The sequence below is a fragment of the Simochromis diagramma genome, unplaced genomic scaffold (assembly GCF_900408965.1).
Source record: "Simochromis diagramma unplaced genomic scaffold, fSimDia1.1 OVJJ01000603.1, whole genome shotgun sequence".
Lineage (NCBI taxonomy): Eukaryota > Metazoa > Chordata > Actinopteri > Cichliformes > Cichlidae > Simochromis > Simochromis diagramma.
This window is the reverse complement of record NW_024387414.1, coordinates 15,361,128-15,607,115: the sequence shown is the minus strand read 5'-3', so window position 1 is coordinate 15,607,115 and position 245,988 is coordinate 15,361,128. Positions and strand designations below refer to the sequence as shown.

Genomic DNA, 245,988 nt, shown 5'->3' with positions numbered 1-245,988 from the left:
TATTTGATGCGTTCCATCTGTAAACTAGTCTGCTCTAAGAATTACTGGCTTTTTGAAATGAATGAAAACAACCACAAAATATTCACTTTTGAAAGTTGTTACCAGCAATAAGTGTAGAAAAGTGTTCAGACTGGACTAATGTTTACATACATATCCTTTAAGACATTAAATGGACAAACATCATCTTAAGTGAAAACCTTGTGATGTTATTTTTAATGCTAGCCACAGCAGAAGAAAATGTAATCCCTTCTCCTCTGTGTTCCATCTTCCTTCCATGTATACCTGTAGACATTAACTAGGTCTCACAATCAAACAATTTATCCTTTCACAGACAATCCACACTAGTCATTGTCCAATACAAATTGTCAGACATTAAAGCTACGGGGCTGCAGGCACTCTCTATCCTGAGATGAGCACACACCCATCCACTTGCCAGCACTACACCGCAGTCACCCAAACACACACAAACACACATGCACATACGCTAAAAGACACACTTTCATACCACCCTCCAGACAATAAACTGATGCATTTCTCTCTAACATGTACATTCTAATATAGATTTGGGTAGCTGTCAGTCTCAGGGATCATCACAACAGCGAGGCATTACTTGCTTGTTTTCTCTCATCACACAATCAACTCCCCCAAACCCCAGTACCTTCACATGAAACCACTCTTCCCATTCCCTACTTCCCAATATAATCTCCGCCTCAGGTGTTACTCATCACTGCCTGGCACGTTGGGAGGTGTGTTTCAAAAGAATATGGACAAAAGAAGCGATGGTGCATGTGTCTGTCTCTGATACGTAACTGCAGTAGGAGTGTAAGGCCCCAGAAGATGCCACGGGCAGTGTGTTGACAGCCTTCTAACACATGTTGACTGATGATAGTCAAGACAGTTGGGTAAAACGATAGTAGGAATTGTTTTTTTTTAAAAAAGGCTATAACTGCGATATTCCTTCTATCAGTCCCTGTAAAATTAGATTATCATTTCAATGAAGTAGCCTTTTTTTGAACAACCTTCAATGCCTGAAATTTGTGAGAGCAGAAACGTCCGTTTGTTTCATGCAAAGATAAGTCTGTGTGAAAGAAAAAAGATTTTTCTGTGCTGAAAGGTTATTATGAGTGGATTGATTGTATAATATTACAAGACAAAAAATAAATAGAGAGAAAAACAAGACACAGAAAGACAAAAAGACAATCTTAGGACTAATTTCATATTGCAGGCACCTTTTGTTTAAAATGACTCCTTTGGGTACAGATGTTGTTATAACTGCAAAGAGAGCAGGTGTGACAGAAATCTGAGATAGCAGCAGATGTTTCAGTCACTTCACTAAAGATATAAGCTTACATAGCATCACAGTCTGATGCAGGCTTGCAGGCACTAAATAGAAACATAGAGCAAGAGAGGCAACGAGGGGAAAATGGAAGGGGAAGTGGGGAGGAGTGGGGTTGGCCATTTCAAACCACACTGATGTAGTGGTATAAATCCTGCAACAGAGGTGGATAAGCTTACATAAGGGTCGCTCCCAGTGTGGAAAGGATCATTTTTAGACCAAATATTAAAATCAACAATGGTAAACACTGAGACTATCCACATGCAGAGAACATAACTTTATTTGTGATTTGGAGGTAACCACACTGTTATTTCCCACACTTCTCATGTAGGCATAAATGTATATAGCACGGTCCTTTCTGTTATACCATTGCTTAGTTCAAAACTGGTAGATTTAAAAGGTTTGCAACGATTCACAACTTTTGCAGACTGGCACAGATGCGAATGATGAATTTGGATGCTTGTTGCTTAACAGTTCTCAATAGCTCTTTGTTTGAGTCAGGCTCTGGCCACAGTTGAGGCCCACTCAGCTCCAGTGTGCTTTCCTACACCTGAATACTAATGAAGAGCTTGTGATCTTAACCTGACTTTGACTTTAGCAAGGAGGAGACAATGTCAAGCACTCTATTGGTCTGAGGTAGAGACTTGAAGGAGGCTGTCTGACACAGGGCTGCAGAAGATCAGAAACAGAAACAGTACAGGGCGAGTTGACGTGAACGAGTGGAGAATGTCAGGCTGCAATGAATCGATGCAATGCACCGATTCTGTTGTGGCTTTAATGATTATGTAATGATTCATTTTTATTATTATTATTATCTCCATGAACAGTTCGGGGAACACCACTTGATCCTCTATGTACTCCAGCAGCAATTAAACTTGTGTTTTCTATTTGAATTACAATAAAAACAAGTGGGAGAGAGGGGAGTTTGGAAAGTACTAGATTCTGAACCGCAAGTGTGTAGAGCTGCCTGATCCCCTAGAGACTGGAGGCGTAGAGCTCTATGGGGAACATTTGTGATGTTTTGCAACTGGAAACAGGAAAAATGTAGGCCTATCAGGGATCAGAGGAGGCTGAAGCACACTATGAGGAATATAAAAAAAAGAGTAAATCTCCCACTCCTGGCTTTATCTCTGTGTGTTTGTCCATTTGTGTGTTGCTTAGAAACATACCAGAATCTCTTTTAACATGGTCTTTTGACGTGGATGTCGGCTGTTGGCCATGCTGACTCCCACTCACTTTTACTGCACTCTAGAGTATGCTTTATACTCAGCGTTTGATTGAACAAATCTTGATTAACGGTTAGTGCCAGTACTTTCCAGTTTAAACACAGCACAGTAAAACATTCGGTGTGAAGCGTAATACTTATCCTAAAACTTTGAAGCCTAAAATGTAACACAACAAAAGAAAAACACAGTTGATATTGATTCAAATAAAATTAGAAGTTCATATCATATGACTACAAAACCAACGCAAACCTCTTAAATGCATAATGGGAGCAGAATTTTAGGTAACAAAATAGTCACACTGCGTTGTGAGCTGTGGATTATAGCAGCATGAACTACAAGTTCTTGTTTGTTTACCAACTTAGCACTGATCTATAAATCATTCAAGCATAAAAAAGGCAGCTAACTATGTTAGGTTAAAAGTGTGTTATGGCTGCATATAACAGAAAACTTAGCAAAGAACTTAAATTGTATCTTAAAGTAAAGCATCTGATTGGCCACAGCCTCATTTTCCAGCATGAATGGAATGTCCTAAGAAAAAGAAGGTTGTAGAACTATTCCTGAAGACTACTTAAGACTAATTATTTATTTACAAGAAAGCTCGCTTAACAAGGACAAGCTATGTTGAGGAATAAAGGTGGTCATACAAAATATTGACTGTATAAACCCTCTTTTTGCATTATATACGATGTCCATGTATGTTTGCAGATATTTTAATTAACCTCTGCTCCCTTTCCTCAGTTTCCTAGCAATATCCATGTATATAGAAATGAGGGCTGGCTCTAAAGGATCTGTGAGCTTTAATGTAGTGCAAGAGAAACACTGCAGCAGGATAAGCAATCACACTCTTGTCTCACATGACATTTGATCTTGTTTTTCTTTGTCTCCCACCAGCATCTAACAATGTTTTTATGATGCATCTGGAAAACTGGAATATGTGATTTTATAAAAGAAATTATACTTTTCAAGCAAAGCCAGCATAAATTGGAAGAGGAAAAACTGTAGGAGTTCTTTGAAGAAAAGAAAATCTATCCAAACTAATTAAGGAACCGACTGGAATAATACTATCCTCTCAAACAAAGATTGATTAATCAGCGCAATAGGCGGGTGAGACTAGAAAAAACACATAACTCAATCGCTGTTCATAATTTGATACTATCAAATAAAAACCTCATTACATCTAATAAACTCAGTAAGTTCCCAAATCTCCTCTGAAATTAGAGAATAACTGTGCCCTGGAATAATGCATAAAAAAGATCAGCAGTGAACTGATTTAAGAAAAGAAAAAAAAAACATCATAGGTCTCAACATTTAACCAAAACCATAAACTTAGAGAGGAAATTGGATTCAAACATGGTCTCTGATACAGAAGTCCTAATTTTATTCAAAAACCTATTAACGTGATCCACAGGGCAGTTTCAAATTAATATTTTGCTAAAACAAAGGTAAATGAAAGAAATACAAGCATTTCACAGAGCAGAGGGAAAAGCTCAAAGGAAATTTCTTGATGTGTGACAGACCATGCAGTCTTTAGGCAAAGGGCTTCCTCAGCACAGACCACCAAGCGAGGGCACAGAAACGTACCAACTCCATATGACAAATGAGCTCATATAGGCTTTTAACCTTATGAAAATCATTCCTCAACTAAATTCAAAGCCCATCCACCAAGCATCTATGAATCTATTTATTCTCAATCCAAGTCCTCCCTTCTAACAGTTCATCTTTTTTCATCTTTATTTAAATCTACAAGTAAAATGACACTATTGAGTTTTAAAAGATTATCTTTTGAAAGTTTGTTCTGGGGCCAGATAGGCAGCATTTACAACAAAGTCTGCACAAGGTCAGGAAGAACACACAAACTTCACAGAGAAAGGCAGCATCAGAAAAATGATGTGTGGCTCTCTTCAATTTCACTACATTGATGTCATTGAAAATCTACCAAAATAAAAGAGAAATAATTTTTGTATTGAACAGCAAAATATGATTAAACTGACAAAAGTCAGAGTCACGTAAAGCGCTGCATCCCAGTCTACCTAATAAATCATCGACAGAAGAAGCAAGATAAATGTAATCCCAGTGGAAGGAGATTTTAATTACACCTATCTGCTGCATCACTTTCTCCCCATCCCATTCATTCATTGTCTTTCAAATAATGTGTCTCATCAGTGCTGACAAAATCATTCTCCATCAAACAAGGAAGAACAGCATGTCCTTTTATAGCAGCGATGTAATTTTCTGTGCTGCTGAAGAATGGTTTTTCTTTCAATCTTTGGAAACTGAAATTGTGTCATATGCATTTGCATGCAACAGAAACTTGTAGTGAGTATAGAATGGTAACCTTGGAGATAATTAATAAAATCAGCTGGTTTTTAGTAAGTCTTTGAGCTGACTGTCCAACAAAATGCTTTTATCTAACTATCACATAATATGTAAATTGAAGTAGGATGCCTTCTGATTTTAAGCAAGTTTTACCAATTAGCAGGTAACTGGAAACTGGGTAAAAAAATATGATTTTTAAAACTATTTTTCCGCATTATCTTTGTTTAGTTGTATTCAGGATTATTTGAGTGCAGTGTCTCTCACTTATATTGTCTCTGCTTATCAGAACTCATCTTGGAGATGGCATCATTGTAAAACATCCACAAAATCTATTATTCACACCTTTGAGGAGTGCAAGCAAAACTTTCATGAAAGGTGCAATATTATTTGACTGGTATACTGCTATGGCTACAGTTGGACATAACACCAATAGTGTCTGGGATAGAGCTAGACCTTAGAAATCTAAAGAGGACTGGTTTTTCATATGCAGCAAAGAAGTCCATCACTCTCAGCAGGTTGATGATAAACCACAAGAACAACAATGCACATACGCAAGCAGCTCATTTCAGGTGCTGCTCATTCACACCCTGACACGATAAATGTAGAGATGAGCCTTCAGCAAGAGAGCAACACCTTGAGCCAGTGGGGCAGTGTTCGTGACTGCTTTTTCCCAAAAAAGTCACGAAGCACTTAAGCTATTAAAGTGCCAGAGGTTTTAAAATGCTATAATTATATTGTAAATTTTTATATGACATACAAAAAGCAATGCTTGAACTGATTTATTGTTACTATGTTGTAAACTGATAAACGTGTTGTTAAAACAAGACTGTGATATTTTTAAGAGCCGTTTTATGACATCACTTTGTAATTCATGTTTAAGCTTGTTTTAGTGCCTTGTGTTAAAAGGCATTCTTTATTTTACATGACGCTTAGTGTTTTAAAACTACAAGACTATTTCTTTTAAAAAATATTATTTTATGAACTACTCTTCGAAGCGAACTGAAGTTATGTGTATCACTGGTAGCAATGTCATGATTTTCCAGCACTGTGAAATCGAAAATGGAACATAAGCAGTGAACATTTGTGTTCTCAGATCATATTTCACTAAAGATTCTCATATCTGATGGGTTCTGGTGAATAATTCAAGATGAAGATAAATCAAGTCAGAAGAGTAGTTTTACCGAATGACTTTCAAAGCATACATTAAAAACATGGATCGAGGCTGTTAAACTTTGTCACAGTCTTTAGATTTGGATCCTTCAGTTTTGGATTCTTGCTTTGAGATCAAGTTTGGTTAACTTTATTGTTATTTTCAAAAACGTTATATTTTTCATTTTGATATTCAATGTTATTCCTTAACTTTGTTGGTATGACAATGCTGACTGTCAGTTTCGTGTTTTTGGTTTCTGCTGTTCTTCCTCTTGTTGTTGTTATTATTGTTATTTTTTTCCAGTGTTTTTCTTTTCCTCTGTTTTGTCTGCATCTGTCCTTCTGTGTTCCCCCTACATTAACTCATTCATGTTTTTCTTATCTTTTCTTTTTTTCCATATTCCAGTGTCTCCTTGTTTCAGTACTGTCAATTAGTTGCAGTGGATTTGGCTTCCTTCCTGTCTATTTCTCCTCACCTGATACTGCACCTGTGTAACCCCCATCTGTAACAAATTCCCAATTACGCCTCTGGATCTGTAAATGTGTAGCTCTGTGTTCCCCAAGTCATGTGTTTACTTGTGCACAATCCTTTTTGTTCCTTTCAGATTTAGTCTGCCTTGTTCTTCTTTTTCGATTAAGGTTGTTTTTTGTTTTGAATTTTTTTTTACTTGTCAGCATTTGTTTCCTCATTTCAGCGTTTAATTATGAAAGTTGTGAAAAAGAAAGGTTTTAAAGGACACCTGTGAAAAACTAAATACAACCACAAATCAGTAGCTTACATAATACCACCATTGCTGACAATTATCTCTTCGAGTAACAATTTTCTCCATGACTATCAATCTCTCACATCACTGTGCAGGAATGCAGGCTGACTCTTCTTTATTATATCTGTTGTATTATTGTAGGGTCTTTACATTATAATATAAAGCGCCTTGATGCAAATGTTGTGATTTAGCACTATTGTTTCAGTTCACTGAGGTTTATGGACATTTATTTATTAATGCACAGCTCTCTTAAGGTCATGCCTCGGTATTTCAATCAGGTTGGGGTCTTGATTTTCACTAGAACCCTGCTACACTTTCTTTTCTTTTGCAGCCATTCTGCTGAAAATTTGCTACTGTGTCTGGAATTGTTCTATTGTACCACCCAGTTTTGGATGTCACACGGAGATGTCCTCACATTTGACTCTAGAATATCAAGGTAAACAACGTAAGCTGCAAAACAAGCCCAAATCATCACCCCTCTGTGGTGGTGGTGGTGGAGGAGGAGTGAGGATTTCTCTAACATATTTTTCCATTTTGGTCTTGTCTGTACAAAGGTCATTGGGTCTCGTTTATTAACAGTGTGTATGCATTTTAGTAAAGATTGTTGTTGTCATTGTTGTGATGTTTCCCAAAAGTAAAGTATAAAAGTATAACACTATACCACCAATGCTAAAACATCACAAAACTGAAAGTGCAGGTTTTCACCTTCTTAATTTACACCCATTCCACTATACCCCACCTTTTATTTTCTTAAATAATCTTATTTGTCATTAAAAATGACAAATGGCAAATGAGATTATTTGCAGCATCATCACCATGATAAAATGGGTCACAAGTGGTTATCAAAATCTCATTGTTTTCCCCTGCATTGCACTAAGGGAAGCATATCAATCCCTAGCAGTTCTTTGCACCCATTGCCAGAAAATTCCTCAAATGGCATTTGGATAAAGAGACTATGCTGTGAGGAGTTGCATTATCATTCAAGATTGCTACAACTTATTCACTCACAAGGTGAGAGCAGTGAACACTGCTGTCCCAAACCATGAAAAACAGAGGCCTCAACATCCCTCTCTCTTCGGGTGGTCTTTGATTCAGAACATCCGTAGAGTTTATTTACAGGATGTGCTTGCTACCAGTGGAAAATGCAGCCAATAGCATGGAGAGTATAAAATATTTTCTCATTACTTCTCATTAAAAACAGAATCTTTAATGAGAAAAGTGTGAACATGAAACTAGAAATTATTCCACTTGATCTTATCTTTATCTTCTGGAACTTGAAACTAATATGGTTGAAACTAAACTTACCTATGTCTGACAAAACAATATTGTATGAGAATACAGTGTTTCAAAGTGGATGGCAAGGGCCAAAATGTTCAGTTCAAGAGGGCCTCGAGGTGGCTATGTCCACCTTTAATATCCTCTCTGTGAGTGCACTAAGAAATGTGAGAAGTTGTTTTGTATTGTGTGAGCCAATAGTCATACGGTGATACTGGTACCTACTACTGTAAGAGCCCTCTGCCCAGTCATGTTCTTCTTGCATATTTTAAAGATGTTGAAGCTGGCCTTGTGAATAAGTGAATATTCTACATGCCCCCTTTGCTTCAAGCATCATTATTTTCTAAGAAAGAAAATAGGAATTTTTTTATTGAAATGTTTTTGGTTATTTATAACACCATCCTATTATAAAATATTACAAAACAAACTTACACATAATGGAGTAGTTCCTCGTTTCTGTGAAGATGTTTCATTGTAATTGATTTTGTATAAGGACTATGTCTACACTGTGACTGTGTAGACAGTCTGACATTGTTATTTCTAAATGATTCTTAATCTGCAGTTGCTGGTGCCTGGATTTCACACTGTCTAATCACGTTGTTTGCCAACAAAATCTTCAGTGGCAACCTTCTGTTAAGCACTAAAATCCTGCCTCAGTCCTGCCATCACTATGTGGTAGTTGTTGGCTTCTGTTACACAATTTCAAAAAGAAAGTTGATAGATTGAAAGTCCCATATGGTGCCTGATGAAACAACATCATTACTCACAGTTTGTTCTGCCAACAAGGAAATATAGTTGCTGAAAGATAAAACATATGCATACAGTAACATTTTGACTTAGATGTTCATGCTCATTTTTAAAAAAGAAGAAGAAGAAGAAGAGGAAATGCAATTTATCTATATAGTGACAATTCACAACAACATCATGAGGTGCTTTATACTGGGGTAAATATAGGGTATATAAGATAGAGTATCATACAATGCACAGTATACTGAAGGAAAACCGATGACCAGGTGATTCTTCATGAGCAAGCAATTGAAAACTGCAGGATAAAAGAACTGCCCATCAATAGGAAGACACCTACAAACAAAGGTCAGGAAGGGGCAACCTTAGGGGAAAGACGAGAACAAAAAGTGGGCTTAGGGAAACCAAAGATATCACACATCTGTCACACATGTATATCTATATACATAATATCTATTTATATAGATATTATTAGAAAAAACAGATATTTCATTACAGCAGGTCATTTCTGTCAAATTGGGGTTTTTCTGTTATGTGACACAGTTCTTGCACAACTATTTATAAACGAAAATATTTACATATCTAAATGGCCTGTATTTGTATAGGCCATTTAGAGATGTACATATTTTCGTTTATAAATAGTTGTGCAAGAAGTTCTAAGAAGTTATTGCGCAATGACAGCTAACATAGGCTCCAGACATCCAACCCGCATAAGCCGAATAAACACTCAAGACAACAGGTGGCTGAGATAAAGTGTTAAAACGATAAAAGAAAAAATAGAGACCTAAAATCAAATCAGTGACCTCTGACACTTCTGTAATTTAGTGTTGCACCAATGCACAAAACTGCTGGCATGGTATAAACCTTGGTTTGGGAGTCATGGTTGGGGTAATCAAATTTTTTATTTTATTCACTATACTTAAGACCCCAAACACAAAATGAATAATAAATATGGCTGATTAGAATAAAAATATTTATTAATAGTTTTACTAACTGTTAAAATGGCTTTTAAAATGAAAAAAAAAACACACAACAGAAGATAAAAAGGGGAAAGATAAGATAAAGTGTGAAATTACTAATGATGATTTATAATATTTTTAATCTAGTATTTGCTGCTAAGTCCATTCAACATATTGCTCATTATTACACAAAGCAGAGCAAAGAAAAAAGGGAAATCCAGTATGTACAAATTTCTTTTTAATTTCCCTATAGAAACTCTGTGTCCTTTGCATCACCTTCGCTAGTTAATTTGAACACTTTTTTTCTTCAAAGGCACTTACACTACACTTGAGATGGGTGGTAATGAGATAAATTGCAGGACTTCATTTAAGGCACTTTTTTGCCCTTTAATCTAGTATGTGGAAAGAAGCGTGGCACTCTGAGGGGATCAATAACCCTTTTTGTTGTAGACGTGTTTCCAATAATGAGACGCAAGGAAGCATGGAACACAGGCTTAGACTTAGATATATATGCAGACATTTTCTAATTAATCTACAGATTGCTAGCCTCATTATGCTATACTACTATATGAATACCCTTCATTTAATTCATAATTAGATTTTGTTTTTTTCCATAATGTAACATAAAAAGTACAGCTTGAAGCCCAAGTAGGAATCTGACATCTAAAAGCAATGTTCTCCATTGGCTTCCTTGTGTTTGTGTATGTTTGTATGTGTGGGGGCTGAGACTGAGGTAAGGAGTCAGAAAACAGTGAAATAAAGCCAAATGTCAGTTCCAATTAAAACCAGCTAAACTAAACTGCATATTTTTTTCAGGATGTGTTTTCAACCTTGCTTTCATTATCATACGCTACCTTCAAGCAGGTTACCCTTATCTGCATTCATCTGGAATGATTCCTTAAAATAATGATGGCTGATGAATTATTGAGTGATTTTAGCTTGCTATCTATAATCTATAAGGGCACATTGCATTGTACGCAGTGCAACTTAAACAGATGTGAATGCCGTTCTCTCTTTGTTAACACTGCAGTCAAACATTTAAACATATTCAGTGAATTTTTCCATACTATTTTTTTTAGGCAAAGAAAAAATAGAAATAGAAAAATGATTGCAAGTTTAAGTTGCATCAGAGTTTCAAATCGTACTGACCTGGACTTTGTGTTCACATTAATTTGTTTAAAAGTGAAGACTTACATCAGGTAAGGAATGCATATGTCCAGCTCCATAACCTGCATTTTGAATTTTCAGGAACAAGCTGTTAAACTCACAGCTGAACTATGAGCATCACAGCTGTAATAAAAACTGCTTCTTGTCAGATTAAAGGTGCTGCTTGCATGAAGAATGTATATTTCCATATTTCATATTCTCAAGACTATGAACTATATTAAGTGGTGAAAGTGTGTTAAAACTAAACATTATGCATTAGTAATGTTCACTATCATGAAATAAACTAGGACCCGAAATAAATTTACTCAAATCGGAGGAAAAGAAGATGAAGATTTTTTTTTTTTCACCAGTGGTTCTTGTTAATATGATCTACGCAAAATAACACGTTTGAGTGGAGTAAGCTGTTTATATGTAGTCCATCTTCATTTCTATATAACACATATCTGCCATCCTATTCGTTAAGTTGTCCAGTGTGAGTCCAAGGAAAGGAGTCTCTAGTAGGCTACACTTTGAATCATTCTCTGTCACTCATTTCCTTGATCTTGTGATATTTTCCACCAAGGTCAAGTAAAAGTAGGTAGCAGGTAATTTTTTGCAGCTGATCAACCTGTTTTCCTAAGGGCATTATGGAACAATACATCAAACAAACAAAGTAAAAATAAGAAACATATAGTTTTCCTGTTTTTATTTTTAACTGGATTGTGTATGGTAATCTCGATTTCTCTATCAGTAAATACAAAACATCTGGACAGTTCAGTCATTTAAAGCTTAACTTTAAAAGAAAGCAAGTAATGCGCCCTTTAAAATAGGTCATTACAAATCTAAAATTGTCCTCCCATTAATTATTTTCATTAATTTCGAAGTTTGGATTAAGTTATTTGGGGATGCAATAGCAGCAACAGAGTCGCTCAGTTTCTCTGGAGTACTAAGTGGTTATTACTGAAACTCATTTAGATGCAGAGCTTGGTACTCCTGCTGGTCTGCATTTGGCAAAGCTCATTCAAGCATCAGGAGGACTGCGGCTGGATGGAGTGAAATGTACCGGCCTGTTTGGCACACATACAACCATATAAACAAGCTGGCAAAAGATTTTTTTTTTTTTTTGTATAATCTAGAAACAAATTAAATATAACAAAAATAACACAACGCCTTTAGAAATGTGGTGCTAAATCGAAGATACATTATATTAATTATACAAGACATTACATATTTTATATTTGGCCACAGACTATGTCTTCGGGTGCCCTACAAAGTGAAGTTCTTATGCATTGCCGGAGAAATATTTTAACTAACCAGCCCTCTATTTATTGCTGAGAAGACGCACACAATGCTTAAGCCAGTTAGGACCTGGAACCTTAGTATCACGATGGAAGAGGAGTTTAACTATAAGTCAGGAAAATTGTTAGAAGTGTAATAGTTTGTTTGTTTTGGGGGGGGTTTATTTGTTTGCTGTTTTTTGTTTGTTTTTTTCTGACTGCTTAAGTGTGGCCCTAAAACTTCAACATCACCTTGTGTTTTCCTGAGGTAGGTGCAGTGTGAATGTCGAATGGAAAGTATGTGTAGTTCTGCATATCAAGCTATAAAAGCTTAGAGTTTAGCAAAAAGTATCTTATATATTGTGTGTATACCCAGGAGAACAAGTGCAGAACCAATAATTTGTCTGTTGAAGTGAAACTAAAACTATGAGCTTAGAATTTGTCTTGCAGCTCTGACAAATTCAGAGGGATCAAGGTTGTTGTGTTATTTGACTCTTTTTTTCACTTGGACATTCAGACTCAAAAATTGGACATTTAATGACACGTCAGCATTCATTAAACAGTTTATTAACTTCAAAAGAGGTTTAGGAATCACTCCCGAAAACTACTTTTTCCTCTTGATCTTGAAGAGAATAAACTCAATGGTGACAAACTGCAAATAAAAGCTCACCCCAACCGTTCGCGGCAGATGGCCCCGCCCCTCCCTGAGCCTGGTTCTGCTGGAGGCCTCTTCCTGTTAAAATAGAGTTTTTCCTTCCCAATGTTGCCAAGAGCTTGCTCATAGGGGGTCATATGATTGTTGGGTTTCTCTCTCTATATATTATTGTAGGATCTACCTTACAAAATAAAGGTGACTGGTGTTGTGACTTGGCCCTGTATTAATAAAATTGAATTGAACTGAAATTGAAAAGAACAGTCACTGACCATTGCATACTAATCTAATGTTTATCTCCAGTACGTTGTACATATGATAGATTTGCCACTATGGCAACATGTTGGGCATGCCAATCATGCACTGACTTTGAATACAGCCGAGAAAGATTTTTATTTACAGTTACAGTTAAATAGAGTTTCCTTTGTATATATGAATAGCTTGTGAAAGCTGAACTATTCAACACAAAGGACAAATGCATTCCAACTGAACCCAGTATTTCAATACAAATGGTATGTATTATTATTTTAATAGATTAAATAAGAGAGACATGATAAAAGTGTCTTTTAAAGAGAACGCCGGTAGAATTTAATCCATCAACAGAAGTTAATTGCTTGGTGATGACAAATCACCACCAAGCAATTAATCTTTAGCAATTTATAAAGAAAGAAATTGAGTCAAAAAATCAAACATTATAAGATTCCCCCTTTACTTTTCTTACTAAAGTACTTTAAGCCGAGCTCTATCTGTGCCACTGTCTTTTACCCATCTTATTCTTTTCCTTGACCAGCTTCTGATGCGACTCTCCACTTTTTTTGTACTTTATCCATTCATTTATTTTCTTCTGCTTATCCAGTTGAGGGTCACAAGGAGGCTGGAGCCTATCCCAGTGGTCATAAAGTGACAGACTACCAGTTTGTTGCAGGATGAATTGCCAATTAACCTAACCCACAAATGTTTTAGAACTCACACCGACATGGGGAGAACGTTAAACTCTACACAGAACTTTCTTGCTGAGAGCTGATGATGAGAAACGCTGTGTTGCCCACTTTAGAGTGTTTTATTTTATTTCCAGCTATGCCTAGAAGGCAGAGTTGAGGCTGGTGGTTTGAAAGTGCACTTTAATGAAGTTGCTATGTGAAGACCTGTGAGACATCTGTTCGTGATGTTGAATGCTCTGATAAGTCTCAGAAGAAGGTTCTGTTTAGGTCATTTTGTGACTGAACCTACAAAGGCACACTGCTAGTTTTCACTACTGTAAAGATGATATGCAGCTGTGCATCCCTTTTAACCCCAATTCAGTTCAGTTCAATTCAATTCAATTCAATTCATATACCAAACATATAGCAAATCACGACAACAGTTGCCTCAAGGCACTTTATTTTGTAAAGTGAAGACCCTATAATAATAATGGGCATGAGAATGACTCAGTGCATTCAGTGACAGTACCCATAACATTAAACGATGGATGGCACTGCAGCTAAATATGAATAAGACAGAAGTGTACACTGATGCATCTACAACAATCACTACAATACACCTGAGCTCCTTACCTGTTGTGCCAGTATTACAAAAACCTTGGTGTCACTTTTGACACCTGACACAGCAAACAAACATGTTATTTAAGTTGCCCGCTTGCGTTTTATGCAGATTAGGAGACTCGGTAAGGTCAGCTCAATTACATTTAAAAGAAATCCAGAGATAGCCATAGGTGCTTTTATCTACTGCAATTCATTATATGCATATTTGAGCCAGCATAGTTTAAACAAACTACTGGTCACCCAAAATCCAGCAGCAAATCTTACTAAAACCAAAAAAAGAGAACACTTCATTGTTAGCTTCCTGTCACTGTGATCATTTTTAATTTATTACATTAATTAATTCAAAATTACTACATTTTTTTTAAAGATTTGCTTTAAATTGACTTGTTTGTTTAAATCGAGTTTTGCATAATGATAATAAATAAACTTTGAAATCTGAATATTTTGGTTTTTGATACAACTATGACCTTGACTTTAGATTATCAAATTCTAATCAGTTCATCCCTTTGTCCAAGTAACTGTTTGTTCCACTTGTGAATGAGATTCCCCAAAGGCATTCCTAAGATATCTTATTCTGAGGATGGAACATACGGACGATTCACAGCCTGAAAATATAACAGCTCAGCACAAAGCAGCATAGTCCTGTTCTGAAGTCTGGCTATTTGTGGCCACATGCTTCCACAGTGGCTGAAGTACATACTCTCTGGATGGAAAGTGACAGCCCATAAAGAGCCTGCATCATGATGCAGTGGATGATTAAGAGGCAATGACATTTAACATGCAGTCCTCAGGAGTTTCACAAGGACACAGCAGTGTCCTCTCACTCCTTCCACTAAAGGGGTACAACAAAGCTCTCATATCTACTTCCTTCCCTGTCCACTTCAACAATGTCAGTTTGTTTGAGTGTAAGATATGGGATTGTCAGTATTCACCGGGAAGGGTAGTAGTGTGATAGAACTGCAATTTCCAAGCTGTGGGTTCTTTCAGAATTAGAAATCATTTCTCCCCCTGTGGAAAGAGGCCACCTATTGTACAAATCCCTGCCTTGCTGAACCTGAGCTAGCCAAAATAGTACTGTACAGAGAGAGGACAGAGATTTTGGAGCTCTTTAGAAAAGAATACCATATGGCTGCTATTAATATCAAATATGTTTTCACAGACGTGAGTCAAAATAAAGAAAGAAGTGGGACTAATGTGTTCATAAGTGCTCACAGCTATTTTTCATTTTAGTTCAGTATAGATGGAACAATAGATGCAAGTTGCATTTGAAAAGAAGTCAGAGTCAGCCGAGCACTTCTCTTTGAATAGGACTGCATCTCTCACACAGCAAAAGAAAAAAAATAAATGGACAAGTTTAAGCAAATAGCAATGATTACAGTTCATTTCTGTTGTTTGCAACAAGCGAGATAGAGCACAGTCGACTGGACACATTGTCACAAATAATAATGCTGTTTCACACACAAGCATACAGCATTACTTAAAATGTTTGCCCATCAAGTCAGCCGAATCAACAACATTAAAAAATAATGCAGGACTCTTTTTTTTCTGAAGAGCTAACAGTTGTAATTTGAAAGTTTTCACTGATATCACATGTTAGTCTTCATCAGAAAGCACGTTCTTAATTTTCTGAATAGTCACGACTTATTATATGAGTCACTTAGTTATTAAGTGACTCATAAATTTGGCTTCCCTGAAATGAAGACAACGTGGTGCACCTCTGTAAGGCTTTGCCATAAAAAAAATCTAATTGAAAACCTCCACTGGACTAAGACTCACTCGAGCATTAAGCTCCAAACACATCTGGTTGTCCAGGCAGCACACTGGTTAAGAAACTTTGTAATGGCTCTAGGTCACTTATTTATAAATGTGTTATTCTGCGATATTTACGGGGATAACAAAATTGCAAAATCTGTTCATAATTGTAAGACAGTTTCTTCAATACCTTAGCCATGTTTGAAAATGCAGAAAAAAGTTCTTTCTTTAGTAAATGTACAAGCTACCTGCTGTTTTCATGCATTTTAATTTAAGACGAATTTAATAAACTCACTCTAGTAACAGCATGCAATCTGTCAGAGTGACAATGATAAATAATTTGTTCATTTTGTACAACTTTTAAGAGACTGAAGAAGCAAACAAAATTGCACAGTAATAATTAAAATAATTAATAATATTTCTCCAGAGATACTTCTATTCTCCTTAACAGTCTTTCAGACCTGTGCTCTTGATGAACATTAAATAGAACATACCAATTCAAAAGAAAGCCCAAACCCTGAAAAGAACTGACAGCTGTATCCTTGAAAAGGCTAAACTAATCATTGCATTCTGACAGCCCTGAAATGCCAGACGTTCTCAGGTATTATTTCTTTTATGCTTTTGTGTCTATATAAATTAAAGAGCAAAGTGAATGTCAGGCTTACAAAAATACAAAATGTGTTTTTACAGTCAATAGAGTGGGTAAAATATATTAATTAGGAACCATTTGGCAGACTGGCTATTGTACCTGCTATTTCATCCACGGCACATTATCCGAATGGGAATCCATCATTCCAGAGAGAGGGGAGAAAAAAAGGTGATGGTCAGTATATTTACATGGTCTTGTTGCTCAGTATCCTCGTATTTATTAGGGAGCATGAAAGCCTCACTGTGTTGCTCTCTACAACTCGCACTATTCATTACTCCTCAAGTTAGAGAATGTGGATAATTTCATAAAAGACATTTCTAACATGAGGTTTAGTGCCGCAAATTTTCATTCACTGTTCTGGAAATGCTACACAGTAAAGAAACAGAACAAAAGCTTATTTTTTCTTCCCATCTCACATTAGCTTACACTCCTGTGGAAAAATGTATAAAGTATTAGGATAAATGTCAAAAGTATTCTGGTGAATTCATGCAGTTTTTCACAGCAGTTTTGTGCAACACACCATTTACAAATTCATAAGTTCCAGTGTGTAATTTTTAAACATACAGCAAAGCTTTTAAGAAACAGGCTGTTTAAGTTCACAAGTGATCCCAATTTTATTTTACATTAAACGATAATGACCCCACAGCCAGGATCATACAAAGCTACAGCTTTAGCAGCAATCACTTGAAGCACTAATTTACTTTTTTTAATTTAATTTAATTTTTACAGGGTCTGACCTTTCCCTGAGCTACTGCAACAGTTTTTCTTTTTCGGTTGTAGATTTGTTGGTGTCATTGGAATCAGTGCCCTGTTGCTTGACCCAGTTTCGGTCAAGCTTTAGCTGTTGAACAGATGGCCTCACATTTGACACTAGAATAATCTGGTCAACATACGCTACTTCATTGTCGACTCAATGACTGCACGGTGCCGAGGCCCTGTGGCCACAAAACAAGCCCAAATGATGACCACTGTGCTTGACAGTTTGTATGATGTGTTTCAGATGATATACTGTATTTGGTTTTTATCACATGAGGCCCTATGCACTATGGCCAAAAATCTCCACTTTCGCCTCATCTCTCACAAACACATGTGTTCAGGTTTTTCCCTAATTGTACTGTCGTGAACTTTAACCTTTAAAATTTAACTGAGGCCTGTAGAGTCAGAGAAGTAGCTCTTAGTCTTGTCGCAGTTTCTCTGAGCATTGCACAGTAATGGTGTTTTACATTTGAAGCATTTAAAAAAGGCTATTTGGATGAAAGAATTGTTCATTCAAGGGTGCAAATGACTTTTGAACTAAATGATCTAACATTTTACCCTGATTCCTGCCTCGGGTAATACAAAAGACATACCACACACTTAATTTCCTTATTTCAAAAAAAATACCCAAATAATTTTCCCACAGCCGAAGCAGCTCAGTAAAGAATATTAAAAACTGTTATGACCCTCTGCAGGAAGCACTAGTCATACAGCCATACAGTTTACATGTCCTGTTCTCAAACAAACTAGATAATCCACAAAAAGTTGTAACTGTCGAAGAGCATTAACCTTTTCTTGTGAAAAACAGAAGTTTTGTGTCAATAATTAGATTATTGCCACCAAAATGGAAAGCCCCTTTGATATCGCAAGACAGGTTTAGATACTCTGAATGACAATGGACTCAACAACTGTTCTCACAATTATCTCATTTCTTCTTATCCTATACATTTTTACCATTATTTCTTTATAACTGAATTCTGTCCTGCATTAAAGTGAAGAATGAAAGTTTTTGATTGTACTTTGTGAATTAAGGGTCGCATGTATTATGAAAGAGAAATATTTTTCTTTTTAATAGACACACCATATAGTACACAGAAAAAGTGAAAGAAAAGAACTATTTACACAGCACTGCACATAAGAAAACATATGGACTAGTGTGAAAAACATGAAAGTTATTGGCATATTACAGGCACTATGAACTAGGTTGTGATTCACTGGAAAGCCTGTAGCTCCTGATCCTAATGTTCTCCTTTGCAGTGTAAAGAGGGAAAAAACAGTGTTTATCCAACAACCATCTTAGATGTCCATAGATGTCCTAAATCATTTTCAAACATTATGAAATAATGAATGAATGAATAAATGAATAAGCAAAGGTATTTTTGGTATACACGAGTTTTAAAAAGTATGTTTTGAAGTATCACTTTGAGCCAAAGCAACTGAGAAAAAAAGTGTAAGATGCCTTGAAGCCAAAAGCCAAGATTACGCGTCACCCTTTCCTTGAAAGTGAAAGTGTGGAGTGAATGCACCGTGCCAGATGTGGACATGGGATCAAAGTTCACCTATCTCTCCCTTCTAATAAGTTTTTTTTTTTTTGACTGAGGAATTTGTGCAATCGCTTCAGCGAGGCTAGTAAAGCACCAGGAATCAGAACCCAGGGGCACTAAGTCAAAGTCACCCCTCAGAGAAAAGAGACAGATTGAGTCAGTATCACTGTCAACCTTTATAAGGCAACAGACAGGAACCGTGAACATCTTACTGAATCTGTCTCATCATTTCAAAATCATTCCTACAGAGATTGTCGTGAACTGATTAATTTAAAAAGAAATAAATTATTATGAAAATTGAGCAAGAATCATGTCGTTAAAAACACCTCCACATATAACAATATCGGAGGTATTTAACAAGGTATTTATGTATGATATGTAATAGGATGGTCTAACAAATGACCAAATCAAATGACATTGGACGTTTTAAGTTATAGTTGTGTAAGCAGGAAGCTAAACACATTGTTTATAATCATATTCACCAATTTAACTCTCATTATTACAGTGACAAATATAGTTGCTCTACCATGAAGTCATAATCAAAGGTTTATGTTGTTAAATGGTGATTATGTGACCGTTCATTTCAGGACATTTTACAGAGTAACACAAGTAATGTAACAAGTTGTATAATGAATTCATTTCTCCTGTGAATAATTAACTAACATACTGCATTACTTTGAAAAAAAAAGTGTTCTGTGTAATATGTGCAATACTTATTTTGAGTAATGAATCTCAGTCTCATACTTTGATGAATCTCAAAGTGGAGCCAATGAAAACCTAATGAAAATCGATAAGTGAATCTATAAGGAATCGGATAGATAAGTGATATCGATAATGGAATCAGACTCACTAAGTTATTATTAATTTCCATCTCTAAATAACAATTCTTTCCATGTAAAACAGTGGAACTGGCAGTGATATTTTTAAATGACCTACACAATGGATGCTTAGTAGTAAGTAAAAAGGGTGGGTTCACTAAAATATATAATATTGTAACCTGATGTCCAAACTATTTTGACATGAATAAAGATGCTCAGAGTAAGTCTCTTGTGGTGTTCAGGTCCTCAACCCCTGTGGTACAAATATGGGTCTGAAGAGGATACAGTAACACATCACAGTGCACCACACCATCACCTTGCAACTACATGCATTGGTTTAAATTTGGCATCTTGACATTCGTGGGTATTATTCACATGACGTCCTTGATTGCATTAGCATACAAGAGAAACACTCTAATCACTAAGCCATGTGGACTTCAATCAGAAGAAAATGGACATAATAATAGTGTTTTTTAATAATCCTTTTTTTTAGCATCAGATGCAAAACACATGAATTTAAATCATGTTTCAGACTACTTTGAGAAACAATGCACGAGGACATTACAGCTGCCTGGTCAGGTAGAAACTTGTGGGGGTTTTTGTGCAGCATCAGGGATTAATACCACCCCCACTGAGCTGAGTAAGTACCTATTTACCCAGAGAGCAGAAAGGCAGTAACCTAAATACTGCTTATTTTGCAGTTCTGTGTGGACCAAAATCCCTGCAAGAGGGCAATGGAGGGAAAAGGGGAAACAAAATAGAAAGCAACAGAATAATGTCTTCTTTCTCATTTTGCCTGTGGAGTCCTGCCTCTGAGTAGTATTGCTTGTGGTTACTGTGATTTACAGAGCACTTCCAGTGAAGATCCATTAGCAATGAAACAACATACCCTCGATCCAGGAAGTGATTTATGTATTCAATAAGCCTCTCTGGTACTCTGGCTTTCATTCCTTGCTTTGCCTCATTTCACATTCTTTTTTGTGACAGCAGCCGTATGACAAGTAACGGTACACAATGTAGGAAGTGCAATTTACCAAGTGATGCGATTGTATTCTCACCTACGTAGGACACCACTTATGTAGGTGAGAATACAATTGCACCAGTAGCCTTTCTCTAATAAAATGTTGTGTTAGTTGGTTTGCACTGATAGCACATTGTGTCTCTGTGAATTTTAAAGAGACTAGTCGGCATCAATACCTTAAATTTGCGAGGTTCACCTATGAGATTGATGTTGTTGAACTGACTTTTTTAAAAACTATACGGTGCTTTAAATCATCATCCATATCGATTGAGATTATCATCTTCATTTTGAACACTGGTTAATGCTGTTTTGGATATTGCACTCCAGTGACTGAGAAAGTTACAGAGCCCCGCAGGGGACATGGGAGAAAAAAAAATATTAAGACGGACTTTTGCGAGATCTCGCAAAACAAACTTGGGACTCGCAAAAGTTTTGCGAGATCTCGCAAAAGTTTTAGCCGCATTCTTCGGAGGCCGCCAGCTCGAAGCCGACCGGGAGGTCGAGGCACGATGTGCCGGGAAAGCGGTGTTCCTCCCGGCTGTAGTAGGTCTCGACCTCCTGTTAGCTTCGAGATAGTGGGTGTCAGATCTCCGAAAACGTCGGAGCACTTTTGCAAATATTTGATGTCTTGTAAACCGAGCAGATATCTGACGTTTACACAACTACATTCACGCCTCAAAATATCTCAAAAGTGTATTTTGTGACCCAGAAAGAGTAATATTACAACTAAGTAGCTGCCGCCATTGTTGGAATTCAACTTTTGCGAGATCTCGCAAAAGTTTTGCGAGATCCCGAGTTTGTTTTGCGAGATCTCGCAAAGGTTTTGCGAGATCCCGAGTTAGTTCTCGCAAAAGTCCGTCTTAATTTTTTTTTTCTCCCATGTCCCCTGCGGGGCTCCATAGAAAGTCATACAGCACTTGATCAAATCTGTTCTCTTTATTTGTCTACTCTAGTGTCACAAAGGCTTCATTAAGTAATAGCTTTAGTGCTGTCAGCGTTAATCTCGTTAAAATGACGTTAATGTCATAACTGCATTAATGCGCATGGGGCTGCACGGTGTCAACGCGTTAGCACGGTTAGCTCGTTAGCGCCGTCCAGTTTTTGATCCATGAGCCACGATAACTTGCTAATGGAGATTTGCTGCGTTAATGCAGTTATGGCATTAACGTAATTTTAATAAGATTAACGCTGACAGCACTAAATAGCTTATTACCCGTCACTGCAAATTAGTGAAAAAGAAAATTGAAAAAGAAGTTGCTCATTACCATAAAATTAGGTAAACGTAAGTCATATGAAGTACAGCACATCAGTGTTGGTCAAGTTACTTGAAAATAGTAATTAGTTACTAATTACTGATTACTTCTCCAAGAAAGTAATCCCGTTACTTAACATGATACACAACCTGAATACATAATAAAGCAACAGACCTTTCAGCCCAATTCTATTTTTTCTGCATAATCCATCATACAAAATTGAATCAAATGAAAAAGTCTCTTTTTAAAAATTGTTTTATTAGTTAGTTTTAATCTTTTAACTTTATGCACATTGCATCAAGCAAAAATTTAATTATATGCAACAGTCTTTGACCTGAAGACAATTATTTAACATTTAAACCTATTTTCTCCATATTCCAGCATATAAAATAAAAATAACTTTTTGTGGTTACGCTCACTCTTTCAGGTAGATGCAAGTAAAACACAAGAAAAAATAAATACAATCAAAGATTCAGCAGCACTAAGTCCTGTTGCTCTTAAATCTATTTTCACCTGTTAAGCAGGAGTGGAGTCGGTGGAGGTTTGCCCGATGCCGGTCATGTCAGTGGGGGGATCCGGGGGTTTCTCTGTGAATTTCACATTCCCGTGCTGGCTTGCTTTAAATGCTGCATGGTCGTACTCTCTCCCGCACTCCATATTATCCATTGTTGATCTACACTTGTCTGTTGCTCCATGGATGTCGCACACTTGTACATTATTATAATGAGACATTCTCACAAACAAAATCACGGTTTAGTAACGCAGTAACGGAGCGTGCTTACGGGAAAGTAACAGTAATCTAATTACTTTTTTGCAATAGTAATCCCTTACTTGGTCGTTGTACTGGTTGTTACTTGAAAAAAGTAATCGGATGACGCATTACTGCCCATCTCTGCAGCACGTGATGTATGCATCATTATTTTTTAGTAAAAGTTAAGTTTGAAAAAATTACACAACCTTGCTGCTTTCATAGGAATTAGGAGGGTGAGCAGAAGCCAGGTACTGCTTATCAAATACAGTTGATTAATTCACCAAAAGTATGAGCACCTCAATAAAAGCTGAATTTTTGGCAGTTTGCTAGTCTGGAGCATTCAGGTGTGTGTTAACACAGTGTCAAGGACAAAAGACATCAACAAAGATCTTAGAGAAGCACTTATTGCTGCCCATCAGCCTGGGAAGGGTTATATTGCCATTTCCAAACAATCTGAAATTCATTACTCCATGGTGAGAATGATTATTCACTACTAGAAAAAGACAGCTGCCAATTCTCCCAGGAGTGGAAATCCGAGCAAATTCACCCCAAGGTCAGACCCAGCAATGATCAGAAAAACTACAAATACATAATAATGGATTGGATTTATATAGCGCCCCACAATGCCACTATTCATTCACTCTTGCATTCACACACTGGTGGAGGCAAGCTACGGTTGTAGCCACAGCTGCCCTGGGGCAGGCTGACAGAAGCGAGGCTGCCATATCGCGCCATCAGCCCCTCTGGCCAACACCAGTAGGCGGTAGGGTAAAGTGTCTTGCCCAAGGACACAACAACCAGGACAGAGAGCCCGGGGATCGAACCGGCGACCTTCTGGTTACAGATGTGCTTCCCAACTCCCTTAGCCATGGTCGCCCCAAGATAAGAGCTACATCTCAGACTGTACCACCATCTATTAGGTGGTTAATATTAACATATATGATAGTGCAATTAGAAAAAAAAATGGAACTAATGTGGCTTGTTTGAAAATGGTTTCCAAGGAGAAATCCTCTTCTCTCCAAAAAGAACATGGCAGCATGACTTCATCTGAACAAACTTTAAAACCTCTGGAACAATGTGCTTTGGACAGGTGGGATCAAAGTGATGATGAAAATGTACAGTGCCAGTATTCTGGAGTCAAATGTAAGGTCATTTGTCTGACAGCTAAAGCTATGCCAAAAACGGTGTCTAGTAGCAGCAGAGATGGGCAGTAACGCGTTACTTGTAACGCGTTACTTGTAACGCGTTACTGTAATCTGATTACTTTTTTCAAGTAACGAGTAAAGTAAGGGATTACTATTGCAAAAACGGTAATTAGATTACCGTTACTTTCCCGTAGGAACGCTGCGTTACTGCGTTACTAAAACCGTGATTTTTTTGCGAGAATGTCTCACGACAGTGACGTAAGCGAGTGCGCCGTTAGTGACAACAGCTGTGTGCAGATCAACAATGGATCATATATCAATTGTGGGAGAGAGTATGAGCGTGCAGCGTTTAAAGCGTGGAAGTACTGACCTTACTTTGAGTTTGATTCCATAAAAAGTGACAAAAACATTAGCGTCCGTTGTGCGTGGGAAGAAAACTTCTTTTTACAGCACAAAAACCCCCTAAACAAGCACCGAGTGCGCAACGACGTAATGGGAAATTCAGAGAGAAACTCGCAGATTCTTCAACTGACCGCAGCACACCTGCAGGATAAACCTCTGCCTACCGCAGTCCTGCTTTACAGGTGAAAATAGAGCAAAAGGATCGCTGAGTCTTTGACTTTATTTATTTTCTGCTGTGTTTTACTTGCATCTATTTGAAAGAGTGAGTGTAAACACAAAAAATATTTTATTTTATGTGCTGGAATGTGCAGAAAATAGGTTTAAATGTTAAACTAATTTATTCAAGTCAGAGAATGTTGCATATAATTAAATTTTTGCTTGATGCATAAAGTTAAAAGATTAAAACTGATAAAACAAGTTAAAAAAAAAGATACTTTTCCATTTGATTACATTTTGTATGATGGATTATGCAGAAAAAGTAGAATTGGGCTGAAAGATCTATCGCTTTATCACCTCTTCAGGTTGTAAATCGTGTTTTTAAAAAGTAACTAAGTAACTAAGTAATTAATTACTTTTGAAAATAAGTAATCAGTAAAGTAATGGGATTACTTTTTTGGGGAAGTAATCAGTAATTAGTTACTGATTACTTTTTTCAAGTAACTTGACCAACACTGAGTAGCAGTGATCAAGCAATGATTCTAATCACACCAAAAAATCTACAACAGAATTGCTGAAAAAGAAAAGAAAGTGTTGCAACGGCCCAGTCAAAATTTCAGATCTCAACAAGACTTAAAGGTTTTGGCATAATTTGAAAGAACTGTTCATAAATGGTTGTCTGCAAACAGCAACAATGGGAAGAAAAGTGGTGATAATTCCTGCACAATGATAAAAAAATAATCAGGTCTCATCTTATCTTAAAAAACCCTCTAGTACCATAGAGCAATAGTACCCAATAGAGCGTTTTCCTCTGATTTACTTGTGGTTCTTAGGGTATCTAAAAGTATAATTGTCACGGTCTGCAGGGGCAAACCGAGCGGAGCAGACACAGGCGAGGAGACGGAACTGAACTTTAAACAAAAGGCAAGCCTTTATTATGGCTGAAACAAGGTGGCATGACAGCAGGGACAGCAGCTAAACTAAACTAGAACCTAAACTGGAGAAACTAAGACTCAACTACAAAGATTGTGAAGATTCTGACTGTGATGACATGGTGGCAGGTAACACAGATGACATGACAATGAACAAAGGGAAACGGAGCACTTAAATACACATGTGAGGTGACCAGGAGAACTGGAGACACATGAGGACACAGCTGACTCGAATGAAACATGATGACAGCACAGGGGAGAGTAACACTGGATACGCTAACATATGAGACTTTCAAAGTAAAACAGGAAACATGACAGACACAGACTAGACACTGATCTAAAACTTGAGAACAAAACTCTTAACCAGAACAACATGGAAACTTAGGATTATAATGTTCAAAACAGGACAATTAAAGAATCAGAAAATAAACCATAATACATAGAAAACACCAAAATACAAGAAACTGAAAATGCTGTGTCAAAATGACCCAGAACCATGACAATAGTGGGAAGCAGAGCCTTCGGCTTTCAGGCCCCTCTTCTGTGAAACCTCTACCAGAGGTTTCTTCCTGTTAAAAGGGAGTTGTCGCCAAAATGCTTGCACATAGGCAGTATTCTGACTGTTGGGTTTTTTCTGTTTTCTCTGTATTATTGTAGGGTCCTTATCTGACAATATAAAGTGCCTTGAGGCAACTAGATCTAGGTGCTAAATAAATAAACCCAAATTGAATAAAATTAGAAATTCCACCCGCTGCTTTGGCATTTTGGTTCCATTTTTGTTATAATTTCAAGACTTGGTAAGGGCTGGACTTTTTCTGTTATCATTCACACATAAAACCTTTTGTTTTATCATGACTTTAACCCACACACTAGCAAAGGCTCACAGTTGTAACCTTGTGTTTGGACCATATATGCAAAAAGACACTAGACCTTCTTTTTCATTTTTTGAAAGGTTTGTCCTATCTAGGCAATAGAGTATATGGAACCGATTTAAATAACTTAATCACCCTGTCAGCATGCACTTCACAGCGGCTGTGGCAATCGGCTGATAATGTTACTGCTCACACACTCCCAGCAGAGAGTCACTCATTTCCCATTCACTTCCCTGTGTGCGGTCACAAATCACACACAAGGCCATCTTCTAACATGGAAGATAATCTTATTTTATGAATTATGCTGAAATTTGTTTATCCTTGCTATGTATATGAGTTAAAGTAATGCACAAATATTTGTAGTAACTCTCAAACATGATTTGGTGACTTCTGACTGTAGGTGCAGCATGTAAAGGACTTGAAATTGCCAGAGTAAAAAGAATGTAAATATTCTAATTACCATCACGTTAGGGAACCCAATAAGCCTCTAAAAATCAAACCACGGCAAGGATGCACGAACAATAACAGTTCAAAAGAGAGGTCACTTTTATCATCACTCTACACAAAGCAATTAACTGTTGGGTCATACACAATAAACATAGTAAAGAACAAACGTGACAGCCTCTGTTGAAGTACAGCAATTAATTATTTTCATTATCTGTTGACTTGGTGGTTATTTTGCAATCATTCAGTTAATGCCAATCACAACTTTGCAGAGCCAATAAGGCCTTTAAATGTGTCATTTTTGATTGGCAAAGGAAAGCAATTAATCAGCTCTTTTGAGGCACTGTATTGGTTTTTCCTCAAGAAATAAAATGATAAAACTTTTTTGTTAAATGGCAAATATTATGCTAACTAGGCACTGATTTGGAACTGATTTTAAAAGGAAAACAGCAGAATTGATCTGAACTCATTCAAACAAGTTAATTGTGAAAGTTTTAGAATAATAATTATTTACTTTTAATACAAGAATGCAATATCTAGATTACTCTTTTTCTTTTGGCTCATCACTTTACAGGTTGCCAAAACAAGAAGATGGTACAGTATGGTAGCAACCTGTTCTGTCACATCAACCCTCTGCATGTCCTCATTTACTACATCGTGAATCTTCTCTGTGGTCTTCATTCTTTTCTCCTCCCAGGCTGCTCACTGACACCTTATCACATGCATGTCTTTTCTACATCCACAATGACGCAGTGCCACTCCTGACACTCACTATACTTCTACATCAGCACTCTCAAAGTAAATATCACATCTGTAGTACTCTTTCGCAACATGAAACTATACTGCTGTTCACCAATTGTCACTTCTCTTCTTAACCCAGCTTCAACAGTCTGTCATTTTCATGGTGTGGCTCATCAGCTTTATCCTTTTTTGCTACAGCTCTGCACATCACCCATTTTATGAAAATCAGTACCAGTCATCTTTCCTTTGCTTTCCTCAGGCATCCCCTCACTCTCCAGAACTGTGTTAAACAACCTGTTCAAAAAATCTACACCTCATACATGAACAACTATGTCATTTGGACCAACCGCCTTTTTGCTTTTCTTCTTTAGCTGGCCTCACTTCCCCTGTAGAGAAATGGTAAAGATATTTTGTTCCTATATAATCTGTAGAAATCTGCAAAAATAAACTTTTTGTCTTGAAAACATTTTTTTTTTTTAAATGTGGAGGTTGCAATAGTAAAAGTAATCATAAAACTAAAACTGGCCACATCATGACATTTCTAGCTGGGAATATTGCAAAGAAAGCAGCACACAAGTGAGAAGGATAAAAGACAGAAGGCGGTCCATTGAAGAGGACTGGAAACGGAAGGAGCAAATGCATAAGAAGTGGCAAGTGAGGGCCAGGCAGCTAAATTCTGCTGACTACTCAGGTTTCAAACAGCTGGGTAGGGGAGCTCAGCACTCTTTAACATATGGTATCACTGAGCAATTAATCTACAGAGGGAAAGTATGGAAGGACAACAGAGAGAGGTAAAAAGAACTGGCAGAAGGGGTCAAGAAAGTGAAAAATCAGCAGAAAAGATTTGAGGAAGAAAGAAGGCTGCTTACAGTAACACCCATTAATTTTCCCAGAAGACAGGTGCAGGGGATATTAATCCAAATAAGAGAGGTAAGCTTTGCCAGTTTTCAGCTCATGCTACAGCCAAAGCTCTGCATATTCCACCCAGCCAAAGACTTTTAGATGCTTCCCATTACAACCGAGACAGGGCTGGATTTTAATGGCCAAGTTGCGAAGGAGGAACCAGCCTGTTACTCACTACTAAGTGGCTTCCAACCCAGTTCAACATTAAGTATAAAGACTTTTGATGGCTTTTCCTCATAAATACTTGGAAAGACAAACAGGGGCAACACTTTTTTTCTGGTGTGAAACAGTAACAAACTTAAAAGCAGTGAATACCTGTGAATATTTAGCTGCTAAGCACCTACGTCTGAGTTCTTTCCTTAAGTGTGAGTGGAAAACTTGACATTTTTCTTTAATAGGACACATTCTTGTTATTATAGTCACTTGAGCCACTTGCCAGAAAAATTAAATGAAACCCTGGATATGAGCACAGAGCTTATTCCTTTAAGAGCACAACACATCAAAGTGAATAAATATAGCCTGACTGTCTTCACTCGTTTAACACTTAACTAATTGTATTTCATTCACCGAAATATCCATGAATTGGATAAATACAAGCATGAACTACGGAGAGGAACACAAAGACAAGCATTGCACTAACTACTGAGCACTTACAAGACTTTTCCTGTTTCTATTTCAAGAGATTGCCGTGTTGTCATGAAGCACAATGAAGCTATATTAGCTGCTATATCCTCACACATCATTGTTTACACATCAGTTTAAGTTTGAGGTGATTTTTTAAAGTTATCGAGTTTGTTTTCTATGTTATTCTTTATTTATTGCTAGTTTGAGTTTCTAATTGCTGTTTTAGTTTATGTATTGAAAGTCTACTATTTCATATATATTATTAATACTAGTTTTTCTAACATTAAGTATTTTGTTCCTGTCTTATCTATATTCTAGTAATGAGTCTTAGTCCAATGCTGGTTTCTTAGTTCTACATTTTGGCAAATCCAACACTGAACCAGTTTGACAAAACTTAGCAAGCAGTTTGCTAACTGTAGCATGGGAGATGGGTGGTCTCGTAGGGTGTCTTGCATTGAAATCTGCTGCAATGACCCGGTTACTGCGTTCACCAGATATCAATACAATTTCGATCCGCTCCTCACGTGTTAACCTCTTCGACATGTCAATGGCTGTGAACAAATAGAAACTTGTAAATAACTCATGAAAGAGTAAAGTTACGTTGAAACCAAGCACACCATTGTTTTTCTTGTGACATTACCAATAAGTTTGATGTGTCACATGGCCCTCTTTCTATTGAAAAGTTGTATCCAAGATGGCCGACTTCTAAATGGCCACCATGGTCACCACCCATCTTGATGAGTTTGCCCCCTCACATATACTAATGTGCCACAAACAGGACTTTAATATCACCAACCATTCCCATGTTATTACGGTGTATCCATATAAATGGCCCACCCTGTATATTATTAGTAACTGTATTAGTCTATGTTGCTGTGTTCGCTTGTCCCTGATTTCTTATTCAGTAATTTTCTTCAGGTCTATGTTAGTGTCCTTTAGCTATTGCCTGTTTTATCTTGAAGGTTTGTTTTCTTTTGTGTTTAATTTTAGTTTTACTTCCTGTCTTCTCCCTCCTTTGTGATTCTGTCCTCTCCCTGATTGCTTTCCCCGGTTGTTTTTCTGCCCTCACTTGTGTCTTTTTCTCTAATTAGTGTATACATCCTCCAGTGTCTCCCACATCTAGTTTATCTGTTAGGTTCCTCTAGCTGACCTATGTCACTGTGCATCTTGTGTTTTTACCTTTTGGACTTTGTTAATGCGCAAATCTCATCATCAGCCTTGATTAAACAGATTGCTCTTGTTTGTTACTCCGTCCTGCATCTGGGTCCTCTCCTAATCACTATCTCTGGCAGGTAATAGAGAAGTTGGTGGAAAAATAAATTTCAACTTAAAGGTGTTTCAAGCAAATTAGTTCATTAGTTGATCAGTTTAACCAGACAAATATTTAGATTTGTCTGTGTTATGTTTTTTGATCCACCTGAGATTTCTTAATTTATTTAATAAGGTTAATAACATTTTGATTCTCAAATGGTCACACAAATAATAAAATACACAAATCTCAATCATATAAATGTAACAGCAACTGCAATAAATTATTATCATATGATTTGTCTGTTAAGTATCTTTGACAGCCCCTAGAGTAGTGTACTGCAAAAACACTAAATATGAGAGTGCAAGAAAGGAAACGCAAAGGCAGAAAGGGACATCCAGTTATTTTAGCTTCATGGAGTCAGTTAAGAGTGACAAACTTTACCTAGTTTTAAACTTAGAGTAAGCAGGTCATGGCTGTGGTCCCCTCATATTTTTAAGGAGGTGGACTGAACTTCTGCAGAGTGGAATTTGCTATGATGCACCGACTGGAGTAGGCAGATATAATCAATAGAATTACATGAAATGGCAGCCTGAATCACACCACACACAACCACTGTACTGAAAACCCTAAAGGTTTGTCTATTTAAAGCTCAACTGCCCTGACACAGAAAAAGTTGCACTGCTTTATTTACTGTACGTGCATGATTCATGCAAACTGAAGCATATGCTGCAGAGGCACGACAGGCACTAAGATAATTTTAACGTTCTATTCCACCGTGTAGTTCAGAGGCGCCTCAGTTAATGAGACTCAGTCTGTCTGGTTCTGAGTCTGACTTTCAATCCACCACCCACTGAGTTCACATATTAAAATTATACCACTGGGGAAGAGTTCAGTCAGTGGAAAACAATGTGTCATTTTCATCCATATCAAATGATATGGATACAAGAAGAAAATGTTATCTTTGGGGATATCCATTGTCATTAGGTAATTTAAGGGCGAAGTGATGTATCATTTGCCTCATCGGGACCTCCTGACGCATACTAATGCAAAAACAGTTACGCTTCATTTCACAAATTCTCTCTGCTCCCAGCAATACCTCAGTCAGAATTCAGTTTACGAGTTAAAAGTGCAAACATAGTTGTAAATATCAATGTGAGAAAATGTCACTTGTGGTATCACAGGAAATTTGTTAAGTTACTTTCAAGTTTGTTTTCCACCCTTGACCGGTCCTTGTACTGATCATTGTGGTAATTATCAAATCTCTGTGCTGATGTCTTCTCAGAAGTCTGCATTATAATTACTTTAAGCAGCCTTTATTAGAGATAATGGACCTTCAGAGTTCGATCACATTTAATTACAACTGACAAATTAGGCTCTAACTATATCTACACTCTACCTGGGAAAGTGAATATCAAATACAAGAACGACTGCTTCCATGTGTTGTGCATTTCATTGAATTAAACGAGGATTCGGGGAAATAGATAAGAGTTAGTCAGGAGAGGGGGGCACAAAAGCAGAGGTGTGGATATGAGGCCTAAAAAATTGTGCAGCAACATCAAAGCACTGGTGATGGACAAAAGCATCTGAACCGTACAGATTTGGTATTCTCATTAAAATCTGCCAAAAGTTTTAAGTCTCCCCACTTTTCTTCAAACCTTAATGTGGATTTGGATGTGTATGTGTATTTGCATTAATAACTAATATATGCAGTATATATGGACACAAACTGGACATGTTATGACACAGAGCTGACTTTAGAATGTGTCATATGAATGATGATGGTGGTCTAACTTCTAACGAATACATATACATCTTTCATGGGGCTAACAGGATTGAACTGTGCATTTGGAAACCACAGCAGCTGCAAGGTTTCACATCACACTGGTTTAAGTTGAATTATGGTTTAGTCCCTGGTTTTTCTTATGTCACAAATCAAGATTGCAGTTACAGGTCACAAACAAAATTCCCACTCTCAGCAGATTCATCTGAAACAACCTTCTGCTATTTGATCCTGAACATACTTCAATCTGCACAACAAAGGTGAACAAAAAGACGTCACTTTGATTTTTGAGTGAAGGAAACTCTAATGTTTATGGCAACAACAGGCAAGAAACATCTCAGTCTTGTATATTCCCGTCTGTGCATCTATTCTTGAGCAGATTGCATTACTAAAAAAAAGATTTAAATGCAACTTGATACATGATAAAATTTCATTTACTTTTGGTTCATTCTACTTAATTGTATTGTATAATCCAGTTTTGTATAGTTTTCCTGATACTGTGTCCATCTCATGTAACATTTTGTGCATATTACCAGTGCAGCTCTCTCTTTATGGAAGTAAAGGCGATTTAGATGTGTTCTGACTTGGAAGCCTATTTACCATTTCCAGAGAGAGGGCGTTTGTTTGCATGGCACTAGGGAGAGCCCTAGTGGTAAAATACTGAACTACAGATTTAATGCATTATTTTTGTACACACACAGACACACACATACAAAAGGCAAAAGTGCCTGGCGCTCATGCTGGTACACAAAACATGACGATAATAAAATATGACATACATAAGTATTTTTGTCAATAAGGTCATATGAACAGAAGCACTGTATTATAGTGAATTAACATAAGTCATTTGACCTTGAAACAAGAATATGCTAGCTCTTTAGTTATGTTAAAGTTATGTTAAAGTTCAGAGAAATTTCTGTAAAAGTCTGTATTTGTTTTTTAAATATTTCATCTCAGATTCTTCTGTTCTGTTTTGGGACCCGCACCTGAAAGCATCTCTGTGGTAGAATGTATATTAGGCTACATTGCCAGAAGTGCTTGTTAATATTTCTGATTTTAGAAAAGCAAAATGACTTTAACTCCATTCCCTACAGCTGCTGTAAATATAGCCAACAAAGACATACACCTGAGTCTCTAGGTAATTTTACCTCATTTTTTCAACAAGAAAGGGATGGTTATAGGCAGGGCTGCACATAAGTGGTCCGCAGGAGCGCATTCGGGGTCAAAATAAAAGACGCGCACCAGATAAGAAGTTGGAACGCGCGTTTGCGTACAGTATGATTATGACTGTTATTAGTACTGAAGGAAAATAAAGCTACATTCAATCCGCCCTGCCAGTGATATGATTCACTGCAGCTCAACTGTCAAAAATGGTATGTGTGCAAAGTCAAACACTGTATGTGAGTAGAGTAAATTTGAGTATGCTCACCTGTCAACATGACAGAATAGTTTTTGCTGCACTGGTACCTGTCACAGCTGTAGCACTTTCAGTGGCATCAGAATGGCACTTTGGGTCTTAGCTCATATAATCTCTAGCTACTCTGATGGGTGTTGAGCTTGCTGCAAACTTCTGCAGTAGTGTCAGAAATGACACTTTTATTCATGGACCTGAACTGGCAGGTAACACAAACAAGAATATGCTTGCTCCACAGTTTGCTGATGTGTTACAGAACCGAGTCAGGTCAAAGAAGTCTTTGACAAGAGACAGCTTTCTATATTATAAGACACATTACTTTTTAAATATTTGCTCGAGTTTATGCAAGTTAAGGCCTGTTGAAGCTTTCAATGGTTGCAGGTGAATTCACCTATAGTAATATGCCAAGTGTGCCCCAGAACCCTGCTCATATACTATGTGTCTCTGCTAAAGTCATGCTGCCATACAACAGGGGTGTCCAACTCCAGGCCTCAAGGGCCGGTGTCCTGCAGGTCTCACCCTGGGTCAACACACTTGAATCAAATGATTAGTTCATTACCAGGCCTCTGGAGAACTTCAAGACATGCTGATGAGGTAATTTAGCCATTTAAATCAGCTGTGTTAGATCAAGGATACATCTAAAACCTGCAGGTGCGCATTCGCTGTCAAAATAAAAGACGCGCACCAGGTCATGGCTGTGGAATTTCTCGGAATTTCCGGGAATACGCGCTTCTTTTGCAGTGGAAGAACACCAAAGTAATTGCTTACGGAGCTTATTTCTTCTACGGTATTCAAAAATAAGCAACTTACTTACAGGAGAGATATATTTCGTGGCAATATGGCAATCATGGATGTGGCTGTCATGCTATTTGAGCCGAAAAACTTTTAAAATGAAAGAAAGCTTCAATTTTGTAATCAGTTGCTTAGTGCTGCCTCTGGTGGCTGCACACAGCAAAAGCTGTTGGCTCACAACCATGCAGTCTATGAAAACAAGTTACTTTACACATTTATAACCATCTGTTGTTTTTCTGAATTACCATCAACCACGTCTGTGTCTCCATGTTAGCATGTCTTACGGAACATGTAGTAAATTAGGATACCAAGATAACAACTACACACATGGTTACACAATAAGTTGCTCTGACCTCTTCGATAATGCTCGACAGGTAAACTGATTTTCGGGGTAAAAAACGATGGAGGGACTGATTTGCTCTCCAAATAAAACCTTTTATTCCATTTTAATCATCTGGGCTAAAACTTCTGTCGCTCTCAATCATTCTCTTCATCTCTCTGTCAGAGTAATATGAGAGGATCATTGAATCTAACAAGGTCAAACAGATGAAGAGAAATAAGAAACCAGCCTGGAAGAAAAAAAAACACTGATTTTTTTTTAATAGATTTAGTTCACTTTGCATTTAATTTTAGAGAATAAATACTCATCTTTTTTCAAATCAAATAATATCCTAAAACCCCTTTGTTTCATATCACTAAGTGTTCTCAGATATCCAGCATGAGAATGTGGAAAGGTCTTCACTTCTGGTACTCACAAAAATGGTTTCACTGTATTACCTACAGCTTTTAAGACACAAGTGCTTGTCTGTATAATCAGTAAAATTAATAAAAACAAGCAGACAGTTTGTGTTGAGTTTAGGACAGACAAGATTTCTTCATTACTACATACACATCAACAGGGATGAGTATAAAATAACAGTTACTGGAAAAGAAGGAGACTTTGTTAAGTAATCATGAGGCAAAAAGGCTAAATTCATCCAGGATTGCTGAAAAAGCAATACTGCTCTATAAAAGGAAACAATGATTTGAAGGCATCTTCACTCTTTATGTCACCACTGACTGCTTACCCACAACAGCATTGATCAGAATATAATCAGCAAAGCATTCCACGTGAATATCAATAAAAGTAGGCAATCTATACCATCTCAGTGTGTATACAAATATATTGCAGCATCCCTGGTGTAGGCCTACATGCACTCATCTTCAGTCAGTCCCACTTTCAGTTCCCGTGCAAGCAATTATGCATGAAGAGTTCAAACTAACCTGCTAGAGCCTTTCATGCCACAGTGAAATATGAGGAAAGAATTCCTTCAATGGGAGTTTTAAACATTTGTTTTGGGGCCTAATATGGTGTCCTAACATGAGGCTGACAAAGTTCATAAAGATGGCTAAATTAAACCCATCCCATTAGAAAAGTCAGCAGGATTTATTTTCATTTTTCCAGAGAATAATCGTGACCACCTTTCTTCTTGTCCTTGCTAAAATAATTCTAATAAGTGTCCTTTATACTATTCAAGGCTTGGTCTTTTATTTAACCTGTAAATTTATATACTATATATCCTGTATTTACTGGGCCTGGATCACTATCATTAATACTCACATTTTAACTTTCAAGGTTGGCAGACATGTTTTATATTGTTATGTATGACCTGGCTTAGTTTCATTACATATGAAAACTTCCCAAAAAAATGAAGGTAATTGTCTTCTATAGCATGACTCCAGGGCACAATGATGAGCCACAGTGATATGTTCATCTTGAACACCGTTTCTGAACCATGACACGATGGCTTGTGCGCTTAAACCTCTGAATGGGAGCGGTGATGCAGAACCTCATTATGTGTCAGTACTTTAAACAAACGTGGCATTTTATTCATTAAATGTGCTCATTGAGACCATCGAGATGCTTTAGGGGCAGTAAACAAGCATATACTCACTATCTTTATAGTTGAACTTCACAAGAAACGATGCCAATACTACTAGCAGTTAAGAGACTGGATTTTGTTTAAGGATTTGAAATTGTAGAGTAGGTGTGCTGAATCATCGGCAAATGATAAAGTATAAAAATCCAGCTGAGCATATAAATTTGACTTCAAAGTTGTTCATTTGGGTTTGCAAAAGCCAAAGTGTTTGTGTTTTCGACATTAAAAAAAAAGCCAAACATATGGTTAAGTATTTGACAACAGTAATATACTATAATAACCACCTATTACTGTTCAAAGGAAAGGTCTCTTAATGCTAACCAAGTGAATTTACTTTTTGAACACCCAACAAATACTGCAGTCATGAATGATTCTCTCACTTTGCATACACGGAGATATACAGTTCATCAGTCACATCATCATGGATGCATCGTCATGTTAACTTGGGTTAAACTGAAAACACAAATACCCATTCACTGTATTTAAACCATTTCTTAATTTAAAGAAACTAGTTTAAACTAAAAAAAAGAAAAACAATATTAGTCCACCAAAGATAACAAGCATTTGTTGTTATTGGTGTTATTATGTGATCTGCAAACAAACATTAAAAAGCGATGCACTGGTTTGATATTGTATGGATTCGGATATTAGCAGATATTGATCGAGCCCATCTTGTTCAAGCTAACGTTCTATAAAAGGAGATTAGATACACAATGTCCTTATACTGTACATGCTCATATACACTGTGGTTTATACTTACCCATCTGACAGGAAGAATTTGGTCCTCTCAGTACAGACAATAACGCTACGGGGTTGTCTCTTCTCAATTAACTCTGATTACCAAAAAAATTGTGATCATGGGGAAAAAAAGACATTTTCCATATTTAGCGTCTCCTATTGACATATCTACAGAGAGATGTGTGTACTTACTTTGGACATCATCAACAGAGGATGGCAATAATCTTTTGTTCATTTCCCTAAAGTCAGGAGCTAAAAAAACATCAATGGTGTATGCAAAGAAATCAATAAGTGGATCATCAGTGGATAAAGAACATCAGTCTGTTATAGAGTACAAACATCAAAAATCTGTCCATAGGAATGCCACCACTGTGTGCATGTCCTGCACACATGGGAGCAGAATCAAACCTAGAACTCAAACATGTCATTCTGCTTCTTCGCTAGCTTTGCCACCTCCTGTCGGATCGCTTGCACAAGTGCAGAGGTGGAGAGGCTGCTCAGGGGCATACTGTCCATGTCCTTCAGCACCTGGGGTAGACTTTGCTGGGATGATGTGCTTGGGGCAGGTGGTGGCTGCTCCAGTGTCTGGTTATACTGCAGAGGCAGCCTGGTGGGGCTCCCCTGTGGGTAGCGAGGATGAGGAAAAGCCTCTACGTACCCAGGCAGGGGCACCTGAAAAACAAGATGAACAGGACATCAGAAATACAGAAACATCATTACTACTGCCCACTAAAGATGACTTTGTTAGAAGACAGAATATTCGTTAGTTTTCCATCTTGCTGAGTGAACAGTTTCTCTTGAACCACTAATTTAAAAGAATGGGTGATAACGCAAAATATACAAAAAATGGACCAACTTAACAAGGAAAGTAATGAGTGTGGAGCTCTACAAAAATATTAAACTAAGATGCAACTTGATTCAAACATTGCTTCGAACAAAAATCTACTCTTGCATGAAGACACAAATTTTAAGTGTCAGCATTACACACCACAAAACTAAAAAAAAAAAAAGGGAAAAAAAGCAAACAGTAAATTTTTTAAAAAGGTGTTCATTTAAGAAATGTGCTCAACTACCCCAGTGTTTTGTTGTGTCCACTCAACGCCAGCCATAAATTCAGTTCAGCAAATGGTTTCTAAATGACACTGGTTCTGCAAAAAGACACTGCATGAATGCATTTGGTTGAAACAGGCAAAGAGACAAGAAAAAAAAAAAGACAAAAAACATTTCATACAAACAGGGAGAGTGCAGGGAGGGAGGGACACATGGGCCACACGGGTTGCAATAACACATCTAACAAGACAAATGGAGCCTTTCCAATTGTAATGAAAAACAAAGAACATTTAGGACTGTGCTTAACAGCTACTAAGTTAAGTGAGTCCCAGTCATCTTCAAAGTTAGAGACTGGGCAGAAAATGTGTTTTGGATCAATGTCAGTTCCATAATGAGACAAAGGACCAAAAAAAAGTTTAATGGGGAGGGGTATCCCAACTACGCGACTTTTTATTATTAATTCATGTCAGTTCAGTACCACGCTTTATGGCTCTTTAGGCTTGAATTGAACTTATGGAGAAGCATTTTAATATTATCTAATATATTTTATCATATTAATAGTGTGTTTCAGGAAACTGTATGAAAATAAGAGAAAACAAAAAAAACAACCTTACATGTATGTTATGTTTGTAGCCATTCTCTAACCTCTTCAGAGTCTTGATTTATTCTTAATCCTTCAAGAAATTCATTTGGAGGAGTTTATTTTAAAGATCTAATTATTAGTCCAAGGATCTCTTGGAGCTATGGGACAACAGCTTAAGCCAGACTGTCCTGTTTAATTCCGACATCTGGTAACGACATTCTACCGCTGTACATTAATTATTCTGCAGTAGGCTCGGGTGCTTCGGGCAAAATGAGCTTCCTTACAGAATCTGCCCACTGTGGCGGCACATCCTCAGGTTCAGGTGGATAAGACATCCAAGAGGGACTGTGGTAGGAGGTGGGCGGTGTGGACACAAAGTATTCTGAGTAACCGGGCCTCGTGGCTGGGATGGCATAGACAGCCGTGATTGGGTTTCCTGTGAAAAATAGAGAAGAAAGAGTGGCGCTGACTCATTTCATTTGTGGGTTCATACATTTCAGCTTTTCACCTCAAGCATTTTAATTTGTCCAAATATTTTTCCATTCTTGACAAAGTAATGTTGGCATTAAAGCACACTGGAACACACTGTGGGTTGCTTTTAAAATGCAAAGTCATCTCCTTCTTATGCTTACCTGAGTAGTTGGACACAGGCTGCTCTGCAGTGATAGATGGAAGTGCTGCTCTAGTGGTTGGCCCATATGGGTTGTTGTCATGTTGACTCTGCATTTCAGCGACAGATGTCTCTAAGCTCCTTCCCTTAGGCCCCAAGTCAGAAGTGGAACTAAGTTGGACAGAGATTGGAGAGGCAATAAACAAAGACATGCTGCAATACTACACCACTAGATGGCAGACACATGCTGAGTGAAAAAGTGGGCACCTTATTAACATTCTTCCCATCTCTCAATGCACTGCTCCAATATTAAAATTTACACAAGCCCTAAAATCGCACTGGCCACAGTACATCACCCAGTGACTATCTAGTCCCTGAATATGCATTTAAATATGAATAAATGTTGAATATCTTATGGGTTTTGGGAAATACAGGCAGCAGCATTACGGTCTGTCTGCAGCTGTGCTCGTGTATATCTTCAGCATTACCGTCTTAGAGAAGTCCCAGGAGGGGGCCCAGTGCGAGGTGGTAAAGGGGGAGGAGAACCCATGGCCTCAGGAAGCTGGGTGAAGCGAAAGGCCTTAAACAGATTGTGAAAGCCATTTAGGGTTAACGTTTCTTTATTACAGGTATTAGAGAGCACAAGTGATTCTCAGCCAACTTACTGGTTTAGGCAGGCTACACTGATACATATCTGTACCATAAGATGGCACCCACTGGAGGCCTCCCTGTCCAGAGCTCATTGTACCCGGTGCACTGGTCACCACATCTGCATAAGGGAGGGGAGGCGGCGCAGGGTTGTAGTGGTTTGGTTGGTGGTGGTGGGAGTGCCTTCCAGATGTGGACTGCCCCCCTGAAGCCAGACTGAAAGCCTCCTCTAGCAGCAGGTGCATCTGCTGTCGCACTTCATCAATCGACGGTTGCGAGCTGAGAGTGGATGTCTCTGAGTGGCCTTTCAAGCCCCGTCCATACATGTATCCCCGCGGTCCCATGATACGATCAACATTTGTCTCCTCAATCAACTCTGGCTCAGTCTGAAAATGTTACCGTAGAGAAACTATTGTGAACTGAGACTAAACATACTTTTGCAAAGTCTGACAACTTGTACATTTGGTAGAAAAGCCTATATTTATCTGTTTCATTTTCTTAAATAACAACAACAACAACAACAAAACACAGTTACAAGCAACATACAAACAAGACTGATGAGATATGCAATTTTGGCACAAGTTTAACTCTCTGAGGCCTAAGAAATTATCTGTGGTGACCCAAACCCTAATCTCAGGTTGACAGTTAAGATTTTAGCAATCAAGTCACAAAGAAATGATCATTCCAACTGAGACACATCAAAGCCTATTTTTTTCTCAAAATACAGGGTTATGATTAGAGCTTAGGCTAGGGTTAGGGTTGTCACCAGTGATGACTTTAGCCCTCAGAGAATAAAAGCATCAGTTTCACGGTAGCTTTATGCTGATGGTTTGTGGAAAGCATGCTTTGACTTTCAAATTTTTGTGATACTTTTAAACGTAGCCTTTCCACACTGAATTGTCAGGATGCTAACAGATACAAGTCCTGTAATGTATTTTGTAACTCTGTCACTTGGTTGCAAACAAAGTGCTGACTGAGCTAGAAGAGGCTGTTTAACATACACTTGAGTGTACTAGATTAATTTGCTGTAATAGTTTAATCCAATGTTGTTATGAGTTTGGTTACAGTAAGCTTAGGAGAAGGGCCACTGATACTTTATACATAACCACTGTCCTCTCAACTCTATGTATTCCACTCTCAGCCTTAATCTCCTCCATCTTTTCTTACTTTCTCTTTAGCCACATGAAATCAGTCCTCATACTTAGTGATAAATTAATATGAGTTGAGGCTGTCCTACTTCCTGTGCGACTACAGACTAGTCATGGGAGACCTAGTGTGGTGCACCTCATAAATCAGCCCCTCTTGCAACACAGAACATCAGAGAAATATATCTGCAATGATGGAGCCTGCAGCTACACGAGGCCCTCTGTAATGTACAGGGCCAGGAGTTCTGAGAAAGGATCTTGTAATTTGTACTGGCCATTGTGCCATGTTTCTAACAGAGCTGAAAGGTTGGTAACAAAGACTTCACACTGTTTTGCTTGCGATACCAGCTAGTCATCTCAAACACCTGATCTATTTAAACTGGAAGCAAAAAGCTGCCAGACCAGATTTGAACCTGCAACAGAAGAAAAAGCAACAGAATTGCATAAAACAGTAACATTCAACATAGGCGCCCAAACTACAGCTATAAGAGCCAGTAGACCCTTTTATTTTTCTCCCATGAAAAGTCAGATGGCTGTCAGGTCAGTGGAAGTTCAGAGAAATATTTCCAGCACTGGCTCAGAATGAAAGCCCTCTTTAGGAATGGTCTGCCTGATTGCTCTTAGAAGCTCCCATACCTGTGTTCGGTCTTCATGACAAAAAAAAGCCATACACAGAACCATAATGGACCAATAAAACAGTAGGGACATAAACCAGTCTTCCTGAGATGCATTATATATCAAAACGACAGGACCCAATAAATCTTAGCTCTTAATTATAAATGAACCACTTTTCTACCTTCAGCAGGCTGGGGCACACTTGAAACCACACCTGAGTTGAATATAACTCATTTCTAGCTCTGTTGCTGCATGGAGAATAAGGCTGAACTCCAGCAGGGATTGATTTTGATCTTTTAATTCAGTGCAAATAGGCAACCTTTTCTTTAATTACTATTAAAATGAATGAGAAACACGGGCACCGTTGAACAGTAATACATCAGAAAAGTAAAAGTCACTTGTGCAGTCTTCTACACACAGGTTGCAAATTACCTCGTATTAATACATTTAATAAATACCAGCATTTGTTTCAGTGTTGCTAAAATGCTTTGTTAAATAAGTTTACACATAAATATCTTCTTCTGTCTTTAAGCAGGCTTTTACAAATGCTATACTCCCACATGATATGATCTCTTAATGCAATTCAGTGTAAAATGGCTGCGCAGAAACGCCTTTTAATGTGTTCTAACACATCCCTATGTCTAACTGAAGCCTTTCTCTTACAGGAAAGCTGCGTTCTCAGCTCTGGAAATACTCTGTTTGGTTCAGGTGAGGGTGCTGCCTGGGTAGAGCTTGCAGGAGGCAAGACACACGGCGTCCACTCACCCGATGTAAATTCTCCAGGTAATTACCTATTGTATTCTCCGACTGAGTCAGACATGCGCTTCTCGCATACAGCTCTGCGGGATAATGTCGAGAAAGGTTCAGGGCTGCAGTGCCAAATGTGAAAAACTGCTTTAGTCTTGTCAAGCTGCTCTTCCCCCATTTTGCTGGTAGTCTGTACAAAATTTCCTCTTGTCTTAAGTGTCCCCCTACAGCTGCACAGCAGCTTAACAATGTCCACAGAAATACGAAGGGGAAAATTTGCACTAAAATTAACTGGAAATTTTAAAGACATGCATTCTGTTTGCCCAACACAGACAGATGAACCCTCATTATAGTTTTAGCTGAACTGTGGAAATATCTTTTACTCACAATGAAGCCTGTGGATTTTAATTCCCCATCAGAGGATCGCTTCACAGGCAGCAAGGACAAGAGTAACAAGAAGAGTTAAAATTACCAAATCTTTAATAAACTGGTGCATATTTTTTTAAAATAGACTTGAACCTGTGTAGAATTATCTTTTAACTGCTAGCTGGATGATCTAGTTGGGCAGACAGGGTCGGTGTTGAAATATAACTCACATCATAGCCACTGTTGCGGATGCCTCTCCTGGGTCTCTCTCTCATTACAAGCAGGTCCATCTCTGTTCCTCCGGGGCTCGGACTGCTTAAGCTTTGTCTGCTTCGATAGGCCGCCTGCCCTACCTGCGAGTGCCTGCCAATTAGAGTAAAGAGTGGATTCAGTGCAAATCAAATCTGGTTTTGTTATTAACTTAAAACATTTACTCTTTCAGTTTTAATTTCCCCGCAGTGGCAAGTAGTGATGGGTGAAGGAAGACAATAAACCTTACAGGTTTTATTGAGCCAGACATTATGAACAGGGCGAGGAAAAGTATACATGCTACCTGAAATGTTAACAGAGGGATGAGATGTGATATGTTAGAAAATCCCAAGAATATCAAAGAAAAGTTCTGGGACAGATTTCAAATAATTGTTTGAAAGATTTATTTTTTTCAGAGTAAAATGGTCATCAAGTGAACACACAAACCCACTTTCTGGTTTGAACAATTCTGGTTAGCAGATGAGTGTGAGTTATTCTGGTAAATGGTCTGTATTTGTATAGCGCTTTACTTGGTCCTAAGGACCCCAAAGCGCTTTACACTATACACAATCATCCACCCATTCACACACACATTCACACACTGGTGATGGCAAGCTACAGTGTAGCCACAGCCGCCCTGGGGCGCACTGACAGAGGCGATATTCTGATGTCTAAATGTAAAGTAAAAGTACTACACGTTTTTGTGCATCTGTATGGTTGAAACAGGACAGAACCAGCATAGTGGTCCATCCAAAACCCTGAATTATCTCCATTAAGGAAGCTCTGAATTTGGATCAGTCTAATCAGAAAGGCCTAATGGGACTCCCACTACCTACTATGGCATAAATGGATAATAACAGTATTAGAGGAAGCACTTTCACTTATAGAGGTAAGCTAATTAGGCACAGCAGGGGTGAGCAGAGATTGCTAGCGGTCCATGATTAAAAGTCCAATCAACCAATATGAAGAACATGATACATGAGGTGGGTCAAACTTGTAAGCAAGAATGGATCTTTCTTTGCGTTGACAGTCAGTAAAATCTTGTTTCCAGCTGCTTCCCTACTCTCCCCTCACCTTCTGTGAGACTTGACATAAGTAGAACCTCGCTCATCATCAGGCTCCAGCGGTCTTCCATGCTCATCGGCAGCCCTCTCATGACCGTGTCGCTGTCTCTGTGCCACAGCCCGGCCACTGCTGCTGCCATTGGTGGACGGGAAATCATAATAGCCCTTCCTTTTAGCTTTCAGCCTCAGCTTGTTCCTGTAGTGTTCAATGTCTGACTTCTGCTTCAGTGCCAAGTTCACCTGCAGAGAGGGTAGGCCACAGGATGTAGCAGAACAGAGGACAATCAGAACAAATGCAGACATGAGGTTATTCTGTATGCGGTTACAGGTTTGTCTTAGAAGGCAGGTGTGAATAGAAAATGAACCCTTATTAAAAATTCATTATGTTGCTTCAGTATTACAACTGACATGAAAAATAAATTAAAACCCAAGAATAAATTATTGAACCATCCACTTCCAGGTTCTTCTTTAGACTCACTGTAAGTTTTCTAAAAATGTTCTACTGGAAATCCTTCTTGGAAATGACAGCTGGATAAGGTTCCTATAAATATCAGATGTTGATTAAAAATGTGCTTATTTGTGGGTAGCACACAGAAAGATGTGACCTTGTGCCAACTTTTTCCTGGCGATTTTAAACTTAAGAGAGAAGTATGCAAGGACAGAATTCTGTCTTCCAGCTTCTATGACACGTTTTTTTTTGTTCAAAAAGTATCCAACTGAGAGGATGTGAGCATTTGCATCACCTCTCCATTGACAACAGCCGAGTCCTGGCTGCGGTCAGAGGATGCCGGATGTGAGTAGTTGGTCTGTGCTGCCACTGGCTTTATGGAGATAAGCTGCAGGGAGCCAGAGGAGGTGTCATATGGATCTGAAGAACAGAGAAGGAGGTTCACTCACAAAGAGACTACAAATACCTCTAATCATTACATTGTCATTCAAAGAGGAATAAACGGTCACACTCTCTCTTTGTCTGTCTGTCTGATAACCACCCCCGCCTGCCCACCCAAGGGCTCCTGTCACCTCTTCACACTTGGGATTATGTCAAACATCAGTTGTCTGTATCAGCAAACGAGTTTTTGGATGGAGACAATAGATCACAAAGATAGATTTGGCTTCCAAACTTGTGGCATTGCATCTCTGTGATAAATGAAGAAAAACTGACTTTGCACTTTAGTTCCTCGTTCAGCATCAGACAAACTAGATTCCGTCCTAGCTTTCCCTTAACTCAGCTGATGAATTATTCAAATCTAAGCATTAAGAATATCATAATCGAGCACCCCTGATCTAATTTAAAGAGTATTAGATTAATTTCACTCACATCCACCACATATAGAACATTTAGCTTCAGTGGACGAGAATAGAAGAGCAAATAATTCAACATCTAAATGGATTTCGCATAAACTGCACAGAATGCTCAAAGAGCATGAGAAGGCTGACTTCACATGGTCATTTGGCTTTTTTTATGTTTTGCATTAATACATGTGTTCAAGCATGTGTTTGTGTCAGTGTGTCACAGCATCTGCTAGTCTGACACGGTATATTATGCCAGCAGACTCTCTGTTTCATGTAATATTGATCAGATCTATCTATGCTTATTGCTGAAGAGGTACCTACTTTAGAATATAAAAATAGCTGCAGTGGAAATGTAGTAGACATCCCTCCTATGCAAGTGTTTTGCATAGGAGAGAATGGAAAAACATCTGTCATACACCTGACCTCGTCCGCAAAGGAGCTATAGAGCAAATTATTTGTATTTGCATCAGCGTGTAACTCTCACCGTCCCTCTTGCGAGTCTCCTCCTTTGTCAGTTTCTGCTGTGCTGTGATTTTCGACACCGTCAGGCCCCTGCCGGAATTGGGCTTCTCTGATTCGTTGCTGATGACGGAACCATCCTCACTTGGCAACTTGCTGCAAGTAACCATAGCAACAAGAAAGGCGGTGAGCTCTCAGGAAGCTGGGCTCAGAGCCAGGTTATGTCATCCCTCGCTTTAACAACCTCACCTTCCTCTCTCGCTCACTCAAGCCTTTGTCCTGTTACCACAATGTGCTATTACTGTATTTTTTTATTTTTTTTGCATAGCAAAAAAAGGATAAAAAAGATGTGTGCTCATGTTAAAATCATCACCAAATGCTGCCTGCTCTTAGTATATCAGTGAAATCAACAGTATTCAATCAAGTATGTTCATTTTGTTCACTGAGACTCATTCGTTTTGCAGTAAAATGAAAGCAAACGATAGAAAAATCATCTTACTGACAAAAAACTTTACTACCATTATTATATTTGAAACATGTAATAACAAAATAATCATCTAATTCTCTTGCTAAAAAAAATTGGCAATATGAAGGATTTTTGGACATTTATCTTCCCGTTTTGTGTCTGTACTACATATGCAGTGTCGATGTATGTGCAAAGTACACGTCAGATTATTTCCAGAGTGAAGCAAGGCTGGACAAACAATTGCTTCATCCAAACTGTTGTTTTTACTCGCTTCAAACGCCGTACTCTACTTGGAATTAGAGCCGATCAAGCCTCGGCTCAAAAGACCACGAGGCTGACAGTGACATCAAAGCACTATGGTCTATCCCCTAATTGTCTGCCTAAAATTGATAACAGCAAAGAAAGACAGTGGAACAGTGGCTACCCTCCCCGTGCTCTTACTGAGGCAGTGCTGCAGAGCTAGCCCCACTCTATAGTCTGAGGCTGCATAGAAACATATAAAAATTTATAGAGGTGGACAGATTGTGGTTACCCTGTCGGTGTGAGAGAGTTTTAGGTTTAAGGCTATTAGAGATACAGTATACACGGATGCACATAATCATGTAATAAAATTAAAATAAAATTAAATGACATGATTTTAGATGTTGACAAAAAAAACGTTTTGGTTTTTACAAGCTATGTGTATTAGTTGATGCATGATAACTATTTTTTTGAAATGCAACAGTGTGGCATTTTACCCCCTTCAATCTAAGTTTAAAGTATATCTAATATTCCACTCTCTTGTTATACTGAATGGAAAGTCAATCAGAAAATAGCTCATCCGGCTCATGATCAATCACAATTGACAGGTTAATGTAATAGATGAAGTACAGAAAGAATGTTATGTTGTTTCTTGTCATTCGTTGGCTGAAATTACACAAACTAATGACATCTAAAATCCACGGAGGTTCACAAACAGTTATATCTGCAAAAACTTAGGTAGCAATTCTTGTAAAAATGGAAAAAGCACCAGTGAAATTACAAATATGACCATAACCTTGGGAAGTTTCGGTGAAGCCCCATTAGCAGATCATTGTGTACAAATTTCACTAAAATCTAACCAATACTTGAATTGTGGCATTGCAGAAGAGATAATCGAGCTAACAGACCATCGATGGATGCTTCGATATCCCATAAGCCATTCTTTTGGATGAGCTAAATTAACAGGATGGCAAAGTAAGTCAAACCACAGTATTCCTTGTCTATCGGTTTACATTATTGATGTGTCTAAATTTATGAAAAAGCTAAAACTAAAGGTTATTTTTTGACGTTACCAAACAGTAAACAAAAATGAACAACCTTGAGCTCTCTGGATAAGCGACACTTGGGAAAATCTTGAAGCACATGCTTCCTGTATTTTGGCACCATAGTAATAATATTAGCAGGATTTTAATTAATACTGGCAGTTTTACGTCTGCCTAATTAAATTTAGAAATTGGAGAGTATAATAGTCTTATAAAAATGAGTCACTGACACTGATGTTATTGGAACTGTTTTTAAAACCAATTAGTGTGATGGCCTTGCGTCAATAGTTGCTGTTTGGCCTGCTTTCTGCTTCCTCCTTTTTATTTCTGATACAAATCCCTGACTCTGTTTTCGCACTCACAGACTGAATTCACGTGATCAGGAGTCTGTATAAGCTTCTTTTCTCTGAGCGTGGTTCTCTCTCCTCCCACCTTGAAGGCTGGTGCCTTTTAGCCACCCAGCAAGATTTACATTTGCTATGATTTGATTGATTTTCAGCTATTCTCCTGGGTGGCCACCTTCATTTGTTCATTTGGTTTATATTTGTTGAGCTGCTATTAATAAATGCTGACATGGCTGAAATTGCTTCAGCATGGCTCGCCCTTCTTTGTTGTATTCTGAACCGACCAGGCAAAACACTACCAAATTTGCAACAGAAATGAACGAATGAAAAAAAAAAATGCTACAAGAATTCCAAACTAACCTCTACAGCAAATGTTCTGTGCTCTGAAAACTTGGAGCCAGGCTTTGTTTTATAACAGATGAAGCGAGGACAGACCGCAGGGTGGAAAAAGGTAAATCATAGGCTTGGTACGTCTTAGGATAAGTGCATATAGCTGGTTAAAAACCAGGAAAATCTACTTAATGATGACATATGAAGACTTTAATAGCTTTTTGTTATTCATTAGTATCTTGATGAATAACAAATTAAAAACTTTTGCTGCCTCAGGAGTGTTTAAAATCATTACGGCAGGACCACTAGTCCATAGATTCCCTTTTCTATTACATAAATTTTGTTCGATATCATTATCTTGCATGGCCTTGAAATATTATGCCCTTTTGCATTCCCTGATTAAATAATTTAGCATGATTTAACATGGCAATTAATTACCGAGTCAGCGCGACTGACTGTCAGATGGGGAAAAAGGTCAATTTCACCTGCCCATGCAGAGAACTCTGCTTATAGCTGCCTATCACTCAGCACTGGAGTAAAATGAGGACAGAGTATAGGACAGGAAAATGTATGTTTTATCATCCTGCCTTTCTTTATATAATTCAGGCACTTTGCACATGAGTAGTGATCTCGTGTGATAACACATATATTGTAAAAAATTTTAAAAAAATCAATTAAATTATTTATCTAGGAAACACGTAAAACTCAAAATCCAACCCTTCACAAATTTTCATCTGGCCCACCTTTTAGTTTACGTACAAGCTAACAACCTTAACCTATATCACAAAGATGCAAATCCAATGCTGAAGATAGACAGTTGTGTAGTACAACAGATGTCTTCGCTGAGCATAAAGAGAGGACCATGTGCATCCATTTCCCAAGAAACAATCTCATATACTTCTATTGTCATTTTGAAACCACATGCCAGCAAAGTTACAGAGCCATGTAGAGAGTATAGAGGCTTCAAAAAGTCACTGCCTAAAAAGAGGCAGGCAGCTACAAAAATGTGATTTTACAAGCCAAATCCCAAAGTGATGGAGCTGTAAAGGCAAGCTTCATAATAGAAGATACAAGCCCATTAGTGAAGGATATTCACACGCAGCTACTGAGCTGTCATGTCGAGGTCTGTGAAAAAGACAATACTACACTTGTAAAAATATGTGCACAAAAAAAAGGTTAAATTATTTTGCTTTTATCAGGATGTCTCTTCCTTATTAAGTGACTCACACCAGAATGTAGTTTGTTTGACTAAACAAATGATGGTTAGGCAACATGTGGAAGTTTTAGGGGCTTTCTGTGGAACAATTTATGTATAAGAAAGCTCTACGGGACATAAACAACAATATAATTCAGGATATTTTTTATTATTTTTGATTAAATAAAACCATGTTAGTGCTCTCATTTCCCAGGCTGGCCCTAGTGAAATTGAGTTTGATACCCCTGCTTTACAAACATCAGCATGCTGACTGAAGTATACAACTCAGACAGCTGGGAGGTTGAGCTTTGTTGTAGCTTTGTTTTAACCTTATGTGATGTGACCTTTCCTCAGCACCATCATCATATCGGATCATGATTTATGTCCTCAGAGTTCTTGGTTTAGATCACTAACAGATGATAGCTAAAGCTACATGGCCTGTAAAAACTTTATTTATTTTATTTTTTATTCTTTTGTGAAAAGCACAGAACCCTGTGGATCTCCATGATCATCTGTGTGTGAGGAAGACTCATTAGTTATATGAACAAATAAGGATTTATTGGATAAGCGTGACTGAAACCAGCACAATGCATTTCCTTTAATGTCTAGTGTCATAGTAGTTATTCTCAAAGCTAATGCCAAGAAAAACAAACTGAATAAAGATCAGCAGTTTCTAAAGCTGCTCTACTTGATCATACATTTGCCAGCTCTGTATGGAGGCTAGGTTTTTTTTTTCTTTTCTTACTGGTCAGAACTTTATTTGTAAAGGAGCTCAATAAGTCATTACTACTGATAGTTAAAGGGATACAAGGTTCAAGAGGGCTGTGATAAACAGAGCTGTGCTATTCCCTCAGGTCTATTTTTATGTTCTGTTTCTGTTTGCTTTCTCTAAGCCAATCAGCTCCCACTCCTTGTTCTTTAAATCCCGCCTTGAAAATCACCATGCATCCCTTCTCTTCCTCTCCATCTCCACCTCATTTGTAATGTCCAAGACGTCTCATTCAAAATCTCCATCAGCCATCTGCTTACTCTGCTCCACCACCAGCTTCAAGGCTCCAGGGGGTCCTGTCACTGTCTCCTACTGTCACTGGACTCTGCTTTATGATGTCACTTCTAATCAGTCTAACTGCCAAAACACTTCAGTTTGCATGGTCCATTTCTGCTTATTGTGCTTGCACTACACTCTGAAACAATTATGACACAATTTTTAATTAACATGTCACAGGCAAGTTTTCAAATATTTTGGGGGGTTTGTTTAGACTATTTGCACACTCACACACACAAAATCTGTAGACAAACAGTTAACTGTTAACTAATGAACATATAATCATTGCTATCATCTGAGTAACATCATGCATTTTTTTAACCTCAGATTAATACAAGTCACGTAGGTAAAAACCATTTAGAGTGAGTGATACCTTTTGTGTTTGTCAGTGGTGAGACTTTTCTTGTTGGCAGTTCCATCTTGTTGCAGAGCCTTTTCTAGTGAAAGTGGTGTGTCCCGTATTTGTAGAGACATCACTAAGGTATCCTGACTGACAGGCAGTGTTTCCTCATCTCCTCCTTGTTGGCCAAGGTGCTGTTTGGCATAGTCAAAACCTTGGACTGGCTGATAGACAAGTTGGGTGAAAATGCAGAGTGACAAAAAGTATACCTGAAGTGAGAGTGATTTCTTTATCACATACCTCTTGTCAAAAAAAGTAACCATTTCAAGCAACATAGAACTATGCTGCCCAGAACGAGTGTTACAAATATCTCAGTATAGCTAAAATACACAGTGAATATTTTGATGTCCAAAGGATTTAGGAAAAAGAAGTGGGGATTACTGCACCGCTGCGCCTTTAAAAAAGATAAGCACAGATTTAACTGAGGCCCTTTTTCATGTTCTTCCAAATTCTTGTCAAATAAATGACTTGCAGTGGGCGGTGACAAAAATGGGATTTGCAGACTTTCACAGAAATACAGCAATAAAGTTATATATTAAAAAATATTTGAGGACAAGCGAGGAAAGGTACAGGCTTCTACCTAACACTTGAAGCCAATATACTAAAAAAAAAAAAACCAGTAGTAGCCAAAATACTTCAGACCCACTCACTAATACATACACATACGTTAAAATATTTAGGACCGCTCCCATCACGGTGTCATAAATTGTCAGACACACATCACTGCCTCAAAGTAACCCAGACATGGTGCAAAATCCCAAAGTGTGACACTGCTGTGAACATTCATCCTCTCTCTGCTGATAGAGCACAAACACACACACACACACACACACAGAGAGAAACGATTTTCACTGAATCCTGTCTTCTCACTAACTGAAACCCCTCCTGTTGCTGGTTTCAAAAGAGAAAACTCTAACAAGGGTGTGTGATGAAACGAGTTGGCTGGCTGACGCTGAGTAATGTAGAAGAGCTAGCACAAGAGACTCATTTAAATTTTACCTATTTGAAGCTATCTTTGAGCAACTGAGGGTTTTTACATTACTTATTAGAAGGAATCGGATATTCTTTCACTAAAGATTTTTCATAACATTGAGTATTTCATATTTTATAGAATTTAGCTGGTATGGTGGGGTTTTTTACATCATGCAAGACCTGTGTGTACAATTGGCGCTCTGAAAGCAGTGCTGAAGTTGCTTTTGCAGTCTAATACGAAGACTTTATTGCTTTCTCACTAATGAAAGTTCATAAATAAGACAGTGGGATACGCTGAGTTATACTTTGCATCTTCATGTATCTACAGTGATGTATGTCAGTAAACTACTGAGTCCAAAAATGACACGCATGCAGCTGGAGATATTAGGTAATTACAGAAACTCTGAATGGAGCAATAACTAAACCACTTTTCCATTTTCTCTACACAAACTAAGCAATTGTGAGCATACACACAAACAAAAGTGCTCATTCTGCTGGTAAACCATTCTTTGCAAGCCTTAGTCTTTCAGATTTGTCATGTGGTGACTGCTATACTGTAACAAGTACAGGCAATGCCATTCTTTTATCTAGGGAAATCTCATTGTTGCAGGTTTGATAGTCAGAATTCCTGTTGTATCCTTAGTTTCCATCAGCACAGCAGGATTTATTACAATATATAATAGCTGCTGTCTGCCCAAAATCCCATTCAAATCCCACTGCTGGCACAGCTGAGCCTTGAAAATGAAAACACAGATCAGTAATGAGGAGGAATACAGAGAAATAGATACCTGGTGATAATAGCCCACATCTCTCCGGTACGCCATCTAAAAGCCAGAGAAAATGTTTTAAACATTATATGTGTGATTTGGGTTTGTGTTCAGAATTGACTAGGATTCTGCTAATGCGTTAAAAGAGGGCACTGAAATGGGATAATGCAGATACTGTGGAATAAAATACAGAAAACACAAAATCCGAAAGAATAACAAACAAAACGTCGCTAACATATCCCAGCATCACTGACCCTGATCACGCAATGACAGATGGCAGACATCACACAATCTGTAGTCTGTAGCTACTAAATAAAGTGACAGACAGTACGTCTCTTAATGTTCTATCAGGAAAAAAAATCCCTGAACTCAAGGTCTTCACGTCTTTGTCTAGCCAAGAATCCAAGCCTTCAAATTAAGACAAGCAGCAAATGGTCACGAAGCCTGAAAATATATTTAAACAATGAATTGATTACCAAAATATAGCTCAGTACATGAATAAGATAAATACCTTAGCTCGAGGGTTAAGGTTACCGATGGCATCCGCTTTGAAGTCATTCTTATTCTTCCTGCACAGCACAGCTGTGATGATGATAATAATGAGTGTTACTACGGAGATCGGGGCCAAAACAGCAGCGATTATCCAAAGGTTATTAGGAGGGTTCTTGACGACAGCTGAAAAAAATTTAAATAAGTTAATTGTTTTATTTTTTGTTGTTTCTTTGTTTTGTTTTTTTGTTTGTTTGTTTTTTACCTGTCATTACTTTATGACATCCAGTAGGCTCTAAATGATAACCATTTGTCCTTTGATTTGCTCATTAAAATATAATGAAGTCCTCAGCATGTTGTATTGACAAAACATGAAGAATCATTCATTACACTGCAGCACTGCATACAGCTCAAGCTGACATACACTGCGCCTCATTCAGCTATTGCAGGCGACAATCCAATGCATAGGAGAATGCTGCATGCCCCCTCCCACCCCTGCCACCCACAAACTCTGTCTCACCCTTTTTCCCCCCTTGTCTCTTCTCTTAGCAGCAAGCTGCACTGTAGCCCAAACAAACAATGTCCCGCTGGGAGCATTTCAGAGAGATTAGACAGCAAAGAGCTTTCTCAACCTTTTCTTCTATGTCTCTCACCACAACACCAGCTTTTCTTTTCCAAACTCGGCATGAATCATGTGTTTTGGTTCGCCTGTCTCTGTGTTTGTGTCACTTTTCCTAGCTGTCAAATGCTAGAAGGATGCTTTGCTTACGTTCTGCTTGCACCTGGACAAAGTAGCCCAGGGTGAGCGCCATAGTCTGAGAATCCACTGTGTTCAGGACCTTGGCAGCTGATGTACCCAATAAAGGAATGCCATTGTGTTGGACATAGTAGGTCATCTCGGCCGGATTCTTCAACCCTGAGATCCGGCGGATGTTCACCATCTGATTGGGTATGAAAAGGGATGTGTGTGTGTGTGAACTGCTGTACAATCAGCATAAACCTATTCAACGGCTATTACAATGTCTTATGCGCCAACTTTAATTTCACAAAATACAACAAAAATAAAATCATGCATTTAGGAGAGTTTCTTAAGATGAAAAACTGTATGAAAAAAGAAAGGACTTGTTGGGTAAAATATTCAACCTCTGACTTGTTTTGATGAGCAATTACCACATGATGAGTGGAGAAGCTACCTAATTATCAGGGGTTGACCACAAATAATCGTGCAAGTATGTGCAGAAGTGCATATCAAAGTGTACATCTTGTGAAATATTCATACTGTTGGGAGAAAAAAGCCCACGAAACAAATTTGACTAATCTGACTTCTGACATGCCAAGGCAGTCAGGCAAAACATCAGAATAAGAATCTTAGATGACTGGCATTCCCTACAGGCTGCAGTGCCAGTTTCTTACCTGGACAGTGTAGCTGCCTACAGTCGTTGCTCGTCTAAAACGAGTGCCCTGCTGGCCCGCCAACACAAACAACTCTGCCAGGCGCTGTTCCATTAGACTGGCGAAGCTTTGGTACTGTCCCTCCAGGCTGGCATTATCCACATCCTGGATCACTGCAAATGTAGTTGAAATAAAGAGGATGGCCAGATTGTTGTGAAGAGAAAAAAATACATGGTTGGCAAGGGCAGAAAGGAGTACAAAAGAAAAGACAGAGGCACAGTTGGAAATGTGTGTGTCTGTGTGTGTGCGGGTTGTAATATAGTGTAGCTTGCTTCGGAATTCAATTCAGCTTTCATTATTGGCATGACCATACTTAGTTAAAGTGCTGCCAAAGCACTGTTAATTCTGATATGAACTTATGAGACATTCAGAACCTTATTATAAATAGGAAAAAGCAGAAAAGCTATAATTCTGGTTGGATCTCATCTTCAGTGTGGGGCTGACTTTCAACTATTCAAAGTGTCACTGGAGTAGGTGTAGAGCAACAGATTGTGATCTGGAAGACTCGTTCAGTTTGACAACTTAGAGATATACAACATCCAATGAGCCACAGCATTAAAACCCCTGACAGCTGTTGCAAATACTATTGACCGTCTCATTATAATGAAATGTTCTGCTCGGACAACCAGGGTTCTGCTCCCTCCCTCCAAGCAGAACATTACACCCTTGCACGCTGATATGCCTGATCAGGAAAGGTTTTAGAAAATCAACAATATGTGCATTGTCAAAGCCTCCAAACTCTCCTAAATCCCAATCAGATAGAGCGTCTGCAGAACGTACTGGAATTACCCCAATTAATGGATGCCCCACCCACAGCAACCCACAGAGCACAAAGGATCTGTTGCTAAACACCATACATGGCATGCCCACATCCCAACAGATACAGTAACAGCTGTTTTAGCACTATAGTGAAAATCTGCACAACATTATTAAGCAGGTTGTTTTAATTCTGAGGCTGATCAGTGTATTGCTCCTCAGCCAATTTAGTCATTTAAAAACACCCACAGAGAAAACATTTACTAGGACTCATTTTGTACTTTATTTCTCCTCTGGAATGAGACAGTTCATCAGTTCATTTCTTAAAGTTCCCATGAATATTTTCAAAACTGTAGAAGTAGAATGTTCCAGGATGTCGTTGGAGGACTGGGAATTGGTTGCATTTGAATACTGGTCATAAGTAAATGGCGATTCATAAGTAAATAATCCACTCACAAAGCAAGAGCAAAGCTCTGATTTTAACAGTCAGTAAGCAATGATATCCCTACCTGTAACAACCCAGAAGTCTCTGGTTGCTATTGAAGTGTTCAGATTGTGATATTCCATTGCTGTAATGACAACAAAAAAGTTGAAAGCAAAGTTAATACCAATATACGATTTCCACACAGTAGTGTAGCTTACATTTGCCTTTGCACGCTGAGATTTTACGATGAATGCTCAGTTGCACAATTGTATATGACCTGAATATAATCAACAATGCAAAAACAGCCCATCATATATTGATGCAAGTGTGAATGTATCATTTTGGTGGTGTTAATTTGAGCCGAACATACCAACACTTTTGAAACCTTTCAAGAAAAATGTACAGCAAGCCGTTGAAGGTTTGGCACATTTTGTGTGTTGATATCTCACTTTAAAGCCTCATTATCACTGAATGTCAGACAAATACAGAAGCAAGGGAAGCTTTAAGCAGTCTGAGCTCTGGTTGTCTCTGTGTTCTCTTACATCTATTTCCTGCCTGATTAAGCTGTTGTGCTAGAGACTGGTGCAGTGTTTTGGGGAATGCTGTATCAGTGGTCTGTGAAAGCACACTCACAGAACTGTACACTCAGGCATGACAGGAGAGACGGGTGGGGGAGAAGGGTGAGAGGAATAGTAAGGGCTTTAGCAACAATAATGGATAGGGCTGAAAGGCTGTCAGCAAAATCAGTTCAGTGCTGTCTATAAGCTTCAGTCATTTGAACTATTAATCAGCAAGGTTTAGCAAGGTTTAGCGTGAACCCCTGCTGTTTTCTGATGAGAACGTTGAAAATCCCAAATGCTCTCCAGCAAAAGCTATTATTAATTTTCCCTACTTTGTACCTTCACATGTTGAAAAGTTAAATGATCTAGTCTAAAATGGTAACATTTCCAAATAGCTTCAGTCATTACATTTGAGAAAGGTTGTTGCAAATCGGGGGATGTAAAAGAGCTGAACTCAGCAGTCCAGACTGCACGTTGGAACGTATGAGATCGCGGGCCTTTGCTGTCAGAGCAGAGCCTAAGGTGGCATGAGAATCCCCCACAGTTAATTATTTACTGCAATAATTGGCTTTGAAGTGAGGAGGCAGCCGCTGCTGGCATATGCTTGCACCTCCTGTGAGCAGTGTAATATCACTAACTGTGAGGCTACAAAACAAACAAAATCACTGTTACACACTTCTGTCTTTAACCCCACTGTCTCTCTGGCATTTTCCTCCATGTCAGTATCTGCTCCCTCTGTCTCTTCTTTTTACCGAGATTGCCTTCCTCTCTTTCTGTGCTCAGCAACTGAAACAATATGCCTGTAGGCAACTTGATTTTCTAACTTAATTCAGGCTCAACACAAAGTGGTTTTTAGTTTAATGCTCACTACTGGAAATCCTATCTATCTTGATTTCAACAATGTGAAACCCAAGACTGCTATCTATCCTCAGAGGCACTTAGGTCAGATCCCAGATTTGTCAGATTGGAAGACGCAAAGCAAATGTTAAATATTTAATCTTAGATTGTTTTCTTTCTTCTGCACAGGACACACCAGGCTACGAGCAGGGAAACTGCTCTTTCTAGACAGGCACATAGATGCTTTTGAAACATAAGATCTTCATTTAGTATTTTTAACTGTTAGAGGTAGTACCCCTTTTGTTTTGTCTCAGCAGTACAACCTTTGGAACATCTTACTTCTTAAAATTCAGTTTTAGAGGCTTTTCTCCTTCCCAGTACATAGGAAGTACTATCTTGATTAGGCTAACATGAGTGCAACACTGTTGACACTCTAGATATTATATATTTTAAAAAAGACATGGTAAAAAAACTAAAAGATTAACCAACAGAGAGGTCATAGCTTTATTGAGCTCATATGGGATGGAGAAAATGCAACTATCTTTGACTCATGACACCGAAATCTCATATATTTTGATAACAATTTCCTTTAACTTGTTACTAAGCATAAACCATACAGAAAATTGATGTGGACTGAAAATATAGAGGCTATAAAAGGATTCAAAGAAATTAGAAAATCCACAAGAAAAGGTGAGGATTCATTACAATCACTGGCATGCTATTAAATTACTTCCTATTGGTGATGTGAATGGAAAACATTATTACCACTATTTGACAAACATTAACAGTCAGTTCTGAATCTTTCTAAGATCCAAACAAGTTGAGTCTAAAGGTTAGAAAATCTGTTTGGTCTCTTCTCACAATGTCCTTAGCAACAACAGAACATGAAGAAGACTAAAAGTTAAAATAAAATGTAACTAAGACTGAACTCAGGCAGAGGTTATTGCAAGGAAGCCTATAGTCATATATAAAGTATCAGCTCTGGTGTGATCCTGACCATGACCATGTCCAAGTCCAATGATTAACAATTTCTCAAACTGACCACAGTCTAGAAATATTCAAGCACTGAACCTGGTTAGAAACTATTGCAATCAAGCTGGGAGTCTTGTTTCTGCTTGAATAGAAAGCTAACCAGAGGTGCAGTTTCAACACATCAGCCTCTTTAAATCCACAGCTTGTCCCGTGGCTTCCTCTGTATTCCTGAAGTCTGCTTGACCCAGTGAGTCTTTAAATAGAATCTCTCCAGACCTGTTTGAGCTAGATAACAGGTTTGCTTACACTGGATTACATAATGCAAGACACTAAGGCCCATTTTGCACATATAATCTTTAAGATAATAATGCTACAGGTAAAGCATGAGCAGGACATCACTGCTCTCAGTGTCTGCACAGGATGCCTTCAGGTTAGGAAACACACCTTTTGTATGAACTTGTAATGAGCAAAACGTAACTCCGACAAGGACGAGAGAAAAAACTGAAAAAGTGCCTCGCTGTACGACTGCTGAACACGAAAGATCATTTCCTCTTCCATGCATTTGGCTATTATCTGCAGGGGTTTCAAGCAAAATGTGCGATGTAATATGACAGGTTGACTTCAGGGTACATGATAGATTATATCTAGCTGTTGCTGACTTGCTTCTTCTGGTTAACACATTCTGAAGGTCCCATTGCTTTTGTTTACACAAACTGCAGCGCATCAAGGAAGCACAAATCCAGAAGCCAGTATGTGAAGTGTTGCTGATGATAGACATAGACTGAAGCACAAAAAATCTCCAGGCGATTTCTGGGTAAAATCCTGTTTGTGTGTGCGTGACTGTATCAGAGTAGTTCTGTTGCTGAACCTTTATTGTACATTTACTGTGAACCGGGTCAAGCAAAACAACACAATCCCTCCTTTAGGGATTAATAACGTACCATAAAAATAAGTCTCATTATATTGCATGCATCTGAGGTCTATGTCGACCATATCTCCATCCACTGAGCAGTTACACAAGGGATAGTAACAGGCTGCCATAGGACGCTACTGGGATTGCTGTTTAGACTCCTGCTGATTCCCTGTCACTCTTTATTTTATTCCAAGTACAATGCTAACACAGATGGATGCTGACTATGCCCTCAAAGGAGGCTGAGATGAAAGGCAGAGGCTTAGTTGTGTCTTTTCATCAACTTTCTTTAAATGACTCAAATGTAAAATTGTGATTGTAATAGCATAAGAACAGTCAAAAACATCCAATTACTGAAAAACTGGATGTCAGTCAGGCTTAGCAAAGAAATTTATGATTTTTGCCAATGCCTAGAGAAGCTTTTTGAGTCCATGTGAATGCAAAAAGCTCAGAATGCATTAAATTAACTAGGGCATGATTTCTAGCATAGTTAATCAATACTAAAGTTTCAGTGTCCAAACAACTAGAGCCAAACATGAAAGCCCTGTGAGACACAACCTGAAAAATCTGGAATCTCTTTTGTATTTAGAGAACAAATCATTCCCAGGAGAACCCAAGAACTGCCTCTGATGCTTGTTCTTGTAGGGCCTGTTGCATCACTCATGACTAACACTCACTTAAGAATGCAAATTGCAACTTACGCTCAGCAACGATAAGTGGCGGATAGAAGAGGAAGTAGCCCACTAGTTCAGCTGACAGCTGACCAAGTAGATTTGAGGCAGCAGTGCCATTAAGAAAGCCAGTCCCATTCTTTACAGTATAGACCAGTGACACAGCAGGGGATCCTGCTGCCTGAGAGACACTCAGCATCTAGGAAAAACACAAAAGTCGAGGTCAGAAAAAGAACAAGGCATAGAGAAGTGTGGGTAATATGAGCAAAATGCTTAGGATTATACTGTATACTGTAATCTGCAAATTCTAAGAAATATTTTTCTAAATGACAGGGGAGGCACGGAAACAGTAACTGTCTTTAATGATAAATATCATCAAGAATCTCGACAGCAGAGAAATGTGTATGTATAAATAAAAGAATTCAAAAATATAGTAGCTTTATCCATGCATAAACATAAATTAGTGTTAATATAGGGTGCACTTTAATGTGGCAGCACATTAAAATTAATATAACCAATGCCTCTCCAGCATAATTAAGTAGTTCTTAAAAAAAAGGCACAGCCCAATATGCTTAGGGACAATTTTGCTCAAACTGCACACAGTTTGCAGCTGTTTGTGGCTGCCACATCACATAAACCACATGGTGATACTGAAGTGTAACAGGGGACAAAATTAAGTTATTTATCATCAATATCTATCCTGACAGCATGCGGAACGCCTACGCAATTCCAGGACCAGAACACAAAGGTTCCCCCGCAGTACCTGAACAGAGAGTCTGCTGTTAGCGTTAAGCACTTTGGCCTGCGCTTCGGAAAAAACCTTCTCAAGCCTCTGTTCCATCATTTGAGAGAAGCGACAGGACCGAGGATCATCACCTACTCCCACAAACTGTAGCACTGCAACATAAAAACAACACAAACTGACAAACTGCATTCTGAAAATCAAAGAATTCTTCAAAACCCTGTAAGAGTGTGTTTTGCTATCTTTGACAGTATATAACTATATTAGGAACATTTAGAATTTGACTTATTTGTGCTTATTTTATAAGTACCTACATGCCATATTGCTATTTCTGTCTCTGATGTGGTATCACAGAATTTCTTTTCACACTTCATACCCTTCCAGTGCACAGTCAAAGAAGGAACATATAACGGCAAGTCTCAAGCAGACTTATTTTTTTCTTTTCAACCTGACTGAGCACTGGCTGACCTGTTTTCAGCTGGAAGCCTGTGGCTGGGCTGGGTCTCCATAATGCAACCGGGAGGGGCAGGGCTGTTACCATGGGGAGGTACTGCCGCAGGTCTGCAATCAGCTTATCACGGCCATAGGATGCCAAGCCTTCCATCACTACAGACGGAGGGTAAACTATATCCCCTCCAGTCACGTGATAAGCCACTGTCATGTTGGGAGAACCAAATACAGTCTCCACCTAAGAAAGAAAAAGAAAAAGAGAGTTGGATGTCTTTGAGAAGCCATATTGCTTACATTTTACCATTAATTACAAAATGATTACCTCTACAAATCCATGATTAAAGAAGGTATTTTCAACATGTCTTCTATGATGTGCTAAGTGTTATGAAAAAGTTTTGAGCCATACCTAGAGCCCAACTAGAGCAAAAGTTCTCCAGGCTTTCAAAATTTATTCAGACATTGTTAGTCCAGTCATTATATCTAATAATTTTCAGAGGATTTCTTTTTTACTTAACACATACCTATGAATCATCCAAGAATAAAAAAGTGACCTAAACCATGGGATGAACCAGTGTTCTGTCTAGAAAACGACAACTTGGCAAAGAACCTATTTTAAATTGTGTCTCTAACCACAGCCTGTCACACACACACACGCAAAAACACAAATTGTTCTAGTTTCCTAATACAAATCTATGAAAACTACCAAATATTACATAGTTTGACAGGAATAAAATTCTGTTTTTGCACCAACAAAGTGATTTCCAAAGAGCTACTAGCCAAAAACTCAACATATCTCAGCAGTGTCTCCTTAAAATGTTGAGGAAACTGGACAAGTAGATGACAAAAGAAGTGGCAGGCCTGTGAGCATATCTATATCAATATCAGAAAGTTATGTACTTAAGGAAAAGGCAAAAATCCAGATCTGTCACAGGACCTTGGAGATGCATCTGGCCCATCTATTTGATTCATCTACTGTTTGCCAAAGCCTGATTAGAAATGACCTCACTGGAAGGGTGACAGTCAAGAAGCCACTCTTAATGAAGAAAAATGATCCCTTCTACACTTTTAATGAAACTTAAACATACAGTATATTAAGATAAAATACACTCTGATTTCTGAAGAAGAAGAAAGCAAATATGCTAACCCACTAAATGTAGTCATAAAAAATACATAAAAATACATTACAAAATGAAAAATATCCAATACCAAAAAAACAATATAAAAAGCAAAATAAAATTGTAGAGAGAAAAAAATCATCCAAACAATAAATTACAGGCTAGGAATAAAATGAATGAATGAATGTCTGCGTTTAGAACCTCCTTAAAGGTCTGAGTGGTTCCTTTCACATTCCTAAATCAGAATAAAAGATACTTTATTATAAGATGATGCAAATCACCATAAAGCTGTTATATGCAGCACTGCATACCAGTTTGCATCATTACCCACAATGCAACCACAAAAAGTAAAGTGACATCTCAAGTGGGCCTTTCAGATAGCCACTGCTTTTTGCCTTTTTATTCATCTTAGTACGGAATGAAAATCACTTGCAGACAACGACTAGATGTCCAAGTCACTGGTGTGCTGCTTGTGGAGAAAAATAAAATCAGAGGAATTTTGTTTCTAAAGGTCTCAAAGAACAACAATTTGTCAGAAACATTTTTCTGTGTGTTGTATAGGGCCATTAACACATGTAGAATAAAGTTAATGATGTTCAAACATTCATATGTTATGTCTGCTGACTTACTAGTAAGACAACTGAATAGAATAGCTTGTTAATGTCATCAGCCACACCTTTTACTTCTCCTGCTATAACAAATTGAGATTTCTACTGTAAAAAAAAAAACTAGAACGGTTTTTAAATTTATTTTAATGAATCTTACCATATAGTAAAAATCACTCAAATAGAAATTGCATACATGCTATGAAATCGTTCACAGTAAATCGGAAGATGCACTTGTTATCCAAGTCACTAATGAGAGCATCAGGAAGAGGAGGGAGTGATCGTGGAATACAGATATGTGGCGAGAACCATGAGGGCCTGAGGGGCTGCTGAGAAGAGAGACATGAGCGAGACTGTTAAATAGGTGAGTTTGGGACAAAGACGCTTATGTTCCTGCACCTCTAACACAAGAGGACTGGAATCAATACGTTCACGGATATAAATGCAAAATCTGTGTGTTTGGGAAATTGTGTCTCATTACAGAATAAAATTTATACAGTATGTGTTTGTCAGTAAGAGTTTGACTTCTTCATGAACTCTGAGTACAGTGAAAGTGGAAAAGGGAATGATGGCAGATCTAGCGTGCGTGCATGAGAGGTGAAACCATTCAAATCCGTTATCTAAACCCATCTGAAAGCCTGTGCTGACAAGGAGATCCACTAGCCGAAACACTGAGAGCCTAGTCTCTGTAGCTGAGAGTCACCACTCTGCTTCCTCACAATTCAGCCTTGTTACGAGCTCTGTGAAAAGAGCCCTTTATTATCACTTCATCCTCTTGGGCTTCACCCATGTGAAGGTGTTATTAAGAGATTGCATTTCGAACACACACACACTAACTCAGTCTCAAAGAGTGTGACAGACTGCAGCAGACCGAACAGATCCCACTATTGGCATTCAAAAACTCTCAAGTTGTGGCAGAATCCTAACTCCATGAAAGACACGGAAATAGTTCACTATTATTTTTTTAATGGTCTTAGTCCTGAGGTTCAGTTCATTTAGTCTATTTCTCGTGATCTTTTTAGCATCAGCTCAGCACATCACTCTCCTCCCAACCATTTATAACCTATAATTAAACACAGAAGCAATTTCCCCAGCCAACAGCTTGCCTCTCATTGGATGAGAAAGAAGTGCTACTAAAAGGAAACCAGGCAATGCTGAAATGGGTGACAGGAGTGCACTGAAGCAAGACACCTTCAGAGACTACAGAGAGCGAACATGTGAGAGCACTGACCTTCACATCGCCAGGACAAATACACAAGGCTCCCTCTCAAATATTTGATACTTCCAGATTGAGAAATACAACACAATAAGGCATTTCATTGAGCTACGCATACACAAACACACACACACACACAGGTGCACTTTACATTTCCTGGAGCAATGACTGTGACTGTGACAGTGCTATGAAGACAGATTTCTCTGTATTCACTTCCAGACCTCAAAAGACTGTTTTTATAACAAAATATATTGTTTGCATGTGCTTTATTCGTATATTCATATGTTTACCATCTTACTGACATCATCACAAGAGCAAGTCTTTGGTAGATCCTCACAAGTAAACATTTCTGTTCCTCACTTGGTGCTTTTCTCACACTTAAGTCACATTGAGTGAAGGTATTGGAGGCTTACTGCAAGGACAAGGTGGCTTTTGGCAGTACAGGGACTATGACTGGTTCACAGCTAACCTATCCACACACAAAAAGATGATTGTGTGAAATATGGATGGGTTCTGCAGACACTCAGGTTGTGTCTTGTAAATATCTACAGCACCGATACAGTCCTAACGTGCATCTTATTTTTAATCCTGGTACACTTAGTCAAATATGTGACATCACTCTGTGCCTTCTGGGACACATTCAGTCAACCTAATTTCTATATTAGTCTTCATTTCTTTTCACACAGCCTACATGAGGGTCCTCGGTATGAGTGTGTAACACATGCTTATAAACCTCTGGTTTTCTGGAGAGTGCACAACCGGAAAACAATTCTTCAGTGTTAAAAATGTATTTATTTATTCAGTTATTGTCTAAGCTGAATAGTTTTTTAGGGTTCTTGAGGGTTCGAGCTATTTTTTTTTAAAACCAAACCTCTGAAAAAGGGAATTTGACTCACATGAGCTCATGGCAAGCTCATAAGACATTAAAACTGTGTCAATGAAACAATCACAAGGTATCCACACCCTAGAAGATACCCGACTTTATCTTCTGTTCTTCTCTAAATAGGACTGTAATTTCCAGAAAAATAAATATTGTTTTTCTATTATTGTTAAACTGGTTGTTAAACTAGAGAAGAGAGACCATAAACGCATAATGAAAGTGTTAACTTAAGTTGCAATTCAAGAGAAGCTGTAAAAAAAATACATTTGTTCAACCATATTTGAAGAAATCAAGGTATGTTATCCATCTATAAACATGAAAAAGATGTTGTAGCACAATAAGCAATAACTGGTGAAAGTCTGACCTGTGCTTGGGCAGAGGTATCATTGAGAGCTTTCCTGAGGCCTTGACTTAGTCCCCTTCGCAGGTTTTGCCTCTGAATGCTGTCTAGCCTGTTTCTCCTCACATAGATGGAAACAACTAAGAGACAGACAAAAAGGACAAGACAGGACAGGCAACAGACAAAACAAGTCAGAGCAATGAATAAAAAAAAAACATATCATTATATTATTTTTCTCTAAGACTTCTCCAAAAAGTACTGTTTACCTGTTTTCACCCACATTCTCTCAGTGATGTTGCACTGCTGTGGTGGAGTCTCTGTGGTAGTGGTGAAAGGTGAGATGAAGACAGCCGTGACCCCCCTGGGAGGGCTCGTTCTTAGGACAGGCGGTGTGAATGTTCTCCTGTTGGACTGAGTCCTGACGGTTGTGGTTTTCCCGGTCGCGAACGTGGTCTGTGGTGTGGTAGTGGTGGTTGACTGCGTAGTGACTCTTAGGGAAGGCATGGTAGTGGTGGAGTTTTTAGTTTTTGTGGTTGAAGCCGTAGTGGTGGAAAGCTTAACAGAGGCTGTCGTGGTGTCTTGTCGAGGGGTCAGAGGTGATACCTGAGTTGTCCTCTCGGTAGGCCCAGCAGAATGGGTAATTCTGACTGATTGAGAGGGGCTTAAACTAGCCTCTTTTTCTTTGGGGAAAGTGAGTCCAACTGTTTTGGAAGTTCCAGCGGTTAATTCATCCGTCTCTGCTTCTGTAAGAACAAATGTCTCAGTCACTACCGGTGAGCGATTAGAATCTAATAATGAGATCAAACTTGGTGATGATGATGGAAATGAGGATTGCTCAACATTTAGAGAGACGGCTAACGATGCAGTGCCTTGATCCATGGTTGCTTTTCTTGTGGTGGGTCTTATGTATGAGGATGAAGATGGCGATGAAAATGATGATGATGATGATGATGGGTAAGAAGGGAAGGATGAAATCAGGTCAGCTGGGAAGGTTGACGCCTTCAGGATGGAATCAGTTGTCTTACTCTTGCTGTCAGTATCAGAGATACTATGCACAGGGCTATTTGAAAGTGTGACAGCAGAATCAAATGCAGATTCAAGAGAGGGAACAGCTGTCAGCGAGGGGCTGTTCCTGGTCTTATATATCAATTCAACATGAGCAGCTTGGGAAAATGCTGCAGAATCAGTAGTTATATGAGACAGGGGCAAAAAAACATCTTGCTGTACATTAAAAGCCACAGATGACCTAAAATTAGCTGGGGACAAGCTCCATTCCTTATAGTCGGAAGTTGCAAAAGATGGATAGGCACCAGTTGGATGAGCTGGATATGGATCACTGGCAACAGCTGTTGAATCAGCAGAATTCAGCATGTACGCATTACGCTCTTGTCCATCTTCCAGCTTTGGATTTTGAAATGAGGGACCAACTGTTGGTAAATTAGATTTTACCCTATCAAAGGTTATAGATGTGCTTTCTAATTTAAAGCCACTGCTTTCAAGAGCCATAGGCTTGGTGGTTTTCCACTCTGTATATGGTGCCATTAGTTTTGTGCCCAAGCTGAAAATAGCACTCCATGTCTCCATGCTGTTTTGTCCATCACTGGAGGAAGTAGTTACAGCAGGGGAAACATCGGAGGGCATGTTCGTTTCTCTGTCCAGGTGAAAATTAGATTTATTGCTATTCACACTAGTGATTGGTCCCTGAGAGTGAGAAAAAGAGTTTGTTGTTTGTGTTAAGGTCATTTCTGACGGTTCATTATGACCCACCAATGTCACATTGTCTCTGTGAAAAACTCTCATAAGAGGTTCAGCTGTTACTGGTAAAAAGGGGATTTCAGTAGAGATTTTTCCAGAACCTGCAGACCCTTTAGTCAGCATGAAAAAATCTGTTTTAGTCCCGAGAGATGGGAAGCGTGTTGCGAACACTGATGGAGTTTCTTTCTTGTAAAACATAGCATCACTGATCAGAGAAGATTCATTGTTTCCATTGAATACAGGAGAACCTTGCAATACTTTACTATTTTCTGCTCTTGTGTGGATCTCAGTCACTCCCTCTGATTTTATATGAGCAGAGGTTTCATCAGAGGACACCACTGTCTCTTCAGATTTTTGAGAAGTTAAACTAAGTGTATACAATTTATGGAAAAAATCAGGCAAAGGCCTTGTTTGAAGAGGTCTTTCTGAGGGAATTATTTGCGGTGATGAAACAGATTTGGGTTGGTTTGCAAAATATATCGCACTTCTGGAAGATAGCTCATCTATATTATTATAGTTTGGGTGGTACGTAGGCTGATTGAGGTGTGAATGGCTTCTGGTTTTATAAATTATGTCATTTGCAGATCCTGAAAGAGATTCTATCTTATTGCTAGAAAATAAAGTTTTTGAGGTTGTGTAATCTATGTACGAGTGAGTTATGCCCTTGGAAGACCCAGTTACAGATTCCTGAATATTTCTGGGTCTCAAATTTAACAAATCTGACTCCAGTGCAGACGATGTTGTTCCTGTTCTGGTGCTCAAACTGGGGATAGAACGAATAGTGGAATCAGGTTTCAGCTGTGTGAGTGAAAGTGAGTTATTCAGGTGAGCATGAGTGGAAACAGATCTGAGCTCTGCTGCCGTTATCTCTCCCTGGTTGTAAATTACATCAGTGGCAGGGACTCTGGGACTGCTGTGACCCGCTGCGATCAGTAAATCACCAGGATTAGATACATGCTCTGAGGACATCATGCCAGAGTGGCTACCTGTTAGCTTGGTGATTGCAGCTTCAGAGAGCGTCACTTTACCTGGTGGAGTCTCCAAGGAAACTGTAAAAAATGATTCACCTGGTGTGATCGCCATTACTGGTGACACAGTGGGAGTCCCAACATGCGAGCTGAGTGATGACATGACGGCATGACCTTCGTGAATAAAAGTGTGACTTTCTCCTGCTGTCTTAACTTCCTCTTCCATGTATGCCGTTTGGTTTAGAAGCCACTGTGTGATATGACTAGAAATTGAGTAGCCTTTAGGATGGGCAGACAGCAGTGCTGATGTGGGATTTTGTGAAGCTCCCTGCTGCCTTTGAACAGCTTGACTCTCCAGTTTAGAGGGAAATGAGGCGTTCATTTCAAGATTATTGGCGGGTACAAAGTTCATACCTGGATTTTGCATTTGAGTAGGTCTGTACAAAATTTTTAAAAGATTTTGACTATAGTTAGGAGTAGAGTATAGTGTATATGTGCTGGTTGCTGGTGTCTGGATTTCTTTGGGTGTTGCAATTCTAGTGTATAATTCACTCACTGGGTAGATTCTGTCCACTGATGAATGTGTTGTTACTTTATTGCCTTTATCAATGCTGGTTTCACTTGAAGAGTGTGGCCGTTTGCTTATTTTGCTTTGTCTCTCCTGTCTTACAGATTGCAGGTCAGCAAGTGACTGAGTGGTGGGCTGCGGGAATGTTAAACTGTCTGACCAACCCTGAGACCTTGCTGATAACGCTGCTGTTTCTGTCTGAAGGGCTTTGTCTATCCACTCAGTGGAAGGTGACAGGAAAAATGAAGGCACGGAGGATGAAAGCACAGACAGTGTGGATGGAGATGGAGAAGACATTATTGGTGTCAACTCTGTTGATGATGGAAACAATGATACAATGTTGTTTCCGTTTGTGAAGGATACACGTGACAGCCTGGATACAGTGTAACCAGCAGTCTGAGGCGGTGTTGCGTGCTTTTGAGACATGCTAAAAGTCAAACCTGAGCTGGCTCCCACATGTGACGATGAGGAGGACATGTCTGAGCCCTGGCTGGAATTATGTGAAGGCCATTGGGTGGTATGGATCTCATCCCTGGTGATAGTTGGCAAGGTTCTACTTTGATCAAGGCTCACTGGATGTTTGACAGTTCCTGCCATCATGGTTAAGACAGAAGAAAAAGCAGGCTGCCCCGATAAGCCCTCCGCATCAGTGTCTGAGTGACTGTCTGAATGGACAACTGGGAAAGGCACCTCCTCAGCCACTGACAGGTCAGCCGATGGGTGAGCAGGAACGCCTGTGACTGCTGGGTCGCTCGGTAAAGGTGAGGAGCCTGAGGCATCGTAGGTGGATTTTTCTGTTATGAGGGCATAAGAGGGAAAGATGGTTCAGTAAGTTACAAACAAAACAGATTCTTGTTCTGCATACCCATGCACATCAGTAAATCAGCAACAAACACATACATTGAGATTTCTACTGCAGTCATGGAGTTATGAATTCATCAACACTAACTTCTTAGAAGCATTCAAGTTTGCAGTTAAAATGTTAATAAATCATTAATGAATTGATGTTGGTCCAGATGCTCTCCTGTTCTTTCTGCTGTCCAACAGTCAGTTGGAGATTAATTAATGAGCTATCGAAAAACATAAAGCAGGACAAGGTTAAAGGTAAAAGCAGTGGTACGGAATAACACATTTCTGAATTTTTAAGCCCTAGAACCTGTATGAAATGCCATGCTGATGCCCTGTCCTATTAAATGACAGTGTGAAAAATCAGACTGCCACTGCATTGTGCGTACTCATTCAGCCTGCATGTCAGCACAGTATTACTTTTCTGTAAACAAGACCGATGAGGCCATTACATAGAGACTGGTATGTCTCACTGTCACACAGGATCAAAAAAAGCACATGTGCAAATGGATGTTGCTGTCAGGGGTAATTGTGATATTTTGGATAAGCTATCATTTAAAAAAAAAAAGAAATAATACTTTTAGCGTACAATCTCTTAAGATTGTGAGAATTATCACAAATACTACTTAGTTAGAGGAATATAATGATAGGTTTCTAATAGTCTCAGACAATATACCAAGGGCAAACATGTATTCCCAAAATAGAGGAAAAGGCACAGTCTTCAAAGTGGAACAAATAGAATTACTCAAGAGATAGCAACCATGTTCTAAAGTACAGCAAAGATTATGGCACGCCTAAAAAACCACTTTGGACTTATTGTTACTGTGTTTTGTGCCTTTGCAGAAATTACATCTCAGTAAAAGAAAGAGAGAAGCAGCTGGAGAATATTAGCTATCATCAAGATGCTGGAGGTCATTAATGTGCTGAAGCTGAGCTGTTTCTCATCCATTCCTGTCCCTACCACTTCTTTTATTCACGGCACATCGTCAACACATCCATACAGGGATTATTTTATCCATTTATGAAGCTTAGCATTCCTGTCACATCTTCCACCCCCTCAACATGCTTCCCTTGCTAAAGTTCGTCTAACTAGCAAACCCCTTAGTGTCTGAGAGACATGGACAGAAGACGGAGTTCTGGGGACTGTTTTGACATACCCGAGTACTCAGAAAAGCAAAAAAGATACTCAAATAGTGTCAATGTTATTTTGCCAGATCTATTTTTCAATTTCATTTCTTTTAATAAATACATACTTGAGGATAGAATAAAATATAAGATGAGTGTCCAGCACATTCTGTGAGGCCTTTGAGTCTATTTCTTTTTTTTTTGTACAACACATAACGATTAGCCTAAGGCAGTGTGTACTAACACAGCTGGGACTGAAAACACTTTTTTCTATCAGTAGAATTACAGAATATTAAATGAGAACTGTAATAGAATTTAATACCCGTGCATTTAGCAAAAGTTCCAGGTTTATAACTGTGAATGTAGCCTTAAATGTCACCAATATCCCAGAGAATTGGCATAATGCTTTTTATAATTTGTTTTCAGAGAAGTAAATCACAGAATTTTATTATCTGGCAGTATTAGTTCCTTAAACACAGCCCCCTCATCCTGTATTTGTGATCCCACTTAATTCCTTTTCTCCAATAAATCTGTAACATGGTAAAATGTGATTAGTGAAACTGCTATACAGCAATTTTTAATCCATTCTTAAAATCCAGCGATACAAAAGAGTGGAAATAAGGTAATTGCTCTCATCTATTCACAAAGGAGTTTAACAAAATAAAGGATATCTGTCCTTCCTTAAGGCTACTAAAAGGTCAGAGATACTACCTTCCATTCTTCCATCCTATCCTCTACCCCTCATCCCCAATCCCACAGTTAGCAAGCCAACTTCTTTTGGTTCATGGGATGGATGCCAGTCCAAGTGAAGGTGTAAGTTCCACCTGTGGTTTGCCACCTGCTCCGATGGAGCTGAGCATATGGAAGGATTTTTAACAATGGACCACAGAGGACAATACTTGCAGATAAAAGCCGAGAGGAAATGTGAAAGTATAATAAAAAGGATGGGCTATGAAAGTGTATATAGCAGTGGGAGAAGAAGAAAATGATGACATTTTAGGTCATTTGGAAGAAAAACTGTAACTGCCTTTAAGTCTACAGACTGTTCACACCATCAGGCATCTGTCTCAAAAAACAGAAAATATCAATCAATCAGTGTAAAAAATGAAGATTTGCATCTCGACCAAAACTAGAACAATTCAAATGGGTTATAAATGCAAAGCGGGTGTTTGATTGTTTAGGTTACTTAAGTAAAATGACACTGTATCGACAAAACAGGTTATGATTTTAACATTGTTGCAATTGAAAGACTAAAAATGATCCAGTTAAGATAAAAAAAAAAAAAGATGGAATGTGAACGTGTAAAAGACATCAATCATTAATTACATTTTGCAACAACTTGTTATTTTGGATGTCAGTCTGAAAGACACCAAGTACACGTTTTGGAAATGTGTATAAGAATATACGCCACACACCTGCGATGATACCATGTGAATGCTGCAGCCATAAAAACACTGTGTTGGGTTTACTTATTTAGCTCAGTATCACGTAGTTTAAACAAAGAGCTGGAATTTGTTGAAATACACAGTATATGATTTGTGCAAGGGAATTATTAGGCAGTATAGAGTCAGTTTCTAAAAACATGAACTAATCATGGTTTAGTAACAACATTATAGCCTTCTGCAAGAAGTCAAAACTACAGACATGTGTGATAAATAAAATGTTTAACTATTAGTTAAAAGACAGCTAAACATACCTGACTTAGCTCTTAAACCTTTGACAAGCCGCACGTTCAAACCACAGACATCAAATCCAGACTGAATTTTTTTCCTCTCTTCAGCCAACACTATCTTTGAGCTACCAGGACATAGACATGACACTGCTGGGCTCCTGGTGCTGCACTCATATTATACATTGCTTCCCCTTTTGCTTTAAGCTGTTTTTGTTCTCTTATGTGTAGAAAATGGTAAACAAGTGAGTGTAATTCAATAGTGAACTGGATGGAGGCCTGGGAGCATAGAAACCAATTTGAGAAGCCTGGCCAACTCCTGCCGAGGAAGTGCCTCTTACATTTTTGGCTGTCTATGATAGGAAACAGCATATAGAACTGCTCTGAGCTGTTGTTCTTTTAAAATTATAAAAAATGTATCTATTTCACATACTGTCGCTGTTTTTCTCTCTGTGGAGGTATCATGCTTGTGCAGGGCTGGAAGACGAGTAGAAGGAGCATTTGGCAGTGATGCCAAGCACTGCTGTGGTGGCAGTGTGGATGCGAGGGAGAATGTCACACACCCAGCTCTGTCTTTTTTTTTTTCATGGGGTGCAAACAGCGCAGCAGGATGATACATGCCTCATCTGTCTAGAACAGAACCCAGTGGACACTTAACTCTGCAGCCACGCAGAGATGCGTACAGTGTACTAAAAGAGATGTTCGTTCACTCAGTCATGAACTCGAACAAAGACTTTATCGTTTGCTTTTGGTTCTTTTTTACTTTTTGTTGGTTTGGTCATTTAAAAATAGTTCAGGATAGACCCAAGCACCAAGAGTTGGTTTGTGTTGTGAATTTTGATTTAAATTATGTACCTTATTTAAACAATAACAAACATATTCTTCTATTTACTAGGGTAAAACAATACTTTTTTATACTAAAATTGTGAAAATGCAGTGGGTTCTTTTTTGCATTAGAAAGGTTGGTCAGAAAAATTGATACTTGGATACTCATTAATACAAAAAATTGTTATCATATTATATATTAATTAGACACGCATTTGCATAGGAGCTTATTTCCAGTGCTGAGAAAAATGTTTGACATGCGTAAGTCTAAGTTTTGGATTATTATGTTGAAATTTCAGGTTATTGTCTCAAAATTTTGAGTTCGATATCTCAAAATTTTGACTTACTAACTTAATTAGGGTTAGCGTTTGACACTTACTAATTCAAAATGCTGAAAAAATAACCCAAAGTCAACAACAAAAAAAACCCTTGAAAACTGAATTAGGTTGACATTTTTAGATAACCAGATGTTAAACTACCGATGGTTAAAAAAAAAAGTTTTTTAGTGGCAGAAACAAGCTTCTATAAATTTACAACATTCATGCCCTGATGAACCCATCAAAGAGCGACTAGTCGTTCAATATCTTGCCCAAAGACTGGAGCAGTCAGGGCTCAAACCACCAACCTTGCCATTAGCAGGTGACCTGCCCTACTTCCTGAGCTACAGCCACCCAGTTTTGTACATGCTGATTTTGTAGCCTTTTTGCCACATACCACACATAAAAAAAACAGATATAGCCACTGTCACCAACTGGGCCGCAGAATCTTGCTGTGAAGTCTCAATTTGAGCATCTCGGTTTGTAGAAACTAGGCATCATATGTGTGACTGACACTGCATGATCATTTGGTAGCTATTTGTCATTCACCAGGCAGGTAGCCATCCATTTAACACTAAATGTGACCACAGTTTACTAAATAAGTTACAGTCAAGTGTTAGGTATGATTTAAACTCCATAATGGAGACCATTAATTATTTTTAAAAATGTATTCTACTACTTTGTTTAGCAACCAAAGAAGTCACCACCTGACACCACCAGTTGAAAGGAATCTATTTTTAAGTGCAATAGTAATGTTCACTTAGTGCATCCATCCACCTATAGTGCTTTTTGCACTTTTTTAACAATGTTTTTGCATAAATCTTATTTGTTTAGAAAAATCCACTGGCCCAATCACTGTCCCTTTTTTCCACTGATGAAGTCCTCAGAGGAGAAAAACTATCTCCTGACAATGCCCTGACTCAGGAGAAGCTGAGCTCTCTCTAGCCACCTATTTTTTTTTCTATTTCCTCTCTTCTCCTTCTCTTCACTTCCTCTCTCTGTCCCTCCAGATGAAAGTCAGCCTTTCTACTGACGCTGAGGCTCTTCAGCTTTTTCAGCCTGACATGTCAACACACTGACTTCTGTCCTGATGTAGCTCAGAACACTGTAGTCATGGCTTATGTTGTTGGAGTCTGTCTGCTCATATTACTGCTTACAAAGGCTGTCCTTGTCCCCGTGTCTGAGTTTAACCCACCCCATTTAGGTTTGACATTAGATGCTGTAAGATTAGAAAAATCTGATTGTCATGAGTTGTCCTGATTTTTGAAGATACGAAAAGGTACACAGGATTGGTTTGGAAAATGTAAAAAAAAAAACAATTTGAGAAGCCGTCACAATCACTTTGGGGTATCATAAGAGACTAAAACAGTGCTGTTACATTGTAGTCTTTAATTAGCCCAACACTAATTAATTCCTCCCAGTATCTGCATCGCTATATGGCGTATTGGGATAATGTTCCTATTGAGTGTCTCTATGTTTGTCTCGGCCAGCGCTGGCTTAGTACAACACACCAGAGTGCAATAATTCATGGCTTTTAGCAAGCTTTTGGAAGGTGACAGGGGACACATTCTCTCCACTCTCACATGAGAGATCATATATCTGCTTGCTCAGACCCTCTGGCAAAAAACAGAGTAACTGAATCCAAAATTAACTGATTTCTATGGCTCATTATGTAAATTCGGAAATCAAGGTGCTGCTTCAGCAAATACGTGAAAAAGCACAGCACATTACTCTTGATAGATTTACCTATGCCTTCATTACTAGTGCAAAGGACTTTTTGAGAAATGTTTGACCTAAATATTTCTTTTAAAACACAATTTTCGTCTACTGTAAAATTTAGGAGCAACCTGTCGCAAAAAACTACTCAAGATATTTGATACTTCTAGGCTAGATTACTGTATTTCACTGTGTGATGTCCCATGGTGCATTGAACTCCTCCACTAGACTCTTCCTCCCTTAACTTCCACCCAGCTGTTGCAGGTGGCTGCCCTGCTTCTGCGTGAGGTCTCTTCCTGTTAAAAAGGGAGTTTGTCCTCCTCACAGTCTCCAAATCTTGTTCCTCTTCCTTTTAGAACTGATTATTGTACCGATTACAGTGTACAAACACTTCAATTCATCAATTACACCTATCTAAGACAAGGTTAGATGCCTGTTGCCTCCAGAAATTCTTTAATTCTTTGTGACATAGATTCCAAAAAGTGCTTGAAACATTCCTCAGAGATTTTAGTCAATATTGATACGATAGCATCACACAGTTGTTGTATTTTGTCAGCTGCACATCTGCCACTTATCCTCTTATTCCTACAGTTTTCTCTTTCTCTCACATTGCCAATACCTTACATTGGGTGGTGGTCTATTAAAATGATTGAGCATTGAATGTACACACCAGCACTTCTACACCTTCAACTGTGCTTTCATGTTATCTGAAAAAAAGACAAGCCAACAGAAAGCTCCTTTCAACCCAAACACTACCAAGCTCTACATGCAAATAAGAAAAAATCCTTTTAGAAAAAAAGGAAATTATAGGTTGAATTTTATTTTTTGGAAAATAGGTTTTGGAAATAGTCTTTTTAAATCATTTATGTTTTGCGAGAACAAAAGGCAGACAATCTGATCTTTAAAAGTGGGCATAAAGTCACATCAGTCATCTGTACCACTGCTAGTTCGTAGTGAATGACTGCATTTTAGTTAGTTTGATTTTCTTTCTTGTTTTTGTTGCTACTTTCACATTGCATTATGGTTTGTTTTTTTTATATTATGACACATTTTTGAGTATGTATAGGCTGCAAAAACTATAGTCATCATGACCTTGAGTTGACTTTCCGAAAAGTAAAAAGTAACTAAGCTAGTGTTGGTGTGCTTGTCTTATTTCCAAAAATGTGACTTCACTGATTTATCAGAAACCAAAAACATTTGTTTTGTTTTTTAAGAAGAAGGAATTGTATCAAACCAAAGTGTTCATCTCCTGGGAACATACATTTCAGAGCAGGCGAGGGTACAAGTGTAGGAGTTGAACTGCATGCTGGGGGCTATGACGGGCCTGGGATTACAGGAGCCATTTGGCATGGCAGGCTGTCATCAGATAGTGACGCAGCAGCTGACTGCATATGAGTGAAGATGAAGGTTCCTTCTAAGGTATGCAATTGTACCACTTAATTTAAAACATCCATTCATCCAGCCATCCATTCTAAACAACCTTAGATGGCCCACAGTGTAAGATTAAAAGCTTAAGAAAGGCATAGAAATAGAAAATCATGGGCCTCCTTTGCTAAACTGGAGTGAAGTCACTAGTCAGCTTTCCCTTTATACTATATACTTGCACAATCTGTTCATTATTGTGTTCATATTCATTTTGGTTCTTTATATAGACAGTTTAACATGTGGGCAACTAATCCGAGTTTTATCTTCTGTTTAAACATAAGTAAATGTATCGATTTAATCAAGATTTTCTTGTTTGATTGCTTTGTTGTTATCATCCCCCCTTTTTGAGTGGGGAAACAAAGAGATCTTAATGAAAAATTATTTTTGAAGCCTTGTAGCTTTATTATATTTTCTTTTTAATTTGATTGCACACAACAGATAAACAACAGCAACCAAATGTAATCCTATTTGACAGCAGGCCAATAGCCATCTACAAGGTTGACATCATCCAATAGATTTTATGATCCCCATTCAAAACTATATTTAAATAAATGTACAATTCACCACGTCCTTGCTAACAATAAAAAAGGCCCCACAAAGGTCTACAAAATATATCAGAATCAACATCTGCTTGCAGGATGACCTCTCTAAGTATAGCTGTGGCCTGCAGTCTGCTATTTAAAAGACCATAACATCACAGCAGGTAAAGTTCAGCTTGGTCACCCGTGTCACCCTCTACTACTCTATTCTGGTATCGCTGCAGAGGAGATCACAAGTTTCTGCACTCACTATTTAATTGGGTCCTCAGAGAGACTTCAGAGGAAGTCAAAGCTCGTCCTGCAAAGTGACAGAGCAGTGAATTTACCTGCTGTATCTCATATACCCTGCACTAAACCCCAGCACAACAATATCTCATTGTTCCAGTAGCAAAAAGGCCTGACTTTCTGAACATGTCTAGATTACAGTCAAATCAGTTCTGCCTCTATGATTTAATTACCTGGAGTAACAATTTTGAAAAATTCATTACATTTTTTCAGTGAACTCTGTTCATTTTTCTCAAATCTTGCTAAATGCTGAAACCTGCTGTCCTCCCTTGGCATGCCTTTGCAAGTAATTGTGTTTTGCAAAGCATGAAAAAGGATGAGCAGATATTTAAAAAGAAAAAAGTAATAGTATATGTATAAACGTCAACCTCCTCTAAGCATTTCCTCCATGTGTGCTAAAGGCAAAAATCTTTTCTCTCTGGTTTTTCAGTTGACTAATGCATAAATCTAATCCCCAAAGAACACAATTAACCTCTAAAAGGTCTCATTTGTTTATAGTATAAATACTCATTAACCTAAACAACTTCATTCACGGTAAATTGTCAGACAAGCCGTCTTGCCTCTGAAGTTTTAACATCAACATTAATTGCAGTAATGGTGACTCTGATTCTGTCGCAGCCATAATTCATGCTTTCCATGTCAAACCAACTTGGCTCTCAAGCGTATTAACATAAACACAAAAGCAAAAGCTGAATATTTACAAGGCTCTTAAGTGACATAACAAAGACACTGCACAGACTTGACCTTGATCATACACATGGGATGGTGAAGCCACTCAACCAAAGACCAAAATTTTCATGCTGTTTCATATAATTGGGTCAGGTTTGGATTTACTGAGTATTTGCCAAGGAAAACTACAATTTAAAGGTAGAGAACACTAGAACTGATAATATATCCCCAAAGCAACAACACCAGAACTGTCTTATGAATCCTTTTGATTTCCAAATCAGTGATCTATAAGACCTATAAGAGCAGATGTGTGGACTCTGATACCATTTCTTGACCACAGGGCTGCAGAGGTTAGCCGTAGCATGAGGATGATAGAGGGAAGAGGACAATGAGGGATAACAAGGTAGGATAAGCCTGTTAAGCCTTTGGGATTCCCTCTAAATCCACACTGGAGTCAAGCACAAGAATGTCAAATCTATGTAATGCAATCACAATGCTCTATAATCTGGGGTCACTGCAGCAACAGTCCCCAAAGTCACTGGCTCATGTTGATTCTGTTTTGGGAAGGGATTCTATGGGATTCTATGGGATTCTATGGGATTTGGAAATTCAAGTTTCCAACTGTTATTAATGGACAATGTGTATTTCCAGAGGGAAGGCACTCAACAATACTTAAAAAAATCTAAAGAAGAATTTGTTAATAGCAAACATGGCGGTCATCTTGCTTCTGCTACCACAGAGGCAACCAAAGCTGAACTGAGGAACATGTAAGCCAGTCGTCTTGTTACAGAGACAAATGCACATGAGTAGGAAATGCAAATAAGTGTATAAAAGTGTAAGGAGCTTCTTTCCAAGCTCCTTAGACTACAATGACCTGGATGACTGAGAACCTTCACAGACAAGTGTATAAAAAGCATTTCTTCATGTGATCTGAATATGCAAGAGATGTTGAATCTAGATTAAGATCTCATTTTTACACTGAACTTTTGAAGAATTTTTTATTCACACTAGAGTACATGAAATCTCTGTTTGCCCACAAATCCCCGCTGCATGATCAGGGTTTGTGTGGCCAAAATCACAGGCACATCTATGCCTCCGAAGTTTCTTATTTATATCAGAAATTGTGATGTCATCATGATGCTTAGCAATCACTTTTGAATGGGTTACAACGAGGCATTTGTAGCCTTTATGTGCTTAAAACACCTTATAAAGGTGATGATAGGATTTTAATTTAATAACGTATTATACCGTAAATACTTGAATTATGTTAAATTATATATTATTTGCCATCATTTTGCATGGCAACCACATAAAAACAGTCTAAAATCAAAGCATGTATGTAAATATAAACTCATGTTTTATAAGCAAACTGTTTAACTAACTATTTGAACTCTGGGAAATTTTCAGTAATTTTCTTTCTTTTTTTGCACAATTTATGACAGTTCATCTCATAGCCTTCTACACATTCTATTGAAAAGCCTCATATGGAGGATGCTATTTAAGATGCTTGTACAGATGCTTTTGCCTCTACAAGCCGCTTTGCAACCTGACTTTCATCCCAGCTCCTCGTTACAATATTCATACTATTTCTGATTAGTGCTCTGATCTATGCTGAGGTCCTGTGTTGCTGCTGCTCTTCTGTTGTAAGTGCTGGAAGGTCCCAGAACAACAATATGCAGATGAAATAATAGCCCTATTTTGACTAAAGTAGCCCTGTCAGAAATAATATAACTACTAACTGTGCTTTGTCAATGTCTGTGAGCAGCAAAATGGGAAAAGGCTTGGTTATGCACTGCAGGGCAATTCACCTCAATGTAGCAGTATCATATGTCCATATGCTGCCTTTTAATAAGGAAAGAAAACACAAAATGATTTGTTGAAGCATGAACTAGAGAATGCAAGTGATAATAAAAAAGACATTGGTCTATCATGCAGTTTACCATAGCTGAATACCGGGTCAACCAGTGCATGTTTGCGCTACAACACTGACACTGTTCATCTTCACATCACAGCGAGTAGATGCTCAACCTTGACATGCCACACAGTCGAAGCAAACAAAGGGATCACCACTGACTTCAACAGGCAGAATGATGGATGTGCTCTCAAGCAAAAACCTCCATTACAGCCTGAATTCACCGCAAGGCCACTGGTTGTCACACTGCAGCTGCTTCTGCAATGGTGGCTACCTAAGATCCCTCTGAAATACAAATACTGACAAGCCAGTGAGCATGCTAATGCTGCAGATATTTATAATAGGATCATAATGGTGAAAATCCTGCTGGCTGCATAAACTGTTATCACTGGAGCAACCCCCACTTCTTAAACATACACATTATTAAACAATATCCTTCTTTTGTTTTCAGTGTCCACTCTGGAAATGGTTTTATTTATATCATTACTGGTTATGAAAAGGATATGCTGTTAGGTCTACTGCATGCTATTTTACTCAGGTGTTGCATGTTGCAAGAGAGCTGTAATTGCATATTGCAGATTAAAAAAATCTTTTTTTTTTTTAAAAAGTAAGAAACTTACATGTAATCAAATGATTAAGAAGTAATTACGTAAGACTGTTTCAGCTCAGCAAAAACACAAACATCTAATTAAGCTAGTTAATTACGGGAATAATTATGTGAACAGAGAGCACTTATAAGACATGCTCATATCTAAAAGATACTGCATATAGAATTTATGGACATAAACTCTTTTTACAGGCTGTCTTATGAACTGTCAGTAAATTAAAAATTTAGGCAAGACAGAGAAGGTTTGTTTGAATGAGGAACTGACAGAGATTGAAAAGGGGAAACAGAATGGATAATGCCTGTGTAGGTACTCAGTCATGTTAATCTAAGAAGCTTGGAAACAAAGTGACTAGACCTCTTTAAGTTTCCTGTAGAATTTTCAGCTCTCATTCGAGAAACTTCTTCAGTTCTAAAAAACAAACGGTGGAGAGTCCCAGGTATATAAACCCTAATGGGAGTTTTCCCTTAAGAAGGTTGTTGACCACTAGTGATCATGTGTTTCACAATACGTGCCAAAGTGTGGAGAAAAAAAAAGCGTGGGTCATTATTAGCAGAGGTTTCAGGTAAACCATTGTGAGACCTTGCCTCACCATTTCATGTGACCCTTTGAGATTACCTGACGCAGGTTGCGAGAGGTGCCTGGGAAGAGATCTCGTTCAAAGATGGTCGTTCACAGTGGACATAGATGGCTTCTTTAACTCCTCTTTCAAACAATCTATCTTCTCTGTCCAAAATGAGAACATTAGTATCCTCAAAAGAGTGACCTTTATGCTTTAGTCCAGACGCTTTCTTTCCAAGCTCCTTAGAATGGATAATAATAATATTGTTCATATTTTATTTTTAAGATAGTTTCATAGTTTTTTATGTTTATTTATATTTTTTTCCTTTTGGGTGTGAGGGGAGAGCAGTAGCATATAAAATGTAAATCATGCATAAATCATACATATAAAGCTGGCTCATTGTCTGCCTGTGTAAATCCTAATAGGGTTTTATTTGTGTGCAATAAGAGCAGCAGTTTAGCAGTGGCTGCTTTGGCATTATGAACAAAAAAAGCTGTCAGCTCATTAGCTCAATTGTGCTTACAACATATATGTGTATATATCTATCTATCTGTATATGTATATGTGTGTGTGTGTGTGTGTGTGTGTGTGTGTGTGTGTGTGTGTGTATAACCATCAATACTTTACCTGAGTAGAACTGTTCAATGAATCTAGGCCATAGATTAACTATATTATTCAAAGGTTTTCCCTAATTAGGGAAGATTGAGATGAGATTGAGATTATTCTAGTGGACCAGACGTAGACAGATGATGTTATTGGAACTGTGAAAGGTCAAATTGAACCATCTGCTATTGTAATGTTTTCTAATTTAGACATTTTGGCAGACATTTTATAATTTAAGAAGAAATCCTAATAATCTTCATCTTTTTAACCAACATTACACAGTACATGCACTCAGCAACATGAACTGTAATGCTGAAAGTATTTTCGAGACTCTAATGTTGGGCAGACAGATACTATTAAGCGGACGGATGCTTCTACAGAACCCTTTTTTTTGAGAATGAGAAATAGGACACATCTGTATCAAAATGGGGACATAACTCTGATGTGCATTTAATGTCATAGGATTCAAAGTGTTAGCATGTAAAAATTGGACTGTGGGGTAATTTTTTTCTTATCGCTCTGTCATATTATCTTTTCCTATTTATTCCCACTATTTGCTGCACCACTTTATAATCAGTCTTGATTCGTTTTATAAAAATGAAAAGACAAATGAGGCAATTTTGCCCTGATTTTTGATACATGATTTAAATTTTAAAGGTCTTCTCAGTTACAGAACAATGCAGCCCTCTTCCATCAGTTTGAATCTCAATCCAAAGAGTTTCTGTCTCTTTATATCAACGCCAAGCTCCACTTATTTGTCTTCTTTGCTTACAGACTTTCTTCTTGAATTGGATATTCTGTGATTCTTTTAATGTGATGTCACACACTCCCCCGTCTCTACTACAGTGTTTATTATCCACAAATTGTCTATCAACATCAACTGTTAAGGAGTGGCCAGTTTGCTGACAATAAAATTACTGAGATGTACTGTGTGTATTATAATCTAATCCTGGAGAGACATTTTTTTTGCCTTTGTTAATCATACAACATGCTGCAGTTTCACAGGAAATAAAGAAACACTGAGGTAGAAGCACAGTCGCACTTTTAACTGTATTTCATACAAACTGCACCATGCGGTAAAATGGGTAATTCGGTTAGCTTCTTTGGCCAGTGGATGAAAAACTGAGACATTTACTAATGTTATTTAATTACTGAGTTCAAGTTCTCCTGTGCAATATATGGGGGCTTTTGTTTTGCTATAGTTCTACCTAAAATTAGACAAATAAAAGATGGGATACAGCTGATATTAAGAAAACACAATATCAGCAACTAATACAATGACTTCATAATGTTACAATGTATCATAAGTTTTCATTTTTGGGTGTCACAAAGTGCTAAGATGTACATAACAAAAACCACACAAACACAAATGAACTAGTATCTGAAGCCTGAGAAGGCTATCTATGAAAACTGAAGAGAAACAAAGTCTGGAACTTGAATAACTTTCCCACAGATGAACAGAAGCGTGTGTAAAGGTCTTTTTTATTTCAGACAGTGCAGTTACACACTCAGATTATTCCAGTAATGAATGAGCCTATGGGGAACAATGTGTTTCATTTTTAGACTTTGTGGGTGACATGGTTAAAAGCATGAAGGTTTGGAGATAAATCTAACAAATTTTACAGTAAAGATTTATGAATGTGCGTGCAAGTGAGTAATTTCATCACGTGTTTAAAATGCACGGCATGTTTTATACTTTACACGACGATGTAGTTCAGACCACTTATATTTCAGCACTTAATGGCTATAGTTCAGTTTGTGCAAGTGTTTCAAATCACCTGCAAATGAGACAAGTGTGAACAGTAAAACCACCTCTGTATCCTGTCAGAGCACATTTTTAAGGTCACAAGACAACTGGATTACTGATTAAAAAGATAGACTTATAAAATGTAAAATTTCTCCTTTAATGTTCTCCACGAACTGAGCTTACTCTTGAAGCTTCGCTGATTCTGTCATCTTCACATAAAGTATGTTGCCTCCACTTTCAGCCTGCTTTACTGAAGCTAGAAAGAAAAACAGAGTAAATGATAATTGAGTCTAAAAATTCATGGTATACTGTCAATGGCACTGTGAGTCAAAAACGACCTAAATCAGCCTCAGCCTGGGGACAGTCTGCACTCTAGATTATAAGAAGTGTGAAGAACTGATAACTAATACTGATAAAGTAATACTATTTTTATGAATAATAAGAGGATGTGCATATCACTCTATGGCTGGAAACTGTAAGATTAAAAAATAAGATTAAAAGAAACCCTTATTTAAATGGAAAAAATTTTTACATTGTAAAATCAGAATTTGTTTGCAGTTCTACTCATGTTATGATGATCCAGTTCTCTTGGAAACTGACAGACGATTAATTATCCAAGCCTAGCCCCAATTTCTATATAATCCAATTAAAGCGCACAAAAGAATAGCATACGCAGACTTACACGGCAATGTGAAAGCGCTTTGACAGGTCGGAACGTGAGAATTCTCGGACTAAAACAGGGTCACAGACCAACAATGAACTATTCATTCGTAATTGGTAATAACTGTTGTTGGCACACATTTTTTTTAAATTATAAACTCAAAACAACAACAACAAGCACTAAACTATGCAAACCTCTCTTTGTTACATCAAAATTACACTTTATCTTTATCATACATAGGTTTTTATTAATAACCAATAACTTACTGGTGTGCTAAACACAAAAACTCTTTAGCGTCAGTTTCAGTGACTTCATTTTAAGTTCCAATTTTGATTAGCGTAAGTATGCAGACTGTTGGATATGGTAGCATCAGCACTGTGTGGTGGAGACTTGTGGAGTTCTTCTTTGCCCTAGTGGCCAAAAACTGCAATTATGGTATTTTGCCTACTTCATGCTAGCCATTGTTGTCTCTGGCAACGATGACACCAATGAAAGAAACAGCTACTGGCACACGCCGCACTTTAGTGTTGTTACGGCTAGCTGTGTGCCTCCTGATTTTTGCAACTTGTGTGCGTGACACGTTTTTCATAACACTGTGAGAGGGCTGAGTAGGAACCATGCACGGTTTATGCAATAAGTTAAGGAATTTTGCTCGTCAACATCCGAGGGTTTGACCTGTCTCAGAAACTGAGGACACTGCACACTGACATGGGAGTGACTTCTTTTTCGGAAAGGTAGCCATATCCTAAGGAATACCCTGCATGAATATCACATGGTATTAAAAAACTGCTGAAATTAGTAACTAAGACTTTAAATTGATCACGACGTGATGGCTAAGGTCATCATTCCGTGAACAATAATGTCGTTTTCTCAACAAATCTGAAAGTAGGAAGCGTTTTTGGCGTTTTAACCCATCCATTTACAATATCTAACAAAAGCTAGATGTGACTGACAATTTATCAGTAAACATCTGATAAACAGTAAACAAGATTTAAATCACTCCATCTACAACTACATTGACTATTTATGCACCCATATATCAAAATCTTGGTCTGTTCACATCTTAGTTTGTTTGAGCCAAAAGGTCTTAAAGCCTTTACGTCTTTAAAATTCAAGCATGCGACAAACCCAAGAAATGCTAACCTAAAATAGCTAATAAAGCCCTATCCATTTGAATGAATGTACTTCAGCTCATTAGGTCACTTTTCCACATTCTACCAGATGCTCTTGATTTGCTAGGCTTAGATAAATAACACATCATCCTCATCAGTTATATTATTACATGAAGGCTGGTGACAACCTGTGTAGCTCGGCCCACCTTCAGCCACTGCATGATAACTGTAGCAGCTATGCGAGAATGCAGTACCTGTAAACACTAACATAAACCGCTGAATTTAATTCACTTGAACTTCAGTTCCCCTAATATGATAACCACTAAATTCAAACAGACAGATTCTATCCATACAATTGCATCACATAAGTTGATCTTTCCTGACATTTCCTCAAGGATCAGGCCATCTTGTAAGGCAGTCCAGTGTTATGCAGTGTGTGCTCAACAGTGGCCTTGTGCAGAGCAGTGTGGTGTATTATACAGTGTGTCCCAATAAATCAGACGGCACGCTGTTCTTTCTTAAGCAGCAGCAGAGCCAAGCCTTCATCGGCCATCAAGCTAAACCAAAGAGCCAAAATAGAGAAGGACACAGGAGGGAAAAAAATGAAAGCACATAGGTACAGATAGATACTGGAGAGAAACATGCAGAAAGCTCTCTACACAAACAATACGTCCTGATTTTACAGAACTATACGTGGGGCAATGTGAGGCAGATGGTCTATGATATTAATTAGAAGCTAGTTTGCCCTTCCTAGAATACATCTATGTGTTGTAGAAATGCTGCCTGCATGGCAGTGGAGGAGGGGAAAAAAGGCATGCCCCTTTAAGATTAGATGGAAACAGTCTGAAAGAGAGTGAATTATAGCAGAGATAAATAACAATAAATGTTCTTTGTTCTCAGAGTGATTGGCAGCATTAATAGATTTTAATTACTTCACAATATCCGTTCAGCATTTTCATTTCTTTCATTCCTATAATTTTAAAGTCCAACTGTCTCCCAGTAAAACATCTGCATAGCCTGCAAAAAACGGCAGATGGAGAACGAAACAAAGTTGTTTTTTCTTGTGTGTGTGTTTTACAGCATTTTTGCTTTAATAAATTGAGTTTTTAGTTTAATAACTGGTCGCAAAGACAAACATTTGCAGCACAACAGAATGCAATTAAATTATAAATGCACAGCTGATGCTCAAACCATCTAGAGTTACACACACTCCTGACATAAACATAGATCTCAAGCCCTCCTGACACACTTCCACGCAATATGTTTAAAGTTGTGCGGTAAGTCTCTGCAATGAGACAAAACCAACAAAATAAACAGGTCAATTGTTCTCTATATGGGGCATGAATCAGCTGGTGTTTTTAATGATGTCTTTGAACTGTTCTTTTTCCCAGGTGGAATGATTTTTTAGCATATATCTTTCATGACCAAATACTAAAAACAAGAATTGGGTGCAAAAGTTTGAATTTATTTTGGATTTTCTCTCAAAATTATATATACAGGATCAAATATATAGAACCCCACTAATAATTGGTCACATGGCCCTTTGCACGTTGCAACTCAACCAAATGCTTTTGTTAGCCATCAACAAACTTGGCATAATTCTGGCTGGATATTTCATCACTCTTCTTGGTAGAATTGGTAAAGTTGACTTAAACAGGTTGGTTTACTGGCACAGATCCAGCAAATTTTCAATAGGGTTGAGGTTGTGGTTTTAGAAAATCCACTCCAGAAGCTTGATGTTACTCTGATTTATCCATTCCAAACTTCATTTTCATGTGTGTTTGGGATTATTGTCCTGATGGAACATCAAAATTGTGTCCAAGCTTTAACCGTCTAGCTGTCGATTTGAGGTGAAGTTTAAGAATTTTGAGGTAGCCCTCATCCATTTCCATTTTGTGCAATGTAGCAATGCGACTGGTGGCAAAACTGCACCCAAGCATGATGCTATCACCACAGTGCTTAAAAGCTGGTAGAATTCTTATTTTGCAAAGCCTCACCTTTACTCCTCCAAACGTATACCTCTATTCAGTACATGTGAATAGTAGGGGTGCAACGATACACAAAATTCACGGTTCGGTTCGGTTCGATACTTTGGTTTCACGGTTCGATATTTTTTCGATACAAAAAAATGTTCATGCATTTTTAATTTGTCATTTATTAAAATTATAAATATATATTTTAACTCAAAAGTACAGTTTTTAAATTTAACCCTAACCCTTGTGCGTGTTTTTTATTTTGACAGCGAATGCGCACCTGCGGACCACTTATGTGCAGCCCTGGTTATTTAGCTCGTCATATTGCAGCCACAGAAATTATTTTGTCCATGAAACCATAAAGCTGCACTTTCTTTTTGCCTTATAGTCTCATTTGTCATAACTTCTCCGTTTTGTGGTAAGCTTTTCTTTGGCTGTCACTTCTTCACCCTGACCTGTCTTATTTGGCTCAGCAGAACTGAAATGCTTTTACACACGCACTCACATAAGCTCAGCGATTCTCTGCGCGATCAACCTCTCACATGTTTAAGCTTGCTGCGGGAGATTTCACTTGTCATGTTTGCATAGTAAGCTAACGATTAATAAGACGATGTCAGAGGAATTGGTGCACAAATTATCATCACTCACAGATCAGTGCTGTCGCTCTCTATACACAGTTCGCACGATTGCAAAGTGAAAGCAAAAAAACAAGCGCAAATTCAAACGCGACTTCAATATGTCACATATTGACAGTGGCTCACCGATGCCAATGACATAATTACCCAGCTACATTTCTGAAAGAATGCAAAAGCATTGACATATATTTTTCCTACAATAGCCCGACGGGCAGGGAAGAGATAGATTTTGGTAGCCCGACTGAAAAAAATCGCTAGCTCCAGGACGTCGGGCTAGCGATATTGCAAGCCCTGTATCTGATTGAGGAATCACTCATCTTTGGAAAAGAGAGTTTATTACAGAGAAATGGCTCTTTCCAAAATAAAAGCTATACTATCCGCTTCTTCTGGGCTATATTCTCAGCAGCATAAGGAGAATCATGTGCTAACAGCTGTCTAAATGACTCGGCTAAAGTTAGTAGCATGCTTGCTTTTTTTTGTCTGCTTCCACTTGTCTTTGCACTAGGATGATGTCGGCGTAAATGTGCAGTCATATTCGTTGTGTTCCCACTAGTGCTTTCAGGTTAATCTCGTTGAAATGACCTTAACGCCACAACACGGCAAATCTCCGTTAACGAGCTACCGCCGATCGCTCCGTGCATGGGGCTAGACTGGCAAACACGTTAACGAGCTAACTGCGCTAACACACTAGTTCACACCAATGTAAATGAGCATTGCATGGCACATCCAACATACTGTTTTACTTTAGTCCATGACTCGCTTACCTTCAGGGTCATATGTCACATGAAAACCAAAATAATTCCAAACGCCAGATCTGAATGAGGTTCAATTTGCCTGTTGCAAGTAGAGCTTAACTTCTGTCTCGCTAGCTTGCCCTGCGCTCTTCCTTCTGACTATGCTGTCTGTGTTGAGCGCTCAGTGGATCTGCGCTCGACAGTGCAGCCTAGGCGGAGTAGTCGAACACAGATTCACTGAGCGCTCAACACAGACAGCATCGTCAGAAGGAAAATTGATAAAATAAATTACAAATGTTGTATTGTTCGATACATATGCGTACCGAACCGAAAGCACTGTATCGAACGGTTCAATATCGATACGAATATCGTTGCACCCCTAGTGAATAGTACTCATTGATCAATGGTCATGACAATTTGCTTATTAATGATCATGAAACTGACTTCATGGCCCATTGTTAGTCAGTGGTGCTAGTTTCAGTCGTTACGCAAACATACTGCTTATAAGGTTGGGGAAGCCTGCAGTCAGCTGAGACTGAAGAAGTCACTTGGATGGGTGACGAAACGTTTCTCCCAGTGAAAACACAATGTCCAGATGAACAGAAGCAACTATTTGGGTTTTTGGATCAGTGGTTTCTTTCTTGGTCGCCATCCTCTTAGTCCTTGATTATCTAAAACTTCCTTCACTGTGGACAGTGACACCGGTGTTTCAGCAGTTTTTAGTTTATGGCAGGCTTGAGCCTTGGTGGTTCATTGATTGTTCGTGAACATCCTAACCAACTTGCTCTTATTTGAGGGTGACAGTTTGGGTCTTCTTCCAGTCCTTGGCAAAGTGTTGACAAAGTGATCATTAGTCATTTAAACTAATGATCTTGTAACCTGTAGTAGAAATGGCTCCAAGAGACCTTCTTAGATCTTCACTGAGTTCCTTGGCCTTTCCCATTGTTCAGAGTGCTATCAATCAAATCCTTTTTATGCTGACAAAGAGAAACTACCAGTTGTAGTCAATCATGATCATTAACAAGAAGTTAATAGGCCTAGAACCCTAACTGAATATACAGGGAGGGCCATTTATATGGATACACCGTAATAAAATGGGAATGGTTGGTGATATTAAAGTCCTGTTTGTGGCACATTAGTATATGTGAAAGGGCAAACTCCTCAAGATGGGTGGTGACCAAAGTGGCCATTTAGAAGTCGGCCATCTTGGATACAACTTTTGTTTTTTCAATAGGAAGAGGGCCATGTGACACATCAAACTTATTGGTAATGTCACAAGAAAAGCAATGGTGTGCTTGGTTTCAACGTAACGTATCCATATAAATGGCCCTCCCTGTACTCTTCAAAACCCACAGCTCATGTAGACAGTGTACCAAACCAACAGTGAGTGGTGTTTAAAAAAAAAAAAAAAAAAAAATCTGTAGAAGTTAGTTTCACACTGACCATCCTGACAGCTCCGAAAAGACTAATCTACATGCAAGAAAACAGAAAACACACACAAAAAAGAAAACTGCACAGCTAGAAAGACTTAAAAAACGCAGGCACACAGATAGTGTCACGAGCCACTCAATTCACATTACCATTCATTTTATGAGTAAAAACCCCCCAGAATGTTTTGCAAATAGGAAATGGCTTTCAATCTTACTTTCATGCCTGCTTTCAATGAATTCCTAAGCACAAAGTGATGACTGGCAACAGCTCAGGGATGGCTTCTCATACTCAGAGGTCTATGAGGTTAACCCCGCGTCAAAACCAAGCTGTCAGCACTCATAAGCGAACGGGCGGGCTGTGCTCGCAGGAGTAAACAGAGCTTACGTCAGAAGAAGTCAGTTGATCGTGGAAGGAATACAGAAGCCTTTGCTTAGCTCGCTCTTCTGCATGTCCCTGGGCATAATTTCAGCAGCTGTTGATAAGAAAGCAATAAAGCCAGCACGAGATTCTGTGAATTTATTCAACAACAATCTAACATGAGGCAAAAGCTTAGTCTTTGCTTGGAAAATTACTCGAGACACACACACTGACGCAGCATCTCACATTGACTCTGACTGGTGAGGGCTCTGAAGGGGAAATGTCATTGTTAGTCAAAAATTGGTGTTACCATAGAAATCACATGTTGTTCAGGTTCAGCAGTGAGTTCAGAAAACTAAGTGTTTTTTTTATTTAGTAATCCTTAGAAAGGCATACACAAATATAGCACTAAACCAGAATATATATTGTATATTAGTTTAGGGAAATGCAATCCAAAGCAAAAAAATAAAACAAATGAGCTGCTCAGTGCTGTTTCTTGCACAGTATAATGAGGACAATTTCTATAACAGAGATCAAGCATTTATCTATAATGATAAGGTGAAAGTGTGCTGACAGAAAATTGAAATGTTTTATTAACAAACATGCATAAATCCTTAATTCTGGGCTTTGTAAAAGCCACTTTGGCAGAGCTTTATGGATAAGTTTCTGCAGGCTTTAAATACCTGGATTTAGCCAGTTTACCCAGATCTCCCAGGCATAACCTACTCCTATCAAGGTTTGTCAGATAGGATGAAAAGCATCTGTGAATTGCCACCTCTAAGTCTTTGCAGTTTGATGGCTTTTTTTGTTTTCCTGATAAGACCAGAAAATTATTTTTTCTTCTACCCAAACTCTAGGCAGGCCATCGGTGATGTTTACTCAAGAGTGGCTTCAGTTTATCCATTCTACCATTAAAGCCTGATTTTTGGAGTGCTGCTGAGACAGTCGTCCTCTGGTCTCTGTAGAAGGCTTCTGAAGCTTTGTTCCCCCCCTCCTCCTTTATTTAACCAGAAAGTCCACCAGAACCTCCCCAGCATAGGCATAGGGAGCATGAGAGCAGGGGAACCCCACACCCTTGTGTGAACCCCTGTGTAACTAACCACCAGATATCCAATTTCAGGCGTGCTGAAGGTTCCAAACTTCTTTCACGTCACCTTCACCCCATTGTGCTCCTTTAAGATTTCAATGCTATAGAATGCTTTCTATTAGTACCTACACATTTAATGATGCCCTACAAAAGTTTAAGCTAAAAAGAGAATTTATTAGACATCGAGGTCTGATTTTATAAATGTCTGACGAGCCTCTGTTAGTGTTGGCCACCTCCACACAGTTTAGTTTGCTACTAGGTTTTTCTTGATACATAGAGGATAAAGAAAAAGAAAAATGGCATCAGTATTCCCATCGTTTCCCATGACATCTCAATGATAATTGGAGAAAACGTAATGGACCCCAGTCAATGTTGCATGAATTAATTTATAGAAGACTGCAGTGTTCAAGTTTCTGTGTAATAATTTTGTACTTTATATCCATTATGTAATAGTATTATTTTTTTTATTTGTATTTTATTTCTTTTCTTTTTTTTTGCTATAGCTCATAAAAGGAATGTTTTATGTCCTTTGTTGGACACTTAAATGCAAAAATCTGTCAATTAAACTTCATGTGGTGTACATACTCTCATCAGCTGAATCAAATGTAAGAAAAGGTGGAATTATTTTTTGGAGGAAAGAGTGCAGGTTGCACTGATGCTACCTAAAAGACAGCACACAGATAAATGCAAAAACATCACTTAAATACTGTAAAAAATGCACTTCTATCTGTACAACTCAGGTGCTGCTGCTGTGTTCATGTGTTTAAGAATGGATGTGCTGACTGTGAAAAGGAGGAGGTGGTGGGAGGGAGGAGGAGGAGACTCTGCTACTGTAGCAGTGCATCAGCAGAGGTGAGACTACAGCCACCACTACATCACAGTATGCAGACTGGAAAGGGCTGATGGAGCCACTCTCAGTTTAGTTCCTGCAAAGAACACCTTGTGTTTGTTCTGTTTTCACTCGTGGACACACAAGATTTCAAGGACACCTGTGCAGTCGAGGCAGTGCACATGAAGAGACTGACTGTCTTGTTCTTTTGTTTCAACCACTTTTCCCGGCAAACGGTGATGGCTGAAGGGCAGCTAAGTCGGCCAACCTTACCCCAGCTGCCTCACATGCCAGAGGAGACAAACAGACCTACAGTGGGCAGCAGTATGTGTGTCATTAGTGCTGACCCAGATGCTCTGAAACACTGTCCTGTGACCGCACTGCACTGCATTCCCAGAATAACTCCTTACAGCTCATTACTGGCTGTAATAATGGGGCTTAATAGCCTCTGTCATTGAAATGCAACACAAATAAAATGCCATCAAAGGAACAATGGGGAAGTGAAGTTGAATTGGGAGACAACGTTGAGGATGAGATTGCTCATCCTGAGGAGAAACAGAGCTCTGTGCTCTGTGCAGTGCAATCTGATCAGTGAGACAAAGGCTTCAGGCTCAGGTGAGCGTTACATCACATATGAGCAAACCCCGAGTAGACCAGAATCAACAGCATCCCTAAAATATCATCTCGTGGCAGTGCCGTTTATAAGAGACCTTGTCCAGGGGAGAAAATACTCCCTAATCTCATTCATTGCAGAAGCCCAACAGTGTATCACACTGTAGAGATTTGGATTCATGGCTAAAGGATAGAAGTTCTCTTTTCCTTTCCTAAAAATGATTTAGAAAGCTGTTGAGCAGACCACAGCTGCATCCACACAGCCCGTGAATCACGCACCCAGCAGCGGATTACAAAACGCTGCCCGTGTTAAACAAAAGATCCATTTCCCACTCAGCATGTTCTCATTCTTCCACAGCAGATGTCACAGCCTAGATGTGAAAAATGTGAACGCATAAAAATCACACTCTGCCACGGCATGTTGGAGCAGATAGCGCGACGGCGCGTGCTTACCCTCTGCGGCCAAAGAGCACCGGACAAGAAGTAAAAGCACTGCTACAGACAGCAGACAGTTTGCAAGCATCCCCGCTGCTCCGACTCGCAACCTGGTCCTCAAACACCTCCCCTCTCCTCCTGCATCCGTCCGCTGCGGCGAGCACCCACCGGGGTCTGCCCCGCCGGTTCCCGCCACTCTGGGGTGACCTGTCCGCCCACTCCTCAAACCGGGAGCCATATCCAGTGGACAAGTTGCTGAAGTTTCGCTCGTGAATAATACATTGGATCGCTGTGTGAACGGGAAACAGGGCCGTCCCGCGGTCTCGTCGCGTGTCCAGGTCTGGATGGTGGGGGAAGCGGCGCTGAAGGGAAATTAAGAAATGTGCCCTATCGCCCCTCTCCGCTCGGTCCACCCATCATCACTGTGTGGCGCAGGGCGGCGCGCGCACTTTGCCAAAGGTTTGACATTTAGCTGTTGGCGGTGAAGTGCCACATCCAGACCTGGTCCGGGTGGATGGCAGGCATTTACTTGCGCACAGGCAACATTCAGTCATGAAAGAAAGGCCAGCCTACCGCTGATTGCTTGTGGCTGGATGATTTTGAAGTGTGCCACCTTCCTGGCCAAACTGGGCGAATTAACCTCTCTGTTAATTGTAGTGAGAATGGAAGCGAGAGGGCAGGACGACCTCTTCTGGCGGTAACTCGTTAAGAATCAGATTTCTATGTGGAGCTGCTTAAAAAAATGATGGTTTGTCTTCTTTGCGCTCTTACATGTTGGGTTGATATTAAAAACGACAATAATCACGTGACACTAGCCTATTAACACGTACATTGTCTTTCTTAATGGTTACCGTAATTAATGCGTGAATACCTAATTGTGCGGATAATGGCTGTTGTACCTCTTGATGTCCACAGGATGGCAGGCCAGACCCAGAAAACACAGCAGGTCGTCAACACCAAAGCCCACTGAACACGATTTATTACCAAAAGAACCTCATTTGAACATTAACACGTCTTTCCGGTTGAGGTAATTTAGCAACCATAATCATTTGACATTTTTCAGAATTGTGCTCACTCGTGTTTCTTATTTAAGAATGTGTGGAACAAGCTCCAGGTTTTAATTCGGGAGACACTTTTCTGCCGTCGATGTTTTTCTGCTTTTGACGCATACCCTCCCGTTTTTACCTCCTGTGAGTTTCTACAGATGTCAGCTGTTGATTTTTAATTTTAAATATAATACATTATATTATAAATAAATTACTAAAAATATAGATTTTAAGCATATAGTTAGGACTGGATCAGGTGACCCTGAATCCTCCCCTTTAGTGACGCTGCAGTAGATCGAGGCTGCTGGGAGCTTTCTTCTTATTAACGTTTTATCACTGTGTCATAAGCCATTATCTTTTTTACCCTTTCAGTGTCTTTTGTCCGGTCTTCCTCCCCTCATCCCCAACCGGTCGCAGCAGGTGTCTTCCCCTCACAGACCCTGGTTCTGCCGGAGGCATCTTCTTGTCAGAAAAGGGAGTCCTTCCTTCCCAGTGTCACCAAAGTACTTACTCATATGGGCAAATCTGATTGTTGGGTTTCTCTGCACAATATAAAGCCCATTGAGGGAACTGTTGTGATTTGGAGCTTTCAATCACAGCACAAAAATCTTCTTCAGTAGGTGCAGTTTATTGTGTTCAGGTTCAAATTTCAGTTTCATCCGAACATATTCATGTTTGGAGATTAAATGCAACAGATTAACTGACAGAAAACTCATCTTTTGTCTGATTCCAGGTTCTCATGTCTGATAATTGAGCAGTTTTCTCCTGAAACAATTCTAAAGGATAGTCTTTTTGTTTTTGACAATAAATGTCAAGATGCTACCTTGCAAACTCTACTTTTCCTGTCACACACTAAAACAAATAGAAATGAGTCCAATCCATCATTTATATTAATGTGCATTAATGTGAATGAACAGACCAAATCAGAAAGAACTGCATCAATAGATTTTTTTTTTTAATTCAAAGTGAATCTTAACAATAATACACCATAAAGTCTTATTTTGACACTCACCAAAAGAGTCACCTGGAAAACCCGCTTAATGTGACAAAGTAGAGAAGGCTTGGTCACACCTAAAATCACTGAGAACTAGAGAGGAAACACTATCGCAAACTGTAAAGAGACATCACATCCATAGAGTTAGTTTTCCCAGTCCTCATACTGTAAATATTGCACAGTGCAATTGCTACATGGCAAACTAGTGTAGCACAAAATTAAAAAAGCAAACGAACCAAAAACAGGAGGAAATAAAAGCCACAAAACAAAACAAAAAAAAATCTACAGGTATTAAAACAGTAACAGTTCAGATTTAATTATCAAGTCTAATTGATGAGCAATCCAAACAGATGATTCCATAACTTGCAGTGTGAATTAACTCTGAAATTGATACAGGTGACCAGAAAACTGAAAATAAGAGCTTGAGTAAAACAAATCTCATATTAAAATCAAACAGTTACACAGTAGCACAATTAGACTAATACACACCCTGAATTAAGATCTCTAAAGGATAATACCGCAGCAGAGGATTTTTTTTCCATATCAAAGTCATAACATTAATAGAAGTAATTTTACAAATGACTGTTTTATCTGTTAAATGTTAGATGAATCCTCAAAAAAAACAAAACAAAACAAAAAAACAAAACAAAACACAACAACAAAAAGAAAAGAAAAGAAATCAAGGTGTCAATCTTGTGGAAAATTAAAAACAGTTTTAAGATTTCTCTCCTCTTGCATCCATTCTTTTCCTAAACAAGTATGGGAGAGTTTATGCAGGCGCATTGCTGGTGAATACCTTTGAAGGAATCAAAACACAGATTACATTTCACATGCTTATTATTGGGGGAACTATTTCAAGCACTAATCTGCCAAGTCCATGCCTTGTCATCATAAGCTTTCTTTCCCAAAGGGATATTTGAGTATGATCAGTAAAGCATACACGTCAGACAAAAGCTATTAAAAAACATACAACCATATCAATGTCAGTGGCGAAATGTGGAGTATTGCACTCATGACTGACAGAGAACATGACAACCTCCTCGACAGAGCTCTTTTCGTCCAGAACCCAGAACAAAAACACCCAGATATACTCTTGCTGGATATAAAGCATAGCTTCTGATTTTTAAAAGGCCAGTGTTGTCAGCCGTGCTCTGGTTACTCCCACTCAGCTTCAGCTTGCATGATAGGAGCGCTGCTCTAGGCAGTCAGCTTCTAGGCAGACAAAGTGAAGCATCTAAGGTGTACATGCAAGGTAATGTAAAGCATGGAGATTATCTAAGAACACTTGGTGGTGCAATGACCGCACAATGTAAAGTATTGCATCTGCTGTTCAGCCAGAGTGACTATCCAAAGACCATTGAGTGAGTGTCATTCAAAGCGCACGCATGTGTGTGTTAATCAGAGAGGTTTTACGTGGCGACTGCGTGAAACAAGCGGAGAACCACCACTACGCTGTTCATGTGTATAAGCTGATCAGAGTCACTGTGATGAAGTCCTACTTTGAGTTGTTTTTATTCTCTGCTTCTTGTTTTTCTTACTTTTCTCTTTAAACTCTTGGTCAAATGTCTGTTAAAAACTTGTCCATTCTACACTGTAGGGAACTGTTACTGAATTCTACGCCTTCCTCAAATAAATCGGGAAGAAATCACCAGCATGAATTCTCACTTTCTGAATCTCAAGGCACATAAACAGTGCTGCTCACACTGTCTCAATTTCAAGAAAGGACATATCACAACGGTAACGGTTTCGCACCGACAAAACATCGTTTTGATATTAGACACTCATAAAGGGGAGAGCGATCTGAACTCAAGGCAGTTTAGAATATCAAACTGTGAAACTGATATCCTAGCCAGATATAACATTGAACAGATAAAAGGGCTGCAATAAATACTTTGATCAAACCAATTTAACAATAAAAACAAATCAGAAAACGTCATTTTAGAACAGAAAAATTGGGCTAAATTTCTCTCTTACAGTCTAATTACCCAAACCCTAACAAGCCTCCCTACCTCTATAAGTGCTTAGTGGCAAGTGCGTTTGTGTGTGACTAGTGGAAACAACACAGAAGTCTTCCAATGGAACACATTGTTTTTGTTTTCCCCCCCCCCCCGGCATCTCGCAGTGCCCTCATAACCCACGAGAGTACTGGTAGCACACCGTTTACTCACAATAAAAAAGTTAACTCAATCCTGCAAGCTACAGCTTCAGATGTGTACAAAACGTCAATATGAAAACATACAAAAATTAAGTTACATCGATACATCATTTATATGCAGTGACGAGCCCAAAAGGTTAATAAGGATAAAATACTGATGCAAAAAACACGCACCCCGAGAAACGACAAATGCAACTAATGTTCATCATCAGCAATACAGTAGTTACAATGACACTTCAAATATGAACGCAAAACACAAAAATCAAAACCACTTCTATTTCAGATAATTAGGGACCTATACAAAAATAGCAACGCTAGGTTTAAACTCAGAGAGAAATCACCTAATTTCACAGCTATTGAAGTGGCAATCATATAGCAGCTTATCTATGATACATTCAAGAAAGAAATGATACGACTTATTAATTGCCCAATAAGCTAGACAAAACCTCAGCTGTTTTTTTTGTTTGTTTTGTTTTTTTTTAAATACAACTTTTTTTTGTTTTAATTTAACCCCATTCTACAACTACAGTACAACTGAGGTCTATGCAAACAGAATAGCTACCTTGCTCAAGAAATGAATTACAGTCTTTGGTGCTGCACAAGCAACTTCATTTGAAAAGAAAAAGACAAAAAAACCCACACATGTAACTAGTAAAACAAACAGAAGAAAACAAAACAAAAACGCACACACGCAGCATATCTACATATATATAGACTGGTGCTACCGTCTTATATATGTATATATATCCTCCCTGACGGAATGTATAAAATAAGCAGTTGACACCGATAAGCTGTAAGCCTTTAACAAATGGTATAATGTAAAGTGAAAAAGTTAACTTTGTCACACATGCATAAATGAGAGAATTGCACACAATTAACTCACACCTTATCAAGCATCTGTACTAAATAGTCTAGCTCTATAATATATGTCCATATATGTGTGTATATCAAATACTGCATGGTTTGCTCAGGCTTAGAAGATTCCATACTGTGAATTAATTTGCATTTTTTCTTTACCTAATCAAAGCCATGCCCACCACACTTCTAAACATCTAAAAAAAATAAAAACAAAAAACAAAGTGAAAACACTCAAAAACGAAAATACGAAGACGAAAAATGAAGAATAATCAACGACTATTTAGATTGTATTGCAGTTTCAAACAGTACAAATACTGTTAGTAGTAAGAGTTTCACTGAATAGAAAGTGATTATCAAATATTAAGCAATACTCAGTACTTGCACTTTGTACACTAGTTCATTCGGGAACTGGAGAATGAAAAAAATAAAAGAATAAAATGAACTGAATGAAACAGCAGGCATTTGCAACAGCAAAGCACGCTGTTCTACTTGAAAGAACAGAGGGGAAAAAAATTAACTCACTACACGCTGAAATATACACAGACTCGAAAATATAAGCACCGCTATCCGCGATACATCACATCCATGCAGGCTATGCATGGACATATACACATGTGCATATATATACACTCACACATAGGATGCATCGACTGATTGGAATTTCAAGTGCTGCAGTCCAGTACATTAATATTCATGTATATAGTCATATATAAGTAGTAACATTAACAACCTCAAATATGTAAGGCACTATGGCTGGGGACAGTTATACAATGCAGCGAGTCTTGTGACACAAACAATAAGAGCAACGTCTATGCATCTTTCCGTTTACATTTTTGCTCATGCAAGACCACATGCAGCGTGAGGAATAACCCTATTTAATTCGGTTAATTGACTTGACATTGCTAAACACCAAAAGACACCGAAAAGGTACAAATACTTCAAACGCAGTACAACGTACACTGTGGACGACATGTGCATCTGTCAATCTAGAGCTAGAGACTGGGATGGCTTTACAAAGATGAATGTGTCTTGCACACACGTAAGAAGGCAATATAGAAAAATAGCTGGGATCAGGGGTGCAAAGTCTAACTATTCAACAACACCCCAATTATTCACCTGTCTTGAGGAGTATTCGTAGAAGATCCAATGCAAAGGTATATCAAATGTGCAAAACACATTAAGTGTGAGTTTAACTATTCATTCATTCTTTCATTCAGTCATTCATACGTTACTTCCTTCTTAATTTTTGCCAAATCATCTCTACCATTGGAACTCTTTTTTTTGTTTTGTTTTTTGTTTTTTAAAGCTTGAAGTTCAATTACACTCAAGTCTACATGATTCAAAAAATAGTTTGCTTTCTCTGTGGTTGTGCCATGGTTTTTCAGAAATAAAAACCATGTTGTTTGTGGTTAAAGATATATTTCGCCCTGCTCACTTAGCCCTCAGGTGGTATGAAGGGTACCTGAGCAGCCATGCTCAGATGTAAGGGTACTGGTTTATTTTGGTAGGGCTGAGAGGGAAACTGCCGTAGGCGGGAGAGGCAATGTAGGAGTGCGGGGGAAAGAGGGGCTTGAACTGGCCCTGGGGGTGCAAGGTGGGGGAGGGTAGCAGCCGGGGGTTGATGCCTACTGCGACTTGATGCACAATGCCTGCCGGATGGGAGATGCTGTAGGTTGGCTGAAGGACGGGGCGGGTGGCCCCAGGAGAGGCCAGGAGGTGGGCCACAGGTGCAGCTGTGACCAGAGGACCAGACGGAGGGTAAGACAGTATGGTGGGCTGGGAGTGCGGATGTCCACCAAGGTGTGGGTGGGGGCCCGTAGTGTGGTTTGGGCTGCTGTGGGAGAGAGTGAAAGTGTGCCCATGCATGGTGGGAGGGATGTAGGCCTGTGGTCTCCGGTGGGAAAAGTTCCCGTTCCATTCCTGATGGCAGGAACTGAAATGTTGCACCTGAAGGAGCGAAGAACAACAACATTTCATATTCAACGACCTCAGATTCATCGGTACCGAGTGAGTCTTTGCGAGCCACTAGATGCTGCCGTTTCCATGCGCTTGCATGTAAACACCTTCCATGTTATCAGTCACCGACAGCGGCATCATCTGCTTGTGTACCAATGCACATAAGAGTAAATGAACAGTATCAAAGTAAAATACCTTCATCTTTAAAAATATTTGGAAACTTAAATCATCTGACACCATTTGGGAGCACTGCTATGATGTTGCTCCTCCCAGGGAAGTTCCACTTACAGTATGAACTTGACTGCTGCACTACCTCAAAAAGGAAATTCAAATGTTGTGCTCTTTATCACACATTAAACTGTAGTGAGTGTAGTCACAAGTACCTCTGTTACTTTAATAATATCATGTTATTTTACAAGTTGCCATTGCTGCTTTATATTCCAGAAAAAGACTTGACGCTGACAAAATTATAAGATGAGGCGTTCTACAAGCAACAGCCAATTACGTTCATAAAAGACACACCAGGTTTATTTCTGCCTGGAGCTAAAACCAAGCTTTTTATGCTTTTGCTCAGACTTCTTTTGAAGAAGAAACATATTTTGCCCTTTCAGGACAAGTTTATGTCAAAATTGTTGTTCTCAAAATCTCAAATTTGTGCAAATAATTTTACAGTCAATATTACTTGATGAGGCAGATATAATTTTTTTTCAAAAATAAGTTTACTTGTACTAGAGATGGACCGATCCGATATTACGTATCGGTATCGGTCTAATACTGACGTAAATTACTGGATCGGATATCGGAGAAAAATTTTAAAAATGTAATCCGATCCATTAAATATCAAAAAAAAAGCACCTCACAAAACTTGCGACATGGTGTAACTCGGCTCATAACCATAGCATATCACAGCAGTACGGGTCACGTGATAGAGCGGCTGTGTGTATTTGTAGCCTCGATAGCAATCCGGCATTTCATCTCCGAGGAAGTTATCCCAGAGAGAAGTAAAGCAAATGTGTAAGTTCATCTCTGAATGTTTGTAAAACATTCCCGCGTTAAGCTTAACAACCGATATATGGAATGACTGCCTCTCTCCCTCTCCTGCTGATTACTGATGATTACTGATCAGCTGATCGGCTTTTCTGTCGCGAGTCCGTCTCGCTTGTTTGTTTATTGCTCACTTCGCGCCAGAAAGAGGAAACCAGCAGCTGAACAACAACAGCACATTTAAGCTTGATAAGCTGTTTTTAGAATTTATTTACGTTCTAACACCAGGATCCTTTTCTACGCAGCTGACGGCTGGTAACTGTGCAGGGGCGGATCTAGCAAAGTTTAGCCAGGGGGGCCGATAGGGCATTAACAGGGAAAAGGGGGCACAAAGACATACTTTTCTTTCTTATTCTCATTTAAAATGTCTAGCTTTTAATAAATAATTATCCGAATCTTACACCCAAGTTTTAATCTGATGTAAAATGTATAGAAGTCCATTACTGTATATAGTAACTATTAAGAGTAATATACCCTAGTAAGCTATACTACTTTTTCGTTTGGGGAGGTACGATCTGTGCAGTCTGCAATTCTGTTGAAGAAAGATGTTAAATCTATTAAATTATTCTTTGAAAATAATTTATTTCTGTGCATTTTTTCTCCCACACTGCATCAAATGAGAGTTGATTACGTCAATTAAGCATCATGAGGTGGAGGGTGGGTGGTTCCCCATTTTAAAAATTTTTTTGCTGGGAGTTTTAGAACCCTATTAGTTAGGTTGTTTACTCTTTAAAATACCAGAATAGGGAGGATGGAGTAGGTTTAAGTTTATTAGATTGATCAGTATTGCTGAACTATGAAATATTTTGGGTGCAGTGTATCTTTTGCATACAGGTATAACAGAATAGCTTTAGTGGTTGTTTTTTTTTGTTTTTTGTTTTTTTAACTTGAGTATGAACTTATACAAAAAGCAGCAAGATATTAAAAAACTGTTTTATTGATTAAAAAACACACTATATCGGATTCATATCGGTATCGGCAGATATCCAAATTTATGATATCGTATCGGACATAAAAAAGTGGTATCGTGCCATCTCTAACTTGTACTAGTGTCTTTATTTACGTTCACGGTATGCGACTGCATGTGCTTACCTGCCCAAAGCCAATAGGCTGCTGTTGCTGGGGCTGGAATGCAGGGGTAATTTTCTGAGGCCTGTTGAGGAGGGGAGTGGAGTGATGATGTTGTCGCCCAGGAAAACTGCGCCCTTTGGACTGGCATGAAGACTCTAAGCCTGAGGAAGCAGGTCATGTGAAAAGGGGCAAAGAAGAGAACACGGAAAGACTGAAATGACGCTTATAAACACAAACAACACAGTGTCCTACTAACAATATTAGATTGTAAATAACAGGCAAACAAGATTGAGCCAGAGATCCAACCACATCCAGAGAAATGGCAACATTTGTGGCAGGAGGCTCTGAAGGCTTATTGGTGATTTCAGCTGTGCTTGATCAGTTCCAAACCATTAAACACAGTTATATCTGTTCTTTCATTTAGATGATTATAAATAGATATGTTTTGGGGATCAGGGAGGAGTTTGTAACCAAGCGTGTTCATAGAGCTTATAGTGGGGGTCAGACCATTGGCTAAAAATACACATGGCAGCCTTAGAATAGGAAGCTGTGCCCTTTTATGTGTGCCTTTAGTTGTAATAGTTTGGAGGTTGGAGACATAAAGGTAATATGAATCTGTATGATTTTCTAAGGATTTACAGTAAACCTTGCACTTTAAAGGGTCTTGTTTTTAAAAAGAAAGGCAGATCTTAAATGACAGTTGTTGCCCGTGGTCCCACTTACCACAACTGTTATAAAGTCTACATATAGCATGTGTCCAGTCTAGTGCCAATAAAGAAATACTGACGGGTATCTTTGGGGCAATTGCACATGCCTTATGCAGATTCAAGAAATGCAAATCCACACAGAAACAGAGGGTCTCTCAGCCTTGAGTAAGAAGTGTTGACAGCAAACAGATATCCACTTCAACGATCAGAGCAGATATGTCAGGGCATGTAACCCATAATCACCTGTGAGAACTTCTGTGGCCTACTAAAACGACATAATCCAAGGCCACGTGACCTGTGGAGCAGACGGCAGCAGTGGTGACAAGACCTTTGAGCTAGCGCGACCTAGTCATGGATTTGCAAGTTGTCTGACTCAACAATTATTTAAAGTATACTTCAGACACTTAGCAATTGAGCACAATGAAGGAATATAGTCATGTTAACCATATCATTAACTATCATTTTAGTTTAGAATGATCAGTGTGTTAATCTACTGCTCATCCCCCTTTTAAGTAGAGTAAGAACGTGTATAAATCTGGCAGCAAATGTAAACCATTACCTGTGTTGCCATGAGTTTCACTGACTGCAGGGTTATTATTGTTGTTGTTCTGCACTCGCATTGGAGGCACCACAACAGTACGAACTGTTGGTTTGCTGGGCTCGGTCTCCGGGGCAACACATGCGACGCAAGGCTCGCAGTTCTGGTTGCTGTCAGCAATATAGCGCCTTTCTGTGAAGGGACTGTTGCTATGGCCAGAGGTATGTGATGCAGGCGAGCTGTCCACGGTGTCACAACCACTCTCCTGTTCATCGTCCGACATGCTGCAATAAGAATGAAGAAGGCAACTTACGGCGTGGTAGCTAAACAGAATATCTCTCAATGTTGCACACTTATTTTGGTTGTCATGTACTATTTTAAAATTTGGGCTAATCTGTCCAATGGAGACTTTTAAAACCAGGCAGTATCTCATCTGTTCAAGCACAGTCTGAAGCTACTATCCCTACTTTACCTGTTGGGGTGTTTGCAGGGAGATGTGCTGGACTGAGATGAGGCAGAAGAACTGGTGCTGAGCGTACTGTCTGGACTGCTGAGAGAACAGACTCTCTCCATACTGACGGTGCTCTGACACGCTTCACAATCTGCACTCCCCTTACATCTGTGTGCAGAGAGATGTATCAAATCAGACACTCAATTTGAATGTTTTAAAGAGATGTTAGGAAGAGGAGCATCGTAGTCAATACTCACTCTCCAATTGAATGTCTTTGCGCGCCCTCCTCCTCATCGCTGCTGATACTGATGACGCTAACAGTTGGGCTAGCGAGGTCAGAGATCACCATAGCCTGTCTCTGCTCCTGTGAAACTGAAAGCTCCTCGCAGTCTGGCTCCACTTTGCAGCAGTTCTCATCCTCCTCCTCCACCTGCTCTGTTCTTTGCTCCTCTCCAATAGCGTGGCCTTCCTCTGGACATCTGGCTTCCTCTACCTCGTCCACATTCTTTGCTGTATCGGCCATCTTTGGGGACTGACATGCTAAATTTTGGATGTTAGTGTTTTGGAAGATGTTGCACCTAGAAAAGAACAGAGGAGGCTTTGTCAGATTCATGTTTTTGTGTCCTTATTTTTCTTCCTGAGGAAAGAGAAAAAAAAAAAAAAAAAAAAAAAAAAAAAAAACACATGCATCATACCTGTTCACAGACGGCTTGGCTCTCTTGTTGGCAGCTGGCTGTGGCCACACCACATGTGCAATGCCTATGTTGATTGGCTGGTGGGTGGACATGGTCATTTGGTTGGTTAAGAATGGCTGAGGGTGTGCAATCATGGAGCTGTAATGGTTACCATGGGGACGCACTTTCCTGCAAATAAAGCAAAGATCTCAAATTGTGCACAGCTTTCAATAAAATTGGTAGGCATAGCTACATCTCTACCAAAAGTACTCAAGAAGTTTTAGTGATTTTTTCAAGGAACTAAAAGCTTGCTTTGGACTGTTGGATATCTGGACTGCCATGACAAAGATTAGACCAATTCTATCCACCACTTTGGGTGGGGACTCAAAAAGGCAAAAATGTTTAAGTTGAAACACGTTTTATCAGCTATTATGAAGACTGAATGTGCAATGACCAAGGCAGTGTGGTTCAAATAAATGTTTGGTGCTGCAAGACACACACACAAAAACACACACACACACACACACACACACACACACGCGCGCGCGCGCACACACACACACACACACACAGACTTCCCCAGAACTTATTCTAAACTGTAATTCCTGTGGTGGAATAACACAGAGTTTTGACAAAGGTTTGTGGTCCCCGAGGAAACTTCCTGCAGCACAAATGCAGCTTATGACTCATAGGTCGTTAACATTCAGTGGAGCAAGCATGAGAACAGCATGTCCATTCCTACCACACGGAAACTAAAGATAATTAAGCATCAATAATTTTTACAATATGCGATGGAACTATAAATACAGACGCGAAATGATATGGATGACACATCAGGAAGACGGTGTAGTGTAACCTCCTGAAATAGATGCATGTCTTACCCCCAGTCACCCAATCTCTGTGAGCCTGCCACTGTGTCCGACGCCATAGTGGTTGGTGGTGGGGGCACCGATGTCACCTGCTGCCAAGTGGGCACCAAGATTTGCTGTGCACGAGCTGACCAAGACTGTTGGAGTGCAAAGAAGCAAAGTTGCATCACTGCAGACTTTACTTTCATCAGATTGTACATTAAAGGTCAACTCTGAACTTCTTTCGCACGTGGTTATTTCTCCCCTTTTAAATGACTCCCAAAAATGATTAATATATATTAAATGAAAAACATTTCATTGATCTAAGCACACTAATCACCTCAAGCTAACATTTCATATCAGTACATATTCTGTCATTTTAAGTGCCTCCTTACCTGTGTGATGACTCCAGGTCTGATTTGTATGGGCTGGATTGAGGGTGCTTGTGTGACTAGTGGCACAGAGGCCTCCATGCGAACAGAGTAACCTGCTGGTTTAGCTGTGTTGTGGGGGATTCCTGCTGTGGGAGGTAATAGAAAATGTCTTTGTTAAGTCTATCCACAAAAAGGAGAGTGACAAATAAATATAAGAATGACTGAAAGCATGTAAAACTTTATTTAATTTATTTGTCATGTCCTACCTTGAATGGTTGGGGGACATAAAATGAGAGCCTGCTGAAATGATTCATTGCATCCAAATTGACCACTTCCTGTCTGCAGTGGTATGCCAGGGTGCATTACTGAGGCCGCTGATGGAGCTAACCCCTAAAGGGAAAAAAAACAATAATAAAAAAGGGGATAATGGCATTTTTCAGATTTATTGTAATTACGATCAGTAGCACTGAAGAGCCAGCAGATGGCAACATGCCAGCAGCATTTTTTCCCCCAGGTGAGAGAGATCAGAAACATTAAATAGAGAAATTATTGGGTAGTCAGTTAACCTTTGGCTTAACAGTAGTATATAAGTCTACAGATAATGGTTCACAAGGTGTAGGCCCACCTGAAACCCATATCACACATAATTTCATAAATCGCTGAATCAAAGCAGGTTCAAGGTCCACTTTTGTACTAATGCAGTCCTTGAAGAAATGAAAGTCACTAAGCTTAAAGGATTGTGGTTATGCTCTTACGCTGTTGATATTCCCTGTTCTAAGACACCTTTTGCTATGAACATGCTCAAGAATTGACTGGCCTTAGGGGTAAACGGTCGAGCATGTTCCTTTGCTTCCCTACTAATGCTTCTCTCGTGCCTGGGTATAATCACATTTATTGGCTAACAACAACTAGGTCTATACAGTCTGCTACAGCTCCTACATGTATCCCAGCCCCCGCACACATGACTGTAAACGCAAAGCAGCCTTTCAAATCGGTAATGCTAAGAAAGCCACCACATCCTGAATGATAAACATTGACTTTCTTTTATAGCGGCCCATAAACATAACAGAAATGACAGTGCATCAGTTTTATCGTTCAATAAATGCCATCTGGTACTCTTATCCGTTTTTAGTTCTGATTTGGAATGAGGGAGACATAATGTGATCTTCCCGTGTACTAATGGTTAACTATGTCACCATTACATTGTTATTCAGGTAATGTATGTATGTATGCATGCATGCATGTCACTATTAGTCATGTTCATTGTGAGTACATGTTAAATAAACTGAGTTGTTTTGCATTATAAAGATCCAAAACCCAAAAAAAGGGTCAGTTGCTCTTTTCTCCTCAGCAACAACACTGATTTGCACTGTTGCCATGACCTCAGAAACATGACGTGTTTTTGTTGCCATGACAGCAGTGCGAGGACGCAATAAGATGGACAAGTCAGTACACAAAAAAGCAATAAAAGCAAGGTCTGTACAATTACTCTTCACAGAAGCACAAAAACAAAGCATATTATTATTATTATTAATTCACATCATGTGGGATCATTCCATCATTCAGGAAACAAAACTTTGTTTTTGAATATTTTAATTTCTGGATGCAATAATTACTGTGTGTAAAAAGAATCAAAACCAACTTACTTGAGGATGGACAGCAGTCATCTTGCTGAAAGGGTGATTGGCTGAGGCAGCAGCGGTTGTAGTTACAGGCCTGATGAAAGGCCCTTTGTTTCGGTTTGCGGCCTCATATGCACTGGGACGAGTCCAGCAAACATCCATGATGTGGAAACATGACTTCACACTGAAGACAGAGACATGGGGAGTACAAGTTACCGGTATATAGGAAGGTCAAAATTGCACCAGTTCCACAATATGAAGCAAAGGTAACTCACTGGTTGCTATGTGGAAAATCAAGCAGGTGCTGCATCGTCACAAATGGATGGCTGAGAGCTTCTGCGGGGGCAATCCTCTCTTCTGCATCAATCAACAGCATCTTCTTCAACAAGCTCACAAACTCCCGGCGATCTGCCTTCTCTGCCAACAAGTCACTACCTTCCAAGTTCATCATCAAGTTCACCTGGAATACAGACATTTATTTAGGCTGACTTGTCAAAATAGCTGACAAGTAGCAGATAAAATAATCATCTTTAAAAAAAAAAAAGTAAATTATGAATCTATAATATAATCTGCTTAAAATTAATTAAAGCACTTTTATTGGAACACGCATTTTCCAGAAAAGCAAACGAACATAATTCACAAGAATCTCTAGTGACGTTCAAATCAAAAGTACAGACGTGAACAGGCATCGACAGTCACTGTGGGAATTTCCACCTGTGGTTTGTTTTGTGTGACTGAAACTTGAACCTTTTTGCTTCTGAATTTAAGTTTACCATTCAACTGAAGGGGGAAGGCAATTCAAGAGCAACTTTTTTTTTCTTTCACAGTAATAACATGTGTGCTGTCTTCTCCTCACACATGTGTAGGTGTACTTCCTCTGGTAAAGACCTAGTAGCCTACAACGTCTAAACCTTTGATGTTGTACTTCCTCTGAAGTCCCGATAAGTACATTGTGGTCCAAGCTTTTGAACATACATGCGCTATGTCATCCAAACAGCTGAAGATGTACTTCCTTGCTTCCTTTGACTTCATTCCCGTCTCCACCTCATGCTCATCTGTTGACTGTAGACAAGAAAATATTTAGTGGTTATGTATCATATGAACGAAGTAGAGCACTTGCTACTTGGGATTTGAATATTTTGTTACTATGAACTGAATCCTTTGTATTCACAGCTTTAGCTGTAGGTTGGGTCATTTACAGCTACCAATATATACTGGCTCTGCCAGTAAACTGTTTCATCAGAAAAGTCCAAAGAAAAGCCCTAATCTGATACTGAGATTAGTGGAGTGTAAATACAATATCTCCATTGTACTTGAGATAAGACAATGATCTTAATTATGTGTACAAGTTTCAGTTTACTGCAGGAAAGACACCGCCATGTCTATACTAGGAACAGCAACTACTGTTTACCGACAGGAAGAATGTATTTCCAATTCATCTTTACCTTTAAGCTTTTCCCAAAAAGGTTAGAAACTAGGTATTTTAAATAAGGAATTCAAATTCTATACATTTCTGTGACTTGTATATAAACACTCCTCACCTTTAGTCTCCATGCTGCATAAGGCGAGTCAGACTCCTTGCAAAAGAACCGAGCTGTCTTTGTCCCCGAATTTAATAAATGTTCTCCTGGCAAACCTTGCGTCTGAGAAATGTAGCGAATCTGTTGAATGTGAGAAGAGAAAGGGAGGAGAAAAGATTCCATGAAGAAAATAAAGTACTGTAATAGTCACTTCAGAAAGGAAGGCTGTTTTCACCATCATTATCACTCTCTCATAAAACTAACATCACTGCAGCACTGTTGTGTACAAATGGAAATTTACAAGGTCATTGGCAGTGACATCACACTAACAGGTCCCTCAGAGTTACTTTGTGTGGATGTGTGCACGGTGGTAACTGCTGAAAAGACCTTGAATGTGGCATGTTCTTGAAAGGTCTAAACCCAAATAAGACCTTATAATCGAGTCTAGTTTGTGATGTCTGAAAGATGTCACTGTCTGTTCATGAAAACGTATGAAAACAAGGTTCCTATGGTCTCAAAGTCAAATACATTCCTGGGCAACGGCACCTGTCAGTCACACGCTGTGAGACAAGAATGTCATACACAGGTTTATGAGAGGACAGCAGTGAGAAGCCTGGCTGACGTCAATCACACCCAAGTGTAATGAACAACAATCATTACAGATTCAGCAAAGCTAAGATGCAGAGAGAGCAAAGAGCCACACTGTAGGAATGACAAAGATTAAGGGAACTGTACACACACACATTCATATGTAGCACTAATAGACAAACATAATCCTATAACACTGTGAAATCAAGATAACTGTAAGGCAGAGAATCATGCATGTCCCCAATTGTATACTGGGATGCCAATGCTGCGTCGTCATTTCAACATAATGCAGGTTTGTTTTTTTTGTTTTTTTTTAAACTTACATGTTTTTGTTGGAATCATTTACTCCGTTAACGTTCTTCTTGGCCTCTTTGGCCACCGCGATGCTTAAGCATTAGCTAACTTGCATCAGAGTGTTATTGAGGTGCAAATTCTGCAATGTGTCTATGTGTGGGTGGGACAGTTCATTCATATCAGTTGGCCATATGTGAGGTTATAAAGCACTGCATTCGCTCCCACTCTGATGGGATGCATGATGAGCGCAATCTTGTTTGTTAAGTGACTTTGATGGGATGGTGGAGATCCCCTTACATTCAACTATTACACAGCACACTGCATCACAGTCCATTTCACTTTTGCTTTTGGAAATGTTCTTCCTTTCATATCAAATCCCATATCCCCAATAAAGGCTGATTAAAGTACATCAAGAACTATTGATAAAATAATCAAATATTACTGAAACTGCCAATTCTAATAAACTTTATCCCAAAAGTACCCCTAGCCTTAATTCCCCTCTTTTCATGAAATACTGCAGCTAAGCTTTAGTCATGTCAACAGCAACAGCCAAAAAAACAAAACAAAAAAAACCCAAAAACAAAAAAACCAATGTGCGTGGGTGGGAAAATTTTTGTGATGGGAAAACCCTTATTTTTCCTTGAAGGCGTGCCTTTGGTAAGAGCTTAAACCAGTGAGATCACTGGCGCAAAGCTACAGCTTTGCAAAACAACTATCAAGCGAGCCTGGGCCTGCTGCAGGGCAAACAGGAAGCACAGCAGCTTTTATTTTATGACAGTCCTGATAACAGAGCAGACTGTAAATAATGCTTTTCAATGTACAATTTAAAAAAAAATAAAAAAAAATAAAAAAAAATCTCTCTCTATATATGCTATGAGATATCTATCTATCTATCTCATAGATAGATAGATAGATATCTCATAGCCTACACTCGCTCCTTCACTTTTGACACTTTAACCCCTAATAACCCAACATTCTTTATTGGTGACCATGCATACAACCTCTTATTCTTATACAAGGTTGAGTACCAAAGGAAAATATTGGTGAAATGATAGCAAGGACTCATTTTACTTTGCCATCTGCAATTCCACATGCTGACTGCCACTGTTCTCACTTGCACGGCTTAGCAAGGAAGAAACAAAAAGAACTACGGAAAGGATATAAAAAAGGCCAAAGAAATAACGGGTGATATAGTGCAGACCACAGCATCTTAGCTAATCGTAGCCACTAATAAGGCAACACTAACTAAGTGCATTAAAAACAGAAAAGAGGCCTCGTGTAGAAGTAGAATATAACGTGACTAGGAGATGAGGTAAAAGTGGGGTTGAGTAAGTAAAAGGAAAGCAAGGAAGCAGGAGGAGCTAGAGTTATAAATACAATATGCTGTGTAGGATGGAATAAGACCCCATGTAGAAAGACGAGAAGAAAAAAGGGAGAAGAAAGGGTGGCAGAGGGTCAGTCACTTCCTGGCAAATCAATCTATGACTCTTGGAAAATACCTCAAACCAACAAACCACTGCTTTGCCAAGGTTTGCAATGGAATTGCCAGTTAATGATTACTCATGACTTAAACTTCTCAAATGCTTTCATATAAAGAAACTAACACGATTGCCAATGTACCCTAGCAGAACATTTAGACTGAAAGACATCTTCTTTAACATGTATAAATTTGGAATGTTTACGATTTTGTATTTCAGCATGTTTCAATATAAGTGATGGTAGGTAGGCTCTGCTAAAGGACTGTAAGGCTGAAATGGAAAGAAAGCAGTTTTGTATGTGTTTTTTCTTTTACTGACAAAGCTGTGGTTCTCTTTGGGAAAAAAATAGTCTGATGATTAAATTCAAAGAAGGTTAATTGTACTGGTTGTTTTCCCATTCTTGGGGAAATTCAATAAGCACACAGGGAACCCTTTATACCAGTGGGCAGTCTTTCAGACATGTGGGTTTGGTATCACAGGACAGTTCAGTCACAAAGTTCTTTTAAAAAAAAAAAAGTATCAGTAAAAAGTATTTCAACCATTTTGTGAGAATAAAAAAAAAAAAAAAGAAAAAGAAAAAAAAGAATGAACTCTTCTCTACATGAAACCACTGCCACAATCGCCAGTGTTCGCATTGTGTTTAGATTCAAATACATAAAATTTAATCCTAACTTGAGGTGGTTCTCTCCAGATACCTCTAAAGCACTTGTGACATTCTGTCTGGCTTGTACAAAAACAAATTAATCATATTTAGGCCTGTCCTGCTGTGTTCGAGTCAAATCTCTTTCGGAGGAGTTGAGTTCTCTCTCCTGTCTCAGCCCTACAGAGAGTGAAAAATGATACCAGGGCATAAAAATACCTTGGTATGATTACAGTGTGCAGCACGCGGCTGAGGGGAGTAATGTAAAGTGCTGCATTGGACAGAAAGGATCCGACTGAGGCTCTGCTGGCAGGCTTTGAATAGATGGGGCTCCGAGGCAGGGAGGGAAAGCCGCTCAGCATAAGCCCAGATCAGTCTAGTCCTGGGAAGACACTGTCAGGGCTCCACTGGGAGGGGCAGGCATCCAACAGCTTTTAATAGACATACCATCAATCACAAAAATATACCCTAATGCTCAGTGCCACAAATACAGTCCTCAGGGTCAGTACATCACAAAGAAACCAGAACATCAAGCACCTCTTTTTTTTCTCTTCTTCTTCTTCTTTTTTAAACTGCAATTTTACACTCCTGATCGCTTTCTTTGCTCAAACAATCCATCGCAATATTTATTTCAGAGCATAACTATGCACAAGAGCTTTTGTTTCCATAAACCTCCTGTGTTTTGATGAAGAGGAGAAACTGAGTCACAGAAAGTAAAAGTAGAAGTTGGACATGCTTAATAAGTTACTTAAAAAACTGAAAAGAAGGGATAGTGGGCAGGTACACAGCAGAGATGAAGAGGCAGAAAATCCCCAGAAAAAGAAATGAGGCAAGAGTACACGGTGAGAAGGTTGGCTGTTTACCTGGTCGTACTCCAGGGCCCCGGGGTAAAGAGGCCAGCCCAGAAAAAGCTCCGCTATCACGCAGCCTAGGGACCACATGTCTATGGCTTCACAAAACGGCAATCCCAAAATAATCTCTGGAGCCCTGTGGAGCAGAGAAAAAACAAAAAAAATACTTAAGTACCTTCAAAATGCTTTTAAAATTCATACATGACTGTACTAAAAATAAATGTTCTATTGTGCCTTTTTTAATAGAAAAAGAGCATATACAAATAAATCCAACCACTTCACTTATTTTATTTTATTTTTTTTAATTGCAAACTACAAATCTTCAGAAAAATACCAAATTTGCATTTTGCAGGGCCTTTGCTGTTACAGCCATTTAAAAGCAAGAGTTATGAGCTTAGCTATTAACAAATTAAAAATGTGCAGACATAATCCATGCATCAATAACACCTTAAAATCTTCCCTTCATTAGAAAAAACAATGTTTGCTGAAAATGTTAGTTGTATAAACCAGAGGTGAAGTATTGAGCAAACAGTGGCACTGAATTCCTGATGATAGCCAGTCAAATAGGATTGTGCTTTACGTGTGTAACAGTGCCAAGAGAATTGTAAGCCAGTACTGTGTGTGTTCTGGAGCTGGAGTGCGTCAGCAGGCCATGCCAGTGGGTTAGCAGGTCAGCCAGGCTGGGATCAGAGCTTTGACAGGCTTTGACGCTCAAGTCTGAGAGAAAATAAGAGCCGTAGTCACTAGTTTATTTAACCCCACATGCTTGCTCAGTGTTACGTCTCCATAAAAGCACTGCAATGCCACTTCAAGGGAAAGGCTCATGGTGACACAAGTCTGTCAGGATGAATATGTGTAAAATATGCTGACAGTCATTAAACTTAGTATTCAGAACACACCACACACCTTAGCAACATGACAGAGCACTGACAGGATCATGTATTCAGAGCTCACAAACCTTAATGTGCAGGAGTGACCTCCAAGCTCATTAAAATCAATAAGACACTAGCAGTATCTCGTACACCAACAGTACATATTAAACAGAGGCTTCACAAAGCTGCTTTTCAGAATAATGTCTTAAGAGTGCCATTCAGTTCATTGCAGAGAGAAATAATGCTCTTTTTATGCCACGTCTAAAATTATGAATAGTATGCGCAAGAACTTAGTTTAAAAAAAATATATACACAATTTTTTAATCCAAAGGGCTAACAGAAAACTCAACATAATTTCTTCAATTTTTTGGAAATTGTATCAGTATACAGATTTAAATATCGTACCAGATGCTTATGGATGCATTTTCTATTTTCTATCTCTCCGTGAATTGCTACTTTATCATGGTGGAGGGGTTTGTGTGTCCCAGGGATCCCAGGGGCTATGTTGTCCGGGGGCTTCTAGCCCCTGGTAGGGTCTCCCATGGCAAATTGGTCCTGGGTGAGGGACCAGACAAAGAGCGATTCAGAAGACCCTTATGAGGAAAACATCAAGGGAACAGTTCACCCTGCCCGGGATAGGGTTACCGGGGCCCCGACCTGGAGCCAGGCCCGGGGAGGGTGCCCAAGGGCGAGCGTCTGGTGGCCGGGCCTTAGTCCATGGGGCCCGGCTGGGCACAGCCCGAAAACGGGACATGGACCCATCCTCCTGCAGGGCCACCACCCGCAGGAGGTGCCATAGGGGTCGGGTGCATTGTGTGCCGGGCAGCAGCCAGGAGAGGAGGCCCCGGCGGACTGATCCCCGGCTACCAAGATTGGCAATTGGGACATGGAATGTCATCTCTCTGGTGGGGAAGGAGCCTGAGTTAGTGTGTGAGTTTGAGAGGTACCGCTAAATGTAGTCGGGCTCACCTCTACGCATGGCTTGGGCTCTGGAACCAGTCTCCTGGAGAGGGGCTAGACTCTCTCTCAGTCTGGAGTTGCCCCTGGTGAGAGGCAGCGGGCTGGGGTGACTATTCTAATATCCCCTCGGCTTGCTGCCTGTACGTTGGGGTTCTTCCCGGTGGATTAGAGGGTTTGTTCCCTGCGCCTTAGGGTCGGGGAACGGGTCCTGACTATCATCTGCACTTATGCGCCGAGTAGCAGTTCAGAGTACCCAGCCTTCTTAAGAGTCCCTGGGTGGGGTGATGGAAGGTGCTCCACCTGGAGACTCTGTTGTCCTACTGAGAGACTTCAATGCTCACATGGGTAACGACAGCAAGACCTGGAGGGGCGTGATTGGGAGGAACGGCCTCCCTGATCTGAACCCAAGCGGTGTTTTGTTATTGGACTTCTGTGCAATAACAAAATAACGAACAAGGTGTTTGGCCATAACAAACACCTTGTTCGAACATAAGAGTGTCCAGTGCACGTGGCACCAGGACCCTCTAGCCCGCAGGTCGATGATCAATTTTGTAATCGTATCACCAGACTTGCGACCATATGTTCTGGACACTCTGGTAAAGAGAGGGGCTGAGCTGTCAACTGATCACCACCTGGTGGTGAGTTGGATCAGGTGGCGGGGGAGGACGCTGGACAGACCCAGTGCACCTAAATGCACAGTGAGGGTGTGCTGGGAACGCCTAGCAGAGGCCCCAGTCCGTGAGATCTTCAACGCACACCTCCGGCAGAGCTTCAACAGCATTCCGAGGGAGACTGGGGACATTGAGTCCGAATGGACCATGTTCAGCATCTCCATTGCCGAAGCTGCTGCATTGAGCTGCGGCTGCAAGGTGGTTGGTGCCTGTCGTGGTGGTAAACTCCAAACTAAATGGTGGACACCAGAGGTAACGGGAGCCACCAGGCTGAAGAAGGAGTCCTATCGGGCTTGGTTAGCCTGTGGGACTTCGGAGGGCGCTGACAGGTACCGACAGGCCAAGCGGAATGCGGCTCAGGCAGTGGCTGAAGCAAAAACTCGGGTGTGGGAGGAGTTCGGAGAGGCCAATGGAAAAAGACTTTTGGACTGCCTTCAAGAGATTCTGGCTGTCGGGCGTCTCAGGGGAAAGAGGTGCTCTACCTGCACTGTGTATAGTGCTGGTGGAGCGCTGCTGACTTCGACTGAGAAAATTGTCGGGCGGCGGAAGGAATCCTTCAAGGACCTCCTTAATCCCACTGACACGTCTTCTGAAGAGGAAGCAGAGTCCAGGGATGAGGGGGATGACCCACCAAGGATGTGCTGGAGAGATTATATCTCTTGGCTAGCCTGGGAATACCTTGGTGTTCCCCGGATAAGCTAGAGAAAGTGGCTGGGGAGGGGGAGAGGGAGGTCTGGGCTTCTCTGCTTAGGCTGCTGCCCCCGCGACCCGGTCCCAGATAAGCGGAAGAAGATGGATGGATGGATGGATGGATGGAAATAACTACAGATAATGGCATTGCTCAGAATAACTTGGCCCCAAGATTACATTGGTGAGAAACCCGAGGAGTTATTTAATTTCCATTAAGCATATACATAACAGTAAAATAATCCATTGCATTGAACTGTCGTACACACGCGCGCGCAGGCGCACACACAGAGTTTAATTTCAAAGAAATCTGCTCAAGAAATATCTTGGGTCTGCCATTTTGCAAACTGGACATATGAACCAAGATGATCCTGTACTTTCAATGTACATATTAAAGGGATCCAGGATACAAGCAGTCAGCAACTCTGTGAAGTCATAGCAGACTAAAGGGTGTGGGACACATGGAGAGAAACAGGAAACCAACCGTCACCTATTAAAAACAAATGCAACAGCTGCTTGAGTAGCCAACATAGTACCAGAAAACCTAGGTAGAAGGTATGCGAACCATTTCCGCCTTACAGGCCTGTCCTATTTATATTTATAAAAAAAAAAAAAAAAAAAAAAAAAAAAAAAAAGGAGTGAGAAGCCACATATCAACACATCCTCTCATTCAGATATGCATGGAAGTATCATGTTATACGATAAATGTCCAACCACTGTGACAAATTACCCACACGTTCAGCTGCCTTTTCAGTGAGTCTCTTGTCCTACAGACAGACTGTATTTTAGCCTACAACTGTCAACTGTCCTCTGTGCTTTCTCAGAGACGAAGGCATAGAGAAAAATGAACCACTTCTTCACCTGACACAGGTTTTGGCTGAAGTGGTCCTCCAGCTTAGAGCAACTCTTCAGAGCAGAACAGTAGTACTATAAAAAGCTGCAGTCTAAGGCGGGGCAATATCAGCTAGTCTTTCTGCAGAAAAAAAAGACTCACTGAAGAGGCAGCTGAATAACATAGAGAAAAAGCATCACACACGCCCAGCAGGAAGGAAGCATGAGAAGTAAAGGCCAGGGGACTAGCTGCTTAGCAATAACTGAGCTTTCAAAATAAGATGCTAATATTCTCTCAGAAGGAAATAAATAAAATAATGCCAAAATGGATCACTGATTATTAATATATTTTAGCAGCCAGCAAGAAATGTCTGTGTGTGGGGAAACAATGTAGCATAGGGTTGATAAGTCTCATTAAAACAAATGCAAGACATCACTAAGTATGTCTTCCAGTTAGGCACCACTGTGTAACTAAAAACCAAAGTTCTTTTCACAACGAAATGCCAAATCAAATCGAACAACAGCTCCATCTTCATCTGTGACACCCTACCTGCTCAGAAAAATTAAGATTCACACAATTATTCTGATGTCAATAACCTTCCTTTATGCACAATCCTTCCCCATTTCTAAAAGTCAAAGCCAGTGTACTAAGTCCCACACAATGCCCCCACGTATTCAAAACAATCCAGTATTATGGCTTTATAAGCATTAGTACAGCATTTTTGTCAGAAATATACAAAATGTCAACATGAAGGCGTAGAATGGTTGCTGACCCCATTAATTGTTTTCAGAGCCATCAACAAAATCATGGACTTAAAGAATGCATCAGAGGTCTGATAAATAATCATGTGAATTAAAGCGGGTGACTCATTTATTTATTTCAAAATATAAAGATTAATGTTCTTGTTGATACACATAGAGCACACATAGAAAATGAGTGCATTTTCTTCTGCTCTTCTGAATGCACAATAGTAATACGACACGTAAAATGCCAAACAGAAATAAAGAGTACAAAGAAAGACAGAAAAACGGAAAACTGCAGGACTCCTTCATTTAGTTTTGGGGGATAAGTGGATGTTGCCATGGTTGCCGGGCTCCATCCTAATCAACCTAACTCAAGCTCACCGCCTTTCTATGAAACTGAATCTGTTTTTCATTCTGAGGATATGACGCACAAGTTGAGATAGTGAAGCCTCGTGACTCTTCACTGCCACGTGCAAGAATCCCAGAAAAAAAAAAAAAAGACAGGTACAACAAAACTGTCTACATCATGTTACAGACCCACTTCATAAAACTGAGCAGGAATAAGTGTGCACGAGGAATAAATGAATGGAGGAATAGACAAAAAACTCAAAGTCAAATGATAAAGCATCCGGTAAGCACAAATGATCAGAAGCAGTGACCTGATGCCTCATAGCTACTCCGCAACGGGTACCAATTCATCCAAAACCAGTTTATGTTTTACAGGTACAGAATACAGCAACAGATCAATGCTGCATTATTTTACTTTTACAGGCTATTAAATGCAGTCGATCTGCTTCTAATGTTTTAGTGTGCTGTAAACCTACAATGTTTTTCTCCATTAGAAGACAAAAGAGTGTCCATTAGGTTTGTTGACTAATGCTAGTGCATGAGTTTAAAAACAAGTCTAATTTGTGAGATACGAGTTGACTATTATATTACTTTCCTCACAGCTTCAAAGCTTCCAGAAGGCCTCATCTGTTATCTCTGAAACATACCTTCAGAAGTAACAAAGAGAAAAAAATAGATGATATTTATATAACAGTTTTAGCTTTGGCATTTCAACCTTTCTATTACAGAAAAAGTGCTCCTTTAGCAGGTTAGTTGACAAGAAAGCTCGCATATTGCCTTGACAGTTTTGTATTCTCAATAAGCTTTAAAGAGGACACCTGGCCCAATGAGGAAAAGTTGAAGTGTGGATTCCAGTTTGTCAGTCTGGTGACTCAAACAGAGTGCATCTTCTACACTGATCTTATTTATAAGGTGCTTTAAAAACTCGAACATTACAGCAGTTACAGTAATAACTGCTTATCAAATAAAGTCCTTAAACTGGTGCAAAGTCAAATAGACAAGAATTAAGAGTGCCTGAACATTTTAACAGAAACAGATATTTGCCAACTGTGTATCAACAATGTATTGCATTAGAAAAACGACACAATACATTGCCATATACTCCCAACAGAGACCATGGCAAAACAATTGTGAGCCCCACACACACACACACACACACACACACACACACACAGAATTAACAGTAACTATACACAGCAATTATACCCAATATCTCACATTCTACATCCTTCCCAGCGTCCTAGTAACAGAATAAAAGAGGTAGGTGGTAACAATATAACCCATTGGTTTGTAAAGACCATTCACTGTGGTCAGGTTGGAATTTTGAAACCAGATGTGAGAACAGGGGTGGATTTGATTGCCAAACCCCAAAAGAAAAACTTGTCAATCACCGGTTATTAGCCAATGAGCATACCTTAGACAGTCCTCCTTTCTGAACTTGACAATGGGAAATATTTTCAGAGAATCTTTCATTTATTATGATTCAAAATAGGTGACCAAGCCAATATACTGATCAGAAAGGTTTTTACAGATTACAGACCTCTGCATTGGCTTCACCTTCCAAAGCCCAAAATTATATCTTTTTTTTTTTTTTTAATACCTTCTATGGACAAAACCAGAAATTTTACTTAGAAGAACATAAGTAATCCATGTGTTTGTGCTGTGTTGTAAGTAATTTGTTAACTGGTGTGGATTGAACAATTCTATGGTTTTATAGACACATAAAATATGTGTAGCATTTGGTTTGGTGAGGTCACTTCAGAACAAGGCGTTAATACGTTAATAACACTGCACTGACTGCTACCTTGTCTTTGACAGAAATCATCCTACTAAACAATGCCGTCCTCAGAGAAGGCCTGCCACTATGCAAGGTGTAATCTTCCTACACTGCAGTTATGACATTCATCTACAGTAATAAAATTAAACTCAAATAGGCAGAGGCAATGGTAAGAAGCTGCAACTACATTTTCAAGCTCATTTACAGATTTGTTTATGTGTGCATTAAGATGTTGACCCAAACATTTTCATTTGTATCCAATTTTCTACCTAAAACAAACAAAAAATACTGACAACATATTTTATTATTTATAACCAACAATTCTATCTTTATTTCTTATTCATGGCCACTATCTCACAATACAGAAATAGTCCTTGGGTCTTTACTTTGAGGACAAAGCAGGGTGGATTAAAGTGTAAAGAGATATCTAACTAGCTTATACAGAAAAGAGCAAATAAGGGTGGTTACACATTAGAAGAGGGAAGGATCACTGTCGCTGCATGCTCACACAAGCCTTTGAGTAAAACTGTTGTGACAGAGACATTTATTTGAACCACACTGCAGTTGTTATAAGGTCAGCTAAAAAGAAGAACTGACAACATGGTTCCTCGATGAAGGAAGAATGGAGCCACACTGCATGCTTTTACCAGGAACTGCAATACCACACACACACACACACACACACACTCAGAGCTTCCTGCATTATTCAGTGAAACACAGAGGCAGTGTAACAAAGGGCGGGGGAACCACTTGCACTTTGATCTACACAGGCTTTAGATTAAGGATACAAAGCTTTCAGACATGTTTTACAGATGTAAACCATTCAATGTGTTGACATAGCGCTGAGCTTTAGGAAAGCTTTTTTCCCCAGTTCAGGTGTAATGTGTTTTTTACTGTTTTGATGGTTTTAAGAAGGTACTTAAGATGGCCTAAAGAAATTGTTTCTGGGCTTAGGGTGACAGGAAAACGAAATACCTCTGGATATTTAAGATCCACTGGGAAGACTGCGGAAAAATTGCATGTACTTACCAGCTTACATTTTTTTACCCCTAAAATACTACTCTCTAAAACAAAGTAACTACAGAACAGGGTAGAAAGCAGATATTGGATTCAAAGCTTTAAAGCTAAACTTTGTGCAGTTTTGTTTTCCCCCTTATGTTTGTGCTCTAAGCTACCAACTCAAACAGACAAAAGCAAAACCATTTAATTTGATGCAGTACTAACAACTAAAAGAACAATGTTTTAGTGAACCGTAGCTTTACAGCATTGATAATAATACTACAAAGTTCATTATTCAAATATTTGTATCAAAACAAAAAAAAAAAAAAAAGTGTCTATACTGAGTTATGTTCACATATATTTAATCTTTTGAAACATTAGATTCTACCTTCTTTGTGGGGTTACTGATATTGCCTGTGGTAAAATGCTCTATTACCTGCTCCAATAAAAAAAAAACAAAAAAAAAAACCCAAAAACAAACACCAGCTTTAGCTCTTCATACCATCATACTGTTTGTAGGGCTGGGGAATATTCTCCTGAGTCCAAACTTCACCCCGTGACACCAACAACAGCTAATACCACTCTGGTGGGAGTGCAAATGTGCCGTTGGGAGTTTACAAAAGGAGCCATCCACACCACTCTGTGACACAAACATAATAATGGAACAAACCTACTGCTGTTTGTGAGAGCATTTAGAATCACAAAAAGTACTATGAGAACTAGTCTCGACAGTGCATAACTTTTAAGTGCTTGCCAAATGACAGACTGCAAGCCAGTGCAAGCTACTTTGACCACATCAATACTTAGAAAAAACCCTTTACTCAACAGTCTAGAGAAGGACTTTGTTCATAAAAGGGAAGATGCTTGTGTGTGCACAAGTTTCCATGCCCACAAATAAGTTTCTAAGAGTGTCCAATGGAATAAATGCTCACAGACCTACTTTTCAAGGACAGTTAATCCATCAGTCTTAGGCCAACTATTCTACACATGGATAGGAGAATAATGCACAGCTTATTGTTTCACAGAATTAATGACCATGTCAATGTAAACCTGTCTCAATCACTCATTTCTGTGATTTATCCCATTTAAAAAACAAACAAAAAAAAAACAAAAACATTTTTTGAAGAACATTTCCTGCAAGAGAATGGTATTTGTTCTTGGGGAGGCTTTTTAATGAACTAACAGAAAATGTCATGAACTCCTCCCAGTAAAGACTCAGGATACTTACTATGATATGTTCACGGTAAATAAATGCAACTTAATATTTCCAATTTCCAAATATTAAAATAGCAGATTATTGGAGGGACTGTAATTTTTAGATGTCAATTCTACCCTGGAGCTGTGAGCACTCCAGCTTTGCTGACTATGCAAACTGGAGTGGCAAATTACAAGTGGCCAACGGCCAAATGCTTGTAAATTGTGGCAGCAGTCAGTGTATCTGTCAAACTTATTGGTAAAAGTGGGTGACAGATTTGAGGTGTCCACCATCTCCTGTCTCAGAAAGGTGAACTAAACATTCAGCACAGTGAACACAGAAATGTGCATCGACATATGGGAATCAAAACAGCTGACATTGTGGAGCTAGTTGACCTTGAACAAGTAAGTCAGAGTTCTCTAGTATTTCAAGCTGTCCTTATTTCATTCTGGCTGCCTATGTGCATCACCATCTATAGAAGTCAAAGCACACTGGCCAGCATCCCATGAGCTATTTTTAGCAACCCTCCAATTTCACCCTCAGCAACGCAGTTTCCCCACAGTGTGCTTCGCATACTCTTGTCCCACAGGGGTAAACTACAGAGGGACGACAGAGTTACAATAGATATTTCACTTCATTAGTCTGTTGTCATTCCAACAATTTTGCTGTAACAGGAGAATGAAATCAAACATAGGTAAAAAATAAATAAAACGCCAATATAGACCAAAAAAAAAAAAAAAAAAAAAAAAAAAAAAAGAAAAACTGTCTGCTTACAGTTTGACAAATCTTAGAATAGATGTTAAAGATAGATAAAGATGGGACATCAAATATTGATAAAAGCTCAACAGTTGTGCATTCTAAAAGAAGGTACATGGAAAATAGGAAAACAAAAACAGAAAGGCCTGACGTTACTTTCCAACAGCATACAAAGAATGCAAAAGAGCTGAGGAACAGAAATGATAGGACAAAAGCCAGCCTCCATCAAATTGATGGAAAGAGTAAAGTGTGGGGGAAAAACAAAACAGTTATAGCTAGGGCTGGGCCATATTATACCGTTCACGGTAATACCGGTATAATGTTAGGCAACGATAGGAAAATGAAATATCGCGATAGAATGAGTAAAACGCGCATGCGCAGTGCCTTTGTTTTCATACGCACATGGCCGATTGTTGAGTGAAACAGATGAACCAGAATTGGTTTGTAAAAATGGTGCAACTTCAGTGATGTGGAACTGGTTTGGTGTTTGTCCATCAGATACACGACAAAGCACATTTTTTTTGCAGAACATGCAAGCGGCCGTTGTTATTGTCGTATTTGTCGGACTAAGATGCTCTTAAATCTGGGAGTAATCTGGGTCCTAAACTCCGTATGCTTCAGGTCAAACGAACACTGCAGCATCACAGAGTTAAAAACTGTCTCAATTCTTTCATCTTTAATAAAACGATCAGCATTGCTGCTTAACCAGGTGAAACTATGAAGTTTAACTTCCAGGCATCCATGAAAACAAAATTTATTACATTTAACAGAGTTAGAAGTTAGCAGGAAGCTAGCGGAAGTTAGCTCGCTAGTTTCGCTAGTTACCTAAGCATGATATAGCACGTTCTGACAGAGATTTCTGGAAAAATTCAAACGTACAGCTCTGCTATCACGTCCAACATAAATGAAGACAGGAAACTAAACAGCAGTGACGTTTGTAGGATTACTGAAGTTGGGCTAGCTGGTATATAATGATGTGCTACCTGATCGCTAGCGACACAGCTATGTTAGCATAACATAAACAGTGAGGCTGGAGGACGAACACTAACACTTTTCCACTTATAAAAGTTAACGTTAAAGTTCCTGATAGTTAGAGACAAATGCAATCGCATGGCAGGATGCTGTAAACGGACCAAACTTCAGTCAGGAGAACAACTGAGATAATCCATCCACAATACAAGGTTAGTCATTAATATACTGCAACAACATGGGAATAGAGCAGAAGTCATTCATTAATAAATCAATGGTACAGAAGTGGAGGAAGCAAGAAGAATGAGTTGAATAAAGTTTGATTTATCTGACTGCTTTGTTTCGCTTAATGTGCCTTATAATCCCGTGCACCTTATGGTCCGAAAAATACGTACTGCACACTGCAGTTTAATGTTGCAAAGCACCTCTTTTTAACTTCAGTGGATATTATACATGGTTATGCTCAGGATATATCAGCCCATTTCTACTGGAAATGCCTTTTGGTTAAATTTTCAGCAAGGAATTTGCATTTGCACTGTTACATTTTTATAAAGCTTTTAATCTACATAAAAACCAGCTTCTTGTTTAAGTGAAAATAAATGGAAGGTTGTCTTTTTGCGCTAGTCATGTTGTGGAGTTGTATTTTGTCTTGCATCAATTATATCGTCGGTTATATCGTTATCGCAAATTTTCAAATATATATCGTGATAAATATTTTTGGCCATATCGCCCTGCTCTAGTTATAGCTCTGTTATGACTTTGGAAGGAAAGGCTAGAATTAGAAATTAATAAGAATTGTATAACTCATGAAAGTATACATTTTGCTCCAAATCACAAATTTTGTTGGCTGACTGGCCAGCTCACAGCTGCTAAGTGGGGTTTTTCCCCCTCACAGCCAAGAGGTTTGCTAAATGAGTATTTGTGATGAAAAGATGCAAGAATTGAAATTCATGCATCAGAAATTGTTTTCAGACAGTTTTGAGAGACAGTGAAGTTAAGATGACAAATAATGGAAATATTGGAAAGTCCAGTTCTTAACTTGCGTCACTGCTTGGCTGTTTTTATGCATAGCTTGGTTTCTCGGTTTATTTTTTTTTTCGGTCACCATTTTCTGTGCTACGTCATACCTCTGTCCACAAAAAATAAACAGCAGAACCAGCAAACATATGAGCCAAACATGTTACTAAGTCACACTTTCAGCTGTGTAGTTGCAGGCATATCTACACATTATCATAGTAAAGGGTATTTTTCTTGGCTTGCTGTACATGCAGCAATTATTTCCAAGCAACCATTAAAGTGGTGAGACTGGTTTCTAGAACCTTGACACTTTTATTTTTAACAAGTTCCTGAAATGAAGTGTATATGCATCGCAACAACATTCACACAAAAGCCTGATGAGTTCCTGGAATGAAAGGAGTATACAAGGAATAATTGCAATTAGCAAGTATTTTCCACAGTTCCCATAAAACAATGAGCAGGGAATCGGTCGAAGTAATTGCCAAGTTCTCACTTTAGACACTAAAGAACAATCTACAGTAAAAGCAAATGAATACAGCTATCAAATACTATTTGCATCCATTTTTATTCAAAGTACAGAATTGCCTGCAATGCACACTGTTCCACTGTCTGACTGTGCAGGCAGGGACAATTATTCAAATTCTATGCAAAAGCTGCTCACTATAATAGCCAGTTCTGAATGCGGCTCATAAATCCTCAACCGTCCCAGGCAAAGAAACCAAGTTAGAAGTACCAAGAGTATGAAGCCCTTCATATCTCAGTCTTTCCATTTGAATAGACAACTGCTCTGATAAAGTGTAGTTCTCAAGTTTTTAAACAGTAACACATCATTTTTTGGAACCTCATTTCTGTACAACTACAGTGAATTTTTAAAACCAACAATTCTAAATTCTGCTGGTCATTTCCTTCAGCCACTTTCAGCTGCTGCTGGTTTGTGGGTCTTACTTCTGTTTTGTCTTTTTTAACTAAAAAGCATGCTTTGTTGGTTCGAAATGTTATTGCTTTTGGGTCATACTCTATTTGCACTGTGACAAAGTGCCATCCAATCAGTTTTGCAGTATTTGTCTGAAACTTAGCAAGAAACACCAAATACCTAGTACCATTGGCAGCTATTGATGCCCATTACATAACATAACCTTTCAATATTACCCAGGGGGATTGTCTATGTTAACATGCCATCTTCCTAGTAAAAAGTCTGAGTAATGCAGTGAATTCTGAGCGAGTGGGCATGTATAGCTAATGGCTGTATCCCAATTCAGGGTCTGCAGCCTTAGAGGCCGCATTTTAAGGCCAATTACGTCACAGCGATGGGACGAAGGCTGTCCCAATTCAAAGGCTGCTCGAAATGCGGCCCTCAAATGCATCCTTCATGTCACTGAATTTTAAGGATATGGCGGTGTAGACTTCGTGGCCCAACATGTCCCAGAATGAATAGCGCGGCGGTGGGTGTGGATAATTTTGCCGGAAAAAAAAAAATAAAAAAATAAAAAATAAAAAAAAAAACTGCGGAAGAGGGGCGGCCGAAGAGTAAACTTTTAAAAGTAAGTACTGAATATTATATTGCTTATTTATGTGCAAATGTTTAATAATGAAGAACATTAAAACATTACTGTTGGCCACATGTCGGCAAAGTTATGTGACATTAGCAATGTTTGTACTAACTTCGTTAGCCTTTACTTTAAAATATACGCTGTTCAATAGTTGACGTTAGTCTTACAGAGAATGTGATGATTTTATGGATATTTAAAGTAAGCACTGAGACAAATTTAGTAATGCCAACATATTAAAAGAACAATATTTGTCTCTCATACACACACACACACACACATACATACATACGTATGTACGTATGTATGTATGTATGTATGTATGTGTACACACACACACACACACACACACACACATATTAGAGATGGACCGATCCGATATTACGTATCGGTCCGATACTGACCTAAATTACTGGATCGGATATCGGAGAAAAATAAAAAATGTAATCCGATCCATTAAATATCACGAAAGCACCTCACAAAACTTGCAACACGCCGTAACTCACCTCAGAACGTTAGCACGTCGGAGCAGTATGCATCACGTGATAGAGCGGCTGTGGCATGCGGGACCTGTCGGTGGTCTGGATAACATTTGGAGCTTCGCTAGCAACCCGGCATTTCATCTCCGACAAAGTTATCCCCGAGAGAAGTAAAGCAAGTGTTTAAGTCCATCTCTGAATGTTTGTAAAGCATTCCTGCGTTAAGCTTAACAAGCGACTGCCTCTTCTTGCTGCTACTTCAATCATGAAACTGCTTAATGATCAGCTGATCGGCTGTTCTGTCGCGAGTCCGTGTCTCTTGTTTGCTTTTGGCCCACTTTGCACCAGAAAGAGGAAACCAGCGGCTGAACAACAGCAGCACGTTTAAGCTTGATCAGCTGTTGTTAGAATGTATTTAATATTACTTTCTACTCGAGGATCTTTTTCTACGTAGCTGACGGCTGGTAACTGTGCAGGGGCGGATCTAGCAAAGTTTAGCCAGGGGGGCCGATAGGGCATTAACAGGGGGGCACAAAGACATACTTTTCTTTCTTATTCTCATTTAAAATGTCTAGCTTTTAATAAATAATTATCCGAATCTTACACCCAAAGTTTTAATTTGATGTAAAATGAATAGAAGTCAATTACTGTATATAGTGACTATTAAGTCTAATATATATACCCTAGTAAGCTATAGTACTTTTTCCTTTGGGAAGGTACCATCTGTGCAGTCTGCAATTTTGTTGAAGAAAGATGTTGAATCTATTTAATATTTCTTGAAAAATAATTGATTTCTGTGCATTTTTTTTTTTTTTTTTTCACACTGCATCAAATTAAGGTTGATTACGTCGATTAAGCATAATGGGGTGGAGCGTGAGGGGTGGTTCCCTATTTTTTATTTATTTATTTTTGTTGTTGCTGGGAGTTGGAACCCTATTAGTTAGGTTGCTTAATATTTACGCTAAGTACTCTTTAAAATACCAGAATAGGGAGGATGGTGTAGGTTTAAGTTTATCAGATTGATCAGTATTGCTGAACTATGAAATTTTTTTTTTTTTTTTTTTTTTTTTTTGCATACAGGTATAACAGAATAGCTTTAGTGTAGTTGTTGTTTTAAACTTGAGTATGAACTTACACAAAATGCAGCAAGATATTTAAAAAAAAAAAAAACAGTTTTGTTGATTAAAAAACACTATATCGGATTCATATAGGTATCGGCAGATATCCAAATTTATGATATCGGTATCGGACATAAAAAAGTGGTATCGTGCCATCTCTAATTATATATATATATATATATATATATATATATATATATATATATATATATATATATATATATATATATATATACACATACATACATACATACACACACACCAGTTATATATACAGTGTCAAAGAAACCTCTCTTTGAGTGAAGATTTAAGGTGACAGGAAATATAAATAATATAAATAAATGCAGCTTGAATCTTTACTGAAGCTCAGTATTTGAAACAGAGTTCATTCACTGCTGTAATAACTAATAATGATTGAAATTATAACTTTAATATTGGCCATATTATATTTACATTACCAAAGTGAGATGACTTTAGTCTCATGAACAACATTAGCTAATTGTTATTTACTAGCTAATCATAAATGACTGTTCAGTACAGTAATAATAATAATCATGATTTCACAGTCCCGTGGTCTCAGTCTCAGATACTTATCAAATCAAAGCTCATGTAGAAACAAACAAACGAACAAAAGATTTTCTCCTTCATTTCTTTCAAACAAAGCTGTATGAAACGTTTCCAGCTGTTAGTGTCATGGTTGCTAGGCAACCTGGGCAGCGCGACGGAGGCTAGACCGTCCCATTTCACAAGCCTCTCACTTCCGGCCTTAGCGGTCTTTGCGTACGCGGCCCTTGTGGACCGTTAAGGCTGCGTACTTTAAGGCTGCAGACCCTGAATTGGGATACAGCCATTGTTTCCAGTAGTGAGAAAGTGACAGTCACAGACTGTCTCCATTTGTTTGCGATATGTGAGCTGTGTTAGCAGAGCTTAACAATTACATAAGGATTTGTCTTAAACTCATGTATCACATTTACTTCACCCATTTCCTCTTTCTTTGACTTGCCCATAAGACCTTACATTTTGATCATTTGCCCACAGCCTTTAAGTCAAAAAAGATGTTTTAAACAGGGTCACTAGACTGAACGTTTTTCCCCTCTACCCCCAATCTCAAACACAATATAAAATTTCATGTGGTTGGGCTAAACAAATCCCCCAATTACAATATTAGTTAAAAATATCTTGTTGTTAAAAGCATATGTACAGAATACTGTTATTGTTGTTGTCGTCATTTTAATGTTTCTCTGAAATGGGTCTCTTGTAAATGAAACATTGAGTCTCAATGGGAAAGTTGTCTTTATGAAATATATACGCAAGCTATTGCAAATAATTGACATCTGAGAGCCTATTAGTATGAAAAGACTAATTTATATCCTCTTATCATTTCAAGGTTCCTATACAAGAAAGACAGAAACCAAACAGTGAACTAGGACACTCCTGACTTACACAGCAGTTGATATCACTTCAGGCCTGTTTTTCTATTCAAACCAAAGCATTCATAACATAATGCCAAAAGTAATTTGTCTCACTGTTTTGTTTTGTTTTTTATTGCATGCCAAAGATTATCAGAAGCCCAGATCTTTTTCCTGCATAAACAAAAGACATTACATCTACTTTGCATCTTATACACAGCCCTGTAAGAGAACCCCCATTAGCCTCTGGCATGGCATTCACCAACTTCTGTCATTACCTTTCTTTACTTAATCTACATGTACACATAATATCAATCTTTAAATGTTTGCTTTTGCCTTTGTTTTCTGTAACATAATATATTTAATCCTCTTAACTTTTAAATCCAAAGATCCACCCTGCATTCTTGCAGGGTGGATCTTTGTTCACAAAGACACTATTTTTAAAACTTGATTTAAAGTCTTTTTTTCCCCACATCTTACATATTTTTCAGTGGCACCAGGAAGATGAGCAGTTAGCTTGTAGTCTGTTAGTAAACACTGCAGGGTCACATTTTTAAAATTTTTCACAGTCTATGGTATGTGCCTTCTAAATACACAGGATGTTGTGCAGTAGGGAGACATTTCCTTGTTTTGCTTGAGAAAAGACATTTTTAAACTAATTATGCTGGGATGGATACAGAGTACAAGACTGCACTGAACTAATACCGAACCCATTAAAAAAATGAAAAAACAAATACAATCTTGTCATTCATATCTGTACTCACCTATAGTACCGAGACTGGAGGTACGTGGAACACACTGCTTTGGACACGTGACTGGCTGAGCCAAAGTCTATCACCTTCACCCTGTAGGGTTGCCTCACTGGGTCCACCAGCATTATGTTCTCTGGTTTAAGATCTGCATGAATCAGACCCATGCTTTTTAACTTTTTCAGAGCTGTAGCTACCTGTTGTAGCACAGGTCTGATCACTTTCAGGGGCAGTGGGCTGAACTTATTTTGCTTCAGGAAATCATACAGGTTCCGTTCAAGCATCTCAAATACCAGGCAGGTGTGACTGCGGTGCTGAAAGCATTCAAAGGCTCGCACCAGGTTGTGCTCATCTGCATTCTCTCCACTCAGACGAGCAAGGATGCCAACTTCAATTTGACCCTGCCTTGCATATGAAGGGTGATTTTTCAGGATCTTGACAGCCACTACCTCACCTGTGCCCCTCTTCCAGCACTTCACTACCTGACCAAATGTGCCACGTCCCAAGAAATCCAGCACTTCATAAGTATTCTTCATGGAACAGAGGACTTCATGCTGCACAACCTGATAGTCTCCATCCACTCCTCCCGTCCCTCCTGCTGCCCCTACAGCCCCATGCCCTACACCCTGTTTGGAGGGGCCCGCTCCAGCCCCCACAGCCGCTGGGGCTGTCATGGCTGCGTTCCCCACAGTCGTCGTTTGCAACATGGCAGGCAACATTGACAGTTCCTCCACAATCTGCATGGTGCTCCTTCGGTTATCCAGCTCCTCACTTTTACGTTTCAGCCCACATCGCTGAGAGCTGTCAGCTGAGTTCAAACCTCCACAGTTCTCTTCTCTGTCGCCCTCTTCCTCTTCACCTCCCTCACCACCCTCTCCCCTTCCTCCTCCTCCTGCCCCTGTTGCTCCACTGCTGCTCCCACTTGCTATGTCTGTCTGCTGCTGTTGTTGCTCCTTGTCCTGTGACTGGACAACCCCTGCTTCTCTTTGCTGCTGGGCCACAAATGGGCCTGGTGCTCCACCACCTCTTTTACCGGGCTGTTGTCTCTGTACACCACGCACCACGACCGTCTGCACCGGGTACTCTTGTCTTCCACGCACTTTCAGGCCCACTGCCAAGTCTCGGTTCACAAACGAGTGGGCTTGTTTCGTTGGATGCACAATGCCAAAGGTTCTGCTGTTCAGAAAAGTCCGTGGGTGTGCCCTCTCATGGTACACACAGCTGCTGGGCTCAACTTTGAGTTTCTTCACACTGCTAAAGGCACTTGTCTGGGTTTGATAAACGTGTGGTGGGTAGACCAAGACTTGTGAGGCCATACCTGTGGAGAACAAAGAATAGAAAGAATTTAATTAGATCCACAGCAAATAATGTTGTCCATTTTTGTCATGTTACCACAAAAAAGAGCAATTAAGCACACTTGAACTCAGCTTTAGAATCTGTCAAAAAAAAGAAAAAGAAAATACATGCCAAATTTCCCAGAGCATTTTTCTCTTTGCTTGGTCAAGAGCTAGACTAACTTACTTTGAGTGCACAAAAACTGACCTATGGCACCAGTCTAATTTTGCTGTTGTCTCACCCCTCCTTGATGACACTGCAATGAGTTGTTCACCACTAACAACAACCCACCCATGACCACATCCACATATGTTATACGGTTCAGAGAAAGATTGTTGTAGTGGACGACATCAGAACACCTTCACCGTTCTGCACTATCTGCTGCAATCCCACCAACACCTCCACATAGCAGATGACTAACTTCTCAAAGGTTTGCCGGACCTTTTCCTGCCATTTCCATGCATCCTACTGCAGGTCTCTAGGCAACCAATGGAGAGGGAGCGAGTTTGAGAGACAGATAAACATAAGAATAAAGTTATATAGCAACATCAATCCCACATGTCCAATTGTCTAAGAGTGGCTTATTCTTTTTTTCCCCCCATCATTTGTGCATGTTTGTGAGTGAGGGTAAAGCACTTAGAACTCACAGAAACCTGCATAGTTAAAATATTCTGAAACTAAACTATGTGGAAAAAGCAACAAAGAGTAAAAAGTATAACAAATTTCAGAATTCTGGTTACCTCTAACATGCTGCACCCCCATGACCTACTTTCATGTTGGACCACATTCATTGAGATGCATGCTTCTGGACTCCAAAGACTTTAATACTTCTATTGACACTACATTTAAAAGAAGCATGTTCATCTAAATACAAAATTGGACAAATATTATTAAATGCTCTAAATGCTAAACAGGAGCACTGTTACTCTTAATGTCTTATCTCCAACTAACTAAAAAAGATCAATCAAAAAACAAGAAGTGTACACAGCTTAGACAGGTATGGGCTGTTTGGTCCCTCTGTAATGTCTCCTTAAATAAATATCCCTGATGGAAAGCCCACTTGTGTTGTTGTGATAACACTAGCACTGTGCGCCATCCCTCTGACTCTATTCTGAGCAACGCGATAAGGTCAACCTATTCTGTTGGCAGCTCTCTGCACAATCACAACTTGTGTTTCTATTTGGTGGGACCATTTACCGTCTTTTTAGTAAGAAGCACTTCATCATATTTATCCCAAATAGGGCTCAAAAGAAAAAAAAGAAAGAAAAAGATAAAAACAATAAGAGTCCAAAAAGCAAGTGTACAGCTTATTGCACCAGCATGCATCTGCTCTTATATAACTATCATTAGCTTACAGCTTTAAGTGTTTAAGGTATGTGCTAACTAAAAATAAAGACAAGATGATAGTTTATTAAATTTTAATGAAATTTGCAGATTGTTTCGGTGGAGTTTAATAAACTCAGCCATCTACTCCTTGCTATCTAAAATATAACAGGACACTGGAGTATATTCTCGAGCATCTCACACTTCTGATAATCAGTTGTCTGCTTGATGTTTATTCAGCTGTGTAAAAACTATAACTTTAATCTCAGCCAAACCGATTTACTCAGGAACAAATAAAATACTGAAAAAAGCCAAACAATGAAATTTTTAAGTTATCTAAGTGACTTATATATCATGTTTAACCCGAGTAGCGATAGACGGCGGTGGGTTTGAAAACGATTTGCTGGGAGTCCGGTGTTCTCACGGGCTCTAGTGAGCCTTGAACCCCGGTTAGCTATCGAGCTGGTGGGTAACAGACGCCTCCGAAAACGTCAGAGCACTTTTGAAAATATGTGGTGTCTTGATAAACTAAGCAGATATTTGAGGTTTACACAGCTACATTCTCGCCTGAAAATATGTTAAACGTTTATTTTGTGACCCAGAAAGAATAATAAGAGTAATATTAAAACTAACTAGCTGCCGCCATTGTTGGAAACAACAACATTCATAGCAGGGCCACGCTATGAATTCTGGGATAGGTTGGGCCAAAGTATACACCCGACCCATCCTTCAAATCTGGGGAAATGAAGGCCGCATTTGTCGGCCACATTTGTTGGCGTCTTTGAATTTGGACAGTCTTAGTCGTGTCGCTGTAACGTAATCGGGGGCTTAATGTTGTTAACGCAATTTAAAGTATCCCAGGTGAGACCTCCAAGACTCACTTTAGCACGTGCAAAAATACTATATTATTTTTTCTCTATTCATCAACCACACTAGGTCTATATTTTATTTGCTTTTACACATATACTGATCTGTCCCAGATACGCAGGTTAGTTTATTTACAATTACTGTTTCAGGGTTGTTTCTGCACACAGGGCTCAAGTTTCCAGGGGGTCAAAAGCACAAGTGACACACCCAAACTAACTGCAAGATACTTGAAGTTCAAACTCAAGACTAATGTCAATTTATGAACACTTTCTATTAGTCACCTGTGTAACCAAATACTTCCCAACACAATGAAAAAAATGCATTGGTAGATCAATTCTTACTCTTATCGAACCCATCTTTGAGCTCCATTTTTATGAATCCTGTACAGAAGTGGACAACATTACAAAAGGATGACCTCCGTGTTTCCACTGTTTGTTTAACAACTATGCAAGTAATCCAAATGTAACCACATGCAACCACTAAACATACAATGTAGCGATTCACAGCAAAAAACAAAAAACACCACTGACATTTCTGAGACCATTATTCAGTCAAGTTTTACACCGTTTAGCCAGCATGATCACAATATTCTTCCTGACCCTCATATGAAATACTTATACTTTCAGTTTCAGCTTTGTGCATTGTGATTCGAGACATTAATTGATGGGAGTCCCAAGACAGGAGACAGCACTTGGAGCCCAACTGAACAATTAGGATGTCTGGATTTGGATGTGAGCTTCCAGTAATTTCAATCTAGAACTTGATTTCAAAGGAAACTAAGATTGATTTAATTTGGATGCCTACAAAATTACAATCACTATATAAAGTAAATTGGAGGAGCATACCACAAGGCTGTAAAAGCAGACAGCCTTAGTTGTCAAGGCTAATGATCTAAGGCAAGAAATGGCAGCTGCTGCTATTATTACCATCTGAATCCAGATACTCCCCTGGTCAGCTGTGACGCTCCTCCTGTGGCATTACATTACATCCTTCAAAGCTGCAGAACCTTTTCAGCAAGCATGAGCTGCTAAGTAATTGCTCACATTTAAACTTTTGACCCTGAGCTACTCAAAATTAAATGGAAAAGAAAATAAACACTAGACAGCTGGCCAAAAGGAACAAATGGTACTGACTGAAGTCATAATAGGTGAGATGACAGATTAAGACCCTCAGTGTTTTGCAGAAGATAACAACATGACAATTTTTTTAAATTTCAGATTTTGTATATGAAGGCTATACAAGCACTAATCTTCTTTCACAAACCCTGTGTTCACTTAAACGTAAATTTAAACATTTGTTTTACTATGAATGCCATCCAACATGATGTTCATCAATATTTTTTTTTACACAGCTATCATTTCCTCTCCTGAGTATTATTTTTATTCTTTATAATCAGATAAGAACAGAAATGGTACAGCTTAACATCGAGTGACACTAATGACTTTTTTTTTTTTTTTTTTTTAAATAATGATGCAGCTTAGGACACCTCAACAATCATGTAAACATAAAGTGCTGCAGGAAGAGAATTGGGAAATATACACGCTATTTGTGGCCGTGCACACACCATTAGCAACAATAACAGCATAAATTCTTCTGTGCTTTAAAAATGTTGTATTGGTGGAGTTTAATAAACTCGGCCATCTGCTTCTTGCTATCTAAAATATAACAGGACACTGGAGTATATTCTCGAGCATCTCACACTTCTGATAATCAGTTGTCTGCTTGACGTTTATTCAGCTGTGTAAAAACTATAACTTTAATCTCAGCCAAACCGATTTACTAAGGAACAAATAAAATACTGAAAAAACCCAAACAATGAAATTTTTAAGTTATCTAAGTGACTTATATATATCATGTTTAACCTGAGTAGCGAAAGACGGCGGTGGGTTTGAAAACGATTTGCTGGGAGTCCGGTGTTCTCACGGGCTCTAGTGAGCCTTGAACCCCGGCTAGCTATCGAGCTGGTGGGTAACAGACGTCTCCAAAAACGTCGGAGCACTTTTGAAAATATGTGGTGTCTTGATAAACTGAGCAGATATTTGAGGTTTACACAGCTAAATTCTCGCCTGAAAATATGTTAAACATTTATTTTGTGACCCAGAAAGAATAATAAGAGTAATATTAAAACTAACTAGCTGGCGCCATTGTTGGAAATTGAGCAGGGCCGCGCTATGAATTCTGGGATAGGTTGGGCCATGAAGTATACACCCGACCCATCCTTCAAATCTGGGGAAATGAAGGCCGCATTTGTCTGAGTCTTCGAATTTGGACAGTCTTCATTGTGGCGCTGTAACGTAATCTGCCTACAAATGCGGGCACAGGAGGATCCGATTCCTGAATTTGGACACAGCTACGACACCGGACACTGCTTCTTCTTCTTCGAGGTTTAACGGCAGCTGGCATCCTTGCACATGCAGTGCTGCCATCTTCTGTTTCAGTCCATTATTACACTCTAAAATCCTACTACTTATTCCTGCGTCTTTTGGGATCTCACAAAGCTTCAAACGACACGTCGACTATATTAGTCGTCGACGATTTTAATAGTTGAGGTAATCGTGACTAGTCGACTAATCGTTGCAACCCTAATAGCAATGCCATGGATTTGCGTTCCCTAGGGCACACAACAATGAGACAAGTTTGGATAAGACACGATGAACGCATTTCACCACTTTAGACAAAAAACACACCAACAAGTACAACCAGGCTATGACAGAGGAGATGCTAGCAGCTGATGATGTGCGACCCAAATATAAACAAATATAACGGCACTCAATACAACAGAGAGACCAAGCAGTGGCTGACAATTACTGATGCAATTACACAGAGGAAAAAAATAGAGCTTTAAGTAGCGTTAAGCTTTACCCACAATCTAAAATAGCAAATATTTTTTAGTTTTATTATTATTAAGTATTATTATTATTATTATTATTATTATTACTATTACTACTACTATTATTATTATTATTATTATTATTAAGTACAGGCTTCTGGCAAGTTAAAAGGATAATTATTTTAATTACTTTATATTGTTATATAATTGTTATAAGTGTTAAGCAGTCTTTTTATGCACTTACTTAAAATTTCTAATAAATTAAAAAAAAAAAAAAAAGTTCAGTAATTTTGTTCCCTATATTGTCACAAATTTTCTTAAAAATTGCAATATAATTTTAGGACTATATCGCCGACCTCTAGTGTGGCTGTTTGTCATATAGTATATCAAAACATCATTCCCACATTCTGTTAGGAAGCTCTGCTTACTGTACCAAAATCAAAACAAACAAACAACCAAAAAAAAAAAAAAATCCGTAAAACAGAAGTCCTTTTATATATAAATATTTGACTAAATCAACTACAGTTTTTAAACAAAACTGAACCATATAAACTTTTTATTCCAGTGGGGAACAGTGTAACACCAAGCATAAACACCAGTCCTCTTCAAAACACACGATTCAAGTCTGATGACTAATAACAGATAATAATTATACTTATTATTAATTGGCAGAAAGTGGTAACATTTAATCCCTTGTGTCTTTTTTCTCCATCTTGATCTACCGATGTTTAAACAACAGTGTTGCTTAAAAAATTTTTTCAAGTAGTTGCATTTCTTGTCAGATGTGCTACCGGCAGTTGTAACAAAATAATTTCCCAAATATTAGATAAATAAAGTATTTCTTATTCTTAAGACCAACTTTAAAGAACAAACTCGTTATGGCTACTTTTTACCAAACAGGACCCAGAATATGAATGTTTATGCATGAAACAAAAACCGACTTGTTCTCATCAGATGATGAAGGTAAATACAGATGGTCATTGTGGAAATAAAAACACCTACTTTGAACCAACCCAACTTTCTGCTTTTGCCATGTAAGCTTGAGAATTAAACAGTCATTGCTGTTTTAGATTGCAGGCCTACAGCCTCACAGCACAGTGTGGTGCTGTGTCTCGTGAACTTGATCTTGTATGCTCATTAGATAAAAAGCCTCTCTATTTCCTAAAGCATGTGACCTCATGATTTTTCAACTGTGAACTTATGACTATCATTTAGCAGTCTTCTTGTTGAAATAGCTCCAGTTAGTAGGCAATGCGCAGTATAGTTAACTATTACAATGAAGAGATTAATTATGGTGTCAATTACAGAGCAATCCCCCTCCAAAAAAGAATAATAAAATAAAGTTAAAACTCAAAGTTAAAATGGGCCACATACAACTACAAGAGCTAATCAGGTTTACTCAAGACAATGTCTGTCAAAAGCACTGCAGCATTTTCAAAAGTTCAAAACAGCACCGGGTGTATTTTAAATGGGAACTGTGTAAATCTGCAAATAAGGAGCGCACATAATCAGACACACAAGCGTCATAGAAAATCCAGGTGATTTTTCAAAATGAAAGATCCTGTGCAGACGAAACATTTCACTTCTGACAAGATTCTGGTGAAATATGATTCTGCAAAGTACAGAATAACATAATGTACATGACTTACATCATACACAAACACCAGTGTATTCCTGAAGTAGTGCTGGGTTTAAAAAAATAAATAAAAAGCTCAACACAAACATCTGTCTTGAGTCATTGAGTCTGTCTTGTATTCTATACTGCAAATGTAATGGAGTTTGTCTTGTTTTTCCATAATGGAGTGATAATGAGATTTTCCCCATTTTTTCCATTCACTTCATTCATTCTCTTAAAAATTACCCACTGCCTTATTGCATCTTGTGAACTAAGTTACACAACAAAATACTACTGACAAAAATAAGAATTTACTTCTATCAGGTAATCGTTTATCATAGCCACCCACAAGGTCTTACACTCATTAAGCCATTATAGACTAGCAGAGAGTTATTTTACCTCTCCACTTTCTGAACAAAAGCAACTGAAATGTAAATAAAATCCAGGTTTTGACCAGATCACTGGTAATTATCCCCTGTGAGCTGTAATAGATGTTTACTTTTGAGATAACACACAGTTACCACCCAACACTTCTGCAATTCAGTCTACATCACAGCTTCTTCTTGTCATGGTGGTCTCTTACGTACACACTCAATCACTCCGATTTGTTTATGCTGGGAAGCACTAATGTAACAAAGTGTTCTGCAGGTTACCTCTGTGGTGGCCATCTTGTTTTCCCAGTAAAGAGGAGGCCAATTGCAGCTCTTTTATAGGCCAGTCTGAATTGAGAAGGCGTGGTCTTTAGAGTATTTAAAGTGGGCAGGAAATGGATTGGGGGCCATTTTGAGAAGATGCTGTCTGTATGTGCATGATATTGGCAAGAGACAATAAAGCAATTACTTCAGTTAAGATAGAGTGAAGACTGATGTTTCCCTCACCACACCTCTCTGCGTAACAGTTTACTACCTCATGTCTGTACCCACACCTCAAGATAACATCACCCAAGAACCGGTCTTTAAGCTTGCCACAGTGCAAAACAGATAACCAGTTGCCCCAGGTTTAGTAGATATGTGCAGTCATTATTCCCTCACTCACCAACCAAAATTGCTCACTAATACCAATTACTGTAAGGTAAACCACTAGTTATGTTATTTACTGGCCTGACTTTCATCTGTCATTACTGCCATCATTGCCACCCACACCCATGCATTAGTGGCCTTTCTATGCTACTGATAAAGTGAAGAACACAGACATAATCAGCAGACAAGAGTATCGAGGGGAGAAAAAAATTCACAAAAAAATAGCAGTGCAGTGCTGAAGTTTACTCTGAGTGTCACAAGTGCTCACTGGTGGTAACGTCACCAAGGTATTATAATAGGCTGTGAAACTTGAAGACTAGTTTATCTAAGTTACTCATAACCAAATGAGCAACACATTACTGGATAGTCACTTGATGCTATTTACATCAGACAAGTGTTACTGGCAATGTAAAAAGAAAAAGAAAAAAAAAAACTGTAAGGCAGGGAAAGTACATTAGCTTTACAAGCCACAGTCTGGGTATTGAATTTCTCCGAGTTTTAAAAGGAGAAGGAACCTCACTATGGCTGCCGCCACATAAATAGCTGGCTGTTCAAATAATCTTGCCTACAATTACACAACACACTTTAATTTTGCTGGATCACACAAAGGAACTCACTTATACGTCCTAATCTTTATATTTAACACAAAACCACCACAGTCAATGCGGCAAAACACCAAGCAGATCATTACAGATATACTGTATGATTAACTTGATACTTTGGGTTTTTAAACCTTTTTTCTTCCAACGTGTTTATGCCTGCTGACAAAAACAGCTTCATATTTTTGGTCCAGGAAAACGCAAGTCTGGGTGCACTTCAATGAGCTGTTGTTAGTATTCTAACTTGAAGGGGTTTTTTTCTAGATCATCATTACCGAAAAACATAAACGTCTGAAAATGACAGAGACACTTCAAATGCTTCATCACAATTAGACTTCCAGTTAACTACAATTTAACAACACGTGGCACTGCCATACATCTGGTACAAATTTAAACCAAAAAGTATGACTGGGTTGTACATAAGGTCTGCTTATTTTTGCCATGCCTGATTATGATAAAGTGTTAACATTATGCGACAATCTTTGACTAGCATATGTTAGCTGACTCACAGGCGAAACCCAATGTAACCTTAACTAACACAGCACTCACTACTTAAGTCACACGATCCTTATCGTCCATTTAGAGTTAGTTAACATTAGAACAAACGATTGTAGTTTCCAAAGCTAAACGAGTCGACCTTGAGTTAAAAGAAATCAACTGGTCGCCGTGACAACACTGAAAACAGCAAACGCGTCAGTGTTGGCACTCACGCCAATAATTTGCACATAATAACACTGCAGTTTGACTAAAAGAGAAAATTAATTCAGGTTTAACCAATCAAATATCCAAAGTGCTGGGGGAACTACCTGCGCACGAAAGGTACGCTTACATATTGGGTTATAAAGGCAAAAGCTCGCTAGCTAAGTTTGTAGCTAAGTTGTCACTTAGTATTGCGTCACATTTAGACTACCATTTCAAAGGTTAGGCTAAATAAACACCACAGAAAAATAGACTTCCCACCACCCCGCTGCTTACCTTCACATAGAGTCACTATAAGTATAATCCAGGGCTTCTCTGAACATGTTATGGACTTATAAATCCATACCATGTACAGTTCGCCTGCATTGCTGCCATCTTGTCCTAGACGACAGGAAGGGAGAGCTCGCTCTCGGTAACGCCACCATCTCCCACATTTTAAACACTAAATAACTCTTGCATATGAGCTTCCAGAAACACCACACCGAACCCACGTCGTAGCTACACAATTCAAACGCGTCTCCGTCTTCTTTGGGCAGCGTTGCCCATCTCTGTAAAGGGTGTCCGTTACCCTGTCTAGACGCACCGCTCCGCGGGCCTGCCAGCCTCTAACATGTCTCTTTTCTCTAGGAACTGGAAGCGAATGTTTGCGAACTGACGGCATTGGCCAGTCCAGATTAAATGATTACAGAGCAGGTGCAAAGATGGGGGATTCAGTGGTTCGTTTCTGGGAAGTCGGTTAGACAGAAAACAGTACACTACAATGGGGAGCTTTTTTCATAAAAAGAAATAAGGTATACTGAAAATTACTGACAACATACATGATAAAGACAAAGGGGTTGAGAAGGATGAGAGGAACAAAAGAATGAACACAGAGATGTAGCTTACATTTGAAGTATAATAAAACACAGGCAAAGTGTTAATGCAATACTATAGTCCCCTTCGGGTTTTGCCAGGATGAGATGGATTTATAGCTAACATCAATAAATGACAATGTGAAATACAATTTCCAACTTTTGGTTACATATATTCAGAATAATAACAATAAAGTTTGAATTGTTAATGTGATTGCTTCATGATTTGTTCCTCTAGTAAAGTGTCAGCAGCATACTTACTATAGCCTAGTAAACTTAGAAGAAAATAATAAAAATAGAATATGAAAATGTACAATCCATGGCAGCAGCATCCTCTTTTTAGCCACCCTTCTATCATGTGTTCTAAAAATAAGCTAGCTAGTACTTACTCTAGGCTTCACATTGACACAACCCCTAATGCCCCAGATAGAAGGTATTTGCTTAACCGATTGTCCAAGCACATCTTCATTCCACTCCTGACTTTTTTTCTCTTTTATCTTAATTTGTACTGCTCGCCTGATCTGCTGCGAAAAGACCAGCAATAACAGTTTTTTTTTCTAATTCTGATCCTGGAAGAGATATGAAATCTAGATCAATATGATGAAAGGTAGGACTAGTGATGCCAAAAACATACTGACTAGCCTTCAAAGGAAATACAAGCTGAAATCTACTACTCAGACAGGCAGGAGGCACCCAGCTGGCAAAAAAGCTGCCCATAAGCCCCTTGTGTCTGAGTCGACCAGCTATAATGTAATCCACCAAAAGGCATTTGTCTTTGTCAGTCCTCATCTGTCCTCACCCGAGTCACACACAACAAATCACAGAGCCTGCCCGGTCAGCTGGAAAACAGGTGTGAACACCTCTTGTCTAACTTGGTTTATCTTGGGTAAACACAGCTGGGATGATAATGGGGGTAATCAGAAGAACCCACATGTGCAGAAGGCCCCGTATATAAATTCCTTTAGCACTGAAGACCGAACACGGCGTTGCTGTTACTGAAATAGTTTGTATGGACGAAAGAAGAAGAAGAAAAAAAAAAAAGGTAGCAGTCTACTCGTGAACTGGCTCCGTGGTCTTTTGCTTTGGTCTGCTTGGATTTTGCCAGACGGTTATATGAAAGTGCGCGCTCTCGATGGTTATCGTTTGTCTCCCCCTATTGGCCAGTGAGGTGGCCAGCAGTCTGCAGCACAAAACAAGCTTTGTTTTACTGATTGCCATATTTTCTGCAATTTCAGTAAACAACGGATTTTCTTTAATTTATGTATGTATTTTTATCTACACAAAAAGGATTAATAAGCCTAGGGGTCAAGGTACAAGTCAGTATTTGTAAACTGACTGACTACTAGAGGCCGCCTATAGGTCAAAATTGTAACACGGGTTTGCAGTCGCATAGGAATCACCTGAGTGCACATTAGCAGATGCACATCACAGTAAAACATAATTTACAAGGCACATTTAGAATTTCGTGGTATTTTATTTATTTATTTATTTATTTTAAAAAATAATAAACTTGAAGAAATGCAAATAGACTATAGTTTTAATCGTGTAAATCATTTTTCTTACACAATGTAGTGTACAGAACATACAATGTAACTTTAGATAAACTGCACTCAGAGGAGCAGGGCAAAGGGCACACTGTCAAACTCGCTTTCGTAGAGATCGGCGCTTTATTTTGAAGGACTCGCGCCGGAACTGTTATTGTTGTTGCCACTGGCGGAGCGGAACACCAGTGTCACGCCATTTTAAGACATCGGCGAGCCGTTGAGCGGCTAGTTGCTTGATGGCAATGTGATCGTGTTCTTTGAAGCTATGCCGATTACGAAGTGTTTTTAAAAACGTGCCATCGCGTTATTCTTTGAGTGTTCACACAATTGATAAAGACATTTCTAACCTAGGTTACTCTTCCAGCCATGTCGACGGAGGCAACGGCCGAACAGGTAGCTACACGCAGCGGGTCAAGCTAACCCGTGCTGAAAAGAATGCATGATTTACACCGTGTTATTTTGGATAATGTTAGCAAGTTGACAAAGCGGTAGTATTTGCTTATGTTTCGACTTATTCTACGTCGATTTTAGCTAGTACTAGTAGCAGATATGTATGTTTGGGTTACGACTGAAAGCTGCAAGTTTAGCTCGTCGTTCGCCATATTGAGTATAAGCGTTTGTAGTAAAGTCGCGACTTAACGCTTGTTGTTAAACCAATTGAGTTAATTTAAACACTTTTATAATCTATTAGTACACATTAATCGAATGTAGTCTTAGTCGCGCCACGTAAAAGGAGTTAACATGCCAGCTAATTGGACATTGTTCTGTATTTGTAATGTGAATTACCACCCAAATATTCGTAAATTTCTCTACCTGCAGTGTTGTAGCCAGTTATTCTGTTATTGACTACCATAGAATACTAAACCTACTTATGTATGTTCTAAGCCTCAGGATGGGCCTCACTTAGCGCTTGGCCCTTAGATTAGTTGTTCCCCAGCACTATTCAGAGGCATAACTATGTTGTCCCTGTGCCTTTGTGCTGTCTTGCAGGCAGCAGCAGAATATATCCCTGAGAAGGTGAAGAAGGCAGAGAAGAAGTTGGAAGAAAACCCATATGACCTTGACGCATGGAGCATTCTGATTCGAGAAGCACAGGTTTAGTGACACAGAGTTGTATTCCTGGGGTTAAGGAAACTGGGGAATAAGGGTGGTTGGGCTTGGGTTATAAACTGTTAGAATACAAAGCAGCCATAAAATCTTTTCTTCCCATGACTGGTTTTTGATATGTTAAATAGTGTGAGGTGTCAATGCATTTTCCTTCTTTAGAACCAACCCATAGACAAAGCAAGGAAGACATATGAGCGACTTGTCTCACAGTTCCCAAGTTCTGGCAGATTCTGGAAGCTATACATTGAAGCTGAGGTTAAGACTTTTGTTTTTAATTTTATTTAGTGTGCATGGCTGGGATTTTTGTTTTTTCCTCAAATGATCAACAATGTGATTTTCACACGACCAAACTGTCTTACTTTAATGACCAATAAAGTCGCAACTCTTATTTTGGATCGCTGAGCCTGCCTACTTCAGCTGGAACTATTGGTCCTAAATTTTGTAGTTTTCATTACAAGATTGCCATCAACAGTCACGATTAACAAGTGATTTAAACCTGAAGGACATGGATTGAACATGTGTGAAGAATGATGTGAAACGCTTTATATTTCCCAGGCTCTTGCTTGACTTCTTAAGAGTTGTGCCTTTTTAAAAATTCAAACAAAGGGGGAATTAGTTCTAACAGTATCTTTTCCACAAAATTCTTCTTATGTTCCCAGGATTTTAAAGTACACATTTTCTGCGCCATATTTTTTAATGGGGTAAAGTGCATTTGTTGCATGTTTGGTCTGCAACAGTATTAAAACTATTTTAATAGTATTGGAGTGCATTAGCCTTTTATTCACTTGTTGTGTCAATTTATTGCCTCCTGTGTCATTTCTTTTGGGTAACTGTATAAAAACATTTTAACTGTGTGGCCCTTTCTTTCTCCCCACTCCTCCTGAAGACAAGCGACCCTATTGCCTCAATGCCATCAACAGGCTTCGCTGCTACTGATAGAATGACTTTTTATTCCCCCCCCCCCCTCCCCAAACAAATAATTTTTGCTAACCCAATAAAATAACCTTGATGCCCTTCACCTTTGCAGAAGATGACTGCAACTGATTTTAAACCAGTGCTTTCCAAAAGTTACACAGGAAGTTGCACCAAATCATCAGACTTTAGTTTCCAGTTAAAAGGCCACTCCTGCCTTCTGGAGACTTGCTACTTTTGTGCTGTGCACCAAATGTGGGTTTATTTGAGGTTCTAGTGGCTGTAGTTGGCTGGTTGAGGGGGTTTCTTCCCTGTGTGAAGTTACATCACCCCCATGTGTCCACCCCTGGTCTTCACACACTGAAATACAGGGGGAGCTGTGCTTTTCTAAACAGACTAGTCTTTTCTAAAACGACCAGTAGCAATTTCCTTAATTTGCATCAGTAAAGCATCACTGTTAAAGTCCACACTATTTAGGCCCTCTAAAAATATCAACAGCAAGCTATTAAAGAGTTGTCTACTATTACTGTTATTATTGGGTTATTGCTTGGTAATCTGCTGCAGACAAGCTAGAGGGTTAAAATAAAACAGTTGCATCTACACATCACTGGTGCCTTTTTGTTTTTTTTTGTTGTCTGGAAGCTTGACTCGTAAACAATATTTTTATTTAAAGTCGCTTTATTTAAAAAAACAAAACTTGAACATATGTGGTTTCTAACTTTAGATGTTTGCTTAGGATCCATTTTTTAAACCAGGAAAGTAATTATAAATTTTAAACAAATAGTAGATCCACCATCTACTGTCAGCTTTAAACAAAGCTGCGGACCTGCAGAAGACATGACAGCAGACTGATTTTTTTTTTTTTTCCCCTATACATAATAACATTTACAATAAAATGCAAAGCAAATAAAATGTAAACAGTACTGACATTAAAAAATGTTGCATTTCAAGTTAACTAAGCTTTTAGTGTGTGTAGTTTTAGAGGTCAGCTAGTAGCAACAGAAGATGGCAGGGAAGAGCTCTAAGCAAGTGTCAGATTTGTTATATGGATAAGCATGCTCGACTAATAAAGCTGATTTTTGAATCTTATCTTATACAATACTTTTAAAGTTTGTTTTGTTTTTGTTTTTTTAAACCCACGTTGTTTAGTCCTCTTTCCCCACCAAACAGTTAATTCCAAAACCCCAAACCCAGTTTTTATTCCGGCATACTTGCATTAAGCCTTCTGTTAGCTGAAATAACAGTCAATAACTAAGACAAAGTTTTTTTTTTTTCCCCCCCAGCAACAGAAGGCCTTTTTATACTATCGTAGTTTGATGTATGTGTTAGTAAGATATGTATTTTTATTTTTTTTTATGATAATGTAGAAAGAAAGTCTGTGTGGTAAGTATGTGGGGGATGATCTCAACTTAAAAAATTAAAGAGTTAAGTAGTCAAAAATCGTCATAGTCTTCTTCACTTAAAGTCGATGCAAAATTCTTTTGTGTGTGTGTGTTAGGCACATTTTCTAAAGACCTCATTTGCTCTGTGCAGATCATAGCATGTCTTCTTCATAACTCACCACTTTTGAAGACCTAGTTTTAGAGACCACGGCTCAGTTGGGTTTATGTTGAGGCAGCACATTGATCAAAATACAAAGTTATGTCTGATTAATATAGGCACTGTATAGTGAGACTAACCAGCTGTTTTTAACTGTTAGACTGAGGTTTATCTATATTTTGTACCCTTACTAAAATATTTTACACGCAGTTTGTAAGAAGAGCTTAATGGGGCTAACTTACTTTGGGCTTCCTTCAGGGTGCATTAACTTGTTTGTTTGAGTTATACAGTATGAGCAGCCTGTGCTATGATGGATAAAAATGTTTTGGGAGGAAACAACAGGGTAAAGTGTGCCTACGTTTGTTAAGTTCGTGTCTTGTTTTCTCTCAGAGTGGATCCTCCTGTATAACCTTTATGACTATGGGAACTAAATGCAGTTGAGCTACTGTGTATTCACATATGAACTGCAGATTTGCGCTACCTTAACAGCAGTGTTGAAAGATAGCAGCCAGTACTGTATTCATTTGTTGGATGGTGGACCTCAAAAATTGGAAACTTAGAAAATCCGCACTCTTATACATTAGGACCATTTTGATTGCATTTCTCAGAAACTAGGTCACCTCAAGGAAAGTTCAGTGTAGTTATCTTCAACAAATAGTGGAGAAGTTGCGTTTAATTTTTTTTAATAGAAATTATGTGGCTTTACTAATCTTCTGCCTTGAAGTGCTTTCTCTACTTTAAGCTGTTTGTCTAATTATATTCATGTTTTTCTTATGATCGTTCCATTTTTTTTCAGTTAAAGTAAGCTGATAGTAAGCTTTAAATCATTAACAAAAGGGTGTGTTGCAGCAAGTCATCTCAAGTAGAATTTTGTGCTTGAAGCGATGATGCAACTTAGTGCGAAAAGGGATGTGGCATGTTAAATATCAGGAGGAGCTTTTCTGCAACCACCTAGGCAGATGCATCCAAACAAAACATCACTGCAGTGTAATTTGTGCACGTTATGTAACTTCTCTGTTCCAGTGTTACGCAAAAACAGGATTTGCATCAGCTCTAGTAAAAGCTTTTGTTGACAAAGCTACCTGTGATTCTCTCACACTTAACCCTTTCAGCAAGTAACCCAACCAAATACACTACATTTCAGAAAGCTTAGACATTCTAGTATTAAATCTTATGCCATTTCTATTCCTATGTCAAAGCTTGCTTAAATAACTAACGTTTTACTTTACTATATACATAGATAGATCGATAGATATTAAGCTGGCCATTAAAGAGTTTATGATCTCATTTTTTTATCAACAAAGTACAGTGTTTGGTGGTCAAGGATTTTTAACTTGAATATTTCATCAAAATCTGATGTGGTGATATAATTGTCCCCTAGATTTTTATTGTTTCTTGAGCAACATTTATATTCGAAGAAAAGTTTTGTCGCATGCAAAAGTTGCTGCACACCTTTGCAACTTTTCCTATTTTTTCCTATTTAACAGTATTTATTTATCTTCATATTTTTCGGAGTAACAGTAACAGAGGTTTTGAAGAGTTGTTCAAAGATTTAAATGTCACTGTATTCTTCCTCTTTTATTATTAAAGGTTTACTGGTGCTTTATGTCTGGGTTTGTTGTTCTTTTTTTAAAGAGTAGGAAGTGTAGGTTATTTCTTAAGCGCCTTAAGACATTTCCTAATGACTGAAAAAATTTGAAAATTGAATTCCACCGTTAATTAATTGTAGTTGACCTTGAAATCTTTTATGTTAATGTTATTCTTGTAGGTCTAAAATGGCTTTTGTACATACCAGTGCAGTTACATTGGGCCTTACAGCCATAGGAACGTTGCAGTCTTAGTATTTTTGTTTAATAGGTCGCACAAAAACAACTAGTTTAGAATTTGGTCCACATTTCTGTGTAAATATTAACATTAATCTGTAAACTGTCTAAGCTGCAGTGTCAGGACATTGTTAATAATTTCATGACATCTCTGTGACGTTTTACATATTTAAGCCTCCTTAAGGATGTTATAGCAGTGACCTTTGCTTTGTCAGTGTAGCCATGCAACGTTATTGTTTTTGTTACCATAAGCCTAATTCAGCACACCCACCCCCACCCCCCCTAATCATTTTTCAAATTTTTATTATTGCACTATGGATAAAATGGATGTGCTTACACATTTCTACAGTGCTTATGCCACAGAAATAACAGCCTTACCTCTACGTACCGGAGGATGGTTTCAGCTCATTTGTAGTAGGCCGTAAGAAATTCATCGCTGCAAATTTTTACTAATGGATCGAGCACACCTGAGGCTTTGAGCTATGTGGAAAAGGGCCCTTTTTTTTTCTCTGAATACTGGATTTCTCAGCCTGAAGTCCAATTTCAGTATTTTTCCTGGGTAATGTGGCGCAACTACAATGAAAATAAACCCCTTTCTAAAAGTAATTTGTCATTCTTGTGTGAATTTCACTTTGTTGATCTTTGAGGTCGTGTATGTGCGTGCGTTTGTGAATGGTTGTTACATTTGCATGAATGCATGTTTCCGATAAGCCATAAAAGTACAGGAAAATTAACATTGCATTACACTCTTATTTTCAGATCAAGGCTAAAAACTATGACAAGGTAGAAAAGGTAAGTGTCCGCCTCACTCGTGAAATCTGAAAGTGAAATTTTAAAATCTGGGAAGCGTGGTATGACTTCCTAAATACACTAGTTAAGTATTGTTTCTGGTTTCAAAGGGAATATGCGTACAGACAATTATAGTACCCATTAAAAAAACACCTGGAAATGGTGATTAAATAGAAAATATTAATTTTATAAATCAATAATAAGTCTTTGAAATGTTAGAAGTGGGTTAGTTGCCTTTTTGAACTCAATTGATGACACTTTGGGGGATTTTTCTCACTAGGTTTCCACACTAGCAGTGTGTCTTTAGATGTCTTTAAGCTTTTCAACATTTATCCCCCTTATAATTATTAAATTAAAAAAAATAAATTGATATACATGAAATACATTTTAGGTCAAAGATTTGAACATGAACAAATCTGGTGTTCTGGGTTTAACTTCATGCCCTTAAATGTAGCAGTCCTGCTACATTGTAAACAGATGATCTGCATCCAGAGTCAGATAGTTAGGAGAAAGTGTTGTGACTGTATGTGACATATAAAAGTGTGTTTCCATCTGCTTTGTTGTCTAACATCTTCTGGCCCCTGTAGTTGTTTCAGAGATGCCTAATGAAAGTGTTGCACATCGACCTGTGGAAATGCTACCTCTCATATGTTCGAGAGACCAAAGGAAAGCTTCCCAGCTACAAGTAAGATGACAAGCTGCATTGTTTTATTGAGCATTTATTTACTGCCATACAATTTTACACCTCTTCTTCTTGCCATCAGAGAGAAGATGGCCCAGGCTTATGACTTTGCCTTGGATAAAATTGGCATGGAAATTATGTCATATCAGGTATGCAAATCTGAACAATGTATTTGTACTAATGGTATGAGTGTTTTTTAAACTACTATTGCATAACCGCTATCTGTTACTCTTTCAGATCTGGGTGGATTACATCAATTTCCTCAAGGGAGTGTAAGTGATTTTTGTTTCATGACCTTATTGCTACTCAGCTCTCTTAGCATCTCTTTAATGTTGAAATTTTTGTTTTATTAGTGAGGCTGTGGGTTCATATGCAGAGAACCAGCGAATCACCGCAGTACGGCGGGTGTACCAGAGAGGCTGCGTGAACCCTATGATCAACATTGAACAGCTCTGGAGAGATTATAGCAAATATGAAGAGGCGGGTGGTCCACCTTTTTCTGCTCTTAAATGGAGTTTTTGGTTTTTCATCATGAGTACCGAGTGACTGGTAGACTGACTTGTCTGTCTCACAAACAGGGTATCAATGTACATTTGGCCAAAAAGATGATTGAGGATCGAAGTAGAGACTACATGAATGCCAGGAGAGTAGCTAAGGTGAGATATTGCACAGTGTCCCAAGTATGTACAGGCCTACGTGCAGTCCTTTGTCCTGTGTACTCTCATTATAAAGCTAATACAGATTTCTATATTGTTTCCATATTTCAGGAGTATGAGACAGTGATGAAAGGGCTGGACAGGAATGCACCATCAGTACCACCTCAGAACTCCCCTCAGGAAGCACAGCAGGTGGAAATGTGGAAGAAGTACATTCAGTGGGAAAAAAGCAACCCACTGCGCACAGAAGACCAGACCCTCATTACAAAGAGAGGTAACTGCTTGTGGCCAAGCTGTTGTTGGTAAATCTTATTCTGTGTTTGTGTCGGGAGGACTGTAATTCCAGTTGTTATGCTGATATGTAATTTTTTAGTACGTTTTCAACTGTAGTCAGTGGGTAATGCATGACATGTGGGATTGAAGCCACTAGAGGGCGCGGATTGACGCTTTTCTCCACGTGCATTCTTGAGATGTGCTTAACCTCAGCTGGTGAAGAGCCAATATTTTAGTCACTAACTCTTATTTTTTGTGGTGCAGTGATGTTTGCCTATGAACAGTGCCTGCTGGTCCTGGGCCACCATCCTGACATATGGTATGAGGCAGCACAGTACCTGGAGCAGTCCAGCAAACTTTTGGCAGAGAAAGGGGTGAGAGATGAACCTTATCATTGTGAAATTTAATGTGCATTTTTGTTTAAAGGCTCTTAAGTATTTTTCAAATAAAGCCAAACTTCAGCTCAAACAGTCCCATAAGTCTGTATTTCTCCCCCTACCCCTCAGGACATGAATAACTCAAAGCTGTTCAGCGATGAGGCAGCTAACATCTATGAACGTGCCATCGGGACTCTTCTGAAAAAGAACATGCTTCTATACTTTGCTTTTGCTGACTATGAGGAGGTGAGGGTCCATTACGAACTCTGCACACTCTGTAACCCAGACTGAAAGAGGCACGCTGGCTTATCAGCACATTTCCTTTTCTGCTGTCTTAGAGTCGCATGAAGTACGAAAAGGTCCACAGCATCTATAATAAGTTGTTGGCGATTGAAGACATCGACCCCACACTGGTCTACATCCAGTACATGAAGTTTGCAAGGAGAGCCGAGGGCATCAAATCAGGTCGCACCATCTTTAAAAAAGCCAGAGAAGATCCACGCACACGTCATCATGTGTACGTCACTGCAGCGCTCATGGAATACTACTGCAGCAAGGTAAGAACACGCGATCAGATGTGTAGTGTATGAACTGTGTGTTTTTCACGCATACACGTCTAAGGGCTTTTGTTGTTTTTGTTTTTTTGTTAAAAGGATAAATCAGTGGCCTTTAAAATTTTTGAGCTTGGTTTGAAGAAGTATGGCGACATTCCAGAGTACATACTTGCATATATCGATTACCTCTCACACCTCAATGGTACGTAACAAGTTCTGTGGGTTACTTTTGATATCAAAGAAATAGTGATGTCTTAGTTTCTTCCTTTGTAATGCAAAAACATCTCCTGTTGTTGTTGTAAATAATCAGGGGTTTTTTTTGGCTTTCAGAGGATAACAACACCAGGGTTTTGTTTGAACGTGTCCTCACCTCAGGAAGCTTATCACCAGAAAAATCGGGGTAATGTCAAATATTGAATAAATTGCATACATGTACGTTTATGTCATAACTGTCGATATCAATGTTTATTAACTGTGATGTGTGTTTTGTTTTTTCAGTGAGATCTGGGCCCGGTTCCTTGCCTTCGAGAGCAACATAGGAGACCTAGCCAGTATTCTGAAAGTCGAGCGCAGGCGTTTCATGGCCTTTAAGGATGAATACGAGGGCAAAGAAACGGCCTTACTCGTAGATAGATACAAGTTTATGGACCTCTATCCCTGCTCCACCAGTGAGCTCAAGGCCCTTGGATACAAGGTGTGTGTTTTCCCATTTGGCATCGCAGTATCCTGTTCCAACAAAATAAGCAGATTCCAGCTTTTCTGCTGACATGAACTGACACTTCATTTGTATCTGCGTCTTGTTTGTAGGATGTGTCACGTGCCAAACTGGCAGCACTTCTCCCAGAGACTGTGGTGGCACCCTCTGTACCTGCTTTAAAGGACGAAGTTGACCGTAAACCTGAGTATCCCAAACCAGACACAAATCAGATGATCCCCTTCCAGCCACGTCACCTTGCCCGTACGTAGTCCTCAAATCCAGTAAACCTACGAGCACGATGCATCTTTCCACTGCTCTCTCTGCTGCATAAAGCATGAAAGGATTCATCTTTGACATAGCTTCTCGTGTTTCTCCCTGCAGCGCCAGGTTTACACCCTGTCCCTGGTGGAGTTTTCCCAGTCCCCCCAGCTGCTGTCATCCTAATGAAGCTGCTCCCTCCGCCTACGTGCTTCACTGTTAGTAGCAGCAGCTTAACACTTATCAAGCTCATATTTACTGGCAATGAATAAAAGATGTTAGGAACAGTTTTTTTCCCCTCTCCTTGCTGCTTGGATTCAAAAGAGTGTGTGATTGTTTGTTGCTGCAGGGTCCCTTTGTTCAAGTGGATGAGCTCATGGAAACTTTCAGGAGATGCACACTTCCTGAGAGTAAGTCTGCATTTAGGATGAATCCATACAACTTCTATTTTTAGTCACATTAGAAGAAAAGCTGTGGTGATGGATGCTGTAGTGACAGAGCAGCTGTTTTACACTGCCTAATTGTGTGTTAACAGGTTGTTGTACTTTTCATTTGACCTGCGTCTCTTTTTTTACCCCTGCTCTTTGTAGCTGTTGATGCTGCTGTAGAGCTGATCACTGGTAGACAGCCTGATGTAGGAGGGGAGGGCAACGGATCCATGGAGAACCACACTATTGCCAAGTCACTCAAGAGGCCTAACGCAGACTCAGACGAGGAGGATGATAAAGGAGCGATCGCTCCTCCCATACACGACATCTACCGCGCACGCCAACAGAAGAGGATTCGATAAACTAAAGAATGTAATCTTTAACCACTGGTCCTATAGGATAAATGTACATGTCCACCTGACAGATTATACATCAGCTGATTTTGGTACAGAAGAGCAGTGTACACACACAAACCTACAGAAAGTCTGCGCACCTGAGTGTTTTCGTGGCTTTTGTTTTGTCAGCAGTTCTTATTTTTAAAGACTGACCATTATACTGTACAAAATTTTTAATTCAGCCTTTGATTTTGGCACACCTCCCAGTTTTGGCAATGTTTGATGAGGAATTGCAAAGTGGAAGCAAGCTCCTTTTTTCCCCTTTCCTTTTTTTTTTAGATAACTGGAGGAAAGACAATTTCTTTCAATAAAAGTGAGAAAGAAGTAACCCGACTGTGCTCTTTTTTTGGGGGGGGGGTTGACTTTGAAACTGAAGTAACGCTTCATTGTGACAACTACCAGCAGGGGGCACAATATAAAACTTTACAATTTTTGTGGGAGAATCTATGTTTTGTCTATAAATTTAATAACTAAAGACTTAAACAATTAGTTGGTTAGCAGCATTTTGCTGTCACTATCAAGCAGATCTTCATTTTATGACAAATTCAAAAACACTGCACATAAGCAAACATTTTTAATATCAACCAGCTGCTTGTTTTCACATGGTGCTCAGAAGGTAATTTTCTCTACCTAGCACAGCTTTGTATGCTCTTTAGCAACATACAATCTGCCCAATCCATAAGACAAATTCTTACAGAAGCAAAAACAATGCATATGATGCAAATAACGCATATAAAGTAAAGTAGTTGTCGGTCTTCTCTTACAGCTTTTAGTAGTTTCAATTTATTACAGATATTTTAGTTTTGTGATTTAGTGTTCTAGCTTCAAATTATCTCAGGACTCCGTAACCATTCACTTTCTTATTTAACAAACAGGATGAAAACTGTTTCACATTTCCTCTTAAACTCAGCTGAAAGCAACATTAGATTTCAGTACTGTCAGTCAAGTAATAAAAAAAATGAATGCAACGGTCTGTTGAACAAAAATAATTTGTTAAAGTAAACTAACAACTGGAACACTGATGGGTTTTTCAGCATTCTGGTGGCAAATTATTTACGTTTGTTTTTGTTTTTTTCAGTTAAACACATTTTGTGTGGAATCTACAAATTTTAGATCCTTCTTAAGTTTATATAGTGTTCCATAGAAATATGGAAGCAATTTCCTTGTCTCGTGCAGAGGGTTTTATTGAACCTTACTTAAAAGGCATTGAAGCTGCCACTAAAATGGAGCTAAGGTTTTCAGTTACAAAAGAAAAAAAAAAAACACAAACATCTGTTTTGTTGATGTGATGCGACAAACAAAAACCCAGAGGGTTGATTCTCATGAATGCGTCTTATTGTTTACTACAGTTCAACATCAGACTTTCAAATTTCCAGTTTCAAATTTCCGTTTGAGGGTTACTTACACAAAGCTATACTGTACATCGCATTGAGAACATTTTGACTGGTAACACTGTTTCTATTGCACAAACACACGGAACATTTACATCTTTAAAAAAAAAAAAAAAAAAAAAATCTGGCAAGCAGATTTGCCCTTTTCTGGCTACAAACCATCAAGCCATCAAGATGGTTTGCAGTGAGAAAGGGGGGGGGGGGGGAGAATCACTAAAGAACACTTGGTTCATTTTGTCTTTCTCGGAAAGTAACAGTTTCATTTAAAACTTCATGTTAGCGTCCTGCACCAAAAGAAAATGTCAAGTTCCTTAAATAATTAAGATTATTAAGATTCACATTTGCGTTCAGTAGTCTAAATAAAATCCACTCGCTGACATGGACGTTTTCACATCATCTGGATTGCATTGGCTTTTTTGTTCTTTACCTTATAGTATATGGTCTTTTTAAATTAATAAATATTATTGTAACATGTTGATACTGGACAATTTATTTCCAAAGTACTGAACGAATATCTCCGGATGGCCTTTATAAAACTGTCCAAGCAGCCGTCTCTTTTCTTTATCAGAGAGCGTAGGGCTCTCGTGGACTGTCCGCAATAAAGACACGAGCTCCTCTTTAGTGGTTTTTCGTGCGTTTTGTGAATACACCTCAGTGCTTACTCTTGTTGAGTACGCTGATCCTGGAGTAAAGAGAGACAGAAAACCAAAAATTAATTCCTCTTTATGCCCCCAGTTAACAGTTAAATATCTGAATGTACGCAATGATGACTGTGAGGGGTAAAAATCTGCAAACCTGTCAACATATCTGGATCCTTCCCTTTCACAATATTCGTTATTCTGTCACTAACCATCTTGTGCAGTGAGACAGGAATCTGGTGGGAGAGACAGCAAAATATTATAACTTCTCCTACAAACAAATATGCTGTTACTTGTTTGTAGCGGCTGTAAAGGACATAAGATAACATCCCTCCTACAACACTGGGCACACACTAGCAAAGAGACAAACTGGAAACACTCACTTTGAACAGATCACAGTGGTTATCCATCATGAACAGAACCATCAAGTCCACCTTTCCTTTGGAGAGTCTTCTGCTGTAGACAATGGCACGTGAGAAAGACCTTTTCACTGCCATTCTGTTCTCAATCTAGGAGAATTATCTAGGGTTAGTAAAAAGCCAGCAAAAATGTACAGACTTCCACAAGATACACCCTTAGCGCTGACCTCTTTGTGCAGTTTGACCTCCTCCGGTTTGGCTGCAACAGACATGAATCTCAGGAGCCGACGCAGCTCCTCCCTGCTGCGAGAGTCCTGCAGCTTCAGGCTCAGCTGGAGCGCTTCCACAGCTTGCTCTCGCTTCCCGTTCACTGTCGATAAAGCACAAAATTTGCATTAGAAATGCAGGGATACAGTTGCATAAACCTAAAATCTGATTCACATCTATCACTGTAAACTTGTATCTGTACAAAAGATCTGACAGAGCCTTCTCATACCGAGTAGTTCGGAAATGCCGCAGTGGATATCGAAAATTTGGTTGCTAAGCAGAGGTGGCTGTTGTGTGTGTCCGTAGTGCTTAGTCAGGACTTGATACAGTAGTCTTTTACACCGGATCAGGTCGTCTCCACAGGCGGCCAGACCTCGGCTGATCTCCACCACCAGGTCATCAGGCAGAAACTCCAGACAGTCCACTGCTCCTGACATCCACTCATCAGCCCTGAAGAGAGGAAAGTATTATGATTTAATATTTATATGTGAATTTGAAATTTGGCCTTTATTATTAGAATTAATAAACAAAGTTCAAGGCAGTCTGAAGTCAAACTGAGGTTTTGCAGTTTTGTGGTGTGCATATAACTACTACATGTAAATGCAGGGACACTACACAGTTCCAATGAATAACCATTATTACGATGACTCTTATCTCTACACCTCCACATAATTTTACTACCAAATAAAAAAAAGCAGTGGTCAATTGGTGAGCGCTTTTCTTTAAGTTAAAGAGCAGGACAAGTGCAAATAGACATGCTGTGCCATTCTATACACATTCTACATCTGCAGAGCAGCAGAAAATGAGTATCAGCAGACCAGCTAATCTGGTGAGGCGTGGCGTGAAGGTCTTAAAGTCTAACAAAGGTCACCAGAAACACTCATGTGAATTGATCAACGTTTATAAAACGAAGAAGAAGAAAAAATGAGTGGACTTACTGAGCCTCACTGAAGGCCTTCAGAACCTCTCTGTCTAGGTAGCTTGATGTATACAACAGGTCCGGGTCGCTGTCCATGCCATGTAGGGCACGCCTCGATGTCTCCTTACCCTCTAACAAACTCTCCAACAGGGGGAGCTCTATTAACTGCAACAGTCTGAACACTGCCTGCTGGTGCCACACTTCATCTACAACTGTGAAAACACCATATAAGTCACAAATACACAGACACGTCGAGAATGCTGAGTCATGTTCAGCGTGACAACAGGACGCCTGTTTTATGTCACGCTCATCAAAGACAGAAAGCAACTTACGCTCTTGCGAGAGGCCGAGGTTGATCATCTGAGGGGTAATCGTCGAGCTGAGGTTGAGGTTTCCCAGCACGTCCTCAAGTGATTTGTCTGTTGTTTGCGCTTCTTTCCTGCAGAGTTGCGTAATGGCAGCAATCAGTCAAAACAGAGGAGGCAAAATAAACAGACATATTACAGGAAGAGAAGTGGCATCAGTAAACAAATGTTTTATGGAGTATGTCTGATTCAATCACAGTTTGCTGCTGTTTTGATTGTGCATATTTCATTTTTAAAAAAATGCTTATTTTGCAAATAAGCGTTTTGCAAATATGAGCCATTTCTGACTGAAATTAAATAGGACAAACAGGATTTCCATTAAACAAAAGCCACTGTTTTCCCTGTTTGTTTAAATTATACCTATTAAGACTGACTTAACCCATGCTGCAAATAACAAAAGCCTTGTCCAAACACTAAAACAGCATATGGTTCCTTTGAATCTTTCATCTCTCATTACAGCCATCAGACCTGCTGTCTGCCCATGTCTGTCCCTCCCACAACAACATCAGATTTTAAAGAGATCAAAAGAGTGTAAACACAAAGTGCTGAGGCCATGCGTTAGCCCGTATGCTTAATGCATTCTGCCAACCTTTGCTATCCTAACAGCCTCTGTAAAACTCTGAACTCTCCAGCATCAAGGTAAAGGAAATTTTAAAGTTTAAATGCTCACCGCGATATTTGTTTATATGCTTTCAAGCCGAGGCAGATGAGATGAAGCCAAGAAGAAGTTTGATCGAAATCCTTACAGTTTACGAATGTGTGCAAGTGTTTTATGTGAGCAAGTCTTTATATCGTTAATTTAATCTGATGTTTGTTTTGATACATTAGTGGTGCGTTCATCTTGGCCAGATATCCCATGTAAAAGAGATCCTTGATGTCAGTGATTTAACTGGATAAATAAAGCTTAAATAAATTAAACAATAAAATGTACAATTTTGTGTTTCAAAAGTGAGTCACAATTGGGAGGTCACCCAAGAAGTTAGTGTTGTGCATGTTATAAAAGAGGTCTGACATATTAACATAACACCTTGATTGATGATGGTCGTAACTTGATCTATACTAGCCTGCAAATCATTCCACCCGTTTTCTGTTTTTGTGCTCAGCTTTATTTTCAGTATTCAGACAATCACGCCATTATGGATGTGGCACAGGAGGTAAAGCAGGTTGGCTACTGACTGAGAGCTTGATGGTTTAGGGTGTCAAAGTATCCTTGGACAGTTGCTCCCAATACATCGATCAAAGTGTGAGTGTGTGACTGTTATGTCAAAACTGCTTAGGGATAGAACAAGGCGCTTATATGAATATAGGTGAATAAGGCTTGCAGTAGGAAAGCGCTTTGAGTGCTCAAATACGAGCAGAAAAGCACCATGTTAGTACCATTCCAGTCCAAACCCTCAATTTGAAAACAAATCAAATACTTGGGAGATAAATCAGTATGATTTATATCTACCTAATCATTATTTATAAAATACTAGATTTGGGGAAAAGCATTAACTGAAAATTATCAACTGAAACTGAAAATTTGTGAAATCAATGCATGACTTAATGTTCTGACTCTAAAACCTTTTGTTCATGCCAAACCAGTTTTTAGAAATCTTACTATCTGAAGCTAAACTGGATTTAACAATTACCTTAAAGGAATGAGAGCTAAGCAAATCACAGATTACATCTAAAATAGTTACTTTATGTCTGTACCTTTCCCGTAGAGGACTATAGCCCTTCGTGTTTCTTTCAATGCTCGGTGAGTCATAGCCACTCTCAATGGTATTAGTGGAAAGGGAATTGGTGCCAGTCAGCGTAGAAGACGAGTTGTTTTCTGGACTCAGGAACCTGTATAAACTGAAACTGCTGTCCTCAAATGTAGTTTTCTTCTTTTCCTTCCCAAATACTTTAATTCCCACCGGCTCAAATACCCTTGAGTCCATGAGCGCCTGACAAAGTTTGACAGCTTTATAGCGGGGTACTGCTTCATCTCCAAAAAAACGGTTGAGGGTGATGTGTGCCAGCACCACATCCACTGCCTCTGAACCCAAGAAACAGTCATGGTAAGACTTCAGGTTGTGACGCCGACGCTTGACCTCCACGCGAGTATGCAGATTTGAAATGATGCTGGTCCAGATGTAGGTGGCTCGGAAAGGCTTCCCAGCCATGCCTCGTTCTGATGGAAGGAGTCAAGAGAAAGTGTTAGAAAGCTGTGACTAATGATTAATGATGATATTGTGAGTTTTCTTTCACTCCAGATAGCCTAACCCATGTTCTACTAACTACTACCACATCTTCAACAATTGATCGTGCAGTTTGTCAACAAATCTTCTTTCCTGTTCTGTGTTTGATTGTTGGGTCTTTCCTTTTTTGTCTTTGGAAAGAAAAAAAAACAAAAACAAAAAACTGTGTCATCCACCACAAGCCAGACTGGTGAAAGAAAGCAGAGCTAGCCTTGTTGAGATGTTGGTGTGGCTTTTATCTCACAACAGGAAACATTTAAAGCCTGCTGAGCAAATGTTAGGAGTGAATCGGAGAGAGGCTCGCTGAGGCCAGGTGCCATAAATCAGGAACTGACAACAACAGCCAGACTCCATGTTATGATAGCACAACATGACAAAAATGATTACTGACCTATCTGTAAAACTGGAATGTGAAAAGCACTTGGGAACAATACAGCGGCAAGCAGATGTTCTCCCACTCTTTTTAAAGATACAACAGCTCATTGAGAACACAGAGAAGTGTGTGCCCGCTAATCTCGGTGATCTGTTTCCTAATGACATACAGCTACGTCAAACCACTTCTTCCTCTGGGAGAGAAGAAACTGTCCTCAGTGCAGATTTACATATCGGGAAAGAACAACTGGGGCTGCAGCTGTTCAAGGAAGAACACCTTGCAAAGGTTTGTATGCATAATAGGAACATAACAGGGCGATGAGGCACTGATTTGAAATGTTTATTTCATTACTTTAAGACACAGAGAAAAGATTTAAATCCATACTATGCACACGACAGTCAAAAATTAATGTAAACTCCCAATGAAAGACAATTTTTTTTTTAAAGATTTACCATGCTTTTTGTTAAGCGTAATTAGCAAAAGGAAAGAGCTGCATTATCACAATGAAATCCTTGATTTAGGAGTTGCAGCAAGACCATCTGGAGAATCCCTTCAGGGGTCCCTGGATTAGCGGGATTACCACAGTAAATTCGGATTTGATCAATTTCTATTAATGCTCGTTAAAAAGAAAAGAAAAAAGTGGGAGGTCAGATATGGGTCAAAGCAATCCTGGGAACAGGCTGTGCTCTGTCACCTCTTGTTGCTTGCGCCAGGTTGAGATTTGAGCCCTGTTTGCATAGTTGACCCCAGTCACCTTCCCTATGACTATTGTCCTCTCTATATAATAACAACAACAATAATAATAATAATAATAATAATAATAATAATAATAATAATAATAATATAAAAAGGAAGAATGCAAGGAGTGTCAGGTCTGCATTTCAGCTCAGGATAATAGTGCACTTCTGTTTGTACACATCAGTGGCGGTAAATAATCGCACAGGGAGCATTCAGCACTGTGATCATTCCCTCGTGAGAATGCTGGGTCATGCAGGTGTTCCTACTGCAGTAAAGGGAAAAGATTTAGATTTTTTAGATTTTTTTTTTTTAAATAAGAAAGAGGACCAATGCTTAAAAAGAGGCCTAAGATGAGAAGCAGTGCAGCACCATCAGACCTAAAACAGCAGGTTCTTAATAGCCTGTGGCAGATTCCTTCATTCGTCCAACATGTTGTGACTAGTAAGATTAACTGATCAAGCTTCAGGGCACAACATGAACACGCTATGGCTGAACCCCGTTTGGCTTTTTGGCCCCTATGGATTGGAATCCACATCGTAGACGCTGGCCCACGTCCACACAAAATACCCTCTTCTACCCGCTGTTTTTAACATAAACACTGCCCCACCTGCTGCTACACTGAGCAAATGTCAAACTGTCCCAAAAAAGTTGCGACCTATCAGTTATTAACTCATTCTCTGAAGAGTTAACAGAGCATAAAAAATAGGCTGGAATTCATGAAGGTCATCCTCCTTTTAAAAGTATACTTACTGTAAAGATTAACCGTGGTTTGTCATTTTTCAAAACGATTCGACTTCACTGAATCAAGCTTTCTGATTTCTTTCCTGCTCCAGACGCACGGAGTGCGTAAAATCCATGAAATCGACATTAAATTGGGATTAAAAGACACATGTCGATAACGCAGATTACAAACCTAAGTAAGGAAACTCCTCAGATTGCAACAATATATTTACCACACGCACAAAAAAAGTAACATCTGGCTTGGTGAAGTACGTGAAGTAGTTAAATCGATCTTACCTGGTGTTCGATGAACGAAAACTTCCTCCAGTGACTGTAAAGAAAGCCATTCAGACCATGTCCCGGTCTTCAATACACACCGTGACGCTCGCAACTAAACTACAGTCAACGCCGAAACTGTCTCCTCCCACCCCGATACATTATTCATGACCCAATCACCGCCTTCCCAGCGTGATAACGAGGCTCTCACTGTTTCCCTGAAGTTTAACAAAGGCGCATTAAGTACCTTATTTTGCATCTTACATTTTTTTTTTACGCTTATCTCCACCAACTGAAACTAAATAAATGGAAGGCAAGCGATTACTACCACTGTTACAATCAAACAAGGTCTCACTATCGGCGTTAGCTTTAATTATTTTATCATAGATTTGGTCATTATAATAGGATGCAGTGTGATCTGCAAAGGTGCTTATAAAAAAAACCTCCCTGACTGGTGCAATCTGGAGTTACAGTAAATGCCTTTCATTTTCAAGTAATGCTCCAGCATCTAGGAAGCTTTCACATAACCTTTTACTTACTAGGTCACACCCTAAAAGCCTACAGAGGAAGTAAATCTGGCCTGATAAACACCTGCAGATATTGCTGTTCCCAGGAAGATGGGAAGATATTAAACATTTTTTCAGGATAAAGTTCTAATTTAAGAATAAGGACATTTTTGGGGGGGGGGGGGGGGGGAGAGAGAGAGACCTTTCCCATGTACTGCTAAAACAGTAGACACCACAAGTTGGACTGTAGGGACCTCAAGTGTCAAAAGCAAACCTGCCTATTCCACCTCGTTTGGGGTCATGTGAACACCGTACTGTTGAATATACCGAGCTTAAATATCTCAAAAACAAATACTTACACACCCAAGAGCAAACACATATGAGCTGTAGCAGGAAGAGGTTTTTGTGAACTCAGAATCTACACTCTAAACTGATGCCTTTGTTCTTTCCTAGACAAAATGTCGATTACTTGCAGGAAAGGAGACTGAAAGGCAGAGAGCTATTATTATCAACACAAGAGACAAGTATGGTGCAACAAGTGAGGTATGCAACCGAGGCAAACCGGTTCGATCAGTGTCCTCTGGGCTCTACGTATCTTTTATTTTGAAATACGTTGCTATTCATCAGCAGGTATGAGCAGAGACCAGTCTGTGCCCACAATAGATCCTACATTTCTTCTAATCAAGCGCAGATAGACAGATGTGGTTTTGAACCCCCTATTCATGCATCCACCTGAGCTGCTTTACACATGCATTTTGGTTTTCTTGTTTACTTTCACATTCAATGTTTTACAGGCTTGACACCAAGTCTCTGCCTCAGCTTTTGTTATATCGGGGGGGGGGGGGGGGGGGGTGCGCGTCTTGTGTCTTTCTGACAAAATACCCATGACGCTTAGTCTCGAAATACCTGCCTCACATTCTTGGCTCATAAGAAAAGAAAACCAGGGATGCCTGTAGTGCCAAACTGGTTGGTCACACTTGTTGTACCTCGGGTTTGGAATGTATAATATCGAGCATTATGTGTGTTAGCAAAGCATGTCTCCCATTGTGGATTTATACAGTGATCACACATCTACATATGAAGAGCACATATACTTTCATTCAGGTGAAACTGGTTTCACCCATGCACAGCGGTCAAATATGCTGGTATTTTGTAAACTAACGACAGTTTACGAGAGTGCTGAGAGTGCGCTGAACAGTAAAACCTGTTTTATGCCAGCACTGATGGCTGACGGACACAGAGAAAGCACCCTTGTTAACACCATTAGTAATTCTAACCCGCAAGGTCAAAGCAATATTTACATTTCTGTTATTCGCCAATTACCTGGAAGCTCCTGTATATTTCCCTCTCCTTCACCTTCACACTTATCAGTCATGCAGGTAAGATGATAACAAAACTATCCCCTAGGAATTTTCTCCAAGAAAATTAATTCAAATAAGAAGACAGTTCTGTGAAAAACTAAGTACAGCCTGCGATTCAGTAGCTTGCTGAACCACATTCAGCAGAAATAACTTGAATTGTTTTCTGTACAATTTTATCAATGCCTCATTTCGGGAGTAATTTGACCACACTCTTCTTTACGATGTTCCTTCAGTTCATCGAGGTTTGTTTATTCACAGCTTCCTCAAGATCCCATCACAGCCTTTGAATCAGTTTGATGTCTTTTCTTTGACCAGACCATTGCAGCTGCTTGATTCTTTAAATTTTCAGCCATTGTGTTGTAGATTTGCTGCTGTGCTTGGGATCATTGTCCTGTTGCATGACCCACTTTCAGCAAACTTTAGTTCTGGGACAGATGTGTTCACATTCGACTCTACAGCACTTTGTATTTGTGTTGGTATGCCATGTTTGGTTTTCGCCGGGCGTGGCACTGGACATTTTCACCAAACATCTCCACTTTGTCTCATCTGTTCAAAGAACAGTATGACAGAGCTCTTGTGGTTTGTTCAGATACAACTTGCAAACCTAAGCTGTGTGGCCACGTACTTTTTAAACAAAAAGGGGCTTTCTCCTGGCAACTCTTCCAAACAAGCCAAACTTGTTCCAGAACAACAACAAGAAGATAGTGCTGGATTAATATTTAACCATGAACTGTATTCTATAAGAGGAGAATATTAGATTTACACAAGTTGGGAAGGTCTCTTAGAATGACTAAACAACTGCAGATTCCAAGATGAAATTTACAGCCACGCACGTGGACAAGTTAAATCCCTTCTGAAGAAACATTTTATGGTCAGTTGAGACAAAGATTAAGCCTTTAGGTCACAATGACAAGAAGTATGTTTGGAGGAGGAAACATTAAGCTTTCAAACCTAAGAACACTGCACCATCGATCAAGCATGGTGGTGGTAGCACCATGGTCTGGAGCTGTTTTGCTACAATTGGCACTGGTACAATAAAGAATAATGAAGAACTACTCCAAAAGTCTTGAAATTCACCTCAAGTCAACGGCAAGATGGTTGGAACTTTGACATCAAAACTGGTTTATAGAGCAGGCTAACATTAAGCTTCTGGAATGGCCTTCTCAAAGCCCTGGCCTTAACTTTATTGAAAATTTATGGACTATGCTTTAAAGTAGGGGTGGGTTTTTATAATCGATTTATCGATTAAAATCGATTCTGGCTTGGATAACGTAAAATCGATTCATTAAAATCCTGAATCGATTTTTTAATATAAATTTATTTTGCCCGAAATGCCAGAATCTCAGGTGAAATCTCACAAAATTTCAACAACCACCAAACAGCTAAGACAGTAAATGAGAGCAGGAACACGGATTCTGCACAAAGACTTAAACACACAGCGCAACCCGCGGATCAGAATCAGTTAGATGTCGCCTTTCTCACAGTCGGGGCTGAAAGCCGACAGCTCGCTGATTCTGATCTGTCGGCGGGTCCGCGCTTTGTGTTCACGCCCTTTATGCGCTGATTCTAAAGCTGTTAGTTTGAGGTCTCTCCAAACAATATTGACCGAACCAGCAGCAAAAGAAGATCCAAACTACGCTTCACATAAACATCGTCATGTATTCACTCTGACTTTTGCTGTTTTGCTTCGACCACGATGCACAGCTCTCTCTCTCTCTGTACTTCAACAACAGTTTCCCGTCTAAAAATCTGTTTTCTTCATTATTCGCTTGCTTGTTACGCACAAGACTACCGTTGTTTACAGCGCTATTGGCCGACGTTTTTTTTTCCGTTTTACATTCTTCCGAAAAGAAAACCTAATTTCTGCTGTTCAATACTGAACAAATTTAAACTTTTTAAAATTATTCAAAATGCAAAACGCTTAACCGTGTCTCTACTAAAACCGCTGGAACTTCAGAGGTGATGTTCATGTGTTGATTAATGGTTTTCTTTCGTTTTTGATGTACTGCAGAATATTTTTATAAAATCCCAGGCCAGGAAAATCACCTTCATGTTTTTCTGTGTTTTATCTTCAGCTACTTTGACACAAAGGCATCTGCTGTGATGCTCACACCTTTGATAAAGTCTTGCGTGTGTCAGCTTCCTTTTTATAGATACAAAAATATGTAAATGTACTGATCTGAATTATGATATATCTGACTGTCAAAATTTCCCAGAATCAAATCGAATTGAATCAAATCGAATTAAATAGAATCGTGGATCGAATCGATTCGGGACCTTGTGAATCGGAATTGAATCGATTCTAGAAATCAGTGACGATACCCAGCCCTACTTTAAAGCCACGTCTGTGCCGGGAGACCGACCAATAAAAATGAACTCTGGTCAGATTATCAAGGCAGATTTACGCCAAACGCTTGTTGATGGCAACCTGTAAAACACCTTGGAAGGTCTAGGCGAGGTGCAACTTTCTAAGTGGTATTTAACTAAATATCATTGGGCTTGTATGTATTTATTTGAGCCTGTATCTTTACTTCTGACCCTGTGTGGATTAGAGAAAATCCTTCAAACTCATTAAAAATGTAGGCTGTACAATCATTCCACTCTAGAAAAAGAACAGTTCAAAAATGATTAAAAGCCTCAAATTACCATAGTATTAATGCCCGTGAATGTATGTAAACGGTATGTATGGTATGTAAGTGTTAAACAATTTTTGAAGTGCTGCAGTCGAGTAAAACCCAGCATAAACTACAGCAGCAAAAGTGGAAAACCTTAAGTAAAGAACAAATATTTCAAGACTGACCGTAAATAAAAACGTAGTTGTTTTTTTTTGCTAATTGCTAACAAACGCCCAAATACAGATCTTGACTTTGTCAGTAGAAGACTCCAGCTGCAGCAAATACAAATTGGTAACTTTACTTGCCACAGATAACTACTTTTCACCCTGCACGTGTGCACACGACAGGTCTGATTTTAAACTAGATCATCATCGACACTCAGTGCATCAGGTTTCACGAAGAGACATTTATTTCTAACCTTAAGACTGTCAGTGATATGCAGCCTTACGCAGCACACAGCCATCTCGTTTCTGTGCCCTTCTCACATTCTCATGCTGCCTCGGGGGTGCCTCCAGTCTGTCTCCCACATATGGAACAATGCAGTGCATTAAAATTCATATGCTTTTCATCTGGAGAGCAGACGCTCAGTATCTCTCCCTACCCGTTGTGCCCGTAATGGAATCCCAAACGCTTGCCTGACTGGTTGTCCTCCACCCCCGAGCCTCTCTAACTCCAAAGGACAGAGGACAGTGGCTTTCCTCACAGTGCAGTCAGTGAAGTACAGAGACACTTTTGTTTTTTGGGGATTGCCAGTCATTTTTTTGCATTGTGACTGGTCTGGCTGGACAGTCATATTTTATTCAACAGCCCAGAGACTCTTTCAGACGACACAAAGTCAGCCACCCATAAATATGTGAAAAGTTCGGGTCACGAGAGCACTGTGGGCGAGCAACATGGCAAGTTTCTCACTTCGTTGTGTCCTCATGGAAGATGTGAGCCAATATTAACAGCACACTTCCAACAAGCAAGAGAAATCTAACATAACCAGACCCCTCAGGAAGCTGAGAAGCAAACTGTGACTGGCTACGCTGAAAAATCCATAGACTATTTGGTTGCAGCAAGACTGTTGTAACTTTTTCTGCTGGGCTCTTCTGTCTGATTAACATTTCAAATATGTTAAATGTAGCACTTGGCCCCTGTTATAGCAAAGTTACAAATAAAACTGAAAACAGTACATCTATGTTCTAAAAAGGTTACAGTTGATAATGAAACACAATCTCCTTATATCAACTTTGATCAAACATTAGTCAAAAAAGAAAAAAAATCTTATTTGGTTATTCTATAATATTACGGCAACACTGCAGAAAAGTCCCCATGTGGTTTGGTGATTGTGCAAAAACAGATAAAAAGGTGTCACATGACTAGTTAGTACTGCTGCAATCTTCCCAAACTATGACCAAATGCAATGGTGGCATTATGTGACGAGTCTGTAGGGATTCTATGAAAATTCATTGATTCAGATTGTAATCAGTCTCAGAAGGTATTCACCCAAGAAAATCCAGATTCCATAATAAAGGCAGTGTTTATATATGCACCTCACACCCTGTTTTTTTAGAAATAATTGCTCTGAAAAATGGATTCCAGAAAAAAATCTCACAGAGTTCCTAGCAAAAAAATATCCTAGAAAAACACATACCTAATACATGCAGTGTTTTATTTACAAACTGCATCTTTTAAGAACAAGATTATTTTTGACAGAATAAAATAAATGACTTAGAGTAAATTCTGGAAAACTGTGAAAAGATAATCAAAACGTGTCTTAGAAATAACCATTTTCTTCTGTGAAAATATATACTTTTATCATAAAATGTAGGCTATGTCTGTAAAGCAATTCATTTGCATTCATTTACCCATAGATAAGCCAAGGTAACAATGTCTGAGATTAATAAAAAGATTAATAAAAAGCAGTACTGGAACTGCATTGATTCCAATCAAAGATGTTTCCTATAAGCAAATGGTTGGCTTGAAACACAAATGTTAAACTATAGTATAGACGCACTATGTAGCTGCTAAAGAGAGATTTGCTGCTGTTCCAACGTCCTGCTATTTTTTTTCTCCTTTTTTTTTTTTTTTTTTTTACAAAATGTACATTATACATATATATAAGCTGGCACCGTATTACAAATGTGATGTTTTGCAAACAGTATATAACTATAGTTATATATAATGTATAGTTCTTTTTTTAAACAAAACAACAGATCAACTTTGCATGTGAGCTTACTTAAAAGATTGACAAAGGCTTGCTCTGCTTGTGTATTTGCTGTGTTCTACTTCCTGTGCTGATTGCCTTCTATATTGTGCATACAATCTGGTCATGATCTGGCATTTAACTTAAAAAAGAAAAACAAATTAAAAAGAATATAAATCTATGGAAAAGCCCATAAAAGTGGGCTTTTAACTATAAAAACCTACAAAGACTAGGAGAAGTACTAGGTGGGAGCCTTCCAAAATGCTCCCAAGAACAAAGTTCTTGTCCTCTGTTGATGAAGTTCCAGGTTTCTGCTGGGATGCAGTGATAAACACTGTGTGTCTCACTGTTGCACTCGTGCCACTTTTACTCCACAGTCTCCCAACAGTCTTTAACAGGCAAATCAGTTGATCCGAAACACCCTGCGCTTGAAGAAGAGACTCACTCCATCCTTCTCGGTCACATTTTGAGCTGGAGGCATTTTCTGGTTTTCAAAAGTTGGACTTTTTTTTCTTTTTTTTTTTAAACCAAGCATGTTAAAGGCTTTCATCTGCAGGCCTGCTGCACTTGATTGATTAGCTCTCCAAAGCGATCAAAGAGCCCCTCTACCCAAGCCCCGTTTTGCAGACACTTCTGCACAGTCTCCTCCTGCCCCAGGTCCCCTGCCTGCACCCGCAGAGATGCAATCTGAAGGACAACACCACAAACAGAGCATAAAATACAATTCATTCAAATAAATTCCATGTGGAAGTAAGCAAGTGATGTTAAATCTGCAAAATAATATTTACAGAACTCACAAAAAAATCTAAAACTAAACAAAACAGCTTTACGCATTCAGTAGAAACTAGACACAATGTCTTACCTCATCCTTACACATGAGGTATGTGTGGTACTTGTAATGCTGCAAAGAATGGTATAGAGAAAACCACTGAGTTTTCTGCTGGTCTACTGTATACTCCTAAAAGAGGGAAACATAATTAAAAAAATTTTGAATAATTAGTATATTTCTTTTTTTATATTAGTCAAACAGCATGAGAGCAGGAGGTAGTCGCTTCAGTGCTCAGCAAAGCTAAAGATTAACAAACGGTGAACCTGCGCCCTCTTATGGACAGACATTAGAAGTACAATTACCTGAGGCATAGTGTTGGGGCTCTTCTGGGGTTTCATAGTCTTCTTGTTGTAGGCACGTCCACTGAGACGTACTTTGAAGGCTGGCGTTTCCCCATCCTTCTTCAGTTCAGTCACCACTGAGATCTCTGGGAAGCTGTCTAGTGCTGCCTAAAGAACACAAGTTACTTAGGTTCACACAGTGCAGTAAAGATCCTTTAATGCTTATTTTCCTTTTGCAATGAAAGTAGATCTAGAACGCATATTCAAAACTTTTGAAGTAAAACATTTGCATTTTGCCATTACTATCTTACTCATGCGAAACCAGAAGTGAAGCCAGAGGAGGGTTTCCGACAGTGAAACTAATGAGTCAACCTGCTCATTGGCTACCAACTGATGACTGACTGGGATCATTGTCATACTGAAAACATGAAGATGTTACACATCATACAATTATATGGTGGATCAAAAACTAATGCTACTTTTCTGTGTTCATAATTCCAAAATCCTTTAAAAGATCACCACGACCACTTGCTGAAATGCTGTCCAAAATCATGACAGTGCCTCCACCATGTTTTATAGATGGCTGTTGACCTGGGAGGTCAAACTCATTTTATATTGCAGGCCACAAACAGCCCACTTTAGATCTTATGTGGGCCAGACTGGTGAAATTCCAATTTCTGTCAATGTAAAAAGTTTAAATATGCATTTAATCAATGAGATGTCTTAATATAAGACAAAAAAGTGCAATTTCAACATGATGTCTCAGTTTTCCCTACATGGTAAAGAAATGCTACTGTAGTAAATGAAAGAAATCTGACAGCATGACTCAGCTTAGATTGTAAGAAGTAATGTGGGAAATGACAGAATTCTAAAATTGAATTACTTTGGTGTACTGTGAATGGCCATGAAGGAGAGCTTTATGGGTAAGAAAAGCTGTAAAATGACAAAGAATTATGCCCTCATTCACATTTTCCAAAGTCAACCAACTGGCTGAATTTGGATCTTTGCAGGTCCAAATTTGGCTCCCAGGCCTTATATTTGACACCCTTACTACAAACACTATTAAACTGTTGTTTTGATGAGTCAGATGTATCTCTTCTGTGTCAGGACTTTTCTGGATTTGTTTTTCCTTTTCTTAAGGACATGAGCTTCACTGGTCCACTTTCTTCTAATTTCTTTTAATGTCAATTATACCGTATTCTAAGATATTGCAATTTTTCAGCCAGCAGCTCTTCAGGAATCACCTTCTAGGCTTGTCAAACTGCACAATCTGTGGCATTTGTCATAGATTCAACTAACGAATTTGGATAAATGTATCTTTTTTGGGATAGTCAGCCAGTACCAAGGTGCCTGAAGACACAAATTAAAACTAGTTCTTTGCCAAGTTGTCTGTTATGTGCAGATACAACACCGGTTCCTCCCTTGAGTTAGGTATATTCTTGAATGATTCATAGGGCAGTGTTACATGTCTTCAACAAACAAAAGAAACATTCCTCTAAAAATGGTTAGGCACCAGGGCTGGATTGTGATGAAATGAGGGGTGGCTCGCAACCTTTGCATAGTACGGTACACATCCACCATTTTTACCGCCCATGGGACTAGAACACAAATCGACCCTAAAAAAAATGTATTCTGTTCTTCTGGATATTTTGGGGGATTTCCTTACCTTGCGCATGCATCAAGACAACACAAATCTACATTTATGTGCAGCTTCATTTCCACACTCACCTTCAACACCTGCTCTATGTGTAGTTTGTGAAGTAAACGTTTTCTGTTGTCAGTGATCATTCCATCCACTCTTTTCATATGTGGCAGCAGCAATTCATCTGAAATGGATGAGACAAAAGAAAAGTCAGCAAGCAGTGATGTGAGGGATCCTAAACCATTAAGCCAATCTAACTAAGAACAATTCCTCTGTGTCCAAAAAGTATCTTGCTCACCATTTGCCCTTTCAAGTGCTGTCATTACATCTTCATCTAAGGCAATACTGATAAGCAGTTCCACGAAGCTCCTGAATGTCTCTTTCATGGTTCGTGTGTTGAGTAATCGGGAAGCAAACGGTAGCGGAGGGTTTAACTCTGAGTGTGTATGGGAGAGAGATAGAACACACAGGAGGCATCGAAGGGCAGTGAGAGTGTGACAAAATTTAGACAACAAACTAGATTTCCTTAAAAACCTAAACTTGTTCTTTACCATCCTCTTCGCCTCCGTCTTCTGCAGATGATCCAGAGGCAGTAGGTGAAAACTCCTCCTTCCATTTCCTCCTCTTTTTTGGTGGAGGCTCTGCTCTTGGCTTAAGTTGTTTGGGTCTGGGCTTTTGGTTTTGGAAAACTGTAGGAGTGGCTGTCAAGCCCAGCAAAGTTTTCACCTGAAAACCCCTGTGTGACAAAAAAAAAAAAAAGCTGAGATAACTCAGAAAAATCTATTATGAATTATAGGAGCCAGTAGTCTACACTTACCTTAGTGAGTTCATGGGTTTGCAGCGTGGCTTCTGACTACAAACTCGTACATATTCCCTTTTGTTAACTGTATCCAAAAATTTCACATACACCCTCTGGTACATTGTCTTGGCATCACCAAAGTATCCAAGATACTAAATAGACAAGAAGAAAGTGTTAGTTGACAAAACTAATTTGTATAATCAAACTATATATGCATAGTCTACTTACACTGTTTGTAGCTGAGAAGACTCTCTTTCCATCCCTCAGCTCAGGCACAAATTTCTGCAGCAGAGCCTTCTGTACCTTCCAGATGGCTGGAGGCTCACTGCCTGCTTTCATTGTCACCTGCACAGAGAAACACAGCACAATGCAGAATAGGCTTCAGTATGTGGAAGCAGTTTTTTTTTTAGTCTATCACTTACAATTGAAGAGGAATTAAATTAAGTTACACTGCATTGCATCAAGGCTTACTTTTGAAATGCTAGTGTTATATTATAAACATTCTGACCTGTGCTACACTTTCAATTTTGCCCATATCAAGTGTTACAAGCATTCATTTCACTTCCCGTACCTTTAGGTTTTCGATATCCTCATTCCTGACAACAAACTCGTCTCTCTCACGATACATTCCTTCTCCTCCGCTGTCCGACAGCTCCTCATCAGTGAGTCCTGCCATGGCTACACTCTTTAAAGGCATAGCCAACTGGCCAGGTGGTGTCTCTTTGGACTCCTCTGTTGCTGCAAAAACAGTCTTTCCTGAAGCTGCGTTTGTTGTCTGTGCAGGAGTGGGTACCTGCAGCACACAGGATGTCACGGGAGGCGCACTATCTGTGACAGCGTGGGGCATGCTGGGAACCTCTTCTGGCTTCAACATCAAACCTTGAAACTGATTATCTGAAGAAGCACAAATTCACAGACAGAAAAAGGAAAATGAATAAAGTTCAATGTTCACTGTCTTGTATTTAGGCAAACAATATTTCTGTCTCGAGCATGAGATACACACTGTTACAGAATGTCTATGTTTTACAGGTTTCTATAACAAAATACAGGAATAAATACAAATGGGATCCAACTAACCTAGTTGCTGGTTTTAAACATCAGTTTAATTTGGTTGTTTTTTTCCTTTACTATCGCTTCATTAGCATCAATACCCTGGCATTTTTGGGCACAGTTATTATACTTATTTACACACATACTTATTTACTGAGCATGTACCATATGCTACAGAGTGTGATTACCTGTCCTAGTTTTCCGATCTGAAGATTCATCCAGAGCTGAGAGAGCTGAGCTGATGCTGTTCCTCAGAGCCTGGTTCTTTCCAGTGTTCTCTTCTTCATCAGAGCTGAATGATGGCAGGGTCTCCAAGTTCTTCTGTAGATCTTCATCAAGACGTTTCTGCTGGGAGTTTACTGCTGGACTGTCCTGGGGAATTAAGGGCGTGGGCAAAGTTGGCAGTTTTGGGGGCAAAGCTGGCATAGTACACTGTTTGGATGAGGTACAAGCCTTTCTAGGGCGATTAATTGTTCGTGTTGGACTTGGAGAATATTGCTGTTTGGGCCCAGACTTGATAAAGTCTAGGAAGGAGCCAATAAAGCCAGTTTTGACTTCTGGTTGTTTCTCTTCCACTTCACGAATCTTTTGCCTGATTCTCTCCTGCTGTGGACAACCATCATATAAACCGTGTGCCGCAGATGGTGAGCTCACATCACTACCCCTCGAGTTTTGCCGCTTGGTCTGCCCACTACGTTTGGCTGGTCTGGCCAGTCCACCATCCTCTTCATGACTGCCTGTTTTAGTCAATGACTTAGAGCGAGCCTTCTTTTTGGTGAAGTCCTCACCATTTGGACTTTCCATGAGTCCATCATCAGTTTTAATACACTTTGCATTCCCTTGAATTCTATTCTGGGGACCTGAGGAGTCATATACCTGCCCAGCTGAGTGATAGTTATTGTCAGAGCACCTTATGTCTCCATTAGCATGATGCTCATTATTGTTGTTGTGGGTACCAGATCCACCCTGACAGTCTGTTGTCATCTGTGGTCCGTTTAATGTCATGGTGATGGTTTGGGAGATAGTGTTAGTGATAATTGGCTGTTGTGCTGAAGAGAAACTAGGTGACATGTGTCTTAAATCAACAGTCTGGAAGTGACCTTTGGAATCAATAGGACTTGCCATCACTGCCATATCAGCCTCAGCAGAGGATGTAGCTTTGACAAAGTCCTGTGGTGACACGCCACAGGCAGCTACTGTGGCAGCGAGGATGTCATCAACATTTGACAAAATATTCCTGTCATCTGGAAGTAGAATAGAGTCAGAGAAACAAATAGAGTTGACAGCAAAGTGGTTTTTGGCATCGCTTGGCTGATTTGTCAACTGGCTGTAGTGATGTTTAGACGTAGGACATTCTGAGCTTGGTTCAGACACTACTGTGCCCTGCTGACTCTGGGTTTCTGTAACACTTGGACCCAGCAGGTCTCGGTCCATCTGAAGATACTGGACATGAACAGGGCCAAGGCCTTGTCCCGATTGAATAGCTTGCACTGGAATCACCTTTGATGTGTTCTGACTATTATTCAAAAGTGGCTGCTGGAGCAAAATTACTTGATTGGTCTCAGGATGAACCTGAGCACTGGGAATAGCAATAAACTGGGTGTGGGCTGCTAAAGCCTGAGTCTGGTTATGGTTCTGTTGATTCTGTTGCTGTGCCTCAGCAGATTCAAGTTGGAGAGGATGCTGCTTGAGTGGCTCTGAGCACAGGGGTATATGTGAGGATTCAATGGTGGAGTCTGTAGTTTTTGTGTTAGAAGTTTCATGACCATTGGCACTAGTTAAATGAATGTGCTGTTGGCTTAGAGAACCCATTCTTTCATCCTTTACCGGCACTGTATTTACATGACGTAGTCCCATAATCTGGTCATCAGAACGTGAACTGCTTCGAATAACACTCTGTGCTTTAGGGTGATCATCCATTTTTGAAACAACATAGATGACATTGTTATGGGAAACTATACTGTTACATGTTATGGAGGCCTCCACGGAGACCTGCCGCAGAGCCTCGAGGCCTTGGAGAGGCACCTCTTCAAGTTTTTGTTTGCCATATGTTGGCTTTATGTCCTGTATTGAGGATATGTTATTTTGTAAGGCTTGAGCCGCTGAAGAGTAGGTAGGCAAAGGTGCAGACAAAACATATGTGTTGGGTTGTGAGTGCTGCTGGTGGGACAGAGTGTCGTGTGTTTTGCCTCCCACGGAGGCCTGCATGAGGGTGTAGTCCACTGTAGATGATGTGGGCAGGCTCTGTGCACATGTGGGTGGGAAAGAAGAGTTAAGGGATTCTCCCGTGATAAAGCTTTGAGACTGGGTCACTGAATTCTGCACCTGTGATTGAGAAGTATAAGTCACATTTGAGGCACCCTGCGAGTGGGATGTGGGATAACTCTCAGACAGATTTCCTTGACACAAGCTCTGTACTTGGGCTCCATACTGGATGCCCTGCTCTTGGTTCAGCCCAGGAGTAGATGAGTAAACAAGAGACTGACTAATGGATGCCACATTGTCAGACTGGCTGGAGAGTGAAGGGAGAGTCTCATAAAGGGAGGAGAGTTTGTCTGAAGTGGAATTGGAGGCTTGTGACTGTGTATGAGGTGTGATATAAGTTTGAGATAAAGTGTTGGAAATTAGGCTAGACAGCTGGACTGCCTCTTGGTTAATAATCACAGAGTTTTGCTTCAGTCCAGGGGAGGAATAACGCTCAGGAGACCCCGCTGACAGGTTCTGAGAGTGCATCTCTTCATTTCCTGCAGGCTGTGGAGCTAGTTTGGAAGAACATTCATTCGTCTTCTGCAGTGAAGTGGATGAATATACTTGTGTTGTACAATCTGTTTTGGGTTGTAGGGAACCACTGACTCCTTGAGAGGAATCTGCTCCTGTGGAGGGGTTGCAGGACACGGAGGGCTGATGGGATGGTTCCTGCTGGTAGGACACATCTGCTTCGCTGCCTGAACCGAAATATCCCTGTAAGGACTGCTCCGAACTAGGTAACTGCTCTGAGGCTATATGGATACTAGAAGGCCTCTGGTGGTGTTTGATCACACTACATTCACGCTGAAGGGCTCTTTCAATAGAGCCTGAGAAAACTGTAGCCCCAAATGGCTGATTCGCACCATGAGTGGCAGATAGGGCAGAAGGTAAGAGGCTAAACTGGGGCTGCAGGAGGTGGGGTGCAGACTCTTGGGCTGAGCGGTAAGTGGAGGACTGTACAGGGAGAGGTGAGCCCAAAGCAGAGGCAGAAAGATGATTGAAGGCCAAAGCAGTGGGAAGCACAGTCTGGTTAGACTTAAGATGCAGGAGGGGATCATGGTGAGAAAACAGGCCATTGGTAGAAGTGCTAAAGGCAGGATCCTGGAGAGTCAGGGAAGGGTTGGTGGCATAACTCCTGGTAGGATAGGCACCTGTGTGCTGACAGGATGAAAGCGCAGGTGTAGAGGGGAAAGTAGCTGTAGAAGGCAGGGCACCAGTCAAATATAGTTCTGTGGTCGAGGAGTTGGCACCTGCATGGAAACCACACACACACAGAACATAAGTACAAGCATCTTACACAAGCAATATTTTCATAATAAACAAAATTCATGTGCAAAAGGTAATACAAAATCTGAAATGCCAACATCGCCCAAACATATTTCATTTTAATCATACTCAGCCTTTGGACCATAGGTACACAGTGCAAGGTCTCTACTAGCATATATTAACAAAGACCTGGCAGGGTGCTAGAACAGTAATATAGTGGTGGCCAGTGGTTGAATTGCAACAGGAAGAAGGCATTAAAATGTTATCACCTTTCCATAAACATCAAACGCTTACACAGGTCCTCAGCAATACACTCAGGAGAAAAGTGAAGAACAGACATACATACAAACATTGTTTGCTCTATTAGTGAGATGAATTGAGAAACAGAGCTGGACAAATATTTTGTATCCATGCAAGTTTTTCTTGATTCACAAAAAAAGATGCTAAAGGTAATTTATAAAGTGTGTCATCACATATATCAATTTGTCTACCAAAGCAGATCAGAGAGCATTACAATACCCTATCTGTAGTACTTGTATACATGTAACAATGTAGCCAGCAGAATTGATGGTGGTGCAAAGTCAAGTTGTGTCCTAAGCTTCTAAGCAATTTGTGAAATAGTGACAAATTGATGCTTACAGAGTGCATTTAGGTCCCACCCAAATTGGAGAAAAAGAAAATTGTGCAATTGTTTCTATTGACTTTACATTGCACAAAAAGGGTCTCCTTGTGAGATCCAAGGGCCTCCTTGTGAGATCCACCTGCTAGCACTGAACTAAAAAAAATACCTAAAAGCTGCTGTGTAGCATGCACTACCAACAGGGCAAAGAATGCAGAACTGAGTTTTTATAAGCTGAAGAACTACAGAACTTTGAAACTGAGCTTTTTATAAGACAAAAATGGATACTGTCAATAAGACTTGAAGCACTATGAGCAAAAGTAATGGGAAAATGGAAAGATCCTGACACTGCATGGCTATCTATGCAGCATGTGTTTTGTCATGGATAAGTTAAAAGCGAAGAGTAATATTACTGCACTTGCATGTGCCTTATCAGATTACAGCAGCTTACAAATATAGACAACGTTCAGTTTCTAACAGCTAAGGTTGCTAAAACAATCCCTACACATAGTGAAACCAAATATTTTTAGTTGTAAGAGTAGTTTTTTCACCGTTCCAACATTTGGTTGCACACTTTAGGGTCTAAATTTTTCCCCAATCTCGTGGGCATGGTTTTCAGAGTATGGCGTGTTACATTCTCTCTATACTTAATGATTTCTTCTTTAAATAATATAACTAAGATTGAAAGATTGATGTGTTCTCACCAGCAGGCCATGATGGGGGTCTATAAGGAGAAAGCAATGAGGCACTAACAGGACCAGCCTGAAGGCTTCTCGACTCCATGGCTGAAAGGAAGCTCATGATTGAGGTCTCTGGAGTACTACTGTTTGACTCTAGTGCTCCTGACATTCAAAAGAGGAAGAGAAAGATGCGTCTGTGCTTAAACCAAAAATTTCTGCATGAATACATATTACCTGGTAAAACTGGTCACTTTAAAACAATATTTCATTATAATGCCAAAACTCACCTGTTGCAACAGGAATATGTGATGTAGTGTACGTGGGAAGCTGGTGTGTCGTAGTGTAGCTTTGCCGCTGGAGGAGCTCGGCATCAAGGTATGTTGCACCGTAACTGGGGCTGCATATACAAACAAATGTAGGGGATTCATTAGAACTATCATCTCTACAAACAGCAGTGCACAACCAAGTCAAATATGAGTATATACAGTGGATTAAAATAAGCATTTATAGTTTTTTTTCTTGAAACACTTATAATAAAGTTGCCACTCTTATTCACAAATTAACATTAAACACTGACAAAGTTATGACATGCTGTGACTGATGGAGTGCTGCCAAGATGGCTGCAATAAAATTGCTAAATGTATCTCCTTGATCAAGGTTTACTCAACTGGCTAATCAGGCTAGCATAGGAGACAACAGTCAAAAATATCCTGATATATATTCCTTTTAGAAATGATTGGGACTGCTGTGCTCAAGGAAACACTGAAACTGTTATACTCATAGTCTGATTTATACACAGCTCTTCACCATCTTAACTATGCAAAAAGTGAAGATGTACGAATATTTCTAAAGTAACTGTGAATTGCTCTTCATGCACAGCAAGCAAGATCAAATAATCAGTCTGTAAAGTTTTGTCAGTTTATTGTCGACAAATTCAGTAGACTCACTTTCTCTGCAGAGGAAGAAAACTGCAGCTCTCTGTATTATAGTTATAACAAAACATAGCAACCCAAGTTGTGTATGTGTCATGTAAAGTAAACAATACCAATCACCAGTGTGGTAAAACCGTCCAAAAGATTTCTTGGATGAATGTATTATTGTTTCAAGGGTTCTCGTGGCTATTTGTCTGTTATGGAAAAACGCTAGTCCGAGAGACCACCGCAAATGCTAACAACAATTATATAACAATACAGGACACTGATTTGTCAAAATTTGTTTGCTTAGGAATGTCATTTGACATTTTGCTGTATAACATGAGGCACTTCATTCTTTAGCAACCATTTTGGCTAAGTGAGTAAGGCATTTATATCTTGTGAACATTTGGATGTAAAAATGGTGTGAAAAGTCATCAATAAATAGACTGGTCAAGTAAGTTTTATCCATCTTTTTTGGGGGGATGTTTATTTAAAATCTGACGTATGACATTTTTGCTCTCCAGCTAATCAGATGCAGTTTGGCTTGAGCTAAAGTGCTGCCTTAAAGGTAAATACTGGTGGATGAAGCAAACTAAGGAGGGTCTCTTCCCTCATCTGTTCCTTTCAACAGTTGCACACACCAGATTATTTCCCTACTCATCTTTGCTAGTTTCTTTTTACACTTTAGAATCAATAACAACAAGTGCAACACACAACATGCTAATTATCATGTTACTCTGATGAGTTAGATTTCAGAATGGAAACATCCCTGCTAATCAGCAGCCACTATCTTATTTTATTTAGGTCATAAAATAAGACAAACTGGTGTAATCTTAGATTTTCTGAAGCAGAGATCAGCCACAATAATTTACTTCATTATTTATCATAGCCACTTGATTTTCATAATTATTACATTTTTTGCCATCCAGCACATGACAGAGTATTTTTTTTTACATGCTAATTTATACTCTTTGTTTATCTGTTCTACAAAGACTGTTACTTTTGTTCCGCTTGTGAGAACAATGTGGCTTATTTGTACCAGATAAAACAATGTTGCCATGAAGGATGGCCCCTCTTTATAGCAAATTAGAACAAACTATAACACATCAGTCATAAGTCACGAACTAAGACCTCAACAGCTTTTGCAAGTTCTGTGGTTACACGGACTATATATAACGAAGGACCTCAAGCTTCCATTACTAGAACAAAAGCACAGATTTACAAAAATGTAGACATGTCGCCACAGCAAAGAAAATTACTAATTTGAAGTGTTGTTACTGTTATATAGTAACTAGCTTCGGTTGCTAGTTGTCTCTCTTGTTTTACCTTTGACGAGCACCTGTGGTTGAAGAAAACACAACGATTAAATGCTACTTTAGGGATACCCAGATGACCACCTTATTATAGAGATGTAAAGCAATTATCTTGAGTAGTTTGTGTTCACTGACTCTGTGTGTGCTCATGCTGAAAGCACGATATGCTAGCAAAAATTAGCAAGGTGGGGAAAAAGTAACGCACGGCCAAGAAACCACTGACAAGTCAGCGTCTGTGACATTTAACCATTTCTCCCAGTGTTCCCGACAACCGCAAGGACCTGTGCACTTTTCTCCAAAAGCAAAGCTAGGCCCTCCATCACCGAAATTTCCTTCGGAAGGTGACCCGCCCTCTCCTTCATCTTTTACCTTGGCTTGATAGTAGCTGAGCCGCGGTCATAGGCCCACGAAGCTACGGTCTGTGCTGGTGGAGCCAGCGCGTCCGCAAAGCTGGAGCTCGGGTAGTTCCTGTCCATCATCCGGTGAAAGATTCACTTCCCCAGCAGAGCTTCGTGGAGCAGCGGACACACATCGTAGCAGCCCGGGACCCACCGACCGAGGCAAGTCCCGTCAATGCAATTTACAGTCCACAGAAAAAAAAACAGCGTCAAGCTGCTATCATGTGGAAAAAAGTATCACCGGGTGATTTCGTTATTTTTTTGTTCATCTCCCGTCACGTAAAGTTAGTCTGCCACGAGACTTCTCTAAGGCACTGACGCTTGGCTGCAGCTAGCTGGCTAACTGAAACTTCTCACATTAGAAATGAGTTGCAGTGTCACGCTAGAAGCAAACTTCTCCGACAAGCCACGGTATCGACTTCACGAGCAGATGTATCGAAGCGAGATGTTGTACCGACGGTTCGCTTCACCACGCGAAAAAAGTCACGTGACCACCAGGCGAACCAAGCTGGTACCAGTGCAGCGGCGCTGCCTTTGAATGAAGGGTGATCCCACCGGTCTGCCACAGCGAGTTGTGAACTCTGTTCTCCCTGAACTAAAACAAGTGTTCAAGCATCTGGCTACCCGAGCTTTGACCTTCTGTTTAACAGCAGCAGCATGTACAAAATGCTATGCATTCTTTACTTCAGAGAATGCTGGCTGAACTTATGTTCATTTCCTCATTTACCCTAACCACAAAATATACATGACCATCATCAGTGTTAAATCTAGCTTCCCAATCATTTACATGATGTGGTCTTTATTCTTATCTGATTTTGTTCTTCACAAGTACAAATATACACAAAATAGTCTGGTCAATAGATGGGTGGTACTATAAATAAAATAAAATAAAACAAGATAAAAATAATGTAAAAAAATATAACAGAAATGTAATTTTCAGCTGAATGTTTTGTCATACATTCGTAGGCGGTTTAGTTTTAATTTAAATCTATTTAACTTTTTTTATACTGTCAAGTTAGGTTGATAATTCAATTGTTATATTGCATAAATTAACAAAGTACTTGAAATGCTAACCATTTGTTCCAGAAAACAGTTTTATATAAACAAAGGCACCCCTTCCCTCCCCCTTTTCCTTCCCCTTCCAAAGCTATAACATCAAAACATGTAACTGGTCATTTGCTATGTTGATCCTGGACGAACATTATTACAATGTTGCAGTCACAACACCAACATATAACACCAGCAATAACAGATACGTCTGATATCGCCTCATCAAGGTCAAGCTGCAGCTGTTCATGTCTGCATGTTTGTTTGGTGAGTGTGAGAGAGTGAAAAAGCTGTATTAACCTCTTTGACTGAACAATCTGCTCATGTATTAGAAACAGAACGCATGTAAGGCGCTCCAAAATCGAAAACTGCTGTAAATCCTTCATTATTTGCCTTGGATGGCTGTCTAAATTACACTGGTAAGTCACTGAATGTGCAAAAATGAAGTAAAATAAGACATAACCAAAGATTTTTTATGTTAGTATCCTGTGCTATACTGAATACTAGCATTTTGAAGCCATACTACAACAAATGTCCAAGGTGGGGAGTTTTGAATTTTTATTTTTTTTTAAGTAACTAATGTTAGTGACAGGGATTAATCCTGTATGTCCCAAGTCAGACCTGTGTAGATTCAGAGAGACTACACAGGGGCGATCGTTGCTCAAGAGTTGGGAGTTCGCTTTGTAATCGGAAGGTTGCCGGTTTGAGCCCCGGCTTGGACAGTCTCGGTCGTTGTGTCCTTGGGCGAGACACTTCACCCGTTGCCTACTGGTGGTAGTCAGAGGGCCCGGTGGCGCCAGTGTCCAGCAGCCTCGCCTCTGTCAGTGCGCCCCAGGGTGGCTGTGGCTACAATGTAGCTTGCCATCACCAGTGTGTGAATGGGTGGATGACTGGTTGTGTAAAAGCGCTTTGGGGTCCTTAGGGACTAGTAAAGCGCTATACAAATACAGGCCATTTACCATTACCCTGGGAACAGCATAAACAGTGTGCTGATAAAGGAAAGAAAGCCATATTGAGCAATAGATAATAAAATAAAAATGATACTGACGTATCCATCATTGTTCTTAATACTGATTTACACCCTAAATATATCCACTGAAACAGGAACACATAAAATAGCTCCTAACATCTACTGCAAGGCAACTTGGTATAACAGCCATGGGCTCCTGCAACTGCTGTTTTCATGTCACAAAGTCATACATAGACACACACACCAAAAGACAAGACCAAGTTAATTAAAATAGCAATTTTAATTAAAAAGGAATATAAAAGACTTCCATTTCAAATACTTCTGCATCAGATCAGCTTTAACATAGCTATATCAATAAATTCTCAAAATCTGTTTATACAAATTTTTTAATCTTTGAACCAGGAAGTCCCTTGAGATTAAAATCGTTTTGTTTTTTTTTCTTAAGGGAGACCTGGAAAAAAAGATTCTGAAATCCATTCAGAGGAAAAGGAGGCTCTGTGAAACCCCTCAGGCCTTGCAATAATTTACAGGGACACAATGAGTGTGAGATCCTTGTCAAAACTGCAGTTAAGTAGCTGACGTCATTTCACTCAAATTAATTAAATGTTCTAGATAAATAGAAATATTTTGTGAAGCCTGTGCTTCCACATATCTGTATTGCATTAAAAAATATTATCACAATGTAGATGAAAAAAACAAAAAAAACAAATTCACATTGGAGAGAACAGTCATTAGTTCAAACATGCAAATGTTTTTTGACATATTGTAAAACAGCAAAAAGATCTGCCTATGTTTACAAAAACAATGAAAATATGCAGTGAATATTAAAGGTATGCTGGAAGACCAGTGCATTAAATACACAGGGAGTATTTGTAAAAGTATTTTTTTTTCAGTTACGTCAACATTACCATCAGACAAGTACAAGCAGTATTGCAGGTTTTCCTTCTGAAGGAGCAACAGCTGTATGAAGCTACATGACTACACAAATCCGTCTATCTCTGTTTTATTACAGTTGACACTGTATAATAAAACATCTTCCTGATCTTGCTCTCAGTGTCACTATACATGTTGTGTACAAAGCAGCTCTTCCTTCATTTTCATCTTGATAAAGCAGCAAAGTGGATAAAATATTTTAGAAAGCTTATTCATCACAAGATTTCAGTTATATTACAAAGAAGAATCAAATGTTTGGAACTAGGAGATCAAGAAGGTGGAACAAGAAAAATATTTAAGAAAAAAAAAAATAAAGAAAAGACTATCCAAACAGACCAGGAAAAAAATAAATATAAAAGAGGAAAAAGGGAGGCTAATCGAGGAAAGTTAGTATTTTGTGATATTTGACAAATTGATACATCATAATTGCACAGTTTAGGTGTTAGCTGTTAATTGTTCTCTCACAGACGTGCACACGTGTTGCACTGAAAGCCTACTGCCGAATACTCCCAGTTCGTGAGCTAAAAGAAAGAGAAAAGATATCTTTAAAAACAACAACAACAAAAAACCCAGCATAAAACTGCATCATGGACTGCAACAAAAGCACAAACATGCACGTACCCAGGATAAGGAGGAGGTGGGGCGTCATGCGGCCCATTTCTCGCGATTGCCTGTTCATAGGAAGGAAGCCCGGGTGGGTCATCGGAGGGAGGCACAGGGTGCAGGGAGACCTCCTCTAGCCTTCGCATTATTAGAGAAGCATTACTCCTCCTCTGGCGCACCCTAATGGAACTGTGAGGAGCATAGTGGTCATTCACTTGTGACGTACTTCAAGCTCAAAGTGCAAGGATCAAAGGTGAAAGTCATCTTTGTTCTTGTTATATAACCGTGCACAATGAAATACATTTGTAGATGTTACAGTTGGTGTAGCAAAAAGGGGTAACAGAAGAGCAGCACTATTTAAAACTCAATGAGTGCAAAGAAAAATACACATCCAGAGTACTTTGGACTCTTTCATAATCATGGTAAACTGAATGGGTTATTTCATTTATTTTTGGGTTATGAAAAATATTACAAGTTATTTCTATTTATTCTGCTTTCATCAGATTTGGGAAATGGACACATAATTTATGCATTGTTTTACTTTTTAGAAACAATGACTAAAGAAGAAAATAATTGGCAGAATAATGCTCATAAACAGGTGAAAAAGACATACTGGGACAGTGTCACAAATTCTTCTCACTCACCTTTCATGGCTTAAGTTACCCTTCCATCTGCGCTGACACAAAAGCCATACAACGATGCCAAAGATAACAATGGCCACTCCACCAGCAATGAGTCCCACCAAAAGAGCTACCACATCAACACGTGAAGAGCGGCCACCCTTGTCTATGAATCATCACAAAGCACAGAGGAAGTGTCAAACTTGTTTCATAATGGCAGTGCAAGTTATTACCAAGTAGACAACCATCATTTCATTTACATCTGATATATCTGATAGGTGAATAATAAGGGGTAGGTGGCATAGTTAACATACATCAATACAAAGCTTTTGAGCGATCACCGGTATCTTGTGATGAAGCATTTCTAATGAGCGGGATTGATCTTTTCCTTGCAACCATTATGACGACATGACGGGATCAATGAATGACTTGGTGAGTAGAAAAAAATATATACAACATTTGAGTTATATATACACAAATATATATAACTCAAATGTCATAACTTCTTTGAGCAACAATCAACTGTTAGCCCAGCACCTAATATAGGTACTTTTGGCTGGGTTGCTACAGTGGATGAAGCTGTGTGTTAGATTTGGAGCAGATCTCAGACTGGATCCCCTCCCTGACATAATCGTTCCAACTATTCCAGCTTCAAACTGACATAAGGATCATACTCGCATGTGACCTCCTGAGGGTGTTTTTGTACTGTATCCCCTCCCGACCTCAAACAGGGAATCTTTTGCATGTGAGGCCTAGCACTAATTTCTCACTCATCTGTAAACTGAATACAAAAATAGTCTAAATTACTAATTGGATGGAAAGAGAACTGATGAATTGGAATTCAGTTTGACTTATTTAACGTATATAATCTGTACTTTCACATTTACCATGCATTCATTGGTGTGTGGTGAAACAGGTTTTACACAAACAACAACAACAACTACAGTCAAGTCATAGTTTCATCAACAAACTTCCTGGATGACACATTTTATATAAACTTGAAGTATTTCTTATTCCCCTCTTACCTGCAGTGTATTCCTTCCAAAATCTTTCCTGAAAAAACAAACCAACAAACAAAAAGATTAATCAACATGGCAATCCCTCTCAATTGTTAATTATTGATTCCACCCATCAGCATCACTTAACTGTATCTGGGATGTTTTCAAACACCTCCCTTGCTTCTTCGTAATTACAGACTTCTTCAATACACTCCCTTTCCAAGTTTCCAGGTACGAACATTTCAAAGTCAAACCGGTTAAACAGCAGGTGGCGACCCAGGAAAGAATTTGCGTGCCCCTCATCTACAAACACTGGGCGGATCCAAAGAGATTATTTCCAGGAAAGCTACAATATCGGGATGTATACAGGGTAACACGAACTTTTAAAAATCAAATTCTTAAAATAAAGTATAATAAAATCTTACCTTGGTTTTGTGATTCTTCATTTTCGGAAGGTAACTGCCCCACAAAGGCCAGATCTCCACAGGTGAAAAATTGAAAAAGAACAAACAGATGAAGCAACATTGCCATGAGCGCACCTGCGCACTGACAATCGCGCGACATTAACTAAGAGTACAGAAGGCAGATAATAACCAACAGCGACCCTGCTTCTGGAAAATACTGTGTGCGCACTTTAACGACAAATCACAATATTTCCGTCCTCTACATTATGCTACATAAAGACGAACAGAGCTCAGCGTCAACAAAACGAAACCAGTCCAAAGGAGCGTCAGGTGTTCCAGGCACGGCGCGAATGAGATCAGTCAGGAAACGTTCGGTGATATTCACAAACACCGGCTGAGCTTGCCGAGTTCCTCCGGCGAAAGAAAAAATGACATCATTATTTGTAGTAAAAATACGATCATTTGAAGGATGAATTCGTCTGAAAGCAGATTAAGAAAGTTCCGGTTAAAAAAAGGACTTGTTTACTCAAAATAGATGTGTCGTCAGCTACTCTCGCACTGCCTGCGCTGGCGAGCTATCTCTCACGTTTACCTGGGCAGACTCGACCAATCAATCACCTACCTGAACTGTATGACAAATATGTACAACAGTGAACGCTAGGTGGCAGCTGAAGCCGGGAAAGTTAACTTTACACAGCAAAGTATTGAAAAAGTTTTATATGACTCAGATAGGATGTTACGCCACCCAATGAACAATGAAAAATAGTTTTCGGGACTTTTTTTTTCTTCTCCTAAGCATCAACTGGCTGTTGATATGCGTTGCAAACAAACAAACAAAAAATACAACATTATTTGATCGCTTAAAAAGAAAAAAAATGCGATTGTATCCAATTTCATTAAAATCATCCAAGTGGTAAGGCACCTCCGCCTTAAAAATACCAGTCATGGCTCTGCTATTATATATCTATACATGTGTCGTATGAGCAATAAACACACATAAATGCGTTTGTGCGGCACAATCTCATAAAGATAGCTATTAAACACATTTGTCATACTTCCTTCTCAGACACTCACATCTTGGATTAAGGAGTTCTCTCACATAAACTCTGATTTACGGGGGTCATTTTACTTTGTGACCTTTAAAAGGGACAAACGTATAAAGTTTGCCCAGACATCTGAACTGCTTGAGTCTCACATGTTTACAGTGCTGTATCTTCACGTTTAATGGTTAGGCACAAATTACTGCTGTAACACAATGCTATCTTTTTGGATCTGTGCATCAGATCTCTTTTAAAAGCACTAAACTCTGTCTCAAGAGATCTCTCAGTAGCTCAGGAACTGGTGACTACACTACAACACTAAACACAGGGCTTGTGTGGGAAGTGTTGTGTAATGGAGTCTGGAGTCATTTTTACAAAGAAGAGGCATGCGGGTTACATCAAATTTTTGCCCTTTCGAGTGCAAATAATAGTTGCTATAGAAACCTTAGAGACAAAACAAATAGGAATACATGAAACACCAACAAAGTAATGGGAGGACACATTTAAAGAAGAAATTTTGTTTTGCTTCATTTTGTTTTTGGCTGGTAAAGCACATCCTATAATAGTGTTTATGCTTCACACTCTCCCATGTAAATATCTGTCTCAGAGCCTCTGGGCCTCTTACTCTGTGTTTATGTAAAGCAGAGATAGGATACAACAGAACATTATCTTGCAGCCTACTGGATGGTGCTAATTGAACAGCAGTGAGATCCTCTGTGCTGTACTAGGCTACATCTCTGGACACTGTCAGAGTCTTAGAATTCCCCAGAGGAATGTCAATCCAAAGAAAAGGTATGAAGGAAAATTAGATATTCCAGACTTTAGCTAATGTGTTATCTCAGAGAGCAAAGTTGAAAACAAGCCCTAAAGGACTTAAAAAGTCATCACTGCTTTTGTTACATTTTGAAGATCAGGGTCTGGCTGCTGGGCTGGCTTTGGCACTCAGCTTTAGGAACTCAAATCAACTGATTGTAGCACAGATGCTCAGGAAGAAAAAAATATGTTTATTTGATTTTTTTATATGTTTTTTTTTTCTTTCTATTTACCTGGAACACAGATAACTGAAGAACCATTTTTAACGACATAATTGTAACTGTAACGCAATTACTAAATTTAGTAAAGTAATGCTTTGCATTACTGCGATGCTGGGAAATGTAATATGATATTACTGTAATACATCTTATAGCCCACACTGGTAGAGACTGAACTTGAACTTGACTTTTTTGTTTCTTTTACAGTTAGTAGTTCAGTGGGTCACATGGGGTTAGGGCCTTTCCAAAACATCACAAGCTTGTTTTCTGTGGTGGAACTTCTAACATTGCTTAAAAATTGTGGCAAGCAGCCCATGAGCTTCTGAAACCACACAAACTAAATAAGTGGATTTTGTAAGGGGAAAGGAAACCACCGTGTATATTTTAAACAGTGCATTTTTTTAACAAATGTGTTTTTGTTTGTTTGTTTTATTTTATTTGAAACTGATTTCCAATAGCAATAATATACACGTGATGGAATAAAAAGAACAATGACTAAAGGGCTAAAAGATAAATGGACTCTTATAAAGTGCTTTTCTATTCTTCTGAGCACTCTAAACAACTTGCCTCACTCACAAAAGCACTTGTTCTTTCCACTTGAAGTGCTTTCTATCCAACATTCACACACATTCATGCTGGATGACTGGAGAGCAACTTGGGGTTAGTATCTTGGCCAAAGATATTTGGCATGCAGACCAGAGAAACCAGTGATCGAACCACTAACCTTCTGAATCGTAGCTATGAGAGTAAACCGATATCGTTCATATTTTTTTTTCCACCTCTGATAACCTTCGCTGTAATGTGCAAAAGAGGCCGATTTAGCAGCTTAGCTCCCAAATGCAATATGAAGTAATTTGCTTTTCTTTACTGAAATATTAAAAACTGCAAGTGGTCATGCTGCTTGCATACCAACTATGGTAAACAGCACTTACATCTAAGAATCTCAAGACAAGTGTGAAACTGTTACTTAAATCCAGTGAGATAAATTAGATACAGGAAGGGGAAAGGACCACTACCCAGAACAATAGAATTACCTGAGAAGTAACTGCTCACTGAAAATGGAGTATATGCTGAAAGAATGTAAGATATAAGAATTTGCACACATTCTGTTATTTTATCTGCTCTGTGCTCCACCTTGCGGGTGGCTATATTTCGGAGAAGGTGTTTTGTGATTTACGCCCTATGATAAGAACGGGGGATGCTGCTCCCTGTGGGCAGCTGGACAGAAGTGAGCAGTGAGCCATAGCAGACCTCTGGTATGACAGGAAAAAAACAGTGTACTATAGCAAGAAATATATACATCTGTGCCCATTTAATCTTAGTAAAACATTTTCTTAGCAAGACTTAAAGAGCTAATTTTACAGAATTAGAGGCAGTCCAATACAAAACGTAAACAGCTGTAGGTTTAACTGTCAAAGAAAAAGCACTGTAGATTAGGGGGTGGAGATTCCAGGGTGCAATGTCAGTACTCTGCACTTTGTCAGTTTGTGCTGATTAAACCATAGCCCCTCAGGGAGATAACAGACCCCTTTTACACCTAATGCCTGGGCAATATATCATTAGATTTCACACCTCCCGATGCTCTGGAGTGGTGCCTGAAACAGATTATTGTGCTAAATGGCAGTTTACTTTATATCAATGGGCGAGGCCACAGTAATCTAACAGCAAAACTTATTTTTAAACTTCTCAGATGCTCTCACACAATGCATCATGCTGACCACAGCTGAACAGTATATCTACTAACCCAAAGGACAGCTTCAGATTTGCACAGGCACCGAATCAGCCAGTGCCGTAAGTGTTAATATTACAGTATTGTAGCTCTGACCTCAGCCGACGGGGTCATTCTAAGTTCACACTGCCATTGTCACTTCTCTTGTGTTCACACACAAGTGACCCTCCTCTTGAGAGCCATTTCTCACCCCAAGCCTCAGCTCATCTGGTTTACCGCCATGCTTACCTTTAACTAAAACCAGATGTTGAGACCCACTAGAGGATGAGCCCCAATTAAAGTCACTGTACAGCTTGGTTAGATAATGATATGGGGTAGTTGTTTAAAAAGATTCATTACTGCACATTTATTACCCATTAATAGCACTTTAATGTACATAAATTAAGTTTGGTTTGAGCATTAATAAAACAACAACAAAAAAAAGATTAAGACACGAAGAGCAACACAGTTGACTGTCGCTGTTCTTTTATTGGATGAATAAAAAACCGACCATTGCAGTCTGGGAATTTGGAAAGCACTAAGAACCAGTCTAAACAGTTGGGGTAAAGTGGGATTAAGCAGAAGGTGACAGGGCTTGCAGACTGGTCTTGACGGTTGCTAGATTGGCCTTCCAGGAGCTGAGGCTGTCGTACAGCTGCTGCCACTGCTGCTTGCCAAAGGTGCGGTGTGTGCTGTGGCTGAAGGGGTGGAGATAGAATTTTTTGTTTTAAAATGACACAGGCCAAAGTCATACACAGAGCTCGATAAATGTGCTATGATAAGCTAATGACACTGCCATACAGACTTGTTTAAGACATGACTAAACACTCAAAAAGGAGGCAGGTTTGAATTTAAAAAACAAAAACAATTACATTTTCTGCAGCCTCCAGCATAACATAGATAAAAAAAGCAACCCTAATCAAAGAAGATGAAAAAATAAAGCCTCACAAATGTGAGACCTTGAATATAAACCTGAAGTTTTGTAAATGAACAGAACTGCAGTTTTTTAAAGTTGTTTCACTTCTACTTTTGAAACCAGTGAGAAGGCAACCAAGGTGATCAGAAAGTCTTGTCTTTAATAAAAAAAAACAAAAAACAGAATAATATAACAACAGAATAATGACGCAATATGTTTAGAGAACAATGTATAATGACCACATACCTCACAACAACTTTTCGCTGTGTTTGGTCGATTTTGCAGTATACCATTTTGGTCCGAACAGCTAAAATGAAAAAGCAGGTAAGAGGTGATTAAAAAACAGCAAGAGTTCTGACATTACATCAACAGGTTTGTTGTGGAAAAAAATAAAATCAAGTGGTTGTTACAAAGCAAATGCTATTTAAGATTTTAAACTGACTTGATCCCAAATTGCTGTGACATAATACACCTGGAGGTAGGAATAACCTCACAAAAATGCAGCTGCAGTTGTATGGCAGGAAAAACCATTTGCTCTAAAGATTTAACACGTGACTGGTGGAAAACATAATAACCTTATAAAAGATTTAAATTTTATGTTTAAGTGGAAGGATTTTACACGGGGAAAGATTATTTTGTAACAAAGCAAAAACATGTACCTCGTTTTTTCTCCCAAACGAAATTATATTTTCAGTGACTGTTTTGATTGATAGATTGAAATCTGTCCAGTAGATTTATATAAAGCAGTGAAGTAATGACTACTGAAATTTTTTTTTACTTATCTTATTTCTTTACTGAATAATAAAATGCAAAATTGGGACTAAACCAGAAAAAAAAATGCATTTTAATAGGCTACTATGCTTACTGATGAACAAACAATGAACTGGTCTTGTATGATTCATTAGAATCGCTTCACATCATGTTCAATCACTTTCCTTTGGGAAAGGGAGGAACGTGGCAAGAATTGTTCATACCGTCAATGACAAAAGCCTCAACGTCATCGGCTCCAATCTGCAGTTCCTGCTGCATGGTGTCAAAGGAGATCTCCTTGAATTCCACCGCCATGCCCATGAATGTCAGCAGACGCATCTTGGCCATGTTTTGCTCATGAGACAGGCCTGGAAAGCAACGTGCAGGGATCATTAAGCACAAAACAGTCACAGTCAATTAGTCTTGACTCAGGGAGTTTCCCTGTGTTAATTGTTTCTAGATTTAGGAGACTGCAGTAAGGGAATCTACTCATTAACACAAACATCACTCCACGGGGTCTGTTTTGAGAGTCCATCCTACACAAGCTTTTAATTACACTTAAACCTTTAGTAGTGAGACGATAACAACGTGAACGCACTTTTCTGTAGTGCTGACACAGCACAAGATTGTGTGAGAAACACTAGCTCCTCAAAGCACAAACGATGCTCAGCTACATGTAAACTTTAAAAGAAAATCTCATCCGTGCATTTCTATTACATATAATTAATAATCTATACACTTTTTTTTACCTTGTATTCTGGTTTCTGTTTGCATTTCCATGTGTCATGTGTATAACAGCTCACATTATGGCTACTTACCAAGAGAATCAATGAAGTCTTTGTTATTCTGGTAAAATTTGACATATGCTGCCAATTTGGCACTCACAAAGATGGTTAATAGCTGAAAAAGAAGAGGGAGAAGAGGGTCAAATGCCACTGTATGATGTACAATCAGCTTGATTGTTGTTTTGTTCACACAGGCTAAAAATTGTTATACTTATCTACGTCAGATTGCTGAAAACTGTAGACGCACCCTGAATAATTTTTTGTCATAGACTGAATGCACTCAAGTAGAAATGTTCTAGATTCCTCAAGTGAATCACTCAAACTTAATAACCAGTCTCATGTGTGACGTGGATTGTACTGTCATGACACAACATTATAAAAATAAATGCTTTATGTGCTTTGTGGAGTATGAAAGGCACTGAAAGGCAAATTGTGATGAGGGTTATTGGGGCAGATGTTTCCATTTATATACAAATATCCATCCATCCATATTCTTCTGCTTATCTGCAGCCGGGTCGTGGCGGCAGAAGCCTAATAAATAAATAATTATAAATGCTCTATGCAATCTCTAGCACTTACGTCATGGATGAGTTCCCCCTCCAAGAAGCGAACAGGTTTCAGGGTGAGCAGGTGGTCAAACAGGAAAGTGTTGGGATCTTTGAGAGCACGGACGATACATCTAAGAGACGGCAGACAGATGCGTTAATGTACTGCTGAGGAGGACAATGCTGAAGTGTAATCTCAAGCGTTCAACAAGTTCTACAAGCTTACCTGTGGGCATCAACGCGTGCTTGTGAAGCATTGTCTTCTGTGTAACTTCCAAGTAGCTCAACCATCACTTTTGCTGCAGCTTCGCTATAAAATAAATAATTATATTGTTGAAAATGCTTTCTACTGAGATATTCTATGCAGAACATTTTCATACACTCTTATGTCTAAATTTTATCTTGTCCTTTTTCTTTTCTCTTGAAGTAATCCGTACACAAAGAAACCCTGTGTGGATTCACCTTTTCTTGCAGTCAACAAGTGCTTCGTATACCAGCCTCAAAAGTGTGTGCTTCTTCTCTGTGTTCAGGTTCCAGTCAACAATCCACTTGCGCACCTGATTATGGGCACAAATACATATGATACATTAATTACAAAGGGCAAAAAGAAAATGCAGAAATATTGTTTTACTAGCTCAGTAAACCAAGGCACTGCATTATAACACTAGCAGTGTTTTTGGCCAGTCATACGGATTAATCACCATGAATGTATATACCTGATCAAGGTCAGTGGGGATGAAGGATATGGCGTTACAGGTGGCGGCCACTTTGATGAGGCTGCAGAAGACTGTGTACCTCACGGGAGTGTTCTCATCCATGCCATGGAACAAGTTACTCAGCCTGTGACACCAGAAAGTAAAAGAGATTACATAATTGCAAATAAATAAGCAACCTCTTATTTTGAAAGTTTTCAGGGAAAGGACTCGATGGGACTAACAGCTGCATTCTGAGGGAGGGTCTCTCTCCTTCACGGAACTTCACAAGCTTCTCACATAGGCTTTCAATGAGAGCCTCCTGCTTGTCTGTCTCCAGGATCAACAGCAGAGACACGATGCTGTTCATCACGCTCTCAACATCTGTGGAGAGAGAGAGGGGGCCATGAGCATTAAGACACTGTTGCACAATTTTAGGGCATTAATTGTCAAACAAACATTTAACAAGACAGCAAATTTAACCAGACAAGTTAACTTAACCCTCTGCATCCCACAACAAACATGGACAGGACACACCTGGACAGGCGGTGTGTTTCCACTACTGTTTATGTACAAAAGTGTTTTTATAGACAAAGTATATGAAGTGGCTCCAATGTTGTCAGACTCTGACACTCAGCAAATGAACACTCATGCAATGTGAGAATGTAATCAAACTGTTTATCAGAGTGTGACTTTTAAGACACTCGAGCCTAACATTATGTTGTAACCAGATGGTGTTGTTATACCCAGCTTGTTGTCCCCAAGATGGGATGGTCTGACAACAAGGAACTGTGATAATATCCTGAAAGAAATTACACGTTTTATGCATGTTCTTGTGCATTCGAGTCCTGCCTTCAGTTCAGGAGGTGAAGCCTGAGGTAAGGATGAAGAGGATGAACTAATCAAAAAGGAGCAGCAATTTTCTTCATCGCCTACCTTTATCATCGTCTCTAAGGCAGACATCGCACGCCTCGATGATCTGAGCCAGATCTACATGAAGACCGCCTTCAGCGTTCTCCTCTGAGATTTCAGCTCCTTTAGATTTAATATAGGCTCTCAGCTCTGAAGCCTGCAGTACAAAATACATTTATATTAAAAACAATACATAAAATACACAGTAAATACAGAGCATTTCAACGTTTAAGGGAACGAAAAGTGGCAAGTTACGTGCTCGCATCAGAGTGGACATTATATTTAAGAAAAAGGTATGGACGACTTTATTTATCTATACTCTTACATCTCTTTTTTGTGGCTGACTAAAATATGGACTGTAGATATATAGTGGACAGAAACAAGCAACTGTTTGAGTGAAGGTATTATCCTTTCTATATCCAGTCTGTTGAATCGTGTGTGTAGAATTTTTACGCCTTTGTTTGTTTAGATGTGCGGCTAAACAGCTAGCAACATTAGCTATTATTAAACCCCAAAAGAAACTTACGACACGCTAACCCCAAGCACGATGATCTTAAAAATATACCTATTAAATTACCTACAAGAAAATGTGGATGACAGGATATTTAACATATTTGCTTAAAATGTTTTACCACGCATATCCTAATAATAAGCGTGCAGATATCAGCTGCTACGACCGACGGTTAGCATTTTAGCTAGCGAGCATGCTAAGTTTTTTGATTGGGTATCATTTAGCGACTCATCCGCGACAATATAACGCTTATATCTACTCCACGAGTTATTGTAAACGTAGATTGTACCTGATCTTCTTCCGTTATGTCGATAAATGCTGGTACGCTCATTTTCTTGTGATTTTGTGAGCCTAGATGATGAAATCCACGCTCGCACCACTACAGAGCTCTGACCGGAAAAGAACAAGGAGACTGTGCCGGCGACAAAATTCTTCTTCCGGGTCATGTTTTGTTAAAGCCACAGTAGCCTTAACCGAAGGCTGTTGGTTGGCGCTTGTGTAATAGCCGAAGTACGTCTGTCCTTATTGCTACTTTTAAATACGCCGAGGATTAATCTAATGGACACGAATTAGACTATAATCTAATTCCTGTCCATGATGGTTTATATATTGTGAAAACTGCTAAATTGTATTTGTCATGACTTCCTCTGACTTCCATTGCCTCTAATTTATGTATTCCTCTCCTTTCCTGGAGGATTATCCCTGGATGTCTTGGATGAGAGGTGAACCTGAACCCCGTGAAAGGTTATCTGATTTAGCTGTAGTCCATCTTTGCAGACCACCATGGAAGGCCTGGCCAAGAGCTCTCCAAAGTAGGAAACACCGCCAGTGTCAAAGGGCAGTGTTCTTCACCATACACCCGCTGCCCTATGGGTGCATGTGTTGGGCCCCTATACCGTGTGGGATCCTGTGTATTGTTACAATGGCAGGTTACTTGGTGATTGAGGTGAAGAGGGTAAGTGCAGCAGGAGGTCACCCTGAAACTATGGAGTCGAGTTACTGACATCTAAGCACAGGGTGACGACACTGGAGTCTTATTAAACTCCAAGCTCCAACATTCACCTCATCTGCCATCAGGATCTGTGTATTTTTCACAAAATCGGAAACTATGGAAACCCATGACACTGCATCATCACTGGCTGGTAGTCAGTTATTTCTCATAGCACTTACAGAAAGGGAACTTAAATCTGTTGCATCGAGGATAAATAGCTCAAAATAGTGGACTGGGGGGAAATGGCTGAAGAAGCGTTTCATCATAGTGCTCGTATGATGCGTCATCTTGTTGGGAAGGCAAGTGCCTGGTACGATATCCCAGCTTCAAGATCTCCCTGCCCTTGTGAGCTGTCATGGCAAAGAATTTATAGCCATTTCTCTACAAGTGTGCTTGTGTAACACCGAGGCTTTCATTATCTGATTAACAGCTGTTGTCAAGTGCCTGGTGTATTTCAAGTCCAGAATAAGAGTTTTGTGTGCTTTGAAGCTCCAGGTGCATGTGAGACATTGTTTTTGTCTTCTTTAAAAGGTATTTAAAGTGTCATGGAATGTTATGATGCTTAATAGTCTTTATCATATTTGTCGAACAGTGCTCTGAAAATAGCACTGAAATTGGAGCGCAATAAACCTTTTAACTCAGAGGAGCCCGTACCTGGTACATGTATTAAACTGGGATTTAGTCTGTCTTATATCATTAAAAATCTAAACTGGCATAGATGACTTTAGAGGAAAGAAAATAGGCTAGCAGCAGATATCACCCTTTTTTCAGGTACTGACACTGATGTGTCTTAGGGTGTATTTTTTCCCCTCTTTTATTCATTTGTTTGTTTTTGTTGGCAGAATTTGTGAAAGGCTAGTTGTAATTCTGCTTTTGTCAAGCATTGTTCCCGTATAAGGTTGTGAAATAATGGTAGACATTGCCAAAGATTTTTCATTAAAATCTTCTCTTCTCTTGTGTTATGGTAAATTCCAATTCTCCTTTGTGTGTACGTGTGTGTGTCTGTGTTACAGTAGGTTGTTATTTTTCTCGGGGGAACAGAAAGTGATAGTTTTCATGTGTTTATCTTGTAACTATTACTTCTTTCTATTTTTTTTAAAGACTGCATTGTAGCTATAGAAAAACTTCAAAAATGACTAAAATGCAAATAAGAACTTTAGGTGTTGGTTCATGCTCCATCTTTAATATTCCTCAACCCACAGTATATGTCTGCTAAAGCTAATTGGAAACAATATTTATTGTTAAATGTCTGCACTGACTTCATCCCTATTTGCTTGAAGGGAAATTGCACACGCTTTCATGCTAAACTGCTGGCGAATTGCCTGCTCAGCCTCCTCAAAGATAAATGACTGTGTCATAATAGCTGGTTGAGCCCAGGTGTCTGTTTTCTCCCTGTCGACCAGCCAAGTGATGAGTATCCATGTAAACCAGTCTCATGGTTGTCATCCAACATGGCTGCCTACCTTCCACCCACTAATTGTCTGGTTCCCACAGTTCTGCCTGCTTTCACAGTCTCCAAAAGATCCCCTTGCTCAGACTCATCTATCAGCCAGTGACCTTGTCAGAGAGCGTCGCATGAGTAACTTCCCTATTTCTCTAGGTGGAGCAAATTGCTTGTTAATTACTTATAAGCTGACCCATCCTCCCTTAAAAAAGGTAAAAACACATACAGTTAACAAATAAAACATTAAAGTCAAAGTCTTAAGTATGAATAAGTCTAAGGCCAAAGTGTTGCATGGCATATAAAATCCTATGGGGCCAATCTGATGGGCTTTTGTTGTTCATAAATGCAGGCAAGAAATGTATACTTTGATGACCTCTGGGTTTTTATTTATTTATTTCACAATAACCAGTTTACTAGCACAGAAACTAGTAAACTGGTTATTTTATTTTATTTACCTTTTCTGCTCCATACTGAAGTTATTTTGGTTTGAAAGTTGTCTTTAATCCTCTTTAAATAGTTTTTAAAAAAGTCCTGAGGCTAAAAAAGTGCTGATTAGGTTAAATTCAACATAATTGTAAGGGCAACTGGTAATTGTGGTTAAGTCTACAGGAAATGGATATACAATAAGCCTGTGTAATGTCCTTTGCAGTTTTGTGTGTTTCATTTTCACGCTCTGAATACATGTTTGATGAGCAGTCTCATCAAACTGAATGCCTGTTTATTCTTGTGATCACTTATCTCCTCTTCAAGCAGATAATCAATCATGCACTGCAGCTAATGTCACACCTTTGCACGTGTGAAAATTTTTTTTTAGTCCACATAGAATTTCTGGTGATCGGCTGTGTTGTGTACACCTTCTAGATGGGTGAAAAAAAGTCTTTAGATCACCAGAAAAAAAAAAAATCAAATACCATTGTTATCTTACCGCTGTTATCTCACATAATGCTCCGCTTTATATCACACTGAGGATCACAGCAATCAATCAGTGTGAGTTTGCATTTGTGGTTTTGAGTTATCTGAAGTTGCTAATCCCTCAATGTGGAATTTGTGTGCTCTGTTTCAACCTAATGGCATCAGCAGGGAATAAAAGCTGCTGTTTTCCAGGAATTCTGGCGTTCCTGTCTAGATAGATTGAGTCGCTACACTAGAACTGTGGCTCTGTCGATGATGGAATGGCCTCTTGTCATCAGAGAGTGTTTATATTACACACTCTCACAGGCTAGTAGGGGCAATAAGAGTTTAAAAGTCACAGACACAGTCAAAAAAAAATCTAATGTGTTTCCACCAGGGATACATTGTGCAATGTCTGGCGCGAAGCTATAGATGCCAGAGCTCAGAAATACTAATTAGAGGCATGTTCAACTACGTGACCCTGTAACTGCAAGATTCTGTTTAGACTGTTTCATCAGTGCTGATAAATGCAATGGTGAAGACAGAGAACAGACAACCGTTAAAACTTTCTCAGTAATGAATGTAACTGACAAAAAAAAGCAGAATTGTGTTTTTTTCTTTTTCCAGAAATTATTTAGGGTTTTCAGTTCAATTCAATTCAGCTTTATTTATATCTTACCAAATCATAACAACGGAGTCGGGGCAAGGTGCTTTATACTGTACGGGAAAGATCCTACAGTATTCTGGATAAAACCACAACCATCAATCAGCCCCCCTGTGAGAAGCACTTTGTGACGGTGGGAAAGAAAAAATCTCTTTTAAGAGGAAGGAACATCTAGCAAACTGGTTGGGTAGAAGGTGGGGGAGGGGCTGAAAGAGAAAAGAAAAGAGGACAGGGAGACAGGACAATACACGGAGTAATGAAGTAAGAAGACAAGTGAATGGCATGCGGCAGTGCTATACAAAGACTTGGGAATGGAAAAAATTGAGTGGTGAAGATGTGTTGTTTACGTCACAGTGTCTCACAGTGTTGAAACAAACAAACTTAGGTTGTTGTTGTTTTCTTTTAATAGAGCAACAGACTTATTTTCCAGGCCAAACAGATCGTGTCATAAACTAGCTGTGTGCAGGCAGATGAGGACCCAAATGCAAAACTCACGGAGACAAAGGCTGAACTCAAAATCTCTGCTTTATTGCAGGCTTCACAAAGAAACAGAACTAAACTGGGAATGCTAAATCGAGGACCGAGGGAACACAGGGGAGGGAACACAGGGAAGGGAACACAGGGAAGGGAAGAGACGTTGACAACGCGACACTGAACTGAAGGAGATGTGGACATAAATACACAGAGGGTTAATGAGGGAAGTGGGAGCACACGGGGAACACAGGTGACACTGATAACCATAACAAGACACGGCAGGAGCAAACACAACACTGATGGGAGACCATCAAAGTAAAACAGGAAGCACACAGAGGCAGACCAGGGGGAGAGAGAGAGCACGGGGAGAGCACAGACATAACGGGCTGGGGAAGACAAGGAATAAAACACAAGGAGGGGAAACGCGGACTTACAGATACACAGAGGGGGCACACAGGGGGTAAAGTCACGAGGGGAAATCGAATAAGCAACATCTTAACAGAACAACCTAGGAACCATGGCATAAATAAAGAACAAAATACAAAAACACATGAAAACTAAGAATCCTGGGTCAACATGACCCAGGATCATGACAGATCGTTTACATTAGGACATCAACTTTTCCTTCCATGCTTATGAGGTATTTGCATTTTGGCCTGTGTTTTTGTTTATAGTAGGGAGTCAAACTTCTCTGATTTGTTGCTTTGTTTTTCAGAGATGCCAGTATCTGATCAGTATCTGATGATCAACCTCCTAAAGTTTAAGTACTTTTCACATCCATCCATTTTCTACATCCAGTGTACCGAAAATGTATTTCCAGTGTTGAGTCTATAACTGCATTGTTGATGTTGTTATTTTCAACATTTACATGAATGTAAAAATCATTTTAGCTCAGCTGATCACTAGAACGGATAAAAAAAATCTGAAAAAATGAGTAGAAACTCTGAAAAAGGGCCAGGTGAATGACAAATAACGACAAATAAAACAGGTGTTTTTGTGTTTTTCCACTAATGTTTACTAAACTAGAGTAAAACATTGCTGCTGTTCCTCTTCTGCTTCTGCTTTCAGGACTTTGATAGTCAGTGGATTTCTGTAAACCAATATCAATATAATAATATACAAAAGCTTTATTATATGTTTGTATCAGGACTGAGAAAATTGCAGCAAATCGGTATTTCCTTACAACCATGTGTCAGAGTTCACGGTCTCATTTTGTGCTGATTGCGGTAACTTGTATATTTTCCCATCACTGTTCGCATATCTCATAGTTATCCTGTAAACATTTCCTCACCTACCTTCAGAATGAGCCTCGAGGGTATGACAACAGTCTCTAACCGCTACAGATATCTTAAAATGTTTTCTGATGACTGTGTAAGCCTCAGCCACAGCTGCTAGGGTGCGACCGCGTGGAAGAGGTTGTGAATTACTGTAAAGAACCGATAAAGACTGACCTTGATCTTGACACACACCCATCTGCTAGGATGAGACATCACTGAGGGAAACTCACTAGTGCGGCACTGACATATGAAATGAGTGTAAAATAATAATTTACACTTTCCTCAGAATTCAAAGTTGGTTTCTTAACTTCTATAAATAATAATAATAATAATGATAATTATTATTATTATTCTCATTTCAGATTGCGGGTTAATGATGATGATGATGCGTCATATGCTTATGCTTGTACTTATACATTCCCATAAAGTGACACAAACCACTCTTAACAGAATTTTAACCTTCTGAGTCACAGATATGTCCCAGAGTGAGATGTAGGTCATGTAGTCATCTTATGGCCAGACGTTTTAATCAATGCTTTATGCAAGGTCGGTATCATTATCTTTGGTGGCTTGCACAAGGCTCATTTACCTTTTTGAAAGTAGAGATTACAAATACAAACATGTGAATAAAGTGCCTTTATTTATAGTTGTTCTTTAACAGATCACCAATAGTAGCAACAAAACAATTCAAACTCTTCTTGTCGTTGGATATCATTAAAAATGTTTTTTCTTTCTTTCTGTGCCTTAATGCTTCATTGTCCCACAACTCGTAAAGAAAATGCAGACTAACATGTTGTAATGAACAAGAGTGCTGACATTTGTTGCTGTTCGTTAATCACACACATACCACCCTGTTTCTTGTTGGTGGATGACGTGTTATTCTGCTACTGAAAATAGCTACAAGCTAAAAACTACAGTGCTCAATTTGCTTATTGTTTCATTTCCTTTTACAATTAATTCATGTATTTGTGTCTTTACTAGTGGAGTCGTGTAATGAGAAAAAAAACTAGTGTAATGATCTGTATAATTTATTGACTTTATTGAGATCAATAAAGCTTTCAGAAATGCATTTTAAAGACATTCTTTTTTTGAAAGCATTTATCTTGGTTGAGTTTTGTTAGATATACTTGTTAAGCTGCTTATTAATGCAAATATCTAATGAGCCAACCACATGGCAGCAACTCAATCATTTAAGCATGTGCCGTGGTCAAGATGACCTGCTAAAGTTCAAACTGGGCATCAGAATGAGGAAAAAAGTCATTTAAGTGTGGTGCTGTTGTTGCTGACAGATGTGCTGGTCTGAGTACTTGAGAAACTGCTGATCTACTGGAATTTTCTGCACACCAATGTCCAGGGTTTAAAGAGAATGTTCCAAAAAAGAGAAAATATCCATTTAGCAATACTTCTCCGGCAAACATACCATGCTGATGAGCGAGAGGTCAGAGAAGTATGGCCAGACTGCTTCGAGCTGATAGATAAGCAACAGTGACTCAAATAACCACTTGTTACAACCAAGATAGGAAGAAAAGACGGGCTACAGCAGCAGAAAACCACATCGGCTGCTACTCCTGTTAGCTAAGAACGCTAAACTCACACTAAACTGAGGTTGCATTTCAAGCAGATTCACCAAAACTGGACAACAGAGGTTTGTAAAAACGTTGCCTTGTCTTACAAAATTTGTGCTCTTACATTCTGATGGTAGGGTCAGAATTTGGCGTAGGCAACATGAAAGTATGGCTGCATCCTGTTTTGTATCTGCAATTAAGGCTATTGTAGGTGGTGTTTTCTTGAGACATTTCAGGCCACTTAGTACCAACCTAGCATCATTTAAACATCTGAGTATTGCTGCTGCCCATGCCTATCCCTTTATCCCTGATGACAGTGTACAGTGAATCATACAATGCTCTCATAAAGCTCAGATCATCTGAAACTGGTTTCTTGAGTTTGAAAGTGAGTTCACTGTACTCAAATGACTTCCACAGTCACCAGATCTGAGTCTAATAAAGCACCTTTGGGATGTGGTGGAATGAGAGATTTGCATCGTGGATGTGCAGCTGACAAATCTGCAGCAACTGTCATGTGAATATGGACCAAGATTGCTGAAGAATGTTTCCAACACCTTGTTGAATCCATGCCACGAAGAATTTGGGCAGTTCTGGTGGAAAAAGGGGGGCTGAGTCCCTATTGTAACTATCAAGGTGTACCTAAAAGTGGGAAGTGAGTGGATTTCCTTTTTGCATTTCACAGAGGCTCACCTACTGAAGCTTTTCAAATGAATAAAAATGGCCAATAAGAAGAAACCAGTGGGTGTTTAAAACATCACTGGACAAGTGTTGAGGCTGACACGTGACCTGTAGAACTGCACATTCTCCCACAGACCTTTCTTCTCTGTTTCTTATCTCCAGTCTGATATACCACGCTTTGAAGAGTGCTTGGAGTTGATATGGGCTAATTAAAACAAGTGTACAAGCTTTATAAAACATAGCTTGGTGTTCTCTTTAAGAAGAAAAAAGTAATTTGAAGTAAGGAACAAACAGTTCCATGTGTACCCTTCCTGTTTAACAGAAACCAGCATATTTAGAAATAAGCAGGGATTTGGGTTTTTCTGTGCCACTCTCAGCACATCAAACTAACACCTGCTGCTCTTTGGCATTTCTCTGCTGCTGTTAAATGCTATAACAAAGCTACTGCACTGCTGATTACTAATTTTTCAAAAATGTTAATAAATCATTTTAAATCAGCAGTGCTCTTGTTTTGAAAAAACAGAAACTGCCTTGTAACCTATGTTCAGATCCAATAGCTTGAACGCAGATGTTTATTAAAATGGAAAAAGTAATTTATTTTGCATCTGTCCTGCCAGGTCAAATATCTCTGTAGTTTATCATGCATCTCTCTGGCTTCTCAAATTCCCCCTTAGTCATCGTGCTGTAGAAAGTTCCAGTCTTGTGTATTTCTTGTTAGGGGTCAGAGGCAGTATTGACCATTTCCTTTCTACTGCACAGTAATGTTGTTTTAAACCCTGAGTTAACCATAGATCGATCTGAAGAATGGGTGTATTTGGGGACTGCCATTCGTCATAAGGCTTGAAAGGGTTGTTTTCTCCCGACCCTGTCACCTTTGATGAATTCCCATTAAAGGCTCCACTCTGGAAGGCACGGCCAGCGTTTGCCTTGGCTCAGACACACTGCATTTCCTCCTCTTTCTCTTTCTAAGTTTGACAAGATACTTTTAATTGTTCCACAACCTTTTGTCCATAAAGGACATCATTTTAGTTTCTGTTTGTTTGTGATGGGCGGACCACACAAGGTTTTTAAAAACTGCATTGGGAGAAATTAATTTTCTTCGCTTCTATTTTCAAATCTGCGATGTGGACATCCTCTAAATGTCAGCGTGTTCCTCAGGGATGTGGGGCTGCCTTTGCACTTGTTTATTTCCAAGAATAGAGCAAGTCGGAAAACTCTTAATCTTCTCCATGTCCGCAAACCACCCAGATGAATCTGTGCTTTAAATTTTAAGGGCATCGTAAGGTTATGACCACTGTAATGGATTTCATCAGATATGGTCAATAAATTCCTGGAATATTTCAGAAAGCAGCAATTCAAAGTACTTACCATGAGTACTGAAAGACGCATCACTGTAATTTTGCAACAATGACTGACAATTGTCTCTGTAACGCTACTTCAGCAGTTTGTCGGGTTATTTCATCACTCAAAGCAGCTTGTCACCTCTTTCCTTCACTGTTTCCTTCTCTTTTTGTTTCCCATTTCAAAAGTAACTAACCCACCACTTCTTTTTAAGTTGATTCTGGGGTCAATAACATTTCTTGAATTACATTGGAGAAAGTGATGAAAGAAACTGGTTAACACTCTTACCATGTCTCACACTAATTGTCATGATTCGGCTGTGTGGCAGGCAGGAGAGGACCCAAACGCAAACTCACGGAGACAAAACGTAAACTCAAAAACACAGCTTTAATGCTGGCAAAAGGTGAAACACGAAAACAGTACTTAACTAAACTGGGAAAGCTAAACATAAAGTATACCAGGAACCACAGGGAGAATCACACACAGCATGAGGGAGACTACGACACTGACAAAGAGAAACACAGGGCTTAAATACACAGAGGGATAACGAGGGAATGAGACACAGAAGGAGGGCACAGCTGGGAGAAATCAGGACTGACGAGACAAGCAAAGCTAGAAACACTCACATGAGACATGGACCTTCAAAGTAGAACAGGAAACACACTGACTGAATTCTAAAACACGCAAACTAAACAGCAACTGGGGAGACAGAACATAGGAACCTGAAACGTGGTACAAAACATCACAGTGGACATAACATGGAACACAGGGAAGCCATATAACAAAGCCAAAGAGCTAAAGCTAAGATAACCATAACTGAGATCCAGGGAAACAAGAAACAGTACATCAAAGGACTCAAAACATAAACCATGATATAAAAGCACAGGATCTCTTCCAAATAAAATAGGAAACATAATGAGACGCAGACATGATAACCGGAACTTGACAGCGTAAGACACAGACATGAAAGAGACAGACTTGACACTGACCAAAGGCTACTAAATGATAATCATAATCACAACAGTATCAGATCATAAATCATAATATAGAAAAACACCAAGATAACTGAAACACAAAGTACCAGAGAAACATAAAGGAAAATCCATGATGCAAAAGTACCAAAACATAATGAACTCAAAATACTGGGTCCAACGGACCCAGAACCGTGACACTAGTTCACCGATGGACAATTTATCCACAGTATTGTGGTCTGAATCGTAAAGTTATCCAATTTGGCATCGGTTCAGAGTTAAAGTAATTGGAAGTGACAGACTACTTAAGACTTTTGCTCTTTTTGCTCTCATTCATGTCCCCAGGAGGAAAAGAACAAACATTATACACAGAGTATGAGCATATTACCCACACACTCTGGGCTATACGAGAAATAGTACGTTTTGTGTTTTAGATCCCAGTTTTCTCAGTCGATAGGCATGGTGAGGACAGACAGTTTTTGCACATAATCCATGTTTCAAGATTTCTAACATGGACCTCATTAATCCAATACCAAATCACATTTTTTATACATTTTAAACAAATGCTAAAAACGATACAAGCACTCTTTTAGCTTGATGATTACCATGGTCTTATCTCGGGCCAGCTATGATTGATTGTTTTACTGCACTGCTTATAGCACATATTGTGATTCTTTCAAGCTTTTAAAGAAAAGAAGGAGGAACCCGAGTGCTGATCGCACAAATACTGTAATGTTAAAAGATCCAAAGCAGCTGTCTTGGTTTTTATAGGCATATTGAAGTTACTGCATTCCTGTGCAGTTCCTCTGAGTTAAGCTAGAGTTAAGGTCAAAACCCAATCTTTAACGTGCTCATACACACACAGATACACATGTGCGCGCGCACGCGCACACACACACACACACACACACACACACACACACACACACACACACACACACACACACACACACACCCTCTCTTCTAATAAATAATTATCCCTCAGTATGGTGTGGCTTTGGTCCAAGGCCCTGGAGTTTATGTGAGCTGCTTTTAGTAAAAAACAGTACCATATCCAAAATGGAAACATTCCGGCCACATTTTATGCATTTTTGTTTTTACCATTTTTACATTTTGAGCAATTACTGTTTCACCTGTAATTTTTATTCAGTCTAGTGCAGTGTTTTTGCAAGCAGCTGTCTTGCTGCTCGCTAAACTGTTGCTTCATCCAGTAAGTATAAATTTTGAAAGTGTATATTTCTGAAAACAAATGAGTCAGAGTCAGAGTCATAGGAGTCCAGAACGATAAGCATTTGGAAGAACGGCTCAGGTCACCAGTGCACTGACTAACATTTTCATTTTGCTGTTTTTGAACACATGTTTGAAAACATTTTTTATTTTCAAATTGTATTTTTAGTTGCTCAGGTTTCTAGTTTGTTCTGCATCCTGAACACTGGACATGTAACACTGACTCCCTCTTTCGTGCACATGTACGTGCAATCGATGAGAAACGCTTAAACTTGAACAAAGAAGGAAGAACAACACCCTCTAATCTAAATGTGACATTAGTTAGAATCTACTCAGAAGTGCAGTCTGTAAAAACAATAAAAGATTTGCAGTCTCAGCTGGCTGGGGAAAAGCAAGGGAGTCATCCTCTTCTCATCCTCTCTTGCTCCTCCCCTTCTTCACTGAGTTATTCAGTATTTGAGCCTTCAAGAGAATAAGGAAAGCCAGACATTATAGAGACAGAGGAACAAGGAACTGTTTATCTCACAGGCTCCCACTTCAAATCCACGGCAGGTACCCAGGGAGCCTGAAATTTGGCATCCAGATTTTGTTCAACAGTCAGTTATTTTCATTATTCACTTTCTCACAAAAGATTGGAAACATGGCTCCTCTAGCGCATTGTGACCACTGATGTCTGTTTCTGCAGAAGTATTTCCTCCATGCTTCTTGTTTCTTCAGATATTGTTTTTGTTACGCGCTTAAGAGTTCATTAATGTTACTGTGATTTCTTAGTTGTACCTTCTTTTGGAATACGATCACTACTTTTTTGGACTGGATTTTCTTGAACCTCCTTCGCTAATGTTGACCGAACCGTGTGGAACCATGTCACTGGGCTCAGATGTTCGCGATCTGACCCTTTTACAACCTGCGCCTCCTGTGCCATCCTTACCAGGAGCTGGTGGCGGCTGTGGGATGTCTGTTGGCGGGGGCCCGTGGACCCAGATGCTGGACCTCCACCCTGGCTCTCCATACAGCTCCCTGCCCTCCCACCATTCCCTCATCAAGCAGGAGCCTGGCTGGGGCACCGCTGATCCGATAGAGGACCCTCACTGTGGACTTGGGGCCTTCACAGTGCATTTCACTGGCCAATTTACAGGCTCGGGCCCCTGTCGGACCGGGGCCTTTGGAGAACCACCTTCAAACCAGCCAAGAATGTTTCCCAATGGAACCTACCTGCCCAGCTGTGTGGACAGCCCTCCTACACCTAGGAATCAGGGTAAGCATTCTTACTGCTAATCCATTCTGTGATACCATCAATCAATAAAATGTTTTTTTAGAGACAGCATCATTCTATACTGCCATTAAATGTGCTCTTGATGTTTAAGAGTGTTGTCAGTAATGTTGTGTCTGAGCAGCATGTCATGTTCTTTACTAGGTCATTTCAAATCACAACAAATCCTTTGGCATCATCATTATTATTACCTCTCAGTTTTGGGTTTAATTAACACAGTATTGCATGTATACTTATCACATAAAAAGTGTAAGTATAAAAAATAAAAATTGAGTCCTTTGACTTCAGCTGCTGTTTGAGCAACTTTTTATACAAAACAGAAGATTAGTTTGGTTCTTATCTGGAATCATAATTAAAAATGAAACTACATAAATTTTGTTTCAATGTTTCTGTACAGGAGATAAGACACATCTGCCACTGTCATAAACAATTCTTGCATTTGCTATCTGCTGGGGTACATTTAACCTACATGTTTGCCTGCTGCTTTCAGAGGAAGTGTGCATGTGAGACTTCTTTGCCCAGCGCAAAGTAGTTTTTGATGAAGTGATAAAACAGAGTGGTTTTCTGCAAGTTGCATGAATCAGGGAGTTTGTGAGTCATTTTTCTTAGAAATTTACTGACATCCCTTTTGGGCCTGACGCTGGGTATCACAAACTGTCCATACTGTGTTTGTAAAATAAACATCACATTCACTTTCCTTGTGATTGTACAATACTTGTGTGCTACAGCAGAATACATCAAAATAGTTTTCGTTACATGTTTCTTTCCCCGTCAAATAACTAAAATGATACTCTTTAAAATTTTCTCTCCCCTTCTATTTTTTTTTTTTTACAAAGCATATGCTACAGTAGCTCACATCAGTCCATCTGTGGTGTGTCTGCCAAATTTCTTTTTCCACCTGCCATAAATAATGCAACCACAAAGCCAAAGATAGATGGGGGGAAAAAGAATATGTTACAAGGAAAGAGGATTTAGTAGTGCGATGAATGTCTCCCTGCGGTAAGCCTGCCAGGGACTAAGAGCTACTATCAAGGGGATATAGATAACTGACCAGATACTGAAGACTTTGCAAGCTTCAGAATGTTGCAGTGATGTTTGAGATGATGATCTGATGACTCGAGCAGGCAAATAGGCTCATTTTATTTCCATCACCTCTCTTTTTTGTTGTTTTTGTTTTTTCTCTCAGGTTACGGAGCAGTCGGTTTAGACAGCAATCCCAGTTACGGTCACACGCCGTCTCACCACACTCCTCAGCTCTCCAGCCTGTCATTCAAACACGAGGAGACACTGTCACCGCCAAACGGCATAGGTAACTCTTTACGCCCCGGCGCCTTTTCATTTGATCTGCAGACTGGAAGGCTGTCGTGTCACAGCAAGGTTATATAAGTAACCCATCATTTTTCATATCACAACAGAACCGCTATTATCCATTTCCCTTCATCTCTCCCCATCTCTGTCTGCACACATATTCATATACGCAGACATACATAAACACACTCTCCCTCTTGCTCTTCAAGCATACAAAAGGTTAATGATTCTGGAAATTATAACTTGAGGAAATGGCTTTATGCGACTCTGTTGGAATGTCAAAAACTGTCTAGGGACCAATATACTATGTGAACCTGAAAAGGACCAGTGGTTCTCAACGACCTGTTCTCCATTCTGTTATTTTTTCTCTCTTGCCGTTCATGTGTCTTTGAAATGAACTCATATTTGTTTTACAAATAAATTTAGTGTGTCTGGAAAAATGATTCAATATAATATCAATGGTTTAGAAGCATTTATATCGCAAGTGGAACAGTGATATATTGTATGTAATATATAGTTTTAACCAAAAACCACTAAAATTAACAATGTGTTCAGTGTTTTCTGTTTTTTTCTATGTATTTCACAGTTTCATGATCTTTTCTAGACTCCCAGCTTTTCATTTAAAAAAAGCATATTATTTTAAAATCTGAAAATGAAATTGTTGTAAACACTGCATCCATATTTTAAACCAGCCTTTGTATTTTTTTCGTTTGATTTAGTTGACCAGCAATTTCCAGCGCCTAATCCTATGTTCGGCTGCCATAATCCTTCAGACTCTTGTCCGAGCAGCCAAGCGCTGCTGCTGCGAAATTACAACAGGTACAATAATTTATCCCTGTATGAGTTTGTTTTTGCTTTATTTCCCCTTTTTTCTGGTCCTCAGTCATCAGTTAATGTCAGATTCTTTCCACTGACACCATATGCAGCTTGCTCACTTGCTGGTAATTTTTAGAAGTGTGAACTCTCCCTGATCCCACATTAAGCCCCGTGTTTGCCTCTACAGCGTCTGGGTTGTGAATCCAAATTTGTTCTGAGGTTAAGTGCTGCCCACTGGTGCTCAGCAGGCCAAAACAAACACTTAAGCGATCTACTGCTGATGTGTCTCAGTCCACCCTCAGGAAAAATGAGGAGAAAAGTAAAAAGGAGAAATGTTAAGTGAAAGTGAGAGTTGTGGAGAAGCTGCCACTGAAAATCTGCTTATTTGAATCTGTAGATGTGTTTCTCACTTGTTTTCGTTTGGATGGAAAACATCTCAAAGAGTAAATTAGGATGAAATTCTTCAAATGCCGGCCAGCGATGTTGTTGAAGAAAAGGAACATGTACAACTCAAATACTGGGACGGCAGCTGATAAGAACGGGGAAGACTGCACTGTTGTTAGAGCTATTGCATGAACTGGAAACCCTCAAACAAACACGCACACGGGTGCACGCGCTCATACACATGGTGTATATATGTCAGATATCAGTGAGTCTTTGCACAGTTTTACATAGTTCAGAACTGATTAGTGAGCCATCGCAATCCTTCTCTCAAGGACTTCTGAAGGAATGTGGTCCAGAATTCCCCTGAAAGTGTTTCCCGCCATTAATGATACCGAGGACAGAGTGATGTCATCCACGGGTCCAGGGTGTACTAGGCACAGAGGCTCTCACCCCCACAATGAGTGCACAATCCCATCTTCAAGTGTGCGAGTTTGTGTGCTGTGTTTGTGTGTGTCTGTGTGAAGTAGTGTGATCTGCCAAGGTAAAGAATGGCTCAGTGCCTGTGTCTTTTAATGAGGCCAGTGAGGAGTGTGGTGGGTGGACAGCATGTGTTAATAAGTGAACCATTTGGACTTCCCCTGAATGAAACATCTTCATTTTATGTACAAGGGAAGAAAACTGTCAGGAGGAATTCAGAGTAAATCTTGTCTGTGATTATTAATTTCAAGGTTATTTCCAAAAAGTAACCAAATAATAAATTTAAAAAAACCTGAACATAGCCTATAAATTACTTTCCCCCGCTTTCCTAACTCTGCTGTAAGTGCAGTGTTAACCCTGTTAATGCCGTATGCTGTATGTTTTACTCAGTGATAACCTGTACCAAATGGCATCTCAGCTGGAGTGTGTAACATGGAACCAAATGAACTCCTTGGCATCATCTATGAAGAGGTGAGACTTTGTCGCTTTTTATTTTCAACACCATATGGTGCAGTTTTTAGTCTTCACTGGTGCTTTGTTTATGTGCAGTCTTTCACTTCTAATGCATGTTCTAAATACTGAGTTGAGTATTTGAAGGTTTTCTGGTTTAGGCTACTATAAAGTCATTCAAACTTTAAAAAAGGAAGAAAAAAGAAGGAAAACAGAAAGAAGGGGCCATTTGTGCTAAGGAATGTGGGACGAAGCTTTCCTTGCTCAAAAAATAAAAAAAAGTCTCAGATGAAGTTTATGTAGGATCCCGTCACCTAAATTTACAAGCTGAGTGAGAAAATATATCTTCAGGGCCCTGGATATATTGTTAGAGGCAGGCGTGTTTAGGGATTGTTTGGAAGAGAAGAGGAGAAAGGCTTTTGTTCAAGTTGGAAATCTCTCAGGAAACATGGCATTTATGTCCTAAATACTCCACTGTTATAATTAACTTGTAACTTTGTTCCTGCCTACCAGCGGTCATCCAACCAGCTATGACAGTGACCCCATAGCCCCACCTCCACCCATGCTTGTCAGCACCCAGTACCACATACACACCCACGGTGTCTTCAGAGGACTTCAGGTTAGTCAGGTTTGGTCACACATATGAACAAAGACAGAAAGTGAACTTCCTCAGTGTAAATCCTTCTCCTTTCTTCTTAAAGGATGTCAGACGGGTATCTGGTATCACTTCCCCTGCTGCGAAGACTTCAGAGGCCAGTGAGAAGAGACCGTTTGTGTGCGCTTATCCCGGCTGCAGCAAGAGATACTTCAAACTGTCCCATCTGCAGATGCATGGCCGCAAACACACAGGTGGAGGCTGATTAGAACATTTGTACTCATTTGTCCTGCCCACTTTGAAATGTGACGACTTTAGGCTTCGATGATGACGGCTGGTTTGTATTGCAGGAGAGAAACCATACCAGTGTGATTTCACAGACTGCGGCCGCAGATTCTCTCGCTCGGACCAGTTAAAGAGACACCAGCGCAGACACACAGGTAGAGTGATGTTAAGCTAGTATATCTAATCCCTCATTCCACTATAGATAGGTACATCAGGTTTCCTTTTTGGACAATACATTTAAAAAGTAATTACTTAAAGGATTTTGAATTTCCTGGTAGTGTGGAGGAGGCAGTTTTGAATGATTAATGAATATTTTTTGAAGCGAGAAATGAGTCATTGTAATTAGTGTTTCATTATTTATAAAATCCTGGCTGCTGCCTTAATTCGCCTTTTAACTCTTTTTTCTTAAACCTTCTTACTGCTTTCTAAAAATATAGCGGCCATCATTATTGCTTCAAGACCCCGTAATGCATAAAACTATATCATTCAATCCAGGAACACAACAAAATAAATATTTAGAAATTAATTCACTACGAGAAACAAATAATTTTTCTATGTATTGTGATTTTGTATTTATTTAATTGATAATACTGAATGCTGCATAACCAGAGTGATCAATTATAATCCATGAATTCCCATATCTAGAATGAATCTAGAGTAAATTTGATCACATTTTCTTAATAGCAATTTTTAACCATTTAATCTTACACTTAACTTCTGACCCTCTTCTTACCGTTTCCACACTCATTCATGTTTCTGACGGTGCAACAACAACCGTCATCTCTGCGTAGGAGTGAAGCCCTTTCAGTGTGAGACGTGTCAGAGAAAGTTTTCACGGTCAGATCATCTTAAGACACACACTCGGACTCATACAGGTAAAACAAGTGCGTATACCTTTATTTTCTACTTCTCCATTCGAATTGATTTACACACAATAAGTGCCTTCACTGAATTCACTCTAAAGCAATGCTTTCTCCTGTTTCCCCCCCCTTTTTTTTGCGTGTCCCCTCCTTGTCAGGTGAGAAGCCCTTTACATGCCGCTGGTCCAACTGTCAGAAGAAGTTTGCCCGCTCTGACGAGCTGGTGCGCCACCACAGCATGCACCAGAGGAACCTGACCAAGCTGCAGCCTGCCATCTGAGCAGCAAGAGGAGGAGGAGGAGGACAAAGAGGAATGTGACAGTATGTTGTGCCAGCTAGTAGAAAAAGATGCCTGGATCCTGGTCAGCGGTTATGGTGCTTTGCCAGACTTACCGAAGTGGCGAGCGCAGCTGATGCCTGCGTCAACGTCAAGACTCACAGATGATCCCGAAGGTCGTCAAGATGCACTTCAACCACTACTAGCAATAAAAGTGCCATTTTGAGAGGGTATAATGCCACAGTAACGCTGAGCCAAGATTTTTGTTTTTAACTTCATGAAATGAGGAAAATGTTGACATACTATTTTGAATATTTTACAACACATGCACTGGCTTCTTCTTTTGTTTTTAAAATGGTCTCACCTCTTCAATATGTTGGACATTGTAAACTGGATTTAGAGCAATAAGAACAACTCCTCAGTGTTTGTCTGTTAAGTTGAACACAGAGAATCTTCGGTTGTGGGAATGTCGACATCTTTATCTTCCTAAAGTGTACATTAGACTGCCCAGATTGCTTTGTATATACTTCATGTGGTGCATTTGCTCACAATATATGGTGCCTTTTATATTCTTGTGCATTTATAAAATCTTGAGTCACATCAGTGCACGCTTGTGTTGGCGAGAGACAAAGGAGGTGTGGGTGTTGTCAGGTTAAGAGGCCACCTATGAGATGAGGTGGGGGTGTGAGGTGGGTGACAGACAGTAAAACAGCACCCCTCTGTGACTCTGACAGGGTGCAGATCTCACCCTCCTAAATCTCAAGCACACATCTTCATAACTAGGAACATCTGGAGCCCAATAAATCTCATTAGAAAAGACACATACCTCAGTGTCAGCAGGCTGCTCTCCACTGACTGCCCCCTTCTACGCAGGCTGGGCCCCAAAATGCACACATGCACATGCTTGAGTTCTTGCTGTACATAATAGCCTGCAGTTTAGAACAACACTTTACACCTTTTATCCACATGATGGCAGTGTCATCCTTTCTCGTCTTGCAAATGGAACTTGTACTCAGAGTTCTCAACTGTGACTGAATTCATATACTGTTTATATTTTACCACCTCAGCCTGAAGATGTCCAATTTATTCTTGCCCGTCGTCATGTTGAGTATCAGTACAGACTATATTTCGGTCCGTGAAATATACATGGTTTCAATAGAATGTGTGTTTTTCAGCTTATCTGCAAATCTAGAGGAAAGGTGATGGGATGATTCAGCTTCAGAGGGTGTGTTAATAAAATATGACTCAGTGTGGGCAGAAAGTGTTGTTGCATGGCTCATAGTATGTTTTAACTGTTATCAGTGTGCTCGCATATGGAAAGCACAGTGTACGTTTAAAGAAGACATTTATTCAACAGAAGCCCAAACAGGGTACAGTGTGTACCTGCTCTTTTCACGGCAGCCCTTTTACACTTGACGAATTAACAAAGATTAAAATGCCTTTCTCCTACTTCAGGGTCACGGACGGCTCATTTGAAGTGCAGATTCAGGTTGTTTTCCAATTCCCATAATGGCAGGGAGGTAGTATCTCTGTGATGTTTTTTTCTGCTTCTTAATCCAGTGCACTTTGATTAAGAAGGGCTCGTCTTTGTTCTCTCTCAGCGGGGGTGTTGTGAATTGCTGGAAGATCAGACGGACAGAGTGAAAGACAGAGCTGAACATTTTACTCACTTCAGTTCACTCTTTACTGGATATTGGCAAGGCTTTCCGGAGCATGAGGTTCTGATGCTTTAAATGTCCTCAGTCTTTACTACCAACGACTATCACACTCACTCAGATCTGTGCCCTATACACTGATCTTCTGCATTTCTTTGCGGGCATGTGTATTACCCAAACAACACAATAAATGTATGCACTCAGTCCCATCCTGCCAAATGTTACCCCCAGTCTGAATGCATGAACACACACATAGGCGTACACACACTTGCTCGCGCACACGCCACCAGATGCCCCCTCAGCTGTACTGCTGGCAGTTTGCCTTTAAGGGGTGTCGGCATGGGTAATCTCAGGTGACGTACACCTGGTAAGGCACAGCCCAAGACATCTGTAGGACAGCAGGCCTGCTAGCTTCACAGCCTCCACAACCACATGCAATGTCCCGAAAAGGTTTCTATCAAAAGTAAAAGTTATTTAAATTCACTGTCACAAGGAAAGCAAAGGAAAAGGTGCATCTTTTTCATGATTTAGTTGTATGGAACAACAAGCTGTTTTTTGTAGTTGGTTTAAAAAGGAGTGGTCTTATTTTTCAGTATGTCATTCGGTGAAGTCCCAGGTGCTTCCAACATCAGCATACATTTCCCGCTGCGTTTCTTTGGGCCAAAAGACGTTATTTAACCTCCAGGAACTGGAAAGGTCAGTGCACATGTAGCACACACAGGCTCTTAGGAGCCCCAAGGGATTGTTAACAAGGTCAACCCTCCAGAGAGACAACTCAGAAGGGTTACAAGGAGGCCCGCATGCAAAAACAATGCTGTGCCAACAGGAGGCGCTGTCAGGTAATGTTCACATGTTAAGTGAAGCATGCTGTTAGTTTTATTCCCAGACAGCTTTCTCCCCCTCCCTTCAGGCTAGCTCTCTGGTGCAGAGCTGCTGCTTCACAGTCTGAGGGGGTCTAGGGGTTCTTGGGGGTATTCCCTGTAGTAAAGCAGGGAGCCTGAGGGGCTCTGGTATGTAGGAGCTTTGGGAATGCAGAGGCCTTGGGGGGCCTGGAGCTCAGATGGGGCCTACAGGGTAAACTTTCTCACTCAGGGAGCAGAGATGGAGCAGATACAGAAAGACAGCGAGGGGAAAACACCTTGAGAGGAGTCTGTTAGACATGCAGGCAGCAGCCGGAAAGATCCCATGAGGGTACACAGACACGGGAACAAACACACACTTACGTATACCCTAACCACAAACCAATATGTGGGACAGCAAGGAGAAGCAGATAGCACGTTTTATGTATTCACGTTCTCATCAGAAATTTCATCTTTTATCTTCCCATCATTTCTCCCTCCTGCTGTCTCTTCTGTGCCACGGGAAGATATTAACCTCTAACAGGATTAGATGTGTCTCTATCATGTGATCTAGAAGCTCACAAACCAACTCATGCCCCCTGGGGGAACAGTGGGATGGGAAAGACCTTGTCTCCCCTCTCCATCCCAAAGGTATCCAGATGCTGGGACATGGGGAGAGAAACCCACAGAAAGAGATGAAAATGTCGACAAATGGAGCGAGAGAGTCATTTTGTCCAAAGATATCAAGTCTCACGGGGACAGCATTGTCTACACCCTCACTGTGATGAATTTCAAAACAACTCAACTGCGGGCCACTTTGCCCGCCTTTTAATTAAAACTTGAGAAGTTCCTCTCAGCGTATATCATGTGAGATATGCTGCAGCTTGCCAGAATGTGTGAGTGACTGAAGAAGCCATTTGAAATCTGTTTGAAACTGATTTTGAGTCTTCCTGACCTCAGTCCAAAGGGCTCCCATTTCTCCTGAGGCAGTTACAATTAGTTACCAACTCACTAAGTTTATGGTTCCTAAATTGAAATATATTGCTCTTTAAAGCCTTCTCTCTAATTGTGTAGTCATTAATTGCTGATTCCCTATCTACACTGTGTTGATGGGCACATAAAAACTCATGGTGATAGATGAGCGCAAGTGCAGTTCACAAAAAAAAAAAAGTCAGGGTGTACGTCTTATTCATCCTCACCACCACTAGGAGGAGTAAAGTCCTCGGATAATTCTCTTTGGTAAAAGAAAAGATACAAGAGTCATTGTCCATAAGTAGAAACACATTTATTAGCCCACATTTACAATTAAATACAATCACATGAATTGGATGACAGACATAATGGCCTTTGCATGAGGGCAGTTCCTTCAAATCAGCCTAGACAGGAAGGAAAAAATATATTTCTGTAGTCATCTGGATGTTTGAAATGTTTTCACACACAAACAATTCCTCACATAAAGGCTTTTTGTACATATTAGCCTGAATAAGTCTGGTGGAAAAATCCTGAATACCTTTATTTATTTATTTATTTTTGGCCAAAAAAAACCATCAAATAAAGACATGCTGAACGTTTTACATAGTGGAAAGACTTAATTGTGTGATTTAAGTGAGACTGAGGATGATTGGATGTTTTAATGTTCATTATGACAAATGGAGGGATCCGCTCTTTCAGTGAAATGTCCATTTCTGATGAGTTCTTCTAGAACAGTGATTGTGGGAAATTTCATCTGGTGAGCAAGAAACTGAACAAAAAAACTTTTGTTTAAAGTTCACAAGTAGGTGGTAATGCCTGGTACATTTCACTGTAGTTAATGTAAGCTAAGGTAAGTTCATGTTGACTGGACACTTTATATATGTATATTTTTTTTCATTAGTACATCTATCGACTACACAGCTTGTGTAACCAGGAAGTAGGTGTGATACTTGTATCAAACAATAAATAATCTTAAGAACAATGTTACTATTCTAAATGTTATGTATCTTTTTAACAACATCTTTGTTTACAGCAAATGTTTAGCCTAATAAGTACAGAAATTAATATATAATATTGTTTGAGCTGTCACATTAAGCCACGTAACATATATATATGAAAAAAATAGTTGGACTTTTTTCGCCTTTATGCCTGTTATTATATAATGGGCATAAAGTTTGTTATGAAAGCTTCAGAACGGGATGGGTCAGATGTCCCAAAGATCATTATAAACAACACCCTGGGCTATAAATCCCCAGGGTGGAAGGAACAAACACAGGACATAATAATAGACAAAGATGAGGGAGCGTACACTTGGATGAAAAATAGGGCATCGTGATTATGTGAGTCAGAGAGGAGCAGGGGAGCTAAGGGGGAATTGGATGCTATGCGTACTTCGTTATGGTGGCTGTTTAATTGTAGCAGTCATTTTGGCTTTGGAGCTGTTAATTGCTGATATGGAAATAGAAGTGTGCTATAAAAAAGCTCTTTAAGAGGAGATTGTTGGTGGACACTTGGAAATTGTATTGGATCGGAAGGGTGGGTGGGGGTGAGGTTGTAGACATTAATATGTTGCACTTTATGACCCTCCTCTCCCACTGTCTCCACCCTGTTTTCACCCAGAGGGCTCATTATTGTCAGAGGAGAGGAGCTGATCTACGCAGACACTCATATGAGAGCCGTCTGAAGGCATTAATGTGCACACACTCCCCCAGTGTGAATGACTAGAATCTATCATAAACAGGAGGAGCAGACCGTTAAACATGGCCGCTAGGCAGGTAGTCCACGCCCCCCCAGTCCCCCATCTTATTCATGCAAACACACATTTGGTTCTTTTACATCTCTGTGCACCACTAATACTTGTCCACCTTCACTCACACATTGGCTCAAGGACATAGATGCACCCTGACACATGACAACCCTCATATGGTATCTGGAGGAAGTACACTGAGTAACTTAGTGCAATTATTCAAATGTATGAAGCAAGACTGACTCCACACTCCTTAGCAAAGCAGTAGAGAAAATATTATGTTATCTAACAGAGAAAAAAAGAAGAAGCAGACAATACAGACACCTCCGCTCTGAACCTTCCTCAGAGCTGGACCTGTTTTTTTTCTTTTTGACAGATAAAGAAATTCATGTATTCTTGGATGACTGTACAACTGGAGCCATGCCCATGTTTGTTAGCCTATTTCAACAAATTCTTATGGAAAAAAGCAAAAAACAAACATTCTTATTGTTAAGTTATTTAAACCTGAAAAAAAAAAGCTCTCAAGTAATTCAAACCAGAGTAAAAATATCAAACATGACTTGGATATTTGGAGGATAGTTTTGTAGCCATTTTTGGCTTCTAGTTTGAGAGTGAAGAAGAAGGAGGTCTTTCATTAGAACGGAATAAAACAGCCCACACATACATTGCTCTGTCCCTTGTTCCTAATGAGCTTTATCGCATTGGTCCCGCTTGACTTGTCTTGCTAACTGGCACACATATATCCATATGTTCCACATGAGCAAGCAGAGGGGACAGGCTGGGTGGCAGAACTGCTTTCTCAGTTACATCTGAGAGTTTTACTGCAACAGCCAGGAGCAACAGCAAGTCAGCTTAACTCCATGTCTGCTTTCCACGCACACGTGTGTGTGTGTGTGTGAAGTCTGTAATTAGTCCTGAGAAGTGTTAATAGTGTTAATAGCGTTAATAGTGCGCTTGTTCCTGATGTTCAACGAATAAAAAAGTTGAATCCAGACTTGAAAAGTTGAGTTGCCTGGACGATTAGCTGTCTTCATTGGTGAAGCTATAAAGACAGGCAGCATTCAAACACAGGGACTTTTTACAGAGGTTAGGAAGGCAAGCCCCCCAAAAAGACTGACAAATAAGTAAATATTGCAGCACAATAGGAAAGAAGTTTTGAGAAACTCAGTGGTGTGTTTAAAAGTATTACGTGTTGTATGTAGGCTGGTGTCCAGTGAGTGAAACAGATGAACACCAGTGTTCACCTGTACCTGTTACCATTTGTAGCAAGGACACAGAGAGAGCACGACACCATGTCACACTGACAGTGGAAAATTTGTATTTTAACTGGTTTTCTACATGCATAATGATTTTTATTAAGTTGTGACGATGATGCTGTAAATAAATGTAAATGTTGACGATTCAGAAACTGCAGAAACCCAGGATTATGTTTGAGGTTATTAATTTAGCTAGTAGTATTAGCTATATGAATTCCCAACCCAATACATTTAAGCATTTAGACTTCTACCAATCCTCTTCTGCTTATCCTTGTCAGGGTCGTGGGAGGGCTGGAGCCTATCGAGGCTACCACAGGTCACTAGCCTGGCGCAGGGCTAACACAGAGGGAGGGAGACGATTCGCATTCACATTCACATCTATGAGCAATTTAGATTCACCAACTGCATGTCTTTGGATTGTGGGAGGAAGCCGGAGTAGCCGGAGGGAATCCATGCAAACGCGGGGAGAACAGACCTAACTCCACACAGAAAGAAACCCCAGCCAGGTGGTGGAATTGAACTCAGGACCTTCTTCTAGTGAGGCGTCAGTTCCATCGTGTCACAGTGCTGCATTTAGACATAGTTAACCTAAAACTGCGGTTTGCCTTAAATGAAGTTCAAACTGTGTATCAGAATGAGGAAACGTGGTTATTTAAGTGATTTTAAGTGTGGCATTGTTATTGGTGCCGCTATTTTGGCACTTACAAATATGCAGTCTGTGGCAAACCCCTGAGTAAAAAAGCCTTATTGATGCCACAGATCAGAGCCTCTGATCTGATTCATAGGAGAATGGCCAGACTGCTTTGAGCTGATGAACAGTAACCCGAATAACCACTTATTACCAAGGTATGCAAAAGAGCATACCCAATTGGAAAAGTCTAACCTTCAGGCAGATGGGGTACACCAGCAGCAGACCACACTGGATGTCACAACTAAGAACGGGAAGGAGAATTAGGGCCATTCTGATGGCAGAAGAGATCCAAGTCTCTATTGGGAAAGTCTAACTAATAAAGTTCAACTCACTGCTGAAAGCCCTTTAACTCAGAACAAACACTGAACAATGTGAAATAGCTGGCCTCTAATAAGACGTGTCATATTTAACTCAAACACAAATTAAAAGTGCAAGTAACATGGAGTAAAAAAGAAAACGCATTTCTACATGTGTGGAATCGCATAGCAACATTAAAGATTTTTTTTTTTTTTTTGAAGGTGTGTGTAAGAGTGAGTGTGTGGGGGGATTGAGCAACAGTATCCTGATCATTTACTGACATTTATTTTCACACACACACTACATTGTTCTAATAATAATGATAATAATAATAATAATAATAATCCAGGTTGATAGGTACAATGCCAAGACAAGGAATAAGTCTTTGGAGTGAGGTAAAAGTAAGCAAGAACTTACTCGTGAGAAATCAAGGAAGGGAAACTTTATTTCCACCCATTACATATTCAGTAGGCCTTAGCCTAATTGACCTTAAAATCAGACAGTTATAAACAGATAAAGTTAAAAATGAAACATCAAAAAGTGAAAATGTGAACACTGAGCACACAGCTGGCTTTACGTATACCAATAAATACATTTCAAACTAAATGTGGAGAAACATTTTTTTCACAGGCTACACTAAAACCAAATGCGTGCAAAAACCATGCCATTAAACATCAGTAATCAACAATTCTTAAAATACTTAAAGGATATAAAAAGTCTTTAGTTATCAGGACAATAAAACTGTAAACAAACAAACGAAAAAACTAAATTTGTGTTGTCTGTTTTTCTGAAAAGGAAAAGACCTTTAGTAGAACACTATATTCCTCTCAAACCTAAAGTTCAGAAGCAATTTAATAAATAAATAAATTCAGAACAAACGTTCTGAGCTGTGGTTTCACATTAGCATCAAAAATTGTTCCCATGTCTGACAATACTAAGCTTTGACAAGTTTTGTTACAGACTATCTACACAAATCTCTGAGGCAATGAATCTGGCGATTCGGCTGGAAGGCACCATTGTTGGAAAGTAAGTCCACGGGGTCTGGCTTTGCTCCTGAATGTCAGAAGCACAACATCGATACGAAGACTGAAACAGACCCACAGAGTTAGTGGTAGGATCGACACTCATGCATCCTCTCATTTGGTACAATGTTGGTTTGAAGTCTAACAAACTGACATCTGTCCCACTCTTACTGTCACTGTGTGTGATTGTGTCTTTGTAGACCAGCGCTCCACACACGAACACACACACACACACACGCACGAACACACACACACACACACACGAAGCTGCAGTGAGAGCTCAGAGCTCGTCGTGGTTCCTGGTAAGGTCTTCTCCATAGTTAGTAGCCTGACTTCCCACAAACATGTTCCAGTTCTCGAGGATCTCCTCTTTAGTCAGCATCTGATCCTGATAAGGGAGATAGAACGTGTGAAATATGATGATTAAAAAAGCTCTTATTTAAATGTAAACAAAAACACTCTCCCGAAAGCAGAAAAACACTCAAGTGAAGAATTCTGCTGTGAACTGAAAATACACAAATACGAAATACACCAATAAAGAAAATTAACTCGTTTGCATGCCGTCTCTGTGCCTGCACTCTGGCGGCCCGTCCAGATCGTACACTTACTTTTGCCCTCTGTCGGCTAGGACAGGTTCCAGCTCGTACCCGGTGACTCTAATGAACCCTGTGTTGACAAGCTCTCACATCCACAAGGGCACAAGCAATAGATATGAAATCATATCAACATAGCTCTAACAGTATACCTTGTCCTGATCAGACTCGTACACCAGATGTCTGGCCTCCGCCTGTGCATGATCATAGTCCTGTGGCATGATCCAGTGACGGATTTCATCCTGGTCCATTTTTCCATCTTTGTTCAAGTCTCGGAAGTCAGAGAACTGTTCCCTCTCAGTCTTGACCCACTCTGGTTCTGGACCACCATCCTCATGTGCAAACATGTCCGCTGAAACCCAAAGAAATGATGAAAGAACATTTGAATAAGACATTTCGACATTTTTTTAGTTTGCATTTAAAGAGAACACACAATTTACACCTTAAATACACTCCTGGTATAAATTCCTACAGAAATGGCATACACACAATGTACACTATTTCACATGCAAGCTTTCCAAAGCAAACACCAATGACACTGAAGCTCTGAACCCTAACATCCATCTATAGTGGAGGTGAAGTTTAAAAAAAACCCAGATCATTTAGGTTGTCGCCAATGACATGCCAATCTATGCATCCTGACATTATACAGCTCTGTTCCAGTGTTGTGACAATGGCTGTTTCCCTTTTTTTGTAAAGTACATTCAACATCATGAATTTTCAACAAGATGAGAGTCAACAGCTTACAAAGCACCGGAAAGAGATAATAGCAACTGCTCTACAACGAATACCACTTATGCTCAGCAGACTGAGCCATATGTCAGCAGTGACATCACAGTGCTTGAATAATTTCAAGTAGTGGTGTCAAACTTTTTCTTTCAACTTGGAGCCAGCAGAACATACCTTTCAGTATACTTAGAAACACTGCTGTCAGCACAGTTCTCTGGGTTAACCATGTTGTGGCAGACAATGGGTGACGTGTCTGTTAGTAATAAGGCCGGAAAACCATATTAGCTCCACTGGGACGACATTTAAAGTCCCCCCCGAATCCCCAAATTTTGCCCTTTGTAAAGCCATCTAGTTGGCTGGACTGGAGACCTATCTGGCATGGTTAATTTAAAGGCCGCTATCAGGAGTTCTAAATCACAGTTTATACAATCCACTGTGTCCTGTTATTTCGGCAGAGTTGTCATTTCAGTGCACTGATAGAAAAATCATCAACACTAAATGATTCATAATTAAAGAACTGTGCACACATAATGCTATCAAGAGGACATGTACATATTTCGTATTTCTAAAAAGAGCTGAAAAGTTCCTGCAAACTCCTGCAACACTTTAAAATCCACTTTTTCCAGTGATTAGGGGATTGAGGCAAATTGTTGAAATATTATATTATGCTCCTTATTCACATTCCTGTTCGTCTTGGTATGCTTCAAATTGTCAGTGTGTGTTTTAAAAACACTGAGTGGTATATTGTTAGGTTCTAAGTGGATGTTTGAGTGCTAACGGGTTTTTATTTTTTTACCAATTGCTTTCAATTTTTGAATTAACTCACCGATATATTCGTCCTCATCCACATGCCCGTCACTGTTCCTGTCAATGTCCTCCAAGGTTTCCTGCATAGAGAATGAGTTAATAATATCATTAAAGGAAGACACAAGGGTCCGTCAACTATAGAGGAACTTTCACTTTGAGTAATAGAAGAGAAACGTGCAGCCCTGGGGTGGAAAAGTGAATTTATAAGATTCTGCTCACAGCTGGGCCAGCAGAGTGACACAACAATACAGGACTGCTGATGAGTTGCACTCAACAATGATTTACCCTTTTCAGCAAACATTTGGTTCCACTAGATTTATCTGTAACATACTGGATCTGACAGTATGTGAATTTGGCTAACTGGTTAATTAAAGGGAAGGGAGTTTAAGCATCTCAGGGTTTTGTTCATGCGGGGGTGGCACTTGTAGTGATGTGGATGCTGTAGTGGTCTGAACATGAAAGCAAAGCTGTCAGTTTGGTTCCTACTCTTACTTATGGTCACGAACTTTGGGTAGCAACCGAGAGAATGAAATCTTGGATACATGATGCAGAGACTATTTTCTTCCAAAGGGTGTTCGGGGTCCCCTTTACAGACAGGGCAAGCAGCTTGGCTGTTCTGGAGTTACTTAGATTAGAGCTGCTACTCCTACATCTGACTTGGATGACTCCTGGATGCCTCCTAGGTTCAGTGTTTTGGGCAGGGAGGATGCCCTGCTAAGTAGCAGAAGGACAGATGGAGGAATTTCTAATAGTTCACTAAGAGGAAAAAAGAAAATCTTTGTCTTAAACCCACATAGCCTGTGCAGGGTCAGCAAAAAGAGATTTTTCTCCAGTGTAGATCTTTATAAACACTGAAAGGGTAAGATGTTCTCCGTTTTATAAGGATGCAAAAAGGACACGAGAATTCACAGCAGTATAATCGGTATCATAATTAAAACCTATGTTCTGCTATAAAATCTTGTCTTTGCTTGGAAAATAACATAATGGGTTCAGCAATGAACTAAAGCATTTTATATGAGCTTTCTTTCACATCAAACAGTTTCAGATCACTAAAACTGACCCTTTCGTAACTCTTTTTAGGTTGAAATTCAGAAATTCTCTTAATGGTGTGTTAAAAGGAAGAAATGAAGACCTACATAAACACCACCACATACATCCAAGCTTTGCTTCCTGACTAGTTTTCCTAAATTCCTAATCAATAACTATGCCTCCTTGATTATTCACATCTCTCTGACTTAACTACGACCGGTTCTGTTCTGTTTTCTTTGGCCAAATACATGTGAATGCTCATGCAAAGTGTTGCGCTTCAGAATGAAAGATTTCTCGTCTGCCAAATTTAATCTACTATTCTTAAGGACTGGTATTGTTCCACGTTTGCAGTGTGCAGGAGCTCTCTGGTGCCAATAGTAGATGGCAGCAACACAAGCAGTTTGAAGGTAGAAATGTGAAGTGTGTGTAGGTTTCCAGTTGGCGCTTACCAACTTCACGTTCCTCCCTGATCCTGCACAGCAATCTCCTTCAGTTATTGTTCACGCTAGCCTACAGCCACATCCTTTCTAATGTTTTTCCTATGATCGCATGTACCATCAGTTACTCATTCGTTTGCATAGTTTTAGAAAGATCAGTGTTTCTGAAAAATTCATTGTAAGTATAAAGTATGAATGCAGCATGTATGTATGTGTAACTATCATGTTAGCTCTAGCCAGATTCACCACAATCAGTGAAGACACCCCTGGCTGAACCGTTCTTTGGTAACATTCAGCAACATCATAAAAATGAGAGATTAATAATTAACTCTGTCAAATGGGTAGTACAAATTTTATGAACAGAGCAGCATAGTGCATCACTGCTAACATTCGCCACCCCACATTCCACGAAGCCGAATTTATATTTAAAGATTGAGTTTTAAATGGGACGGTCGGTTTGTCCCACTGGACCTGTTCCCAAAAAAAAAAAATATAGGAACTCAATCATTTCTGGGCCAAGTTAAAATTTCATTAGGAGGTTATTCAAATGTAGCACATTTATTTAAGTAGCGAGATCAAACACATGGAACAGAAACTCAAAACTCTTGGAATTAAATCATATTTCTTATTAGGCAGACGTGCTTTTACTTTTGGGAACGTCACTTCTTTCAGGTCTGACGTGCGTACTCCTTACTTAAAGATCATGTGAACACAAAGGGCTTACCAGAACCACAATATCCTTCATGTGTTCGAACTCCTCAGGGTGGAGGAAGGCTGTGAACTCTTCTCTGTCTGCTGCCAGGTCCCTGTTCAGATCAGCTGCTTTAAACCTCCTCTCATCACGAGGGAGCATCTTCTTGAAGCTGAACTGGTCCGTGGCATCTTCAAATTCTTCCGGGTTGGCTAAGAGGGTGAAAAAAAAAAAAGATGAATAAAAAATGAATCAGGTTTAATAGCCATGTAATACTTTAATACTAAAAAAAAATAAAAAAAATACACCATGTGTCTTGAACTAGTGAGCCCATACCGAGGTAGTATCCATATGTGGCTTGTTTGTACTCATCCCAGGAAATCTTATTGTCCTTATTCAGGTCATAATCAGTCCACACCTTAGCTACATTCTCATACACATAACGCTTCTGGACGCGCTTTATCCAAGCCTTGAGTTCAGCTGTGGTGATGTAGCCGTCTGCATCGCTGTCTATTCGGTCCACAATTTTTCTGTTGGGCAGGGGAAAAGACCGATATTAGTGATATATTAACTAGATCTTACAGGCATATATAGGCAACATACAGTGCTGTGCAAAAATATTGACTCAGCCCCTCATTTCTTTATATTTTGGTTGAAAATATTTATTTATTGAAATGTGCAGAGATTTGCTGAAATTCAATATAGAAGGCAAAAATTGAGGTTTTACAATTTAAGAAGTTTAAAAGTCAGTATTCGGTATGGCAGTGTTTATTCTTCTTTAAGTAGGCTTCAGGGCCAGTTCTCCAGGCTTCTTGAAGAACAGTCAAAGCTCTTATTTGGATGTTGGCTGCTTTTTGTAGCGTTCGCTGTCAAGATGATCTCACACAGCTTCAGTAGTGTTGAAGTCCGGGCTCTGGGGAGACCAGTCCATGACTGATAATGTTAATGTGTGTTTTTCAGTCCAGGTATGCTTTAACCGCACTGTCATTGTGTTTGGGATCATTGCTATACTGAAAAATGAAGTCTTGCTGATAGGATGCTTTTCAGATGGTATTAGATGGTGGATCAAAACCTAATGGTATTTTTCTGCATCAGTAATTCTGTCAAGTTTGACAAGGTCCCCAACACCACCGGCTGAAATGCAAATGCAAACCCTGACCCTCTAGTCCTGCGTCAAGTCTTCGGTTGATTTTTGTCCTTTTTCTTAAGAACATAGGTTTCAGATACCGTTCATCTGCTGTAATTAGTCCTTTATAGGCCTGCTACTTCCTTTTTATTGTTCACCGATTGTCCACTTCGTGCTTTTTAACGCTTGAATGATTCACATTAGTGTTAAGTGATTAAACAAACAAACAGACAAAAATAAAAATAAAAATGAAAATAAAGGAATGGACTAAAAAATTAGGGGGGGAAACAAACCAGATGTCCAAAGAAAAAATTTGAAAACCAATTAAATGTAAGAAGGAAAGTATAAAAGTAAAATATAGAGTGACCGAAGACTTTAGTAATGAGATACTGATTAATGACAGGCTGGATTAATAATTAATAAATAATTAATTTCCTACAGGTAATGTGGATTCATAGAAAGGATTTCTGAGGGAGGGGCAGGCAAACCCAGGTTAGAAAGCTAAAAACTGCAGTGCATCTGTGGTGTATTCTTAGACCTGGGCTGCCACGTTGTGATATTACAGGGGTCCTCCCTCTTTCAAGACAACAAGCAGGAGTTTTCTGGACTAACTTGCGTCACATGGTGCCAACTTGTCACTGCAGCAGTGGTAGAAGAAAAAAAAACGTTTAATACTTGAAGAATCCTGCCAACAGAACCAAGTGGCACACTGAGCGTGCACTGCAGTTTTGTACAGAATACCTACATGCAGAACTTCGGCGATTAAACTTTCCTTAAACTTCACCCCCATAAATGAATCTTTAATGAGTATTTGTAATTAAGATTTCTGCAGACTATTAAGTGTACAGTGTGTGCAAACAGTATGGGTGCCATAATAAAGCAGGAGTGCTTTCACAGGCACATGTTCCCATGTTTTTAAATGTTTAGTGTTCTTAGTCTGAACAGTTACACGAAACGGGCTTCAGCGGCAGAGTGTGTGATTTAATAAAAACAAACAAACAAACAAACAAACAAACACAAAAGCTCCAACCTGTCCTTCGAAATCCCACCAAGCCTGTCACTAACTTCACTTTCAGATACCAAAAATCAGCTTATGTGGCAGAGTGCTGGTAGCATTTCCTTACCCGAGCCTGTCCTTGCTCTCTTCAGGGGTGAGCTGATCAAATGTTTTGGCCTCCTCTTTGCCCAGAAAGGCCTCATGGTCATACTGGAAGCTCTTATTGTCTTCGTGGGCTTGCCTGCTTAGCTCTGGCTCATGATGAACTCTCTCTTTTCTCAGCGTCGGCTTGGTCTGCGCCACAGCGGCGCAGAGGAGCACAGCGCACACGAAGCTGAAGCCGGCCATCAGTCGGGGTTCAAGCTGACTTCTCTCAGAGGGCACAGCGATCTCCAAAACGGGCCTACAACACCACAACACACAATGATCAAGCGGCTGTGTAGCTCCTTTCACTGCCGGACCGCTAAACGCCGACTTTTTGTCCTGTCTTCAGTGGCGGAGCGCAACAATGTTGCAGCAATGTTCAAACACCCTCAAAACGCAACCTGCGCCCGCAAACAGGTCCTCTATGAACACCTACACTCCTCACAGTTTTAGGCAATCCTGTCCCTTATCCCAATGAAAGGGATGCAACCAAACAGGGATTTCCTGCCGCCTTACGTACAGCCATTCACAGGCTCCGTTTCATTCAGGCCCCAGCCTCAACCACTGCCAGAATATCCCCCATTGGTCCACGGGATGTCGGTAACACGAGAGGGATTCCGGCGCCACGTTGCAAGCTGACGAACGACCAGAGCAGGAGAATCAACGTGGGTCAGCGAGCAGCCAGTGAGAACGGGAGTAACACACACAGTTTTAGGGAACTATTTAAGTGTTTTCTGCCAACTTGTAATAAGGTGCATTTGAAATGAAAAGGCTGTGTGCACAGCTACGCTGATGTACAGGGATATAAATAAACCATTGCTGTCTAAAAAACCATCAGTCACAAGTATGCAGCTCGCTGCTTCAGTGTAAAACGTTTAACGTAAAACATGCTGGAACTGATTTCAGTGTTTGATGTTTGTTTGAGTGTAAAGTTCCTTGAATCCGTAAAATATGCAATACTATAGTATTATACGAGTACTGCTTACTGGATTTAGATGGATTATTCTATATGTTAGTTGCTATAGAACTGAATGAATAACTGTCGCATCATGACACAGTTAAAGTCTTGCTAAGATAACAGCTGTGGAATATCTTTGAATGTGTCTATGTGCGTGTATGTGTGTTAGTGTGTCTGAGAGTGATGGAGAAAGTGAAGGATGGGAGGGTAACTAGTGGGAATGTTATGTACTGGCCATGCACTATATTTAGTAATAAAAAGACAACATATCCTATCAGATGTTGAAACTGGGACATTTTTAAAAAATGCTGATTTTAACATGCTTTCAGAAACATATTTCAAAAGACTTAAGCATCTGGAAGCTGAGGAGGCCAATTGCTTTTGTTACATTTTGTATTTCATAATCCCCAAAACGTTTTCAGTGGGTGAACGACAGGCAGGCCGGTTCAGCACCCACTGTCTTTTACTCTTGTAATCATGTGCAGAATGTGGTTTGGCAATGCGTTGCCTGAAAAAGACAAAGCGTGGATGGCAGCATATGTTGTTCCAAAACCTGATTTATCGTTCATCACTGATAATCCCTTCACAGATGTGTGTGTCACTCGTGCCATGTGCACTAATGTATCCCCTTAATGCCCTTTATTTTTAAACTGCTTTCTGGAAACGAGTTGGATGGTTAGCTGAGAGGATGTAGCCTCTATTATTTCTTTTGTTGGGTAGAGAATATATGTATGTATGTATGTATGTGTGTATGTATGTACAATACCAGTCAAAAGTTTGGACACGCCTTGTGATTTAATAGTTTTTCATTATTTTCACGACTATTTACATTGTAGATTCTCACTGAAGGCATTAAAACTATGAATGAACACATATGGAATTATGTCGTAGTAAACAAAAAAGTGTGAAATAACTCAAAACATTTTATATTTTACATTCTTCAAAATAGCCACCCTTTGCTTTGATTACTGCTTTGCAAACTCTTAGCATTCCCTCGATGAGCTTCTTGAGGTCGTCACCTGAAATGGTTTTCCAACAGTCTTGAAGAAGTTCCCAGAGATGCTGAGCAATTGTTGGCCCTTTTGCCTTGACTCTGCGTTCCATCTCATCCCAAACCATCTCAATCAGGTTTAGTTCAGGTGACTGTGGAGGCTAGGCCATCTGGAGCAGCACTCCATCACTCTCTTTCTTGGTTAAATAGCCCTTACACAGCCTGGAGGTGTGTTTGGGGTCATTGTCCCGTTGAAAAACAAATCATTGTCCAGCTAGACGCAAACCGGATGGGATGGCATGTCGCTGCAGGATGCTGTGGTAGTCATGCTGGTTCAGTGTGCCTTCAGTTTTGAATAAATCCCCAACAGTGTCACCAGCAAAGCACCCCCACACCATCACACCTCCTCCACCATGCTTCACGGTGGGAACCATGCACATAGAGACCATCCGGTCACCTTTTCTGTGTCGCACAAAGACACGGCGGGTGGAACCAAAGATCTCAAATTTGGACTCATCAGACCAAAGTACAGATTTCCACTAGTGTAATGTCCATTCGTTGTGTTTCTTGGCCCAAACAAATCTTTTCTGCTTGCTGCTTTTCCATAGCAGCTATTTGACCATAAAAGGCCTGATTCACATGTTCTCTGAACAGTTGATGTAGAGATGTGTCTGCTACAGGAACTCTGTGTGGCATTTATCTGGGCTCTAATCTGAGGTGCTGTTAACTTGCGAATTCTGAGGCTGGTGACTGATGAATTTATCCTCAGCAGCAGAGGTGACTCCTTCCTTTCCAGGGGTGGTCCTCATGTCAGCCAGTTTTGTCGTAGTGCTTGATGGTTTTTGCTACTACACTTCAAAGTTTTAGCAATTTTCTGGACTTACTGACCTTCAGTTTTCAAAGTAATGATGGACTGTCATTTCTCTTTACTTAGCTGATTGGTTCTTGCCATAATATGAATTTTAACAGTTGTCAAATAGGGCTGGCAGCTGTGTACCAACCTGACTTCTGCACAACACAACTTATGGTCCCAACACCATTAGGAAAGCAAGAAATTCCACAAATGAACCCTGACAAGGCACGCCTGTGAACTACTTATCAATTTTTTTCTTTGCTACATAATTCCATATATCTTGTGTCATGTATTTGATGTCATCAGTATCTATCTGCAATGTAGAAAGTAGTAAAAATAAAGAAAAACAATTAAATGAGAAGACATGTCCAAACTTTTCACTGGTAGTATATGCATGTATTTATTAATGTAAAGTATGCATATATGATTTAGTCATCCTTCCCACTGCCATAATTTTCATACCGTCCCTTTAATACCATCCATAAGGCAATAAAGATCAAGATTTATTCCTACTGATGTCTTTGATATCTTGAATGTAAAGATAGCAGTCCAGATAACTGATAGATATCATGTTATCATTAATAGATATTGTTAGATATTATTAATAAAGTTAATCAAAGAAAAACAGTACAAAGTCAGTAACAAGAAACTCTTAGGTGGAATGATGAATTTCACTTTGAAGATAGTGGTTCCAAAATTTGGCATTTGCTCTTTTTGTGCGGTGTTAAATAATTCAGTTTCTCCCACATAAACTAAATAAACTATTTCCCAAGACTGTTATTCGTATAACATATCGCATATATCACATATCGTATAGCATATCATATATGATATTGTATATCATACCACATATCAGCCAGTGGTGTTGGAGATTTTGTCAAATCAATGGATCTGGCATCCATCCATCCATGGATAGCCCTCCCCAGAGCCTGGACCTCAACATCTTGACCGAGAACGGAACAAAAGGCAGCCAACATCCAAAGAAGAGCTTTGAATGTCCTTCAAGAAGCCTGGAGAACTATTAATGAAGACTACTTCAACAAATGACAAGAAAGCTTCTGTATGAGAGCTCAGGATATGTTGAAGAACACTCTGGGTTTTTTTGTTTTGTTTTGTTTTGTTTTTTGCCTCAGACACACTATTTATTTCCCATTTACCTAAAACAGTATAAAGTATAAAGACGTGTGAGGCTGATTCAACACTTTTGCACTGTAGATTTCAGTATTTACTTAAATTAGTTTAGGTTTTAGTAATTTTAGTTAAAGTAGTTTTTAAGGAAATTTTTTTCAGTTTAAGAAATACAGAGCATGGGTTTTGGATCATAAACAATATCTGAGAATTTGAAAAGTTAAAAGATTGCTTCAAGTACAGATAACTTCATAAGTCAATGCGAGAGTGTGAAGTCGTCCAGTTTAGTTGAGTCTTTGCGATATAATGTTTCGAGATAGAGGCAGAGTTGGTGTAGGGAGGGGTGTGTGATCATATCCACGTGAAGAAAACGAAAAGAATCACATTACTGAGCCCCATCTCAACATGAGGTAATATGGAAGAACAGACTCTGTACCCTGGAAACAACTTGCTGACACTGCCATGCCTAATCCTCCTTTGTGGGCAGGAGAAACATGTATTTTGCCATTCATCATTAGCATAATAAGCCAGCACATGGCACTTTGCTGTTTTGCATAAACAGTACACCCCAGTTTATGATTATAAAGAGGCCCTGGGGCCAACTAGCCTCTTTATTCAATTAATGAATAGTTAATGTATTTAAATTAGTCCTGCCTGGTCAATTTGAATCAGTGTGCTGCGCAGACATGAAGAAATACAAATGTGCTTTCCCAAAGAGATGCATTTCCTAAAGATACATATGGATATGCAAGAATACAGAATTTTCATCTTGGTGATGATGATGGTCTCAGCAGGATAGATAGTTGGACCCTTTCATTAACTTTAGATCACACAGCAGGGGCAGATTTTTAGGTGTTACCTGTATGCTGAAGACTATACTCTCAAACAATGGTAGCATGGCTGAACAACAGCGGGCATTAACATGTTGGAAGGAGAAAGTGGATGGCAAGAGTGGCTTTCAACATGAATATTTCACCAAGGAATAGAACGGGGAGGGGGCTGCAGCTACGGGCGTGTTCAGTTAACCATGAGATTGCACACACTGCAGAATGCATTTGGTTAATGTAATTAAGAAAACCCTATGGTGGGAGACACAGAGCATTAGTGTCCAGAAAATTCAGTTCAGTTGTGGCCTCTTTTTGCCCCGTGCTTACAGACACACACTGCATTTATCAGATTTTTGATCTTCTTTTGGTGCGACAACAGTTTTGTTAGTTTGATTAAGCAACAACAATTAATCAGAGCATCTGAATAATTAAAGGGTTATAAATAACTGAGATCGTGCACAATGGAAGTGAGTTTGACAGTAAATATGATTGTAGTTCTTTTTTTTAAAATCGCTGTTTACTGTATACCTGAAGTCATGCCTGCAACATTTCATTTACTAGTATTATCAAGTATCTTCTTTAAGCTTTTGAAGACAGAGAAGCTAGAAACTTGTCGATGTTTGCTTTTTCATGTCATTTTCCCCCTTTTTTGTTGTCTGTCTTTCAGTTGCAGCTCAAGACTAGGTGGTTCTCTTTTCTGTAACTCTGAGCCACAAAGGCGACAAAAAACTAAATAAATCAAATAAAACAATGCAGACTTATGCAATGATTTTAATGTTAAATGAGGAGCCTCATGTTGTATTTCGCTAAGACACAAAAACTGAGAATGTTGCCAACATGAAGATTATGAGAAAGAACTGAGCCGTACTCCCACTCACATAAAAGATTGATCGTGCTGTGGCGTCACTCATTTGATAGTGAAGCCCCATTATGAAACGTCAAGCTGAGCGCGTTCAGCGTCCTCATCTTGGTGTTTTGAAAGTAGATGGGATCAGCGCGAGGTGGATCTGAGTTGAGGATACCACACCCTCATTGGTTTCTTGTTTTATTCAGTATGACCTGAAACTACCGATTGAGGCCGTAAAGTTGTCAGGAAAGTGTTGAGGGCAGGTTTTACATGGATTTCTCTAGAACCGGGGTCCTTTTATGGAACGCCAAAAGAGTCACCCCTCTGCTGATCATTATAAGAATGCTGGTTTAAAGCACTTCCACACTGGTTTTTCAGACCCTGAAGCTATTTTAAGTTATCTGTGGATGTGACCTTGTGTGAAGTTGCCCTTTCTCACACATAGTGTCAGACAGTTTCTCACTACTGGATACAAACTTTTTGATTTTTCATTTTATGTTTACCTTTATCAAAGAAGTGAGACTTGAGTTTAAAAGCCTCTTTTACATCACAACTGCTGAAGTTCCACTTGTATTTTTTAATGTATTGTTTTATTTTGATTCACAGAAACTGTGAGCCGTGTATTTTAATTTCTTTTTCTGCTTCTGAAGATGGGTATGTAACAAAATGTTTAAGAAACTGATTTAAACTATTACTTAAAAAATAGTTAACAGGCCACATCATGTGTACAAGTGAGAGAGTTTAGGGACTCTTGATTTACTTCTCGTTTTATTTATTTTTCTTCACTGTATTTACCACAAAAGTGATTTGATACTATTCCACTTTATCCACTAAATTGTTTGGTTTGCGTTCTTGGGATTTCCCTCTGCTTTTTTCTCATTAATATGTTTGTTGTTGTTGCTGTTGTCAGGTTTCAAGTTGTGGAAGATTTGAGGTAGAATAGTGATTAGAGTGGAACAATAACAGAGAACACAGAGTCTCTCATCACAGAATTAAACAATTTTCCTCTTCCCTTGTGAATTTTCATAGTAACAATAACTCACCACCCTCACTATACTCAATAGATTAATAAACTTCTCATTGCTGCCACACAGGAGAAAAGAAACCTTTGCTCTGTTTAATGACAACTGTAAAGTGGAGGCAATCATGGGATACCTCCCATGACATTTCCCCCGTTCCTGTCCGCTCCACTTATCTTAGACAAATGGCCGTGCCAGGCCACTATCGAGATGAAGCGTTTTCCCCGAGTCATTACGTCTGTCACCGGGGCCATTTCCATATTGAAAAATCTGAAACAATAAACGACGCCTGAGCCTTTAATAACTGTGAAGGAATCATATTTGGAAAATTGCATTGAAGCAATAACCTTTTCTCCCTGTAATTAGATGACAGAGAGGTCCTGGTTTTAATTAAGTCAGCAATTTATAGTCGCACAGCCATACCTCAGTGTGCTGATTAGTATAGGAGGGATCACAGAACAGCGTTGCTTCAATTTGAACAGATTTGATCTAGTAATTACTGTGTTATATGGCAAAGGCCGCTGCAAGTCTCAGACTCTAGACTCTGTTGATGCAGTGCTCCGTGAAGCATGGCCCTTCCTTTCCAGCGTTACTCGAGCTGAAAATATGTGGCAAGCAAGTGTCTGTCTGAATAGGTTTTCAAAGGGGGGTCATCAACAGAGGACATAATCTTTGAGGAGGCATATTAAGGTGGAATTGTGAATGCGGGGCCCTCTATATGTGTGTGCGTCTGTTCGAGAGCATTTGTTATGAGCGCAGCATGATTTCATGCCGCATCTTAATTGATCCTCTTGGTCACTGTTAAATGTTAACATTTGCACGAGGGGGCAGGAGAGTTAAGGATGCTGTTTTAGCGCAGTGTTAATAAACATGGCAATTTACTGTCAATTTATGTTCTGACAGGTCGTAATGAAGACCATGAAAAGAAGATTAGCTGGAGCTGTTACAGCACACCGTCTGGGGACCGTCATCATGAGACTGTGGGGACCAGCGCTTGTTGTGCGAGCCGGCAGCCTCTGGCTCGCTGTAGCCGTCTACGTGATTGACAGTAATGGTCCGGTTTCAGAAAAAGAGCGGCAAATTTATGTTCACTCATTTATCAGATTACACAGACGTGCATCTATAGGCAATCGGAACAATAGCGCACGGCAGCCCCCTTGACATATCATTAGTGACATCTAACAGATGCTTGTGATCTGTGCTGCTAATTTCATTTGTTTCTCTGGCTAACCTTAACAGGATCTTCACAGTGTGGTTAAGGCCATGGTGTGGAAGAACAGGGAGATTTTTGTTTTTCAGAGATGTTCAAAACCACTGAATTCTTTGCTTTTTGTGTTTGTTACTTGTTTGCTGATTGTCTCGAGCACATGTGAAGTGTGGCTCGAGTGGCTCAAGTCCCATGGGTAAAGGCACTATGATGGTTTAGTGAGAAGTGCTTTGGATATTAAAGTACTGCCCATGAACCGCTTCACTAGTTTAGCTGTAGACCTCTGCTGCTTGTCCCACCACATCTTTTCCATTGCTTCCTAGCATCTTTCTAGTTCTACCACGGCAAATAAAAATATAAAGATGCCCCAGTTGAAAAGCAGCACTTAATATGAAGTCAATACACCTGGCAGAGATCAGAGAGACAGTATGTGGAGACTCCTGCAGGACTTCTTTCAACCTAATTAGCAATCCCAATGGCCTAATGGAAGAATGGGGTTAATTAATCCTAGCGGATATCTCAGATTGAGTAGAGGGACTCTTTCGGCCCCTAGATCTTCCCTCCATAAAGGTCACACTTCACAATAAGAGAGCAATGCATGTGTTCCCCCTCTGAGGTCCTCTCATCCAATCCCTCAAAACATAATTTGATCTCCTTTCTTCAATCAGCATAACTATATAGCCGGAAAACAAACCCTGGAACACAGTGGAACATTAAGTGCTAATACTAAATGCTGTCTCCGGGCTCTGAATCATCCATAGATATGTGACAAAGCACCCTCAGAGTTGATGAGGTCTGGTGCTAAATGCCCGCCACTGGCTAAACATCATTTGTGTGTGTGCTGACGCTAGATGCTAAAGGGTGTCTCTAGGCTTTGGCTGCATGACTGTGGCCTGTGATTTATGGGTCATCATTTGGGTGACATTTTCCTCTGGTTCAACTTTCTAGTCAGTTGGCATTACAATACTTTCTTTACACCTTCTTTACACTGTGGCATGTTTGAGGGAAAACCATGCTCAAGTGTGTGCACGTGCCACAAATACTGTTTTCCAGCTTTTGCGCTGCAGGCTTTTTTCTGTGGCCGAGGACACTCTAGTAGATGAGCACTACTACAAAGACCTTAATAGTATGTGATGTAACGAGATTCATCTTCTCAGAGCATTAACAAATCATAACTGAAACACAACATCAGTGGAATTTAAGTATAGAGTAATTAAGAAACTAAATATCGGTGTTTTTAGTGTACTACTATTGCTTCCACTTATTAGGTTATTAACAGCTCTTGCAAACTCTTTCACTGACTTGCTTCTCCGCTCCCTCATCCAGCAGATAGAATAGTGGAGAGGTTTTGGCTGCAGTAAGAGTGTCTCCCCTGGGCTGCAGCGCAGCTCCTGTCCCCCTTCTCTCCCTGCAGCTGGAGCTACTAGAGCCAGATGCTTCGTAGCTCCACCACCCTCTGTCCCCCCTTTCTCTCTTCCAGGAGGATGGTGCCCAGAGAGGAGGATGACAAACGCCTATGCCTCCTCTTACTGACGGATTTGGACGACCTGACTCCAGCCCTGCACTGTTCCAACCGCCAGCACAAGATGTTGACTTAATGGAAGGGGGTTGGCTGTGGATGGGCCCATATGCGTTTGTATTGGGAAAATATGGCAGGGCGGTGTGTGTCTGTGTATCTCACTATTCAGTAGGATTGTGTGTGTGTTTGTATGCGTCTGCGTGTGTGTGCGTCTTTTCACCTAGCCCAGACTGCCTACATCCATCATGCCATGGCGCTTTGGCAAAGAGTGGGACTCAGACAGCTTCACTAACACACGGTCAGTTAAATTGCCTGTTAAATTGTCCTGGTCTGTAGCTATCTTAGGTGTAGATAAAAACACTGCACTTAAAGCGTGCACTTAAAGGCAGAAATTGTCAAGTAAATGCCAGCCTCCCTCCATGCATAGAGTGAGAAAGAGCAGGACAGAGGGAGAGAGGAAAAAATGAAGATTCTCCAAGGGAAGCACATTTCCATTACAAGACAAAATTCTTCAGCAAACTAAGGTGAATGTATGTGTGCGACTATTGTCAGTGCCATAACTATGGGTCAAGTGGAAATATCATGAAAATATTCAACTTTAATGTTAGTATAATATTCCTGTACAGGCCATTGCGATCTATATTCCAAATTCTAAAGCACTTTGACACTTTGGAAGATTGACAAAATGATCAAAGTAGGACATACGTATGAAAGCTGCATGAGCTTCAGACCCACCTGATCAATAGACTAAATTATGCATGAGGAGCAAAACCTTAATACCTCTTCATCAACCTTCACCGTTCTCCTTTAATGATTAAAACAACGGTTTCAATCCAATACATTTGACATTTCTCACCATGCAACCAGATGGAAAATTAAGTCCCATTCTTTTTACATTACTGGGATATTAAGGATAATTGCTTGCTTCCTTCTTATGTACCTGGAGCAGAAAGATTTACAGAACTGCTCTCCTGTAACAAGTGATGTAGCTGTAATAATATAAAAAAGATGGGTTAGTTCTGGCCACTGGTCAGTGTTCGTGAAGGAAACGGCAACAAAGAGTAGGAAAACTTGAGCAAATGTTTGCTGTTTAAATAGGAAAAGTTTGCTACACTCCTTGATAGATCACTGACAAAAACTTAAAGTCTACATAATGAACTGATATCCAGTCAAAATCAGGCTTTGTAGGTTTTTAGTACCCTGAAGTCAAACAGCTCAAATCAGGAACCTTTCTGTACACTCTGATTCATTTTTGAAGTTTAATGGTGATTTATTATTTACACTACTTATATATTAGTGTTTTTTCAAGATTACTATATTACTTCAGAGGGTGTGAGAAGTATGATTTGTGCATAAAGCCAGTAGATAACTTGTCAGTAAAGCTTTAAATTAACTAAACTCTGTTTTGTCTTTTCTTTCTTTTATTGTTTGGGATATTTAAAGCTGATTCAGAAATATATAATAGTAAATCTCTAATCTTTTTTCTTCTTACGCATATCTATAATTTCATTAGCCAGTGTGCCAGATATTATAAAGTGACCTATTCAAGCCACACACTGTTTATAGCAGTATTAGAATTTGACAAGTAGATGGATGCATGCAGTCTGCCAAAGTAAACTGTGAAGTGATATGACAGGTCTGTTGACTCAACGGGGAACTCTGTACATATATTAACTGCATCACTGCACGATGTGTGAAAGTGACAAAAAGACAATATTTGTCAGAAGCCATTAAGATTTTCATATTTGAACAGATGCATGAAAACGTCTCGGTTTAAAAACTCTAGTAAACTACAGAGCATTTAATTGTATATATTGAAATTGTTCATGAATGTAGGTTTTTATAAGATTTCACACTGACATCATAAATGATGATGTCAGTGTTCTTGCAGGAAGGTCGTTATACATATCGTCATCTTATGTGGATCTTAAAACAAAAGTCTGTATATAAAATCTGCGTCTCCGTTCGGCCTTCCTGAACAATGATGCCAAACATGCACAAACATAAACAAATGAACGAAACAACCAAATTTTAATTAAATCCTACAGCCTAATTCGAGCCAGAACATAAATAGTGGACTCAAACAGTGAAAGCAATCATTCGGCACAATGTCTACCAGTTGAGTTGATTACAAACTGCGCCAGGTCAGTTTTGGTCAGGAGAGTACAAATTAACTCAGCGGCACGTTCCGGTATTTACACTCTGCAACATTATATGAATTTTTGTGGATGTCTAACTCGGCGCTAGGGGGCAGAAAAGCTCCACAAGTGGCAATGATGAAGCGCTATGAGAGCAGCTGCGGCTTGCAGGCCAAGTTTGGAATGTTTGCTATGATTTAGACTGAGCTTAATATGTAATTCGAAATGGTATTCATGAGTTTTATTGTGAAGGTTTGGTGAAATTGCGCTGTTTTATTGTCAGCATAGACTGTTCTTAAATAGTATAGTATATCACAGAGGTGAAGTCTTAACAGTGCAGTGGGTTATAAGGCAGTTATCATAAAACATCGCAGTATTGCTAGGTTGTGTGTCAGTAGCAGATTGCGAAATATAGACCGCGCACGTGTCTCTGCAGCAGTAAGAGGAAAGTTTAAGGATGGAGACTGTTTTGGCTGGAGTTCTCGTTCTTGCACTCTTTTAGGGGAAAGTTGAATGGGGATGGGTTCTTTCCATCTGAGAGTTTTACTTTAAAACCACACGGTGAATTGTCGTTTGTCCAAGTAGAGCTCGAGAAGCCAAAGTGCAATCTCGTGTAGGTTTCTCCAGTGGTGGCTGAGCAGCCAGAGAACTTTGCGGGAGATTTTGGCTAAACTTCTGCCCATCTGTCTGCCCATCTGAAGAGGGGCAAACCTTTACTTTTAGGGTGCAACTTACGGAGAAAGACTCTTAGTATGTAAGAGCGTTGGCGCGCGCTTACAGGGTAGAAAATGATTCAGTGAGGATTAACCGAAGCAAATGTGAATATTCATCACCACAAGTGCCAGAGTTGTTATTGTTTCTGAAACAGCGTGGTCTATGTGATAGGGTGTGGTATGAGCTTAACGGGAGCAGAGGCTTAAAGTGTGATGTTCCAGGTGCACTTTTACGCACAATATATACCTGAAACGCAGGAAGACTGTAAAATTCAACTGTTTACCCAATAAAGCGAATTGATTTTTCTTAGATTGAAATGAGTTAATAATATGCACACTGAACCAAAATCTTGCGTTGATGTGTGATGTGTCCTGCTTGGACCCTCAGTGTCGCGCTAATGTTCAGACATAACACTAATGCAGGGTGACCGGGGGCTCTCTCCTGCTACAAAAACCTATGCAGCTGTCTTCAAATCAATACATGTCAAAGAAATATGAAAACAAACACCATAACCACCGCGTCTCCGCTCAGTAAATGGGCACGTACCTCTGATCTCAGATTATAGTTTAATAGTTTATTGTATATCGGGACCTATACGCACAACTAACCTACCTTGTTAGTGTCAAGGATAGAGTTTTGTCCCATTTTCTACTCTGACATAATTATACTTCAAATTTTAACCCAGTGCAAGTTACACGAGAAAATAGTTGTATTTAAATGAGTTTGTGCTTTTATTTCGCGTCGTGATGCATTATGATGAGCAGCAACCGCAAACGCCACTTCTTCCATCATGATTTATTGAATATTACATCCATACATAAAAGACTATGCGAGTCTTGGTTTGTGTGCTTTTTTTTTTTTTTTTTTTTTTTGCACCAAGGCAGGAGGAGGGTTGCATCTGTTAGGGTCCAATGTTAGTCTTAATTACTGGCCTTCTTGTTCTCCGTGGCCCTCAACCGTCTTTAATTAAAACCTTGATTAGGGGGGAGGAGGTCTCGGGCAAGGCTATTACCAGATGGGTTTCCAGTAATAATAATAAAGACTTTATCCGCCGCTGCTGCCTGTGTGCCATAAAGCGCAGAACTCGCTGCCCGTCCATATCAAAGCACAGCGAGCAGAAAGAGGCTGTTAATTACGCCGGTAATTACTTGTCTAATTACGGTTCGTTTGTGATTAGATTTAGAAACGTTTCGCGGTTTGTGCAGAGGCTTTCTGTAGCCAGTATGTCGGCTTAACACTGCATAGACTGAAATGTAGTGTGTATCCACAGCGGGGTGCTGCTGAATAACCGGCCTGTAAGGGATGGAGTGAATAAGATCAATAGGGAAGCACTGACCCGAAAATCATCCGTATTTTTCTCAGAGAAGTCCTCAATAATCTATATGTTCAAGGAACAACAAAGTGTCTCTGGAATAAGATACAAACATGTTGTCAAATACAATTTTCACAGGTTTTTTTTCGCGTTTTCTCCAGAACTTGGCTACAATTCCTACGTTTTTTGGGTTTTTTTACCCTTCAGAATTTGGCAGGCTTTACAGAGCTTTTAGTGATCTTTCTTAAAAGTAGCGGAGAGGTCAGCTTCTTCTGTTCTGTGACGTTTCAGAGTCTCTGCAGCCCTCTTATAACTCCCATTTCCAGTGTTAAAAGAACATTTGCGGCTCGCCAAAGAGACAGAAAAGCCAAATCAATAATGCGTCCTGACATATTCAGCAGAATTGCATATTAGCGACTTAAGAGTCGCCACATTATGAATATATCTTGCCAATGGTCTGAAAGTCATTATGACTGCGCACAGGCACGCCGCAGCTTTTATATTCAAGACAGAGAAACTTGCAAATAACAATCAGTTCAATTATCCTCAAAATATTTACTCCAGGATAGGATTTGTCATCCAGACAAGGAGAAGGAGGGAGAGGGGAGGAAGAAGTGATTTCTTGCTGCACTATGTGCGTCTATTTTCCAGACGGTTTGTCGTCGTTATTGCCTGATTTAGTGTGTGTTGTTTTACATAGCCCAGTTATCTGTGTGAGTTCATGTACAGCCTTTTGCCGCGGCATCCATTTATACATATCACATAGATCTACGTTGAGTTTGTCACATTTGGTGTTTTATGTTCTGTCTCCTCTGTTGCTGGAAGCTATAGGGTCATTGGCCTATCTATCTATCTATCTATCTATCTATCTATCTATCTATCTATCTATCTATCTATCTATCTATCTATCTATCTATCTATCTATCTAGTCTAATTACCTCCCCTCCTCGGATCCTCTGCTTCTCTGCAGCAGGTGCTCCGGCCTCTGACCCTGCATAGAAAAGTGCTAGAGGCCAGGTGATGGCATTAGCGAAGTAATGTCTATTTTTACGCGCACAGCCCGCCTCCTTCACCGCTATAGAAAGGAGCCATGTCGAATAAGATTTTTATACACTTGTCACTTATCATGCTCGTTGAAACTAGGGTGTATAACCCTACTTCGCTCACTTTTTAGGTTAAATTATAGGATCCGAGGCTTTGTGGAAGCATCATTACTCTGTTTGCTGAGTTTTATTTGTATGATGCTCAGATATTTTTGTCCACCTGGTCGTTACTAAGACGGCGGACTTGACTAAGTCAGATTGTTTTCATTGACGTGCGACGATCTCCTACATTTACCAATCATCGGTTATTCTAGTTATCCCGAGTCAGCTGATCAAGCAAATATCATTTTAAACGAACACGGAAAGACAGAGCAGCTGCTTGCAGTGCACGGCACATCAATTACACTATCAGGCGGGTTAACCAAATATTAACAATACAACGCAGACCCAGATAAATTGTCCTAGCAGCATGCTGGAGCCCAGCTTCTGCCAGCCCTGGGGATTATGTATCATGACCACAACTACCATACCGTGTGTTGACTATATCGCGCACCATGAATTACACAGAAGAATGCACAACCTCAGTGCTCAATGTTATTCACAAAAATACAGTCAGACCACAGCCCTAGCATGAGTAATGGTGAAACCCTCTTAGCGCAGACCACTGCAAAGCTTGTGACTGGTGACAAGTGTTACATTTCACCATAAAACACTTCGAGTTTTGTCTGGATTTGAACCCAGCTCTACATACAAATTAGTTGTTTTTTAAACAAACAAACAAATAAAAAACTCCTAAAGAACCAAATTTTATGCAGGCGCATTGGAAGAAAAATAAGGACTCCTCAAAATAAGAAACGTGAAATCTATAATAAAAATGATTTCCAGGTCTGAATTTAAGTTAGAAACATGCTTTAAGGTTCTAATGACATAACATACATAACAGGTCAAAAAATACCCAGCCAAGCCAACATGTTAGATCTTTGATTTATATTTGATCTATTAGCCAGGTAAATGTTGATGCGTACGAATCTGTTTTGTCATATTTAAGCTCTTCCCTCTCAGTGATTTTCTATTTTCCACACAAACATTTCTTCCAACAGTTACTAAGATAATCTTTGAAAAAAAAAAGACCTTCATTGTGACTAAACTGGCCACATGTTGAAAAAGTCTTTTAATTATGTGCTTGGTCTAATTAGCTGTTGAAAGTAACAACAAAATCCAAGGTCGAGTTGCTCTATCACCTACAAATCATAGGTTTTTTATATAGATAGTCCTGTTTGGTGGTTCTGAATCCATGCCAACACCCTTTAGCTGATGCGTAATTTACCTCGCCGTGCGTAATTAACTGCGTCGCCATCAGACCCCGGTACGTGTAACACTTTATTTTGAACGGCGCAATACGTTTCCATTAAACGTTATTAAAGCGCAGGGAGTGACGAGCTCTCATTTGTCTTGTCAGGACATCTGACAACCTCGTTAGCTCCCATTTTCCCCTGTCAGCTCACAGCGCGACACGGACACTGACTTCAGCCACTCCTGGCAAGTGAGTGATAAATGCGCCTACTCAGCCCTGCGCAAAACAGCAACATTATTGTTGCCAGCACGAAGCATCAGAATCAATCACAGTCAAGTCTGAGTGGCAGGTGTCAGTCTTAACACTTTGCTATTATTATTATTATTATTATTATTTTTAACTTCAGACCACTGTCAATCTTTAATCTAATTTAAAGGGTCACAGATTTGGGGGGCATAATATCGCCTCTTTGACTTCTCACTCCAGCCTAACTGACCATGAGTAGCCCACATTTAACGCTCCACACAGGCTGGAGGTTTCGCAAAATGAACTGTTATGAATATTTGTAAGCAAATGGATGATCTCGTTACTTCGCAAAAAAGGGGCAGAAGAACACTTAATGGCATTGAATCTTTCCGCTCCCTGCACTTTCAGATGCGATTGTAGATCGAAGTCAGACTTGTCACGTTGAGGCAAAGTGAATTCCTAACATCCAGGACGTGCCTGTCTACTCCGGACAAATTGCATCCAATCACCCCGGGGGAATTCGGCTAATGTCTCGATCCAGGGCCGGGGAGCATGGAGAGAAAACAAATCAAACTCTGCACACAGAGCGTGTAGGGCTTATTAAAACATTTCACACAGGGGAAAGAAAGGACGAAACGAGGAATATGTGTCTGTACACGTGTATGCGTGGGTCGGCTGAGGGGGTGGGCTAATTATGATACATTATCTTTGGACATTGTAGTTTTTAATTGTAAATATCAGATGTGCAACCTAAACATTTTCACACTACATGCCAGCTGTTTGAGTGGCGGAGAGCGCATGAACTGGGCCTGGCAGTTTAATCACTTCAGCAGGTTGGAGTGGTTGACTAACCTTGGTCTTATTTAAACTCATGTGGGCCTAGCAAGATATTCGTAACGCTAAATAAAAACAATATGCTCTAAAAAAAAATCCTAAGGCTAAATGCACACGAAAGATTCTAACAAATTCTCGTTTGAAGCAAGTTTAAACGCGAGGTTCAAATAGAACTTACCTCCTTATCTCCATTGCAATTAATCCTAATTTAGATGGATGAAATGCCCCCCTTTGAACGCAGCATCAGCTCTGCGTGCACCCTCTGCTTTCTGGTAACGTGCTCGGTCCCCTGGACATTTTTCTCTGTCTGCTACAGCGACAGTAAACAATAAGCTCATGAGGCGTAGGCTATGGCAACATAATGTTCTGCATGGCTACAGAAGGGAGGTCGATCATTACACAATTTGTTTTAAATTTGATCAGTCACAGAGAGATTGGCATCTCCCTGGAAAGCCCGGGCAGGGTTGAACTACTGTAGCTTAAATCCAGGTTTCACTCGTGTTATCCTTACAGACCCCTTCACGTCAGCATCTTCACTGTAGGCCGAAATAATGTCAGGTATTTAACTTTGGCTAGAGTGTCCGTGGTTGTTAAATATGCAGTATAGGCGTAAAGACTGGGATCGCATGCAAATGTGGGTCGATATTTGCTATCATAAATATTTGATTTGCAAAATTGTTTCCCTACTGACATAAAAATTCAGAAACTGACAGCATGATTTTAATGTGTGTGTGTGTGTGTGTGTGTGTGTGTGTGTGTGTGTGTGTGTGTGTGTGTGTGTGTGTGTGTGTGTGTGTATTTGCGAGTGTGGGGGACACAGAGAGAAAGAGGGGGGGAGGGAGGGAGAGAAAGGTTGGTTTGTGTAGCAGCGTGGTGACGGCAGAGGGAAAACCGGCTGGACAGATTTGCGTTTACGCCTGATCTGCTTCTGGAGAGCGGGGCTGTGTGGGAAGGGAAAGGGAGCACCTGGCTCGACCGCTGTATCCCATCTCGTTTTATTGACAGCCTGATAAGCAGGGACCAAGCCGTGCGGTTTCCAGCGCGGATGTCGAGCACCCTGCTGCGTTGCACAGTATCAAGGCCTCTTAATGGCTGTTCCTCTAAATAATGGCCCAAACACAGCCAGTCCTGACTGGCCCGTACCTGCGCTGCCCCGGTCTCTTCCTGAGAGACAAGCGATGGCGCGGTTGCCCATTTACTCAGTCTTGTTCAAATTGACACAAACATCAGAGG

General features: G+C 39.4%; 9 protein-coding genes across 15 annotated transcripts; 2 read left to right on the top strand and 7 right to left on the bottom strand.

Annotated features, from left to right (window-relative positions):
- Positions 1-34,196: 34,196 nt before the first annotated feature.
- kiaa1549lb (KIAA1549-like b) lies at positions 34,197-94,965 on the bottom strand. Of its 3 annotated transcripts, XM_040011956.1 has the most exons (24): positions 93,114-94,965; positions 68,825-69,178; positions 65,360-65,836; positions 65,118-65,233; positions 60,956-61,175; positions 60,509-60,642; positions 59,776-59,944; positions 55,881-55,940; positions 54,577-54,728; positions 53,933-54,104; positions 53,186-53,349; positions 52,696-52,731; positions 50,909-51,099; positions 45,898-46,028; positions 44,864-44,988; positions 44,131-44,360; positions 43,038-43,170; positions 42,829-42,867; positions 39,952-40,320; positions 39,775-39,866; positions 39,309-39,457; positions 38,961-39,112; positions 38,117-38,191; positions 37,626-37,715 (listed from the first exon to the last, which is right to left on the bottom strand). In XM_040011956.1, exons 1-23 carry the CDS (start codon positions 93,331-93,333, stop codon positions 38,162-38,164), a joined length of 3,915 nt encoding a protein of 1,304 aa, XP_039867890.1. In that variant the 5' UTR covers positions 93,334-94,965; the 3' UTR covers positions 37,626-37,715; positions 38,117-38,161. The 3 variants fall into 3 exon arrangements, with proteins under 3 accessions (XP_039867887.1, XP_039867888.1, XP_039867890.1); XM_040011953.1 differs by lacking the exon at positions 38,117-38,191 and having other exon boundaries at positions 34,197-37,715; XM_040011954.1 differs by lacking the exons at positions 38,117-38,191; positions 42,829-42,867 and having other exon boundaries at positions 34,197-37,715.
- Positions 94,966-95,145: 180 nt separating this feature from the next.
- hipk3b (homeodomain interacting protein kinase 3b) lies at positions 95,146-140,856 on the bottom strand. Of its 2 annotated transcripts, none has more exons than XM_040011958.1 (16): positions 140,496-140,856; positions 129,948-131,250; positions 112,817-112,940; positions 108,975-109,094; positions 108,409-108,495; positions 107,709-107,893; positions 107,458-107,617; positions 106,078-106,201; positions 105,833-105,954; positions 105,471-105,595; positions 104,611-104,778; positions 104,173-104,493; positions 103,937-104,083; positions 103,486-103,748; positions 102,241-102,380; positions 95,146-100,095 (listed from the first exon to the last, which is right to left on the bottom strand). In XM_040011958.1, exons 1-16 carry the CDS (start codon positions 140,566-140,568, stop codon positions 99,625-99,627), a joined length of 3,933 nt encoding a protein of 1,310 aa, XP_039867892.1. In that variant the 5' UTR covers positions 140,569-140,856; the 3' UTR covers positions 95,146-99,624. The 2 variants fall into 2 exon arrangements, with proteins under 2 accessions (XP_039867892.1, XP_039867891.1); XM_040011957.1 differs by having other exon boundaries at positions 105,833-105,957; positions 140,496-140,855.
- Positions 140,857-142,778: 1,922 nt separating this feature from the next.
- Positions 142,779-153,432, top strand: cstf3 (cleavage stimulation factor, 3' pre-RNA, subunit 3). The gene is made up of 20 exons (XM_040010847.1): positions 142,779-143,007; positions 143,605-143,709; positions 143,881-143,976; positions 148,755-148,787; positions 149,372-149,469; positions 149,549-149,615; positions 149,704-149,738; positions 149,820-149,946; positions 150,045-150,122; positions 150,234-150,396; positions 150,660-150,769; positions 150,902-151,018; positions 151,111-151,329; positions 151,426-151,528; positions 151,657-151,726; positions 151,825-152,020; positions 152,134-152,284; positions 152,405-152,499; positions 152,631-152,691; positions 152,872-153,432. Exons 1-20 carry the CDS (start codon positions 142,981-142,983, stop codon positions 153,069-153,071), a joined length of 2,151 nt encoding a protein of 716 aa, XP_039866781.1. The 5' UTR covers positions 142,779-142,980; the 3' UTR covers positions 153,072-153,432.
- A 231-nt stretch (positions 153,433-153,663) lies between these two features.
- On the bottom strand, positions 153,664-164,489 carry depdc7a (DEP domain containing 7, paralog a). 2 transcript variants are annotated; one of them, XM_040010849.1, is made up of 9 exons: positions 161,397-164,489; positions 158,739-159,201; positions 157,011-157,117; positions 156,698-156,890; positions 155,989-156,209; positions 155,720-155,862; positions 155,517-155,642; positions 155,291-155,369; positions 153,664-155,177 (listed from the first exon to the last, which is right to left on the bottom strand). In XM_040010849.1, the coding sequence occupies exons 2-9, from the start codon at positions 159,191-159,193 to the stop codon at positions 154,957-154,959; spliced, it is 1,545 nt and encodes a 514-aa protein (XP_039866783.1). In that variant the 5' UTR covers positions 159,194-159,201; positions 161,397-164,489; the 3' UTR covers positions 153,664-154,956. The 2 variants fall into 2 exon arrangements, with proteins under 2 accessions (XP_039866783.1, XP_039866784.1); XM_040010850.1 differs by lacking the exon at positions 161,397-164,489 and adding an exon at positions 161,130-161,390.
- A 4,020-nt stretch (positions 164,490-168,509) lies between these two features.
- Positions 168,510-180,711, bottom strand: qser1 (glutamine and serine rich 1). 2 transcript variants are annotated; one of them, XM_040010845.1, is made up of 13 exons: positions 180,055-180,711; positions 177,746-177,855; positions 177,483-177,620; positions 172,835-176,143; positions 172,168-172,490; positions 171,825-171,941; positions 171,615-171,748; positions 171,349-171,533; positions 171,096-171,233; positions 170,884-170,981; positions 169,177-169,323; positions 168,908-169,003; positions 168,510-168,732 (listed from the first exon to the last, which is right to left on the bottom strand). In XM_040010845.1, the coding sequence occupies exons 1-13, from the start codon at positions 180,162-180,164 to the stop codon at positions 168,592-168,594; spliced, it is 5,046 nt and encodes a 1,681-aa protein (XP_039866779.1). In that variant the 5' UTR covers positions 180,165-180,711; the 3' UTR covers positions 168,510-168,591. The 2 variants fall into 2 exon arrangements, with proteins under 2 accessions (XP_039866779.1, XP_039866780.1); XM_040010846.1 differs by lacking the exon at positions 177,483-177,620 and having other exon boundaries at positions 180,055-180,710.
- Positions 180,712-182,492: 1,781 nt separating this feature from the next.
- On the bottom strand, positions 182,493-186,273 carry prrg4 (proline rich Gla (G-carboxyglutamic acid) 4 (transmembrane)). Its single transcript, XM_040010851.1, has 6 exons — positions 185,680-186,273; positions 185,403-185,566; positions 185,282-185,309; positions 184,281-184,422; positions 183,655-183,825; positions 182,493-183,554 (listed from the first exon to the last, which is right to left on the bottom strand). Exons 1-6 carry the CDS (start codon positions 185,816-185,818, stop codon positions 183,527-183,529), a joined length of 672 nt encoding a protein of 223 aa, XP_039866785.1. The 5' UTR covers positions 185,819-186,273; the 3' UTR covers positions 182,493-183,526.
- Positions 186,274-189,906: 3,633 nt separating this feature from the next.
- Positions 189,907-194,974, bottom strand: eif3m (eukaryotic translation initiation factor 3, subunit M). The gene is made up of 11 exons (XM_040010844.1): positions 194,838-194,974; positions 194,062-194,194; positions 193,371-193,509; positions 193,150-193,273; positions 192,896-192,990; positions 192,660-192,743; positions 192,468-192,567; positions 191,922-192,003; positions 191,328-191,471; positions 190,600-190,660; positions 189,907-190,135 (listed from the first exon to the last, which is right to left on the bottom strand). The coding sequence occupies exons 1-11, from the start codon at positions 194,877-194,879 to the stop codon at positions 190,012-190,014; spliced, it is 1,128 nt and encodes a 375-aa protein (XP_039866778.1). The 5' UTR covers positions 194,880-194,974; the 3' UTR covers positions 189,907-190,011.
- Positions 194,975-206,539: 11,565 nt separating this feature from the next.
- Positions 206,540-213,901, top strand: wt1b (WT1 transcription factor b). Of its 2 annotated transcripts, none has more exons than XM_040011977.1 (9): positions 206,540-207,326; positions 208,528-208,650; positions 209,369-209,468; positions 210,717-210,797; positions 211,290-211,395; positions 211,478-211,625; positions 211,722-211,811; positions 212,448-212,531; positions 212,675-213,901. In XM_040011977.1, exons 1-9 carry the CDS (start codon positions 206,909-206,911, stop codon positions 212,794-212,796), a joined length of 1,272 nt encoding a protein of 423 aa, XP_039867911.1. In that variant the 5' UTR covers positions 206,540-206,908; the 3' UTR covers positions 212,797-213,901. The 2 variants fall into 2 exon arrangements, with proteins under 2 accessions (XP_039867911.1, XP_039867910.1); XM_040011976.1 differs by having other exon boundaries at positions 212,448-212,540.
- A 6,775-nt stretch (positions 213,902-220,676) lies between these two features.
- rcn1 (reticulocalbin 1, EF-hand calcium binding domain) lies at positions 220,677-228,324 on the bottom strand. The gene is made up of 6 exons (XM_040011816.1): positions 227,809-228,324; positions 225,895-226,088; positions 225,592-225,770; positions 223,421-223,481; positions 222,018-222,217; positions 220,677-221,660 (listed from the first exon to the last, which is right to left on the bottom strand). Exons 1-6 carry the CDS (start codon positions 228,027-228,029, stop codon positions 221,553-221,555), a joined length of 963 nt encoding a protein of 320 aa, XP_039867750.1. The 5' UTR covers positions 228,030-228,324; the 3' UTR covers positions 220,677-221,552.
- Between the last annotated feature and the right edge of the window lie 17,664 nt (positions 228,325-245,988).

What these genes read in the sequence shown, in the direction of transcription:
- kiaa1549lb (XM_040011953.1), bottom strand. Translation starts at nt 93,333, where the DNA reads ATGGCTCCCGGTTTGAGGAGTGGGCGGACAGGTCACCCCAGAGTGGCG. An exon ending in GGAGACTCGCAAGAGGGACG is followed by an intron (nt 44,989 to 45,897) that starts GTGAGAGTTACA and finishes TCTGTTCTTCAG; the next exon opens with ATCCATATGACACCTCCTCT. An exon ending in CGGCTGTTGTCAATGGAGAG is followed by an intron (nt 44,361 to 44,863) that starts GTGATGCAAATG and finishes CCCTCTCTGCAG; the next exon opens with GTGAACTTGGCACTGAAGCA.
- hipk3b (XM_040011957.1), bottom strand. Translation starts at nt 140,568, where the DNA reads ATGGTATGGATTTATAAGTCCATAACATGTTCAGAGAAGCCCTGGATT. An exon ending in TATAGTGACTCTATGTGAAG is followed by an intron (nt 131,251 to 140,495) that starts GTAAGCAGCGGG and finishes TGTTCTCCACAG; the next exon opens with GTATGGCCTCACAAGTCTTG. An exon ending in CCCTGCAAACACCCCAACAG is followed by an intron (nt 103,749 to 103,936) that starts GTAAAGTAGGGA and finishes TTCTTATTGCAG; the next exon opens with CATGTCGGACGATGAACAGG.
- cstf3 (XM_040010847.1), top strand. Translation starts at nt 142,981, where the DNA reads ATGTCGACGGAGGCAACGGCCGAACAG. An exon ending in GGAAAGCTTCCCAGCTACAA is followed by an intron (nt 149,470 to 149,548) that starts GTAAGATGACAA and finishes TCTTGCCATCAG; the next exon opens with AGAGAAGATGGCCCAGGCTT. An exon ending in TGGAATACTACTGCAGCAAG is followed by an intron (nt 151,330 to 151,425) that starts GTAAGAACACGC and finishes TTTTGTTAAAAG; the next exon opens with GATAAATCAGTGGCCTTTAA.
- depdc7a (XM_040010849.1), bottom strand. Translation starts at nt 159,193, where the DNA reads ATGGCTGGGAAGCCTTTCCGAGCCACCTACATCTGGACCAGCATCATT. An exon ending in AAGGCCTTCAGTGAGGCTCA is followed by an intron (nt 156,210 to 156,697) that starts GTAAGTCCACTC and finishes TCCTCTCTTCAG; the next exon opens with GGCTGATGAGTGGATGTCAG. An exon ending in CGGCATTTCCGAACTACTCG is followed by an intron (nt 155,863 to 155,988) that starts GTATGAGAAGGC and finishes CTTTATCGACAG; the next exon opens with TGAACGGGAAGCGAGAGCAA.
- qser1 (XM_040010845.1), bottom strand. Translation starts at nt 180,164, where the DNA reads ATGATGGACAGGAACTACCCGAGCTCCAGCTTTGCGGACGCGCTGGCT. An exon ending in AGGATATCGAAAACCTAAAG is followed by an intron (nt 171,942 to 172,167) that starts GTACGGGAAGTG and finishes TTCTCTGTGCAG; the next exon opens with GTGACAATGAAAGCAGGCAG. An exon ending in ACATAGAGCAGGTGTTGAAG is followed by an intron (nt 169,324 to 170,883) that starts GTGAGTGTGGAA and finishes TGTGTTCTTTAG; the next exon opens with GCAGCACTAGACAGCTTCCC.
- prrg4 (XM_040010851.1), bottom strand. Translation starts at nt 185,818, where the DNA reads ATGTCGCGCGATTGTCAGTGCGCAGGTGCGCTCATGGCAATGTTGCTT. An exon ending in TGAAGAATCACAAAACCAAG is followed by an intron (nt 185,567 to 185,679) that starts GTAAGATTTTAT and finishes GGATCCGCCCAG; the next exon opens with TGTTTGTAGATGAGGGGCAC. An exon ending in TTGGAAGGAATACACTGCAG is followed by an intron (nt 184,423 to 185,281) that starts GTAAGAGGGGAA and finishes GATGATTCATAG; the next exon opens with ACAAGGGTGGCCGCTCTTCA.
- eif3m (XM_040010844.1), bottom strand. Translation starts at nt 194,879, where the DNA reads ATGAGCGTACCAGCATTTATCGACATAACGGAAGAAGATCAG. An exon ending in CTTGTTGACTGCAAGAAAAG is followed by an intron (nt 192,744 to 192,895) that starts GTGAATCCACAC and finishes TTTATTTTATAG; the next exon opens with CGAAGCTGCAGCAAAAGTGA. An exon ending in TGAGGCTTTTGTCATTGACG is followed by an intron (nt 190,661 to 191,327) that starts GTATGAACAATT and finishes TTTTCATTTTAG; the next exon opens with CTGTTCGGACCAAAATGGTA.
- wt1b (XM_040011976.1), top strand. Translation starts at nt 206,909, where the DNA reads ATGTTGACCGAACCGTGTGGAACCATGTCACTGGGCTCAGATGTTCGC. An exon ending in GTCACCGCCAAACGGCATAG is followed by an intron (nt 208,651 to 209,368) that starts GTAACTCTTTAC and finishes CGTTTGATTTAG; the next exon opens with TTGACCAGCAATTTCCAGCG. An exon ending in TTGGCATCATCTATGAAGAG is followed by an intron (nt 210,798 to 211,289) that starts GTGAGACTTTGT and finishes CCTGCCTACCAG; the next exon opens with CGGTCATCCAACCAGCTATG.
- rcn1 (XM_040011816.1), bottom strand. Translation starts at nt 228,029, where the DNA reads ATGGCCGGCTTCAGCTTCGTGTGCGCTGTGCTCCTCTGCGCCGCTGTG. An exon ending in CACATATGGATACTACCTCG is followed by an intron (nt 225,771 to 225,894) that starts GTATGGGCTCAC and finishes TCACCCTCTTAG; the next exon opens with CCAACCCGGAAGAATTTGAA. An exon ending in GGATGAGGACGAATATATCG is followed by an intron (nt 222,218 to 223,420) that starts GTGAGTTAATTC and finishes TTTGGGTTTCAG; the next exon opens with CGGACATGTTTGCACATGAG.